The following is a 253,891-nucleotide window of genomic DNA, read 5'->3' on the forward strand; positions in this document are numbered from 1 at the left end:
GAGCAGCTACATGCAAGCCTTACATCACCAAGTCCAATGCCAAGCATCAGATGGAGTGTTGTAAAGCACATCAACATTGAACTGTGAAGTAGTGGAAACGTGTTCTGCAGTGACGAATCATGCTTTGACAGTCCCATGGAAAAGCCTGGGTTTTGGTGGATGCTGGTAGAAAGTTACCTGCCTGACAGCATTGTGCAAACTTTGAAGTTTGGTTTTGGAGGAATAACAGTATAGGGCTGTTTTTCAGGGTTTGAGCTATAGGCCCCTTATATTCAGTGAAGGACAATCTTAAGGCAACGGTGGTTCAGTAGGAAGGGGGGGTCAGATGACAGGAAAAGCAGGATACAAGCTTAAGTCCATTTACCATTTGATAGTTCAGCAGACCAAGACCTTTTTGGACGATGGTATGCTTCCAACTTTGCGGCAATAGTTTGGGGAAGGCCCTTTTCTATTCCAACATGACTGTGCCCCAGTACACAAAGCAAGGACTATGAAGATATGATTTGATAAGTTTGGTGTGGAAGAACTTGACTAGCCAGTAAACAAAGTAGAAAACACGAGACAACCGTAATGAAAAACAACTGAATAAAGGACGAAGAAGCGGATGTGGATTACAAGTGGCAAAAATGGGTTAGAAAATGGCAAAAGAAGTAGAAAAAATTGGTAAAAAAGCAACAATTATTGGTTTAAAGTGGAAAATTAGGGCAAAAAGCAGCAACAAGCAGATAATAATGGCAAAAAGAAGAGGAAAAAAGAGGTACAAAAGCAGCAAAAATGGGTTAAAAGGGGCAGAAAAATTCAAATAAGGGCTAAAAGCAGTAACAATTGATTACTAGTAACAGAAAGTGGCAAATAATGGCTAAAAGTGGCAAAAATAAGCAGCCAAAAGCAGCAAAAATTGGTTAAAAGTGGCAAAAAGAAGTGGCAAAGTGGATAAAAGTAGCAAAAATTGGTTAAAAGAGGCAAAAAATGGTAAAATAAGGGCAACAAAAGCAAAATCAGTTAACAGTAGCAAAAAGAAGTGGCAAAAATTGATTATAAATTGATGATGTGGGTTAGAATTGTCAAAAATAAGTATTTTCAACATCAGAAACTGATAATAGCATCACACACTTTTCAGCTCCAAAATGAAGTAGCTGTTGGCCAGGATGCTAGCACCAATGCTACTATTTCAACACACATGCAGTGATATCAATGAATCCCAGTTGGAGGGCCCATTCCCTCGATTTTTCAGCAGCCCAGACAACTTTGTGGGCAGGCCTGCTTTTAGTCCATGTCTTGATGTGGTCTCTTATCTTCCCGTCCTGAAAGTACAAAATTACAAGTGCTAAGCCATATTAATTCAGAAATACCTTGCCTCTTAAGCACAAAATGTTTGTAACACATGGCAAAACCATTATCTCCCATTAAACGTGCAGTCTCACAACTGCCAGCAACTAACAGACCCACACTCACACACACACACAAACGTGTGCTCACTCACTCCTCCTCTTCCAGGTGAATAATTCAAGATGATTCGAGAAGAAACCATTATCCTGGGCAGACAGGTAAGCTGATCCGGTGAGGCTAGACCCTGCCTCCGCGCCCAATGCCTTTCTGCCTTACACGAGTTGCTGCTGCTGCTCACTCACTGACACGCTCTCAGAGGTAGAAGATGAGTGTTTTCTGCTTTTTGCTGTCAGCTGGGACATGGAGGTGAAACTGAGGCCACTCTACTCTAGCAGGTAGGATTTTCACAAAACTGATAACTGAGCTCACTGAAATTTCAGCAAACTAAATCATTTGACTTTATCTGAGTTTGTCAATATGCTGAACTAGAATAAACGAATAGTAATTATACTTAAAGTGAGATATTGTTAACTTCATCTTACAGGTAAACTACAGAGGCAGTTTGGAGTTGCTTTATAAGCCTGCACTAACATGACAAATGAATGAAAAAGTTTTTAAGGCTCTTCTGAGGGTCAAAGCTATCATTTAGTCATTAGTCTTTCATAAGGGTGGGATTAATGTGCAGCTGAGTGCTTGACAGATGTGCGTTTTAACACTCTTGCATTAGCCAGACTGCCCTTTTACAGTGAGCTTTTTTAATGATAGCATAGAAAGAGGTTGACTTTCGCATAGGTTACTACAATAAATGAATGACATTATTTGAGACCAGGAAGTAATATGTTGGGTAGATGATTTAGTTTGATACAGAATTATAAATCTGAACAGCAACAATGGTAACAATATTTTATTAATTCTTAGATATTTGTTGTTTATTGTGAGAGACTGTTTTGTTTTCACTAGCATTCATCTTCTGGAATTTTCTATCTGACAAAGAACAGCTGTGACGTGAGAGCTGTGGTGTGTCACAACTAGATCAGGGGTGGTGTTGACTTACTTTCTCGTCAAGGAGAGCGTCATGGAGCCAATTAGGAAATGTAGTTCAAAGGGAGCAATTTGAAAGAAAACAACACAATGTCAGAGAAACAACAACTTTTCATTGATTCTGGCATGAGAGGCATGCAATTTGACAAAGCAAAAGCAAATCTGCAGAATGTCTGTCTGTCTTGATTGAAAGACAACTATGGAAAATCATTATATTCCTTACATACGTTCTGTAACCACTATTGATTTTTCAAAGTGTCAATAATATGGATTCTTACATAACGCTGTCACAGAACATTAAAACAATTTCACAGTGTGGGTTTGTTCATGCTATGATGGCAGATGCATTTGCCTCCCTTCCATACAGAAAAAAATCCATTTGACTTGACTTAGGTAGTACAGTAATGACTGTTGATCATACATGAAGAAGGATTTGGTGTTGTTGAGGCATTTCTGTTATGTTTAGCTTGCAACAGGCATCTTTTTTGATAGAAAAAGCTTCGAAATCAAACAAACATGCAGCAATTAGACAGCAGACGACTACTGTATAGGTAAATAAATCAGTGGAGAAAATATACACAAAACTAGCCATTAATAAGACAGATATAAGTGAAGAAGTTGGTGCTGACCCAAAACAAAACTGAAAGGGGGGTGGCTCAGTTTTGTGAGAGAAATACTGTCAACATCTTGTCAATTAAATTTCAGTCAACAGTGATTCAGTCACAGTTGATTTTGAACAACTCCTGAAAAAATTACATCTGTAATAAATATTTCCATTTGCAATGAAAGGGCTGTCAGTGAGTGATAAAGCTCAAAACCTTTGGAAAGACTGGCTACTCTTCTCAGGCTTTGATGCATGATTTAGCCCATTGATTAGTGTGCTTATCAAAACTGGTCTTGGGAGCAGCAATGATTATATATGTAAATGCTTAAACTGTTTAAATGGGACTTTGCATAGAAAAAAGATGCCAATCCTGATTATGAGAGCAATTTTTCGATAAAAATATAAGTGTATCTAAATCATCTGTTACACCTCAAACAGGATAATTCTTTTATTTCTCCACCTTCAACTGGAGAGGAAAAATAGAGAACTTCCCTTCCCCTTAAAGGAGTTTGGGCAAGACCTTATAGACTTCAGTAGAGCCCAGTCAGAGCTTTAATATTTCTTTATTTAGTTTGTGGAGTTGCTGAAACTCTTATTGCTGAAATTCTTATTTCAGCAACTACTCCCTCTTTAAATTAGTGAATTTTATTAATAGCCATGATTAATTTCGTCAACTCTTCAGTTTGGTTAATCTCAAATTCTGTATTAAAAATTAATTATAAATTGATTTGAAAAGAATCACATCTTTGGTGCATTCACACAGTAAACAGCATGTTTAAAACACAGAGACACAGATTTAACTCAATTGAAGACTTATTCCTTTCAAAAAAACAAAAAACAAAAACATTGTATTTTAAATAAATCATTTTAGTACGCCACTGGAAGAATCACATTTTTTTTCCTATTAATATTACTGTACCAGAGGAGCCACCCAAATTTATAGCTACAGTAGACCCCAAAAAAGTTAATATGCATGTATCAAAAACAAAACATATATTTAAAAAAATGCAACATATATTTTACATATGTTTTTTAAATAAAATGCAATTTAAAATCTGAAATTCATACAAAGTACACATACTTAGATTGAGCATAAACATCCCAAAGGTTAGCTACATAGCAAAAACAAAGGATCAATAAAAACAGATATTTCTAATAAATAAAAAGACTTTCAAGAAAAGGAAAGACAAAATATAAAAAGGGCAAAAAGAAAAACAACAGTAGGAGACACCAGTAATGTTAAGCTTCACCATGCTAAATGTGGGTGAATTTTTGTGACAAGTTTCTTTACCACACTAATACCACTTAACTAATAAACTTTTCAGCAAAATATGAACCACAGTCCTGCTGTTTTCCTCAAGAAATTAAGGAAAGTGAACGCTATCAGTGTGGATGTAAGCTAACCAGACTGCTTCAGTGGCATTGCTAGCAGCTAATGTCATGGATATTTTTTGAGACAAATATTGAATAAATATGGCTATCGTGTTAAAATAAATAGTTTTAGTGACTAAAGTAACAAAAAAGAGAGGACTATCCAAGTGACTCACATGAATATCACAAGTCAGTGTTAGCTAAAATAAGCTACAATTGTTACGCTGTGTGCCCTGGGCTAACGACAGCAACAGGCTAGCTTCTAGCTAGCAAACGTTGCTAGGTGTGGTTTCCATTGTTGGAAAGACATTACATTTGGTTTATTATTATAGGTTTATTATTATAGGTACAGTATTATTTTTGCTGTCAGTGTTAATGGAAATAATGGATATTTCTTGTGTCAACAGTGATATCGATGAGTACAGAAGGGATGGGAACCAGATAAATTAACTCATTTTCACAGGAAAAACATGTTGTTATCCCATGATAAAAATTATGTTGTTATCATGAAAAAACAGAGTTGTTACCTCGAGATAATGACAAAAATGAGTCGAGATCATGAGTAAACAGACAGAAATTATTTGTTATGGGAAAACAGAGTAAATAATATATGTGAATATATGGCCCTTTATTGCTCCTGTAGTTGGGTAAATGTTTCTGTAGCAATAGTATTTTGTTGTTTTTTTGTTTCTTAAATCATTATTTAACCCCCATAGCTCCCCACTTTCCCTTGGAGTAGCTCATATTTTAATAATAAAAAGTACTGGGAATGTTCATTTTCCCTTTTGAGATTCATAATTGAAACCAGCCTAAATAAGAAATACAGGCTCAGATTAATCCAAACCTAATAAGTAGGCTAGTAGTTTAAAAGTGACCTTCATATCAATGGTTGGTACATGTGATTTTTTTAAAGGTATCACCTATTATTACTGAAGAACTGAGCAGGTAACGTAAGGGGCATGCTGTAGCACCGAATAGATGTTATCAGGGTCTCGTGTATGAGCAGGGGGAGTTGGGACCGGGAGGAGGGGAGCTTGCTCTCAGATGTGCTCTCGTTATACTGTTCATACTGTTCACTGGCGCCGTGACGATAAGCAGGCAGCGGACTGAGGATGCTCTGTTGTCTGGTGCGCACTCTCCTGTCTCCAGCTCTCCACCATCACCATGGAAGAGCTTAATTAATGCACAGGCTTTATGTGTCCCTCCTGCTCCCGGAGCTGATGATCGGTAAACCGCCGTCGTTTGACACCGGACCCGCGTTATTCGCCCTCGGAAACACTGGAGCCGTGTTAGAGAGCGGGGAGGACCGCGGCTGAATCATAAAGTCTTCAGAAAAGGTAACTGCACAGTGCGGTTTGTGCTCCACAAACTGAAGTTAGCTTCTTTAGCATAGCTGCGTTCATGCAGGCAGGCAATGATGATGCCTTTTCATTACTGTCAGAGGACAGCAGTTATTAACGGCCACTTTTTCTCTCGACGCTGACATGTTTTGTGGATGTAGAGGAGAGGATTCATCGCTTTGGTACATTAAAATACATTTAGACAGAGCCTGGTCAGCCTGGCTGATGTAAACTGAGGTGGGCTCTGGTCATGTGGACTGTCCGCTGTATTAGCCCTGAGTTTAAGAGCATCACTGATTTGAGATTTGTTGTAATAACGATGCCAGCTGTTTCTGTGGACCATCTGACGTCCGTGCGTTGCTCAGTTTCCACTATGAGCGCCCGGAGTCAGGCTGTCATTTCAGATAATTTTTGGGGCACATTTCACCATACCCTACCTCGGTGGTGTCCAAGGAGAAATATGAGGACGCTTCATGATGGCTATTTTGTCACGAGCCGCTCATGGAAATGTCAGTGTACACTTCATGACGGCTGCTTGGTCGACGTTGTCGACGCAGCAGTGAAATTTATTCCCAAATAAGCGCATTAAATACGCATTTTCCCCAACACTGAGCTCGCACTAGCTCCACAGAGGCAGCGTCGTAGCACAAAGGAGATGTGAAGCTGGCAGTCTGAATTTAACAGCAGACCTACTGTCTTATTTTACACCGACACTCACATTACATACTCAGTATCCTATATGATGATGAATTCTTCGTGGAGAATCGCTGCAATGTGACCTTTTGTGTGTTTTTTCCTCTGCGGGGCCTGCTCGCAGTTCAAGGACTTACACAACTGATGTGACCAAGTGATGTCTGACAGAGGCAGCTCTGAATTTTACAGCTTATTTTGTGCGTGTTTGTATGAGTGAGTAATGTGTTTTGGCTTAGGCTTCATGTCGCTTGCTTTCCTGTTTTGCTCCCTGGATATGTGGAGGGTCAGTCATTTTTGGGACTGTTGGACACATTTATACTCCTAATGACAACATCAGAGCCAGGCCAAGCTGCCATATTTCTTATCCCTTTTTAACAGCTGCTTATTCCACATTTTGATGCAAATGCAGGATTTTGTCTCAAATTTAAAAACACTTATTTATCCAACAAGACATGTAGATGGTAGGCTAACCAAGATTTACTGACGCTATCCTGTTATTTGTGTGATTTTATGTCTTAATATTATAAACTTTAAAGTTGTCATATGGACTCAAACATCCACGTATTGTAAACATCCATATGCATGAACTGACACGTTTTCTGCTCAACTCCAGTAGCCTTAGTGTGTATTTCCAGGCACAAATGTTCTGTATACCTGCAGGACATTGCGAACATTCATCCCAGAAAAGGCATTCTATTTATGCAAGGCAAGCTCCAGTTATATGGCATATTTTATACCCAGCTTTGTATGAAGTAGACAGAATAAAGCAGGAGAAAAGATAAATGATATAAAAGAACAGTAATAAAAGCAGTTCATGATACTAAAAGAAGAGATGATAGTAAGCAAACAGGAAGTCTCACTATGTTGTTAATTTTTGAACATCTTTTAGATGCAACGGGAAAAAAAATCTGTTTTTAAAAAAACTGAAAGCATGCACATCTCAGATCCTGTTCAAGCACCAAGTGACATAAAAACAGCTCTACACAGTTCAGATGTAGTGCACTTTACAAGTCAGTGTCATTTAAAGCTGATGGCCAGTGTGCTTGGCTTAAAACAGTGGCTCTCAACTGGTCGACCCACCATCAACTCCTCAAGGTGAATTGTCTCCCAAATTTTTGATACTTTTTGGTCAGTCAGATTTAGTTAATAAAAAATAGAGCTTGACCTCAAACAGTACAAAAATGTGACAAAACTAAAAACAAGGGCAAAACAAGCATGTTTTTAATGAATCTCATTGACAATTTGGTGCAATTTTTTTCCCAGTCACACATCCAAGACCCACTCAAAAGAGCTTTATGCCCTACTTTTGGGTCCCGACCCACCAGTTATAGCATTTAAGTTTCATAGTTATTGTTTAACAATATTTTGTACTTTGATTTTATAAGTTATTCAACTGTCTTGAAATAACTCAAATATGCAGTATATGCACTGGTATATCGTTGTTGTTTAATGCATGTGAACATCAAACTTTAGGAGAATTATCCTACTTTGCAGTTTGCAATAACAGTAAGGGTCATATATTTAAAGTGATATATCCACTGACACTGTTTCTTCTCACTTTTTCTCATTCTCAGAGGCAAATTATGCCAGCAGCACCAGAGTCCCTCCCCCTGGTGACGTGCCAGCTCATTGGTCAGACTCCTCTGCCCTCCCCTAGCCTCCCTGTCTACTCTGGCAGATCCATGCTGCTGGATGCTCCTCACAGAGCCACACCCGCACCATGAGCGCCAACGGGCCCGCCCCAGACCCAGCCCCTGCTGCGGCCCCAGAGGCCCCTCCCGCCTCGACCCCTGCCCCCGCCGCGGCCCCTGCTGCGGCCTCTGCCCCGGCCCCGGCCCCGGCTCCGGCTCCTGCGCCACCTCCCGCTCCGCCTGCCCAAACGTCCGGAACCATCCCGGTAGGTGCGTTGGCACAGAAGAAGCGGGCGCAGTATGCCAAAAGCAAGAAACAGGGCAGCAATGCCAACAGCAGGCCAGCCAGGGCTCTGTTCTGCCTAAACCTCAACAACCCCATACGCAGGGCCTGCATCAGCCTGGTGGAGTGGAAGTATCCTTTATTGTGGCTTCATGTGGGGGCAGGCGCAGGTTTGAGTGTTCATGTTTGAATGAAGACCAGAAGTTGTTCCTAAAGTTGAATCCATTATATACTTTGTTTTTTAGACATTATAAAGAGAATAAATTATACATTATTTGAACAATAAGTCACTTAAAAGCTCTAATAAGCCAAAAAAATCAAAGTATTTTTAGTTTAATTGAATTTTTAGATTTTTTTAAAAATTATATATGTTTACATAAAATATATATATATATATATATATATTTATATGTATTTATATTTATATTTGAGTAAATATCTTTGGGTTTTGATTACTGACATTAAAAATAATCTTGTTTGCAATGATAGTACTTATGATTTTCTGACCTTTTAAAGCTCTATGGGGAAGTTTTTGGCCACAAACAAAAAAAAAATCATGAAAAACAGCACAGATGACTCTGTGCAAGCCTCAAAAGTAAACAAACCTTCAGGATAAAGACAGATTATTTCTGACTTTTAGAGGAAAACATGATGTGATTTTTTTAGTTAAAAAGAAAATCTACGTTACATTAAACAAGACAAACTCATCAAAGGAATAACAAGTTCCACTTTGTCCACAGGGGGCGCCAAAATCAATACGGAGTAAAACTTCCTCACAGGAGCTTAAATAGAGCACTTGATAATGATTAGGTGTTGCCAGGTTTGATTATAGGTTCTCCTTATCTTCAGCTCATGTGTGAACCTTATTTGTATTCAGGTAGTTTTATGTGCTGTGTAGTAAAGTAGAAACTGTAATTTGACATAAAATGGCACATTCTCCTGGGTCCTATTTAGAAATGATGTCATACTGAATTAAAAAAAAGGTTCTCACAAAAAGATTAAGAGAGAGTCACGGTATCCTAAAATACTCATGGAGTATTAGGCTGTGCGACTGTCGGGAGGGTTTTTTGCTAAAGCAGATGCTGTCATCACAAAAGCCATCAGATGTTATAAAGGAGATTGCCTCACGTGAGTCTCACAGATATATTTCATAATCCACCTTTGTGTGTTTGCCCAAAAATGTCAATGGGGATTTACTACCAGTACACTTTGTGAGATTCAGCTGTGGCCTTGTCAGGGGTCACATATCGCTCTGTTTGGACTTTACACAGAAACAGTGAAACACTGCTGCATGGTTGTTTCCCTACCCTGTCAGCATGAGTGAAACTGACTAATGTGTGGTTAGGTTGGTGGTCAAATCAAGCACAGTTTATTGTGAGGGAATATCTTTAAACTTGACATAATAATCCACTTGGACATCAGGATGAAGTGATTAGAATTAGATGGCCAAAAATCAAATTCAACCGTGATCTCTAAAAAAGTTGCTCATAATTCATATGCCAGAAATCATTACTCCGCTTCATACACACATCTAAAGGGATAAATGATGAAGTCATGTTTTTTTTAACCAAAAATGAAACTTCACTTTCACATCATTAGCATCCTGAGAAATACTTTGTGACCATTACACAGGGCAATGGTGACTGTTTGAAATGTACACCTCGAGGTAATACTTCAAATTAAATTAAGTTTAGTAGTGTAGCTCATTCTGGCTGGAAATATAGATTCATAATTAATTAAAGCTTCTGTGAGGACTTTACTGGTAGCGGCTGGTTATGAACAGACTGAAATTGAAACTGATGTTTTTTATCACCTACAAGAGCAAAAGTACAGAAGTATATTAGGCCCAGGTTTGAAGGAAAAGATAATGTGCACTTTGAGAACAACATTGAAAGGAGGAGAAAGGTTGAGAACAAAATTGAAATTTCAAAAATAAAGTCGAAAAACAATTTGGAGGAAAAAAAGTCAAAATTTTAGAGTTAAGTCAATCCTTATTAGACCATAACAAACAGTGGATCTTGAATGCCTTGTATTGATTAACATGTGAAACTGCACTTCAGAATTGGATTTAACAACAGAGAGATTATTTCTCTTTCAGGCTGGCAACACACTACACGATTTTAAGGATTTGTCTCCTCCGATGATTTTAGGGGCATATCCCGAGTGGAGACTTGTTGCAAACAGTGATTTGTCTGAATAATCAAAGTGTGTAGAGTAGGGGTGGGACGAGACACTTATCTCACAAGACGAGACGAGACAAGATTTGGGCACACGAGACACGAGACGAGACAAGATTTTACACTTTTTTTTTTTAATTTTGGAAAAAAAAGACATGGGTGGATAATATGTCCTTTATACAACTGAAAGCCATAATTACAACACATTCAGGTCTACTCAAAAATGTTTGAACGAAGTACTGAATAGGCTATGAATGCTTCCAAAGAGTATGTTATGTCTAACTTTGACTCAAACTTTACATTTTAATGCTCTTCAAATCAAACCTTTCATTTTAACAGTCTACAAAATCTTAAATTTACTACACTATGCACTCATCGCTACAATTACAATAACTATTTTTAATATTATACTTAAATGTATATAATAAAAGCATTAAGATTATTTTAACAGTATTTTAAGCAATGTTTACAACAGACTGAAATATAGAGAGCTGCATCAGTAAAATCAAACTATTTTTCATTCTCTTTAAGGACATCCATATTTAAAACACTCAAAATAAATCTTTAAGTCAATAACACATTGTGATTTAAAGAAATAGATTATTTTATCGTGTTGTGGTCTTTTTTCTCATATGAGCTTTAACAGTGTTGAATACGACGCACAGATGAGCGTGTGTGTTAATGTGTGTGCGTTGGTGAGTGAGTGTGTGTCTCTGCTGTCATACAACAAACAGGGCGCATTTCACTGAGGCTTTAACTTCCCTTTTTGGAGCTAACAGTGGACTCTGTGGCGCTCAAACAGAGTTATTTTAGCTAGGTTTACCGCTGCAGTATGCAGACCCTTTGCGCTACACATATTAAGCTTCTGACTGATCATAAGCACAGCCAACAGCTGATGGATGTGTGACTGACAGACGGTGAGACACAAATAGCAGCACTACGAGCAAGTCTGTGCGCATACATGAACTAAATAAATGCTGTTTTCTCCTCATGGAGACTGCACAGGCTTTCACCAGCAGCATTTCATCAATTCACACCGTTATGATGATGCACTGGGGGATGATATACGGCCCAAGTAGTGCACTTGGGGGGGGGGGGGTCATCTTAATGGATACCGGATCAGCTCCGTTTCCTCAGTTGCTCTCTCACCAACTGTTTTAAAGTATCCAGGGCATGTTTGTGATCTTTTATAACTTCCAGTTTGGTTCTGTTTCCTGTAAGGAGAGCTGCTGCTCCAAGTGTCTGCGCAATATTGATCTCGCGAGATTGATTTTTCCACGACAAGAAATTTCGTGGCATTTTGATCTCGTCACACCCCTAGTGTAGAGTCAACTGGATTATTTTACTGCTCCAAATCACATCATAGCCTCCCAGACCTTGAACATACTAAACATGTTTAGCAGGTTGTAATGCCTCTGACAGAGTGCCCACACAACTAGTGAGAGCAAGCAGACTAGGAAGCGGCACCAGCTGGATGTTATGTACTCTCACCGCTCACAGCTTTACTTTCATTCCAGCCCAGATTTTAACCTGATACTTTTCTTTGTTTTATGACTTTTTTTGCAGCGACTGTGACACGTGCTATGACAGCCTGGGGTGAAAGGACAGCAAGCAGAGGAATTCGATAGTCATCCATGTTTAATTTTATTCTTAAATCACATTGGATTATACAAGATTCTGTGAAATCTCGTGTAGGGGAATCTTCACTGTGGGGTTGGTGGCAGGGTGCCAGGTGTGTGGTTTCCATTGGTCGGGAGGTCAGGCTGAGAGGATCATAATATGAAAAAATGTTTGAAATTGTCTTTTTGTCTGTGGTCTCCGTGTTTTAAAATCGTTCAAGATTTGAAAATTGATGTGTGTGGCCAGCCTTATCTTAACAGAGTGTTGTTGTCAGTGTTAAGTGCTGTTATGTTTACATGGACCATTTGTAATTGGAATAAATGCCTGATCGGAATTAATATGCTTCATATACACACTCCGTTCAGAATAAAATCTTTTTTCTTTTTTTTTAAATAAAAAATCTAATATAAATATAAAATCAAAAATATAGATATAAAAATTATATATAAAAACATTGAAAAAAATATATAAAATGATTAATATGAAATATATATTTTTAAAAATTTCTTGTTCTACAGCAAACTGTTTATAGATTTAACCAGTGGGACAATACGGCGCATTTCAGATTGAGATGCATGAGCATGCGTATCTGAGTCGTATCTCTCAGTGTCCATGTGTACAGACGTTGTAATCTCTGATCTGAATGAATTTAATCTAATTGTGAATGCTCATGTAACCGCAGCCAATGTCACGTTGCTGTGGCTCTGGCAGCTCCCACTGCTGTCAGTCATGTCTGTGGCACCTTATTTATGAAATTGTATTTCGACTTTTTTGACGACATTTCGCTTCTCATCTTTTGACTTTATTGTCAACGTGCGCATTATTATTTCTCGTCCTTCACCCATGGCCCTAATCCTCTTCCATACTAAAGAAATGATCAGCAACAAGATCATACAGTTATTTTAATGCCTTACACCTGTCCACTAGGTGAAGTCATAAACTGATGAAAAATACAAATAGTCTTTGCATTTTTTCACGTCAAATATTTACAGTGAGTTAATACATTTAGATGGCACTATCTACTAGGAAGCACCACACAAGTACAAAACAAAATTAGCAAAGTGTCAGAGCTACCACTTTGTCTGCAGGGGGCAATTAACACAAACTTAAAAGTTCCTCAGAGTAACTTTAATACAATATTATACAAAGACAGACCAAACAATAGGTGATTTCAGACTGCTTTTCAAAATGCATTTTCAGTTTTCCTTCTCTTTTAATTACCATAGGACTTCTTTACTCCTAGGTTGGGATACTAGTTAAACATAATTTCAAACTAAGCGATAAGAAAATGTTAGCAGCTGAATCAACCTGACATCACTTCACAAGTAGAGTTAGCCTGAACTTTTTTAGTCCATGTTCACTTTCCAAAGGGGTGTGAATAATGGCTGTGGATCAAAATGCCTCTGAAATCCAGTGTCATTTCTAAATTAGTTCTGTAAATTAGTAATAAGGCATTAAATGTGTAAAGGTTTTAAGGACACACAAGTGGATTCAACAAGTTTCTCTTGATTATTTTATCTTCTTGCTTTTACACGATTTTCCTCCATGTCTTCCTTAACCTGGTTTTTCTCAGGCCATTTGATATCTTTATATTAATTGCTATTTTTGCCAACTGTATGGCCTTAGCTGTCTATATCCCCTTCCCTGAAGATGATTCCAACTCCACAAACCACGACCTGGTGAGTAACCTCTTTTTTAAATCAGCTTGCTTGTTGTGGCACCTGTGTGGAAACACTTGCATTGCTTTACATAATTTTCTTACAGATTCTTATTGCTCATGTTATCTAAACCTTTTCTGCCTAGCCTGAATTAAGAGCTGGTGTATATAAAATGGATGATTATGCTGTTTGTTAGAAATATAAAAATATTTGGGCTATGTTTGTAATGAGGATAAAAAGAAGGATAAAAAGATTATCCCCTCTGATGGCAGTTGTTGTCTTCTTGTTTGCTTAGTGTTTATCTGCCCTATTTGTTAAATTGTTTCGGAATATGTAAAAAATGTGTCATAACTTATTGATTCTCTTAAGGTTGATCGTATCATCATGTATAGGTTAAAATAGAAGCTGTAGTCAAAGATTTGCAGGGATAGAGTATATTGAATACAGTATATCTTGAGTATATTGCTTCATCATGCAGATCTGAAGTGTGTGCAGTGCCTACACACACAGAAACACTCTGACAACTATCCTCATCGGTGCTTTATCATGTCTTACTTTCCCCGTACAGAGGTTTTATTCGGCTTTCTATTTTTAGATTTTCTCGTCATTGCACCACTCTGTGCACCTTTTGCATTTATGTCTGTGTGATGAATTATGGGTGATGTAGTAACATAAGCATTGTTACACAGGATGAGTGTGCTCTTAGAAAAGGCAGACAAACACAGTGAACGTGGAGTGTAGCTGTAGTGGTTAATGATTCATGCTTATACAGTGTGTCTGCACACGTTTGAATGTTCTGGAAAGGATCATATTAGAGTGAGGTGTATCAACCTGCTGTGTCTGATCAGCAGGAGTGTTACTCTGCTGGACTCACTGTGCTAGATAATCTACAGCTTTGGTACAAAGTGTGTCTGGTATACTTTGAAGAAGTAGGGTGTACTGCTTCTCAGTGTGACCTCCTGGAGGGTGACCTCAGGGTGTTTGTTTGCACAGTGGTGCATCAGGGGAAAGTGGGCCATCTGGGACAGTACGGTGTCTGGTGCAGTTTATCTACAGTCTGTTGTCAGGAGTAGTCAGGTCTTTGAAAGAGGTGGAATGTCCTAAAATCATCAACTTTGGGTGAAGGGAACAAATTTATAATGTTAGACTGGTCATCAGTTAGTAGCTTTAGTCTCCATCTTATTCTGAATCTTTACATTATAGGGCTGTTCCCTTAAGGATGTTTACTACATATAACATGAATGACATGTTTATTCCAGTGATAGGGAATGTGATCCAGTGTAACAACATCATAATAGAGTTTAAGATGACCATCCAGTTAATCAGATTGATGCCACTGACATGTCACAGACGGATATCTGGACTGTGATCGGTTTGACAGGTGATTTTTCTTTTGTGGTAACTTTTTGTGAAGCCCCTAAACTGAGGTTAAGAATTGCACGGTACAACATATGATACGATACAATTTGATTTGATACCATACAATACGATGCGATACATGGCCAGTGATGATGACAATATTATGATGCAGCGATACCAGGATGAACCAAATATTACTAGATAACTATAAATGTATCCATCCGGATTGATATATGATTGACTGAAGGACACAAAATGCAGTAGAAGTGGGCCATACCAAAATTTTGATACCGTTCAGCCTTCTACATATTTTTCAGCAATATATGGTGGTTATTTGGTTAAAGACTTATGAGCAGCTTAATGTATGTGTGATGATTGCGGCTCTGTCCTGCTGTGAATTGAGCTGTAAGCATTAATTTCAATTCTTATTACTGATTTACTCCCAGTGATAATTATTCTGGACTCCCTTTACTGCACATGGCTGTTGACTACATTTCACCAGGTTAAAATGTTACAGATTGACTTTGGGGAACACTAGTACCATAGCGCGTCACCATCATGTGATGCCCGAGAAACAAACGATTCACGTCACAATCGCATATTATATTAATATCTACAATCCTGAATCTATTTTTAATTTTTAAACGTTCTTTATTACACACTTAGTGCAGTTTCAACACCGGACACGCTGCGTGTAATTTGCTCCTTGAGCCGTTTGCATCACAGATGTTGCTGTAGGTGTGTGGCTCGTTAGCTGCGCTGATAGCATTTGCAGCGCTGGCTATGTGTCAGTGATGTTTACATTGCTGTGTCTGACATACTTACGTACTGTCTGCACTGCCTTTGGAGCCTCGAGTTGCCCAGTCCGTCCCTTTTTTTCCAAAAAGAAAAGTTTTAAGACTCGCTGTGGATTCTCCAATCCTAGGTAAGATGAACCGTGACCTGACGTGTATGCTAAGTGTGCTAAACTAATATAGCCCGGTGCATATTCCCTAATTCACTTCATAAATACCGTTCACATGGAGTAAAGAAATAAGTTGATTGTCAGCCAACAACTGTTTGCTGGCACGGATAATTGTGCTACGGTTTAATGAGTGACCATTTTAACTGGTTCCTATGTGTCAAATGTTTCTGACACTTTCAGCTTAAAAGTCACCAGTCAACAAGGGCACCTGTTAAAATATAACACCTGCTCTACAGTTTTAAAGTGAAGGCTTTGGATTTATGATTGTTTTTTTTTTCACTGACTAGTTTCTGATAAACACCTTTCATGCTTGAGCCCACACATTTTACTCATAATATCTTGCAGTTGAAGCACCAATTACTTTTTTCTTTCTCATTATTGTAAATAGCTCATAAAAATGCTACACATATGTTAAAAATCATTATCTTGAGCACATTTTGTTAAAGAGGGGGTATTATACTTTTCTGATTTTTAAAACATAAAAATAAAGTCACAATGTTGGGTGTCTGTACTTCACGTATGCAAATTTTCAAACAGCAAGATAAACGTATGTGGCAGTAATCTTGGAATTAGAGTGTAAACTGATGAAAACGGTTCGTTGGGAATCTCTCCGAGATCTTCCCGAGACAAGAACTGATGAAGTCGTCACAATAGGATCTCCTGACTGGTTCGTCCGTGCTGCCAGCAAAGTGGAACAGACCGCCCCCACAGGGCCTTTTAGCCATTTAGCCATTTAGTAACACAGTAATTAAACACATACCAAACAGATACGTCCTTCTCTATCCTTCGCTGCTGCTGGTTTTCTTCCCCCTCTCTCTCCAAACTATCAGGGTCAAACTCCGGGTCTAACACGTACGTACGTACGTATATCAAAATTTGCCTTATTTTACTCAGTCGGACCGGTTCATTCAAAGTTTACAAGTACTAGCATAGCAATATAGCCACACTGGAGGGGGTGGGCACAAAACATTGAGTCCTGCCACCGGCCAGCCTCTGGAAAATCGGCCAGGAGTTTTTGGAGCTGTAAACCATGTGAAGCTACTACGTGGGTATCAGAGAGATGGTGTAAAGCTTTGAAAAAAGGCATAATGTCAAATATTAATATCCTGCCCCTTAATACACAGATGCTGGAATTATCACCTCATTTTAAGAAGTAAGGAATGTGTTTTGAATCAGTAATCTGTTGAATTGTGACCCATAGATTTGGAATCAAATTGAATTGTGTGCTACTTGAAAATGCACATCCTCGGAAGGCAATAGTGTTTGTCGACTGCAGCTACAAGAGTGGAACATATATATGAGGAAACAGCAGGATGTCATAAAAGACAGACTCACAGACAGATCTCTCCTTGGACTCATATGTTACTTTCACTATTTTATTTCACCGCCTATGGAGGAGTTAATGATGATGGCTGAACAAAGTTTGGACTGTCTTGTCATACTACAGAGCTCTGTGTTGATGTTTTCTTTGTTTTTATTCTATAATTAGAATTACCCTCTGTTACTGACCATGTCTTATTATTTTTTTCCAGAGCTGGGTTTTTAACACAGCGCAGTAAACGTTGTGGGCCACCTGCAGCCCAATGTGAGATGTAATTTTTTTTAAATTTCATTTCAATTAGGACCACTTTATTAAAAAAACACATGATTTGTAAATATAATTATTTGTCCTCATTAGCAGTTATTAATTTGCACTCACTACCATTATTTATATTTGGCAGTGTGGCTGTTCTTACATCTCACTGCCCTTCCACAATAAGAGGAAAGCATCATGCAGGAACAGCACTCATACCTGCCTTTCCTGTGACAACAATGAAAGCCTTAGGCAGGGAGAGAAGCAGGCCAAAAAAAACAAAAAAAAAAAACAGAGTAGAGCAGGACAACAGTGACAACAGAATGACATTGATAAAGTCAGAAGTGGAATAAAGGAGGAGCTGGGGTGGAGGAGGCTTAAAGTGAATCAGCTGGCTGTCAGCTGATGAGGACTTGCATGAGATCAGCTGATATCAATGATATGGCAGTGCTTGTCTTTGTGAACGGCCAGAACTAAAGCTGTTCACTAACATTTTTTTTTTTACAGAAATAATATTTAGGGAGGTACTGAAAGTACTGCAGATTCCCTTCCCAACTATTTGACAAACTACAGGAGTTCTGTATTTGCTTTTACAGCAGCTTTAAACACAGGCAGAGCTGCTGCTGATGGAAATGGAGACAAGTTCTGAAGAAGTTTGTTATAAATTTGCACACATAACAAGGCAGATTTTTCCATGACGGTGATTAAAGGGATTCCATGACTATTTTTAAATATGTCTGGATACCAAATTATCATGTTAGTGCCCAAGCTTAAAATACCCTGTTGTTTTTTTTCTTAAACTTTGTTTGACTGCTGTCTGAGAACATCCTTTTGTCTCCTTTCTTGACTAGTTTGCTTTCATCACACTGCCATCATTTCTGTCATAAGCTCCATAGTGAGGAGCTCTGAATGGATGTGGTGAATCATGCCAGGAAACTCTATCTTGAACATTGTTTTTTTATATTACAGTATTGGAATTTAGCACCATGATGGTGATCAATACATTTTTCACATTATGATGATATATCGTATTGCTGTATTGATACTCTGCCCAGATTAAATTTAAGCATTTCTCTGAGAGAGAGGAGTCTGGAGATGTTTAATTGTTGACTCTATTAATGATCAAACAGCGAGCTATTCTGCATCACAAGTCAGCTCTTATTATAGAAATCAAAGCTGTAGGTGTAAACATTAGTTTGGTGGATAGTTTGACACTTCTTAATACTGCTTTCTGTTACAGTACCTACAGGGAAACCAAAGTGTACTATTTGTTACTTGATAGACATGAGACATGCTCGCTCTAAATATGAGTTTCAGGTTGGATTTATGGATGTGCCTGTTAAGAAAGACTGACAATGTCACATTTAAGTGCCCTGCTTACCCGGTGATCCTGGACTGAGCATCATTAGTGCAGATTTAAAGCTCATTAGACAGGATTATTATAAGGATGTGAGGACAAGACATGATGAAGATATAAGATTGTTTATCTTAAAGTGGCTTCTTTCTAGTAAAGGAGGAAGCTTAACTTTTCTGAGCATGCTTCTTTTCTGCACTTTATATGTTTTTGCTGATACTCTCCTGATCCTCGTCCAGGTCTACAGACAACCCTTCACTGCTTGCACAGGACTTTGGTTTAATTCTGCCGGCTCAACATTAAAACAGATACCATGGGAGGAGGAGAGGGGGTGAATAATGCGTTCCTTCCCCGTTTTCAGCAGAGGCAGAACAATAGATAGTTTGTAGGGCAGGTGTGCCAGCTTGGCCTTGTTGTTCTACAGCGCTCACGCTGTAGTCACAGGAGGAGCGTTAGCGGGAAAATAACAAAAATGCTGAGCTTTTTTTTTTCTTGCTGTAGTGGCTGTATAGTGAAGATTGCTATTTCACACCACAGTGCTCTGCAGCCTCACAGGTGGACCAAAGGCTGATATGAAACCTGAGGAGGAAGGCTAAAAGGCTTGTTGTGTAAAGCAAGGATGAAATTATATCAGCAGCCTGCGAGCGGCTTTTTAGTCAGGCACATGTTGGTGTAGCTTTCAACAAGGAAACACTGACACCCTGCAGCACAGACAAGCCGACTTCGAGGTTTTCTGGGTGTGCAAACAACTTCCTAAGCACATTAACAGTAAATACAGTGTATATAGTGTGTCTTGGTGCAGCAAAGGACAATGCTGCAAAGTCATAGAGGCCTATAAAGCACGAGTCTCCCTCCTTGTTAGTAAGGCTTAGATGCAGCAGCTCATTATAAATAGAAGTAAATTCCTCCCGTGGCCAAACACAGGGAGCAAAAATTAGGGTCCCATATCCACCAGGAGGCACAAGTGAGTAACTAGATGTTGCAAGCGCATGCATACGTAAACCTTGTCAGGAAGTCATGGTCATTTTTTCTCCCTCTGCCTGTCATTGCTCTTCTTTGTTTAGTCATGTCCCTGCAATAGAACCAAGTGCACACACGTGACCGTGCCGTCCTGCACCCACCTTGTCTCAGGGACAGACAAATAGCCCACATCCTCCTGCCTTTGCTTTAAGGTCATTTCTGACTTATCTACCTGCGACTCGATACCCCGGGCAGCTCCTGCTGAAGGTAGCTGAGCAAAACAATGACCTTTTCATTGTGAATATGATTCATACGTCTCATCCCTTGTAGGGTAACATGCGGCGAACGGCGTATGGTATCATGTAGTGTTTGCCCGTACTGCTGTTATTGCATAACTATGAAGCTGCAGAGCTATTTATTTTTACTGGGGACAAAAGGACACAAACATGTAAAGAGTGAAATGTCTGCACACAAACCCAGGAAGGTCGCATGGATGGCAGTAGAGAACTCAGAATCGCTGTTAACATTAAGCTGATCAGGATTTCATAAAAGTATATAATGTAGCTTATTTTATTTCATTTATTTAACAGAAAAAAATTTCACTTCCATGCTTGCACAAAAATAAACATTTCAAACATGGTTTCTTGCTATTGGCAGCACAGTTTTTCTCTGAAATTTTTGTTTGATTTGGTCACAAAAGATGAGGAGAAAGAAGTTGCAAGGTTGTGAGGGAGGATAGAAATGTTCTTTGTGAATATCTCCCCTCTCATGTTAAGTCTAACAAGTGAAACATTACAGTAATCATCATTACATGCTTGTCATCTCCAAGTTAAGTGATGAATTGTGGTGGTTACTATGGCAACCAAACATGGCTGCTTTGTTGATGAGGGGCTTAGTTCCATTTGGCCATAAGGAAAACATTAAGAAGAGGCACATGCCATGTGCTTGCCTGGTTGGACAGTGACATGAAAGAGAACAGGGAAAGTTATTCTGACATTTTTTTTTAAAGATATTGCTTTCTTTTGAGACACATTCCTGTGTTTCAGTGCAACGTTGATGTATTTCCTAGTATCCAGTATCATACATCCTTAATATTTACTGTGTCATGGTTGGAAAATAAACACTGTGCACAACGAAACAAGCAGCTACCAGCAAAGTCATGATGTCAATGGCTGATGTAAATCTATACCAGTGTATACCATAAACCTTCATTGTGTCAAATGTATCACAACACATGTCTGATCACACTTTATGTTTTATTTTAATTATTTTTCATTCAATAATGTCGTTATGCCTCATCTTGAGAAAATAAATGAAAGAGTGTGTAATGTAAGAGTTTCTTCTTACCAGGAGAAAAAAAACAAGAAAATAAAGGAATTCTTAAGAAAGTGAGATCAGAGAAAAATGACTGAGAACTCAAGATGAGTGCGTGTTTCATACGATCATCTTCAGACAAGAGGACTCATAGCTGAACAAAGACAGTCGCTCATCCTTATCAACAATATATAGCCCATGATCTGGAGTATGCATAGTTAAATGTAACATTTAATGTGCAATATTATTTTTGGTGAGTGCATCTTTTGTCACACACAGTTTAAGTAAGGTGCAAAGGAGCGACATCATTGAAGGCTGCTGAGTGCTATTGATTTTTCATATAACATTTTCTTTTATCTGACTAGTTTGGATGAGTGTGTTTGTGTGAGTAAGATAAATGTTAGATGTTTTATAGCAGCATTGCGGATTTTGTTGTACGATGTACATTGAAGGCATTTTGTCTATTTTTAAAGCAGCTTCCACTGTTGTGCAAGCGCCGTCTATATATACACGGCACAGCATGTCAAATCTCTGATGAGCATTGAAGGCAATAACAAGGAATGATTTTTTTTTTTTTTTTGAGGGGGATGATGAGATAATAGAAGAAGATTAGAACAATATTTTCTTTAGTTTGACAACACTGCATGTGTGTATGAACTGTGTATAAGTACAGTACAAAATGCATGATTTTATTTACAGGGGTTTCCAAGACTAACACTGTAAAGTTTTTTGCAGTAGCTTTAACTTTTTATCTAAGTAGTAAATTTAGATTAGTGTGATGGATTATCATGTGAGACCTGGGTATTCGGACCCCCAGGGGGGGTCGCAAGACAGTGAAGGAGGGTCATGGAATGCTTTCCATTAAACAAAGAGAAATTTCATATGATGTAAAATCATAAATTGGATCTATTATTTTTAAAAATGTTGTTAAAATGAGTTCAAATTAAAATTGAAATATCATTATTGAGTGATACTTGTGCTTAAATGCAAGTAAAAGTTACAAATACAACCAAAATGCAAGTTTTGTACATGATGCTTTCTGCAGTATTGTGTGCTATATCCCCCTCAAGGGATGATGGGGGTCTCCGATCTCTGACACCGTTTCTTTGGGGGCCATGGGCTGAAAAATTTGGGAACCCCTGCCTTGTTTTTTTTGTTTTTGTTTTTTTTGTTTATTCATCAACTCTGTTCAGTTGCTGTTTAATGTCTTTTATAGCTACAGCAGAGGTGAAGACCTCAGGACAAATTCCCCACTTTGTGGGATAATAATGTTGATTTTGATCTAGTAGTCCAGCACAATCTAACCATCCATTCAACCCCGTCCTCACCTGAACAGCAAAAGAGGTGTGCTACTTGCAGGATACTAGTGCTAAAATCAATACTCCTGTTGACAAATGCCCTATGGTAATCTGTGTAATGCATTTTTTGTGATGGAAAATTTAGAAAGGCAAAAATGTCAGTGTTAGTTGTCTGCCGGTCATTTTAAGGAGCATAAAATGGCATTTTACATAAAAAACGGCTATTGCGCAACAAAAGCGCTGAATGGGTCAGTGCTAGCAAACCTTCCATAGATGGTGGGAGTTGTCAAGCTCTGATAAAACTGATGCTACGGCAGCATCCACGCTAATCTCTTCCGCCATAATTGCACCAGCCTCTTGTCGCTGCTTGCTTTTGTCACGACTCCGCTGCGCCAAGAAATACTGCCTCTTACTCCTCAAACGGCGCTGATTGGTCCCGTCACTCTCTTACCCAATCTGTTTAGATGAGAGCTTTGCAAGATGGATATGCCAGTGAGAAACACGGACATGGGAGAATCCATCTGCTTTTCAATGTTAGAAAATGTGAGGAGAGAAAAGAGATTATGGTGTTTCATGTTTGATCTTTCTTTTTCTTCTTCTTCTTCTTTTTTTTTTTTTTTTTAACAGAAATCCACCTGTTGGCTATATGAGAAAATATGGTGCATGATAAACATACACTTATTGGTCCAGTCCTGATGAAATTTTCAGTTATCTGTGTCAACTTTTCACTACAGGCTTTTGGAGAGTGTGATTTTTCTTCCTTAGAAACAAAAACATCTCTTGATATTAGCATATTAGTATCAAACGTAGTGATGGACAACTTTGCAGGCCTTGAAATTTGTAGATGAAATATTTCGATTGCTCATAGGTGATAAGGATAGATCTCACTAATACAATATTATGTTATTTTGGACCTAAATATGTATTTCATTTTAATAACTGTGAAAGTCGGGCCTTTAAAACACCTGTCAAGACAAAAATGTACAAATGTAGTTGATGACCCCGGTTTTATAGATTTTCAAATTAGCACAAATCATGAAATGTTTCTTGTGGGTCTGTTGTGATCTGCTTGTGGATGAGCCTTGTTTAAGATGTGTATCCAAGCTGGTCAGTGCAGGATGCAGAGCGTGTCAGTTGCTACTGCTACATGTGTTTGAGGAGTGCAGAGATTATGATCTTATTTTGATAAATAAAGTAATGTTTAAATGGTCAGCCAATATATGCGATTAGGCTGGTGTCTCGCTGTCTGTCTTAAAAGGCATCTAACTAGCCGCTAACTCGCTACGCTGCTCTGTTCACCTTCATCTCCTTTGCTTCTCTCGCCACTGATACAAAACCCGCATGTGCAGGAGTTGTCTGGATGGGCGGAGGAGACAGCTCTCTGCTGTGAGAGATGCATTCAGGGACAATGGGAGAAACGCAACTCCAACGACAAATGCACACTGGCGGCTCAAAACTTCCGCATAATTTATACTCGGATATTCGCGATATAGTCGTTTTAACGACATGCTACATACACAGAGTGAGGGCAAACAGGTAGCGCAAAAAAATATTTGTGGCTGGCCTAATTTATTTGTGGTGGTCCGTCACAAATAAATGAATGTATGGGAAACACTGATTTGTGCAAGATCCCCACAATCCCTTATTCAGGCCCTGCCGTGAAATAATTTATTCAAGTTTGCAAGAAAACATCATTAGAAAGAATTGCTGCAAACATTGCCATCCTCAGCTTCTGCACAAATGTGTCAATGAAGAAACTCCTCTTCAATATTTTTTCACAAGTGTTTATGTGCACATTTACTCATATTTACACTCAGAAGTCCTACAGTGTTATTGTACTACCTGTGTCAATGATTAGAATAACAAAAGCAATGAATTATAGGTTTACTTCTGTATGTATGGTTGCTCAGACTCAGTTTAAAGGCAAACAAAAAAATAGACGCCTAGCTTGGTAGGTTTGGATAATTACTAATACTCCTCCAGGTATTAACCCTTAAAACAGCATGTCCTGCCTGTTAGTATAGTTTAAATATCAATGATATATATTTGAACACTGCTGTGATCCTGGTCCTGCTGTTTGTTTTGATGTCAAAATGCTGTGATATGCCTGTAGTTTAGTGTGGGAGTGAATGACGTGTGTTTCCATATGAGGAGCGCTGCTGAGGTTCATGTGCCTGTGTTTTGGCTGAGCGTGTAAAGGAGGGTGTAAATGTGTACGTCTGTGACGGATGTAGCAGTTGGCTGTATTGGTGTGTGTGTTTAACGGCTGGCACGGGCAGCAGTATCTGAACTGTGGACTCCCATAGAGATGATGGTAGAAGTATGTGTTTAGTCACTTAACGTAACTGCTCATTTGTGGCTCACACTAGCTCTGTCCCTGCTTGTTATCTCTGGATGTGTGTTTCTGCACGTGTGTAAGTGTGAGAGTGTGTGTATCCGTGTAAGAGAGAGGGATTCAGAGAGTGAAGAGGGAGTCAGAGCCGTGTTAGCTTTGTGTGCACACCGTGTGAAAGTGCAGCCATGAGGCGCATGTATGCACAATGTGTGTGTCGAAAAGTTCTCTGTAAAGCAGAGCTAGGAATCACCCCGAGGCTTTCTAAACAACACAAGGTTTACGTGTCTATGACAACATATGACAAGGAATATATATTTTCTTGTTCTAGTTCCTTTATGCTTTATTGTTTGTCCTACTATCCATGCAGTTAGTTTTCCAGAAATGCATATGTTATGTAATAGCACTTGCAGTAAACATAATCTCACATTCTCACATTTAGAGCAATATTAAACCCACACAAATTAAAATGAGATTCATGAGGTTTATGCTGTATAATCTCTCTATGACAGCAAAATAACTGTTGCTACTCCAATCTGCTTTTTATTATCAGTGAAAAGAAAATTAAAATTCCGATAGGTGAGAAAATAAGCTCCACCAAAAGCCACCAATAAAGGCTCTAAAAAAAGAGTACATAGTAAATATGACTTATAAGAATTGGGGATGCAACCATAAGAATTTGTGCATGCAATCACTGATCACCTGATGCTGATGCAGAAATAGATCATGTTTTGTTAAATCAGCTGGTTTAGTGGTCGGTCAGTCAGCTTTGATTACCTGGACCTCCTACAAGTGGGAGTGTAACCTGATTAAAGGACGTCCTTACTCAGTCACCAACATGCTTTTACTGACTTAGTTAAACAGAGCAGTGCAAAAACATCCCATGGAGCAATGCTGCAAGTATCCTACAATAAGAACATGTTCATTTATTTGGATTAATTAACACAATTATAAATGAACTGAAAAAAGTCATTCAATATGCTACAAAATCACAAATAGGGTAATGAATAGAAGACTGTAGCCTCAAAACATTGACTGTGCTGCATCATGCAACTGATGCAGTTATTTTATTTCACAAGGAAACCACATTTCTTCTCCAATGTACCTCTTTTTTAGCCAAGTTTTTTGGACATGGGTCAACAAATTGAATTGTAATGTACAGCATCTCTGTGACCCTATAGTTTTTTTCTCGCTAATTTTTGAGTTTTACAGCTAAATATTAAAATAACAATAACACATGGGTTGCATCACAGGCTCTCTTTATCTCTCTCTTTATTATGCTCTATTATGCAGCATCATGTGATTATGGAACAGCCTGCCAATGGCTGACAGACCCTCACAAAATGTAAACAATATGGTGGTTGGCATTTGAGCTAGCAGTAATAAATTATTCTAATTCAATGAAAATGAATAAAAAATACATTCAATATTGGGTTTACTAGTGTGGATTTAATCATTAAAGTCCCCAGAAGTCACACGAGTTCCAGACTCGCCAGAAATGCTGCCCAAGGGATTCAAAGGCATCAATAGTGTCAATGGAAAATAACGGCTAGCCTCAAGAGGAAAAACAAGTAAGAGACAATGTTTTGTGGTTCAAAAGTTTTTTTACTTTTGACAAATGGTCTCCCTTCTTGTCATGTATGACAGAGCCAGTCTGGAAGGCATTTTAATGATAACACTCATAACACTGATTCATTAACTTATTGTGCCGTCATAGTAACATGCATGTATTGTTCTGTCCTTTTTATGTGTTTTGTATTGTTTTGTTTGTTTTTTGTTCTTTTTTTATTCTCTGGACCTAGAGTCTGTAATAAAGTTTTGAATTGACTCAGAGAAAAACTGTCACACAGCCACCATTCTTTGTTGCTGCAGTGGGTCCTTTGGTTCTTCTTTGGTGCTCTAAAAATGGTACGGTAGCACTTACATGCATTACCCCAACCGAAGGTGTAAACTCCACAGAGAGCTGCATAACGTGAACCATGGCAACTGTGGACATGTCAGTACACGACTTTTGTTGTTTTTGAAAAGAAAACAACTCACTGCTGTTCTTTTTTCTTCTTTTAATGAAGAAATGTCATTAAGTTCTGATAAAACTTACGCTTTAGCAGCGTCCACGCTAATGTCATCTGCCATAATTGTACTGGTCTTTTGTTGCTGCTTGTTTACGTCACGACTCTGTTGTGCCTGAAAGTACTGGCCCTTGTCGCTGATTGGTCCCATCACTTTCTAACCAGGCCCAAACGGTTCAGACCGGAGCGTTGCAAGATGGATTTGCCAGTGAGAAACACGGAAACGGGTGGATTCATCTTCTTTGCAAGGTTATAAACTGGGATTATTCCATAGAAAACCTGACTAGCTTCCTTGTGTGACTTTAAAAGTGTGTGCATGTGTGTGTGAATACCTTGGCCCATGTACTGTACCTGAGGGAAACTGAACATGACAGAGTGAGAGGGATGAATTAAACAACACGCGGGGCATGGTAACTGAGGATGACACCAAATTAAATCAGAGGAGTTGTTGTCGACTGAACAACACAGACAGGTCACAAACTCAGACAGAGCGGTGCAGACACCTGTACTCTTTAGATGTGCTATCTAATGTTTATTTACTCCATGGAATCAGTGATCCAATACTTAATTCAAAATGTTTGACCTTAGCTTGGGCTTGTCTGATACCTACTGAATTCAAAACTAGAGAGGAGGGGTTTAAACAAAAGAGAAGAGCTAAGCTAATTCTAAGCTGTGCATGGAGCTAAAGAGTCCTCGGATTCTCAGTTCTGCCTCTTGTTTTGGTTTCCATGACAGCTACATGTCACGTGTGCTTCCTTACAAGGACACACATCTGCAAACACTACAGCTCTGCAGTAATGAAGCGCTCACATTCACAGGTGCTCTTTGAAAATCCTTCCACAAGAAGAAAAGAGAGAAAAAAAAAAAACAGAAGAAAAAGAGGAGAGAAGTATTTTTATACTCTTTGCATTTTTTTGTTCAGATTTTTGAAAGATAGGGAGTGTGTGGGCTCTACTGGAATAAGATTAATTTCTTCTTCAATGTCAGGTGATGAAGCACTCAGGTTGCAAACTTGCCTTTCCCTCTATTGCAGTCAATTTTAAAAATTATGCTTAATAACAGAATCTTGAGTTAAAAGTGGTTAAATGATTAAAATTCATTAATTTTGCATTTCAAAATAATATTTTTTAAATGTTGACTATGTGCAGCAATTCTCACTTGTGTCTTGATTTGGGAATCAAATGTGGGACCCCCTTGAAATGAGATGATTTATCTTAAGGGCCTACCCCTATAACAAAAACATGATATAGCTATGTTATGATCTTGACTTTAAGATTTATTATTTTAAAGGGCAAATATTCCTGTTAAGACAAGTTTATATTGGTCTCAACGGTCCCAAAAACATGCCTGTGAGCTGCAAAACACTCCAGCATTGTATTTTTGGATGTTTAAAAACCTCTGTTTCAGCCCTGCTCTGAGTGAGCTGTTTCTGTGACTGTGGCTTTAAATGTTACTGAGCTGTCTGACTCCGCCCTGAATCTCTTTTGACATTTTAGGGAACAGAGTTTCATTGGAAGTGTTTGGGAGAAATTTGCTTTGAAATTTTTTTGGCATTTTCATGAAAATTTGGAAAATGTATTCATAATGTTTGGAGATTTGAGTTGAGTTTTTGGGAGGAAATGCTTTTAAAATCTTTGGGTATTTTCATGGAAAATAACTGGAAAATTACTCGGTAATTTGGGAAATTTGGGGATCAGGGGGTGAGGGGTGATGTCTTTGACATTTTTAAGATTTTTCATTGAAATTTCAGGAAATTCATTTGGATGTTTGCTGATATTTTCCATCATTTTCATTAAAGTTTGGGGTTTGCCTTAAATTATGTGGAATTTGCTTGAACATTTTTAGGAATTTACATGGAATTTGGAGAAAAGATGTATAGGAATGTTTAGGCTTCAAGATGAAGTTTCACTGAAACATTTTAGGAATGGATACTTTGATATTTTGGGGTACTTTTTATAGGAAACTTTTACAATATGTTTAAGAATTTTTATAGAAATTTTATGCAAATTCCTTTGATTTTAGAAAGCTTGTGTGGATTTTTGAGAGGAAAATTTCTAAGAAATTTGTATAAATTTTGTTCATGCTTGTCTTATGTGGTCCATCATCAAAATAAGAAAAATGACCCTTCCATCCCTCTCTCGGTGACTGACACTGTTTTTTACTGACTAAAGACGCGCAATATCAGACCAACAGGCCGACACACAGCTAAGACATTCGCTCTAAACCGATCCAGAGGTGCATTTTCTGCCGAAACAGGAGCTTAAGGAGATTTTTGGAAATCATTTTTGGTCAAAACTAATTCCTAGTCAAGGACAAGGCTGAGCTTTTTATACTTATCTGAATCTTAGCTGAAGACCCCTGACCCAATTTACATACTACAAACCATTGAAAACCTCATTGTAGCGTTAACATATTGAATTATCATGCACAAGCTGTAATGTAAACCTCTGAGTTTTTATGATGCTGCACCGATGAATTACTCTGTTCAGCTAAGCTCCCCATTCTTTTAAAGCTGCAGAACTCTCCAAACATTTAAAAAAACGTCTTTAACAACTATATCTGTGTCTCCTCCTGCATTGATGGTGAAACTTTAGGGCTAAAGTAAGTTCTCCACGAGCGACCTTATGCAACACACATTCAATGTCGTGTTCTCGGTCTTTGTGAAGGCATTCACTTGGCAGTGTGGGTATACCTGAGATGACCTACACTTGAAGTGTTTTCCTTGGCAGGGTGACATCCACATCCTCACAAAACTCCCAACCGCCCCCACAGTACCTCACACTTACACACAAATAAACTCACACACTACACAAAGACACATTTGTATGCTATATATATAAAAACACATGGGCTCAGCTGAATGGAGTGATAAAGAACAAGAAATAAGAGTAGATATGTGAATTATTGCATGCTTCATATAATGTTAGAGTAGATGAATGCATTCATATAGGAAAAAACATGTTGTAATGGCTGTTACTGTTTTTTCTTGCTGGATTTTATCTGTAGATTCAACAATAAAATGAATGTGATGTGGGTGAAATTCCTAATGAAATCATAAATAAGATGTGATAAAATCTGTGATTATTGCACATAAGATCAGCTGATGATGCAGCTTATTACAGGATTTACAAGATAAACACAGCCTTCCCCTGTGCATAACACACACTTTAACCAGGCATCCAGATATAGAGTGCACAATGAAGCACACATATTTATTGTGCAAACCTGCAGGAGTGGGCGGTGAAGAAGCACTAAATGCTGGCTGCCCTAACCCCCCTGGCTTGGCTGCGTGGCTCTGACTGATCTATACAGACAGGGGAAGGAAAGGGAGTCAGAGAGGGATGGAGCGAGGATGGGGGAGGAGGTGTAACAGGACAGAGCTGTGTAAAGTTCTACGGAGTATATGTGTGGCTATCATGAGCAGCATTGGATGGAAAACTCCATATATATCCACATTCAGATACATGCAAATATTGGGAGTTTATGGGCGATCACATCACATCATCACATGCTTGAAGATGGCTCTTCCAACATTATATATACAACATACAGAATATGTCATGGTTACTCCTGGAATCTTGTAGTTGATTTACCTCCACAGTGTTTCATATTTACTGGTGTGTGTTTGCCCGAAGTTTCAACTAAAGTTCCCTCTCCCTGAAGTGATGAGCCCTTCCTGTCATTTACAAAGACAGGGGCTAGTTTTGATTCATATGAAGGCTAATAGGTTAAATACACTTTAACAGCAAAGGAGCACGGACACTTTGTTTGCTTTCAAGCTAAGAGAATCTTGCACACACTTTACATTTCATTAATCAAGTAAATATCTCTTATACTAAATCACAAGACATCATTCACATAAAGCATTAAACAGTGGATAGAGCTGGAAACAGGAATGAGAGAGTGGAGAAGAGGCATATGGGAAAGCAGCTGCAGGCCAGACTTGAACCTGGGCCACCTGCGTATATCGACCTAACAGCTAGGCTAACCGTTTCTAAACTTCAATATGCTGCGGCCCAATTCGAGACCTGAAAATCTTCTGGGGCCCACCAATACCCTTGTGCATTGGTGTTGCTGTTTCCCATACATTAATGATTAAAAAACAGCACTCCCCTGAGTGATAGGCATTTATAAAACCACTGAGCTACCTGACAAGCTGATGATGTAGGCGTAGTTTAAGTACAAAGCGAAGACGACACCTGAAGTGGCTGGAAAAATCGATAAAACACGTCTGTGTACGAAACAATACAACATCTACTACTGCACTGACAAATAAATCTGTTTAAACAATAGTTAGATTTAATAAAGCATCAATGATTCAGTCAAACTGATGCAGAAACGATAGTCTGATGGTTTCCTTAAATTTCCGAGACGTGAGCTGAACAGCAACTTCCGGAGAATCTGGAGTGGCTGAGCCATCACTCAAAAACTTGTTGGCCAATAGGGATACGCCCCAGAAAGGCCCGCCCACACGTGAGATTTGTGTCAGAACTGAGAGCAAAAAATCAAGAAACTCTCTCAGTGATCAGGCAGCGCAAACACAAAACTGAGAGGCGAGAGCAAAAGTCTGATCACTGAGAGAGAAAAACAGGAACTGTAAACAAAAAGATAGATGTTCAAAGTTCAAAGACTAATAATTTGGTTGCTATTTTAAATTTGTTCTCTTGATGTGAACTTTTTTTTTTGCTTGGATCACATTTTTTTGGTCTCAAATGCTAATTTTTGTTTGATACTGAAAATGGGGTGGGGGGACACATGGGTACGGATCTAGGAATTTTTGAAAGGATTCTTCACTATTGGGAGCTAGGGCTAATGGTGGAGGTCTGTGTTCTCCGAGTGCTTTTCTAGGTTATCATATTTTTGGTTCATAAACAGGAAATATCAAAGCAAATGCTTGCTTTCAGGTACATTAACATTCATCAGGAAATGCTTGTGGAGTCACAAAGCACATTTAATGAGCCATTACTATATTTTTACATTTTTTTTTTTATCAAGCATCTGTAGAGCCATTTGTATTTTCTTTTCTGATATTTATTTCTGTACATGTTCTTTGAGGTCCAGCACACTCTTCCAAGAAACATTAATGTCTCCAAAGACAATTATAAATCCTAAAAAACAGGAGGCAAGTAGCATAGTAGAATGTTTAATGGAGTGTCGCCAGTTAATCCAACACCAGGTAAACCGTGACACTGAATACATCAGACAAAATGAATAATAAAGTGTTACATGAGTTAAAACCTCTGTTTTGTTACTAAAAAAATAACATGACATCAAATTTTTCATCTTTAAAATTTCTAATCATATCAGATTCAATAAGCTGTTTTTGTTTTGTTTGATAAAAAAATTAAATAAAACCTGATTTCATATCTCTTAGACTTTCTGGCTTTTAGAATGCAAATTTTAGAATTTTACTTTGGGATTCAGTGACTGAAATGTTTTCATAAATGTTTAATACTCTGATATTACTTTGAAATCCAATGTTTAAGCTGCACTTTTGATACCAGTTTTTTTTAATGCTGTTGTCAAAGTTGGCTGCGACTTAAATACTATAAAATACTGAGACATACGTCATTACTGTAAATGTGTGCAGCTGCCCCTACTGCATGTGACCTCACCGAACTGAAAACTCCCTATTTTATTGTGTTTTGTGAGCAGCTGCTAAGAACGTACTGGAATGGTTACAGCCAAGACAAGACCAGCAGAATGTCAAACATGACTTAAAATCTTCATACATGCCCCTATGCGGGGTCCCATGCGATTCATTTTTGCCAGGCCGCGCACACGTCAAAAATTTTTACAGACGCGGACTCACCAGACGTCAACGTGGTCTTCAAAGACACTGCCCCTAGCTTTTTGGAGAAGATTGGTTGCAGTGAGGAGGAAGCCGATGCTAGGTATAAACACGCCAGGCGTTTCAATGTCACGATTCCATGTCAGTTTGTGTCCGTCGTCATGGAAAGCATAACTGTTACAATTCTTGTTGAGTGCTGGTTTCACAGAAAACACTCCTCAGGAAGGACAACAAGTGAATGTAAGTCTGTTTCACAACACCGGAGGCCAAGATGCACAAACTGCATGACATGAGCTACTAAAAGAGCGACACAGTTGCATAGAAATCTCACATTGGAGACTTTGCCGAAAATCATGCAGGAGCACACTTTAAGCCTTTTCCTCCAAAAACATGACTGCAACTTTTTTTTGTATATTATTATTGCAATACTAAAAAAACAAAACAAAAAAAAACCATTGTAGATGTTTCTTAGAGTACACTGCATTTTTTTAAACAGATGTATCAATTAAAGAGGAATAGCAGAGAATGATACAAGCATGCACACAAGTAAAGAAAGAAAAGATATATGGGAAAAGAGAGAAGGGAATAATTGCACATCTTTGAAGTCATTCATCTTACTGTATAGTCTACCTAGTCTATTTTCAGGATGAATCTTATTCATTTTTGTTAGTATTTCTAATTTTTAATGTTCATTTTTCAGCATTTAATGTTTTTCTTCTGTCGTAAACCAAATACTGCGGCTTTTATCCCGGGGCGACGTCCTGATCATTGATACCTTTAACATCAAATCTTTATCAGGTGAGTTTGCACTCACCTGCTGTGTTGAACAAGTTTTTGTATTATTTTATTTTACATTATGACTCAAATTAATTTTTCTAAAAGTTACATTTGAATTAAATGGCAGCCTTTATCCAGTCAGTGATCTCAAGAAATAAACGTGATTCATCTGTTGTAAATCATTCCTCCTTTTTTATCAGTCTCTCTTTTCCATTCTCACAAATAGAGTATGGACATATTTTATGGTCGCAGGCCTCCCCCTGATGTCTTCATGTCTTCATCACTTCACATAAAGCACTGAGATTTACTTCAGATGTCAGTTACATTGACTTTGCGACGCATGTTTGTCTTGGGTTGATTTTATTTATTGCTAAGAATGATTTTTTCATTACAAGTGAGGGCCAGGCAGAATAATGCCAATGGAAGTTTTTTGGTCTTCATTTAAACAGTCTTATTCACCTGACTTTTCTTAGCTTTCCCTAACAGTATAGATTTTCCCGTTAAACTGATTTAATTATAATTGTAATTATATTGAAATGCAAACATTTAGAAGCTGTGATTATTAGTTCTGATTTTCCTTCTTGCTGCAGGAGTCTGCACTTTCAAACTGGCTTTATTTAAATCCTCAAAGCTAATGTATAAACAATGACTTAAATTAGTTCACAATCTGTTTTATTGTCTTTTTATGACTCCTTTACCACGTTATAGAGCTATGCACACATTTTAATTGGGTTTATTTTGTGCATAGTCTGGAGGAAGATTCACAGAGACTTATGAGCATGTGCACACATGGCTTAGTCATATGGAGAGTTCATGCCGAAGAACGCACGGCTCAGTGGGCTAGCTTCTTTTGTCATATGGTGATCTGAGCTGTGCAAGTGTGAGAGATGAACTGTAGACATGAACACTGGGCCTTTGGCAGAGGGGAGTCTGTGGAGGAACACGTATGATTCCGTGTGGTACTCTCTCTCTGCATGAGTTTCTGATGAGAGCTTAGCATGCATGTTATAACACAAACATTGGCTGTGCGTGTGTGAGCCCATGATGTTATAGAAAAACAGAAAGTGAACCCATTGGCTGCTCATAATGAGCACATTCTGTATGAGTGAGGGAAACATACTACAGTGAGTTTCTTTACAGCACAAATAAACTACGATGACTCAGAGATATATTTATGGTCATCCCTAAAGGCCTCTCCCTCCTCTCTTGCCGTCTCCCTCTCTCTCTCATCTCTTGCTGCTCACAGTTTAATGTGCAAATGATTGAATAAATTGCTGATTAATTGGGAGGGAATGGTTATCATTTTCTATTACATTCAACATGCTTTCTGAACCAGGATGTGGCAATTTGCATAAATTTCTGTGACTAGGAAGGCTAAAACTGTTCTGACAACGCATAACATGCTGGTTTCAGTATCAGTAGCAATTATAACTCAATTACTGCAGCAGAGCCCACTGATGAAGATATGATAGTACATCATATTCATTCTAACTCTTACATTCATGGAAACTGGAAGAAGACATCCAGCCATACTTCTTTCTTACTCTGTTTTCCTGCTGTAGAGTTTTCAGTAGTTTTTTCTAGAGATCTCAAGTTATGTTTTTGTATCATTTGCAAAATCAAATGGATAAAAATGTTAACTTATGCTGCTAGAAAAATTGAAGCCTGATTTTGGATCCAGTGTGCTCCCAAACCATCATTGGGGTTGGTAACTGTGTGAAGCTTGATGCAACCAGTTACTTCAAATTATTGTTAGATGTGTGGTGACAATCATTTTACTGCTCCCAGTTATGATGGAGCTTCCTGATCTTCAATTGAAAAAATTGATATTTGCAATTTCGTGTCAGGGCACCTCCAACAGAGTACCAAAAATAGGTTCTTCGCAGATAACGTCATACAGAAGCAGAAAAGACCCGTTGAGGGGCAAGTATTGATTCTCGACATAGAGAATTTTTTTACGACCATGCCAATTACTTAAATTGTGAAAATAAAAACATCTTTAATTCTGAAGCTACTATCGTGTCTTGAAAGTAGTGAAATATTAAGGCAAAAACTAAAAAGTTAAAAAAGTTCACGGAGAAACTGCTGCAGACAGGAATTTCAAAAGCCTCTGTTGAACACTGAATGAGAAGTGTCACACAACAGTCCACAAAGCGACCTGGTTTGGTTTAGGACGGTTCGTTGTAGTTTGGCACATTAAACCCTAATCTTACCCATGCTTCCTCAGCTGATATCTGTATCACAAACCTCTAGCCTCATTGTGATTGGAAATCTTTCTCTTCTAAGAAATCCAGATCATCTGGTTTAGCTTAGTAGCGCTGGTGGTTAGGCTCCTAAACAGCTCTTCATTTGATACCAGTTTGGCTTTTTTAAATGTGGATTAAATAGCCACAAAGAATGGGGGAAAAGAAACTGGGACTCAAACGAGAGTTGGCTACTGCGGCTCACATTAAAGAGCTGTTTCATAGAACAGGCTCATTTGTGAACGACACATCGTTACTTGGTCACTTACCTCACAAGGTTGATTTGGTTTATCACCGTTTCAATTAAAAGCATGTTTGTGACAAAATGAGGATTTTTTATATGTTAAAGGGGCTCAGCTAGCCTCGTAACTTAGTACAAGACTCTTCAAGACTCTTGTCTCCATTAATCTTGTTAAACAATGCCAGACAATAGGAGGTGTGCAGGACTTAGTGTTTTGTGATGATACACTGTAAATTATAGGAATTGTACTCTGTATATGAATTTTTTTCTGATGATAGGTGCAGCGTAGAGATCCATTTAGAACTATTAACTTTACTCCATTACTTTGCTTGCTCTCATTAGCTAAAGGTTGTTTACAATCACAAGATTCCAGATGTCCATTTCTCGTTTCCTGACACCCAGTGGACATTTGGAATCATGTGATTGCAAACATCCTTTGGCTAATGAGAGCAAGCAAAGTTGGTAGCATCACCAACGAGATGTTACATACTTGTACTGACTTTTACTAACTAAGCTGATGGATTGGCCTGACTCTATGTCTGCCATCTGTCATGTCTGTCAAGTATCTATTTGTTCATTTATTCCTCATGTTTCTTGTCTTGTATTTCCTGTTTTATTTTGAAGATCACTCACCCCTGTCTCTATTTCAGGTTTGTGTCCTGAGCTTACTTAGAAAATGTGGAAACTCATAGCCTCAGAAAAAACACTGAACTAAACTAGATTGTTGTGAGTTCAAATAATCTGTTTGTTTTTAAAGGCACTGAAATTACACTAACTTAATATTTTTGATTAATAAATACTGATGCTAACTTTCTACTAGCTAGTGCTAGTTTAAAATTAATCCTTTTAAGTGTTCAAAACTGAGATTCAAATTTTAATTTGAGTTTTCAGTACTTCACCTAAATCATGTAATCTGAGTGTGAAATACCGCCATCAATCATTTCCAGTGAACTGTAAACCCTGATAACTTCACTGAACTCAAAGTATTTCCTAAAAAATTAAGTAGTACTCAGTGAAAAAATAGTATTTTTTAAGGGGTGTCAAACTTTTTTAACCATTAACTGTCAACCTCATTTCACCAGAAACAAAATATATTTAAAAAAAAACTTAGCATTGATGATAAATGATTTTGATATTTAAAAACTTAAAAAGATAAGTTTAAAGGCTCACAATCTGAGATCTGAGTTTGGAGTTGAAAATATGAGATAAAAGGCAAAATAATTAGTTAAAAATTAAAGTTAAATTATGAATCTTAAAGCTCAAGATATTATAGGAGAGGTCAAAATTATGAGTTGAAATAATCAAAATAAAAGTCAAAATCCTACGTTTGAGTCCCACCCCCCATTAGTCAGGAACTCTTTAACTTAGGTGGTAACTTCATTCGTGGTGCATAAGGGTTTAATGCCCAAGGGCATTCTGGGAAAACTATCCAAATTGAGGAATTATAGTTGAATAATTTGAGTTTGAATAATAATTATACCATATATGATAATTGTAATATTTGAATAATATGAAAAAAAAACACTTTAACTGTTTGAGTACTATTTACTTAAAACTAACTAGAATGGCCGTCTGAGGCAGCAGACCCATGCCTAAGCAGCGCCACCAAGGAACTCACGCTTCCATTGATCACTATGGTGTTCAAAATTTCGAAGTTCAAGAAAAACCGAATGGGTACGCAGATCATCACCAAAATGTAATCGATTCTTCCCTGTTACTATCCCAATATTCCCTGAAAGTTTGGTGAAGATCTGACTTTCCGTTCTCGAGTTATCTTGTACACATACAAACAAACAAAGATATGGAATCCTTTCCATAACCTCCTGCAGATTTCATTGGCGTGGGTAAAAACGAGTTATATCAAATCTAACAATAGATGTGAAATTAGGGATGCACCGATCCACTTTTTTTCAGTTCTGATCCGATTCTGATAAATATGTGCCGATACCGATACTGATTCCGATATATATACATATATTTTTTAACAGTTATTATTGTTGTTGGTATAATGTATGAGGTTACATGAAGCTGTAGTAAACCATCCAGCTCCTCTTATTAAAAAGCAAAAAAATAAAAAATAAAAAATACAAAAAATGAATAGAATTTCAGTGTATTCCAAACAAATTCATTTGAACTCCTACTAAAAAATAAATATCAACATTATCCAAAAAACAACAACAACTGAGTATAAGTTATAAATCCCTGTCTATAATGCTCTATAATGAACCTCTCGCTACTAGAGACTGCTGTAGCTTCAGTTAATGGCCGCAGCCTTCCTCTCTGACCCTTCACAGGATGTAAACAATGAGATGGGCGGTGGTTAACCTGTTAGCATACAGTAGGAGGACTGCCGTACGGCAGTTTTCCAAAGTAGTAAATGGAAATAAAGTGGTATGTGGGGTGTTGAGGGTTAAACTCACGTATGACTACTCACCCGAAGTGAAAAGAGGCCAAATATCAAAGCATGATATTAATCTGCAAAGAGGAACGAAGGAGCTAGCACCGCCCGTTATCATGCTAACGTCACACCCACTCTTCTTTGTGTTCTCTCATCTTTAGACTAGTTTTGACTATTCTAAATATAGATTTACGTTTAATCGACTAGGTAATTATACCGCTAAGAACATCCCTAACTAATACTAGCTCAGTTACACACAGACTATCTCGTGTTAGACTGTGGTGCGTTCATGGTCTACCACAAACTGTAGGATGGATTTGGATCAGTGCTGTCAGTCAGATATCCGATCTATTAATTACGTCCGTATCGGACCCGATACCGATATTGGATCGGATCGGTCCCATCCCTATTTGAAATAGCTGTTTTCAAATTGTAGGTAGACACAACCCACTGTTTACTGTTTGGTCTTACAGTGTACGAGTAAACCTGGCTAATTTATTTAACCAGTTAGCTGGCAATCCACATGCATCTCTAGTATTGACTATGATTAAATTGTAAATATCAGTATAGTATAACAGCAAAAATCCAATTTCTTGCATCCCTATTTTTGCTCCAGTGATATATGATAAAAGAACATTAGATAACAGAGTCCATGAAAATCAAAAGCAGTGTTAATTAGCGAAATGTTTTTGATTTTTGGTAGGAATAGGGTCCTTGAGGAGTTGGGCTTCAGTCTCCATCCCTAGTGTTCAGAGAATAAAATGGATTAAGATTTGATACTAATCTGGAGAGTATCCAGTCTTTGTCCATGTGTGTGAGGGTGGCATGGTTTGGACAATCACAGTGACAGGCCCATTCTTTTATTTTCTAGATCCCAGAAAATGCCATTACAAGATGTTAAAAGCAACCCAATATGAGGAACAAAAACAGCTTTATCCAGTATAAAGAAAATAAATCAAGAAAAAACAAGCCTAATTAAGTGAGCATTAAAGAAAAAAAAACAGTATTGATATCCAAAGATAAATCAGTCAAGATCTTCACACAAGCAGAATTTAAATAAGTCAAAAAAAAAAAAAAAAAAAAAAGGATGAATGTCCCTTTAGGGCTTCCATGAAAGAAAGGCAAGTTTATTTATAAAGCTTTGCTTTATACAATAGAAAAAGTGGGCATTAACAAAGCAAGCATTAGCAAAACATGACATTAAAATCAATCAGGGCTGTAAAGATGTCACAATTTTTTTGATACATTTATCATGATTAGAGAGCATTGTGTGGTATTTTCTACCTGCAGCTGCTCTTCGCTTAAGACAGCTGTGGTTTTATAAATGGATGACACCACAGTTATCAAAATGCATCTGAGGGTTTACTCACACTAGGCCATCTTAAAGTCCGGTACGTTTGGCCAGTGTTAGTGCAATCGTTCCGTGCTTTGGCACGGCATGCTTCGCGGCTCCGGCACGGATGGACGAGGTGGGCCTAGGCACGGCACGGATGCAAATGAAGGAGCACAAGCGCGGGAATGTGACATAGCGTGAAGTAATAACAAGAGGAGAGCCAACCAGACAGCAGCTGCATGCTAGAGACAGCGGGATTAGGGCTGCAACTAATGATTATTTCTTTTTTCGACTAATTTATCAATAAATTTCCCGATTAGTCGATTTACCACGGTTATTTGGCATATTGGCATACTATTTTGGATCCCCATTTTACGTTAATAGTAGCGATTTAAAGAGTAGCAGTTCACCTGCCTTGCAGGTTGCAAATAACTAAAGGATGGCTCTCTTTAAAGTGACTGGTATGTCCATAAAAATAAATAAAGCAAATACCCCATCCAAAGTCCAACACTACTAATAAATTTTAATGTAAACAAATCAAACTTCCAGCCCAAGTGTACGGAAGAGTATTAGGGCCACTGAAAAAAAAAAATTTGAGACAAATTTTTTTTTTTCACTTGTAAGAAAAAAGTCAGAATTCTGAGATTAAAGTCAGAATTCTGACTTTAATCTCAGAATTCTGAAAAAAAATTGAGACTTTTTTTTCATTTGAAGAATAAAGTCAGAATTCTGACTTTTTTTCTCAGAATTCTGACTTTAATCTCAGAATTCTGACTTTAAACTCAGAATTCTGACTTTAATCTAAGAATTCTGACTTTTTTCTCAGAATTCTGACTTTGATCTCAGAATTCTGACTTTCTTCTCACAAGTGAAAAAAAAATTTTCGTCTCAAATTTTTTTTTTTCAGTGGCCCCAATACTATTCCGTACAAGTGACTGAACAACAGAATATAATTTTTTTAAATTGCAGTGCAGGAACGTGAGCATGTCAACATGTTCTGGTGTGAGGCTGACTCTCTTTGAGTATTGAACTGCAAGTACAGATGAGTTTTTACCGGCCGGTATTTGATTTTACCAACATCAAAAACAATAATACGATGCGTCAACACTTGAATTTCTGTGTCGACTAATTTTTATAGTCGACACAAATGATTATGGCGACTAATCATTGCAGCTCTGAGCAGGATCCCAGTCCAGTCCACATTTCTGACCAGTTTCTGGCAAAGTCAGGCTTTAATGACTGTAAGAGGATTTTTGGTTTGTAAAATAAAGCTTCTTTCCTTGTTTTAGTCACAAACAGCAGCTCACAGGATAACAAACACCTTTCATCCTCCGTGCATAAAGGAGAGTGCCAAATATGCGGACAAGTGTGTGCCGGGGTTAATCACATGGCTGATTTAACCTCTCTTATTAAAAAGTTACAATGCCAAACTATCATCCACTGGAATAACTTACCTCTAATTCTATTTCATGTCACCAAAAGTGAAAGTGGGATCTTGAACGGTGACGTTTGAATGGAGCATCGTTTATTAATCCTGAGGCGTTTTCACCTCCAGCTCTCATCAGATGGTTAAAATTGCTCTCGTTACGGTAAAAAGAACTTTTAACTGCACATTCAATCCTGCTCTGGACAAATTAGAGCTTGTTTGGTGCATCAGGCATCCAGGATTACGCTGAGAAAAGGCACAGTTCGTGGCGCATAAAGGAATGCCAAGGGGATTCAGATAGTATAAGGACACGCAGAGGAATGACTGTAGGGGCTCATATGAGTTAAAAAGTTCGGGTTTCATTCAGCAGAAGTGCTTGGAACTCTGAGCAGGCTCCAAATTATATGCTGTGAGCGATAACTCTCCGCTATGAACTGCTCCCCTCACTGGGGTCTGTATAGTTAATGTAGCTAAATTCCAGGTTAGGGGAAATAATACTGGTGTCAAATCAGGTATCGTATAAATCTGTAATTGTTTTACAGCCTAAAAAACAACACTTACGCATACTAAGTCATCAGCGGTGGATGCTTCATGTAATGACGTCGGCGCATGACGTATCCTTGCATGGTACGGATGGCCTAGTGTGAGTACACCCTATGTTATTATCAGCTGAGTTTCTATATTGCATGCAGTTGATAACATCCTTCTTTACAAAAGACTTTTGTACTGTTAGATTTTTTAAGCAGCTGACAGCAGCTTTTGATTTACAACCATTAAAGTGTTAAATGCGAACAGCACCCCTACTTGGGCCTAAATCTCCTCCTAAGGTCACTTTCAAAGACATGAATATTAGAAAGGCCTTTTTAGGTCAACAAGCATTCTGTGTTTGTGCTGGGCTACAAACCCCTGAGGTTTTCCTGAATAACCTCAGTTAGCCTTGAGCTCAGTATATTGTTGCATAAACACAATTCTTAAATGTGCGCCTTTAAATTGTTGAGGGCAGTGAAACACCACTGTTTAGGGAGAATCTTTTTCTAGAGTCCCTTCTAGCACAAAATCAAAAAAAATATTTGACTGCATCCAAACACATCTTCACTGACACCATTGTAAACTGGATTGGCAGTTTTCCATTTGTCCTTTTTGGTCTGTAAACGCCTCTAAAATTGTTTACTTCCCCTTTCTTCCACCCAATGAATCGTTGTGTTCACTTTCCGCTCCCTGTGACCTGAGCTAGCTCCATCATAGAAGCAGCAGCCGTGAGCTTAAGTCAACCTTTTACTTCACTAACAAAGAGTCCCATGTCTCTTATTGTGGGCTAAGTGCTTCTCACAATCTGCTGTAAACTGCTGGAAAAATGCGCCCCACAGCCATCAGCACTGCTGTATTCATGGGGTTTAAAGAGACCACAGAGCAGTGGATAAAGGAGTCCTTCAGGCTCAGGTTATTATGTATGGAAGGATGTATTATGGATGTGTGTAGCTCTGAGCTCTGTCAGTTTTAAAGGACCTAAAGGGCATCCCATGTGAAAAGTGAAATGACACCTTTATTTACATTCACTAATGATGAACAGCAGCCTGAGTGCAGAGTTTATATGATGTCTGTGTGAACAGGGCATCACTCTGGTCTCATATCTCCGGGTAGCTCTCAGGACCGTCCTAAACAGCTGAGTCACCCTGTGATGTGTCAACCTTCGGCACCTCATGCACTAACATGCACACAGCACCTTTATCCAGCTGTGCTCTTCTGTTCTCTACTGTGATCTCAATCGACCTCGAACTGGTGGTTTGATATTCCCCTGTTCATTCTGACTTTGAAACAACTGGACAATCCGGCATTACATCACTGCTTCTAATCCCTAAGTAACCTCTAAAAAACATATTATTCAGAGTGTATTTGTCCAGTTTTTAAACTCTCTTAAATACATTCTGCATCAGTGAGTCAAAGGTCTCTGACTGGTTGTTCAGCCATTGCAAAACATAACATTTTTAATGAATATTCCACGATGCTGACTAAATGTTTTGATCTTTATGATGTGGTCTGGGCCTGGTCTATATTGAAAAAAAACCCCTGAAACCTTCAAAGCTTATCTTTCAGTATTTATTATTGCAGTGCATTGCAATAGAAAAAGTCCACACATTTTTTCCACATTTAGTACATTCAGATAGTATTCAGACCCCTGTCACCCTATTAAAAAAGCAAAAAGTAAAACAGAATTTTAGAAAGTTTAGCAAATTAATGAAAAATTAAAAAACTGAAATATCATATTGACTTAAGTATTCAGACATAAGTATTCAGCTCAGGTACCTCCCATTTCTCTGGATCTTTGCTAAGATGTTTCTACACCTTGATTGGAGTCCACCTGTGGTAAATTAAACTGATTGGACATGATTTGGATAAGCACACCCCTCTCTATTGAAGGCCTCACAGCTGACAATGATATCAGAGCAAAAACCAAGCTATGAGGTCAAAGGAACTGCCAGCAGAGCTCAGAGACAGGATTGTTGACAGGATCAGATGTGGGGAAGGCTACAAAAAAATCAGATGCACTGAAGGTTCCCAAGAGCACAGTGGCCTCCATAATTCCTTAATGGTAGAAGTTTCACACAACCAGGACTCTTCCAAAACGAAGGGCCAATCCCACCGCTACCCCTAAGCCCTTCTCGTTCAAAACAGAATGGTAAGGGGTAGTTATGTAATTACAGTATACAGTATACAGTATATTGTACAGTATATACCTATTTAGATTATAACCCCCATTATAGTGAAATAGTAAAATTACAACAATAAAAGCCTCAAAAAGTACTAAAAAGAGCATTTATGCAATGAAAGCATTGTTAGAATATGAGCTTCCCATGACTTTTGAGGTATTACACCTGGGTAATTTAACACAAGAAAACATACAAGCTGAAGAAGATACTTGGTTGAAATACTTCTTGTGCCATCAAAGAAGGCAATTACAAGGAAATGGTGTAAGGAGGACCAGAGGAGGAACCAGAGACAACATCAGAAGCGTCTTACCTGGGCTGTGGAGAAAAAGAACTGGACTGTTGCTCAGTGGTCCAAAGTCCTCTTTTCAGATGAAAGTACATTTTGCATGTCATTTGGAAATCAAGGTCCTAGAGATTCAAAAGAGAGTTGGGATACCCCTTTACCTGTTGTGAATATGCAAAACCAAGGGGAAGGTCTAAGATAAGAGCTTACAGGGTAGAAATGGGATTGGCCCAAATTTCCAGAAGGACAACCATCACTGCAGACCCTCCCCGATCTGTGTTTCGCTCTGTGGAGGGTTGAACGCCAATCAAGGTGTAGAAACATCTCAGCACAGATCCAGAGAAATGGGAGGAACTTGTGCTAAATTTTTAGTGTAGTTGCAAAAGGTATGAAAACTTGTGTCAATGTGATATTTCAGTCTGAAGGGTTCATTTCTCTGACAGCGGCCTTGACACAGAAAAGAGACAATTTGAGAAGCGGTGCCAAAGTGATCGGATATCAGCCATATCAAACTAGAAAATGGTGAGATTAGAGTGGCACTAGGTAGATGCTCACGTTTAACATTGCTCATCTTGTGATGTGATTACTGCATGTGCATATCACAATAGCAAAGGTTAAACGCTTTATCATTCATCCTGTTCATTTGCATAACTCTCTGACAGCAAAATATTTGTCCTTAACAAATCATAAAGCTGAACAGGCTTCAGGCTTTAACTAGTTCTGTTCTTTCCTGTGTAATGGTCCTGGGAAAATGTGCCCAGCCACCTGTAGAAAATCTGAGCACCAAATTAGACTGGATCTTATAGCTTCTTTATGTACAAGGCTTGAACAGCATTCATAAGGTGATGCATCAGAGACAAACACTGAAATAAATGTCAGTCAGTCTGACTGTGGTAGAAAGACATGAACAGAGCAGAGACATTTCACCAGACAGTAAATGTTTCATGCCTAGCATTTGGAGTGGCAGGAGGTTGTGTTGGGTTCGCTGGGGCACCGTAATGATGTACCGATATCTAAGATGTAATTCGGTACAGTAGGTATCGGATGAGTTGGTACCATGTGATTTTGATAACCATCCCTAATTCCCAGTGAGAAATATGTTCGACTGTTACAAAGAGAAGAATGAGATTTTGTGAGAGAATGTTACTTACATATGTACAGGAAAAATCTGCAAAGAGATGCCTGTAAGGAGCAATAGACCAAAAGTTGCACACAGCAATTAGAATCATATTTACATTATTACAGCTGATGGTATTTAATTGCTAAGTTTAAATATGGTTGGGATTGATGTTATGACAAAGAGGCTGGGGAGAAAACTATTGTCTGCATTCATGTTGGACTCTTGTGCTTTTTTTCTGTGCTGATATACGGCATAAGTAGTATCTCTATGCTTCTCTCTAATGCTTATTTATCTGAGTTTCCTCCTTAAAATCTTATCTTCTGTTTTTCCCATGTGTCTGCAGGAAACAGTCGAGTATGCCTTCCTCATCATTTTCACAATCGAGACCTTTCTGAAGATCATCGCATACGGTTTGGTGATGCATCAGAACGCGTATGTGCGCAACGGTTGGAACATGCTGGATTTCGTCATTGTTGTCATAGGGTGAGTGCTCAGCTTCAGTTTTTTCAATTGATTTATTTTTATAGAACAAAATGTGTTTGATTTGGAGCCAGCTGATCCAAACACGTCGTACGGTTTTGTTGCTGCTGTTGCACAGGTTTTGGGTTTGCTCTTTGACGTCACTTTAACAATTGCAGTCTACAGTGTTTCTGTTAAAGTTGCTTAAGCCTCTGCTCCGAGCAGACCGAGTGCTAATAGAGACCCTCATACACCCACAGTATGTGACCCAGAAAAGACAGAGAGAATAAATCAGAGCTTTACCACCGCTGGAGTGAGTCACCATCTCTCCATACTTCATCTCTTCTCCAACACTCCCTCCCATATTTTTCCTTCTCTCCTTTCACTGACAGTCTCCTTCTCTCTAACTTCTTTCTGTCTCTGCTTTGTCCTTTTTTAAAATTAATTCTGTCCCCTTTCATTTTGATTTCTTAAATCATGCACTTCCTGCTTCACCTCCTCCTCCCCACCTCACTCTGCCCTCGTTCCTGTCTCCTGAACGCTCCTCTCTTGTTATCTTCATCCTTATCGCAGCTTCTCTTTTTTTTCTCATCGTCCTTCCTCTCTCTGTGTCTCTCCTCCGTCTTTCTCTCCTCTCACACACAGTCCAGTGGGTAGCTGGGTCAGACTTGTGTGTATCCAGTATGCAGGCTTGTTCTGCCATGCAGTCAAATGCAAAGACGGCTGTTGCTGCTCTGAACAGTGACTGTTGCTGCCCGAATGACTAAAAGAACTCATGTCCACTACACAACAGGCTAGATTTGTTTTTTTATATTTTTAGAGGATAACAGGGGGTTTTATGTTTAAATTAGGGTTTAATGAAAGATTATAGATGCATTAAGAGCCAGGTGTGATGGATAAAACCATTTTTGAACTTTATAATGAAAAACGTTCCAATAGTAAAAAAAAAAAAGTCTCTGAGGATTGGTACGGAAGCCTTGAGAGGACAACATCCATAAATTTTTTTGGGCCCGAGTCTACATCTGCCAGTTTTTTTTTTTGCCCTGGCAGTGCCTACAACTGCACATTCAGAGCACTTTTCTTAAGCCTTTATTGTTGTAGGTTAGAGAGGTTGACTTTTGTTTTCTCAGTCGTATCTGTATTGCTGTTTTCAAATAGCTCTTTGAATCTAAGTTATTCAAGGAATTCATCGAAAAAAACAAAAAGAAACATAAAAATTATGTAAGGAATCATGCTCTGACATTAGCAGCAGTCGCAAACCTTGAAACTTTACCCCTGAAAAGGTGAGTCAGATCAATTTTGCCCCCATTGTTGTTTACAAAGTTGGCATAATTATTCCAACCCCTTCTTTTTTTTGATTGGCCCATAAAGGTAAGAGATGTTAAAGTGCACAGTGCCTTTAAAAAGTATTTATCCCCTTAGATGTTTTACCCTTTTATTGATTTTATAAATTAATCACGGTCATTATAATTTGGCTTTTTGACAAAATAATTGTACAAAAAACTCTCTAATGTCACAGTGAAAACAGATTTCTACAAAGTAATGTCAATTCAACAAAAATGCAAAATGTAAAATAAGTGATTGCATAAATTTTCAACCCCTTTAAAGTGACTAACCTTATTCAACAGAAGTCCAGTCAATTGATGCTAGTAGTCTCACAGTTATTGAGATGGGGGTTACCTGAGTGCAATTAATGTGTCTCATGTGACTGTAGTATAAAGACACCTTTATATGGAAGGTCCAATCTCTGGTTAATCAGTATTCCTGGCTACCATTACAACATGAAGACAAAAAACACTCCAAGCAACTTAGAGAAAAGTTTATTGAAAAGCATAAGTTAAAAAGCATAAGATAGATTTGTTTCACACATCCATCTACACAACTTTTCAAAAGAAAACAACTCAGTGCTATTCTTTGTTCTTCTTTCATTAGCTTGTTCCAAGCTAATGTCTTTTGCCATATCTGCACAGGCCTCTTGTTGCTGCTTGCTTACGTCATGACTCCGCTGCACCTGAAAGTACTGCCCCTCAACACTGATTGGTCCAGTCACTTTCTAACTGGGCCGAAACTGTTCAGACAGGAGCTTTGCAAGATGGATTTGCCAGTGAGAAACACAGAAACAGGTGTATCCATCTGCTTTGCAAGGTCAATAAGTTAGGGGATGGATATAAAAACAATTGCAAGGCACTGAACACTGTAACACTGGAGTTCAGTTAAATCCATCATCAAGAAATGGAAGGAATATGGCACATGGGAAATCTGCCTAGATCAGGCCGTCCTCACAAACTGAGTGATCATGCAGAAGACTAGTGAGAGAGACCACCAAGACACCTATGACTACTCTGAAGGAGTTATAAGCTTCAGCAGCTTGGATGGGAAAGACTCTACAACTGTTGCTCAGCTTGCCTCACCAGCCATCAGACCGCTAACACTGCACATCGCTACAAACACGCTATCCACACCCACTGTGAAGCATGGTGGTGGCAGCATCATGCTGTGGGGATGCTTCTTGGAAGCCAGCCCTGGAAGACTTGTACAGGTAGAGTTTAAAATGAATGCAGCAAAATATAACCTGAAACCTGACAGAGTTGAGCAGTTTTGCAAAGAAGAATGGAGTAAAATTGCTGTTTCCAGATGTGCAAGCCTGATTGAAACTATCCACACAGACTCAGTGCTGTGATTGCAGCCAAAGGTGCATCTACTAAATACTGACTTGAAGGGGGTGAATGTGTATACAGTCCCATTATATATTTTTATTTAATCTACATTACTTTTAGAAATCTGTTTCCCGTCTTTACCTTCCATCTTGACTACTAAGTAGGACCCAGGAAAGTCCTGGACAACCTCACACACATGAGGCCCTGGCAGCACATCACCTCTACACTTGTCCACCTTCACTGGCTTCTTTTTGTTCTGTATTAATAATAAAATCCTTCTTGTCACCTACAAATCCCACAATACCCATGCCCCACGAAGACAGTCCCAGTCCCAATACAGCCCTCGCCCCTACCACTTTGCCCTTCTATGTTCTGTACACTGATGTCCTGATTCTTGTATGTTTGCTACTTTAGAAGATATTTTTAAGCCACTTGAGTTGTCAGAAATGTAAAGGTATGATAAGACTGTATGACCTGGTCTGATTACCGTATAAAAGTTCTTAAACAGTAGAAACATTTACCTTCCTAAATACAGAAAAGTGTTTTACAGAACAGCTGTAGAGAATGTAAGAATTGTAGACAAGTGAAATCACTTTAAACCACTCAACAATAGTTGAACTATTAAGGTACATGTTGACTTTATCCAGCTAAAGAGGTAAAGAAATAATGTGTCACTTGTTAAAGCTCTCTCCACAGGTGTACTCAGTAAGGAAGGGTCAATAATGTGTGACGGTAGTTTTCTTCTGAGCATGGCTGGGTGAGTAATGACACCCCAGCGGCTGGCGGTCAGTCTTCCAGCTGTGACTCAGTCTAACATAAGTGCGAGCAGACAGAGCTTATAGGCCCTCAGAGCTCCCTGCAGACACCATTGGCAGCCTCATTGTGTGAGCTCTGAGTCCACATCTCTGATGTGATGTGTGGGGATGATTTCTCCTCTTGGCTGGGTAAAGAACATCTAACTGAACATAATGACGGCTCCTCTGTCCTCATGGTGAGAGAATTGGTCACTGCTGATTTCCTCTACAGTAGGCAACAGTCCCATTCTGCTGTTCTAGACACTCAGTATACCACTGGCTTTTTATTTTAAAAACTCAGATCACTGCTTCATCAGATTCTTTTAGTTGATTTACTGTCTACTAATATCAACAAGTCATTGTATTAAATACGCGTATGGCATCTTTATTAAGCTGAGTGCTGATGTCAGCATTGTTTCTGGGTGGTTGTAGTGCAAACAGATAAAACACAAAACATTCTAGTTTAGTAAATATACTCCCATCCACAAAAGATTTTTGGATTAACATACATATAAAACAGTTGTTTACCCTTAACAGCAATATTACATCTTAAAAGTAACTTACAGGATGAAAACCTCCACCAGGGCAAATAATGCAGACTTTTTTCGATGCACAAATATCCAAGTGCAACCAGTTTATGTGTAGATCTGTTCCCAACACCACAAGAACAATATGGGTTATTGAAGCACATTAAATCATCAAAAAGACATCAAAACTTTGGACTGAAAGAACAACGTACAGACCATAAAATTGGATGCTTCACCTTTTCTTTGATTTTTTTTTAAAATCAATCATGATCAGTTTGGCTCTTTTGACAAAAATATAACAAAACTAGAAAAGCACTCAGAGAACGCAGACCTCAGCCATCATCCCTATCTCCCAATAGTAAGGAATCCTTTAAAAACATACCTGGATCCAGACGGTGATCCAGATGACTCCCAAAATCTAATTCGCTGATTACTCCCTCCCCGGTGGGGTGAAGACACGGTGAGGCAAAGCATTGGTTTCGCTGCAGGTGGACTGTCATGGCGGAAGCACCCATGGTCTCACTGGACGACTGAAAGTCATGGCAGAGGGTGAATATTCCTCTATTCCTCCCAGCATTGTGAGTATTCTCGCTACAATTCGCTGTCTTTCTCTCTGTTATGCTCTGACTCGTCTCCTCGACCGGGTGTGCATCTTTCAAACTCTATAACTCCAAAACTTTGAATAAGTTACTCATGTCCACCATCTACTAGTGTAAAGTGGTAACAGTGCGGACCTCTGCCATTAGCCCTATCTACAAAATCCTTTAAAAATTACTGGATCCAGATGGTGATCTGGATCACTCCCAAAATCTAATCAGTTTATCCTTATGCCATTTCTGACATTTCCTGAAAATTTCATGAAAATCCGTCCACAACTTGTTGAGTTATGTTGCTAACAAACAAACAAACCCACCCGATCACATAACCTCCTTGGCAGAGGTAACAAAAAAAACTTCTTTAATGATAAAGAGACAAAGAGATGTTAGTTAAATACCCTCCCCACCCTCCTCAGTATTTAGTAGATGCAGATTTGGCTGCAATCACAGCACTGAGTCCCCACACCATGATGCTGCCTCCACCGTGCTTCACAGTGGGGATTGTGTGTTTGTGGTGTTGTGCAGTCTTTGGTGTCTGGCAAACATAAGATACTTTCACATTGCCTCTCTTTTCCGTGTCTGTTATGCCTTTGTTCCGCAATGCCGTTCTGTATGAAAGCGACCGTTCCGCAATGGGGGGTCAATCTCGCCCCACCTCTGATCCGGATCGAGAGGTAGTATCAGAGCCATAACAGACTTTCCGCAACGAGTGTGAAAGGACGTCACGGCATTCCGTAACGGCGAGTGTGCACTGCTGTCTCCATAAATGGGAGGTTTAAAAACCAGCGCGGTTTAATCAAGTGGCTTTTAATCAGGTGGATAAAACAAAGAATAATGTGGATTAACTGGAGATACTGGGAGGTTAGAGAGCTGATCACACTGTACAGGAGAGGAGAGAGCGGACACGTCTCTGCTCACAGCAGCGTCTGAAAAGTTCCATGATGTGTCCAAGTGAGCTCTGTACTCTGAAGTTGCCGACCTCTGGCGTAAATACATGCGCTGTGACACTGCTTAAAGTCGGACCTCCAACTCAGAAACATGGAGGAAAAAAAGTCTAATGGATCTAATCGATCAAAATGAATGTTCATGTTATTTATTTAATTAAGAAAATACAAAGTTTTGAACCGAGAAAGTTTAGTTTCATCAATGTCCATGTTATTTATTTAATTAAGAAAATACAAAGTTTTGAACCGAGAAAGTTTAGTTTCATTGAAAGCAGCAGCTCGGACAGTGGCTGCCATCTGATTATGGGACGCCAGGGTGTGTGTGTGTAAGCTCGGAAGTGCACGGCTCTGTTACACTTTTGTGTGAATCCTTGTTGCGGAACAGAGACGGGCGTTCCTTTTCGCCTTTATTGCGGAATCTCTGTGTAAAAACTGCTTTAGTGTTTTGTCTGATGGCCAAAAGCACAGTTTTGGTCTCATCAGACCGGAGGACTTTCTTCCATTTGACCGTGGAGTCTCCCACATACTTTCTGGCAAACTCTAGTCAAATTTAATGAGTTTGCTTCATCAGAGGAAGAGTAACCATAGGTGTCTCAGTGGCCTCTCTCACTAGTGTACTTTTTGTACAGTTAAGGACGGCCTGATCTGGGCAGATTTACTCATGTGCCTTCCATGTCTTTATGGATTTAACAGAACTCGGGGGGGATGTTAAGTGCCTTGGGATTTTTTTTATATCCATCCCCTGACTTATGCTTTTCAATAAACTTTTCTCTAAGTTGCTTGGAGTGTTCTTTTGTCTTCATGGTGTAATGGTAGCCAGGAATACTTATTAATCAGCTGGCTGGACCTCTGTTGAATTAGGTCAGTCACTTTAAAGGGGGTGAATGTTTATGCAGTCACTTGTTTTACATTATATATTTTTGATTACCTAATGCTACTGTGTAGAAATCTGTTTTCACTGTGACATTAAAGATGTTTTTTGTATTTCTTTCTTAAAAAAGCTACATTATTTTGACCATTATTGATGTACAAAATCAATAATAGGGTAAAACATTCAAGAGGGTGAATACTTTTTCTAAGCACGGTAAATATTATGACTAACTGTAAGAAGAGATGTAAAAAAAAATTAAACATGACTTTAAGAAAATTTTAAGATGTTTATGGGCCGATTTTTTTTTCTTTTTTTCAGAATGATGGTACAATTTAACTTTGTTTTTGAACAGTTAATGACACCCTTAGAATGTTTTTAGTCTTGCTGGTTTTTGACTCTTCCCATGCTCTACTGTTGATGTTTTTCAGGCTGGGATAAGGTATAAGAATTGATCTGATTGTGTCATTGCAGCCTATCATCAAACATTGGATCAGTCATGTGGCAAAATCAACCAATCGTCAAGGATGGCCCATGACACCGATTCGCCAAGACTGACATCTGAATTTTTTGTGCATCTTCTGTCTAGTTTGAAACCCTGATCTGAATGACACGTCCCAGCACTGACCACTAGGATAGCCTTTCTTTCCCATGGCCTCTGCTACAAAATTACATCAAGTTTCAGGAATCAGACCAGCATTTTTTCTGTTATGCCTCTTCCAAACAGACAGCCGAGTTTATTAAATGAGGAACCTAAATTGAATTAAATCTGTCAATACTGACTGAAATAAGCCACAAATTAAACAAACAGCATAAAGATATAAGCTCCTTGTGAAGTCAGAAATGATAATGCAGCAGCTACTGTTAAATGTATGTTTTTTTAGCAGATGGCCATCAAGATGTTCCTGGAGTGGCATTATTGATGTGTAAGACAACATGCAGATGTTAAACTTAATGATAATTAGTGTGAAGATGCTGACTATTTGAGTTAACAGGTGTAGGAGGAGGAAGATAATTATTGTAGATTTATACCAGTAATAGTTATTTATCATTGAAATTTACTGAAATTTGTAGTTTATTTTGATCTACAAACTACATTAACCACAGAATAACATCAGGCTATGTGCTTTGAATGTGATTCCTAAAATGTATAATGTTGCTGAATAAGAGCACTGAAAAAATTAAGTTGCCTACTCTGAAGTACAAGACTGAAAATAAATTTATCAAATAAAAGAGTTTTCATGTGCTATAATGCATCCAATTTTACAATATATTCCTTCAGTTACAAGCACATTGCACAGGGTTACACATTGTTTTCCTTGACAGACTTACAGTGACTTACTGTTTTTTTTTTCCTGATAGACTCTTCAGTGTTGTCTTGGAGCTTTTGACCAAAGATGAGAAGCCAGAGGGTGACGGACCAAGTAGCCATCCGTCAATGCACGGCCACGGGGGAAAACCAGGTGGATTTGATGTTAAAGCCCTTCGAGCCTTCCGTGTGCTGCGACCCCTGCGGCTGGTCTCAGGAGTACCCAGTGAGTACTTACAACTGCTAACCAAATACATACAGCTCACTCTATTGTTTCTGTAAATATTGCATAATTGTTTTGCCTCTATTAGTCCCTCTAAATGTAGCCTGAAGGATTCCTCATAAGATGGCCAGATTGTCTCTGTTCTATCCCTGAGGACTGTTCTTGAAAAACATCTGTCAACATGGACATCAGCACCCTGGAGACATGAGCTCTGGGTGTAATGAAAACATGCAACTAAAACAAGCTCAGAGCAAATATCCTGACACATTGAAGAGCTATATTTTTTCTACATTCTGAAACATTGTTTCTCCTTCTTCCCTCTAGTTAAAAAAAGTCCTGAGTACAGAAGAACTGTGATCGTTAGTGCACACATAATGCAAACAGCTGACATTTGAGGCAGTATTTCCTGAAATTGTGTTCTGCTTTTACAAATCACAGCCAAACATGATGTTTTTTTTCCTCCTTTCCTAGGTTTACAGGTGGTGTTGAACTCCATCATTAAAGCCATGGTCCCTCTTCTCCACATTGCCCTCCTGGTCTTGTTTGTCATTATCATCTATGCTATTATTGGCCTGGAGCTATTTATTGGGAAAATGCATGCAACCTGCTATCTTCCTGGCTCAGGTACACCCCTGTTTTAGGTTTTAAATCAAGCTAATATTTTGGTTTCAGTATATTCTGTTTCAATGTATATCAGCCTGCATTTAGATACTGTTCTGGTGTCCCTATGTTTTTTTCTTCTAAAGTCATGTTTGTTTCTTTGGAATCTTGTGTTTGAAATCGTCACTGTGAAATTGTAACTAGACGACAAGTTCGTGGTTTTACAGTCTGGCCGAGTTGTCTTCAGAGGATTATAAGATGAAAAATTGTTTAAAACTGTCCTTACATCTGCGGTCTCCCACACTTTTAGAGTCAGTTAGGATTTGAAAATCATCTAACGTGCGGCCAGTCCTGTTGTTAAGTAAATATAAAAAACTGTTTGGAGAGTTTGGAGAACAAAATTAATCAGTGAATAAACTTGATTCAGAAACCAGCTTTACTGTGCTTAACATGAACTTAACACCAAATAGAAGGCATTGAAACAAAACACACAAAAAATCACCAAAGGTGGGCTGATGGACAAATAAGCTGCTTGAAGCTTCACACCTCCTGGTCAGACAACATTTCCACCAGCAAAGGCACAGTTCAATAAGCAAGTCTTTAAGTCTTTAAGCAAATGATTGACTCACTTAATCTGTAAGTTATTTGAAGAATGGTGGTTCTAAACAAAATCAAGAAAATAAATAATAAATAAATAAATAAATTTAAAAAAAAAAGAACAAACTCCCCCATCCAAAAATCCTTGGTACAGTCCACATTGGCAAAACCTGGCAGAGCATGAGGCATTCATGTGTGCATGTTTATTAGAGCACCACACTCAACCAGAAAGGGAAGAGGAAAAACAGAAGACAGGGATAAAGGCATTTATACCAGAGCATTTCTTTAAATTAACTAAAGCAAATTTAGATTTCATATCTCTAGACAAAAATCAGACAAATTATTGATAAAAGACTTTTTAGCCAACTGGATAGTGACGAACAGTCAGAACATGGCTTCTTAATGCACATTGTGCAGATAAAACACAATTTTTAGTTACTGATTGTGAAAAGGAAATGATTCAAATGTAAAATATCCAAAAGAAACAAAACTGAGAAACTGATTTTTAGGTCTTACACGATAATACATTGTAATCATGGGCTGTTGAACACTGCAAAAAAAGGGGGGCTTAATATAAGATAAAAGCACTAAATGTGAGAAGATAGGTACCCAAAACTAGTGAAATTATTTGTCCATGCAGCAAGATAAATTGACTTAATAAGATATCTTGAAAAAAGATTGTAAAATCTAAAAATAAGTGAGTCGGCAGAACTCTTCAAAAGAGTTAAAATAAGCAGAAAATGCTGGTTTTAAGCTGGATTGCTTAAAACTGAATTTCCTACTGCCTAAAAATAAGTGAAATATACTAAATTTAAGCAAAACAATATATTTAATTTCTTGCTTTTAGCAAATTAAGCTGAAAAATTATAATATATTAAAATACAATCAAATTTGATGAAACAATACTTAATATTAGTAAAGTATGATTAAGCTGTGTCTTAAAACAAATGGGTTCATCTTGAAATTAGTCAAAATCATGTTAAAAATAAACAATAAAATTTTAAACCAGTCCATATTTTTAGACCTTACATCTTAATGTTGCTTAAATTGCTTTTTTTTTATTGATGCTTTTTGTGTGATTCTTAAATCAAGCAACTTGATTTTGTTACTGAAACTTGAAACAAGATCTGTTTTGATGAGACTGTGGTCAAGATTAATGTAGTTTATTTTAACAATTATTTACTTAATTTAAGGGCTTTGTGACTAACTGAGACAAAAAGGATACGATCATGCTTGATTTAAGATTATACTGTAATCTTACACACTAAAAATAAGAAATTAACTTTTACAACAAGATAAATTATCTAACACTTCTTAATCTAAGTTTTCAAATCTTGGTAAGCACCAAATAATTTGCCGTGAAGCTGTCTGAGTGGCCTTATTTACATTTGAGCAGTAAGTTAACATATTGGGATGTTTGCCCTCTCTCTGTAGATGGGTTAGCAGAGGAGGAACCCGCTCCATGTGCGATCTCAGGGCACGGGCGCCAATGCCCCATCAATGGCAGTGAGTGCAGGGAAGGCTGGCAAGGTCCCAACAACGGCATCACCAACTTTGACAACTTCCTGTTTGCCATGCTGACGGTGTTTCAGTGCATCACCATGGAGGGCTGGACGGACGTGCTATACTGGGTGAGAGTCTCGCTCAATCCTCCTACTTAATTCTCCTGCGACTGTCACTCACCCTCAGCTAAAGTGTCTCTTGAGATCAGATATGAAGCTAATCTAAGCTATTTCTGATGGGATTGATTTACTAAATAATAGATTTCTCTTTAATAAAAAGCTGCTGAGCTTTTTTTTCTTTTGCTGTTGTTTCTCTTTTTTCCATCATTTAAGGAAAAAGCAACTTTTGCCTAACTATTGTTCTGCTCTTTTTCTGACAGTTTCTACCTTTAACGGCCTGTTTCACTCTTTTCTTTCTCCCGTCCTTCTGCTGTTCTTCCTCTGTGGTTGCGCTCGTTCCTCCAGATGAACGACGCTATGGGCTTTGAGCTTCCATGGGTGTACTTTGTCAGTCTTGTGATCTTCGGCTCCTTTTTCGTGCTTAACCTGGTTTTGGGTGTGTTGAGCGGGTAAGCACCTTCTTCTTCTTTGCTCCCAAAGAGCCTTGGCTTAGTTTCAGGGGCTTGAGGTTCTCTGTTCTTATGTTTTTTCTCTGTTAACCCACATTTATTGACTCCTGTAGGTCAATGACGCCATCGGATGGGAAACTCCTTGGATTTATTTCGTTAGCCTGATCATACTGGGCTCTTTTTTTGTGTTGAACCTCGTGTTAGGTGTGCTAAGTGGGTAAGAGGCAGCTTATGGAGTGGTTTTGGCCTGCAGTGTGAAAAGCATGTTTGCAGTGGTATTCTGACACTACTCGCTGTATTTTGTATTAGCCTTAAAATAAGTTTAAAAGCCTTAAATTAGACCTTTAAAATCAAAAATCATTAAATGTCTTTAAAATTCAGAATTTTTCTTTTGTAAGAGGTCTCATACCTTAGGTTGCATTCAGGAAAATACAAGACTAAATGCATTATCAAATTTACAGAGTCTTGTAACTTTACATGACCTTTTATTATTCTTTGTGGATTTGCTTGTTCAAGTGTAGATGTACAATGAGGAAGTGTTAGTTTAAAAAGATGTAACTTTGAGATTTAAGATAGAGAAAACGAGTGACATTTGGAATCAAAGTCGTTGACTTTCACATAAAATCTGAAAAGCATCAGCCCATGATGCCCAAAGATTATATAAATTTTTCATGCTTTGGGTCTTTATAAGTCTGAAAGAGTTACTAAATCACAGTATTTCAGCAGAGGGACATCTACCCTGGGTTAACAATAAAACGCCTTTTGGACTTCAAGCACAGGGCTGGGAGGGGAGAGGGATAAACTACATCAACTCATTCCTTTGTGCTGTCCCCATCAGCCAAAACGTCATAATCAGTGCTGCTTTTGCACAATTTTATAACTGTCCATTTCACATATCTGCATGTGAAATGTTGATGTATGCTCCTGTAGAAGATAAAATGTTGTATGTCATCAACATAAAAAACTTGTATTAATCTCTGAGAATTGAATAACACTGCCAACAATAGTGTCACAGTTACGTCTTAGAGTAGGGAGCCCATCAGGCATCAAAACTGAATTTTTAAAGTCCTCATTTTGATGGTTTTAGGTCCTGAAGAAGATGCCAGCTTGTATGTTATGTGCTTTGTATGAAGAAAATTATGGTGTAATTGAGTGCTAATTTCGGCAAAGTTTTTAATTTGGTCATAGTTGTAGCTTTTAGATTTAAATGCCTTTGAGTTTTAGTCAATTTTAGGCGTTTTTAGTCTTGAGAGTTTGAGTCTGGACGCTGACACATTTTAGTGCAGTTTTAGTCAATAAAAAGTCCTTACGATGTAGTTTCTTCTTGAAGTCAAAACAGTTATTCTCTTTGACCTAATGTAAGATTAATACACATGTAAAACACTTAATATTAATGCATGATGTATACTTCACCTGTTCTAAAATATACTGAAGAAAATATGAACATGTCTTGAATGCTCTCTACCCTAATCTCTCCTTGCAATTTTACATATTATATTCATAGTGGAAAAAAATCTTAGATTTTGAATGCCCAACAGTCCAGCTCGAAATTTCAGTCTTGTTTTTTTCCCTGTGATAAAAACAATAAAAAACAATTTTGTCAGAAATTTTATCACTCAAAGATCTATTTTTAGCTAGTTGTATGCCCTGTTTGCACAGGATTAGTATTACTATGAGATGTCTCCCTTTCTCATACATTAAAGGTTGGGATGATAAACTTTCCCTCTCTCCCTCTGTCTGATCGGCTACAGATATGCACAGGTGACTTACACAGCCCTAATGCAAAATGGGAAAATTAGAGGTGATATTTCACTATTAAATTAGTTGTAGACAGCTTACTACAGATCTAGAAATATTAAGATCTATATAGATAGAGGAAAATCACTCTGGTTAACAGGATGTGTAGGACACATGAAGGAATCGTCGTGTGCAGAAAGAGATGTGCACAACATTGCATTTTTTGGAATTTAATTCCATTACTGCAGCCATGCAACACCCTTTCTCTCAGAAATGTCTGTAAATTTGAGTGCATTATTGACTTCACTTATACCATGCGAATACACTACACCAATGATCAGAGGTCCACAGGTAGTCCCTTACAAATGTACTTTAGTCTCATTTTCCTCATGGAAAAAGGCAGATGACTAAAATTTTTAGTTGTAGTTTTAGTTGACAAACTTAACACTGGTTTTGTCACAATCTCAGGCAAAAGAACAACACGACTCACAGTCCCAAAGCATCACAACAACATCTCTTGTAGGTGAAGCCTGCTATAATCTGTAAAATCTCCCACTTTCAGCTGCAACATTCAGATTTAAATTGGGGAAACAAGAGTATATGACCCTGTAGAAGACAATATGTTGTATATTATCAACCTTCTTTCAAGAAAAACATATTTTATTTGCAGTCTCAGAAAAACCTACACTACCCACAACTCTAGAGCATCACTGCGATGTCTCTGATTGGTGACTTTGGCCTGCGATTATCAGCCATTGGCTTCTACTACAGAAGTTAACAGTCATGGGAAAAAGTTGTGATCACTGTTTGGCTTTGTAGTCATGAAAGCTGGCACCAAATATGTCACAGGCCTATAGATCAGCCCACAGAAAAACTCAACTGCTGGGTTTCAGCCTGTAGAGGGCAGTTGCTGTGCATATTTCTAACACAAAATATTAGTGATGTTACGTGCTGTGCCGATGCTTCGAAGCGTGTGTCGAGTAATACAGGAGGTGTTTCCATGAAGCATGTACCGAGGCTTGTATCGTTTCAGACGAGTGACGTCATTGGTGACTAGGGCTGGGTATTGTTAAGAACCTCACGATTCGATACCAAATCAATTCTTTAGGTTGCAATTCGATTCGATATCGATTCAATTCAATATTGACTTAAATGCTTCAATGTTGTTTCAGTAAGAAGTAGAAATACACAAATAACCTGTTGACACTTTGTTAATAACTATTTTCATGCCCATGTGAACATATTTGGTAAGTCACCTCACATTTTTGAGCAATAAAACATCTGAAAATAAAAAATTTGCACATTAATAACTTATTTGTGCATATGGAGTACAAAAGTAAAAAACATGACAGTTCTGTATAAACACTGAAAAAGAAAAGTGCATGTAAACTTAGATAATATTTCTTTCCTCTTGGAAATTGTGATAAACCCCACATAACATGGTTATGGTATGTTGTTGCTTGGTCGAGTGCGGCCTCTGTCCATACAACACGAATCACACGCACAGTGACCCCCACTGGCCAGGAGGTGAATCGATTCAGAGGATTTGCTGAATCAATATTGAATTGGGGGGGGGGGGGGGGGGAATGCGATGCATCGATTAATCGATATTTTTACCCACCCCTATTGGTGATGTCCACAGCCTCGCTGCCCGGCTGTACCACGTGTCTGGTTCAGCAAGTGGTTCAGATCTTTGCCTTTGCGCGAGGTTTAACAGCAATATGAACCCCATGGGTTGCATTCAGGTGTACGGTTATGACAGAGGAGACTTTTGGTTAGTTTTGAGTTTGTATATTTTGGGTAGTTATGAGAGTAAGACAGTTAAACCAATGCCATTTTCCAAAAATGACACAGAACACGAATATTGCCTTCAATATATAGCCTATTATGTGACGCTACCCATGTTTATTATGATACATGCATATGGTATAGCATAGTCAATATAAACTCACTAGAAAATACACTTTATTGATATAAAGAATTTATAGTAATACATTTTTTTCATTATTCAAAGTCATTCCCAAACTGCTGATACTGACACATAAAACAGTGTATCACAGAACACGTGGTAAAGATCACTGCTGCCTGTTTTAAACACTTTGGCCTGCAGGTGGTTTCATGTGCACATGAAGCCTCGAGAAATGAACCCTTTTCTGAACCGATTCACTGGAAAGCTTCAATGCTTCATGAAGCTTCATCTTACCATCACTACAAAATATAGAATTTAAATTCTTTGTGCTCAGAGTTGATCCTGATAAACAGCACTACCAAACCTATACTTAAGTTTGCTATCTATAAAGAAGTGGTCCGTGGGTTTGATTACTCTTTAAATTAGAATTTGAAAAGTTTCACAGCAACCGTCTGGACGCTCCCCTCAGACTTCTGATGGCATCAAAACATCGCATCCTATCTACGGCAACTGCAAAGGGAGCGTTTCCTCCCTTCCCACCCTCATCCCCCTCCTCAATGGATCCACCCAACCTCCTGAGATAGAAATTAATCTTATTCCTCGCCCTTCACTCCCTCTGCGCTCCTAAGCTCTCTCAAACCCTGGGTTTGCATTCCCAGCCCTGTGGAGGAGGGGGTGGGGTATTACAGTAGAAATAACCATGGATGCTTGACCAGCCAGCCAAGCTTGATTTAAAAATTAAAAGCCAACAGGGTTAAATAATCATCAGGCCTGTTGCAGATCATTACCATTTATTATTATCAATAATTTTATTGAATCACTGTCACTTCTTTTTTTCTTTGACTTTCTCATGCTCGCAGCATTTATACATATTTTTCTGGAGTCACAATGTCCTGCCATGAACTGAATATATTTACCTTTTTTCCTCTGAATCTGCAAATGTTGCAGCTCTTACTGTTGTTGTTTTATTATTGAACTCATGAATTTAGATGCTGTGTAAATGTTGCATGTCTCTTGAAACCATCTGTCTACATAAATAGCCTTTTCTGTAAGATAAAGATGCTGAAGGATGAGATACTGAGATACTGTGCTGGGCTCTAAATATAGAGCTGTCGTCTTTCAAAGGTGTACATCTCCCTCCAGTGGTTAGGGCTCACTAGAACACACAAGGTACTGAAAGGGTGTGAGTGAAGTGTGTGAATATGTTATTTATACTCAGGATATTTAGTTGTTTTGCGTTAGTGTAGGTTACATTTAGGGAAAGATTTTGGTAAAAAAAAATAAAAAAAAATGTTGTGAGAGAAGTTAATGTATGAGTGTAGGATAATCATGTTACTGGAATATTAAACTTTGATACATAAGTAGTGAAAATCATATTGATACTTGTTTTGATGTCACATCCTTGGCACCTGTTTCTGGCTAATAACCTTGTTTAAGTTATCCAAAATTGCAGGCGAACTCCTGCAGACTTTCTTAATTTCACAAATACATTGGCAACATTTCAGTACCAAAGCATTGCCAACAAATTATGCAGTTTGGACAGCACTGTCTTTCTTTCTCTTGCAGCAGCTTTAGGTTAAGAATATGACTGAAGATATGCAGTTTCTTTAATACTATGGATTGTTGACATAACAGAGATTGTATCACTCAAAAAAGCATCATAAAGTATTGTCATTTAATGGGATTTTCATTTCTCTTTGGTAATTCTTGCACTCCTGTGTCTATGCATCTGTTTGCGTGTTTTCCCGTGCCTTTTTGCAAACCCAGAGAGTTCTCCAAGGAGAGAGAGAAGGCCAAAGCTCGCGGAGACTTCCAGAAGTTGCGTGAGAAGCAGCAGCTAGAGGAGGATCTGAAGGGTTACCTGGACTGGATCACTCAGGCCGAGGACATCGACCCCGACAATGAGGACGAGGCCGACGAGGAGAGCAAACGCAACCGTAAGCAGCGTTTTTCCCACTCCTCTTTTCTCTATCACGCTGAGTAACACTGTGCTCGCATCACAAGCCACACTTTAATACAGCAAAGGGATACAATCTGTTTCCACCACATGGAGAAAAATATCCAGCAGTGTGTGTTATTGTTGGCTTGAGAGGGCTGTGATTTTTGCTGCTATAATTAGGCTTGTGTTTATATAATCAGAGAATGCAAGGGTTTGTACTCCAGAAATCTATAATGTGTCACAGTGGGAGTTTTGAAGGAAAACACAGTGGATTACCTAAAGATAATTTCTCTCTGCAGGAGAAATGTTTGTCCACCATTAACCTGTTTTAAAACACATCAGATGCATTTGCTTACATTCCTTTGTGTTTATAGTGGTTTTGAATATTGTCTAAAACCACTATATAATCATGCTCAAGTTTATCAAGCACAGCTAAGAGTGCTGCCAAGCAGAAAGAAAACCACTGAGGAAGAGTTATAACTCTTTCTGCCAACATGGATAGTCAATAACACACAAGCACTGCCTGTTTTGCCTTTTTGCAAATATTTCCAGTAACTGTAGTAAGTCAAATGAGACACAAGAAAACTAAGTCTGACATCCTAGAGTACTGCAACTCACCTTTTGATTCAACTGTACAATATTAGGGTATGTTAAGCAGTTTGAGCCTTAAAGAGAAACACATTCCAGTGTATTTTTTGATCACAATTTAGGGAAATAATGTTAGCCAAAATAACAACATTGTGATGCAGATTTTTAAAAAGTAAGAAGTTAAGCCCTATCAGGTCTGTCACCCAGAGTAAAAGAAAACAACTTTTAAAAAGCTTGTTTTTGATTGGTGGTTAGTTTGATCACTTCTGATGTGTTTAAGGTAGTCATGGAATTTCAGTACTGATCGGCTTTAACAACACAGCGCCAATCACATTTTCTCAAGTTTAAATGTTTGATTTATAATGGCTTATTGGCTGCCTTTTAATGGGGAAATCTCTTTATAGAGACAAATAAATCATTGTTAGCTGCTATGCCATTAGCGCAGATAAGGTTTAACTTTTTTTGTCAGTACCCCTGTGCACAGAGCCTACATGTACATAGAATCTCTAAATAGAGATTAGTTATACAATAACAATTACTGATTTGTCCACAGGAGATGCCAAAATCAGCACAAAATAATATTTTCTCACAGGAGCTTTAAATCTTCTACAAAGGCTGGATTTTTATTTGCTTAGTAATACAATATTAGTCAATAAAACTTAAAATAAAACATAAATATCGTCCTGCAGAAAAGTTTGTGTTGACTAAAAGACTATGTTTAGCGTATAAACAAAGACCATTTTATATCCTCATGCCTAATGTATGTCTCCAATGGAAGCTAAAGAAACTGTGAGAACTACAACAAGCAGAATTTCCAGATCTCATAAACCCATATTTTATTTATAGTAGAACATAAACAACATGTCAGATGTTGTAGCTGACACATTTTACAATTTTATGAAAAATATTAGCTCATTTTGAATTTAATGGCAGTGCACATCTGAAAACAGGGACAGAGCCATGTTTATCATTGTGTAGCATTCTCTTTTCTTTTATCAACAGTCTGTAAACGCCTGGGAAGTGAAGAGACCAGTTGATGGAGTTTTGGGTCCCATTCTTGTCTGATACGGGATTCTAGTTGCTCAATAGTCCTGGGTCTTCTTTGCTGGATTTGTTTTATTGGTGAAATGTCTGGACTGCAGGCAGGCCAGTTCAGCACATGGATTCTTCTACTGTGAAGCCATGCTGTTATGATGGATGCGGTAGTGTTTTAATATTGTCTTGCTTAAAAATATGCAAGGGCTTCCCTGAGAAAGACATTGTCTATATACTTTCCAGCATTGATAGTGCCTTTTCAAAAGTGTAAGCTGCCTAAACTGTAGGCACTAATGCAACCCCATTCCATCAGAGATGCAGGCTTAAACTGTGCTCGAACTAAATGGTCCCTCTCCGCTTTAGTCTACAGGACCTGGCATTGAGACAACTGACCACAGAACAGTTTTCCATTTTGCCTCAGTCCGTGTGAAATGGGCTTTGGCCCAGAGAAGACGGAGGTGTTTCTCGATCGTGTTCGCATATGGATACTTCTTTGCACAACGCAGTTCTAAGTTGCATTTGTGTATGGCACGGCAAACTGTGTTAACTGACGATGAGTTGTAGAAGTGTTCCTGAGACCATGCAGGGATTTCCGGTACAGAATCATTCCTGTACTTAATGCAGTGGCTCCTGAAGGCCTGAAATCATTAGCATCAAATTTTGAACTTTGGCCTTGTCCCGTTTGAACAGAGCTTTCTCCAGATTCACTGAATCTTTTGATATTATTTACTGTAGATGGTGGAATATTCAAAGATTTTGACTTAGTTTTTTGAAGATTGTTGAGCCTCGGTCCATCTTTGTTTGAAAAATTCTGCCTCTCTAAATGCTCCTTTTATACCCAGTCATGTTACTGACCTGTTGCCAATTAACCCAATTAATTTCAAAATGTTTCTCCAGCTGTTTTTCATTAGAACCACTTACTTTTCCAGCCTTTTGTTGTCTTGTTAAAACTTCTTTGAGATGTGTTGCTGCCATCACATTTAAAACAAGCGGATGTTTCATGAAATGGTTAAAGGTCTCAGTTTCAACATCTGACATTTTTATGTCCTGTTTTGAAGAAAATATGAGTTTATGAGATCTGCAAATCAGACAGCCCCCCTACTTTTTTGTAACTGGGGTTGTTAATAAATAATGTAAGTTATATTAAAAGAAAAGATTCATAATTAGAGCTCTTGTAAGGAATTTTTCACCAGTTATGATATCAATAGAGATAATGTTGATGCCGCCATAACAGCTAAAATGAACAAAACAAATGTAACAAAATAATTTTATTCTTATTTAGTTATTTTGAATGATTGTAACTGCTGTCATGGGGTAGGTGTCAAAGTAAAGTTAAAATGAACAAAACAAATGTAACAAAATAATTTTATTCTTATTTAGTTATTTTGAATGATTGTAACTGCTGTCATGGGGTAGGTGTCAAAGTAATTAGGTGCATGATGCTAAAACAGCCTTTTTAGAAATTATTTCCCACAGCCAAGACTTTTCATGAATGATAATTTTGACCATCAAGGAAGGAGGGTGAAAATGCACATCAGGAAAGAACACATCAACAAATGCCACTTAGTCACAGGATGCACTAGAATCAACGCAACCCAAAGTTCTTCACAGTAACATCTACCTGCATAGAGGTGTGTTTGACTGAAAGACTGAGGTTTAGCATAAAAGCAAATGAGGTGTTTAAACCTGACCATTTTTATCTCAATGCCTAATGTATGTCTCTGATAGTGTTGCATGCCTCAACAACCTCTGCCGTTTATCTGGAAAGGGGGAAAAGGGAAAAAAATTATATTACTTGAGCAGTAGAAAAACTCTTAATCCAAATCCTCTTTATATAAGCAGCACACACGACGCAGAAGAGAGAAACCGCCACTGATTCACTTTAGTTTGAGCGTAAGGTTGCAAATTTGTACCCTCTGTCTGCTCCCCTCATTTTAATGTATTGCTCATTTACTGTTGCTTCTCCCACTTGTCTTTTCCTGTGTTTTTGTATATAAATAAACCTGATACCCCTAAACCCTACCCTTGCAGCAAACATTTAGCAATCCTTTAAGCCCTAGAGGTTCTCATGCAGGGTCCATGCCGCTTTTTCTCCAACATCCATCCTGGCTTTTTGGTGTGTGTTGACGGTACATGAGCCCCTACTAACATGTTAACGTGCTTTAATTCACAGTGTAACATGTTAGTACAGGGCCCGGTCACCTGCAGGTGCTTCCAGTGACTAACAGCTCTCCATGTTGTTCTTCTGCCCTCCTCAGTGTCTGCAGCCTGTGGCTCCAGCTGCTCTGTTCATTGTTGGATATTGATATTTTTTGAATACTGTTGTTGTCCTGTGGTGCTTGTGTGCTCTGACCCATTTTGATAGCTGCCCATTCTCGCCCTCCCCCTTTCCCTTCCATGTGGCCCTCTGCTGTGCCGTTGTGTCTGAATGCATGGACTTGCATGCATTACACATGAAGGGGTGACTCTGGCTGACCTTACTGAGAAGAAGAAAGGAAGGTTTGGGTGGTTCAGCCAGTCGTCCGACACTCATGGTAAATCCTGTGCTCTCCCTCCACTGTTCAATAGCTCTTTCTTGTGTGTGTGCGTGTCTGCGTCTGCACGTTGAGTGTGTGTGTGTGTTCAATAATAAAACTAATCTGGCCAAATTATTTGTCAGCTTTCCATCAACAATCAGTTATCTCCCTACTTTGTGGAGTTAAAAGATTAAAATGCAAAGAGTGGAGCTGTTTATGTTTATTTCAGGTTAGAAACAGACTGTTCAATTGTATAACCTAAAACAAAGCCCAACCTAACATAATTAACAATTACTGTAAATATTAGACACATAGTACTCCTTAAAGGGCTGCCGTTAAACCCAAATCATCCATAAAGAATCAGAATCTTTGCCTCACTGCAAATGTGTTTAGAATTACAAAATGAACCAAAAGTGTGAAATTTATTGGCCCAAAAATTCCAGTTAGCACATCCTAAATGACTGCTGAGCAATTGTGTGTATGTGTGATGTGTGCAGCCTTATGTAATACCTCATCATTCTGCGCTTTACTAGTGTGTTTAACCTGTTGTGTCAAAGCATCACAGCCTTTTCCGGTTTTCTCCTTTTTTCCCTCCTGTTTTAAAGAGTCTGCTGGTTCTAAATAAAAAAGATCCAATCAAAATACAGCTTTGTTCTATAGCAGGCACACCTTGTTCCCCTCCTCGTGTCCCATTTCAAAAGCAGGGGCTCATGTGAATGTAGGAAACAGGGCTAAACCCAGATCACTACGCCAGCAGTCAGCACTATTTTCAGAGCTAAGAGCTGTCCGACCAATCAGGAATCAAAGCCAACACGTCTACATAAGCTAAGCAGCAGCAGCACATAGCGCGCTCCCTCATACAGCAGCGAGACTTTTCACACAGTTAATCATCCTGTGTCTGCACACAAACACACACTATCAGCAGAACTCTGAGTGTAGCATTTCAGAGACAGCTTTAAGAGCCCAGCTCCCCTCTTCTCCTCCTCTGCTCCTCATTGTGTGCATCAGTCAGCCCTCGTGGAGCAGCTGTCCACTCTGCTGTCCCATGTCAGCTCCCTTTCAGCGCTCGGTAAATGATACTAATGATGACAGTGATGCACAGCCACAGCGCTCAGCTCTTTCCTTTTTTACGAGGTTGCACGTTTTGTGGCTGCAGCGTGGCTTTGAAGATGAAAAATACAAACATTTCTATTTTTAAAATCGCCGTCCAGTGATTGTGATGCACTTTGAAGCTGTTTTTTTCAAATCCTTTTTATCTTTGCTGTTTAAGTATCTTAGTGTTTCCAGTGGGATTTACAGCACTGTGCTCAATCTGAAGAGTTTTGTGACATGTTAATATTTTCTTGTAAAATTTTCTGCCTCATTTGTGCCGCTGCAGCGAGCGTTCCAGCCAGTGAGACAGAATCTGTGAACACCGAAAATCAAAACGAGGGGGATGAAAAAACACAATGCTGCGGACCTCTGTGGTGAGAACACACAAAAACTTGCACAACGTTGTGAAAGCTGAAATCGTTAACATATTTATCCTATTTGTGTTAAAAAAATACCTAATATCACTTAATAGAAGCCTTTTTAAGGATTTAACAAGTGAAAATGAGACCTGCATTACTTGTAATAAGGAGGAAAAAAGCAAAAAGAATAAATCAACCCTTTTTCTTTTTTTTTTAAATACAGTACTTGACAAATTTATTAGACCACCTGTCTCAGAGACTATCCAGCATCATGAAGTGCTTTAATGCGGACCCTTTATTTTCAGTGAGCTCTTGACGTTTAACCATTTTGAACAGGAATTTCAAACTGAATTCACCTTTTTATACCCAAATTTGAGCCAGCTCACTGGGCCTCTCTGAGTAGTCAGAAATTAATCAAGCATAACATTCAGCCACTAAAACTATTTTTTTCTGCTCAGGAATGCAAGTAAATAACTATAATTTGACATATTAATCAAGAAATAAAAATGTGCTTTACTATTTTTTCAGGTTTTTTTGTAAATCAGTAAATTTGAAAATTCATGGATAACAATATTTATTATATCTAGCATTAAAAATATAATTTGGGTTAAAGAGCTTCTACATATTGATGAATTAACCATTGCAGAAACATAAAAAATGATTTTGGTTTTACCAATTTATACCAGTGCTGTTAATTTAGGGCAGTTGTGGCATAAACCTTACTTGGGTGGTCTAATAAATTTGTTAAGCACTGTATATATTTTTTTTTGCTTTTTATGCCTTTTATTTTTAGAGAAGGACAGTAGAAAGAATCAGAAACAGGGATTAGAGAGTGGGGGAGAGATATGCGGGCAAGGAGCCACAAACCCGACTTGAACTCAGGCCACCCAGGGCATGGGGTACAGCATAACCACTAGGCCATCTGAGCATGCCCAGACTTTACCTCTTTAGGCAAAAAAAAAGAGGATTAAAATAAGACAAAGGTCTGCATGTTCAAATGAAATGCATGGGTGAGACAAAAGAAACCTCCAAGGGCTTATAAGAGGATCCCACCTAACATTAAAATATTTGAGAGGTCCTGTCAAAAAATACCAGCAAAGTCATCGATTCTTTGCTTGTATTATTGTAAAATAAAATGTTTATCTGCTCTTGTGAATGTGGCTGTCATTTAGTGTAAATAGATAGTCTAATAATAGATCATACAAAAGAAACTAGGTAAGATTGGAACAACTTACATTAATTAAACAACAACATAGCTGATCATAGACGAATGGTGACTTGTTGGCTGGATTTTGTGTTAGCTGACTGTCAATGCCAGCAAACCACCTCTGTAAGCTGTTATCTAAAACTTTTACTTTCATGTCTTTTCCAGTCAGAAAATTTCAAAGTCAAAGTTCAGGTGAGTATATGTATTTGTGTGTCTGTGTCTCTGCATGATGCATAAAGCTTAATACAGCAGGCTCTGTGTCTGCATTAGATTATACAGGTTTTTTGTAAGTGCTTGGCTTTCATTTTACTGTATTTTAATGAGACTTTAGCCTGGATGATAAATCAGCAGCTTTTATAAAGTCAGCATGCACTGCAAAACACAAGGTGTTTTTTTTTTTTCTTAAAAGCCGAGCGCAGGATTTTTTACCTCATTTACTGCACAGTATGACTTGCAAAAAAAATATTGATGCAGGTCCCCGGTGGCCTTTGCTGCCTCTCTGCATTGTTATTATCCACAACTATAAACACTTGCTTCAGAAAATAGAGAGGTGATTTATTCATTTAGATACTACATTTTTTATGAACAGATTTTGTGTTCTTCAGGTCAGGGATGGTAAACTTTTGGCCCCCTCTTAACTTAATGCAAGTCCATTTCAGATGTCCAAAAAGTTGTGAACTTGAGAGAAAAATTACAGATATAATTGGCTGTAAAAGGTTCTGCAAAACCTTGCAGTGATGTGTTACTAAGTGCATTTGAAAAAAAAATTAACTCCTTATGAATATTCTTTTCACTGCATTGTGAAAGTATCTTAAATTAGCCAGTGTTCAGCTGATTCAATTAAGCAGAAGTATTTGCATTTGAGTTTTAGAATATGAATGTTGGAATAATAGATTCTGTGTTTTTCTTGTGTTAATTCATAGATTATTATAAGTGTCTAAATAAGGATGTTCAATTTTGAAATTTTGCAGTGAGATTAAATGAAAGTGTCCTTTTTGGTAACCTATGTTGCCCAAACCTGCTTTACACACTTGTAAAGTGATGTATTAATTGCCACTCTTTATTCTTATGTTTTTCTCTTGCAGCCGGCGCTGGCGCCGCTGGAACAGGTTCTGCCGCAGGAAGTGCCGGTTGGCTGTCAAATCGGTGCCTTTCTATTGGCTGGTCATCATCCTGGTGTTCCTGAACACTCTCACCATTTCATCAGAGCATTACAACCAGCCACTGTGGCTGACACAAGTACAGGGTATGAACAATGCATTGTACAAGAATGAAATAACATGACAATATGATGAACTGTTTTACCACTCATCTGTGTCATTAGTTTAAAGGAGATTTCAAAGTTGTACAAGCCATAAACATAAACGGCATGGATGTAATGTCAGTGATGTCAGTGGGGATGTAAAAGTAAAATGTAAAATGATGTAAAAGTATCAAAATCTCATGGTATGGTAATACCTTGATAACATGTCCATGGTACGGTATTTAATGTGGAATCAAAAAACCCCAACTACAAATAAAGATTTAGTAGTGATGTCTGCTTTTGTTATAAATCAATTACACTTTGAATATTGCAATATGTACAAAAAAGTGCCATAGATGTGCTTTAGACATAAAAACTAAAAAGCTATACTTATACTTTGGCTCATGCGTGTTCACTAACCTTCTAAAACCTTCGCTGTGCAGGAGGACTGCCATCAGGTGGCCAGAGCAGTACAGGACCGAGGCTGGCGTGGCAAAGCGTCAAACTAGTATATACTCCCATATCTGATCTGACCCTCCACTGACCTAAAACCTTTGTTGTCCAGCACTGAAAATAGCTTCCTTAAGAGTCTTTTGGTCTGACTTGATTGTACTACTCAGATCTCTGCGAATCTTTTCAGGGTAATGATTTGCCAGGTAGCTCCTCTTTTGACTTGTATTTCCCATGAAGTGTGTCACTGCTGTCTGGCAGTGTCTGCAAATTGTTTGTAGTTTGTCTGTCACTTTTTCTCCTTTCTCATTTCTTGACACAGCAAACCAAAATGCTTCGACATGTCAGAATTAAAAGTCACTGAAGCCTCTTAAGTCTTAGATCTTTAGACTATAGTGACTATAGGTGACTATAGTTCCCACTTCCCTTGCTCTTCCCCACTACAAAAACACACGTTTTGCCCTGAAGACCTATCATTTAAAACAGTCACATTTCCTCCATGATATAAAGATGCTCCTGTTGCCTCGGTACCAATATTGCAATATTAACAATACTGTTACATCTCCAGACATCACCCATTCGTTTCTTCAGAGGCTCTGTGAAGTCCAACAACAACTGTCAATTGGAAAAGCTATCTTTCTCAAACTTTCGGTCAAACAAGTAAGAGGCATAGAGGTGAATATGGGGGTCTCAAGCCTCTTGGCAAACAGCTTAAATGAGCCCACCTGCCACTCTTATACCAATTTTTAATAAATCTTGGGTCTAATATGATCCAACATGAGTTGTACAAAACAACCCCAAATAAGTTTTTGTAACCAGTCTGTTAACAAATTTATACATGGGGGTTTTGATATTAGACATGAAAGTGTTATTATACAGTCATGTGCATACGTTTTAGGAATGTAATGTGCTAAGAGTTCATCACAGGGCCCGACCTGTAAGAAACCTGGTCTGGAGATGGACAAGAGAGTGGCCAGAGTCAAGTTCACAAGTCAACACGCATTTGTTGCTCAGAATCTCTTTTGTCTGGTCCATTTCACATCTGGTAATATACCAGGAGACTGCTGGTGGTTTTTTTGGGCCCTTCAGACATCCACAGCACAACCAGAGGTTCATGGCAACCCTACCACCCATCCATACAGTACCCTAGGCCATGCTTACGTGCCACATCCATCTTTTACCCCACCCTAAAGGTGTGGATTACCCATGCCTCTGGTTATATGCAAGGACATCCAAAACATGACTGGGGTTGTGTCAATCCTCCTCCCTGCCCAGTGGTGCCCTCAGGGATCTTTCTCAGCACATCTTAGCTTTACTTCAGCCTCAGTTTTTGGCCCAAATATGCCAAAAAGTTCTGCACATGACAGTATTTCCACTATGTAGGAATCTTTGCTTAAGTTTATTTTTTCCTGATGAATACTGATGATACTGTATCTCATGATTGTATTCTTAATGTATATGTTTTGATTAAGATCCACAATCAGTTGCCTTTTAAATTGAAAACCAATTAGATTTAGTGCAAAAGTTTAAATATTTATGTATAAGTTACTTAGCACTTACTTAACTCTCTACATATTCTTTCATGTGTCAGTCTTTATCTTTCTGCATCATTTTTATTTTTTCTCTCTGGTTTCAGATGTGGCCAACAAAGTGCTGCTGGCCCTGTTCACATGTGAGATGTTGGTGAAGATGTACAGTCTTGGGCTTCAGGCTTATTTTGTTTCACTCTTTAATCGCTTCGACTGCTTTGTTGTGTGTGGAGGAATCACAGAGACCATCCTGGTGGAGCTCGAAATCATGTCCCCCCTCGGTATCTCTGTGTTTCGCTGTGTCCGCCTGCTGAGGATCTTCAAGGTCACACGGTACGACTGTTTTCACGCTGCGCTTGCGAGATCGCGTGCATGCATGTGTTCATGTCTGGTGTAAGGGTGGTGTTAAATGAGCCACCTGTCTCTCTTGTTTTCTTTTTTTTCTAGTCACTGGCAGTCACTTAGTAACCTGGTGGCTTCTCTGCTCAACTCCATGAAGTCCATCGCATCCCTGCTGCTGCTGCTCTTCCTCTTCATTATCATCTTCTCCCTACTGGGCATGCAGGTGTTCGGTGGAAAGTTCAACTTTGACGAGACTCAGACCAAGAGGAGTACATTTGACAACTTCCCTCAAGCTCTTTTGACCGTATTTCAGGTAAAGACACAAATCTGTTGTTTAGGTTTTGATACAAGTGCTCATCACAGTCACCTAGACACCTTCAGCTGAGAATAGGACATGCAAATGTTTAGCTATCCCCATGCATTGGGTTGTGTGTAGCTCATTTAAAACCTGACCAAGACAGGTAGCAGCACAGGTGACACAGTTTACAACAAACAAAACAACAAAATCTTTAGGTATAAACACGAATCATAATTACAGACACATGATTAAAGAACCTTAAAGAACTTGAACTAACTTTTGAAAAACTGCAGTTTCTAACCTCATTAATAAATATATCAAGCAAAACATCTAAAGCCAGATGTGCCTGACACTGAGTAATTTTAAATTAAAGTTAATTTTGCAGTTCTGTTTCAGTGTGTCGATCTAAATCTGTCTGCCTACAGAGGTTATATTTACATTCACAGATCAGAGAGGGCTGTGATAAAAGCTTGTACAGTCAGGTGAGCATTAAAGAGAAAAGGCTGACCCACTGAATGATTTTGTCTCTTTTCATCACTTCTTTCATTCATCATCATCATTCATTACCAGAGCAAAGTACAAGCTAGGGTTTAGGTCATCAGTGCTGATGACTCTATTACACAGTTTGTCCAACAGAGGGCATTGACAAGCTGCTTTTTTATGCTCTGACAACCTCTGCTGGAAACACATTATTAGTTTTCCATGCATCTGTCTGCCACATTTTTGTAAACCAAGTATCACAGAGTTACAGAAGTTTTTTTTAAACATGGCACCAATAGCAAAATGGTCTCACAACATGAACTCAACTTAAAACATTTAAGTTAGCGGCACCAGTAGCGACACCCAACAGGGTTACAAAAAAAAGGTAAGCACTGTGTTGTTTTTAAAAACACATTCCAACAGGCCACTCTTCACTTTGCATTTTTTAATTCAAATTTTATATTTGAATCCAGCTTAAGATCTGAAATTACCATTGTGAATCAAATCAGGCCATTTTACAGTCCCCAGGCTTGGGCATTCATGGTAGTTAGTCAGCTTATGTTAAAGACTAAAACTAAGCATATGTTGTGTCTAATTTAATGTTAGTTTAGTTTTGTCAGCACAGAATTACGTTTAAGTTTGGGTTTTTTTGTAAGTCTTCATTTTTATTTAGTTTCAGTTAGCTAAAAGGATTTTTGCATTTTGGTTTTAGTTATTTAGTTAGTTTTAGTAAATTATACTAATCTTGCAGCCTGCTTTTGGTTTGAAGAAAAAAAACTCCGTCAGCTGTTGAGCAGTTTAGACTGATATTTGCTGTTGTTGCTGTCTAGTAATCCACCTCAGTCTTGATCAGAGCAGCTGTGATTAAAAAACTCCCAAACCTTGTAGTAAGTCCCATAAGTAAAAAATATCAATCTAAAGTTGACATGAGCATTAAAAAAAAGAAAAACTCTGATTAGCTACCTAAATGAGGTGACATACAGCTAAATTATAACGTGTTTAATGACAGCTGGGAATATTCCCTATTAGGGTTAAGTTAAAACCTTATCATGACGTGTTCAAACTCCATACTGAGAAAACAAAGATTCATTTTTTGGTGAGAAATCTGAAGAAATGCTTTTGTTTAAGGGAGAATATGTTTTTTATTAGCTATATAAAATAGATAAACATTTGAGTTCAGTTGAAAACATCTTGTTATCTCTGATGAACAGGTATTCCTTTTAATATTTATTCTATTATCGTTAAAGCGTGTGACCATTAAGGAGTATCAGAGTGCCAATGTCAATAACAATCAATGATTATTACAAGTACTGATAGTACATTATGAGTGTTCTTTTAAACTTTAAAATTTAGAGTGAGAATAATGTTGTGACCAAAAGTAGAGACTAAAATGTAAGGATTTTTTTTTTTTTTTTTTGCTAAAATAAGACTAAAAATAAGAAATCACTGGATAAACTTCAGTGCCAATAATGCACGTGCAGTTTCAGTTTTTTTATTTAATATATGCTAAGCTGTTCTTAGATCTTTTGTTAAATGTGTCTGAAAATTTGTTCATATTTCAGCAGTTAGCTGTATGTTTTTATTTAGTTTTTTTTACACTTTGTTGGAGTTTGAGTCTTTGTCAGTGAATTTTCTTTTATTAATTATTAATCTGGAAACTGCTCTGTAAATGACACATGCTGATGTTTCTAGATCCTGACTGGTGAAGACTGGAATGCTGTCATGTATGACGGGATCATGGCATACGGTGGTCCGTCCTCTTCTGGGATGATTGTATGCTTTTATTTCATCATCCTCTTCATCTGTGGAAACTGTATCCTCTAAACACTCATTAGACAGAAAACATAACAGAAGTTATCCTCTGATGATTTGTTTTTTTTTAATAAATATAAAGCAATTTTGCAGACTTGTCCTTCACTGAACACTCAGACATCCTCCTGAATGTCTTCTTGGCTATCGCTGTGGACAACTTGGCAGACGCAGAGTCCCTGAACACAGACGAAGGAGACAAGAAAGGGTAACTGTGAAAATTACTGCTTTGAGTGTGCTCTTAAAATGACAAGATGTGTGTTTAAACTCCTCTTGTCATCATGGCGATATCTGTTTTTTTACAGGGACAAAAAGGATGATGAGAAAGAAAAAGAGGTAAATTGATAATCAAGTTGTACGTTAACATGTTCAGTGCGAACAAACACTGACAGTTTCTCCGTGTCTTTTAGGAAGAGGAGGAGGACAACGATGACACTGCGGCAGAGGAGGAGGATCCAGAAGTTCCATCAGGGCCTCGGCCAGTCATCTCCGATTTGGTCAAGAAGGAGAAGATCACTCCTATCCCTGAGGGAAGTGCCTTCTTCATCTTCAGCAGCACAAACCCGTATGAAATACTCACACTTAATAATATCAAACTACATCTGTGTTAATATTTAAAAGGCAGCCTCTTATCTGACTGATATGTCTGTTTTTTTCTGTTGTCCTCCAGGGTCCGTGTTTTCTGCCACAAACTCATTAATCATCACATTTTCACAAACCTCATCCTTGTGTTCATCATGCTCAGCTCTGTCTCACTCGCTGCTGAGGATCCAATCAGAAACTTCTCAGCTCGCAATATTGTAAGTCCAACAATCCTTTCATATAAATATTGTCCTGGCTTTAAATCAAATTTACAAGGAAGAAAAAATTGCTTTTTCTTTCACTTTCATTATTACTATAGTTTTTATTTCTGAGTGAAACATTAGAGCAGCTTTATGCGTTTTATCGATATCATAATTCTTGGATCGTGAAGTTGCCATGCTGGTGGTTTTGCATGTTTCAGCTCTGTGAGTACAGCTGAACATCACAGCTTTACAGGTTAAAAAAATGTACACAACCTCAGTTTATGTTTCAGCAACACTTGAATAATTAGGAATGGCAAGAAAAATAAAAATTAAATGAACTTTATGAGATCTAATCTTTACAGTACTATTGTCTTAGAGAATTTAGTGCATTTTTCACTTAATAAATCTATAAATAAAGAATGCAGTTGGCTCACTGTCAGAAAAACAACATAAGGCATAAAAGTAAGTCAAAGAGTGAAACATCTCTGCTGCAGGCTGTGCTTTCATTTTTATTTATGGTTGTTCTCCTCTACATTTCAGAAAGGGCAAAAAGACAACAGAAAAAAGCGGATTATAGAGACAAAGAAATCACAGTTTATTGGTTTATTCTTCAAAATCTTTGATATTCAAAGTCCTTGACAACCCATTAAAATGACTTGCCTTCATTTAACCCTTTACCTACTGCGCTGGCGCTGTGTTTTATATATCCCGAGTATTATTACCGTAACTCTGTCAAAGTTTGTCCAATCAGAAAAATTCCAACAGTGTTGGAAAGCTGAGAATTGTGGGCATGCACACATATATGGTTCATTATGGTACTCGCAACCATATGACATGGGCATTCATAGCAAAACACCATAGCAAAACACCAGAAGTATAGTGAGACCGCTACATGGATTCTCAACACTGTAACTCCTCGAAAGTTTGCTCAATCTAAAAAATTCCAATGCTGACAGAGAGCTGAGAATCTGTGCTTCCCGGCAATACAGTATATGATGTGTGGCATATATATTACGGTAATGTCGAACAGCACCGCGAAAATGGCAGCTTTGGCAGAAGACCAGTGAGAAAGGAGAGTGAAGGAAGAGAGTAAAAGGAGAGCGAGCAAGAGTGGTGTTTTGTTTTCAAAAAATAGCTTTAGATAGTGGCATTTGTGCGTGTCTGTCATGTGCAATAATAATATGTTACTTGAGAATGTTGAGAATGCATTTTTCCACCTTTATTTGCACTAATTTTCGCCTATGTATATAGTTATCTTTTGCACTGTGTTTTGCACACCCAGAGTCCTAGACTAAAAAAATGACTGGTGATTGTTCTAAACATGTATAGGTTCACATTTCAAATGTCAAATCAAAACTTCATGAGCAATAACAAAATGTCTTCTCATAAAAGCCATGAAAAACAAATCTGTTTTTGTGTTTAAACTGCTGAAAATTCCATATAATGTGCAATAATCATTAACCAGATGTTGATAAGTCAAGTTCAAGTACTCCTGGGAAAAGGGACCAAAGCTCTCAGACTTAGGGCATTTCTTGACTATTTTACAGCCATAATAACAAAATATGTCCAAATCACCATTTTTGGACTCAGTAGGTAAAGGGTTAATAAAAGATGAATCTCTCATCTAAGCGAAAGGCTATTTCTGACAGGAAACTGGTATAAATACTTAAAAATAACTCTTATTCTGATCATCATCTAGTGACTCTGCCTAGAGTTTTTCAATTAAAGGCCATAAAAAGTCTTATTTTTACTAGTAATTTTAGAAGGCACTTTGACTTGGGCATGTCTTTATGCAATCTTGGTTTTCTACCTGCCTTTAACAAATTTCAGGTGTTCTTTTTGAGTATATGCTTGTTGCATATGTTATGATAAATGTAACTGTGTAATGATAGAAAAGAGGCATTAAATGTGCCTGAAATAATCAAACTTGTATCTGTGACCAAAAACATCTCTTAGTCTAATATATATTAAATCTGATAAACAGTGCAATAAAACAAATATTCAGCTCTGTCTAGTGTGCCAAGAAATCTAACATGCATCTCATTTTTGACCATTTGCCACACAAAAAAAGGCATTCATTTTTTTTTCACCTCAGGTTTTAAAACGTTTTAAATTTGATTGGTAAAAGTGTGTAGGAACCCAGAATGTTATTCATTACAACCCTGATGATTTAGGGTCTGGATGCTAAACAACCTTTTAAATCCAAGAAGACTACCACAATCTTATTACCTTTATAACAGTACTCTTAGTTTTCTTGCAGTGATTGTTTTTTTTTTTTTTTTTCTGGCAGTGCTTTCAAAAAAGTAACAGATATTCAGGAGTCCTTAAAAGCGCCATTTCTTGCTGTCTGTCTCTGAACGTCGCTAGCTCGCCTCGCTGCTCTGTTTACTTCCCTCACTTCCCCATGCTTCTCTCTCCTCCGCTGATCCAAAAACGTGCATGTGCAGAGGAGAGTTTTCTGGATGGATGTGGAAGTGAGCTCTTTGCTGTGAGGGACGCGTTCAGAGACAATGAGAGAAGCAAAACTGATGATGGCTCGAAATGCCCACATAATTTATACTCGATGTTCATGATATAGTCGTTTTATACATTGTACATGGCAAAAGCTGGGATATATTGCGTTAACTCGATCTATCGCCCAGCGTATGGGTACGCAAGGGCCAATGGTAACTGTAGTTCTCACTTCCCTTCCCTCTGCCTTACTATAAAAATAACACTTTTGGCCCTGAAGACCTATCCTTTGAAACTGTCACGAAATTAACTATACCATTACATCTCTACTACTTACTGAAATAAAGGACACATTCAGCAAAGATAAAGAGATAACTTGGTCCACAGGGGGCGCCAAAGTAGATGCAAACTAAAAGTTCCTAACAGGAGCTTTAATTTGATAACATTTTCTAACATTAAATCACCCTTCTTGCTGTTTGAAAGATCTGAACTTGTGAAAAGGATTAATTTAATGATTATTTTGCTGAGCAAAGTGGCATCATCTGGTGCCAATTTGTGAATGCTTACAGCCTGGTTCATTAACAGTTTTGGTTTGGTCTTTTGGTCTTTATAATTCAGACCAAATCTTTTTAAAGCCTACCCATTTTTTAAGGCTGAGAGATATGCTTAAATATGAACATGGCTGATCTGACTGACAGGCATGCTGTAGCTGTTTGCTCTAGGCCAAAGGCCCAACTTAAGTACAGCTTTTTATTTCGATCTGGACTGATCAAAAGTTAGGTTGAGATAGCATTTTCAATATGGTGACTGCCGTCTTTTGGCTTCAAAACTCTGCATCAGAAACCAATGAATGACATCACTGGGCCTACATCCACGTCAGTCTGTGGCTAAAACATGCAAAACCACTAAAGCTTTCCTGTTAAGTAAACCATCTGTGATCTCTGTTTTATTCTAAGTGCATTTGAATGATGTAACTTGCACCATGATCCTTTATAATAGCTGTAGTTTATCTAATTTATGTTATTAATGTACAACGCCTGCACACTTTCTGAACTATTTTGCTGAGTCTTTTTGCAACTAACAAAATTTACTGTTAATAACAACAAACTCTTTCCAGAAAACTCTTCAAATATTATTTTTTTCCATTCATATACTATAATATGCTCTGATATTTGAAGCTGCATGATGATCTGTCTTTGTTAAACATGTACGTTGCTTTTTGCAGATACTTGGTTACTTTGACTATGCTTTCACGGCTATCTTTACTGTTGAGATCGTGTTGAAGGTAAATGCCCTGTGTCCCCTGTCTGTGCTGTGACTAACCAAACCCAATAACACTCCAAACGTCTCGTTGCCTTCCAGGTCCTAGGCTATGCAGATTATGTCTTCACTAGTATGTTTACATTTGAGATCATATTGAAGGTAACCCCTTAAATGACAACGAGAGCCTTGCTGCATTCTCTCCTTGTGTGTCACCTGCCACTCAGTACAACCTGGCTTGTTTGTTTCCTTTCTCTTATTTACTTTTTCTTCATGGCACCTCTTTTAAAAAAAAAACAAAATACAAACAAAAAATATTGGAGTTGTCACTTTGCACACACAGACACAAACACATGATTTGTTCTAATTCCACTAATCAAACTGCAAACTCATGTTGGGGGAAGGAAACATGACATCAGCATTACATTATACTCACATGGGTGTCACGTCATCTGGGGGGGCGGTCATGGCTGAAATGAGTTTGATGATGCAAGATATGAAAACATGATGCAACCCTTTGTGCAATGCAACACATTATTTAACGGGCTGTTCAGACATCGTTCAGGTTTGGCTGAAGTTGAGTTTGACGTGTTTCAAGGATGTAAAAGTCAGCTTCAGTCAAAGCTAACTCCATGCCTCTCGTACTGATTGCTCTTCAGATTAACCATAAAAGAGGGGGCAAAACCAACCATGTTCATGCCGAGCATGGTTCAGTCTGCTTTCCCTGACCGAGTGCTCTGAAATGTGGAGTCCACTCTCCAAAAATGTTTTCATCTTTATTTACTTTGAAATCTTTAATGCTCTTGGTTAGCACTCTCCTCCCTCCGTCTCCACATTTACGTGCACTCGGGAAAATGAATCCTTTACTTTTATTATTTGAAGAAGAGTTATTTTGGCTGGTTTTTCTTCTCTGCCTGCTGAACTCTGAAGTTTTTAATAGGGAGCTGCTCCCCCTTATTCTGGACAATTAAAGAACATAATGGAATGTGCTTTAAGATGACGGTCCACATGAATGTGACAGTAAGGCCATTTCATCCTTCCAATCACTATAACTAGAGCTCTTGCAGGTGGTAAATATCCTCAGGGCAACAAAATGCATGTTTTATTGCCTCATCCCATAGTGGATTGTGAAATGAATGACTTACTACTACATTCATGTAGTTAAGGGCCGTGGGGGTGGCGATGGTAGATTTAGCCTCCTGTTTCACCGCTCTGAGCTCGCCACCCCGAATCAGAGTGAACTAAAAGAGTGTGACAACGTGTGTAAGCTGTGTGAGAGCGCTCCTTTAACATGTTTATAGTGTTTTTGTGTCCTCTGAGTGTGTGGAGAGAGTGTGTAACTATTGACGTGGTTTTAATAAGTTATAAAATGAAATGTTTTTCTTCTCTGCTAACTCCCTCTGTCCTCTCCTCAGATGACAACATACGGCGCTTTTCTTCATAAAGGAGCGTTCTGTAGAAATTACTTCAACCTCCTGGACCTGTTGGTAGTGGGAGTTTCCCTCGTCTCCTTCGGCATCCAGTGAGTTCAGCAAAGACGGCACTTTCCCCTCCAAGGCACTGCCCAAACAACCCAATTTTAGCCTTTTTAGGGAAAGAACTAAAAGTCCCCCTTCCTTTTCTGTTGGAACTCCCTTCACATTTGGAAAAACATAAGATGGATCAGAAACTAAAAAACTGTTCTTTTTTTTGTTTGTTTGTTTGTTTTTTAATAAAAAGGGCTAAATCAAAGTGGAAGAGACATAGACCAATGTTTTGAAAAAACAAAGACCATATTTTTTATATCACTGACATTATGCTGATTGATTTGTGATTATTTTTAGTTCACTACTGAAAATTAGTATCTTTGTTCTACACATCATTGCTCCATCTCTTCTCCCCTTTTCTCACATTGTCTCATGTTATCTGTGTTTTTTTTTTTTTGTTTTATCTTAGCCGGGAAGCTGACAAAATATCAATAGCCTAGTACATAGCACTGCTTACAGCTGTGACATTTACACACCTGTTGCATTTCACCTTCACTGTGAATGCCGAGAGCAGTGAAGAGTGATCCTTACTGTGTGTCTGTGTGGAGCTTCTGCTGTGCCCTTTCATGCTGCTGCAGGGACTAAACACAGAGTGGTGGCACTCAGATGGCCTAGTGGTTAGGTCGCAACCCGTGTATGTGCACGGTCTAGCTTGTGGCTCCTTTCCAGCATCTATCCCACTCTCACTAGTCTCCTCCTTGCACGGTCACTCATTTTGTGAGGATGGGCAGATTTACACATGTGCTTTATTCCTTTTGTTTCTTAATGATGGCTTTAATTGAACTCCAGGGGGATGTTCAGTGCCTTGGAATTTTTTTTGTGTCCATCGCCTGATTTATACTTTCAGTAACCTTTACTCTGAGTTGCTTGGAGTGTTCTTTTGTCTTCTTGGTGTAATGGTTGCCAAGAGTACTGATTCACCTGTGACTGGACATTCCAGACACAGATGTCTTTATACTAAATTCACTGCAATCAGGTGATCCCCTTTTTTGTTACAAAAAGCCAAATTATACTGACCATGATTGATTTATAAAGTCAATATAAAAAATAGGCACTGTATATATTTATGATTTTTTTACATACTACAGCTAATTTTACAGGCTTACTTTAACACAAGAGAATTTTAGTAGCTTTGTTCTGCTATTGATTTTAGTGACACCTAGTTTTTTCCGAGTTAATTTTTGTGAATGAGGCTGTACCAGACCATGGCAAGAAGTAAACACCATGAGCAAGAGCCAAAAACTATTCTAGTAAAAACTGAGTTCACTCTGGCACTCCTGAAGTGCTGAGTTTCTGTAAGAGTTCCAGCTGTAGAAAAATTAACTTCACTTTTTTGGAAATTTCTTGTCATTAACACCACAACCATCTCCCTTAAATCCTCAGGTCTTCTGCCATCTCAGTGGTGAAGATTCTTCGTGTGCTTCGTGTCCTTCGACCTCTGAGGGCCATCAACCGAGCCAAAGGCCTCAAAGTGAGACCTCGTCACGTAGTAGTGCATTTGGACCACAGTTTTAGGCATGGGTTCAGCAGTGTGTAACATGTTTCCTTTTCTGTCTTACAGCACGTGGTGCAGTGTGTGTTTGTGGCCATCAGAACGATTGGTAACATAATGATCGTCACCACTCTGCTCCAGTTCATGTTCGCCTGTATAGGAGTGCAGCTGTTTAAGGTCAGCAGCACTGGGCTGAGCAAAATATCAATACTACGCATGAAGCAGGAGTTATTAAGTTAGTCGTTTAAAAATATTTATTATTAGAGTGAGTATGTTGTGTTTTCTGCCACAGGGAAAATTCTATCGCTGCACTGATGAGGCCAAATCCAGCCCAGAAGAGTGCAAGTTAGTTTGAATCATTTGTGTCCAAGCTGTCAGAATACACACTGTCATTATCCTGGTTTTATTCTTCATTTAATGTTTTTTTTTTTTTTCATAGGGGAACATACATCCTTTATAAGGATGGAGATGTTAACCAGCCCACCATCCACAAAAGAGTATGGCACAACAGTGAGTTCAACTTTGACAACGTCCTCATGGCGATGATGGCTCTGTTCACCGTGTCCACTTTTGAAGGCTGGCCAGCGTAAGATTCAGATTTTAATTCATACGACTTAAAAAGGAAAGATATCTCAGATTATGTATGTATTTAGACAAGCTGGATCATTGCTTATTGTCTTCTTCTCTTCTTTTTTCAGTTTGCTCTACAAGGCCATCGACTCCAACAGGGAGAACCTCGGCCCTATTTACAACTACCGTGTGGAGATCTCCATCTTCTTCATCATCTACATCATCATCATTGCTTTCTTCATGATGAACATCTTCGTAGGTTTCGTGATCGTCACCTTTCAGGAACAAGGAGAGAAAGAGTACAAGAACTGTGAGCTGGACAAGAACCAGGTCAGTCAGCAGGTTCACATGTGGATACATTTGTGTGTTAGGAAAAATCTGTCATGAACTTCAAGAAAACTTCAGATGTATTCATATAACATGCATTCCAGCCCTAACAAAGCCTTATTATGATTTACTATGATTTCCAATTTTTATGTCTTTTTCATTTTTTACATTCAGACATTTACAGTTTGAAACATTGTGTATTTGTGAGGCTGTCCTCACTGCTTAAAGATGTATATTATTAAGAAATTACAATAGCATAATGGAGAAATAAAGGTACAAATGCACACAATCACTGTATGACATTTTAGAGGCAAAATTAAAAAAATAAAAAATAAAGGTGGGGCACCAGTTTAGCTCAGTGGGAAGAACAGGTGCCCATATACAGAGGCTGTAGTCCTCAACGCACTGGTCACAGGGTCTGTTCCTTGTCTCTGCCCTGTTTGATGCATGTCTTCCCCCACTTTCTCTTCCCATGTTTCCTGTCTCTCTTCAGCTGTCCTATCAACAAAAAAAAAAAGAAATTATAATAATTATAAGTAGCTCTTTATTTTAGTGGGTCCTGACTTCTTAATAATTTTATAGTACTACATATAATTACTGAGTAAATTCTCAAGAATAAGGTGATAATTCAGTTACCTATTAATAAGTTGGCATTTTACAAATAATAATTCAAGAATATAGTAATATCAAGGAAATATTTACCTAGTAATACTGAATTAATTGTGAAGTAATTCTTTGTAATACTGTGGTAATTCTCTGGTAATTAAGTGGTATTTTACCAAGTAATTTCTTAGAAATAAGATGATAAATATCTATACAGGATGTTTGATAATTCCCAGGTAATTTCTTTTATTTTGGCCCACTAACCTAAAGTTAGAGTCCTTCCTGTTTTCAAGTAAGTATTATATATATATATATTATATAAGTATATATTATATAAGTAGTGTATATTTTAAAAGTTGTTTGTCTCGCGTATGGACAGATGTCTCTTTAGATTTTCACAGCATGTTGTCTTTAAGTTGCCCATCACTTGGTTGCAATTAATGCAATTTTTTTCTTTTGTGACATTGTGAACATTCAAGCAGAGATATCATTAGTGCATTGCAATGTATTTGGGTGTGTAGCATCACATGAAATAGTAAGTTTCAGATGAGAGTAAAATATGTAAACTCTACTGATCATTCAAACCAGTTTTGTTTGTTTTTGTGCAGCGTCAGTGCGTGGAGTATGCACTGAAGGCTCGCCCACTGAGGAGGTACATCCCTAAGAACCCATACCAGTACAAGTTCTGGTATGTGGTGAACTCCACCGGGTTTGAGTACATCATGTTTGTGCTCATCATGCTCAACACGCTCTGCCTGGCTGTACAGGTAAGTTGGCACTCTGTATGAGGAAACCAAACAGCTCTGTGGGAAATTAAATAAAGTTAGTGCCTGTTAAAGTGATGAGATCACACTTGGCTTTGAGCATTTTGATCAGTTAAAGTGAGCATCAAATAAAGGTGATAAATGTTTAGCACATATGTATATTGAGCTGTTAGTTGTAAAGTACATGTTTGTGGCCCATTTAAATCACATTCAAAGCAACAAACCATGATGTGCATAAATTACTTTCATCCATAAAGATTAATTATTCCCTTTAATGTTAGTCATGTTTCAGTTAACACCAGACAGCTGATGTAAGTAATTCATCAGTGCGGTTTTATTGAAAATAAGCAATATCAATGTGTTACATATGGCCCCCTCTAGTGGTATCATCTGAGATGACACTGTTATTGAAAACAGTACAAGCAGACCCAGGGACTTTGATAACTTAGTGGCTATAAGAGCTGTATTCTTAATTACTATCTGTTATTTTGAAAGGATCTACCTGTTTCATGCTTACAGTTGTTTATCTTTAAGCATCAGTTGTAAAAAGTGAGTTATCTGTGCATATGAAAATAACCGACCCTTAACCATTTCTTTTGTTCCTCTGACTTCAGCACTATGGCCAGTCTGCGCTCTTTAACTATGTGATGGACATTCTTAATATGGTCTTCACCGCTGTCTTCACTGTGGAAATGGTTCTCAAACTCATCGCTTTCAAACCCAGGGTGAGTGTCACACCCAAACCATCTCCAACAGGTCATAAACACATACTAATCTCAACCTAAAGAGAGATAGTGAAATTAAATGAATCATTTGAGAAGAGTTAAATATTAAGATCAATAGCAAACTATGTCAATATGGCTGTGTTTGAAACCACATACTTATGCACTACTCAAACATATTTCACAGTAGCTTCTTTAGCTTAAGCTAAAGCTTACTTAGCTATGCTAGCTATGTATATAATGTTACAACGTAAGTCTATGTAGCTAAGTTGGCTTTAGCAATGTGAGCCTTAGCAAACGTAGCTGTAGCTACGTAGTTTAAATAGCTGTTTTGTGAGCTTAGCTTTAGCTATATAAGCTACGTTGCCACGTAAGCAATGTAGCTCAGTTGTCTACAAGCTTGCACAGCTAACGGGACAACTCAAGCTACGCTTGCTTTGTTAGAATGTTTTCATGGAGGACAAGCTTTTTCCCTGTAAGCAGACTCTTTACTTAGCTTTATTTAACAGTTTGTGATCAGGTTTGCATTGTCAAGTTTTTAACTTTTAACTTTTGGTATCCTAACCCTTACCTTAACCCTTACCCATACCCTAAACAGAATTTATATCCTATATTACGGCATCTCAGATGAATGGTCTGTGAGAGTTGCCATCAGAGATGAACAGTCAGATTGTCTTGCAAAAATCACCAGCAGGTTTTGGGCGTATAACCAGGGGTGAAAAAAACGATGCCATCGAGCTTGACATTAGTCACTGGTGACACGTGTTTGTTGACATGTGTAGAGCTTTACATTAGCCCACCAAACCCCCACTGGATTCATCACAGGCCCTGTGATGAATCCAGTGGGCATCATTAGCACCCTACATGCCCAAAACTAATGCACATGACTATACCTTAATGACTTAAATTAACAGCGACTTCAATATTTGTATATTATTTTTCCACATGTAAAACAATTAGCTGCAGGGTAGGTGTTACTTGTACACCACTAGTTTGCTGCTGGCAAGCTTTACCATTGGATAGTTGGAAGAGGAGCAATGCAATGTGATGAGTGATCTCCCATATCATACTAAAAATTCTTGTCAATCTAGTATGCATTTAGGGATTTCTAGCATACACAAAATGTCTTACTGTGAATCCTAAACTCAACTTGACTGCATGCTGCATACTCAGTTTGACTATCTGTGAAAGGTTTGAAATTATGAGGTTTCTGACATCACCTTTGAGATGTATGTATCTGCAGCCAACTTAGTCTAGCAAAAAGACAAGGTTAGCCAGCTTGTTACTTTTAAAGGAAAAAATGAAAATTCATGGAAAGTAGGCTTTTGTTGCACCGGTAAGTGGATTTAAGTGCTCCAGGCAGAGTAAAAACCTTTATATAACCTCTGTAAAGTCCCACAGACAAGCTTCCAGTCTTTAAGCTAGGCTAAGCTAACTGACTCTTGGCTGGATCTACATATTTTCCAAACTGATCTGATTTCTCTTGTCTAATTTTTGGAAAGAAAAACAAGCATGGTGATATTTAAAAAAGAAAATACTGTTAAAAAGTGGAGCAGCACACATGAACTCTATACAACCTGTGAACAAGGTTTTTTTTTTTCCCATTTTCTCATCAACGGTGCTGCCTGCCAAACAGCTTTGTGTTGAGAAGAAGGACAGGATGCTAGTAAGAGACAGAGTGTGGGGTGCTGTGCTGACTTTTTGCCTTTTTTAAACCTAAAATAGCGCCTACTCACTGTTTGTCAGGTTCTTGGCAGCAGAGTTTCTGTGTGTAACGTTGGTATTTTAACATCAGTTTGGTGCTAGTGCCCTGCGGCTAAACTACTATTTGTGTGCTTATCACTTCCAACTTGCCCCCCGACTCTTTCAACCTCACTCAGGGATATTTTGGGGATGCCTGGAATGTGTTCGACGCCCTCGTTGTGATTGGCAGCATAGTAGACATAGTTCTCAGTGAAATCGATGTAAGTAAGCTCAGCTACAGCGCCCCCTGCTGCTCTCTGACCCCTCTCTGTTCGGGCCGCCTTCTCTCACACGGCTGGACTCGGATTTCCAACTTTTGATCTGATGACTTTTAATACTTTCTTCTCTTTTTTCTCTCTTGTGTCCTCACCTGACCCGACCATTTCATACCACCCTTTTTTTTGTTTCCTTTTTTACTTCTCTTCTGTTTTCACTTGTTTCACCCCTACTTGTTGTTCATTCTCATCTTTACCCTCACGTCACACCATGCATTAACAGCACTATTTCGCTGATGCTTGGAACACATTTGATGCCTTAATTGTTGTTGGTAGCGTCGTCGATATCGCTATCACTGAAGTTAATGTAAGTAAAACTTTTTCTCTGCCTCTTGTGTTGAACTGAAGCCTTACAGGACCGCCATAGAGTATAGTTTAAGAGTTGTTTTCTTGTATTTTACATGAGAAATTGCTCAAAATGCAGAAATGTCTGCTCTAGTATAGAGCAGATAGGATTTTTAAATTTTTATTTAAGAGGCTTGATTCTTAATTTCTGAAGCTTCTACCATCTTAATATTGCCTCAGAACAAACTTAGCACCCACATTTGTCATGGGATTAAATCTCCTGTGAGGAACTATTGGTTGGTGATTGTTGTAGCTCCTATCACTGTGCTGATTTTGGTCTTTAATTAGTTTAAACAAGAAACCCTTTATTACCTATTTATGACTGGAAAATTAAAAAAAAAAAAAAGTCAAAAAAAAAGTTTCTGTATGCAGGGCAAAAGTAGCAAAAATTTTAAAAAGAGTTGAGGTGATAAAAAAAACGTATGTTCATTGATGATGAAGTGATAAAAAGGAATTTTTATTCAAGTTAAGTGACGAATTATGATTGGATTGGATTAATTTTATGGTGATTTAATAAAATTTGTTGCAATGTGATGAAAATAGTGGCAAATTTGATCATTTTGATTGATTTTCATTCATCTTGCATCATTAACATTGAAACATTTTCGCTTTTCATTTATGGAAAGAGGCCTCAAGGATTTAAGTCACAAAAAGTGATGATTAAAATTCATGTGATGAAAATGTATGTCACTGGAATGATAAAGCATCGAAAACACATGTAAATTAAGATTAAAATATTAAGTAATGAAAATGTTTGTGAGGTGAAAATCAAACTGATAATAAAGTAAATAAAATAATTATTTCTTATCCTTTAAATCATGATATTTTTGTGATGTAGATGTTTGTCTTTTATACCATGTGTTTTTTTTTACTTCTGCCTTGAAAAAAGATTGTGCTTTCGCTCAACTCTTGGCTTAAATGTTTGAGACTTCACAGGAGAGACGGAGAATTTTTAAAGACTTTTTATTACTATTTCATCACCAAAGTAACTTACTGGGAATTTTGAGGTTAGAAATTGATGTTTGTAATTGTTGATAATTACAGTTTTATGAATTTTGATGTCGAGTTGAAAATATTGCTTCAGTTGAGAGAGCTCCAAGCTCAGCCAGGTGAAGTAAAGCCCGTTTCAGACTGGGAGCGTGACGCGAGTGTTTCGACCGCGGCACACATGGATTTTTGGTTTAATTGCATGTTAACAAGTCAGGGCTTTCAGACTGCCTGCATGTGCGCCATGTCTCACGCGGCTGATACGCCCAACTCAGGCGCGGTGGGTTGAGAGATTTGAAGTCTCGCCCATATTTACATTGTTGTGGCAAATATGCACATAGAAGATGTTTACAGTGTGTTTCTTGATAACCCTGAGGAAGGCCACAAGCTTAAATGTGCCTGTTTGAAAAAGTTGTTCTCTAAAGATCTATTATTAGTGAAGCTTTATGTCTCCACACTGGTAGAATATGTCACAGGAAAGATAAACACCGTATGAATGCTTTTCTGGTTTGTACTTTTCAAAGTAAAAGCCCGGTTTGGAATTTCTGTAGAGAAACTTTCACTTGTACAGAATGCTTTTGTTTTGAAAAGTTCGCGACATACTTCCTCAATACCCTGAATCAATAAGCTTTTGGGGGGAGTTATTCAGGTAAAACTCGTGAAGAAGGACAGGGCTTTGAGAGCAGAAAAATGCAGCTGACACCTTCAGCAAATTCGCGCCCTGTGCGAAAGCCGCACCGGCAGGAGCTGGAGCTCACACGCATGGCACACGCAAGCAGCAAAACACACTCCCAGTCTGAAACGGCCGTAAGAGACACTCCCAACCTGCAGTGAATCAGACCACAGCAGCTGGCAAAAAACATCCTGTATCTCTGATGAGGGCGTATTTTTCTGTTTTTTAACCATAAAAACATCACAATTAGAACTTCATTACATGTTTGTGCGAACTGCGGGACATTTCTGATCCATTAATCCAATTCACTTTATTTAGATAGCACATTTTAAAAACATTACATTTACCAAAATGCTGCACACTGAGTTAAAAACTGAAATTAAAAACATAAACCACATAGGACATAAAAAACATAACTTAAAAGCAATTAAAACATATAAACCACATATAACAAAGTAACAAAAACAAATTAAAGCGAATAAAAGAATATAAAAGAAACTCATGATATCATGTAACTGTCATGCTGAGTTAAAAGACAAGGAGTAAAAATAAGTTTTGACATGGAATTTAAAAGTCGGCACAATGGGGGACATTCTGATTTCCACAGGTAGCTCATTCCACAATTTAGCAGCCACTGCAGAAAATGCATCTTAAGTTTTTAATCTGGTCTTTCAAAACATCCATCAGTGGTCATTCCTACATTAAATTGAAGCTTAACATGTTCGCTTGAAATTTGTATCCCTCTCATTTTTAACTTATTGAAACAAAGAGGTAATAAGCTATCAAAGACACTTTGACACATTGTGACAACCAACCCCATCACAGGATGGTTGTCTCACACCAGGGGGTTGTTTGTCACAATGTTATTTTAATGGGAAAAAATCTTAAAAAGAAGGCAAATTTGAAAATTTAATTTCAGTGACAAGCTGACAGATAACTCAATGCATCTTAACACAAATGAGCAAAGAATATGAACAGGAACATCTTTAGATCAGCCTTTCGGCCTATAGCAACATAAAGAACCAAACAAATAGGCCTGACAACAAGGGCCTACTCAACAAGGCTGCACGCATTCGCTTTCTGACTCACAGTGATGGCAAATGTAGGAGCCGTGCACTCCAACTAAGCAGAGCTTGTGTGCCCACTGGTTGCACATCCAGCACTTCTCCCATTACCTCCCCTGAACGGCTGTGACAACCGACCCCGAAGAAAATGTGACAACCAACCCCAACCGGAATTTCTTGTAAGCATCAAGGCTAATAACATCAAACAACAAGTTATCTAGCTAACAACAATCAAAACTGTAGCTTTCCCTTCAAACTTTTTAAGGGTAACAATTCTTTTGTCATAAACCCATTGTGTAAAAGCCTAGAAGAAAAAATACTGAGGAGCTGAATATTTTTAATTTGACTTGACAAACACAAAAAGTCCTCTCACCTCAAGTCTAGCTGTCCTACACCAGAGAAGACTATGTAGGTGAGCTCTGATCAAAATTTTGTAATACCCAATTTTTGGAGACAGAGCCCTCTGGTGGTGAGATATAATGAGTGTGACAACCAACCTATGTGACAATTAAACCCATTCTTCCCTATATATCAACAGGTAAATGTCAGTTTCTTAAGTGTGAAAAAGTCAACAAAGGTTAGAGCTGCTGTGGTCCGAGTGTCTCGAGTGGAGTGTCTCTGACAGGCTTACCGGCTGAGTTTGGAGCTTCTCAAATCAAAGGTTAACTGAGGTTTTTTACAATTTGATGTCAAATTTCATGAAACTGTAAATACTAACAATCACCAACATAATTTCTTACCTCAAAAATTCCAAAAAGTTAATTTAGTGCTGAAATAGCAGTCAAAAGTCCTTAAAAAAGTCTGTGCAGAAGAGCGGATGTCCAGTCTTTTATCAAGGTGCAAGGGATTATCACTTTTATTTTCACTTCACATACATTTTTATCACCTTAAATTTTAATTCACATTTATTTTTTATGCTTAATCGCTCAAATCACATACATTTTCATCACTTAAGTTTTCACCATCACTTTTTGTGACTTCCACCCTTGAGGCCTCTTTCCTTAAATGATACAGTTGCAAGAAAAAGCATGTGAACCCTTTGGGATTTCTTGGATTTCTGCATAAATTGGTCATAAAATGTGTTCTGATCTTCATCTAAGTCACAACAATAGAAAAACACAGTCTTCTTAAACTAATTCCACACAAAAAATGATATGTTTTCATGTTTGTATTGAACAAACCATGTAAACATTCACAGTGCAGGGTGGAAAAAGTATGTGAGCCTTTGGATTTAACAACTGGTTGATCTCCTTTGGCAGCAATAACCTCAACCAAATGTTTCCTGTGGTTGCAGATCAGACCTGCACAACGGTCAAGAGGAATTTTGGACCATTCCTCTTTACAAAACTGTTTCAGTTCAGCAATATTCTTGGGATGTCTGGTGTGAATCGCTCTTTTGTGGTCAGTCGGGTTGAGGTCAGGACTCTGACTGGGCTACTCCAGAAGGCATATTTTCTTCTAATCAAGCCATTCTGTACAGGAAACATTTGGTTTAGGTCATTGCTGCAAAAGGAGGGTCAACCTAACCTGACATGCCAGATGGATTTGTTTCATACATCCATCTGGGAAACCTGCAACAGGAAGCGTTTGAGAAAAGGCGAAGGCTTTGAAAAATCCTCGGAATATGATTGGGTGAACGTTCTGTCCGTCACATCTCTACGGGCCAATCAGAGCAACAAAGCACGTGACGTAGCCGCTAGCAAGCAGCGCGTGCACAGCTACTGAGGGATAACGCGAAACAAGGCGACTATAGACATGTAAGTACTCGACATTTGTCGTTTTTGAAAAGAAAACAACTCAGTGCTGTTCTTTGTTCTTCTTTTAACGAAGAAATCTCATCAAGTTCTGATAAAACTGGCACATTAGCAGCATCCACGCTGATGTCTTCCTCTATAACTGCACCAGCTCTTGCTGCTGCTTGTTTACATCACGACTCTGCTGCGCCTGAAAGTACTGTCCCTCATAGCTGATTGGTCCTGTCACTTTCTAACCGGGCCCAAATGGTTCAGATGGGAGCTTTGCAAGATGGATTCGCCAGTGAGAAACAAGGAAACAGATGCAGCCATCTGCTTTGCAAGGTTAGGGTCAACCAGTTATTAAACCAAAGGTTCACATACTTTTTCCACCCTGCACTGTGAATGTTTACATGTTTTGTTCAATACAAACATGAAAACATAACATTTTTTTGTGCGGTATTAGTTTAAGCAGACTGTGTTTGTCTATTGTTGTGACTTAGATGAAGATCAGAACACATTATATGACCAATTTATGCCAAAATCCAAGAAATCCCAAAGGGTTCACATACTTTCTTGCAACTGTAAATGATGTTTGCACTGGTAACGATAAATGATAAATGAAAAACAATCATAATGATTAAATTTGCCACTATTTCTATCGAATTGTAGCAATTTTTTTTATCAAATCACCCTCAAATTATTCCAGTCAATTCATAATTTATCATCTTTTAATTTTTTTTTTAATTCAAATTCATTTTTGTCACTTCATTATTCAATTCACATGAGTTTTTTCACCTCAATTTTTGTCATTTAATTGTTGTTACTTTTACCTTTCATATTTTTGCTGGAAGTAAATATGAGAATTAACTATAAAGAAACAATCAAGCTTAACACTGATGGTAATGATTGTTTTTAGCTCATAAAGGAGCATAACTTTTGGTTTCAGTCTATTTCTTTAAGCTTGTTAAAAAAACAGTGTTTCACCTGTCATGATTCTGTAAGGCTTCAGTCTCACCCTCCTTTATGTCCTATTTTGATAAATACCATACCTTCAATACATGACTTACTCAAACATTCTGTCTTGTTGGAGTTTTGCTTCTGCTAAATGTTTCTTTGTTGATTTGTTGCAGTATATTTTGTTGCAGGATTCAAATGTTCTGATGTGAATGCTCATTGTTGAACATTGTAGTGAAAACGTGTCAAAAACAGGAGTCGTTCACAATCTGTGTGACCTGAGGCCTATATTTGGTGCACAGCAGGATGATTTATGATGTGGTTATCTAATGTATTTACTCTTGTTCGTTTTGTTTCCATAGAAACTTGTAGAGGCAAGTATTGGAATGAACCAAAAATGTTTTTTGTGTGTAACCTGTTTTGAACAACAACTTTATCTGTGGGACCCCTGCAATGCTTTAGGGACTCAGAAAAAATAGGAGATGGCAAATGTTATGTGTAACTGAATGCTCATATGATTGATTAAACTTTGGTAGAACTTAAATTGAAACATTATTTAGAAAATCAGGTCAAGGCTTGGTAAAATAATTTCTTTTAACCAAGTAAATTATCTGATTTGTTTGTGTGATGGCTGGATTTATATTCAGATATAAAAATTAAAACACCAGGAAGGCTACAAGACCAAATTAGACCTTTTTATGATAGTTATGGTGATGATGGTGCTTGGTAGAGAAAAACGACCCCCTGCTCAACCTTGCCCCCCTTCTCCCTCTCTCCTGGGTGCTCTGTGACTGAGCTGCAGTGCTGTTTCTCTGGAGTTATATTATTTCATATTTTCTGTGTTTTTCTCAGTTTCTGTTCTTAAGTGTGTCTGCATGAGTGTATAGCAAACTTTGTTTAAAACATTGGGTGGTGGTGTGTGCAGGTTGTTCTTGTTATGCATGTGTGTATTACATGTGTACTTTTATTACAGGTGTGTGGATGTGTGTGTGATGGGGGCAATTTGTTGATTTCACAAGGGCTTTTATGGTTTCTTGTGAGGTACCTTTCATCCATCATTGACATGTTTCTGCATGCGGTTGCTTTTTGTGTTACAGAGATCAGATGTAAACCATTTAACATTAAATCATTTCTAATAGCTGATCTCGAATGGAGTTTTATTTCATTTATGCTGTTTGCTTGCTATTCCAGTTATGAGCTGTATAATTGTTCAGCTTTCCAATTGCATGATGGGAAGCGTCAGCCATGATACTCATCATGTTCCCTAACATCCTGTCCTTGTCCCGCCTCTCACAGATGGCGCTTGGCCACCCGATTCATTCCCCTCCGGTCAGTTTTTTCCATAGAGCCTTGAGAAGTTTGACCTTTCTCTCTTGCCATACCCTTCGATCCTTTATCTCCAGACAGAATGGCCCTGGAGCTCAGTGCTCGGACAAATTTTATCTGGTTCTTTGTTAGACTCAATCTGTTTGAATCTAAAAAGTCAGAATGTAGTCCATTGCAGAATTACCACAGATTAGTTAGTGATTGATCTGTATTTAAATAGAAGCATTTTTAATAACTTAAACTTGAATTAAAGTCAAAATCAAAGCTTCCCTAAGAAGAAAGTTAAAATAAGGTAAGAATCTGAAGAATGAAAGTCATCAGCAGATAAAAAATGCTTAATCAGCCCTTGTTTTTTTCTATTGTACACCGGGTGCTTTAATGCAGCTGAGTCTGAGGTTCTTTAATGATCTTGTATTTGTGTGTTTGTGAGTGATTGTCTCTGTGTTTTGTTCTGTCTTCCTGTAGTGAGCTCTTAAAGCTCACAGTGGAGCTCATGTGTAGCGCAGGTGTGTAGACTCCAGTCAGGTGCATGAACACTCCAACAGTGACTCTCCTTCTCTTTACACTTCTCTACCTCTCATCTTTCTCGTGTCTGTCTTTGGTCTCCTCCTCCCTCTCTCCTCCTCCTGTTATTCACTCTCCTCTCTCTGCACCGGACTGTGAGAGCGCCCTGCTATGGCAGTTTCTTTTTCTTGCAGGGCACTACTGACATGCATGAGTTGCTGCATTGCTATGAGTTCACCAATCGCCTCCTTTTCATCCAAAATGTCTTGCGTGTGCGTGCAGTCCCCCCCCCCCCAGCAACGTGGCGATGCTGAACGCATGCTCCATCAGCGCTGTGGCCAGGATTACCTAAAGAACCTCCTCAAGCTAATTCTTCATTTTTGTTTTATCATTTCTGCTCATTCTGCACCTCATATTGAAGCTCTGTGCTAGAGGACTGATTGAAGCCATATCTGTCTGGAGTATCTCTTTGTTTTTGAGTCGATAAGACACCTTTACTCCCATTGGTTTCTAAAACTTGCATCATCTGATAACAAGGCTTATGATATTTTATGTTTCATTTTGCATCAGGATCTTTTTGTGCACCGTCTCACTAAAAACAGATTAAATCTAATAATTTGATTTGTGTTACAAAAATTACAGTGTATAGGTATGGATCTGTGTGAGCAATCATATTAATTTACTGTGCTAAAGTCTGCGTAAAGCAGTTAGAAAATACATATTTACCGTAAGATTGTTACACAACAGAAGACTGTGTTGTTAATCACCGGTAAAGAACAGGCTAGTAAAGAAAGAAATCTTAGAGTCGTTGAAATCAAGTCAAAAATCATGAAATATAAGAGGTTGTCTCTTCTTTGACCTCACAATGGAGGGTTATTTGTCTGTTTTGCTGGACCTGTCAAGCCCTAGATGTTTGAGCCACCAGAATCAGATTCAGAACCTGAACTCCTTATCCTTTGGGAAATTCAAATAAACAGACCAAACTGCTCTTAAAATTTTGCTGCCCAGGGATGATGCACCTACTAGCTAGCTAGACTGTAATGGTCAACCTTGAATTGACTTGTGGAGGGAATTGTCCGGAGGGATAGTTGAGGATACAAAAAAACTCTCAATAGACCTCTTGCAGACACGTGATTACAGTATTATTACTCACTACAGAGGTATCCCAAGGTCAGCACGGACTAAACAACTACAGCCAGATTTTGGCATGACTGCAATGACACAGGTTATCACACCTCAGGTTTGATTATACGTGTCTGGAACAAAAAAAACGCTTTTGTAGTAATATCACATAATTAATGATGCATCCAAGACGCCCCATGACCATGAATCAACAAGATTAGCATGTTTGAATTTTTCTTGCATTGTCATCTAGTTTGATGACCTGACCCGACTTCAACGGCATGTATCCTGACCAATAGGAGAGCATTTGCTCTTCATCATCACTTACCAGAGTGGCATTAAACAGGTCCCAACCTTTTCTCCCTCCAAAGATTTATATACAGTGCTTGACAAATTTATTAGACCACCTGTCTCAGAGACCATCCAGCATCATGAAGTGCTTTAATGCGGACTCTTTTATTTTCAGTGAGCTCTCCACATTTTACCATTTTGAACAGGAATGAGGAATTTCAAACTGAATTCACCTTTTTATACCCAAATTTGAGCCAGCTCACTGGGCTTCTCTGAGTAGTCAGAAATGAATCAAGCGTAACATCCAACCACTAAAACTCATTTTTCTGTTCAGGAATGCAAGTAAATAACTATGATTTGACATATTAATCAAGAAATAATAATGTGCTTTACTATTTTTTCAGTTTTTTTGTAAATCAGTAAATCTGAAAATTCATGGCTAACAATAATAATAATTATATTTTAGCATTAAAAATATCATTTGGGTTAAAGAACTTCTACATATTGGTGTATTAACCATTGCAGAAACATAAAAAATGTACCAATTTTTACCAATCCTATTAATTTAGGGCAGCTGTGGCATAAACCTTACTTCGGGTGGTGGTCTAATAAATTTGTCAAGCACTGTACATACACTAATTTTCTTGACATTTTATCATATTCATATCTCAGGTTCTATTTGACGAAGAGATGGTCCATATTGTCTTCCTCTTGATACACCAGGAGAAGTCTATAATTGTTTCTTGTTTGTTTTTTCTTCCTGTCAGCGCAAATGACCGCTAGAATCACACAGAGCACTTCTGCTGCAGCTCTGATTTACTTTCTTTGACCCTCTTCTCCAAACAGCCTGTGAAGTCGTACACAGTCGCGAGACAGTAGTGATGTCAGCATACGATAAGCAGTCAGGACCACACTTTAAGTGTCGGCCAAGATGGGACAAGATTATTAGTCTGACACAGTTCTGTCATGAGCAACCAAAAAAATCATTCAGTCTGAGCCAGCCTTTAGTTGACATCAGGCTACTAGGTATTTTAGGCAAAAGTTCATCAAAGTTGTATTGGAAGCACTTTAATAGAAAGTAACAAAATAGAATTATAGAATATTTAATACAACTGTCGAATGTGCTGAGTCACTTCAAGGATGATCACAAACAGAGAATCTAGACCGGACTGAACGTGGTATTTCTCCATACACAGGCAGTGATCTTAAAGTGTGCAAAGGCTTTGATGCCTACATAGATGACCATAAGAAACCCTTTACAGTTAATGTTTGCCAAAATCCCAGGGGGTGTAACAGTTAACAGAGGTCACAGTTCAGTTCATACCTCAGTTTTGGGGTTTGGTTCCATATTGTGTGTTTTAACACCAATTTCTGTTTTTGCTTTACGCAGATTTTAATCAGTTTTGGCCTCTAAAAAAGAAGTTGATTACTCATTGCAACATGTGTTCAGTTATTTAACATGTGCTGTTAATGATTCACACCGTGTTATTTCTGTGTATTTACTTAAAAGTAAAAAGGGAGAGTTTTTTCTGAGTCTAGGCTTTTGTCAGAGTAGCAGGTTTTTACATAAACATTTACTATGTTGGACAGTGAACCTCTCATTGACATTATCCATAGATCAGCACGTCAGCCATAAAATCCATTGAACCTCATCAGTAGTGACCATCACAGCGGGGGAGGGATAAAGTTGTGTTCCATGTTATTAACCAATTAAGTAGTTTCATGTTGTTTGTCAGGAATGTTAAGCTGTAAATCTGTTGTGTTCCAGTCCTTTAAAGTGTTAAGATAATGTTTTATGTCTGTCATTATGCTAAGCGTTCATAGGCACATGAATGTCTGTCCTTGTCACAGTAAAACAATAAGGCAGTTTTGTTTGTCCATAAGAAGAGTAGTGACTCTGTTCTGTCTGCGTCCTGACTTACGTGTGCTGCCGTGCTGTGTGATAAAGTTGATTCAAAACTGATGTTTAAGTATTTGGCCCCATGTGTGTGAATCCTGCGGCCTCTGTGCAAGTCATTAATAAAGGTCTTTGATTTTAAAGCCAACGGAGACTCCTCAGGTGGATGAGCAGGGGGTAAGATGCTCCTCCCCCCACCTCTTCTTCTCCTCCCCCCTCCCTCTTCTTCAGGGCCATGCCATGTTTAATCTGCATTTCTTTGTTTGTTTTTTTGTTGATCACATTAATTTTATAATCTGTTGCATATTTCAGCTTTATTTATTTTCTCATGATAAGGTTTTCATTCTTGTTATTTTTATATTTTTATTCTTTGTTTGGTCATTTGCATATTTCCTTAAAAAATAGCTTTCCATTTTCCAAATATTTGGAGTTATTTCTAAGGAGAGTGTGTCACTCAAACGTGACGCTGCGTGTGTGGTTAGGTGGGAGCGGTTCTAAAGCTGCTCCTCACGTTTGTGCTGCTGACACTTGCTACATGGTCTCTGCCCACTCTGTTGTTGTGGTGGGGGTAGTTGACCCATGGATGACACCCCGGGATCAGGGCGCCCAGCTCTGACCTGTGAACCTCCTGGCCGACCTGTTGGGGTTGGCCCCACTGTGACTCAGCATGTAGTGACTCTGGATTGAGGGTGCCATGCTTGTGCAGACATACCCTGTCAAGTATGGCAAGGTTTTTTTTCTCCAGCATGCTCGTCTCCTTTGCTTCCTTCCCAGTAGGTCTGTGCAGTGACAGAGCTCCTGACAGTGCTTTGGACGCAGATTAACAGAAACATATCAGCTGCAGCTACACTGCTTTAGAAACTGGGCTCCATTTTGGTTTGATCACATTTTCTCTGTAAGAGATGCACCGCATGTGAAAATCAGGACCAATACTACCATTGATACCAATACAGTAACAAATCTGTAATATTTTCTTTGTTTCCTGGGAATTCTTCATATCTATTTTAATTAAGCTATATCATATATGTATTTAGATTTGTTTTTAATCCCCCATATGGATATAGCTGGCATTTTCAAGAGACAGAGTAAGACTCTCACATTGCAAACCTCTTGCAAGATTGTCCAAAAATATCAACATTTGACTTATGCTGCTCATTTTAAAAACTCTCCTCTAGAGCAGTGGTTCTCAAACTTTTCATCCTACAACTCTGAACAACAGTGTCAGAGATCAGGGACCCGCATCTTCCTATGAAGAGTAAAAAGCACACAATATTGAATAAAGCACCATGTGCAAAACTTTAGGTAGTTTTTGTAACTTTACTTGCATTTAAGCACAAATATAGCTTAAACAATACATTTTGATTTTAATTTGAACTCATTTTAAAAATATTTGTAAAATAACAGATAAACTTATGATTTTTAAATCATATGGAATTTCTCTATATTTTATGGAAAGCATCTCGTGACCCCCCTTTACTGTCTCGCGACCCCTCTTTGGGAACCACTGCTCTAGAACAGCAGTTAGGTGTACTAGCTTCCCAGTAAAGACTGATGAGACACAACAGATATGTAAACTTCTGACAATTAACAGCCTCAAAATTTTAGCCATGTTGTGAAAACAGCATAGTTCCCCAGGTGCCCACTAGGGCTAGCACTAAAAGCCTAGAGTTCAATTATCAACCTCATTTAAATTCTTATTTTGACAGCAGAAAAAAAGTGTTTAAAACCTGGTAAAAAACAAAAAACAGGTTTCGTGCCACTATCTTTTTTTATTAATACACACTTGTAGGCTTTTACTTGGAGACTTAAGGCCCATCTCCAATTCTCCCTTGTTTGGTTGACCAAAGGGTAGTGTGAAACATTATTTCTAATACAGGAACTGCCATCATTGGGCCCCAGAACTGTTCTCCAAAAACAAATGGATGATGTCTCGAAGACTACGTCCATGTTTCATACTGTCTATGTGACTGACATTGGTAAATGCCACATTAAATGCCAATTTGTCAATTTCTGTCAACAGGGCTGATATTGTATTCAACCCTGACATCGGTGCATCCATACATTTGTCTAAAATGTTTGACTTTGTGTTTGCTTTGAGATTTAGTCTATTCAACACAAAAAGTCTTGGATCAAACTGAATCCTTCAAAACTTGTTTTCCTCAACCTAAAGATGCAGTGTTGCTTGTCAGTCCATATGTATCTGGCCCTGAGGTTTAAGAACCTCTTCATAAAAGCACAGCCAGGCACTCTGTGTGTACCACATCCTCTGTTTCCCTCTGATCCTCTGACTCTGGTCTACTTCGCCACAGAACACTGAGGACAGTGCTCGCATCTCCATCACCTTCTTTCGTCTGTTTCGAGTCATGCGGCTGGTCAAGCTCCTCAGCAGAGGGGAGGGCATTCGCACCCTGCTTTGGACCTTCATCAAGTCCTTCCAGGTAAGGAGAGAGGGCAAATACCTAATGAGTGAAACATCTAAGTTACCTATATTAATGTATTTTCTGTTTTCTCTCCTCTCTGCTGCGTGAAGGCTCTGCCATATGTTGCCCTTCTGATAGCCATGCTGTTTTTCATTTATGCCGTTATTGGCATGCAGGTTCGTTATAAAATGTGAAAAAAATTGGGCTGTTTTACCCAAGCTGATGAGGTTGCAGTTATACTCATGAGTGGAATATTTGTGTTTCAGGTGTTTGGAAAAATTGCCATGGTGGATGGCACTCACATCAACAGAAACAACAACTTCCAGACCTTTCCTCAGGCTGTGCTCCTTCTCTTCAGGTGTGTACGACACATCAGGAAACCTAAACATGTTTTCTCTTCTTGTCAGGTATTAATTTTGGTCTGTCCTACTCTTCTGTCATCTAGATGTGCGACTGGAGAGGCATGGCAGGAGATCATGTTGGCCTGTATGCCGGGGAAACTGTGTGATCCTGAGTCAGACTATAACCCTGGAGAGGAGATGACTTGCGGCAGTGGATTTGCAATTGTTTACTTTATCACCTTCTACATGCTCTGCGCCTTCTTGGTATGCAAAAACATCTTATCACTACTTGAATAACTAGTTAATGACTTGAAAATGTTCTGTATTTAGGACTGAGACCTTTTTCATAGCAAACATCACTGGAGCAGCATGGAAATTAAGAATTCTGTTTAAAAGGCATGATTTCTGCATCAAACCTCTACAACTTTGCCTTAAATGTGATGGTTTCACAACTTTCTTGTACCTCTCCAGATTATAAACTTGTTCGTGGCTGTCATCATGGACAACTTTGACTATCTAACCCGTGACTGGTCCATTCTTGGTCCGCACCACCTTGATGAATTCAAGAGAATTTGGTCAGAGTATGACCCAGAGGCAAAGTATGCACTTTTTACCATCAGTATGAGAGAATGCATTTTCATTATTATCATTTGGTAATATCAGTTAGAGCAGGTAATATCTTACCATATTTTTTTTTTTCCAAACAGAGGCAGAATTAAACATCTGGATGTTGTGACGCTTCTTCGTCGTATCCAGCCTCCTCTTGGCTTCGGCAAACTGTGTCCTCACAGAGTCGCATGCAAGGTCTTGTCTCTGTTCACTTATAGTTACTGTAATGACAAAATATTACAGCATTTTGTTTATGTTTTTATCACTGTTTCAAAGATTGTTTTATCTCTGGTAATTATTTTGTCTTGTTCAACTTGATTCTGTTTTATTCAATTTGACTTATTCTTTTTATTTTAGTGTTTATTTCTATTTTAATTTGATTAATTAATTTGATTTCTGCTGTCATCATTCCAGTGGTTTCATGTCCATCTGATCTTTTATACAGCACTGAGCAGGGCTGCTCATTGAAATACCACTAGCATGTTGAAGTGGTCTGTCTGCTCTTCTTTCAGAGGCTGGTAGCCATGAACATGCCTCTGAACAGTGATGGCACTGTCATGTTTAATGCCACTTTGTTTGCGCTGGTGCGCACCGCCCTGAAGATCAAAACTGAAGGTATGAGACAAGAATAAAACGGTTCTGAACTGCTCCTTAAAACTAATCTGCTCATTCATTCATCTTTTGGACATGTAATTCTTAGCTTTCTGGGGGATGTTTGTTTCTGTGTGCTTTTAGGTAATCTGGAGCAGGCCAACGAAGAGCTGCGAGCTGTCATCAAGAAAATTTGGAAAAGGACCAGCATGAAGCTGCTGGATCAAGTGGTGCCCCCTGCTGGTGGTTAGTGTAATTGAAATGAAGTTGCATACACCTCCTTCTGCAGTAGTTTGACACAAACCAAAACAGAGCAGCTTGCATAGCATCACCAACACACAAAAAAACACACCCTCATTCTTCCTGCTTAAAATTAGTCGAAGCTTTATAAAAATCTTTTATAGACATGCCCATAAATAAAACACACAAACAAACTTCAGATTTCACACACGTTAAGCTGTATTGTGCTGTTTCTGTTCTGCTCATGTTCTCTGGTTGTCCCCTCTGCAGTCTGTTTCTTATAAATGTGTGTCTCCTCCTGCACCGGATGCTGACAGAGGCCCCTGACCGTCCGCTGGGCTTTGGGCTTGCATGGCCTCGTAGACCACTGTGCAAGAGCATGCTCTGTCTTTCTCTCCTCTCTCTCTCTCTCTCTCTCTCTCTCTCTCTCTCTCAATATGTCTCTCCATCCAAGTCTCTCTATCGTGTTAACCGCTGTCTTTTCCCACTGCTTCAGCTTCAACAGCTTCTTCCTCTTCTCATTCTTTTTATCTCTGTACCCAAAACTCTGAGACACTTCAGAATATTCTGAAGCAGTTCTGTTTTAGGGTGGTGGCATGGAACTAGTGTTGCCTCTCTCTCCGATCTCTGTCCCCAGCGCTCTTGTTTCAAAGTGATTCAGACCCCTGCTTCAGAATAATTCTCACATAGTTCTCAAATACAAAGAAAATCAAAGACATGCAAATCAACATTTAAAACATGCCAGTATTCAGTTTTAAGTACAACTCTCACTGGCAAACATATAATGGGCATACATGAGTTAATACATACTGACTTAGGCCTGACATGTATAATGTAGATCTGCATGCTTGCATGTGCAAAAGTAGAGAGTTAACTTTATTAAAATAGGTTTTGGCTCTTACATGGATCTTCTTCCCCCTAAAATGTTAGCCAAGTGTTTGGAAGGTAAATAAGTGGTAACTGGTCAGTCAAGCTGTATCTGGAAATCCACTGTCAACTTTAAAGCTAATAGAAAGTCATTTTAAAGGCTTAATATGGAACTTTTGAATATCTATAAGAATTGAAAATACTCAGTGACCTCCTACAGAGGTTGTGATGTCAACCTCCTTCTTGGTTTGTTGTTTTTCATCTCTGTGTTCACAGTGATGGGACAATGCTTCTCTCCGCTTGTTTGTGTTTTACTCAGTGGTTCAAAAAAGTTTCCTACATTTTGGACTGTTTTTAACCTTTAAGCCGGTCACATATGAATAGTTTTGAAAATCCTAACCAATTTTGACAATGTGAGACCTCATACCTGACGACAAATAATGACAGATTTAACAGTTTTGTTTTTGTTGTTTGTGGTGTGCAACAACATTATGAACAGCACACCAGACTAACAGATTCATTACTATCAATCTCCACTCTCAAATTCAAAATCTTGCACATTTAAACATCGCTACAGAGTCACACTGAATGTGGCTAGCAGTTAGCTACTTGGTTCATCCATTGCAGTAGTCATTTTGGTCCATTACCACCTATGTTGTCTAAAATCAATTAGTTTGACAACCATTTTTTATGTCTGTCTGGCTTTATGTATCATGTGTACTATTGCCACCATGGCTGTGTTTGTTGTGCTTCCTTTTTCAGTCAGCTCATTTTCTGATTTGCCACCATGAGATTTTAACTAAAAATCCATCAAGTATCTGCTCGACTGTCCTCATGGTTCCCCCCACACAAAAGGATTTTTGTCAGGAGTCACTCTTAAAACATCCACATTTAAGGATAATCTGGCAGGGAACCGTCAAATAATCTCTTAGATGACTGAAAATTGTCTTGATTATCTTATAGCATGTAGCCCATCGTGTTTATGGATGAAGGAGGTTTGTCCACAGTGAACATTTGTTCTTTTTATGTTCTGAAAGTCACATAGTAAGCCTTTAAATCACTCTGCATCATCCTCCATTATTGTTAAAATGACTTTGATTTAATTAGTTTTTACCTTTTATTTAAGGAACAAGGGAAAGAGAAGTGCCGATACTGTTGTTGCCAGGTCATAAAATCATCTTATTAAATCCCTCTGATTTTAAAATCAGACATACAATATTGAAGGTCTTAATTTAATCATTTAAGATGAACAACTGTACAAGCATGATGCACAAATAATTTAGCAAATATTTGACTTTCTGTTCTTTTTTAAAACAGAGAGGGATGTGATGTGGTGCAGATTGAGGTACAGTATATACACCATCAAGATGGATGTATATTTTTTGGTTAATTGAGGTTTGCAGAGTGCCTCATTTGTCTGCTGTCCTAAAGCGATGGACCCACAGTTAGAAGAAAAATGGAGGAGGGGGAGAAAAGTCTCTCCTTGTCTTTCCCGGGGTGATGTGAGTAGTGATCTGCTGACACAGGAAGCATTTGTGTGGTCTGTTCACTCAGATGATGAGGTAACCGTGGGGAAGTTCTATGCCACCTTCCTGATACAGGACTACTTTAGGAAATTCAAGAAACGTAAAGAGGAAGGCCTGGTGGGTTCTCACCCCTCGCAGAACAACACAGCTATCGCCTTACAGGTGAGTTTCTCAGCAGTTGTGTGGTTTTAATGAGAGCGAGAAGAGAGGGATTGTATGAAAACGTGTGGAAAACATCGATTGATGAGCACTGTAATTTTGTTTGGTCAAGTCTGTAAAATGTGTCTTTGTGCATTTCATTCAAATCTCATTAATGTTATAATTTATGATCCAGCAGGACGTTCATGATCTTGGTGCACAGTATGACTCTGTTACTGTGATTTACATGTTTCCAATGTGTGATTTTTGTGTCTCTGCATCTTTGAATATCACAGACTTTGATGTTAAGTGTGTCATCGTCTCCAGCCATCAATTCATGTGTTTTTCGTGCATCACAGTTCACTCATTACCTCATAAAAAACACATGCAAACAGTGTTGCCATTTCTGTTACCTAATCATGTAAGATATATGGCCATTATTTACCTCCATATATCTCTATCAGACAGAAAATATAACCAGCTTTTGATTTAATTAGAACAACATTTTTGTGTATATTTTGCTGTTTTGGTAAAGAAAAGAGAAGAAAAGAAAAGAAAAGAAAAGAAAAGAAAAGAAAAGAAAAGAAAAGAAAAAGTTGTTTTGAATGCAGCCACCCGGCCTGTTTGAGCCAGAGCACAGCTGGATTCTTCAGAGGACCTTTGAGCTCAGTGATTCTCACAGCAGGAGAGCACATCTGTCTGTCTGCGTGTTCTCATCTCTCACAGTCTGTCGATACCGTAAATGTCAGGTGTTACATGTCACACAGGTGTGTGTGTGTACCCAGTGTGTGTGGTGCTTGTGGTATGATTTCAGATTTCATACTGTGAGATGTGAGATGAAGGTCCCCACTGTAGCGTTTAGCCCTCTTGTTGTCATGGTTACAGGCTGGCCTTCGTACGCTGCATGATATTGGGCCCGAAATTCGCCGAGCGATATCATGTGATCTGCAAGATGACGAGCTAGTAGACTTTATTCCAGAGGAAGACGAGGAAATTTATAGGGTAACTGATTTTATTGGTGCTTTTTATGTTCTATATAAGTAGATGAACTGTCTTTTTTAAGCTTTTTGCTCATTCAGTTTATTTTGGCTTCTTTTATTATTCTTCATTTCAATTCCAACAAACTACAAACAGTGCATTCATGTTGCTCACCCCATGAAACCAGCTTCTCAACTTCTTTTGCTCATACAGTTTCTTAAAATAAAATCTTAACATCAATAAGAGCGTACTGTAAATCTAGTAGCATCTTAGTTGAGTTGTTCAAGAATCGGTGGTTTTACTTTAAGCGTTCCTTCACAGCGGAACGGCGGACTCTTTGGTAACCATCTCATGAATGGTGGTCATCGGAGGTCCAATGGCCATCAGACCAACGCCACACAGAGACCTCTACAGGTACAGCCTCCACCTCACTACGCCCACATGGAGCAGCCGGTGGGACGCCTTTCTCGAGCCAACGCCATGTCCCACCACAACCACCATCATCACCACCACCACCATCACCACAGACACCACAACTCCTACGGCAAATCTCCCAAATCCACCAACATCAACCTCAACAACGCCAACGTCTCCAGCTTGCCCAATGGAGGACACCATCGTTACTACGAGCATGCTCCACCCAATGGTTACCCGGGTCATCGCAGCGCCTACTACGACTATGAGAAGCCCCGCACCCCGCAGGGTCAAAGGTATCCACACTGATCATCACTGTAGCAGATAAAAGATGAAGAAGGAGATTTTTAAAGCCAAAATATGTGTTAATGTCTTAGAAACACATGCTATTTTAAAGTTCCTGTAAGGAACTGATAATTAATACTGATACCCATTCATTCCTATTCACATTTTCAACTGCAAGGATTAAAAGTGAGTGATAAATTTGACTGTTAAAATAAAGCAAGGAGAGTTTTTAGTGCAAAAACACTGGTTACATGTAAAGGAGAGCATCAGCAAAGAGAAAAGAGGTACCACTCCACCAAAAGGGAGTGCCAAAATTCTGAAAACAAACCAAACATTCCTCTCAGGAGCTCTTAGAAATATAATTTAAGCAGGGACTTGCTAACTTTAAAAATAGGCTTCGCTTGTTTTCACAGATAGGTGAATATAACAACTGTGTAGTTGGAATAAACCTTATAAAACTAGGAACAGGAGCACACTAGCCTAGTTTAAGGATGTTTACAGCTGGCATCAAAATCTCCTCAGGGTGATCTGACACACAGCCCAATACATTCTTAGGACAGATTGAGATCAGACCCACATTAGTTTTGTGGCCTATATCAGTGGGTCTCAACTGGTGGGTCGGGACCCTAAAGTGTGTAGTGAGTATGTGTCCTGAAAAAAATGGTGGCAAAAGGTACTTTGTCCTTAGTGGACATACATCAGTACATTTTATTTTACTCTGTTTTATCATGATAATGACTTAAGTTAAATGTTTTCTTAATATTTCAACCTATCTCTCCTTTTGCAGAAAAAAAATGCATTTCAAAATTGAAAAAAATAAAACCTGTATTCATGGGGAAATGGGTGTAAAACATGTTAGTTTTCTCCTGTCTCTTTTGTCACTCATATATTTTGTTCCATCCCAAGAACCAAACTGCAAAAATTTTCCTCAGAGAAACATGCGTTTTATTTATTTATTTACTTTTATTTTATTTTGGGTCACGACTGGTTATTTAAGAAACTGGTGGGTCCTGAGGCTAGACCAGTTGAGAACCACTGGTTTAGATAGCTCATTCCCAAAGTCTGGTTTGGGACCCACAGTTGGGTCACGGGAGATTTTTTTTGGGTTGCCAAATGAGTTGTTAGAATTTCTGTGCTATATCCACATTGGGGGCTCCACCCTATAACCATAATAAAACACAAAACAAGGCTCCAACAGCCACTGGATGGGAAAAGTGCTGAAATCACAGTTATGGATGCTTGGCATATAAAGAAAAATAAATGCATTGCTCCATACCAGGGAGCTACCAAAGGCCCAAGGGGTCAAATGTGTGAAGAAAGCCTATGTGACAGAGGCAGCGTGGCTTCTACTCAGCTTGTAAAACAGAGAGCACCATGGCAGGTCAGGGCCTGAGTCAGAATTAACGTTATCAAAGCTAACACCAGCCATGAGAGGAAAACAAAGTCGTTGTGTTGCGATGGCTTGTACCTTGTAAAAAGTGGGTCACAAGAAAAAACAATTTGGAAAAACTGATCTAAATGCATCCTTGACAGTAATAAGAACTGTTCTCTGCAACTAGGATAACAGTGCCGCCTCCCTCTGGGTGTAAATGAGGATGGATTCAGTCTCTTCAAGCAGGTTGGCAAATGACATGCAAGTGAGGCAGGGCAGTGAATTCAGACTTCAAGCTCTCAATAACAACATGTAGTTAATGCAGATAGTAAACACCATATAGTGTGTTAGTGGTTTTTAGCGAAACAAGCTTGGTGAAAATGGAACATAGTAGTCCTAAGTATGTTTAAATTAGCTTTTAATCTCCTATCAACATTTAATCTCCCATTCAACATTTTCAAAAATTAAGTCAGAGTACATTTTTATATTTATACATAATAATTATCAAATCTGACTGTTAGATGTAGCCACTATTCCAAGTTGCACACTCCTCCTTTAAGTGCAATCTCTTTGTTATCTTATCAGCCAGAATGCAAAGTGTAATAGTCTGACAGGAAGCAGCTCTAACGCTGTAGTCTCACATCACACCTTTTCTCTTTTTCCCTCTGTTTTCAACCTTTAAGTTCACTGGCATCTGGTTGGATCTTTAATTTACTGTACATAGATGACACAAAACTGTAAATAATCTCAGCTAACTGCTTCCTTTATTCACAAAATTTTGAACATTTTCCTACATAATGGGACAGATTTTGATCAAGTTTACCTCACCTATTTAAAAATAGGATTTTTTTTTCAATACGTGCTCTATATAGAGACATGACAGAAGTAACGCTGAAAATTGCCCAGTCTAAAAATAACATTTTTTTCATTTAGCAGAAACATGACTTTATTTATGTATTTTGATGTATTTATTCATTGTAATCACATTACAAAGAAATGAATAGATAATGGGTGCAGATAACTTAAAACTCAAAATAGCTTTAAGACCACATATTATTCACTAGTTAAGTTAGATGACCAGTGTAAGAGTTTTAAAGTGTCTAAATTACATAGACATTACTTTGAGTTTTCCTTTAGGTCTTAGACTGAGACTTCAATAAAGAACTAAAACAAACGAAAAAGTATTCTTCCTCCAAGTCTCCTGTTCAGCTTAAAGATTTTATATAGCATTCAAGTAGCTTTCTACAGTAGAATGGCAGCTCATTACTGATGAAATGCTGGTATTTCTGTGATCTGTTGCATAATTATTTTTTTTCCACAGGCAAGGCCCTGTTTCTTATCAAACCCTCCCATTTCGTAAACCTGAAACCCTTCAGTCCATAATTCATCACAAACCTACTCTCATCCTGACAGTTAATTTCATAAGTGACCAACTGTACTCTTATCTCTTGATTTCTCATGCTCTGTTTAGTCAGACGCTCCAGTTTTCTGCCTGTTTTTTCTTCAGGACCCAATAAGTTTGGGTGACAATTTCATTGCTGCCACTTTACAGAAGAGAAATGATTTTTAGTTTTTTTTCTTATCTTCAGAGCTGAAAATGGAATTGTCATCCAACACAGGAGTCAACATCACGCTCTTTTCTCCTCATACATATATATGAGCATGCTGTATATGTCTCATATACTGTATGATATATATGTCACACTCTCTGTGCTCTCTCCTCCCTTTCTCCTTCCTAACCAAAATGCTTTCTCTCAACCATCCCTCTGCTTTCTTGGACAGAAGGCGCTACTATGAGACCTATGTTAGGTATGTTGTTCCTTTAGGTTTGGCTCCAGCAAGTAAAGTATGTCTCAACAGCGGAAGAAGAATTATTTTATGTTATGTTTGTTTCCTTTTGACTTGTTTTGGATCAGTGAATGGTTGCATCTTTGCTAAGTTGGTGTAATGTGCGATATGCTGGCCGGTGATTTGTCTGGTTATCTGCCCCTGTTTTTAATCAGCTTTGCCAAATTTTAAACGTCAAGAGTTGAGAAGCACGGTAAATTTTTTTAGGCCAGCATATTGCTGAGCTCAGCCCTGCTTTATGCATGTGTCAAAGTGACATACCTACTTTGAGGAAGGACCCAGATTCTTTAAAACAAGGAAGCAATAACTAATCGCACCACGTGATTCTCACTTCTTTTTCTATTTAATGCTCAGCACCACAAGATTACATTTTTAATTAAGTGATTATTTAACATTTAAGCCTGTGTTAATCTGATAAAGGACCTCAAAGTGGATGGGATGTTTAGAAGACAACGTGATGCTCTTCAACGTAAAACTTCTGCCTGTTGTCCTGGTTTGCTATGATAAATATTTATAAATGTGTTTAATTGCATCGCTGCCCCCTGGAGGCTTGCGTCTGCATGGCAGTGCATGGCCCTATTCCAGTAATCCCTCTCATCAGCAGCTGTGAGCACACTCTGACCCCTCTGACCTCTCGCCAGGTCCCGTGGAGTGGATGGACGCCACCCCACCATCCGCAGGGAGGAAGAGTTTGATGAAGACCGCTTCTCTGGGGAGTATTACAGTGGAGAGGAGTTCTATGAAGATGACAGTATGCTGTCAGGGGACAGGTAATACTGCTTCTAATTTATTAGTAATCTATTATCGCAGCTTTGTCATGCTCAGAATAGGAAGCATGTACAGTGCCTATGGGTAAACCTATTTTTGGATGTTTTACCCATTTTATTGATGTCCCAAATCAGTCATGTTCAATATAATTTGGCTTTTTGGACAAAAAATGTAAAAGTGAAAACAGATTTCTACAAAGAAAGTGGGGACACTGTAAAGCACAGTGGTGGCAGCATTTGCTGTGGGGATGCTTCTTGGCAGCCAGTCCTAGAAGGCTTGTAAAGGCAGAGAGTTAAATGAATGTGGCAAAATATAGAAAAATCCTGGAGGACAATCTTCAGTCTGCAAGAGACCTATGACTTGGGAGAAGATTTAATTTGAAAGGGGTAAAATACCAAGGGGGTGCATACTTTTAATAGGCACTGAATGACGATGTATAAAGAAACAGACATTTAATCTGAACAAAGGTTGTGTGGATGCCCTCTAACATGCTCTGAATTCCACACCATGACAGATATCAGAACAGTGACACGGAGTATGAGACCCCCAAAGGTTACCATCACCCTGACAGTTACTATGATGATGACGAGCAGCCACTTTACCGTGACTCAAGAAGGTCACCAAAGAGACGGCTGCTTCCTGCCACACCTCAAGGTATTTATGCCTCTTTTGTACCGCATGAGATCCAAGTTTACTTTCAAGATCCTTAACAAGTGTTCAGATGATTTTGAATTACTGGACTAGACTGGAATTAAACAGTTTTTACTTAAACAGTTTTAGGCTGATGTGAAAAATGTTGTCGAATGGAGTACTTTCAAAAATAGAAACTTGATAGTTTTCATCAACCAACAAAATGCATGAACTGAAGACGTCAAAGAATACAAGAAAAATATGTATCAAATCAATATTTGGTGTGATCACCCTGTGTCTTCTGGGCAGCATCAATTCTTCAAGGTTCACTTGCACATAGTCAAGGCATATGGTCAGATGTGAATGATTAACCAGTTATACCAAACAAGAGCTAATAATCATCAATATAATATGCAGGTTAAAGGGATTTTTTTTTTTAAGTTGGGTTGTAAATGGTACTAGTTGATAGTAGTGACATTTAACTTTAGTCATTCTGATGAACATTGCCCCTTTAAACAGGATGCACTTGGGGGAGCTAAACTATACAGTGTAAAGACGGATATGGCAGCTCTGCGTAATTTAGCAAGTTTTAGGTAAAAATGGGCCAAATAAAGCAATGCTGGCTCAATTGTGCGCTATATTAAAAATTTTTGTAGCACTACATTTTACACCCAGAAAGTCTCTGTGTTTGGTACTATTTTGTAATGCAAGCTTCATCCACCAACTACAGGCCTATTTGCCTCAGTGTATCTGAACAGCTATTTGGATCTGCAGGCTTGATCAGAGAAAACAACAAGTAGCTCAGCTACAACAACACTAAAATGAGCAACTTTTACTCGAGTAACGATAATGTGCCATCAACTGTGGATACAAGAGGATACTTGTATGAACTTTTACAGATGGAGACTCAGAAGAAAAAAAGACAGGGAGAAAAACATAAGAGACTTGTTAGCTTTCCTGGTGTAGTTGTGGAAACTGTGAACCCATGCTCACAAGAACTACTGTTGTCATGAGTGGGACTTATCAACACTCCTTCAGGACATTTCTGATCGAGATAGCGGCTCACAGACACCTGCAGTCTGCATCACTCCCCATCCAGAGTTCACTGCTTTAATTTTGCCAGTGTTTTATGGGCCTTCTTCAACTTTCTGAAGAGAAATTTGAAAAAACAAGCTGCAGAAAAATCTGAAGAGAAATTTGTTGTCCAAGTTAATGGCTGTCACTTTATTATGCTAATGGCTGATTACAAGACAGTCTACAGTCTGCACAACATGTTCACCTTCTGGAATCATTGTGTCAGCTGTTAAAGTGGAAAACTGAAATAATTAGTTTTAGATTTGTTACTTGTTTCCTCTGATAAAGCTGCAGACACAAACAGCTGAGCAGATACGTAGAGGCATAAGAGCACCAGAGCTCATATTGCAAAGTAGTGCCATACACAGATGCTTTTCGGGTGAAAACAAAATGCATGAGAAATGTCCAATACAGCATACAATTGAGCCGACATTGTTTTTTGGCCCATTTTTACCTAAAACTCACTAAAATGCATGAAGCTGCTGTACCCTTAAAATCTCTAGGGGCAAGTGCCACTTCTATCTCTAAGTATCTTACATAACCCAACTAAAAATATACAGGAATCTCCCTTTAACTGAAACAAAACCAGCTGTTTAAGAGGGTTAAAACTGGCTGTTTAACAGCTGAACTCCGCTCATGTGGTGCTGTGCAGTGCAATCAGCTTAGACCTGTATCTGAACTTGATCTATGAGGACACAGGTAAACCCATCTACTGTATGGAGATGGCTTGTCAGAAGTGGTGTTGATGGAAGAAGTGCCATTCTTTCGACATGGAAACATAGCCAAGCGACTCAGTTGTGCACATAAACAGAAACTGGGGTGAAGAAAACTGGCAGCAGATTCTCTGGACTAATGAGTTAAAATTAGAAATATTTGGCTGTTGCAGAGGGAAGTTTGTTTACCAAAGGGCTGGTGAGTAATACAAGAATCAGTGTCTGCTGGCAACAATGATGCATAGTGGATGTTCCCAGCAAGTTTGGTGTTGCATTTCTAGAAATTAAGTTGGGGATTTAGTCAGAACTAAAGGTTTCCTCAATGCTGAGTAGTAGTAAAGGCAGATACCCATCATGCAATACTATCATGGCATCAAGGCAAGTGAGTAGGCCCAAATGTATTCTGCAGAATTGATACTGTTTTAAAGGCATGATGTGGTAACACTCATTATCGATTTGATTTTAATTTTTCTTGTGTTCATTCAATTCTTCTTGCATTTTGTTGATTGATAAAAAATAAGCTAAACATTTCTATTTTTGAATCATTATTTTTTTACAGCATTTTTCCAGATCTGCTTTAAACTTTTGCAATGTGTAAACAGTGTTAAGTGGCCTGATCTGTTTTTTTCTGTCATTCTTGACATAACTATCCAGTGTATTGTTTGGATGGCTCATAATGCATTCAAAATGTAAAACAAATTTAAAAGACACAAGTATCCAGCTCCAAATTATTAATCAGCTTTCTTCATGAAATAACCCCTGCGTGGTTTACCCTTGCACTTGTGGTAGCATTCAGCAGTGTTTGCAGTGTTGCATGCTGTCACAGTTTCCTGAATGAGGTCACTCACTGCTCCACTCATGACTCGTTCAGGTCACAGGAGGCCGTCCTTCAACTTTGAGTGTCTGCGCAGACAGAGTAGCCAGGACGAGCTTCCACATCAGCGTACCGCTCTACCACTGCACCTCATGCAGCACCAGGTAACACTAGCTCACATCTCACCATTACTGTCTGATCACCTACATCGTTTGAGCACTCTTGCACAATTTGGACATGATATGATTTTTTATGCATGTTGATTCTTTGAATTGAAACAAGAACATTACATCTTCTAAAATTCAAGAGTATCTCATTTGAATATGTTAGGAATATTTAAGTACACGGCATTCATGTGAGTGTATGTGTACTTTTTCTACACTGTGTTTCCTCTAATCCACCAGGTAATGGCTGTAGCAGGCCTAGACTCCAGCAGAGCCCATCGCCTCTCCCCGACCCGCTCCACCCGCTCCTGGGCCACCCCCCCTGCCACCCCAGCCAGTAAAGACCAGTCTCCGTACTACACCCCTCTCATTCGAGTGGACCACCAACACAGGGGGAGCGCTGCCAGCAGCCAGGTATCGGTACGCAAGAGCTCTTGGTACACAGACGACCCTGAGTTCTCCCAGAGGACGTACTCGCCAGTTCACTTGCAGGTGCCACCTGAGTACCACAACCAGTATCACCAGAAGAGAGGCAGCGCCACTAGCCTTGTGGAAGCGGTGAGTTTGAGGCTCGGTTGAGCTTATGTTTTTATATTTTCAAGTCAAAATACAAAACTAAAGGAACACTTTTCCTCTATTCCCATGGCAGGTTTTGATATCAGAAGGGCTTGGGAGATATGCCAAGGACCCAAAGTTTGTTGCTGCCACAAAGCATGAGATCGCAGATGCCTGTGAGATGACGATAGACGAGATGGAGAGTGCAGCTAGTCACCTGCTGAACGGAGGGATGGCCCCGTGCGTCAACGGGGTCAACGTGTTCCCCATTTTGACGCCACGGGACTATGAGCTGCAGGACACGGCAGCCAGCTACAGTGATGAGGAGCCAGAGACAGAACCCAGAGCTCCTTACGAGGAGGACCTGGCAGATGAGATGATCTGCATCACAACTTTATAGCAGTGGCTGGAGAAATCTGCATCTTAGAACGACTATATCAGTGAAAAATTCAAAAACAAAAAAAGAAATGCATCTGTTGGCTCTGACCAAAAGAAGTGCCTTTAACAGTGAAGAGAAAACAAGGCATAAAGAAGAGAGACACATTAGTCCCGCTCCTTGAATTGTTCTCCACCTGCCAGCAAAGGAGGTCACAGCAGAGCCAGACAGCATCCCGCTGAGCAGAGAGGGACTGACTGCACCTTCCAAAGGCTGCCTCACACAGCTTCAGCCTGCAGCCAATCACAGATAAGGGCATTCATGCCAGGGAAAGATGGACCAATGGGCAGAGGTGTGAGACACTCTCCAGGGCGGGTCTCTAAGGGTGATGACAATCAGATGTACGATGTCATTACCTCGGTCACTTTATTAAGGTTTGGCATATCATGCAAGTTTTCAATGCAAGCATAGAAAGGCATATCTCCCCCCTTGTAGATTTAGAAAAACTTGAACCCTTTGTCGTTAGAACAGAGTGTATAATGATCGCTAAGGCGGAGTCTAAAAGTGAAGAGCTGTACCAGTTTATGCAGGAACTAACCGTCCTACTTATAGCATCATTCAACTTGAGATGTGTACTTTTGAAGCATTTGTGATAAATGCACTAGCAGGCAGGTTATTTTAAAATTTTAGAATAGCCTGGTTAATATTTCATAGTTGATAATGCTGTAAATTGTATTATATAACAAAAGAACCTTTGTAAAGAGATAATCTATATTTTGTAATTATGTATCATTTAAAAGATCAGCAATATGGACCCTTGTGACTCCTGTTATGCTACAAAAGCAGCCTTGCATTCTTTTATTAAGTATTTATTTGCCTTTTTTGTGTTTTGCATACACGGATCCTTCATTTTTACAATTTCAATTTTAAGAGGCTCTGCTTGTGTAACAACACTACTGCACAAGATATGCAAAAGGCTTTAATTTCTTAGCATAGGGGTTTATGTGTTAATACATCAAACCAACACCAGTTTCATAAGGTTAAGCCCCCTTTAAAGGAGTATTTTTAGAGGCAAGCTTTAAGGATCCAGGGCTGAAATTTTATACAGATGTGATGACCACATTTGTTTGCATATTTTGTGCAGGGCATGCACATGAATTTTAAATGCATAGTGCATTTACAATGCTGCTTTTTTAGCTGTTTCCAGAGTCAAACCTTGTTTTTGTCAGCCCCCTCTCTAATGCCTTTTTGCTGCTGAAAGAAAGAAACATGACAGAAGGTGATAACAGGGATAAATTAATATTTCTCATAGCTCGTGCTGGGATTTTCCATGACATACGGTTTTATTGATCATGGTGGAATTCCATTAAAAACCTTTGTAATGAATCTTGGCAATCACATCTCAGCCTTCATGTAGTGTGTGGTGGCAGGAGACATATGCACACATCCAAAGGTCAGAAACAGTTGGGTGTATGTTGTAAGGTGGAGGACAGACAGTGTCCTGCTGTCAGGATGCTGGAGAGAGGCTAAGCAATATGAACCCCCTCCCCGCCCCCCTTTTCTCTCTCAGCCTGCCTGGTTCCTGCTACAGAATACCTCGTTAGGCAACGTGACAACATATCATTGTGTCAACTTTTCCTGTCTGTCCCAGCGTCCCACGGTGGAGTCTATGAAAGAGATCAAAACTTTGTGTTTTCCCCTTGAAACAAATTTTAAATGAGACTGGGAAGGAAAACTAACCCTGGATGAAGAAAAAGGAACCCACAAATATCATTAAGTCAAGTATCTTTTATTGATCCATAACGATAGATTAAATAAACTGCAGTGGGCTTTTTCAGGTTTTACCATGGGAGAGTTTTATTAAGGATCTTTAGGGTAAATGTGATTTGTTGTTCATGAGTGTTTGATTTGTAGGCGAGTGCGTCCTGTACTCCAATTCAACCGAATACTGTCATGAAAATGTAGGTTTTCCATTTTGTGTGCACATTGAAAGGGCTCTTTGAATTGTTTGTGAGTAAAAAAAAATATGTGTGCTAGTCCTTTTTACTGATGACTGTCATCTTAAAGGGCCGCTGCACACAACAGGCACATTGTACTATTCGTAGCAATTACAGTACTGATGAACTGAAGATATGCATTATTTTGTAAAACACTTTTAAAAGTTGTGTTAAACTAAAGATGAAAAGAACTTACTTTTACCTCATGTCAGGGATTCCTGAGAAAAAGAAAATAACGATTTGGTTAAGTCAATACCAATGGTATTTAAATATTAGCACATAGCTGTTTGTCTTTGCACAAGTAACTGTATAGTGCTTTTGTTTCTCCTTTTTCTAAACAGATTTGTGTATTAAGGTGAGACAATTTTGTACTTTTTGTGACTGTGTGTATGGTTTAGTGGAATCTATATTTGTCATTTACAGCTCACCTTACAATGCTGGGAATGAAAGAGTATGAAAAAATATTTTCAAGGTGCACTGTTTCTCTGTTGGCGGGTAGGGTAAAAAAAACTAAACGGTAAAAGTTTACAGAGAAACACATATTGATTTGAACGTTTCTATTAGTTTTCTTCATATTGTTCTAATTATAATTACTATTACTACTATTAATGTTCTGAAAGCTGTATTAAAATAGAAGATAATGTAAAATATGTACAGAAGTATGGAAAGACCCATGGTAATGTTCTCTACTTGAAAGTCTTGATATTTGCTCCTTAATGTTTTTATTCAGTAAACATCATTTCTCTTAGTAGCAAATGCTTTACTATTACCTTCTAGGTTTTGTATCAATACATTTTTTTGTATTTTTCATTTGATTTTGGCCTTGACTTTATTTGAATCGATTCTAATCGATACTATTTTATTTTCTATTGATCATCATTGAATAAATTTATGCTGAATTACTGTTCTCATTCATTTGTAGTCTTTGCCTCACACTTAAAGGGGAAATATCATACAAAAAAAAAAAAAACCACACTTTTCAGAACTTTTGCATACATTTGAGAATCTTAAGTATCTACAAAGTGTGAAGTAAGACAACCTTAAAGAAAGGACTGGGTCTGACCAGACCACACAGTTTTTTTTTGTTTTTTTGTATCTTTTATGGTGGCATCAGACAATACTACAAAAATCTTGTCCTGTTTTGGCTAACAGACTAACCGACAATCATATACTACAAACATACATAGCTATTAAAGAGGCTTTTTTTTTTTAAAGATGTGAATATGGTGTGCTTTGACATTTTGACTTGGATCAGGTGTGACTTGGGCAAAAAGTTTGAAAACTACTGATCTAGATCAGCCTTTCTGGAATTGCCAGGGGTGCCTTTAAAATACTTTAAATTAAGCCGAGAGTTAAAATGAATATGCGGATTATTAGCTATCCTAGCATAAATTGCCAAAACTTTCTCACATGCTCTTTTCCTCATATCACATCAGTGTCTGGGTCAGCAAATTAATAGGCTTAGGACAGACAGTACATACTGCAAGAATCATTCAGTTTATTTTTCCCAAGTTTGGCAGGAGTGTGTTTCTAAAGGCCTGCATGGCCATTTCATGAAAATAAAAGCATTTGAATTGTTTTAAAATACTGATTTTGAGATTTATCTTGTTAATTCTATTACTGAACAAATTCCTCAGCAGTCACAGGGAATGTTGGTTTTATTATTAGCATACTTTGACTCAGGTGACTCGAGATTTTTACATTTCAAAAGGGTGCCCTGACAGAAAAAAGGCTGAGAAATGCTGATCAGGCCAACCACCGTACAGTGTCATCCTGACTAACTTAATGACAGTGCAAGTTCATAGGTCATTGGGGTAGGTGGAGGAGTGCCAATCATAGCTACAACAGAAACACTCTGTGTGATGCTAGCAGTCTTGTGCTCTGGAGAGAATAAAACACCAGAGAAGAAGACTCATACCTATGTATCAAGAATAGGGAAATATGGACTGGTTATCCTTGAAATAGAACTTGAGATATGAATGAGGTAATGTCATGAAAATTAGCCTAGTTAGCTAGCAATGCTAGCACTGCTTGTAAACAAAAGATCCATAAAGGGGAAAAAGACTGGGGGTGAAGAATTGTATAAATCAATCAGGTAATTGATGACACAAGGATAAGGAGAAAATGCTATCCCATTAATAGTTGTGGGGTAAACATCATTAACGTCAGCTCATGGAGTAAAACTTGATGGAAGATGCCAAGAAAAAAGTTTTTACATAACAGCCTTGATGCATCTTTGATTACATCACACTGCAAGAGCGTTTGTTTTCCTGATGTTCATATTTAGACCCAGTGTTTTGGGCCAAATTCTGGCTACATTTTTGTACTTTGATCCGACCTTGTATTTGAAAACATGAAATGTAAGGGTCTGTTCAAAATCTGTGCTTCTTGTGGCATCACATTGCGTCATTATGTTAACACCTGGCCCTCACCTGGAATCCCCACCAATGGCCATGGAAATACACGGCTGCACTAGTTCAGGCACATCCACAGAAAAGAGGGGCAGGGTGAGGAGGAGCTTATTTGCATTTAAATTGACTTGCACAAAAAAGGAGTGTATGAGATAGTCTGTTCAGAGCTGATTAACTCCTCTGGTGCTTGATCCATACCGTGTAAATAATTTTTTAAAATAAAAAGCGCTTTCAAAATGCTGTATATAAAGTTAAAATAACTAAAATAAACACTTGATAATAAGAGTGTTTAAAATTTAAAAATATCTAAAACTAAAGAAATGCTGTGATTAATCTTAGGGATGTGATTAACTTGATTAGTTTTTGTAATCAATTAACAGCACTAGTTTGGACCCAAGCAAGGTAAAGACATTTCATTTAAACCATCCAGGTCTGTGTTCAAACATGTCATCTGTAAGATTTTCCCCATGACCTAAATAATATCTGCTCATACAAACACTTCAGTCACAGTTTGAAAGCGAAGAAATCTTGTTTTATTCTTTGGTTTCAGACATATGTGTACACACCATGGTGGATCAGTGTTTGGTCTTTAAAAATGATATAAAAGAGAGAACGTCTTGGCCTTACTTCTTTTTAGTGTGTCTAGAGATAACTTTGGTTATGAATTGGTGCTAAACAAATAGAGATTGGTTGATTGACTGATTGATTTCAGGCAGGAGAGACCTGTTTGTTTGTCGCCTCCACAGTCGTTACGTTCTCTGATTCCTCATCCTCCACAGCGCTCCCTCTCCCACATAGCAGGAAAGGCACGGCGTATTTCCGAAACTGGAAAACAAAGTGAGTCAGCGCACAAAGAGTTAAGTCAAGAAAAGTTACACTGACATCATGCAGCAGCTTGTACAATGTGCATCGTTGTTAGAGGAAACTTGAATTTAATTATATACATTGCAAGTTTAAGTTTAAGGGATGGATATGAAAATGTTACTTTACATTACATTTCACATTAAGATGTTTCTTGATACATGATGTGAAACGAGAGATTTACCTGTTGTTTTTTCTCAAATAAATTATGACTCCCTACCTATCTTGGTTTAAATATCAAGTTATTGATACCTGTTAATGCAATTCTGAAAATAATTTGTACTATTTGTGAATCTCCTAAATGTGAGTGTGTGAGAAGTAAAAGTAAAATTAACACTGGATTTCTGGTGATAATGATGCAACTTTGGTTATTTCCTCATTAATAAAGAAGTAAGGTCTTATTCACATGAAAACCAGCAGTGTTATTTCAAATTAGCAACATGAATGAGTCAAGATCTCAAAGAAACAAAAGGAAATTACTTGTATACACAATAAAAATGTAGTTAAATGAATGTGAATTTACTTAGCGCTTGAGAAACTACAAGACAATTATGAGTAGGTAGAATTGTTAATAACTGCACTTATAACTGTATGTAATGCTGCTCACTGACAACATTTCAAGGCACTTTATGTGAAGGAAAGAAAATTAATAAATTGGTTTTGTTTAGTTTTCCTTTACAGAGCAACATTTTAGTTTATTTGAACTGTACCTGCCTGTGATCACCACCAGATGGTGCTAATGTACCAAAGCAGTGACATATTATAGAGCTGATTCCACATCCCAAACTCATGCACTTGTATGTGGTGTTAGTTTACCTGTTTATTCAGGTAGATGTAGATGAGAGGGTTGTACACTGTGCTGCTCTTGGCCAGGTAAACAGGCACTGTACCCAGCAGTGGGTGGATGTTTATATCAGGGCTACAGACCACCAGTAGGGCCAGGCTGGCATACGGTAACCAGCTGATGAGAAATGTGATGACCATCAGAACCACCATGAACGCCACTTTCATCTCTGCTTTAGCCACAGCGCCGCCCTCCACACACCTCATCTTTGACACCTGGGGTTACATAACACAGAGCCTGAAGATCATTACACAGTACTGTAGACCAGTATGACCAGTGGTGCAGTATAGACTAGAGTACATGCAGGTATACAGAGTACCCCCACTTATTTTTCAGCCTCCATAGGCTTACTTTCAGAATAAGGTAATACATATGTTAAAGAGTGGCCCAGAAAAACAACTGGATAAGTCAATCATTTTTTGTTCAGTGCCAATTCATAATTCATATTGGTAAATCGTTTAGAACTTGTGTAACACTTTTCTACTTGTATGACGACTCAAAGCACTTTTCACACCACAAGTCACACTAATCCATCCACATCCATTTACTCCACATTCACACACTGATGGTAGTTTGGTAGTCTTCATTATAGTTAAACACAAAAAGGGGCATCCAGGGTGCCCTCTAAGTGACAAAATCTGAAAAAGTCCAATTGTAGAGAAAATGCCATAAGGTGCCGTAAGTTCCAGGTAGCATGTTGATTTTCACTGACATCCCCTCACGTGTTTCTATGGGGAACTGATGTATAAGTAGTTAATAATTTCTTCTTTTTTTTCCTTAATCAGGGTTTCTTGGAAATTCACTATAAATGTATTATAACTTTTATGTGCTAGTGCCCTACCACATACAGCAGGTGCCCTTTTACTATTTTCACTAATTGTAACAACTGTAAATGTAATAAACCACAACTTCATACAAATTGGTAGCATTTAATCCAATAATCCCACAAACGTGAGTGCAGTGGCATAAACATAATAACAACTACATTTGCAGAGATATTTTTAGAGGGTAAAAATCACTGTCTCTCAAAATTATATTACCTCCCACAAATGTAATGTGAACATGACAAATCAAAGTTTTGGTCCTTGTTTGTTGAGCCTTTCTACAACTGCCAGTGAGTCAAAGTCAGGTTAAGCTCAAGTCACATCAAAAACTGAAGTCATGACAATTTTTTGATTGCAGGAAGTCTTTTTCAAGAGTTTTGAACACTGGTAGTCATGAATCTGAGCACAACATTTTTGCATGAGAAAAGGAGAGGATTGATATCAACTTGAAAAAAACTCAGCAAAATCCAAGGGGTTCTCTTGAATTAAGCCCGCAAAGGGGGTTCAACTGATCCAAATATAAATAGTTGTACAGATAATTAAGAGCTAGCAAAAACATCACATTTTTGTCTGTCAGCAAAACTCACAGGACAAGGCTTTGGTGGATCTCCCTTTAAAGCAAGTGTCTCAAAAATTCAGGGTACAAACTTGGTGAGACAAAAAACATTTTTTAGTGGACCGGGATTTGAAATTATTCTAAAACTAAAAAATAGCTGGGGGAGCTGTGTTTCTGTATGCTATGTATGATTTCCTCAGAGGGCTATTATGACACATTTTAATCCACTCTGCAAAGATTCTTGGCTCTACCAGTGCTTTAAGATGCTAATAAAACTACTTCTTGTTTCATGGTGAACAAAAATGTGCCTGTGTTGCCAAATTGCCTATGTTTTTGATAAGCTTCAGCTTAAGCTGACTTGAGCCCACTGGCAGTTATAAAAAGGCTACAATAAATTTATGACCACAAATATTTAGTTTTCATGTTCATATTACATTTGTGGGACATAATTACAATCTTTTTAAAGCCAGAGATTTTTTTACCTTCACACAAACAAAATAAATCCCTGCAAATGTCATAATTATAACATTTAAGGTGCAACACCCCCTCCCCTCAAACATCCTGAGTCCACCACTGGTCACCACCACCACTTAGTAAAGTAAGTGTAGCTGAGAAAAACTTCCTATTAACAGGTGGGAACCTCAAGCAGAACCCCACTCTGTTGAGAGTGATATATTTTGTTTTTATGCAGCTGTTTTTATTCCAAATTGTAATTTTATGACTGGAGATAAATAATTTTAAGTAAGCTATTTGATAAAATATGAGATTGAACACTTTGAGATTTAACAATCAAGTGAAGTACATTTGGTCAAAGTTGAGCTTAACTACAGATGTTGAACAGTTCTTAAGTCACTCAGCTGATGGATTTTTCTACAGCAGGCTACGTCTAAGTGAATCAGCTCTTACCTGGTGCAGTGTCCACAAAAGCTTGGTGTATGATGCCAATATGATGGCAAAAGGAACAGCAAAGCACACTGCGAAGTAACACACAATGTAAGAAATGTTGTGAGGGTCTCTGCTGTGCCAGTCAGGCGCACAGGACGTCCTCACCCCCTCCAGCTCGTACCTGCCCCATCCAAACAACGGGGGCAAGTTCCATGTGAGTGACCACAGCCAGGACAGGGCAATGCCTCCAGCTGCGTGTTTTTTCTGAAAGGTTATCTGCCCCAGTGGCTTACACACAACAAACATCCTCTCCAGAGCGATCAGAGCCACAGTACACAGGGAGGTGATGCCTGCAGAGAAGCAAGAAGGTTAGAAGAACATGATTAACCTCATTTTCCAGACTTCTGCACTGTAAAAATTTGAGTGGTTAGATTTTCTTTCACTCACCACACAAAGAGACTGCAAAGCCCTCCATCACACAGCCTGTCCGTCCCAGGGAGAAGTACCCCTGGGCATTATTGACCACTGACAGCACCCCCCCGGTCATGGCGGTTCCCAGGTCAGCCACCGCCATGTTCACCAGAGCGTAGTTGAGTGGCTGCCTCAGCTGCTTGTGCATGAGGGAAACGATGATCACTGTAGCGTTGAGGATGATGGCCGGACCTGTGAAGAGAGCCATGATGATGGCGAGGATGATGAAGCCGGCGCGTGATAGAGGGAGCTCCCCTTGTGGGCCCAGGTAGAGAGAGGCATTATAGGAATAAGTGTCTGGCTGCATGGCTGAGAGCTGTGAGAAGTGGTGTGATAGTTTTCTGTGGTCCTGAAGCTTCTGAAAGAGATGTTCAATATCCCACTCCTGCGGTGAGATTAGACAGCCTCCTTCTAAGAATAAAGGATTTAGCAAAGAGTATTTCCTTCTAGTGATGATTCGTGATCCCTCACCTTTTGCTTGATTATAAAAGCACTTTAGCAGGATGATTCCACAAATTCCTCAGAAGGATAAGTCCACTAAGGTAGTATGGAGAACATGAAAGCTATGCAACCCTAAGCAGAGGGATTACGACACTGCTGGATTAGCCTCCTGAGAAACTTTTGACTTTATACTATAAACAAAGTAAATATGTAGGACTACTGGTGAACTCTTAATAGGTATATACTATTTCTCTTCACATTAGTTCTCTATTCACTTTTGTTTCTCTAGAAAAATGTAAAAAAAATTTTGAAGTAAAATTTGAAGTGCTCCCTTTTTTTTAGTGTAATTGTAAAAGTGTTTGAATGACTTAATCATAAAAAATGAACTCAAAGAAAAAGTCACTGAGCTAGGTTCTGTGATTCAGTCTCTATCTTATAAATATTTTGCTTTTTTGATTGATGATTCTTCATCTTTTAAGCTTCATGTTGAGCAACTCGAAAAGAAGTTAAAGATGTCGCTGGGTTTTTATTCCAAAAATAACTGTTGTTTGTCTTTTGCTGGGAAAAAAAAAACTTGTTGCTACCACTTTTGTGCCTCTGATGACGGTGATGTTTGATATACTGTACACTCAGAAAATATTCAGACACCCTTCACTTCTTTTAATTTTATGTTGCAGCCCAATGATACAATTGTTTAAAATCATTTTGTGTCATTGAGCTACACTCAGTACCCCTTTATGACAAGGGAAACATAATTTTATTTTTTTTTGCAAGTTTATCTAAAATGAAAAAAAAAAATGAGATATCACATTGACATAAGAATCAAGACCCTTTACTGAGTCCTTAGCTGAGACTCCCTTCACAACAAGCTTTGCATACATGGATTGGAGACCTGATCTTTGCAGAGCAGATTTTAGTTGAAGATATCTCCCTCAACCCTGACTGATCTCCAAGACCCTGATGCTGAAAAACACCCCCACAGCATGATGCTGCCACCACCATGCTTCACTGCTGGGATGGTATTGGGCAGGTGATGAGCAATGCCTGGCTTCCTCCAGACAAAACATTCGGGATTAGGGTCAAACAGTCTGATCTTAGTTTCATTAGACCAGAGAATCTTTTTTTCTTGCAGTCTGACTATTTTTCAGGTATTCTGCAAGCTTTCATGTGTTTTGACTAACCTGAGGCTTCCATCTAACCACTCTGCCATATAGCCCAGATAGGTGGAGGGCTGCAGTGATGGTTGTCCTGCTGGAACTTTGTCCCATCGCCACACAGGATCTCTAGAGCTCAGCCAGAACAAGCATCAGGTTCTTGGTCATCTCTCTTACTAAGGCCCTTCTCCTCTAATCGCTCAGTTTGGCCGGGCATCCAGCTCCTGGAAGAGTCCTGGTTGAGCCAAACTTCTTTCATTTGAGAATTATGGAGGTCACTGCGCTCTTGGGAACCTTCAGTACAGCAGATTTTTTTTGTAGACTTCTCATGATCTGTGCCTTGCAAAAATCCTGTCTCTGAGCTCTGCAGGCAGTTCCTTTGACCTCATGGCTTGATTTTGCTCTGAAATGGATTCTCAGTCATTCTCTGACATTGTGCTCCTTTATGCCATAGTGCATAATGGCAGGTATAGCATTTCTGTAAGACAGTATGATAATCATGAACAGAAAACAGAAAAGCGGCAAGTTTCTATGTCAACTTTCAGCTTCAGTCTCTCTGAGAGTGTACTTTCTCTGCCTAAGAGTCAAAAAACTGTTTTGTGCATATGTTCTTCACCAGTGGTGGACAGTAACGGAGTACATTTACTTGAGTACTGTACTTAAGTACATTTTTTCAGTATTTGTAATTTACTTGGGTATTTGTTTTTTTTTTTAATTATAACTTTCACTCCACTACATTTCAAAGACAAATATTGTACTTTTGATTCCACTACATTTCTAGGAAGCTTGTCGTTACTCATTCCTTTTAGGTTCAGCATAGCTTTGTAGTCAGATGTTTTTCTTTTCTAAAATGCAATCGGCCACACGCTGTGCTCCCCACAGAAGGGAACCAATCACAGTCACCGCTCACACCTGGGATGGATTTGGAACTAGGCTGTGTCATCCTCGCTCTGTGTAGCAAGCTCTCCTGCCTTCATTCAAATAAAACTAGGCAACAGAGATGGCAGGAGAAACTCAAGCTGAAAAACCAGCACACCCCTGGCCATATCTTAGCCCAATATTTGAAAAAAAAGAAAAAAAGGCCCTCCTGTTTTTTTGAGGGTGAGGATGTTTAAATGAAAAAAAAATTAAATGACAATAGTTGTCCTTATTGTTTTTGATTGCATTTTTGTGTTAAAATTTTTACAGGTGTTTTTATAGACTTTTTGTAGCAGATTGGTTCTACATGTAAGTCAGAACATCATTAGGTGGTTTCAGAGAGTTACAAAGTTCTGTAAAAGCACTGAGAAAACAATACAGCAATGTACTGATATTAGAAATGTACTTTGTACATTTGAATACTTAAATATTTTTAAAAGTAAATACTTTAGTACTTTAACTTGAGTAAAAATTCACCAAGCAACTTTTACTTGTACTTGAGTGAGATTTGACCATGAGTATCAATACTTTGACTCAAGTACTGGAGTTGAATACTTTGTCCACCACTGTTCTTCACACTTAGCATATTAGCATCCAACTTAACAATGGACAACAGGGCCGTCCTAGATGTGTGTAGCTAAAATATCTCAATCGCCCCCTAGTGGCTGGCTATAAATTATATATTATATTTTAATCAGACCATTATTTGGATTGGTCTGAAAATGTGGCCCACACAATGTAATTGTAAAAATGTATCTGATTACCCCTACTGTACACCATAGGGCACTGAGGCTTATTACTAATCTTAAACTCATACACCAAAATTAGAGAGAAAATGTTGGCATACTAGGAGTGTCACACAAAAAGAAGTAATGAAAAAACATCAGTGTCAATATCACTCCTAATTTTCACAATCACTGCGTGTCAAAAATCAACTCTTTATCATGGTAAAACCAGCGTTATCTTGAGATAAAAACATAATGGGTTTAGATCTCAAGAAAAGCAAATGGGAATTACTTTTTATTTATGATAATTTTAATAAAATATCTGCCCACTCAGAGATCTGTAAATTAGCCCTCAACAAATAAACTACTCATGTGATACAGTCTAGTCTTTGATAATAATACTAATATTCAAAATCTTAAATGTCACAGTGACTATAACTGCACTTTATTTGAATTACAAATAATAAAAACAGATGTTTTACTTTATTTTGTCAATGCTTTTTCTGCCTTATAATCATAAAACGATATGTAGCTCTGCCTTCAGTGAAAACAGTTCATACAAAGTCTTTCATTGTATGGTTAGCTTTCTTGTTAAATGTATGTGTTACAAATGACTGTTTTAAGAGAGTACATGTGAGATTGAGTTGAGATGATTGAAGATTGAGAGTCTTGTTGTTAGGTGCACTGTAACACTGCTGGTGAAAGAACCAGTAAGGCTTTTATTTTTGAGCACTGGATTACTACAGTGATCTGTAAGTGTCTCTAATAAACATCTTAAATAACACTTAGAAAACACACTGATCCCAAGAGACCTGCATGATGATTCTCAAAGATGAAAAGTTAGCCTAACAAGAGCAGAGAATAATGTTTGAAGCTCCAGGTCGAGTCTTAAAACCAAAGATAGTTTGCTATAAAATATGTCTGCAGACTAATTCTCCATAAAAGGCACCTGAGGCTGTTTTAATCTCTCTGTGGTCTTGTTGCTTATCTGTAACCCCCTATGTTGTAGGTCAGGAGGTGAGGTTAAGCCTTGCACTTTACATGACCACAAGTGTCCCATGTTTCACCCTCTAAGAGGTTTATGTCCAATCAAGTCAAGACATGGATTACAACTGTTTGGGTTTAGAGCTTGATTCAGTCTGGCACTGATTACGAAGCTTCATGTGCACAAAAACATCACCTGTACTGATGATCTATTTCAATTAACACATGACATGTTGAAAACAGAGTTTTAATTATAAATTAAAAGTATCAGTCTTGGGCCAAAGAACTACATTTTACTAGAGCTTTAAGCACTTTATTTTCAGAAACGTTCTGAGCTTTCTTCAAGTTAAAAGCTCTTCAGGAAGCTAGAACGTGGATTTTGAGTTTAATTTTCAACAGGGATGCGCCGCTGCATCAGCTTAACATTGGTACTGTCTAACATTGGCCTTGTTGACAAACATGATCAATCAACAAATAATGTGGCATGAACAAATATCAATTTATGTGTTATCTCCAGTCAATCTAATCCTGCATTGAGTACACCTAACTGAGAGAGAAGGATTCCCTATTTGGCAGAAGAAGTCAAAATCTGATTTGTTTTCATGGTCAAACAGGAGAGAAAATGCTGGCCTAATGAGTGTCTTACACCATAGGTAAGGAAAAAACATCTGTATCAATATTAGTCCTGGATATATTGTGTTTTAAATGTCTGCATCGGTATCACTTAGCAGATTGATCGTTGTGATCAGCAATGAGGCTTAACCCTAATAAAGGTTGTGTTATATGATTGATAATCCCATCCAATCTGAAAATAAATAAATAAATAAATAAATAACTATGAGTTGTATGGGTTGACTCTTCATTGGAAAGTGTGTACTTTAAGATGTGTTTTTGAAACAACACAGTTAACCTACTATAGAGCAAATTCAGCACCATGGAGAGCTCACACAGGGTTAATGTAGGGAGTTACTACACACCCCTGTAATCTTGATATAGAATTGAAGACAGTGGCAGTATAAACAAACATCACTTAAGCCCAGTGAGTGTTTATTTTTAAGTCTGAATGAGAGGCTTAACACTTGTGTTATTTTAGGTAACTCTAGATGAACCCTCCCCTCGTGTGGGGGTAGTGGGTAGAGCCATGGGTTTAGGAATGACAGGCCTGGAACTGAAACCTGGGACTAAAAACATGTTTTAAAGCTTAACATGTGTGAGGAGCAACCAAAAGTGTGCTATCCACTTTGGTCTTTACTAATGTAAAACCAGCAATATGCAGACAGACATAAAGGAAGCATGTGACCCTGTAAAACTGTGCTCATCCTCTTACACCTGAGTTTAATATCCTACTTGTGCATCACTTTTGAGGTAGGGTGCAGCATGTGACACAACTGTTTTGTATTTTTCTAATGCTAAAAACACTCAGAATAGACTTTAAGGTTAAGAGATTAGGACTGTGTGTAGGGAATTATAAGGACATAAGTTACTGTGGAAAAAAGCAGAATACAATCAATGTGTCTGACCACATGTCTGTGTCGTTTCTCATTTTTCAGGTCACGGTTATCCAAATCTTCGTCAAGGGGGCACCCTTTGGGGCAATCAATGCTCAGTACTTTAAGTCAACTTTTAATTAAATACTTTTTACTTTTACTTTAGTAAAAGTAAAAGCACTGGTCTATAAATCTACTCAAATAGGAAAAACTATTTAATTTAAAGTGTACTATACATACTGAGTACTAAGTAGCTACTAAGGACTTGCACAGTAAAATAACATCTTTCCTTATTGGCAAGCACAACAAAACAATAGACATCCAACCAACCTCTATAATAAAGTTAACTACACAGCAAAACTGAGAGTTTTAAACTCATACAGAGTTAAATTTAACATTTTAAAAGTGTCCATATTGGTCCACCCTAAATAAAGTTAAACCACACTTTTGAAAGTGTTCAGTATTTACAACACAGAGCTGAGGTAACTGTTGAAAATCTGTGGCAAGGTTGGTCTCCTCTGGCAAGAACAATGCAGTGAGCCAACCTCAGAGCAAGGCAGTTAATACTGATGCTGAATATGCATTAAGAGCACCTGTAAGAGCACCTATGAGAACTACAACTCAGCTGTTAATTTCACTCACGGTGCAAACGTGTCACACATGAGAAACAACAACAACAATCCAACAAAAACATTATTATGAGAACTCCACCCACACAGATTTGAAGTCGCATTAGGCCGAGCTTAGAACAATTGACTGATTCAAACTAATACAGGTGGATCTACACTGTCAAATAACTACAATGATAAAAAAACATTTCACTAGGAACGTAGTTAAAATTACACTTTGGGAATTAAAATCAACTTCTCAATGTTTTACACTGAGTTATCAAGATGAGTTTTTGCTGTGTACAACAGCCTGATATGGAAGTGTGGATTCATTCTCTCATTATGTGCTACTTTAGTAAACGGAGATGGAAAAAGTAATGGAGTATTGTACTTAAAGAAAAAGTACAGTTACTCTGGTTCAAACTTATGGAGGAGTGAAAGGACTGCTTTCAAAATGAACTCAGAAACTACCCAAAAACAACTACTCAATTACAGTAATTTTGGTAAATTAGTCACTTTCCACCCCTGTAGAGAAGTCCTCCCCAAACCCTGAGCCCTCATTGACTCAACTGACTGCACCTGGAAAGTGTTTGAGTGAGTGAGTGAGGCTGCAAGGGCTCGAAATGGTAGAAACAGGAACTGGTTTTTTGTTGACAGGCGGCATCTTGCAGAGCTTAAAACGGAGATTAAAAACAAGCGTGCCTCACCTATATACCTGTTTCAGTGGATGAAGGCTGTTTTATATCAGTTTATTTACAGGAAAAATACTTCTTTTTGCAACATCCACCCCTTTTTTGCATCAGCCATGTTTTTAATTTATAATTTCACTCTTTTCACTTCACTTTTGTAGCGTTTACCGGGCATCCCCGAGAATCCCTGTCATATGTCACAATGCAATGAACTATGGGTAATTCCCTCACGCTAAGTCCGCAGAGATGCCCACTCACGGAAAGGGTGTATGAAGGGCTCAAAAAGTCAGCAAGAGATTCCTCACGCACTTCATGGTTTGACAGTGGGACAGCCCTGAGCCCTCGTGCACTTACCGGGAGCGCGCCTCAGAGTCAGTGAGTGCGTGAGTGTGGACATTGGGATTAGGCCTATGAATTCAAACATCCATTCACGTCGAGAACTTGTTTTGGATCCTCCACGGTGAGATTGGCTGATTAACCCGGAAGTGACGTATCCCTTGCTCGAGGACACTTCAGCAGAGGTGCACGAGGACTGTTTTTATTCGCCGTCGATAGTTAATTAAAGCAGTCAGAGAGGCTGGTGTAGAAGACACTGGATGATACTGTCCGTCATCCAACTCGCGGCCAGGCACCTTATCGGCACACGCCAGACAGTACAGGCTCCTCACAACTTTGATGTACGACGCAATTACACAACTAATAAAAGCCTCAAGTCCAAACACGGTTTGGAGGGGTGGCGGGAGTAGTTGGAGGCGGGTGGAGCACAGTGTCGCCCGCCTTGACAACATTATCGCTTCTTTATCAGCAGTTTAGAGATGGAAACAGGATGACTCGGTATTGATTCATTGTAAGTACTGATGCGTAAAAACAGTAGCTAAAACTTAATGCTAATACAGCTCCTTCAGAAAGTTGATGCTGAGGGGCATGACGTCATTGGTCAAATGATATTATGGCCAATCAGGGTCGATTTTACCGCAATAATTCGGTCTCTCGTGTCAGGTAACTTCATTTTTTGATGTTTAGTGTAATTTCCTTCTCTGTATGCGGTGTGAAACCGAGTTTAAACATGTTCTCAAACATCAAATTTCCCTCCTAGTCTTTTTTTCTGTCGTGCTGCTGGCAGTGCGGAAGCTTTCATCAAACATCTGCAGCCTCATTACCGCACACTGAGCCATTTTCCGTAAGAAATCCCCCCTTTTTCTGCTTCTTTTTTTTTTTAAGAAAACATATGACTCAACCATATCATGTGCTTATATCTCCAGTGTTTCGAAAGCACAATATCTTCTGTAATAAAGCTTAAGTATGACCACATTCTTGTTTTGGTGATAACTCTGTCTTTGTTGTGTAAGTGCAGCAGAGGTTAGAGCTCATTAAGCTTGTACAGTAGCAGAGTGATACTGCAGCGTCAGCGTAAAATGAATTCACTTCTGAGCCGTGGAACTGAAAGAAAACAGACAATAAATAAAGTTTTTTGTTTAAAATTTTGGCAATTTTGAGCAATGTATTTTTTTCCTGATGCTGAGACCGATGCTCCTGTCCACCTTCTCTTTCAGGCAAGAAACCCTCTTTCTTATCTCCACGAATTATAATCTACTTCCAAGGTTTTCCAGCTTCTCCGCAGAAAAGCAGGGGAAACGTCTCCAGGAATGAAGCTCCGAGAATGCAGCAGCAGAGAGCATGCTGAGGGGGTTTTCCCTTTTCGGAGAAAGGAGCAGAGGCTGGATGAGGATGATGCTCTCTCTCTCTCTCTCTCTCTCTCCCTCCCTCTCTCTCTCTCTCTCTCTCTCTCTCTCTGTACAGTAGGGGACGTGCCGGCACTACCTCGGCTGGAGACGGTGTACCGGGGTCCACATACCCAGCACGGTGCTGCTGAGCCTGGATTTTTTTTTTGTTCAGGTATTTTTCTCTCCAGTCAGAGCAGAAGATGCCGGGGGACTGGGGGATCCTGTTCTCGCGCACGTGCAGCAGCAGCCTCCTCCTGGTCTGGATCCTCGTCGGCGTGAACATGCTGGAGGTGTCGGGGTCCCAGCAAGGGATCCCTCTGTCAGTGTGAGTGAGAGGCAACTCTGCAACTTTGTTTCAATATGTTGATCTCATACAGGCAGATAGATGGAAAAATCACAGGATATCTGTTTAAAATTTATATGAATTTTAGGAGGATTCACAGATTTCTGCTCCTTAAATCTCCCTGAATGTCTAAGCAGTTCCAACATGTGGAGTTTAAATGAACCTCTGTGTGTCAACCCATATTAAAACTTAATTTAAGCATGTTCTTTAAAGTGATGCTAACGGTGAAAGGAATCAGACAAATACATGTTTTTTTTAAATTAAAAATAAAAAAGTAGGGGGAATTTAAAACTGAGCAAACATGTTAGAACTCGGTAGACTTCCTATTTCTCTGTCATTCCTAAAATAGATTATGATAATTATAGGCCAAAAAAATCTAATAATTTACCTGTATTGGTGTAGAAATTATGTTGAACCTTTTTCCCACAACTTTATTGAGATTTGATAATGTACAAAATTGCATGATGGGCCGTTAAGTAATTTAAGGTAAAAACAAGTCAATAATGAAAATCCTTCATACTTTATAACACAGTGCAACACAGGTGCTGGCAATTTAACAGATTTTAAAAAGAAATAACAAAGTATGTGTATTTTTTGTGTGTAGTATGTGTAACATAGCACAAAATACATATTCTCTGAAAATATGTTGCTCATAGTGACAAATATTGTTAGTATTAAAAAACAAAACATCCCCGTGCTATTAACATCCTGATCTTTTTTATCCTAAAAATTAATTCCAACATTTGAAGACTTTCAAAAAGTTGTTGTGTTTGTCTTAATATGATATGGTTAGTGGTGTGATCTAACTATATCAAAAGCTCTATATTTAAGGATAATGACTGCAACATTTTGAAATCCTGTTTTGTGTAATTCAGTATATCAAAGAGCAAATTTTAAGACGTTTTAAAAGGCAAAACTTTTATTAGAAACCATTTGTTGCAGGGTTTTATAAAGTATTTCTTCGGTAACAAACAAACCAGATAAAAGTCTACAACATTACTGCTGATTCTAGATAAAACAGCCTGGGTAACACACTGTTCAGAGTAAAATAATGAAAGCACTGAAATATGGCAGATTTGAAAGCTTAGGTGATGACAGTACACTTTTTTACCTTTTTAAATGGTAAATTTCCTGCAATTTTCCTTATTTTGAGTTAGTTTAAAATTACCAATCGAAAAAGAAGTGTTAAAAATAGTGTGTGGATTCCAAATTTCTGAAAAAGCCTTTAAAATACTTTTTACTGTTTTACACTCAGCCTTCTTTATTTTCAGTCACACTTGATTAAATGAGGTTTTTCTTTATCCTTAAAACAGGCCCAGAACAGCATCTGTTCACTCCCTGCACCATTCTGCATCATAGGTGTGTTTTATTCACTAAAGAGTCATTAAGAGTTAAATAAAAGAAGTTTCAAAGTACCTTATAGATCATCGAAATTACAGGCAGTCATCTGTCAGGACAGTGAAGGTCAGGGTCGACAGGCCTTCAGCATAATCTTTCTACTGATGTCAGAGGTAAAGCCTTAAAAAATGACGCCTGAGCAGAGATAAAAGCAGGAGGGGTGAGGAGAGGACACAGCAGGAATCAGAGAGGAGATAACAGATGTAAATCGACATCCGTGACTGCTGCTCAAACTTTAATCTCACATTATTTGGTCGTGATGTCTTCAAAGCAAAATGTATTTAAACTTTGGCAATAACTTTTACTTTACACAATTGAAACGCACCTTTTGTTATTTTTATGTGCTTCATTATGTGAAAAACTTTGAGCACAAATGCCTTTATTCTTGTTTTTATATTTTAGTGTGAAGCTCTGGGCCTCAGCTTTTGGTGGAGAAATCAAATCAATCTCTGCAAAATATTCTGGATCTCAGCTGCTACAAAAGGTATTCCCTGTGTTTCACATAAATGTGTCGTCTCTTTGTCTGATTGTCATGTAGCTACATGGACCGACTGTACGCTGTGACGCCACGTTTGCCGTAATGGCTGCAGAAACATTTCAGTGTCTCAGCTGAATGCTGATGCGTCATTTTAGAGCGGACTCAGGTGTGTTTGGAAGAGACAGAGCTCTATGTGTGCGTGAGAGTGTGTGGTTGTGTGTTTTTGTACTTGACACGGCCCATTACCCACAGCTCTGATTCCCCTCTCATCTCATCTCTTCAGTTAACTCTCTGGAGTCAAGAGTTTCAACCTCTGGACATGAACGCGACAAGGAGACAGATTGAATTAGAGAGCGCGCTCTGTGTGTGCTTGAGTGTGTGTGTATGTGAGTGAGAGGGAGGTTATGAAATGAGGGACGAGTGAAAGCAGCAGAGAGAGCGATGACCCCGTGTAGTTGATTTAACTCTCTGACCACTCTCTGTTAGAGGTGGACTTTGTGTTCTCAGGCCTTCGCTGGTCAGAGATCAGTCAGGTGGAGATGGAGAAGTGTCTGACAGGATGCTCTTATGAGACACACTGTGCATTTATGTTTTTAGGCATTTTAAAATCCACAAATCTTAATGAAGAAATTCAGTAGACCCCACCCCCCAATAAAAATATTTTTATATATGCACAGGATGCACGGTATTGGGTTTTTGCAAATATCCAATATGCAGATATATCCAAATTCATTGTAACTAAAAGCAAAAATATTAATGCCAATGTACAAGTGTCACTGAGACCTTTACACTTGAGGATGTACAAAGAAACAGACTTCAGCCAATGTAGGTCTACTGGTTCTGCCTAAAACCCCACTAACCTGATATTTACAGCATCAGTTGGAAATACTGGCAGAAATTTTCCTATCTTCAGTACTGATAACATGCCGATAGTAGCATACATCGCTAATCTTCTTTCATTACACCTAAAGTAAATGTTCCAAAACCTTTTTCTAAAAGAAATCCTGAGCTAATCTGTTTATTTTCACACTCTTCGATCTTCAGCTGAATTAGAATTTAAATTAAAGTGCTGTGATTCTGAGAAGAGTGTGACCAGATACACTAACGTCAAACTGTCAAGGTGGTTTGCAAGCTGAAGAGGTTCAGTACTGAAGAAGTGTGATGAACGTAGAGGTGTTTCTTCTTTGCTCAGTATGCTTATATGATGACAGTGTATAACTAAACAAGAGCCTTTTGTTTAAAATGCTAAGACGTCTGTCATCTTTATTTGACAACTCAGCAATCTATTCATTATCTACTCTACTTATACTGCTCAGGTCACAAGGAGCTGGAGCCTGTCAAAGCTGTCATGGATAGAGGCGGGTTATACTCCAGAGTCACCAGTCAATCACAGAGTCAACATACAGAGACAGACAAACACTCACACCTCTAATCAAATTAGGGTCACCAATTAACCTAACAAGTATGTTTTTGTACCACATACATGGGAAGAACATATCGACTCCACACAAACCTGGTCTGAGCAGGATTCAAACCAGGAGCTCTTCTAGATGTGTGGTGCCAGCACTAACTGCTGTTTCACCACGCACCCCTTTGCCAACTCAGCACTTCTTAAAACCTTCAGTTTGCTTGTCAGGTACAAGTAATGCTTGCCCATGTCTGGCTGATTTGGGTTTATACAAGCACAAAATGTGGTAACAAAAACTTTGAAAGGTGAAATATTTATAGAAAGTGTTCTGCTGTATTTTATAGTGCTGTCATCAACAATGCATTGATCACAATTGATCAAGGCCATATTTTATATAGTATATTTTAAGAGTGATTTTTTTTCATCTTTTATTTCCCTTTCAGTACACTTTGGTTAACCACTGTCACACGTCCCTGCAGCCAGTGATGTAAAATAGGTCCACCACTGCTCCTCGATGTCTCCTTTCACTCTGAAAACCTTACAGACAGGATAGTGGAGAAGAAAAATATCATCTCCATCTTCATTACAGTTTGCTTATTTTCCTTTTCAACCCCTAACAGGTTGGCTTTTTGTTGTTAAGTCTATGTCATAATCTTCCTTCTACCCAAAGTTGTAGTTCTCTTTCAAAATAAAATTAGGTCTGTATACAAACAGGGAATCATGTACCCTTTGTTTAAGATTCAAAACAATCAGTTTTAAATGCAAAATAGAGGAATTCCAAAATATGACAAAAAAAAGAGATTAATGGCAATAAAAATGTAATCATTTGAAAAGCCTAATATTTTGCATTTTAGTTGTTTGGCAAATTAATTAAGGTCATCTGTATGTTCACAGACTATTGTTTGTGGGATTAGATTAGGTTTATTCAGTTAAAAAGAGGAGAAAATAAAAGCAAATATGTGCTTTCAAATTCAACAGAATCATGACAACAGCTTTTAAAACAGAAATGAAGCAGTGTTAGTCTCCGACAATGAGTTTAATTCAGGATTGTCTTGATGCAGAATTTGAAGCTTGGATTTAATACTGGTGCAAGTCAAAGATATTGATACCCCTTTGAATGTAAATGTGACAAAAACAGAAGCCCTTGGCACCAAGGGATGCAGCAGTACCACATTTTTTTCAGTCCAAGTATGAGTACAAGAACTACATTTGAGTACTCTCTGATACCGAGTACAAACACAGTTACTTAATACCACCATAGCTGTTCTTGAAATGATTTTGAAAGTTCATTCTATTTTCATCAGATATTCTTCATCCCTCCACTTTACCATTTCTTAGTGCATGATTTTCGTTCTCTTTTACTTTTTTCATCCTCATTTTTGTTCAAATATGACCAAATTGAAGACATGGCTCCAACTTTGACTGCATACTCACATAATGAGAGGCTAACATCAGGCTTTGAATGATACTGAGTCCAGTGTCTGCAATATTTTATGAATATGAGCACTTAGGCTTGGTGTCGGTATCTGTGCATCCCTAATTAATTAAAATGGTAAATCTTCAGTATTGAAATGGTGATAGTCATTTAGACAGCTCTGTTTCTGTCTCTTATGGCTACTCTTGGTTGAAAGAATGACTGAAGATGAGAAGATTTTCTTCAAAGATGTCATGCTTTTGGTTTCGGTTGATCGTGATAACAGGGTTTGTATATTTGAGAACATGTGGGATCAAAAACTGTCTTTATTATGAGAAGAGATGCACTGATTGTAACAATTAGGGCCAGTGTTTTTAGCCTATACCAATGTTTTTTAATACTTCTTTTGTTGTGAGACTTTTAGTCTGCCAGCATTTTCTCTCACACTTGACCATGAAAACAGCAGAGGTGGCATAAGAACCAGACTGTTGTACTGAAGTTATAGTAAAGATCGTCTAAATTAGAAGTAAAATTAATGGTCTATAAATCTACTCAAGTTAAGGTAAAAAGTTATTGATTTAAAGTTCACTTAAAGTAAAAGAGAGGTACTCCCTTCATGTGCAATAACTGCGAGAGAGTATAGATCTCCAATCGGGTTATTTATTATAAGGTGTGACTTAACCTAAAGTAAAATCCAACATGTTTTTTTTAGATGAAATGTGGGACTATTCTCTAGCTTTATGCTACTGACCATCATGTTTTGTAAAAGTCAAACTACAAGCTAGTTTCTTGTTCTTGCCAGAAAGCTTTGACCTCCTTATTAAGTAAAGGTTAAGATTTTCAAAGTACTCAAAAAGTGCAAGTACACAAAAAAGCCACTCAGTTACTAACCTGACTTGCTACATAGACTGTTTGATGTATCCAATGCATGGATATATATCACATTCATCTTGGAAAGCTCCAGTTCAAAGTGTTTGGGAAAGGCAGAATTTTCCAAAAAATTCCCAGAAGATGATTGGACAATTAATCTGTCTGTCACATTGAATACAGGCCAATCAGAGCGACAAGACAAAACAGGTAGTGGACATGCCCAACTCCTGTAGTAACGTGAGCTCGACAAACTGACGCTGCCTTATTTTATGAATGGTTGAGCATGGTGGACAAAACTGGTGCAGAGGCCAGTCAGGAGAAGGGCAAAAACATCCTCTTCTCCAAGAGAAGATTTCAGTGAGATGCTTTTCTCTTGTTTTAATGAAGAAATGTAGCCCTATTCTGAAAAAACAACTCCTGTACTTCAGCTATTCAAGCTAATTGTTACACCAGCACAGTCATTGTATATAATTATGGTACAGCTAAACCACACCATAACTATCCAGACTCATGCCAGAGCAGGACAGGAAAAGAGTGAAAAATGTCTTTTACATAATGAAAAGCTCTGCTCTTTATTTAATAAATAAGTGTGGCCCAGTTACAACTGCTGCCATACTGTAGCTACACCCAAGCTAGACACTACTGTGCAACTAACCCCCATGATTTTTTGACACTGATTGGTCAGGCCCATTTTCAAGCCTGGTATAGTTCTTTCAGAATGGAGCTTTTCAAGATGGATCTGCCAGATGACAGACATGGAATCTGGCTAATCCATCTGCATTGCAAAGTTACTCAATTACAGCAATTAGAGAAAATGTAATCAGTTACTTTCCACCCCTGGAAATCAGGTCAGAGTTTGTCCAACCGGTCCCTTTTTCTACCCCCCAAAAAGTCTTTTACTTGAGTCGGCAGCTTGATAAACTAGATGCCATCATAAAATTGATTGGACAGATGAACAATTGATATCTGTTCATGCCATCTGTTAATTTGGCAGGTGGCTGATATTTGTAAACAGGGCCAATAGCGGTCAATGCTGATGTTAAACATTGTAATGTTGCTGTCTTTTTCACTTCTGTAAGTTGAATAAGTTCCGGTAATACTTTTTAATCCATTCCTTTGGACCATCCTTCCTCTTTCAGGAGCTGTGGGCCATCTCAGCGCCGCGTCCAGGGACAAACTCCAGCTCTGAGTCCAGCACTCCCATCAAAGTCAGCAGCAGGATTAGTCCTAAAACCACTGCTGCCTGTCTGTGGGAGGAAAGTCAAGGACCCAGAGGTCCACGCAAATATGGGGAGAGTGTTCAGACTGCGATTAAAAGGCGCCTCCAGGCTCCAAACCTCGGATCTTCCTGCATGGAGGTGACAGATTCTTCATACAACATTTACACTGAAACTATGTCCTTCCATTTATGCTTTTCATCTTTCTACAAACACATTTTTTGCAATATGCCCCGCAGATTTGTTCCTTTTTTTCTGTGTATGTAAGCACTTTGCTCATGTTCCTGTTCATGGAGGCATGTCTGCAGAGCCAGTCAGCACAAAGCAGCGGACTGTGAGGGAGCTGACGGGTCGTTAGGGGCCGCTCATTAAGGCTGATCATTAGATGCTTTTATGGAGGATTAGCCCATTTTACAGAGATTTCAGGAGGAAAAAGAGGGGAACTCCAGGGCTCTTCAGGGTCTGCAGTGGTCATTATTCTGATCAATAATCATGATCAGGGCTTTTGATGGATGGGTCTTAACCTCCTATTGATAGTTGGAGGAGTGTGAGGAAGAGGAGGAGGAGGAGGAGGGGGTTTTGGGGACTGGGAGTGCTGAGGCGAGGAGGACAGGCGTGAAATGAACTGTTCTGCTCCACTGCGAGTCCACACTCTTCCTTTCAGTAGGTAATTTGTCGCCTCATGTACTGGAGTGTTGGTGTGTGTTTGTGTATGTGTGGTTTGAATATGTGGTTTATGAACGCAGCTTTTGTTTATTTTTAGATAAGGTTATTGTAAGAGAGAGTGAGTGTGATGTGGCGTGAGAGGATCAGGTTTTTGTTTTTCTTTGACGTGTGTTTGAGTGTGAGAGAGTAAGGTGCAGGATTATGTAATGTTGTATTCCTGCGGGCTGTGGCGGGCTTTGTTCTGTATCACTGGAGGTCCTGAGCATCCAGCAGCATCAGCATTATGTGGGGTGTACTTCATTACCCAGAATCACCCAGGCCTGACACGTTATTATCTTTTTTCTGTGCTTTGACTCCATTTCAATTACCCTCTTACCATGCATAGCCTTTAGATCCAAGCCCCGCCCTCCGGCCACCCAACAAGGCCACCTCTAGCCAATCAGAGAGATAGCAGCAGCATGTGCAGCCAATGACTGAGAGCAGATAAAGACGATCAATCATTGTGTGTGATGCAGCGAGAGTTTATCAGGCGTTCATCTGAGACCGGCTGCGTGCCGCTTGTCAGCCAACATGTGAAGCCGCATAAGCCTTGTTTAACAATTCCCCACCTCTCAGAAGGAGCTGCAGAGACACAGGGGTGCTCTAAAATGTTACAGAACACACAGAGACAGTCTCACAGATGTACACACCACAGAGGAGTGGGTTTTTTAAATACTCTTAGTGAGGTCAAGCAATTTGTAGTATTTTCCCCACAATTGTCCAGTCTGTGAATTCTGCATGCTTGTTTTTGGTAATTTTCAGAAATATAAAGAATTTGAAAAATCAGTCAGAGTGGAAGAAATCGATGGTGTGAAGCTGGTCAAAAACCTGGCTGTGAAGATGGAGGAAGTGTTCAGGAAAAAGGCAGAAGCTACAAGGGTAGGTAAAGCCCTGCATATGCTGAAATTTGTATATTTTTCTTTTTATTTAATATTTCTATTCCACAGTATTTATTGGAAAGGAAACACTATTTTTAATTAGAGGGTCATTTTAATTTTGCAAACACTGAAATTAAGTGTCAGCTAAAAGCACTGTGTTTTTTACATTTGGCATGTCAGATGTTCAGAAGCAGCTTTTGAGTCTCAGACATATCTGTCTGATATTCAACTTTGCCTGAACTCATTCATTCTGATTTTATCGTGTAATCTGGGCTGGGGTGACAAAGATTGCAGCTCTTCAGCAACCAAAAAGTCAGTTGTTTGCCACAATTGATTACTATAGCTTTTATGTATGGTTTTAAAACATTTGAAAACTATTATTTTATCTTAAAACATTAGTTTTTATGAAATAGGCCTGTTACTGTTTCGAAATAAATTTAGTGAGTGTCCAAAAGGAGTAACTTAATGTTCTTAGTCCCAACACACTCCAGTAGGCCTAGTTTTCCTACAGTCTATGAAATATTCCAATGAAAAGTCCCATGGGAAAACAGGAATATTGTTATGGTTTTACGGGTTAAATTTTACTTTATAATTGTAATCTGTACAGGTAGGTCAGAATTACTTGTCCTGCATTTATTTCATTCTGTTGGAGTTATCCTCACAGCAGCCGCAGCCTGTCTGTGACCTCAGAGCAAAGGAGCTTGTAATCATTTTTAATGCTGCACCTCGCAGGGACTGTTGGGAAATGATAACGTTTATCTCTCCCCGCCTGATCCCATGTGTGAGACAATTCAGGACATTTAGCCCATAAATTACACACAGGAATGCTGTCATTTCGTGTTTCGACTCCCTAAGATACGTAAGAGTAACATTCATAATCACAAATGAAAAAACACTAAACGACACAAGGCGGAAAAGCGTCCGTTTTAGTCTAAATATAGGCCAAAAGCCAGACTCATATTAAATCTCATACTGGCTCACTCGCGACATCTAATTTGCTGACGTCATCAGTCTGCTCCAAATTAAAACGTCAAAATGAGGAAGTGAGCTCAACAAACCAGTGAAGTTGAGGTGCCTGACCGTAGACAAAATATGATAAAGGAAATAATATTAAGACGTAGGCTTATTTCTGCGCCAAAATGAGAAAACACGATATTTATTTCATAATAGTTCTCTGCATTTGCCAACTGCTGACAAAGTCAGAACCGCGCACGAGGTCAATTGAATTTGTTCACCTCCTGCTCTGCCGTATAAAGCCTCGGTTGTGTTTATGTAGCATTTACTTTGACACATGTGACAGATGTTAATTACCTGCTGCTCCTGGGAGGGGAGAGTGACTGTAACGTTTAGGTTCAATTTCACGGGAAACACAAAGCCAAGCACTTTTTACAGAAATTATTTTTCCGAAGCTTTCGGTTCTTCACGTACATGACGTTTAATCCTGCTCCAATAACGTGACTCCATCAATCATTTTACAGCAGCTAACCACTGGAGTGCCCCACGTTTTTATGTGAAAGCCGACTTTGACCAAAAACATGAATATAAACAAGGATTGTAAGGAAAAATACAGATGATGGTGTTTTGGTGGAATTGGCGGTCCAGTTATCAGGTGTCTTTTAGCCGGATGCGTAAGTGGTTGACGTAGTTACATTCGTTAAAACGCAGAGGCGTAGCTACCCTCGCAATCCTCTTTTCTGGGTTTTTAGTTATCATGTCAGAAAGTATTTCTTATTTCTTAAGAAAAAAAAATACTAAACTAAACAAAGAGGCCTTCTCTTTAGCACAGACATTCGGCTGAAAGTCACCACTTCACACGGTCACTAGTTGAAGCGGTACTCCCTACACTGGTCATTTTATCCAAAGGCGAAAACTGGATATTCTGCCTGATTTTTTTTTCTTTAATGTAAGGAAATTTGTTGAATTAAAAAAACAGTCATATAGTTGGGGCTTTGTGCAAAAATGAACCATTAGAAGCTATAGGGCCCTCAGAAGGAGATTAAACAAGTCTATGAATGAAGGAACCACTAATGACGCCGCTGTGGAAGTCTTGTATTTGTAAATGGAAACTATAAGAATTTTAAAATGAATTAGATTGTTAGCACATGTTGTTTGATAAACTTTTTGTTTTGCTTTGGTCTGAACATTTCCCTCCTCTCAGCGGCTCGTGGAGGCAGCAGAAGAAGCCCACCACGAGCACGAGGAAAACCCCGACCTGCAGGTAAGCTCTGTCCGGACAAAAGGAAAGAAGGAGAAAAGAGGGACGTAAAAAAATAAATAGTGGTCTGTCATTGCGTTAAATCGGCGTGAATCATTTTTAAGCTGGACAGTGCAAGGTGAGCGGAGGCTAATGGGCCCTAAAGTCTTTAATTGTGTTGGCGTCGTCCTTCACACTACTGTCTTGGCTGCGCTTTGATACATCATGTTTCTATGATAAGAAATGTCGCACATACTGAAGTCTGCAGCGCCATGCTGCCATAACTCACACTGGCTGTTTTTTAAGAGCCATCATTGCTCAGAGCTGCTCTGTGCTGCGGCTGCGTCCTAAGGTGCTGTACAGTAACTACTGTAGAAACCATGATCAAGATCTATTGCTGCATCCCAGGTTTGCTGCAGGTTTTAATGCATGCTTAAATATTATGATTATTGTGCCAAACTGTTAATGGGCACAATACTTCTCGGATGATACCGAGTTAAACTGTAAACAGGCAAAACGTAGGCCATTGCATAGAGGAAAATGACGACCAAGGTTGGTCCATATTTCTTCTGCTTTAAAATATTTCACAGGATGTGCACGCGCGCTCTGACACTGTTGAGGACGTTTTTAAGCCACTCTCATTGCCTATTTCCTAAAAGTCTGCAGAGAGTACAGCCTCTCCCTCTCTCTCTTTCTCTCCCTCTCTCTCTCTCCCCAGTGGACAAAGATAAATGAAAGTCTTTTGCGCCGCATTGTTTCACTTTCATGGCCCTAGATTGGAAACGCACTGGAGCAACAAAACAGTGAAATAACGGGCAGCACTTTACAGTTAATAGAAGCATTTACATCATAAGAATACGTTTCAGCCAGCTTGTTTCCTGCCCGTTTCTCTGCTGTTCACACAGCCCTAACAAGACAGGGAGACTGTACCCTTAAACCAAAAACACATCTGCTATTTTTGACCCCAAATCATCAGAAATATTTTTCCTTTATTGTTTTTATAGATTTTGCTGCATCTAGTCATTTTTCATAATTTCATCAGTTTCAGGAGGATTACAAACATGAAAATAGACTTTCTAAAGAATTTTGCATGTGCTGGATCCTTAATCAGTTTTAAAATAATGTTTTCTAACTTTTGTTAAATCCTGTGCTATAGGGACACTTGAAATAGCTGTACCTATCTTTTTAAGAAGCATATTTATCATTTTACTCACAAGATATATTTTAAGTTATTGTACCCTTAAGTCGGCCTTCTACATTTCAAAAACATCACCAGACCAATTTTGGAGGTTTTACAAATTATTCAAAAAGTGAAGTCCTACAATAAAAAGATTTTGTATATTTCTGGAGCCATTTGAACATCGTTTGCTAGCAGTTTTCATACAGCTCTGGCCCATCATGCAGTTGTTTCATCTTCAAGGCTATAAAAAATAATAAGGTAAATTCAATATCCACCTGTGATAATGATGTGATGTCACCATATTACTCCTTGTGGCATCATTTAGCCAGGCTCGCTTCCCCTGACACCGCACATTTTTCACGCACCATTTCACTGACCACAATGAGATAAGCCGACTGCTCTTATCTCCCCAGCAGTGGCTCACAGACACTGGGCTGTTTTGCATTGACCCAGGTGGGTGTGCAGTTCAAGGGTGTTCAGATCAGAACTGAAGAAGCCACAAGACGTTTCTCTAACCTCAAATACGTGATGAACTGTGATATTTAAAGGTGCTTTGGTTTAGTGTTTTCTAACAGAGCCTCTTTTGACAATAATGGACCTCACTCACCAACTGTTCATAAGATGAAATTTGTTCTTAAAACCCTCTTAAACAGTTTTTAAAAAGACTGGGACATCACCAAAATTTGTGTGATTTGTTTTAGCCAAGAACAAAATCTAAGAACATTTTAAGGCACGCTTATGCAGATATGAGTACTGAAACGACAGCATAGATTTTTAGATTTTGTACTCATTAGCACTCAGATTAAAAGTGACACAGTAACATAATTTTAATGATATTTTATTGCATTTTTGTCAATGTAACATTTTTAATTAAAATATATGAACAAATACATGACTGCAGTGTTTGATCTTAACTGCAAAATGTTGAATAAAGAATAAAAATTCAGCATGTGCAGACATTTTATTAAGTCTATTTACAACAAGGAAAACCTATCTTCTCATATGGGTATTAAAAAAGTATTTAAATGATGGAATATCATTTTAGCAGCATCAGGTTTTAGAAAAGATGACCTCCTCCCATCAATTAACTGTGTTTGTAGTATTAAATATCCACAATAGGTGCTGGAAATACAATTAAATCATATGATTAAATCATCCTTTTTTGGGTTATATCTGGAACAGCACTACATGCAATTCAGAACTACCTAAGCATTTCTTATTCTTAGAATCCACTGCACAATTACTGTATTCCCGATTAATCTCACGAATCCTGTGGTTAACTGTGATTAATCACCCACTTTTATCACATTTCATCATCAAATTCCATTATTGTTTTAACTGTTTTTGATTCATTTTGGATTTTTCTCAGGGTAACTGACTTCCTGTGTGGTTATAGACCTGCTTATGTAGGTGGATCCAAGATTATAACATGAACTTATCTGCATTGGCTTCAGAGGGACACTGATGTGGCTTAACCAAAGAGTGCTGAAAAGGACAATAAAGCATGAGATTAACTGCGATTAAAAAAATTGGTGCACTCACTCTGGACCTTTAGCTATAGTAATTAACTTGTTTAATTTGATTGCCCTACTTTTATTGCTTATTTTGATTTCAGTGTCACTGATATCTTGCTACCGTTTGTCTCACTGTGTTCCTTCTGTGTTTGCACAAAGCCCTTCAGTCTCATGCCCTTATATGGGCATAAAAGGGGCATTTTTCTATGCTAATTAGGAGAAATGTACACATGCTTCCAACTCATAAGCACCTAACATTCATCAATTTAACAACACAGGTCATCAGTTTAAGAACATGTCATGAACGTGATGTAGGTTTCTCTTGAAACTTTCTTAAAACCAAATTTAAGAAGGTATGTTTTGGTGAATGAGGCCCAGTGTGAGCGAAATCTGAAAGTTCATTTTGAATAGATGACTTGGCACACTGGTGCAATTACAACGGTTTGAATTTGTCCCATTAATCTTTGTGCAATCTCTGCCAAAACCTCATGAACCTTGAAGAAATGGGACAGAATATCTGCCTTTTTTGCCATTAAGTGAAAGAATAATCAAAAAGGCAAAGATATGATGAAATTTAGGAATCCTTGTTAAATTTTTATGCCATACCTTTATGACAAAAATAAACTTTAATGGGAGAGTATGATGTTCAGAAATGCAATAAATCCTCATTGTCCTTTTTGTTATTGCATTCTGCTGTCATTATGGTTTCTAAAACTGTAACCATTTTAAAAAGTAAGCTTCAAGACCATTTGATTTGCTTGTAGTGAAGTATATTTGCTCGTATACTGAATGTTTTTGGCAATCACATTTTACAGCAGCCTCACATTTTAAAGATGTGTCAACTAGGAATGAATTATATCTCCATATAGACAGCTGTAGAAGAAATGCATTGTGGCTTAATGAAGCTGTTACCTACAGTATTTGTACTGTAGTAAGAGAGGGCCTGTTAGACAGTTAGAACTCAGATTAAAGCTTATTCAGACCCACCCTCTGCAGATACTGTGTTGTGGTTTTACATTAAGGCCGTCTCTGCAGCAGGCCTCCAGCTAACTGCAGTGGTGTAAGAGTCAGCGGGGCGTCTCTGAGCTGCAGTGTCCCCTGGCCCGCTCTACAGTAATAACCCTGCTGCTTAACGTGCCTCTCTACAGCACCATCACTTTTTGCTGAGGGTGCACGTTTCTTCTCTCCTCTACAGCCGCCCCCCTCTCCCCCACCCTCCTCCTCGCCGCAGCTCGTCAGAGAGCCGCTCAGGCGTGGTATGAGCTGTCAGCGACTGCTTGATGGTGATGCCCATGCGGCCTCCCCCGAGTGTGATGCTATAGAGTCCATCACCAATCTCTCCCTCCCTCCCTTTCTCTCTCCCCTTCTCTCAGTGCAGACAATCAGGAGCAGAGGCCACAGAGAGGCCGCTCACACAGGATGAGACGGTCTCTCTTCTGCCGCAGAGGCAGTGAAGGACAGGACACGCTAACTGTTGGCTTTCACTTCAGGGAGGACAGAGCTTTGCACAGGCAGCTGTGAAGTCCCCTTTGTCCGTCCAGGTCTTTTTTGGACTTCAGCGATCAGTGACCAAAAGTTAAAGATTTTTTTGGATACTCTGGGAAATTTTTCAAACTACTCTTACTCAACAGAAATCCTCAGAAATTCCAGATTTAACCATATCACATAAGTCAGTTAATGATTGGCTGTAGCTAAGATGTAGGAGCAGATTAACTGGACTGGTCTCCATGTGTAAGAGTGTTTTTTAATAAGAAACTGAGTCCACCTAGCTGAAACACCCAATGTTTGCATTTGGGAAAAATTTGAGTTTGACATTGAAAGATAATATTGAAACCATCATAAATAAAAAAATACAATGCATGATTTCTTTCTTTTTTTAATATATTTTTTTGGGGGGGGCTTTTGATGCATTAATTAGGGTAGAGCATAGTGGATAGAGTCAGAAACCGTGATAAGAGAGTGGGGGAGAGACATGCGGGAAAGGAGCCACAGGCTGGACTTGAACCTGAGTCTCCTGTGTACATGGGCGTGACTTTACTGCTAGGATATTTTTGCCCCTAATTCATGATTTCTACATTGTGAATGGACATGCTTCCATGGATTTATTTCAACTTTATAAACACCATTTTATCCATTTCTTTGTCAGCCAATATAGACTTAACACTTCAACCCCTTATATTGTCCTGGATACTTGAATTTTTATCTGATAATTTATGTATTATAGGTGGGATTTTGTGGTGCCTCAGCATAAGTAAAAAAAAAAAAACCTGGGGAAAATTTGACTTTTTTTTTTTTTTTTTTTTTTTAATATCCCGTGAACACACTGCACAGTTCTTTTTCGTCTCTACAACCTAAATAGACAACCAGACCGTCAGCTGGAAGGTTGAAATAACTAGTTTATAATGCCTATCACCATGTTGGATTGAGACAGAGCAATTTAAACATTCAGACTCAGTAATTCTTTGTTAAATTGCCCTAGCAAAGTTATACAGTAAAGCAAACAAAATAGAACTCTTTGTTCTTGCTTTAAATGAAACCCGTTGTGGCAGATTGAGTGAATAAAAGGACAAAAAATGAGGGATTTGAGTTGATTGCAGCCTGGGCAATATTTATTGAAAACCTTGTGTGGCATACGTGACTCTCTTTGATAAACACAGTCTTTACCCCGACAGGCGCTGGAGGCCATAAAAGGACAGCTATGTGAGGCCTAACACATTATAGTAAAATAAACCTACAAACCACACTTATGTTCCTTCCTTTACGCTCAATAAAATGATTTTTTTTGTTGTAGTTGTTTGAACTGATTTATCTGGCTGTGAAAGTAGTCTTGCATTTCCCTTTACCTCTCTGCAGCAATTCATCGGAAACAAAAAGTGATCCTTTTGAAGATTCTTACTTTTTCTAACAGCTCAAACTTCTTTCAGATGAACTTAAAAGAGTATTGTTTGTGCAGACTGAAAACTGAAGGCACATAAAGACTGACTGGCTACTAGACAGGAAAGGTTTCCGCTTGAAAAATGTTTTTCAAATTACAAATTAAACATTTCAGTTTTGTTTTAGGATAAATAATTGATGAGAAACCATCTTTAAATACTAATATTTTTGATTTTGAGCTGAAAGAAGAGCACAAAAGCATGCTGCATGCTTATATTTCATAGGCTTTGGTTAATATTTTTCCTGCTTGTTCTTATTTCCACAGTACGAGTACTTTAACGCCGTGCTGATCAATGAAGTGGACGAGGAGGGAAATCACGTGGAGCTGGGAGGAGAGTTCCTCCTGGAGCCCAATGATCATTTTAATAACCTGTCAGTCAACCTGAGCCTCAGTGTGGTGCAGGTGCCCACCAACATGTACAACAAAGGTGAGGAGGGCTCCTGCAGAAATGTGTGTCTGTTATTTAACTACTGAGGGATGATGTGGGGGGAGGAGAAGAGGAGGGAGGAAAGTAAAGTGGTGATGGTGAGAAATGGTAGCTGGAGCAGTATCAGTGTCACAGAAGAGGCATTCAGGGATCGATAACGAGTCCAGACAGAAAGAGAAAGTAGCTGCAGACCCTTCAAAGTCAGTGAAGAGGATGTTTGTCATACGCCCGCTGTTGAGAAGCTTCTTGTCTTGTAAGGGAGTGTGTCAGCTCTCCCTGCATGTCACCGCGGCTGCTTTTGTTTGCATGTAATGGACTCCACATAAGTCTGTGTTCAGTTCACAAAGGAAAGCTCGTCGAGCAGAGGGAGGAGGCAAGGGGGGTTAGTCACAGGCTTTGTATCTCCTTCGAGGGGTTAAAAAGGTCAGCCGAGCTCCATGATGATTAACATTAACACCTTTTAATTTACTTGTCTCTTTTTCTCTCCTGTCTCCTGTGTACATCCTCCTCCTCTTCTCAGATCCTGACATAGTGAATGGAGTGTACTGGTCCGAAGCGCTCAATAAAGTTTTTGTAGATAATTTTGAAAGAGATCCAACCCTCATCTGGCAGTATTTTGGGAGTGCCAAAGGTTTCTTCAGGCAGTATCCTGGTGAGTGCTGCCGCTTTGAAGCTGTGTCTGTGTTTCTATTGTGTCTGTGTGTGCGTGGGAAAAGAAAGGCTGATCCCAAGGGAGCCATCAGCCGTCAGCGCAGGGAAAAAAAACAGATCAGAACAAATGATTTAGAATTACTAAAAGGGTGATTTGGCTAATGTTGTAATTTTACAGACCATCAGAGAGGATGCGCACATACAGATGGTGATTAATCAGAGTTTGTGGGTCCACAGTCGCACTGAGTGAACGGCTGCAGACTCACACAGAGCTTTAGAGGGATGGGAAACAGGCGGTGGGCTCACTGCAGTGCAGAGGCAGAGCTGCAGAGACCACATACAACAGACCTTTTTTTTTTTTATCGAACAAACACGGACTCTGTGTGTTTAATTTACCATGAGTCATACACAAAAAAGAAATCTCTGTCAGTGTTTCATCTTTGTTTTTCTGTATTTCTCAGTTCTATGCTTCTTTAAATCACACATCCTTACACTTAATTGGCTTTTTGTTTTGTTTGTATATTTGAAATAGTGAAAACATAAACAAATACAGGTGGATCCCGTAGTGCAGTAGTCATCAACTGGCAACCTGGAGACTGTATTATGACCCCCAAAGCTTACCATCCAGCCCCCAAAAGATTATTGAGTTCAGAAAACATATGTTTATGTTTTAAGGAAAAATATACCCTAAAAAATGCACATGTTTTCTGAACTTAATTATCTCTTGGAAGCCGGATGGTAAGCTTTGGGGGGCATGATACGGTCTCTCTATAAAATGAATAATATTGAAGCTTTTTTACTAGTAATAGCTTAAGTTTGACCAATTTTTACATAAATCCACCTGTCAGTCATAATTTAAACATTTGATGCATGATAAACACATACTCATCATTCAAGTCCTGATCACATCTGCTGTTTTTGTGTCAACTTTACACTTCAGGCTCTTAGAGAGTGCAATTTTCTACGCCTGAAATTTAAAGAAAACACTTATTTCCTGTTTCCCACCGATCAGGACTCAGCATAGTAGCGTCAAAGCCAGTGATGACTACTTTACATTTTTAAATTTGATTTTTTCACTTTTGTGTCCACTATGTTTATTTCATTCCCACTGTTCAGAATGAAATTCTGAAAACAAAAAAATCAAAGTATGAGTCACCAACTCTGAAGCCAAAGCCCATGTAACAAGACACCATATAGTCTTAAATTTTATAGCTGTTTTCAATTTTTGTATTTCTTAAAAGAGGTTGCGGGCTAGTTTTCAGCCTTTTTTACTTACAGTTTTCAGCACAGGCGAGATCATGATGGGCTACACTGGATCTGACTTCAGTCTACATGCTTGTTTATGTTCTGGCCTGTTGAGTGTTCAGTGCAACCTCAAAGCTCTGCTGTGTCCCTAACTACTAAGTTACCTATGTGACTGTGTGTGCATGTAAATGTTTGATAAATAAAAGTTTTCTGAGAAGTGGTTGGAGGAGAAGGTGTTCAAGCTAAGGCTGGGACAAATACCAGTTAACATTTTACAGGATTTTGCAAATAGAAAGCAGCTTTACAATAAAGCTTTTGCCTTGTTTAATTCTAGCAGTCTGTAAATGTTATCACTGCTAGTGTGTCAGAGAAAACTTTACTTTCATACTGTAATAACAAATAAGACCTGCAGTTTTTGGTTATGTTGTCACGTTGTTATCTTACAGTCTGCACAAAACATGCACATAACTGAACAAAACATAGACAAAATGGAGTCTTAAAATGTACTGAGAGGGCCTTGAAAAACATCTTACAAAGTATTAAATTTGATGTCAGATTTTCTGCATATACCCTGTGTAGGTGTACTTCTGTGTATGTTATTACATTAACTCAACTACCACACTGTCTACTTCTTTACTCCTCTCTTGGCTCCACTCGACTCAGCCTCTCTTTGCACAAGAGACACTTTGTGTCATGAAAAACCGTTAAAACAGATAAAATGAGTTTGGAAATATCAGCATATCAGATATCTGCAAAATGTCAGTATTGTGTATCCCTATGAGAAATGCGACTTGCTCTTTTTCAAGTTTTCTTTTCATTGACCTCCTGACCTGTTTCTCAGGTGTTAAGTGGCATCCTGATGAAAACGGTGTCATTGGCTTTGACTGTAGAAACCGGAAGTGGTAAGCAGATAAATCAGACATGAAGCTCTGATCTTGTTTCTTCCTGTTTGTAAGTTAGGTCTTTCTTGTCTTGTTCTGTCTTCTACACTCTAACAACCAAGTTATCATATGAGTGATTTACTTCTGTATCTCAGGTACATTCAGGCAGCTACGTCTCCTAAGGATGTGGTTATCTTAGTGGATGTGAGTGGAAGCATGAAGGGGCTGAGGCTGACCATTGCCCGGCAGACTGTCTCCTCTATATTAGACACACTGGGAGATGATGACTTCTTCAATATCATTGCAGTAAGCTTGGGTTATTCCTTTGCTCAGTTTGTGTATGTACACATTTTTCTGTTCAGTGTACATTAGGATAGGATCAGAGTACCCGCAGAGTCCTAAACTTTGAAACAATTTCAACTTTTATTCTTAAAGTCTTACATTTATTTTGAGAGTATTGCCATGTTGGTTTTCCATTACATATGATGTGGTCTTTAAAATTGCTTACAGTCTTTAAAGTAGTAAATTATGGTACATTAACATTTGGAATATTTACACTAAACTGTCTACATAAGCTACAAAGACTGCACAGATGCTATAAATGATGTGAGTACTTAAGTGTTTCAATATTTCTAACAGTTTTTAAAGCCAGAGAAGTTTTTTTTTTTATACTTGTAATGGTGCATTTGTCACAGAAACTGCCATGGCTGTGCTGCTTTCATGTGATGTAACCCCACTAGACATTTCCAAGCTTACATCTGGAGGCATTTCCAGACTCTCCACTTATCTCTGCCCTGTTACTTCTTGTTTTAATTGAGGACTTTGTAATGTTTACCTTGTAAATACATATGTTATGGGGAAAAAAGTGGTTAAAGGGGACATATTCTACCCTTTCAAGACACGTTTATGTTGTTCCCAGAGGTCCCCAAAGCATGCCTGTGAAGTCTGTTGATGAAAAAACACTCCAGTATAGGATTTTTGTATACCTAAAAAAAGCCCCTCTGTTTCAGCCCTGCGCAGAACGAGCTGTTTCCGTGTCTGTAGCTTTAAATGTTAATGAGCTGTCTGACTCCACTCCTTTCTGGAAATGGGTGTGGCTTAATGGATGTGGTTCTCCTGATCCTCCTGAGAGGAAGATCAGGAGAGGAGAGAGGAACTTTCTTCCATGTGAGGTGGGCCAACTGAACCTGGGGGCGGTGCTAACTCCCCACATGACATCATGAGGGGGGAAAATCTGAGAACGGCTTGTTTCAGCACACATTTTCTGAAAGGTGGAGACATAACAGAAGTAGAAAAGACTTAAAATAAAAAACGATTTTTGCATAATGCGTCCCCTTTAATAATAAGTTATTTGCCATCATCAGGGATCATTTTCAGTGTGAACACTGCCACTTTAAACAGCTAATCTCCCTCATGTAAAATTCATCCATTAAATGAAAACAGAGGTTAACTTTTTAGTAAATACACCTCATGGAGTGGTATTCCTTTTTGTTGCATAGAGTCCTCAATTTTGAACAAGAAGCAGGGGTAGGCTGGGCTGAGCATGACTACATGTTATCTTTTGTATTTGCCTTGATTGAGAGCCCCATGGCAGAGGAATTTACATACTGGGCATTTAAGTATGAGAATCCTAGCGTTAACCTGACAATACTATACCATACAGTTCAATATGATACCAGACGTTACAAGACAAGACAGTATGATACGATTTGGTACGATACAATACTGTTCAATATGATATGAGACTTTAGAAGACACTGCAAGATGGTACAATACAGAATGATAAGGTTTAATACAAATAAGAGATTTTGCGAGACAAGACAAGAAGGTATGATACGATACAATACAATATGAAACAGTTCAATACGACGAGACAAGACAATACAATACAGTTCAATATGTATGAGACAAGACAACAAGTGTTTCACATTACAGATATTGCACAATATCTGCACAAAAAAACAACAGAAAAAGACAGTTACACATTTATCAATGAATGATAAGTCATGTTCTAGTGGTTAGTATTTTAAAAGCAAGAGATCAGTCTTGGAATTGAACAAATGATTGATCTAAGTGTCGTTTCTATTTTTATATCCACAGTATAATCAGGAGATCCACTATGTTGAGCCTTGTTTGAACGGCACGCTGGTCCGAGCGGACAGAACTAACAAAGACGTAAGTTGCCATCAAGCAGATGTATCATGACTGTATGGTGATCATATCAGGTTGAATTTGTTTGGTTAAAATCGAAATCTCTTGTCTCAAATCTGTTGTTTACGACAGCATTTCCGAGAACATCTGGACAAGCTGTTTGCTAAAGGGATCGGGTTGCTGGGTGAAGCTCTGGCTGAAGCGTTCACAATCCTGAATAATGTGAGTTTCTATATTTTTCTTCACTTGCATTCAGCTGTTTCTGCAGGCTGTCACTGTCAGTTTAATAGGGATTCTGTGCAAACACAAACTGAGAGAATGTGCTATAAAGCTGATCCTCTACAGTCTTTTTTACTGTTTACTGAATATGTGACAGTGCTGTTGAGTATTCACGAGGCTCACAATAGGATTCATAATTTTATTGATTTATTTGACATAAAAATAATGAATTTGTGCATTCATTTGCTCTGTTTAATTGATGGACTCCACTTGACCAGAACATTAGGAAAACTTTCATTTTACAGGCCACATTTGTTTTCAGTGACAGGAAGTGTTCATGTACGACACTCAGCTAATCATAATAAAAGTTACACACTGCAGTCAGATATATGTGAGCGTTTGGGAGGTGGTCGCCTGTCGAAACGCTCCAGTGCCATCCCCGTTCCACCCTCCAAACACAGACACATCTATTCTGAAGCGTGATTAATGGCTCTAATTAATGTCAATGATTAATAATGGTGCTGATTGGAACACAGAGCAGATAAGGGCAGGAGCCACGCCGCGCTGCTTTTATCTCCCTATTTTCAGGCGAGCTGTGGCTGCAGCACTGAGGCTGAGGGAGTGCAGCTTTTACCTCTGCATTTGTCAGATTAATTAAAGCACTGCAATGAATATGGTAATCAGGTAGCCGACCACTGAAATGTGTTGTTACACCACTGCCCAGTGAGTGAAGTGAGAATACAGACTATCAAAGAGCAAATCAGAGAATCGCATTAAGAGCACTGCAGCGTTTTACATCCAGTGCTGCTGAGCAGAGAGAGAGAGAGACGTAGGTGTGAGCACTGAGTGTACAATGAAAAACTTCACTGAGATCTTTGCCACCTCCTTGTTGGAGGATTTTAAAATGAACTAATTTATCTCCCAAACAGCAACTCTTGCAATCGATAGGATTTTTATCAGCATCAATTAGATAATGATCCATTTTATTGATTATGTCTCTTATCATTAACATTTATATTAAGTAGTTCCTACTTGAAATACTAAAACAACTGGCAAAATATAGACATCAACACAAAGATTAAGCAGGATTGATAAATTAGTGACTTTATTGTAAGAGGAAGTTGCAAAACTTGTATCATAAAACGGGATTTTTTATTAACAAGAAATGCAAATTTGTTCAAACTGAGTGCAATCAGCACCATGAGCAATGACAGAATGAAATCTTGTGTAGATTGTATGAGCTAAGATTGTCGCTGTAACTAAACTTTGATTTGACTTGTGGAGACCAATATTTAGACCAATACTGGATTATTACCTCAGCCAAGTAGGTTATGTGATCGGGTGGGTTTATTCGTTTGTTAGTTTGTTAGCAACATAACTCAAAAAGTTATGGACGGATTTTAATGAAATTTTCAGGAAATATCAGAAATGGCATAAGGAAGAACTGATTCGATTTTGGGACTGATCCCGATCCCCGTCTGGTTCCAGGAATTTTTTAAAGAATTCTTCCCTATTGGGAGATAGGACTAATGGTGGAGGTCTGCGCTGTTACCACTTTACACCAGGAGATGGCAGACATGAGTAACTTCAATCCCTGCAGCATTTTTTAATGTGTTTGTATTCAAAGTTTTGGAGTTTATAGAGTTTGAAAGACGCATGCCTGGTCGAGGAGATGAGTCGGAGTGTAACAGAGACTCACAATGCTGGGAGGAATAGAGGAATATTCACCCTCTGCCATGACTTTCAGTCGTCCAGTGAGACCATGGGTGAGATTGCCAGTTCATCTGTTGGCACCGGCAGGCAATGCTTCTGCCATGACAGTCCACACATAGCGAAGCCAATGCTTTGCCTCGCTGTGTCTCCACCCCACAGGGGAGGGAGTAATCGGCGAATTAGATTTTTGGAGTGATCCGGATTACCGTCTGGATCCAGGAATTTTTTTAAAGGATTCTTCACTATTGGGAGATAGGGCTCATGGCGAAGGTCTGCGCTCTCTGAGTGCTTTTCTAGTTTCTTGTTTGTAATCACCAAAAAGGAAACAAACTCATTTACTTAAATTGCACAAATATATCAGCAACTTTTCGCAGCCAAAATGTTGCCCATGTATTCGTACAATGTAGAGTGTCATTACTAAAAGTCTACCTGAACTGACCAGTGAATTTGGAAAGACCCTTGCTGTTCTCACTGTCTTTCTCTCTGCAGCTTTGGATTAAAAATTCTGACCTGAGATTAGCCTCGAGCTAATAGAAGTGATCATCTAAAAACAATGAGAGGGGTGTGCCAGTAGCTTGTGGCTCCTTTCCCACATATCATTCTTCTCTCTCTCTCTCTCTCTCTCCCTCTCTCTGGTTTTTATCTCTATCCTGTCTCTCTTATAAAGGCCTCAACCCTCTCAGCCTGGCTTAGTCGTATATGACAAGAAGTGACTCACTTTATAAAAGCTTGAATAACCTTTTAACCATAAGTCGTAGCCTTCTTCTGATTTTCCCTCTTGCTGCTAGCTGTTGTGCTGTTCCAATGGCGCTTTTCGTGCTTTCCTTACTGGAGCTTTTCTAGTGAACCTGGAACTTGGGGGATTCTCTGGGGTCTTTAAAGATTAACGCTATGTTCTTTTAGTAGTTGTAACTTGTATTCCTGACTTGTTTTTCAACTTCAGGCCCCTGAAGTGGCAAATGAAACATCGAGGTCGTATTTACAATTCATGAACTTTCACAGAGCACCCCGACCTCAATGACACAACATGGCTTCACAGAGCATTAAGGGTAGTAGAAGCTGTGATTTTGACCTGTTTTCAGAACCTTTTTCTGTTTCTCAGTGCATTTTTAGAAATTCTAGACACAGCACTACCCTATGGTTGCCTGTAGTGTGTAGCAATAGTCTTGTTATGCATGAAGTACTGTTTTTGTGTTGTTTTAGTGGCTTATCAGCTAGCAACTGGCCAGTGCTGCTAAAAACAATGACTGGCTAAACACAAGAATGGCTTTACTGGGGGCATCCATCTTTTTGTGACATTATCACAGTTATGACCTACAACTTTACTACAAAAAAAGGAACACAGGGTAAATCCAAACCAGTAAATCTGACATTGAATGTCTTTTTCCCACTTTTACTCCATTTTTGGTCATTTCTGCTGCTATCAGCTAAAGCTAAATGCCTATTGTCTTCCCAGAATGTTTTGTGAGGGGATGTTGACCAATGGCAGGCTGTTCAGCCATCCTGTCATGCTGTGTCAAACTGTGCATGCCTTAGCACTTACGTAGACAACCTGAATAGCTTATAATGAAGAGAAATAGAGACGGAGAGCCTGTGATGGGGCCCTCTGTGTCACTACAGACAGGAACTCCTCTAAAGAATGGTGTAAAAAGAGCCAATGCAAAGAAGTGCACTGACTTTTCTTGTAAAAATATAAAAATCCAAAGATTTTTTTTGTCACAGAATGATTGATTGAATAAGTGATTGAACAAGTTTGTGCATGTTCAATCATTCTTGTGGCACAGTTAATATTAGTGCAAAGACTGAAGAAAATCTCTCAGCATTCTTAAGATAAAATAGTAAACTAGTACACGTACACTTACATAAAAATATAATGCCTCGGCCTTGGCTAGAGTAGCATGGGGGCATAAGAAGTATTGTTTTAAAGAATATAAACCTATGGGATAAGTTCAGAAAGAGATAGATGTTAGTCTCCTCACAGGAACTCTAAAACCCTGTTTTTGTGTTTTTGTCAATTTTCCTTTCTTTATTTCTTTTAATGACTACTTTCTCCTGTTCTTTCTTGTCTCTGCAGTGTCACAGCCTCATAGTCACTAAAGACAATGGCACTCAAATACAAAAGCTAATGTGTTGACTGAATGAAATTTCACCAGTTATACTCCTCAATAAGTCATTTCAATGAACTAATCCAATCAGTCCTTATTTGTCAAGAAAGAGGATGTCTTTGGCTCAAGTGAAGGAGTTCAAGTATCTCATGGTCTTCTTACGAGTGAGGGTAGAATGGACCGCGAAGTTGACAGGCAGATTGGTGCAGCATGAGCAGTATTGCAAGCGTACTGTACCAGCTTGGTGAAGACAGAGCTGAGCCGCAAGGCAAAACTCTTGATTTACCAATTGATCTTCGTTCCAGCCCTCACCTATGGTCATGAGCTTTGGGCAATGACCAAAAGAATAAGATTTTTGATTCAAGTGGTTGAAATGAGATTCCTCTGGAGGGTGTCTGGGCATAGCCTTAGAGATGAGGTGAGGAGTGCAGACATCCAGAGGGTTCTCAAAGTAGAGCTGCTTCTCCTTCACATCAAAAGGAGCCGGTTGAGGTGGTTTGGGCATCTGATCAGGATGCCTACTGGTCGCTTCCCTGTGGAGGTCTTCCGCGTGTATCCAACTGGAAGGATAACCTGGGGTAGACCCAGGCCTCTCTGGAGGGATTATATATCTTATCTGGCCTGGCCTCAGAATCCCTCAAGAAGAGCTGGAAAATGTTACTGGGGAGAGAGGAGGGATGTCTGGGTGGACTTGCTTAGCCTGCTGCCACTGCGACCTGGCCCCAGATAAGTGGGAGATAATGGATGCATGGACAATTCATGAAAATGTTATCTCAAGATACTTTAAAAAGAGGGCAGGTCTAGACTTTACCCTAATATGTTTTATTAGACCCAACATTAATCCACTATGAGCTCAGCACTAAGCAACATGAAACAACGATACAGTCACAAGAAAATATCTGCCTTTAACCAGGCAGAAACCTCGAGCAGAACCAGACTCATTTTGTGCATCTTCCCATCATACACATCTTCTCATCCTACATGATCCTCAGAGACAGCAGAAAAAAGATTAACATCTAACATTTTATTGTGAAAAAAATCATCCATGCTCTGACTGTGGGATGTGAGAACAGCTCAGCAGATTTACTCCTGTGAATGTGTCTCTGAGTGCTGCTCTTTCTTCACATTCATTCTGTTACAGGTCAATAAAGCACTTAATTACCGCCATGCATCTTCTGAACACACACACCTCTAAGTATTTACAAAGTTATGATCAGTATTTTATTGATAAATGGCTTCACATCAGCCATATCAGACAACATCATCCTGTACAGTGGAAACAGAGATCGTAAGCACAGTTTGTTGTTCCAAATAAAAGGATGTTTTTTTCTCTTCCTGCAGTTTAATCAGACTGGACATGGCAGCGTGTGCAGCCAGGCCATCATGCTGGTGACAGACGGGGCGACTGAAATGTATGAAGATGTTTTTGAGCGGTACAACTGGCCAGAAAGAAAGGTGAGCCTCTCTATCCCCTTTTCTGATTTCATTTTTTAAAGTATTACAGATTTTTTTTCTGATTTTTTTGCTCAATTGGCACTTTTCTTACAGCGGTGGCAGATGTAGATTTTAATCCTTTCTGCCAGCCAGCGCTTAATGTTTTGGGAAATTAATTTTTTACTCTATAACCTCTCATAACTCTGTAATGCAATCAATGTTTATGTGATGTTGTGCTGACACATAGCAGGGGAATATTTTCCCCTAAGAGAAATAAAACATGGAAATAATCTGCTTTCAAGGACAAAGTATGAAGTATGTACATGCAGCTGAGTCTCAAAGTCCCTTATCTTTCCCCCCTCATGCTGGCTGCTCTCATTTCTTCCTCGACTGTTTAAATTCTTTTGTTGGCCTCTCTTTGTGAGACCCAAATGAAATGAAATGGACTTCTGTGCCACTCACAGAGCCATAAAAATAACAGCTCAGGGCCCTTTTGTTCAGTCCTGCTGAGCATATGTGTGTTGGCAGTGTTTGGCAGGGTACAGGCCAGTATTTGGAGAGCTGCCCCCACCCCCTCCAAACACGCCCTCAGGGCTGCTATATGGCAGTCATTCAGTGTTTTTTTCTATATGCTTTATGCTTAGCAAAGCATCTGGAGCCAATGAGCCGTGCACGTTTGGCAAAGTGTCACACAGCGTTCTTTAAAAGGACAGAGGAACATGCCCTCATGCACAACCTCCAGCAAAGAAAATTAATTTAACTGCAGAACTGGAAAAATTCCTACTGTTTTATGCTGACAGAATGGACAGAAATAAAGGTAGAGAATAGAAGAGAGAGCTGCTCTGCGTTTCCTCATGAGGATGTTAAAACATGCAGCGACTTCCTCCAGATAGAATCAGGACAGGAAGATAAGTACTGAAGAGATGCATCACTTTGCATGTTTTTTTTTTAACATCTCTGAAACTGTTGTCATCTGTGTGTCCTCTGCACAGGTGCGGATATTCCCCTACCTGATTGGACGAGAGTCTGCATTTGCTGATAACCTAAAATGGATGGCTTGTGCCAACAAAGGTTTGAGACTTTTTGATGAACACTGGTGAGGACAGCTTTGTGTCAGAGTGTCAGATATGATCTGACGCTGTTTCTGTGGAGTAATGTGATAGGTGGAGGAAGTGTGGGTATCCATGTGGTTTTGGTTGTGTATTTGCAAGCTGTGTGTTTTCATGTGTGTGAGTGCTGGCTCAGATTTCTTCTGCCAGGAGGCAATGAAGTGGCACTTGAGGGGTGTCAGAGGTCAATCTGCTCTAATCCTTCTTCCTGTCAGAGCATCTCCCCCTCGGTCGCTCGCTGCTGATGGCTCCCACGTGTCAGCGTTCCACATCAGTGCCCTCTGGAAGGGAAAGTCACAGCCAGGAAAACAGATCATAGGGGGACTGCAGGGGGACGAGCCCCAAACAACAGCATTGTCACACACAGCAAGAGCTGACAGTGATGCGTGTCACTCAGTAATGTCAGGGACATCAGCACGCAGGGGGAGGACATTTAAATAAGTACTGTACTGTCAGAGTATTTGTTTCATTTGAAGCGTCTGCTTCATTGAATTCCCCAATATTTGTATATTTAATTCCATATATTATGAAATTCCCTGTTTACACTTGCACTGCTGATACCTTCCTGAGTTGCCAATTCATATATGCACAGCACAACAGGGTCTCAGGTGCAGGATGTGATGAAACCAGCCTGTGAGACCCTCACATTTTAAAAGATACAACAACTGGGATGGAGGAATCATCTGTCTGCTATGCCGCTATGTTACAACTCTCTTTTTTAAGCTAACAGAGAAACAGTCCCAGCTATGTCATGACAGAGAGACAGATTAGAGCTCAAAAGTTTCAGTTTCTCATCCTGTAGTTCACACTTCAGGTATTCCTTATATCTCATTTTCCGAGTTGTGTGAAGTGATGTTTCTCTCTCGTTTATGAGACATCTTTGTTGTTAAATTGCTGCTGAAAACACTTAATTTCCTGATGTTGCTCCTCTTTGAAATAAAAGTCTTCAATGATGGTTTGCATTGGAGACTTTTATTGTGACAGACTGGGCAGGAACAGAACGAGTCTATTATCAGATACTTTAATTAACTTTAACACTACTGTGCTAAAAGACAGGAGGGGTTGAACTGTTGCTGCTTTGAGAAAGACAAAGCCACAACCTGCTTCTTTTAATCATCCAAAACTAAAGACAAGTGAAATATTGATTAAAACACATATTCAGCAGGTAAGATGTCTGTTACTGCTGTGCCTTGTTCAAGCGAAAAGTAGACAAGCACTCCAGCAATTAGCCTGCCCCCTGACCTTACAGTGCACTATAGCCAGAGCACAGCTGCCTTCCTTTCTGTCAGAGCAGAGAAAGACGTCTTTTTTCTGTCACAAATCTCCTTGTTATGACACTTTTAATGATCCATAGGTCACTTTGGCTGATAGATTTGGCAAATTTACCTCACAATGAACAAAACCACAGCATTTAGCTGGCTGTTTTCAATGAAGGCTGTGACATCGACTAACAACAGACTGTATTAAGAGACGTTGCTCAGTGGTTTTATATCCTTGTTGTATTAGGGGATGGGATAATTCCCCTTAGCATTATGGGATGCTACATTTGCCCTGCCCAAATTAATCCTAGCCAAGAAAGAGGTAGACAACTTTCTAACGATCTAAATCCAAAATTCAGTCACACATAGATCTCAATGTTTTCATGTTTACAGCAACCTGATCTAGTGTTTTTAGACACAAATGTACAGGGACTATAAAACTAAACATCCATTGAAATTCTGTCTGTGCATACACCAATGTAAGTTTGTCAAAATTTTTGATACTTCTAAATTTTTTCGGTACAACAACGGTAAAAAAAAAAACCAATATAAATTTTTTTTAACGATTGATAGTACTGAAAGTGCGAAAGTTTTGAAGTAAAAACAGATACAAGATGCGACTAATGGACAGAGAGAGAGAGAGCAGAGCTATTGGCAATGAAAGGAGGGCGAGTGCTGGAGTCCTGCTGCTAAAACTGAGTCGTTTTATGGAGAGAGATGTTGATTCCTGATTGTTTTACAGCAGTTACACTCTAAAAAAGTTACATCAACATCTCTGCAAAGACATGAAGGACAATTCAGGATTTTGTCTGATCTAGGCAGAAGGCTTACCTCTCTCATGCCTCTCCACTCCATCCTCAGCCACAGCCTCTGTTCTCACCAACGGTTTGATTTACTGGTTAGCAAATACATTTTATTTAGCCCCTTTAGCGTTAATGTTGGTGTCTGTTACAAACAGAGAGCAGTGGAGAGAGACAGCTATGTCTCTTGATCCCTGAAAGTTTTTCTCTACATCCTGACCTGTGGACTGATGCCAGCTTCACAACTCTTCTCAAACACTGAAAATCATAAGATGACCTAAATATGAAAAAAACAGAGATAACAGACCTGTTTATTAATATGATTTAAAGGAAATATTTGATTTTTCTAGGCCCTTTACATTGTTTTTAGGAAAATTACATTTTTTTCCCTTCCATTAGTATAAACAGTATTTTTTTGTATGTTTTTAGTGTCGTAATAACCATTACTGTTTAATTTTTACTCGTATTGTATCCAAATTAAAAATTCTGATATCGTGACAACTCTACCACAAAGCAATCCTATGCAAAGTTTTGTATTATTGTCCATCACAATAATCTCTTCATCACTACCAGTGAGAAAGAACAATGTTTGACGCCAGAAATGTTCAAGTTGTGCTCTGTGCCTCATTGTAGCACACTGTAAACTTTGTGTTTGTATGCATTAAATTTCAGGGTATTTCAGTCAGATCTCCACACTAGCAGACGTTCAGGAGAACGTGATGAGGTATCTTCACGTGATGAGCCGACCAAAGGTCATCGACCATGAACACGACACAGTGTGGACTGAGGCTTACGTGGACAGTGCTGTGAGTATTTCTGAACTTCTGTGGCTGTCCAGATAATTATTCCTTTTTCTCAGTGAATGTTTGAGTAAAACTGCATGCCTGTATGTTTAATGACACAACAAAACCATTAAAAAATATCATCAATCTGTGTTTGCTTGTTCATATTGTGTAATATTTGATGATATTCGTGTTATTTTTTTCCATAGCTGTTGAATACTGTAAATGTGTGCACATATGTGCCTCTTGCCTTGTCATCATTCTTTACGCTGCTGGAAAATTCCCTCATTATGAGCTTCATTAAACCCCATGGATCCTCTTCCTCATGTACATCTGTGTCCACAATGTCTCTGTTCAGCATTAAGGTTTAAAATTAATGAATTAATCTTTGATTAAATGCTTTTTCTTCCTTTAAAGCTTTCCATGGCTCACAAGGTAAACACCTACATGTAATCTAATTTTTAACAGCTCTCAGAATATATTTAGGAATATATATTAATAAAATACATAATGTGTTTGTTATATTTGTATTAATGAATTCTAGTGCTGGAAAGGTGATTTTGGACAGATAGTTGAAAGTGTCCTGAGGCGCTCAGCACATTTGAGTTATAATGTTTAAAGTAGAAGTGACTTGAGAGGTTAAACAGCAGCTTATTGCTTCTCCTCACATCAGGCTTTACTGGTTTCTTGGAAGTCTAAAGTGAGGAGAAGCTATTCCCTGTGAGGGGCAGAGCAGAAGAGGAGCATTTATTATACTTCTCAATATGGAGACAATGAGCATGCACACTCACACTCACACAGGAGGGATGTGAGATTGTCCTCTGGAGTGTGTGCTCTTGTATCTAAGGCTCAGACACACCATTCATCATTCTGTGGATCATTGCATTTTATCTCCTAAAGCCCGTAATAAAACTGACATTGGAGGGGCGACCAAGAAAGAGAGAAAGGGAGAGAAAGGAGGTGGTGGTGGTTAGGTGTCCGTGGGTAAACCTGTGTGTGTGTGCGTGTGTAGTTAAGCAGTCCAGTTTCCTCTTCCATTGTGTGTTGTGATGAATTTAAGGAGCCAACATTCTTCATGTTGTCAACTCAGCTGGTGCACACACTGCAGCTCACAGCTCGTTTGCACATACACAAACGGACATCACGTGCACACGCAGGCACTCAGCTGTGTTGACTGACGAGGTGAGGGAATAGCAGACCTACTTTAGGAGCGCTCATGTGCTTAATTATGTCAGCCTTCATGGTGCAGAGCTGACCTCGTCTCCTCCGCTGAGCCTGGCGTGACAATCAGCTCAGATTTAACAACATATGGCTGAATTCTGTGAGAATTCATGTTTCTTTAATCAGTTCTTACAAATGAGTATTTATTATATTCAATATAAAAGAATGAAACTACTCCAGTAGAGACTCTGGAAAAATACAAAATGCTCAAAGCAGGGATAAAGATTAATGTTCATTTTGAGCCGTTTTTGTGTTTTTCTTTTAAAGCCATCAGCAGTTTAGAGTTTTCTTGATTCCACCCTGAATGATAAAACCTCATCATTTAGCTATACCAACATTTCAGCTTAATGTCATGTCAGTTACACTGTCCATAGGAAAACTGACCACTAGGAAAGAGAGAGAGAGAAAACATAATTTATCCCTGTTGTGTGAATAGCATTAGTAACATAATTAAGAATGCACCCATTAGTGAGACCTTGAGCTTATTGAAAGTAGAATACCACTGGTGTCAGGCCAAAACCTAGTATCTCCAAAATCACCACTTTTCAGGGAATGGATATAAAACAGTATTTTTTCAATTAGTTTAACACTGAATGGTCATATTCAGTATATTTGGACAGTTTTTGTTTTTTAGAAATTTGCGGGAAAAAAAACCCCTCACAGATGTTAAGGGTGACTGCAGCACTGATTTATGGGAAAAAATCAAAACCATGAAAAATGAAAATAAAAGATTTTGGCCTTACACCAGCAATATATATAAAGAAGTAAGGATCCAGCTCAGAAAGTTAGGACAACTGCTAATAAATAGGTTTTCCTCTTGTTTGTTTTTCTACGTTGTGCTCAAGTATTAGTAAAATCAAAAATTACAACAGTGTTTACAATAGTTTTTCCAGTTATGAATTACAAAACTTCATCATAAAGGCCTTTCAGTTGCAGAAAATAACAACTAGTAAAGAAAACATAAAGATGCAGTGTTTGTAGATATCAAAAACTAAATTAAAGGTTAATGTTCACTTTTAAACAGCAGAAAAATGTTAAGATTTAGAAAGAGTTTTGAAATCAATATTAGGTGGAGTGATTTTCAGTCAATACTACAATGTGTCCAGACATGTTCTCATTCACTTTTCATTCACATTGCTGATGATTATGCCACCTTTGGTGCAAACCACTAAATGTGGTTTGAGGTGTTAGCTAATTAAGATCTCCAATCACATTTAAACCCTCTAAAACACAAGTATTCATTAAAACAACCTTAAAAAACTTGGTATTATTCTGGAAAAACTGTACAGAATTTCCCAGTCTCAGTTGCAGAAAGAGACATGAAATATTTTCAAAAACATTTGGATGCTTATAACCTTGGTTTTAATTTCCAAAAATTGCCTTTGCCATATTTGTTAACATTTTTCGATCAATCATCAATCAAATCCTCTCCATTCCAGAGTCTCTTTACATCATAAACAGGTTTATAAGCATTGTTGTTCTTGTAGTCTAAAATACTGCTGCTGCAGCCAGCCTCTCTATCACTGCTCAACTTTAAAAACATTTTCATCCTTCATCCTTTCTGTGTCTGCATTTGAGAGAATCCGACTTCAGGTTGTCTGCCACATGTCTTTAAACAAAAATAATCCATAACACTCTGACATTGCATCAGGTGTTGAAGGTAAACCCTCACAAACCTTATATCTGGTCTGTATGGGTTAATTTGAGACTTTACTTAATGTTTTCCTTAGCTGTGTATGTAGCTGTGTGGCGTTTTTAATGGTTTATGGTTCTGATTAACAGGATATTTCTATATTTTTGAAGTTGGGTTGTATAAATTACTTAGCAATCATAATTGCAGTTGCCTTAAGGGATTTTTATGCATGAAGAACATAGACTATACAGCGCTACAGATGGGTAGAGATGCTCTGCGTACTTTAGCAAGTTTTAGGTTAAGATGGGCAAAACAATGTTTGCTTGATTGTGTGTTATATTAATTTTTTTAAGGGTCTTTTTCCCCCATAGAGCCTGATGCAAGCTTCAGCTATTGTCAAAGTGTGTTTTTGTGTCCGAGTCTACAGGCTGACCTTGAACTCACTTAGTTATGTGCAGCAACTGTACCTATTTTAAATTTCCCTCGGATTAATAAAGTAGCTATCTTTCTATCCATGCACCTGTCTATAGCGCTGTGTAGTCTAGCTTTCCTGCTGGTACAACCAGCCAGTCTTCTTAAAGGGGCAGCACTCGATGAAATCTCTAAAAGCTAATGCCACTACTATTGCCCAGCACCTCACACAACCAAACTTAAAAAAAAAAAACAAAAAAAAAAACTTTACCTTTAAGAAATGATTTGTAGTCTAGTTTTGTTTGAATAGTAATGGTATCCTGATGTAGATTTATTTTTCTTTGTTTTCGTTTTTTTTTTCTTTTTTCTGATGCTTACAAGCCCAAGATGATGCAGTCATGGTTTAACCTGAAACCCGTTTAAGTTCAATTTATTAGATAAACCAGCAGCATTTATATGTCAGAAATGTCTCTTTCTTTTTACAGTTGAACGACAAATCAGGCCCTAGTCTGATGACGACAGTGGCCATGCCTGTTTTCAGCACAAAGAATGAAACGGTATGTCAGTATGTTAACATGCAGTTAGGAAAAGTCAAAATACTGTGTAAGCCTGGCTAAAATTGGCCATTAAAATGAAGATAATAAATATTTTGGAAAGGAGATTGGGGTAGACATTCACCAAACAGCGCTGAGACCAGGAATCAACTGCAACCAGTGCATTGAGGACTATGACCTCTGTATATGGGCGCCTGCTCTATTCACTGAGCTAAACCACTGCCCATCATTGGGACCTTTAAGTTCTGAACACTGTACTAGTAATCTAACATAAAGTCAGGCAACCCTCAGTGATGGTACTGGTTTAGTTGGTTGAAAAATAAATAGATTTTTCACTTTAACTTTTGGTTCTGTTTGCTGCTTGTAAAGCTGTTGTACAAAAGCAATATAAGGCTCCAGTTTGTGATGTTATACTGAGTAGCAGGCAGCACAGCTGTGATTATCTCTGGCACTCAGCCTGCAGCCTCGTGCCTACAACCAAATCACAGCAGTGCTGATTGTCAGTTCAACATCATGACCACAAGTGTGATGCTGCTTAATTTTACACAAGTTGGGCACCAGAGTACTTCTTCCAACAACTGCTAAGGGATTGAATATTCATGCAGTTTTCATCCAAAGTTGTTTATTTGTGTTTTGAATCCTCTCATGCAGAAGAACCAGGGTATTCTGTTGGGGGTGGTAGGAACAGACATCCCTCTGCAGGAGCTGATGAAGCTCATTCCCAAACATATGGTACAATCAGCTGTTCTCCTACTTTTACTTTGAATAAATGAAGTTACAAATTTACACTTTTTTGAAAAATATCTTCCTTGTGCTTTTTATTTTGTGCCTCCAGTTAGGGATCCATGGGTATGCATTTGCTATCACAAACAACGGCTACATCCTGACTCACCCGGACCTCAGACCTTTGGTAACTTTGCCTCTTGGCGTAACTTTTACAGCTCAGTAGTGTCATAGCATTCCCAGACTTGACCCTGATTTTTCCTTTTTGTTTTTGTCCATGTAAATGAATGCATAATGAAGTGAAAGCCTCTGTTAACAAAGGCACACAGAGACAAATGTGAAATCTGGTTAGGAGGCTGAATGGGCTTGTATAGTCTGTAATCCCCACCTTCTCCTTTGATGTATGCATGCAGGGATAAAGGCCACTCATAGGGCTGGCCGGCCTGAGGTTTCCCAGAGGTAACTTAACACTCACTGGCAGAGAGCACAGCCGCTCACACGGGGAACTCTGGTTCCTCAGGAGCTCTGGCTGTGCTAGTGGATCTGTGTGTGCCAGTGTTAGTGCTATTCCTCTCTGTGCCACCGTTTCTGTTTGTGTAATGTTGGTGTATGTGTAGGTATTTTGTGAATGTCTCTCTGTGGCTCCGACTGTGCTGTGGTTGTAGTCGGTGATTGTTGTCTCTTGTGGAGCAGATGACGTACATAAGCAGAGTTTGACATGTACAGTTTAATGCTCTGATGTCGACATGTTTGAGCGTGGATTTCCTATCAATCATTTAAATTATTTTTAATTTACCTGACAGTGTTAATTTCACGGACGATTTGGTGAATAATTACACAGCAAAAACCTCCAAAAAAGCTTGATAAATCAAAGCATACAGCAAGTCTTCATTTTAATATTGAAGCACAAACAATGGAGCAAAGGGAAGCTTTTCTAAGCACATTTATACATATTTATTTGTATTGAAAATTATGTCATGCAGCTTTAGCATTTAAGTCAGGCTTGACTAGCTAATATCATGAAGGTTTTTGTTTTAAATGAAGACTTTATTACACAAAAAGGATTATTAAACGGTGTGTATTGTGTTATTATGTGCAGTATCAGGAGGGTCAGAAGAGGAGGAAGCCAAACTATAGCAGCGTGGATTTGTCTGAAGTGGAGTGGGAAGACAAAGATGATATTGTAAGTTTAAAGCCCCTTATAGCATTTTACTCACAAAAATGATCTAAATCTAGTTCTTAATTGCAAATTAAATGTGTTCAAAATGAAAAAATACACTTTGTTAAGCATTGTGACTGCAGCTGACAGATTCACATTGCTATTAAACTGCACAGCCATTAACTTGTATAGACACTAATACTAAACATGATCATTCTGTAACCCTGTTGACACATACAGGCTGTACAGACTAGATAGAGGATCATCCCTTGACTTGTTAATTGTCTGAGAGTCTGTGTGTTTTATCTCCCAGCTCCGCAATGCCATGGTGAACAGGAGGACGGGGACTTTCTCCATGGAGGTGAAGAAGACAGTGGATCGAGGGGTGAGACTGCAGATAAACATGTTTAATGGCTCTCTATCAAATAAAGCCATCCTCTTTGGCCCAATCCTGATATCCACCCTGAGGCCTAAGCTCTCATGGACTTTAAAGGCATCAGGTCTATAGTGCATGAGTGTGTGAGGGGTTCTGATGGTATAAAAAAGGAGTGATGGGACACACTATCATGATAGCACACAGCCTTTAAACAGGATATAGCATTAAATAAGGAAAAAACTACCTCCTGTATGTATGATATCTATTTAATTCAGTTGTTTTAGCAAACAATTAGAAGTAAGATATAACATGAATGTAAAATGTTTGTTGATGTTACTCTTCAAACGTGCTATAGAGAGCCACAAAAGTAATGAACTAGGCTACTGTCTAGTCTATGCTTGCGTTGATTACATTTATAGATTTTTTTCAAGCTTTATAAAGTGCTGCTTTAATATACAGTAAGAATACAGCAGTGTGCATAAATTTAAGGCATGTTTGGGCCAAAAATGTGGCTGCAGTATAGCCTAGATGTGGCAAGTAGCTGCCTTGGGCACCATCAGGCAGGGAGAAGGATTGACACAATGCTCTAGTGCTCTGGATGTCCTTGCATGTTAATAGGGACATAGGAAATTAGTCTTTTGAAAAATAAATAACAAAGTCCAAACTTGTAGGGTGGAGTAACAGGTGGATGTGGTGAGTAAGCTCAGTCTAGGCTGAGTACAGTCTGGGCAGGTAGTTAGGGTTGCCACAAGTCCCTGGTTGTGCTGTGAATGGCCAGAAAATCCTCAAAAGGGCATGTTTGCAGTTGTAAAAAAGCCCGGACAAAAGCATGCCGTCGAGCTTGACCTTAGCTGGTGAGCAACACAGTTGTGCGTTGACATGTGTCGAGCTTGACCCTGCAAAGATCAGACATACTGTGAGATGTTTCACCATGAGCATTATAGACCCTACATGTTGTTATCCTTTTTGATAATTAGAATCAGATCAGCACACCTACGAAAATATGTTGATTAGTATCAGTTTACTGTTTATTGATAGAATAGAGGATTTAAATGTGTCAGAAACCATTAAAGTTGGACATTTATGACCAAAAACGTATTTGGCCCACACCATTAGGCATTTATTAAACAATGCATTAAATCAGAAAATTCAGTCTTGGTCAGATGTACCCAGAAACCCCACACGCCCCTCATTTTGGCCTCACAAAATTAAAATTTTTCTCAGTTCAGGTTTTAAAAAGTCTTAAATTCCATGTTTTAAAGTGTGTATCAACCCTGTGTGAAACCACCATGAAAACAGCAGGAGTGCCTTTTGAATGTCTTGTCCAACTATTATAAAGAATAGAAACAATCAGGAAAAGACCCAACTGCAGACCACCAGCTGACCTGAAATGCTTTTTATTTAGCTGCTAGTTGTGTTTGCTGGGCGGAGAGAGATGGCAAGACAGGTTTTGTTGCTTTTTGTAGCCGCTTTAAGCATTAGAATCAGGTTAAACAGACTTTAATGCTCCATCAGTGAGACTTTTCAAAGGAAACTTACTGATATTTGTCATAGTCTGTCCCAGTTTCTCTACAGTTTGAGCACTCAAGTCATAAATCGTGCACAATGTGTGTGCTCAACAATTCAGTCACACAGTAGGAGCTTACTTTCCACCTAGACTGTACAGAAGGAAATCACTCAGTGTACACCCGGCTTTACTGGGAATGTGCCTCAAAGTCCATGAGTGTGGGGTGTGGGATTCAGGCTGTGTCTCACTGAAACTAAAGGGGCAAATTAACCCACGCTTCTTCTTCTGCTTTCTTTAGAGGCGTGTCCTGAAGATGCATAATGACTATTACTACACTGACATAAAAGGAACTCCATTCAGGTGGAGGAAAAGTTTGATTTCTCTCAAAAAATGAGTTTCTGTCTCTATCAGAGTCCAGTGTAAACTAATAGGGTGATTCTCTCCTCCAGTGTTGGGGTTGCTCTCTCCAGAGGTCATGGGAAATACTTCTTTAGAGGAAATGTGTCCGTTGAAGCTGGTAAGTCACTCCAACTCCGTCATCTGCTCTGTTAACAAAAGCCAGTGAGACAAATGTCACTCTGACCTGCTCATTTAGGAGGTCTTATTGTATCCGTCCTCCCAGGCTTGCACTGCTGAAGCGTTACTGACTTGTGTTTTTCAGGGCTCCGTGATCTGGAACAGCCAGATGTCGCCCTGGCAGATGAATGGTAATGCTGGGGTTATGGGAGTGGGCATTCATGCGATATGTAGGTTATCCCTCTGTGTTCAGGGGGATGTTGGGGGCCTGTGATGTAACAGTGTGGCCTTTGTTTGGACCACAGGACCTACTGCAACACAGAAGAGCAGCACGAGCACCGACACCTGACCCAGATTCAAGCCATCAAGCTCTTCATGACAGGAAAGAGACCACACCTCAAGTGTAAGACACATCTGAGACAAATAAACATACACTGTAAACATGTGGGCAGATTAAACAATGAGTTATAAACATAGTTAATATTGACATATAGAAAAAGATGTTTCTGATCACTGCAGGTGACAGAGAGCTGATCCAGGAGGTTTTGTTTGATGCTGTGGTTACCGCTCCGCTGGAGGCTTACTGGACTGGACTGTCCCTCAACAAGTCAGAGTAAGTTTCAATAGTTTCAATACTCTTTACAGTACTATGTCATCAGTGTAGGGGCTCTGAAAGGGTTTTCTAACAGTTTTAGATGATTCTAAGGTTGTTTTCAAACATGTTTTGTTCTCCCTTTGTGAGCAACAAAGCGATGGCCAAAGTGAAGAAGTTGAAACTCTGAATTAAAGAATGAGAACAGTCATGGAGAACAGAGCTGGCCTTATGCTGCAGCTGTTAAGAATAAAGATCTGATAGGTTGAGTTGTTGCTCACCTACAAGCTTGCTGGCCCACTTCACTACTTGGTTATTTACTTGTAGCACCAATATATATAGGTAAAAACATCCTAGTGATGGACTCTGTAGCCAAAAGACTAGCCTTCCCATCTCGCAGAGTCTCCCGCTGTGCACAATGTAAGTGTGAACAGGAGAGAAAGGAAGATTTAAGTGGCAGCCTGTTCTGAATTTCTCTTTTCAAGTTGCACATGAGAAAAAGGCTTAAAACACATTTCATTATAACTGTGAAAGATCATTAACAATTTTTAAATCCAAACCGTATGTTGTTCTTTCTAATGTGTCTAAGCTGTTTTCCCAGTCTGCCTCTGAAATCCTGTCCCTCAGAGCTGGGGGGCGAGAGAGTAAGAGATGAGGCATTATGTAAAATAGATGCTGTGGAAACACAAGACAATGAAGCCATAGAGTCTGAAACTAGAATGAACATTTTTGCCTTTAAACAAAAGCTTACGACATTGTATGTATTCACAGTATGAACACACGAGTGTAAAAATCTACCAGCGAGCAGAAAGAATATGGGACGGCCTCATTTCTTGCATTGAAATTGAACTGGCTGCATGATGTCAGCATCATCATCCCCTGCCCACCTGATCACTCTTTTGAAATTCTCTGAACCTTTTTCCACTTTTCTTGCATAAACTTCTTGCAGAAAATTCACCAGAAAGCTGTCATGAAAAGTCCTTGTTAAAGTTTGGGGTTTTATATCTGTTTGTATTTGCACGAATGCTGCTGACCTCTATATCTTGGAGAAATTTGAGTTTTGTGCATTTGTGAAACAGCAAAAGTGGACCCCTTTCTAGGGATGCCTTTAGAAATGACAAAAATCCTGTTTTCAAATCTGTAATTCTTACTACGATTTGTTTTAGAATTTTGATCTAATATGATACCCATGTTCATCAAAAGGACTGTTGTTATAAAATTTCCTCCTTCTAAAGGCCTCAGATAGATCCTTTTTAAAGCCTTGGTTTTGTAGCTGGGAATGGACAACATCCACAGTCTTCCTTCTGCCTAAAAAATGCATTTCACACTTCAGTTGTAGCTCGAATGTGTCTTCATCAGTCTAAGTTAACAAAATGAAGAGTGTGTCTTTAACATTTAGTTGTTTTGGTGTAAAATCCTCTCGTCATGCTCACACAGACACAGTTTCCTCTCTATGCAGCGGTGCAGGGAGGTAACATGAGGAGGGTGTTTTAAACTTAGAAAGACTTTATTTGTCAAACTGCTGAAGCTTCACATTAGCTTCAGCTGAACTTTAGAGTTTACTGAGGCAAAAAATGAGGACTGTGGAGTTCATCCCTGATCATTTACAATAGAGTCATGTTAAGGTTGTTTCACATCCATGTGGAAGGAGTCACAAACACTTTATGAATGTACGTACAGAGATGTGTAAGGCAAAATTAGATTATGAGAACTCAGTCTTAAAATAAGTCCTGATGTAAACATTTGTCTATGATATGTTTTTGAGAAATCTTAAAAATTCTTGTGAGGAGGTTTAACCAGTTATGAAACAGATTCATTACTCATGATCCTCTTTATAACTGATAAAAACAAACAAGGCCACTGGGAACATGATATATTATTTCTATAAAGTTGTTTTTAATGCCTGAGACTGCTGCAGCTGGATAGGTGTGAGACAAAAGTATTTTTCAGCAGGCTGAAGAATTTGTTTTGTTTGTGTTTTTGCATTTTCCAGGACAATGAGTGCAGCATTTGAATGCATGACATTTTAAGAAAACATTGTTTATACGAAAACAATATCAACAAAGAGAAAAGACTAAGAGCTATGTCCACGGGGGGCACTAATACTAAGTTCTTCACATGAGTTTTTACCATAGAATACATGTGAATGCTTAACATCAATAATATTTCATTATTTATCAATCTAGAGCTTTATAATAAAACTATTAATATTTAGATACAAGAAAATAAACAAAGTCAAATTATACATTTTTTATCATGATTTCTATAATAACTTGCAATTAATCTCCTTTTTAGTTGCATTTTTTATGCTTCTGTTTTGCAAATTGTGGGTTTTTTGTGCTTAAACTTAAGGGATTTATTTATATAATAATTATTGCTGATAAATGATAAAAAAAACCCAATCACATTCATTTCATTTGATAAATCATAATTAAGCATACATTTAAAATATTACCATTAGTTTTCATTTTAGTTTAGATAAAAGAAGTACAGGTATGGTAAATTATAGTTTTTAAACTTTATTTAGCATCTCATTTTAGTTGTAATGGTTTATAAATTACAATATGGTCATTCACTGAGCAATAATATCTCTAAACTGAAAACTTAGTTGGCAGAAAAACACATTAAATACAAAATGACATCTGCTGCTAAGTAAATGTAAACTGCTTGCCTTGAAGCCCCTCGTCTTCAGTGATGCTAATAGTCTGCAGTCTTTGGCAACCAATTTAACAATTGCGTTAGTTAGCTTAGTTGCTATCATTTTGTTGACATCCAGGTCAGCTGCACTCTGCCAGATTAGCTTGATGACCACAACTTGATCCTGTGTTGATGTTAGCGTACACACAACTCTGAACTTCCATTCGGCAGCTTTTTAAATCAAAATCTGATGTTAAGCAGACCTGGTCTTTGCCATCACTCACCCCTTTCACCTTTTTGCCCTTAGGCACGGAAACGTGCGCTGGAAGACTACTGGAAGAAGTTGTGGTCAAACTTGGTCATATGATTTATCTGCATCATAATTATTTTAACGCTTTTAGGTTTCCAGATTAATCGCACACATTAACAGGTTAACGTTAACAGCCCTAGTGATATTATACGGAACTTCAGGTAGACATTAATTAAATGTAGAGAAGGAACTTGTTATATTATTGAAAAAGAAACTAGCAGGACGGTGAAAAAGTGAAATGTTTGATAATGCAAGGTGCAGATAATGTTTGACTTGTCTACTAAGCTTAAAGGGACAACAAAAACATGAAATTGATACAAAAAAAATGAATGCACTAATAATGGACCTTCATGGTGTCATGATTAATACTGACATCCCTTAAGATAAGATAAGATAAGATAAGATAATCCTTTATTGATCCAAGAGGGGATATTTAAGTGTTGCCACAGCACAAAGGCGAGGTAACAGTGAATTAAAACAAGTAGATCAGATAAATAAAGAATAAAATTATGAGCTAATACAGTTGTAACAAGTAAGTCGAGTAAGCAGCTGTGTAACAGTAAATATTTTAACAAGGTAGAGTGTAGAGTAGTACTGTATGATGTGATGTATGAAGTAAAATAAAGTATAACGTGCAATATATGTGAAAGTGAAAGATCAAAAGATAAGACAGGACGATAATACACAGGGCTGTGTGGCATTACTGTATAAATGTGTTTAAAGCCAAAGATTTAGCCTTACATTTTTTTAAAAAATCAGAAATGAAAGCTGTTAAGACCAACTAATAAAATAAAATTGTTAAATAAGAGCAAGGGATTTTGAGTCAATCTAATACTAAACTGTGTCATTGTTTTAATATATGGTTTTACAACATGCCTCTAAAATAAGAGCAGCATTATTTTCCCCCAGAGCATCCTTTTATCTGTAGATCTCCATTTTCAACCTTTTCTCTGCATTTCAAAGGAGAACCTTCATTTAAAATGGCATGGTATTTTTGTATTTGGAAATTGGCAGAAAATGTTACAGGAAAAACATCAAAACAGACATTTTTTCGCTCCAACAGGAACTCAGACAAAGGAGTTGAAATCACCTTCCTTGGAACCCGCACCGGCTTGTCAAGAACCAAACTGTTTGTGCCCGTGGATCAGCTCTCCAATCAGTGAGTGATTCTCCTCAGCGTTTGTCTAATCATTACTTACAGCGTGAGGCTGTGAGCGTGCTCAATGAATCCAGTCCTCCTGTCTCAGCTTCCCTCTGTGTGCTTCCTCAGAGATTTCCTGACAGCCGAGGACAAGGAGGGTGTGTTTAACGCTGATCACTTCCCTCTATGGTACAAGAGAGCGGCGGAGCAGGTCCCTGGCACGTTCGTCTACTCCATCCCCTTCAGCACAGGTACACAGGACAAAAGTGGAAAGAAATAAAGACCCTGAGTCTGCACAAAACTACACTAGTCTATGGAGGCTGAAATAAATGCACCTCACATTACACAGGACACTTAAACTACTTTCAATTATCAGGTGCAGCATTACTTCAAGCACTTTAGAGAAATTCATCTGTCTGCTGTAGTCTTTGAGCATTTTAACATCTGAATCAGTTCATTTCTACAGGCCTCTCTCAGTTATGGATTGTGGTTTTTACTGGTTTGTGCTGATAGGATGTGCAGCCCTTTTATAGGTTTTATCCTGTAAATGTGGCTCATGTTCTGTCTGCACGCCACAGGACAGTGAATACAGCTTCACTCTGCAGGACATTTACCACCTTTATCTATTAATGAAGACTGCACCCACTCAGGCTTTTCCATCTTAACCTAAAATGTCCCATCACAGCACCCATATCAGTGTTATTAGAGTCATCGGGCTGTAGAAAAGCTCTGACCAGACTCCATTACTGTAAAGAGATGGATCTGTGTTGCAGTGTCTCTTGACACTGCTGAGTAAAGAGCGCCATCTAGTGAGGATAAAGTGTAATCAGGATAAATGACTGTTTTATCTCTGTTATTTCCCTTCAGCTTTAGAGAATAAAAGTGTGGTTTTGGCCAGCACAGCAATTCAGCTGCTTGATGACAGAAAGTCTCCAATTTTTGCAGGTAAAAAAACCCCTTTCATTTCAATATCTTCATGTTAACACTTACTCCACTTATTAATATATGGTGTATTTATACAATGCTTAAAAACAATTATTGTATTAACAACTACTTAGCAACAAATAATACATTATTTTATAGTTTAAATACAAATTTTAGGCATATGTTTGTCAGAACCTCCATAAACCATAAATGTAATTATAATTTATTTACTGTTCATACATATATTCCTGTGCTATTTGTTCTTTGCATAATCCTTGCCTAGTCCAGTTTTTTATTCACCATTTAAAACAGGCAAAGAATGTTTTAATTTGCTTGGATATATGAAACCAAATAACCAAAATCTTTTAGAAAAAAAAAGTTGCATCATCTTGCCCACATCTAGACAAATACTTTGTTGAAGTATCTTTTGATTTCATTACAGCACTCAGTCTTTTGGGGTAGAAGTCTACCTGCGTAGTCTAGCTCACCTTGGCAATACTTTTTCGACCGATCCTTAAAAAAGTGTCTTTTTTCTTTGTCTTTTGAAGAAACATTGAAAGAAATTTAGAACTGGTATAAAATCCTTGGCATGCGTACTGAATAAAGGCCGATTAAGTTGAAGCTAATACTAGCTCTTGTGTTTGGTCTCAGCTGTGGGAATCCAGATGAAGCTTGAGTACTTTCAGAGAAAGTTCTGGACAGCCTGCAGACAGGTAACTACATACTCCATGCTGCACTATAAGCCTCCTGATATATAAGAGCCTGAATTATACGTTTTGTGCTCAGTGTACAGCTCTGGATGGAAAATGCAGCGTCAGCTGTGATAATGAGGTAAGAAGAGTCAAAAACCCTTGGTTCTTATTTTTGTCTTACTAAACATATTTAGTCAACACAATGTTTTTATCCTCTCCTCTGACAGGATATTAACTGTTACCTCATCGACAACAACGGTTTCATTCTTGTCACAGAGGAGCAGTCTCAGGTAATGTCTGCCTGAAAAGTTGGACTGTTATTTTTTAAACTTAGACCAGCTCACAGAGATTCAATAATGTTTAAAAACCATAAGAAGTCACACACTTCATCATGTCATAAAAGATACTATCCTATAAAATGTTTATTGATCAGGCAGACAAACTTAAATTTAGCACCATAGATATTCTCCAGACCTAATACAGCTTCAGCAGAAAGCCAACATGCGCAGTTTTCTGCCTGGTAAATAGAGGTTTTCCTTTGCCACTGCAACTTTGCTAAATATGGCACAGTGCTTTGTCCATTGTGGAAAACATTTTTTATAAATTGGCACTGTACAAATGGAAATCAGTTCCTTCTCTCATGTTCCCATCATTATTACTGTTTGTGTTTACCATGTGTCTGTGTACTCTGACCTGACTTCTCTCTCAGACAGGGCTTTTCTTTGGAGAGGTGGAGGGTGCTGTGATGAACAAGCTTCTCCAGATGGGGTCCTTCAAAAGGTCTGAGATTCAACACAGCATTTTCCCAAGTCCTGCACATTAAACCCAACTTTAAAAGTCATGTTGTTATATATTTATCAACTAAAACCTCTGGTGGTGTTGCAGGATCACACTCTATGATTATCAGGCACTTTGCAGAGAGTATGCAGGGAGCAGTGACAGCGCTCGCACTTTATCAGACGTAAGTGTGCAAACATAACATCAGATTTAAAGGTAGAGGTGTTGGGAGCAGATGTTTACCAGACTTTTTGGTACTGTATGAGGAAATGTCAGTGCAGAATCGATGCTGACATTTTGGAGCATGATGGAACAGGTGAGGGAAGCAGGAGCAGGCAGCTGCAGGAATCATTATAAGGACAGACCAGTTTCATTTACAATGACTTCCCTACCAAGTGAGCTACTTTTCCCACTAGCTGACCACTCCATATGTCTGTAGGTAAGCCCTGAGCAGGGATGGCTGATGTAAGAAAGGCAGCCAGAGCTGACAGAGCTCTGGAGCAAATTGGACAAGTTCATTTTTAGTTTTCGAAATCAGACAAGGATTTTAATGGCATATTGCCACATGGTGTTTTTTTTTTTGTTTTGTTTTTTTTGTTTTTTTAATAAAAAGAAGCAGGATGGAACGAAAGTTGCTCTACCAGAACTGGGATGAGTCAGGAAAGGATTTTTTCATGTCTGGCCTGGATTAATGTGATTATTTCTGTAAGAGTGGGATTTGCCTCTAGTCCTGAGTGTAGCACTCTCATTATGAACTTTAGACAGTGTTAATTATGGCTTCATGCAGCACACAGACTCTGACATGTTATACTATTCTTTCTTTTTCAGCCTTTCTCTGTGGTCAAGTGGCTTCTGACTGAACTTGTCATGTAAGAGAAACACAAATCTAAAAAAAACTCCATGATATAGGCGTTATGTAAACATCTTACAATGTAAAGAATAGGGCATTGCTGAATGAAAGGGAATCATAAATGACTAATAATGTTTAATAAGACCTAAATGGTTATAGAGATAGAGGGTAAGCTTCTAGGCATTGTTTTGATTCAATCAGCCAAGTGATTCAGCTAAGAAATTACAGGACTCCTTACATAGCAATTTAATTTGGCTCTGGTTTTTAGACAGTCATTTAATGTATTTATAAGCTATTTATATCCTTTTATACAAACAAACCACTAGGTACTAATACCTGTCCTTTAGCATATTTATTATTTTATCTGACAAAAGTCACTGTAAACCTAGGCTTTAATAACATTTTTGTGTTTTTCTCTCAAGTTTCCTGTTAGAATTCAACCTGTACAGCTGGTGGAACGTAGATTTCACAGTCAAAGGTAACTGCATGTCACCTGAGCGGTGTTTTGCTGTTTTTTTGTGAGGAAGAGACGTGAATGTGAGCCTGAAACTTCCTCTGTCAATCTGTGGCTTTATCAGTGTCTGTGGTTCATTCAGTTCCACTTGCATTCTCAAACCTTCAGCTCAGAGACCTCGGGGTAAAACCATGATGGTGCCATGTGACACAGAATATCCAGCCTTTGTCTCTGAACGCACAATCAAAGAAACAACAGGCAACATAGACTGTGACGGCTGTATGAGGTACGACTTTTTCACTTGTTGACCTCCGTTAACTAATAACAGACATAACTCTTAATATGGACCTAATATTCCTCATGGAATATGGACTTTACTCAAAAGTTGTGTGCCCCAGTTTTCAGTCTAATTGAATAACATTTCATCTTCAATCTGTTTGTGTCTCTGCAGATCTTTTGTCATACAGCAGATCCCCAGCAGTAACCTCTTCATGGTTGTGGTGGATAACAAGTGTGACTGCAGCAGTGCTCCTCCAGTGACCATGGATCCCATTGAGATCATGTATATCCTTTTTTAAGGAGTCACAGGTGTTTGATAATGCGCACCGTTTCTTAGTAAGATCGTGAGAATAATTTTGAGTTCCTGACAGTGAGATTTATTTCTTTTCCTCTTTAAGTCCCTGTAAAGTGAAACCAACATTTTGTATCTTAACACACTAGATATGTTGGAATAAGGTTGCTGTAAACATGTGATGACAGATGATTAAAAGAAGTAGACTGGCTTTGTCTCCCTCAAAGCAGCCACAGTTCAAACCCTCCTGTCTGTTCACAGCTATGCACAAGTTTGGTAAAGTATTCGATGATAGACACGTTTAATTCCTGTCTAGTTGGTCACAATTAAAGCCTCCAATACTAATGAGCATTGAAGGCTTTTGTTAGAAGAGCAACATCAGTGTTTTCAGCAGCAACTTAACAACAAAGATGTCTCATAAATGGGAAAAAGACATACTTTCTCATTACTCAGAAAATTAAATATTAGGAACACCTGAAGAGTTTAATACAAGGTGAGAAAATGAAACTGAGACTTTTAGCACTGAACTGTCTGCCTTTAATGACATAAATGTGATTGTGTCTCTGGTAGCTTAAAAAAGGGGAGTTGTAACACTGCAGCAGAACAGACAGAGGATTCCTCCTGTCAGGCTGTAGCGTTTTGTTTTGTTTTTTATTTTAGAGGATTGTATTTCTCATGAGTGTGTCCTCAGCTCATTTAGCTGACATGCCCACACCATCCTAGACCTGATATTATTGCCTTCTTTTTCATTGTTCTGAAGCTCGATTTTATACACTAAGACTTCATTTTCATTACTCAGATTTGGTCTGGTGGTTCATAACACGGTGGCCTGTCATACAAAAAAAAAAAAAAAAAACTAAAATACAGATTTTTTAAATCACTTTACAGGGACTTTAAGGCCCATTTTATTTCTTCTCTCTAGTTGTGTGCCATAACAGTTAAGTTTCAAAACAGACTTAATCACTTGTGTTTGAGATGCTTTGAATTGTCCCTGATGTATTCTAATCCTTGACACCTTTGAACACAACGAGTCGCTGAAATGTGACAGACTGAAGTTTCAGAAGGACAGAAAAAAGCCTGAATCATGTCATGCTTTCCACCCTGAGGTATGAGAGTGTTTGTTTGCATGTAATTTGAGTCAAAGTCCATATAGGCTTTAAAGTAAAATTAATACTGGAACAAAGGGACAAAAAGTTAGCTTAAAATAACTTTAACTGTAGAAAGTCTTTCCGGCCAGAGGCAATGACTCTTCGGAGTCTTTGTTTGTTTGGTAAGCTCATCCTGACAGCAAATCTGGTGATGCTGTTTGCTGCTTCAGGTAGAAGAATAGTCTGGCAGATAAAGCCCATCAAAATGAAAACTTGTTTTAACAGTTTAGGAAAGCACATCTATTTGGCGGTTTTTCAGAGCCTCTAGTTAGTAGATGTTTTCCCTTTTTATTTTGCTAAGCTAATTATCCTTTTATTGCACATACATGAGAGTGGTATCAATCTTGCTGTGGCATAACCTTTGGTTTGTCGAGGTGTACCCGTACTATTTTGTTGTAAATTTAAGCCATTGTTGTCTAATTTTAATTGTTTTTTCTAGATGTAGTTTATATCAGTTTGATCAAAAAACACCATTTGCATGTATAACAGGACTCTGTGTTTGTCCAGGAGAATGCGATGGAGTGTGGTTCAGCAACACGCCTCTCCAGTTGTCTTGCAGCGGCTCTGCTGCCTCTGATAGCAGTGACGATCAGCAGGTGACCATCAGCAGCCGGACTAGACTTCAGTAAGGACTAAATCAACAAGAAGATGCTTTTACATGGCCAACCAGAAATGAACTTAGTCACACCTCTGCAACAGGCAGCGCTCTGCTGAGTACAAACCTTTATCAGTAGCACTGAGACTCGCATCCATTAATGCAGAACACTTCAGTAATGTGGTGCAGGTAAAGAAAATGGGGGGTTGTTTAGATTCTGCTGAGAGCATAGCAGACAGCTCACCATCTTTTATACTGTAGGTGAAAGAACAGTCAACAGCTTGCAGTAGGAGTACAGGCATTTCTTGTCAAAATATAAAATAATTCCTCTGTGTAAGGGATAAAAGCCAGATGTCTAATATGTTTATTTCTTTGGAAAAAAGAGGACAGCTTGTGTAAGAGTCTGCAGAATGTAAAATGCACTTTTGTTATGTGTGAAAGAATGCAGAGAAGTCTGTTTTTGGCAGTGAAATGTTAAAATAAAAATGAACAGTGCTTTCATAGGTTTCTGTATTTATATAATTTAATTTTTATTTTGTAAGTCCGTTATTTTTCATGTCAGTGATATTATGGATCCTATAAAGTATCTGAGACAACACAAAAGTTGACCTCGCTTTATTCTGCCATTTCCCGTCTTGTTTGAAAGCCGAAGACAAACTAAAGATGCATGAAGACGAAGATCACCGAATGTTACATTGATGTCTCCAGCCATTATTTGTCAATGTGACCACATCCTCTTAACCTCGTGTTTGAGAAAGCTTCTAAAGAAATAAAAGAAATATTTTCCTTCATTTACCCTCTCTGTTATTTTCAGGTGTGTGTGGATGTGGTGGTGACCCATCATCAAATCTTTATACATGGAAAATGAATGACACTGAAACTAAAGAGACTTTATAGATGTATAAAAGAATTTACATTTAGCTTTTCTACATAATTCTGTTAAAATAACACAAAGCATAAAACTAAAGGCCAGGTCATTCAGTACATCATTGTGTAAAGCAGCAATTCTATAGATAAATACAAATTTGAAGTCTGAGGCTAAATATACAAAGTTAAAAAAAAACATCCAGGATTCATCAGCATCCAGCAAAACAGTTCACCAACTTTCTCATCATGGAAAATGAGGAAAAAAGATGTCCTTGAAAATCTTGTTTAAACATTTTCTTTTGAAAGGGGTGATTGATGTCCAGGATCATAGCATAAAAGTGACAGTAGTATTAACCCCTTATTGGGTACTCATTAAAATACTTGGAAATTCAAAATTTTAATCCCAGAGTATTTGTGGTAGACATTTCAATACTTTTTAATTTGTCCCTCGTATTCATTTTTTTAGTACAATAAAATATTCATTTAAGAAGATCTGGTGAAGTTGCTTTGAGATTTTGATTTCTTTTAGAGGCTAGACATGACTAGCTTTAGATTCACATATGTCAATTTTAGCAGTGATGAGACTCGCAGTGAAAACAAAACCTGATTTGTCATTTAAGTTTAATAAACCTGTTGTACTGATGCTAAACTGTCTAAAATCACATATATTTTACTATTTATGCCATTTATTTTTTCCTTATAATTCTACCAGAAAATGTAAAAAATCCCACAAATATTAAATTTGTGTATTAATTTAAGCAGAAATAAGGCTGACAGTAAAAATAGAAACCTGATATAAACCACTTAAGTATAATATAAACTGTTGTAAAGCTGAAGAAAAATCCTACTTATTTTTTAAATTCTACCTTGAAAATATATGGGACTAATGGTGAAATTTAAGGGTAAAGTGTGAAGAAATTCTGTTTGTGTTCATGCACACAACTTACACCAATAAATTCAAGATATTTAAGTGTTAATGGGGCTTAGGAAAGAGGGGGAACCCGCCACACTGGAAAATATGTAGCTATAAGTTTGAGTAGAACCAGAGACATTCTCAGTCTTTGTATTTCAAATTTAAAGTTTTACTTGAGATTTAATTTCATGTTGGAGAAATAAAAATCTTTAAGTAGAAATAAATCCTCAAAGTAGCCTAAGAATAAACCTCTGATGACATTATACTGGTGAAATGGTTAAATTCAGAGCATCTCCTCGGGCCGTAAGCTTTGCCGTCAGTGTGCCCCCACAGAGCTGTACAGCATGTCATTCAGGGCTGTTTCAGCAGGCTGATCTGTGATTGTGGAGTAATAACACGAGTCGTACTGCGAAAGAAGAGTAAAGATACTTAATTTTAGCATCTAGTATTAATATTCATGGAACATGCATTCTGAAGCCCAGTTCAGACCAAAGATTCACTTTTGACAATTGCAGCAGGTTAAGTGAGCTGTTTCAGCTCAAATCAGAACATCAGATAGTGTTGCCTGCGATCTCGGTCAGATCGCTAACAGCTGGTTTTGGATGTGCAAGCAAATAAATGGGAAATGGAAGTCTTGTTTGTTGGGTCATTAACACCATCAAATATTTGTTCAGTGCTGAGTTAATTGGATAAAATCATGCTGTAAATTTTGGATCTCATTTGAAAAAACTTTTTACATGGAAACTTCAGCCTGATAAACACTCCCTCCATCAGATGTGCACATAAGAAAGACATTCAGAGCTATCAGCTTATGTGCTTATCTGAGAGAAAAGCTGTAGTAATGAAATTTGTCTGTGGAAAAACTATTGTTTTGGAAAATATCTAGACAAAGACTGAGCAAGTAATGGTGTTTATGCTTACATTTGCTGTGAAATTTCACAGCTACACTCAGGGCTGCCTACAGAATTGGCTGGGCCCCTGACAAACCCAGTGAATGGACCCTCCTAAATTGTTATTTATGAATTCTATCAATACATGTATGTAGGATCAGTAGCATCCTGGCTAACCGTAACTTCATTGACTGACTTGAAATGACTGGTATGTAGCAGCACAGCCTGTTGGAGACAGCTGTGAGTTTTAACTAAGAATCTTTGGTCAGAACTGAGCCTCACACTACCTCTAATGTCAGACTTACATGTGGATTCTGCAACTCCTGCTTTTGTGGTTCTTCTGGACCTGTTAGTAAAAAACAAAACAAAACAAAACAGACAGTGTTGGTAAAGTTTGTCATTGAGTTGCAAAGTCTGTAGCACACAAGGGTCCCTGAGTTTCCTTCACATACAAATGTGAAAATAAGTTAGCAGTCCAACTCGTGAGATTTTCAAAATGTACTGGTTAGGTACGGTGTAATTTAAAGACCAGTGCACGGTGTTTCAGTAGTGAGTAGTCATGAGAAAGAGTGCAAGGCATGAAGACAAGAGGCTGTTTTTGGCTCAGTGCATCAGTGGTCTACCACATGTCATTTATTTTCACTTCAGGTTTCAGGTTTGGCTTGTTTGCTCAAGAGAAGCTGATAATTTCCCCAAATATCTCTGCATGTGATAAACTCATGCTGACTTATTCAATCATGGCCCTAACTAAATCAGTTGGTTATGGTTCTATTTCTAAATTAATTTTCAACCCTAAACTTTAAAGCTGCTGTGAGAAGCTTTTGGGTGATAAAGGAACAGACTGGAGCCAACACTGAGGCGACAGACAGTCAAGATAACTTCAGACATTATTCACATATACTAATATATACTGATACACACGTAACTGACTGACTGTATTTCACCCTTACAATAAAAAACGTTTTTTGTCAAACAAAAGAAGCTCACATAAAAGACAGTATCAGTGAAAAGAGGTACCACAGGGAGTGCCAAAATCAACACAAACTACAAGATCCTCACAGGAGCATTAAGATGAAATGATTGTTCTTGCAGCTTCCACAGCTTACAAGGATTCAACCACTGAATGCACTTCAGTGAGGAGTACTTTGACCTTTTTGCTAAATATAGATGGTTCATAGGTGCTCCCTGGATTAACAAAGTAGCTGTTTTAGCTTTTCACAAAATCCAGATAGATTAAAGTCACTGTATATCAGACACAGTGAGATTTAGTCTGGCAGGGATCCTCTCCCTAGTGGTGTAAAAGTAAATATGAAAGCTTTAGGCTATGAAGGAAGAGGCTGGGGTGGTGGAGGTGCAGCTTGGCCAGCAGCAGCGCAGTGTGAGAGTTGATGAATCTGTGCAAAGGATGTCTTATTTAAATGGATCACTTTTTTGAGAGAGATAATTGACTGGTAGAGAGTGGTAGAGACGGAGTGGTCAGCTGATTGGTCTATGACCTTTATGTCCTGTCAGAACTGATATTAGGATTAATATATCTTTATTTTATCAGGTAATAAAAGACATTCTCACCAGCCTTTCGTCTGTTACAGAGAACTGCAGACACAATCAACATGACGCCCACAGCTACTCCACAACCAGCAGCTACTGCTGCAGACTTCCATATCCACTTTCCTGCTTTGAAACAACAGAGGTCAGTTTCACTTCTTACACCATTTGGAAAGAACATTTTCTCTGCATAAATACACGACAATTCAGCCACCGAAACCATTTTAGTAAGAAGATGAAAATGTTAAAGAAAGACACATTCTCACCTGAAGGTAAATCCTGACGAGGTTCAGGCGAGGCCTTGTCTCTCATGTTAGCTGAAGTTAAACCTGGTAAGAACAAGGACAAAAATCTCTTTTCATGTAGGGAAATCTGCTTTATCATCAACTTCTGCATTCAAAAGTGAAATATCTGTTTCCTGAAAAATAAAAAATTATTGACTAGCCTCCTGAGACCTGAGTTTTTATTTATTTTATCTCTCCTACCTATTTAGGATTATAGGACCCCGATATGTGTCCTAACTATATCACAACAAGTAGTTTAAAAAAAATGGATGTCCCCATATGAGGATCAAAACCAAACATTGTACTTCTTTGTACTCGAGTTCATATAGATATCAGTGCACATGAAGGCTTAAGTTACACATGTATGAGCAAATCCATCAGTGACATCTACAGGAGATCCAATAAGCAGCCATTGCTTTAGTCTGGCTGATGTTCAGGATGCTCACGCTTTCATTTGGAATTTCCCCTTGTGGGACCAATAAAGGAATATCTTATCTTATCTTAAACACCGTTATGGTTTCCATATGATTATTGAACAGACTGTAGATCAACACAACAGTAACTGCCAAATGTTGAAAAACTAAATAATTACGTCACCTGGGGATGGTTTAGCTGACATTGAGATAGTGGAGCCAACAGTGCTTGGTGTGTCAACAGTCAGAGCTGGTGGATGAAGATAAAGACCTTTCAGAATTTCAGTATTTCTCAAAATCATTAAAACACACATGGAATCTGAGGAATTGAAGGTATGAATAGATATATACATGCATGTATTACCTGTGGTTTGTTTTACAGAGGTAACAGCAGTTGTGGTACAAGGCTCTTCAGTTTTCTGCCCTGATGAAGAAAACATTTAAAGCCTTTAAATCAGAAAATGTAGTCAGGTATTTGTAATATCTTTTTATGCTATTGTTTATTTTTGTGGGGTACGACTGTAGAGAGAGACAGGGAGTGTTGAGAGAAGAGAGTGAGGCAGCAATAGTTAAGAGTAAAAGTGTGTACATTTGGCAGACGCTCTAAAAAATTGCTTCCTGTATTTCTATTTAGAAACGTAACATTGTTCTACCTGTGGTCAAAGTAGAAGTAGGCATAGCTGTGGTTGTGTGTGACTCTATTTCCACAATATCTAGAATGAAAGAAGGCAGAATTAGACCAGACATGATCACATATGAGACCACTGTATTAATGCAATCAATTCCGTAGTTAATTCAACAAAAGTGATCAATTAAAGAGTTTTGGGGCACAGATAGAAAAGGTCCTGTCTCCACAACCTTTTGTCCTGGTTCTCTGGATGGACAAAAGGTGTTGGTCAGATTACCTTAGTTCTCTGAAGGTGTGGTATAGGGACAGGAGTTCTGGGGCAAACCTATGTGGTGCCTTATAAACAAACAGTAGGATCTTGAAATTGATTCTTTATGTAACAGGTATCCAGTGTAGGGAGGAAAGAATGGATGTATGTGCTCTGTCTTTTCACATTGTAAGAGCTCCTGCTGCTGCGTTGTAGACAAGTTAAAGCCAAGATGAACAGGAGTGTGAGATACCAAAAATATAGTAGATTACAGTAATCGAGACTGGATGAAATGAATGCATGGATTCATTTTTCTAAGTCAAAGGTGCCAAGAAGCGGTTTGTGTTTGGAGATGATGCAGAATTGCATGAAACTAACTTTAACTACATGATTTATTTGTTTGTAAAACTTTAAACATGAATCAGATATGACACCAAGATTTTTTGGATGTGGTTTTTACAGAGATAGATAGTGGACCAAGATGAGGTGAGATGCTGTGGACCAAATAAGATTTTCTTTTTTTTCTATAGTAGATAAAGGAAACTTGTGTCTTGAAGACAGTTATTGAGGTCATGTAGGTTGGTATGATTGTTAGATTGGGTATCATCTGCATAAAGCTGAAAAGAGATAGTGTTATGGTTAATTCAACCCAGCGGGAACAAATAGATGGAGAAAAGAATTGGACCAAGTGGAACCTGGGAGTACACCAAGATTTCCAATGATTGCTCCAATTTCTCTTTTGTGTGTCTCCAGGTTTTTACTGTCAAAATGACTTTAAAATACTTAATCGACTTCAGAGGATGTGGTGCAGCAGTGAATCATGAACTGTTTTCAGACTCACCTGTCAAGCTGTATCCATCACTACGAGGAGACAAAGAGCTGGGTCCACTTCTTATTGTGTAATCACAGCTGGCATCTTTCAGCTGAACTGAACTCAGCTGTCTCAGCAAACTAGAAATTTTGACACTGAACTGGCAGAGTGACTGTTGTTTTGGGCTTGTTTTACTCTTTATGTTAGTTGTTTTAAATGGGTGACTCGATTCTCCAAGGTACAGGTTACATCTTGTGTCACGATGAGCAGATCCAGGCAGAGAGCAGGTGAAGATGACAAGTTCACCAGGAAAATGATCAAGACTCAGCTCTGGTTTCTGACCTACAAAAAGAAGAATGGAGACTCTTTGAAGAACAAATGCACTTGTTCTACCTCTCATACTGCCAGTCTGTCACCTAAACACTACTGAAACTCCCAGAAATCCAACAGTGACACAGCACTTCACTATAATAATGATGATCTTACAAAATAACTCCATCATCATTACCAAAATTTTGATAGCTACAAAACTAATAATCGATCAAATACATCTAGATGCATGGATGTTCTATGAGGAAATGCTCCCACAGTTTCTTAGCTTCATTTTCCTAAGTAATTTGTGGATGATTCCTTTAACAACTGGTCTTTACTGTCATGTCCCCCCAGTGCTGCAACAGTACAAAATAATCACAGAGCAGTTATAACTAACTCATCAGAGATGATGATAACTGCATGCAATATCGTGGCCTGTGGTCTGGTTAATAGATGGCCTCAAAATAAATGCATTTTCTCTAGAAAAACAGCTTTTCATCAACAGATAACATGACAAATGAGCCAGGCTCTCAAGGAAAATGGTATATTATTCATTACAGGAAAACTGAGTAAGAAAAATGACAATGCATGACCCCTTAAATCTTCTGTAACTATCCTCTCTACTCTCTGGTGGTATTTGAATGTGAGCTAAGGTGTCATTGTCTTTGGTTTGTAACTCCTGAAAGTACTGAAAAAACATTTTCTTGTGTTTTCATGCTTCATCAACACATAAATCTCTTGTAAAGAAGAGAAACAGTCACTCACGGTGTATAGTGATGGAGGATGCTGCACTGTGTGGAGATGGAGAGTCTTCCTCTCTGAGCCTCACAGTGTAAAAACATGTTAGTTTAACCTCAACAGGTGAACTCTGATGTGCCATCTTCAGCAGATCACTTCCTGTCAGAGTCTGCACACAAGAGAGTCCTCCAACAGGTCCTCCACCCACAGTGATGAAAAAACAGTGAGACACAGACACAGATGATGGAGGCTGACAGTTCAGTGTGACTGAGTCCATCTCATTGATCACAGCCTGATTCAGCGTCAGTGTTGGTGGAAGAGAAGCTGAAAACGTAAGACGAAGATGATTGAATAACAGAGTAACATTTATTAGGATAAAATGATTGGTTAAATATATAAGACGATAGCAGTGGTCAGATCTGTTAATTTCTCTGTGTGATGTTCACTCACTTCTGATGATGATGGAGGACATGTGACTCTCAGGAGATGAAGACCCTTTCAGGTAAAAACACGACACACTCACAGCAGCAGGTGAACTCTGTTGTGATATCTTCAGCAGCTCTGTTCCTGTCAGAGTCTGCACACAAGGGAAACGTTTGGCCGGCCGTCCTCTTATAAAGTGAAAATAACACTCAGACAATGAAAGTGATGGTGGAGGCTGACAGTTCAGCGTGACTGAGTCTGTGTCTGTGATCACTGCTGGATTCACTGTCAGTGTTGGTGGAAGATCTGAGAAATTAAGAGAACATAATGAGAGTGTTAAACAGATTATTAGAATAAAGAAAATGTACTTCACAGCTGGAGAATGTAAACAAAATTAGATGTAAACCTCAAAGACTGACCGTTAGCTTTCAGCTGAGGAAATGAACCTGTCAAAGAAAAGTGTGTTAAAAATAAAACACATGAATTAATAAAATAAACTCTTACTAATATCATATTTCTCCACACTTTGTGTTAAACTTGCTATTAGTCAAAGGGTTCCACAGGGATCTGTCCCGGGCCCCCAGCTATTTTCTCTCTACTTGGCAGCACTGGAGCACTGAGGTCTTTATTCATACTTTTGTGTCATCTTGGTTTGATTATTTTGCCAATATTGTTCTTGACTAACCTGACCAATTCATACACTGAATAGTCCCAGACATTAGGCCCATATGTTTAGTTGAAGCACTTAAAACAAAAGAAAGACCCAGGTGTTAAGACTGAATATGAGTCCAGAGTTGGTTTTACATATCCCTGGTGTCCTGTCATAGAGCTGTGATACGTTTTATAATTCTCTTTTTTTTGCAAGGGTATTTTTTTTTTTTTGCTTCTTTTAATTATCCACTTTTATCATTTTTTAAGCACTGTATGTATTATTACTATTTTCAGAGTATCATGAAGCATGATGAGTCCAGCACTGATGGTCTTAAATATCGATCAATCTGGTTATCTATCTTTGATAGGTGACAAATGTTAAAAAATTATTAAAAAGAACAGAATTAAGGTTAAACTTACACACAAAGATGATCATCAGGAGAAACCCAGCCATGATGAAGCTCAACGATGTGACTGTTTAATAATCATTGGCAGACTGCGTCTATGTGTCTGACTGCATGGACTTTAAGTGTCATTTTGCAGAACATCATCTCACCCAAACCACAGCAGGGTTGATTCACACAGACTGACAGGCCACAAACACAAAAACCATCATGAAAAAAAAGATGTCCACTGTGTTAGCTAACTGGGTCAGAAAATGTTTTTATTTTTGTGCCTTCTCATAGTTTGACTGACTTCTTCCTTCCCTTAAATAGGAGCAATAATCATCAAATTAAATAGCACACACTTTAACTCACATCTAAGTTTCACTTTCCTGTTTTGAAGTAGATTTCTGACTAAAAGAGAGCTGACTGAAGCTTCAATTAGACTACTCATAAACACACATTCAATAACAGGAAGTATAAAGTTTAAGTATTTACTGGACAGTTTTAACATCAATGTAATCAGTGCAAATAAAATTCAGATATTTTAAATATTAAAAAACACAGGTACTGCATGCCAAAAATATGCAAAAAACATCAGAATTTTTGCAGCCAAACTGAACATCCTGTTCGGTCCCCATGCATAATCAAGGATAAGCAGTGTATGTAACAGACAGATGAGTGTATGGCAGATAGATCCTCATGTCTTGGCTCTAGCCCTCCACCAGAGAGCATGGGTGTACAACAAATCTCAACATTCAGCAGACTTGTCTCCAGAGATTACCCTTCACAGAATAACTCAGCATTAGTTAAGGTAGGACACTACAGTCAGTTTAAAAGAGGTCCAACAGTCAGTTCAATCAGAGGATGAGTTGTAGTGAAAGAAGGAAATTCATTCTCTCTGCAGTTTCTTTGGTTCAGAGATGTTTAGTAATTCAGCCTGTCAACATGCAGCTCTATCTGCAAAATTCACACATGTAAATATTTGACATACTCTGAACTGTATGCCCCTCAGCAGAAGAATGGACCAATGAAATGGTCAAGATTTCACTGTGTGAGCACATGAAAGGAAGAATGAATGCATGAGGGAGGAAAACTGAGACATGAGGTCAAGTTACAATAGATGATGAAGTAAATTGTACTTGTCTAAGGCAGTTTTTTTTCTATTAGGGAGAGGATGTCACATTTTAATGTCTTGTGCAGGACCTGTGACAGAATGGTGCACTTTTTAAAATTGTTTGAAAATGAATAAAATGTTGAATAAAACACACACACACATATTAGGAACATAAACTCAGGTGTGTCTCCTTCATTTGTCACCTCGTCACAACTTCTCAAACCTTAGCAGTCAAGAATCACACCTGCTTGACATTACAGTGGGCTATCTTTGTTACATGAAAGCATGAAAACAAAGCCATGTTTGCATTGTAATCTCTGTGTGGAGAGAGTGAATTTTAAGCTCTCTTTCAGTTTTTTGTGATGTCAACAGGACATTTAGAGTGGGAAATATGATGATTTCAATTTGATATCTGTTTTTTACACGTCCCATACTGTACAGGACTGGTGTTGGTGTTTTTTCACAACTTAAGCATTGTATGACATTTTTTTAAAAGGATCTTTTATTCTTTAAAAATGCAGTCCATGTAAATATCTTGGTATCACATTTCCTCCATTGTTATCAGACGTGATATGTGTCAATTCTGAACCCCTTTTAGATAAACTTAAGACAGATATAGACAGATATAGACCTGTTCCTTTCCCTGTGGGGCAAAGCCAATGTAATTAAAATGAACTGTGTGGCCAAATTTAACTATCTTCTCCAGGCACTCCCTATTAAGATACCACTGCAATATTTCAAACAACTTGATAGACTATGTAATAAATTTTTATGGAATGACAAATGTCCCAGGCTAAATTTAAAAATATTACAGAGACCTGTCGATCAGGGGGGATTGGGTGTCCCTAACTTGTTGTTGTATCACAACGCATTCTCTATCAGCCACATGATCGTCTGGGCTTTGCCACCAGAGAGAGCCCCTCCATGGTTTTACCTTGAAAAATTTCTCAGCAGTCCACTCCCCCTATGCACCTCCTCACCACTAAACTCCCACCAGAGGCTCAAGCTCACCCTATATTTTCACATATTCAGTGGTTGTGGAAAAGGATGGCCTTCATACACAATTTTAATCCCGATCTTCACTCTCAAGCCTCCATTTGGCTCAACCCTGAACTCTGCTTGGGGAGGTCACCATTCCTCTGTACTAAGTACTAAATAATTGATAAAATAATTGTACTTGATATAACAAAATTTCAATAAAAAGTTCATCATAAAAATTGCAGTCCATGTAATTTAATTCTTCCTGTAATAATGTTCATGAAATATTGTACAGTGGGACAGTTAAAAATAGAAAAAATGCAGATGTATTTAATTGTATTTTTCTGTATTTAGCTTGGTTTAAGCTCACTTAAATATCTTTGTATGTTAAATTTGCACTGCTTGGGAATCCCTCACAGTCTTGGAATGCAAAAAATGCCACACAGTTCTCTTTATACTTATCCACAAATATTATTTTCAACTTGGGCCTTGATTAGTGGACAAAAATGCTGTCAGTATAGATAAGTGCATACCTACTGTGTAAAAATATTCACTTTTAGCCTTATATATGTAATTTTACCACTTTTATGTGCAAGTTTACATAATTGTCTGAATTCCTAACTCTTGAAATGATTTTTTTAAAGTCATATATATATATATATATATATATATATATATACACAACAGTGTACTGCTATACTGGTGTACTGAAAAAATGATACCAAACTTGAGCATGGAAAACATTTTTATAGCCGTTTTCTCAAAGTGTTATCAATGGAACGACCAATGCTGATCTTTGGCAACTATATGGCAACATTTTTTCATGTTGGTCCTGGGGGGCACAGCTTCACCTTGATTTAAGGAGGGAGGTCTCCAAGGAAAAATGTTTCAGAACCACTGTCCAAAGATTAAGCGCTACATCATGTTAAAGGGTTTGTGAGGAGCAACAGCTCATAATAACACATATTTGTGTCTATAACTACCATAATATCAGAAGATTATTTATATTTTTAAAGTTATTCAGGCTGTGTATATCCTCCTTTACTGCCAGTGAAAATGTAAGCTGCTATTTTGAATTTAGTTTTATTCTTAAGATAAAAATTAATTTTAGTTTTACTGATTTTAAACCTTAATAGTTTTAGTCTAGTATTGGTCAACAAAAACTCAAACCTTTGAGTCTTTGAGTTTTAGTCCTAAAAAGTCCTCACATTTCAGTCTTGACTTCTAGTCAAGGCATTTATTTTCCCTGAAGTCATTTAACTAGCCATATCCTAAAATCAAGATAACTGTAAATGAAGTGTTCTCGTCCAGTGTGTAGAAACTCATGACTAAACACCAAGTTTAACCGATGTCAGTGAAGATGGAGTCATGGTCAGGTTTCTCTCATTTACTGAACATAAAGGTGAAAACTGAAAATACAGATCTAAAAACATTCAGTGTGTTTGCTGTGTTACAAAAGAGCTGCATCTCACGTACAGATGAAAATAAGCACAAAATACATAAACATATTGTAACAATACCTTATTAAACATACTGTCTCTGATCTCTATATTATCAGAAATACTCACAGAATTGCCTGTCTTATGTCTCTCTGGGGATGGTGATGGATTGTCCTCAGCTGTCTGGCTAAACTGGCTGCAGCTGTTATCTAACTTCCCATCAAAATAAAGCCCTCCTACCAACATTTAGTCAGCCAGGTCATGAAAGCTAGGAGAGTAAACGCCTAAGCAACACAGTAAAACACTCATATTAATGCACTATCAAAACTCAAAATGATATAAAATACATCGTTGTATATAGCGACATATCTCATACGCACAGTGGAGAAATACTGTAGATTTTGAATATCCAACACTCAAACACTTACATTTTAGTTTCATTTTAGTCTCTGACTTTTCCTCAGTTTTTAATCACAAAAGATCTGTTTTAGTCTGATCCTCCTCATGGAAAAAAGAGAGCTGACAAACACTTTTAGTCATAGTTTTAGTCAACAAAATCAACACTTTCTGTGTTTCTGCAGGATCTTGTAATTTAAAACCATGTCCTTCAGGGCTGACTGAGGTTGGTCTTGAGAGATGGTGATGTGTGTGGTATCCATAACTCTGGAAAAAAAAAAAAAAAAAAAACACTTGTGGTTTATATCAACTATAAACACTGAGCTTGAGATTTTTTGTCAGTCCAGTTTGACATAAGAAGAGACATTCTAGTAAAGCGTGCAGGTTTCTATCAAAATAGAACAAGTTTGTAATAAAGTTAATCAGTGTCAATAATCTGGAATATGTTCTACAATTTCTTATTCATCTTCAGATAAACTTTCTGTATGCATTACACACCATGGTAAAGTTATGGATATATATATATATATATATATATATGTGTGTGTGTAAATATATATATTTGGCTCATAACAAAATGAAATTAGTATTTATAATTACCATTGGTCCATAGTCAGGATTGCCCATGTACATCGAAACATCTGTCAAAAAAGGTGAACACAACTCAATACCAATGCAAATCCCATATTGTATATGGTAACATCAATTTACAAATGACCACAGTAATGCCTGATAACTAGAGGTGCACATTACCAGTGGCTTTGGCTTGTTTCCCACAGAAATAAAGGGAAAGCAGAGTAAATGAGTGAACCCACAGTTTATGCATGCAACCTCCATGAGTAATAATAGTTATGTGTGACAACACACGTTTCTGACCTACAAAAAGAAGAATGGAGACTCATTGAAGAACAAATGCACTTGCTCTACCTCTTACTCCAGGCCTATCCAATTAGCAGCCTGGGGGCTGATGATTGATTGACTGATTCTGTACTCCATCGTCGCCATTTACCTGCCCCTACAGATGGAAATTAGCTAGAAAGCTAAATCTGGTACAAAGCATCTTTTCTCTTTTTGAGACTAATGTCATTTTGTACATTGTCTCTGACACTAATATACTTAATAAACTAAACTTAACACGCGGCCCAGAACCAACCCCTAAGTGGCCCAGCCTGTGGTAATGCCAGAGATGCAGAGGGCAACCTGTTTTGCAAGTTTTTATAAATTCCCACAGTATTTCAGACCATGATGCTATATGGAGTGTAGCCTTGCAACATTCTACCTACAATGCACTGCGTTGTTTTGAAACGTGGCTAGCGATGCTGACAGAAGTATCCCCAAAATACAGAGTGTGAAACATGCCCTTCTCAACTGTAGCTACAACTGTGCAAATATAGTTTTTGTGCACTTTAAGATATGTCTGGGTAAGAAAAAAAAAATATTTACAGAATTTCATTTTATTTTTTCATTCTTTTTATTTTGTTTTTATTCCATTGAAAAAAAAAATCTACTACCTCAAGTTCTGTTCAAATACAGCTCTGTTGATGTGTTTTTATGCATTTTTGTGCTTTTGTCATGTTGCCAAATTTAAAAGGGAGGCTATGAATAAAAAGTGCATATTTTCATTCAGTTGATATGTATTGGTTCAAAATTTGACATTACCAGCTGCTTACTGGACACCAAAAATGTCTGCTACATTTCTTGATTTTGAAATTTGGCCTAGTTAGGGCCCGAGCACTGACCAGTGTGAGAGCCCTATAGTATCTGTAAGAATTATTATTATTTTTTTGGCAATTAATTTGCATTTTGGGGGGCCTTAAACCCCGTGAAAACTCTGGGGGTTTTTGGCTCATCTCATCAGTCCCAGTGAAAAATTTCATATTCTGCTGGTTCCAGACTTCTGCCTCCAAAAATGGCCCTACATGGGCCCCAAAACAAACAAACAAATCAGGAGCCCCTCCCACAAGTTTGTCCGACATGCATGAAAATCGGTACGCATATGTATCATGACTAGACGAACAAAAAAAATCCTCTTGGGGCCATCCTCTAAACCGCACAGGAAATGATGCCATAGCCATTTTGTGCCCAATTTTGGCAATTTTTGACAAATTTAAAGTACTCGCATTTGAACGAACTCCTCCCAGGGGATTTATCTGTTTGACTCCAGAGTGGTATCTCCTGAAACAAGACAAGATGGACAACAAAAGTTATCACAGGCTTTTCACCAGGGGGTGGGGCCGCTATAAGGCGCCAAACTTTGACGAGCACTTTTTTCACCATTTTTCTCGAAAAAAAAAAAAAAAAAAAGCTAACCTAACCTAACCCCAGGAAGCTAATTAATTAAAATACACACCTACCCCGATGAGCTACCCCTAAATCTAACCAGTGGAAATTAAAATGCTAAACCTAACCTAAAGCTAAGCTAAAAGCACAAGTGGGCGTGTTTTGTAGGGAGCGTGTTTTGTAGGGGGCGTGGTTTGTACGGCTGCCGCGGCTGCAGTTGGGTACTATTGCAATTATTGTCCATAACTTTTTAGTGCTTACACCAGTCTCCACCAAACTTCTCACAGGTGATCATACATGGAGCCTCTATCAAATCATGCACCAACATCAGAAATCAATAACTCCGCCCCCTGCTGACAAAACAAAATGGATTTTGCCACTTTTTCCACTTTTCTGATTTAAAAATTCTGCCCCCGAAAACGGTAGAACTGAGGCGGATGATCTTCGGGCATGACATGCACCATGACCACACGTACAAAAAGCCTATTAGACCCATGCCAAAATCCCAACAGGAAGTCAACCAGATCTGCCACAATTTCAAAATAATGCCTCTTTTTGGATATTTATTCACTGAAAACAGATATAATTTTTGGGAACATCATTCTAAGGCATTCAGTGTGTTATGGCAACACATCAGTATCACACTGAACACGCCCACGTGAAAACAGTTAATCATAGCGCCCCCTACTGCCGACAGGAAGTGATGCAAATGGGTCATTTCTGCATTTTTCTTGGTGTGTTGAACCTATCATGCTCTGATTTTGACCTGAAGTACTCAATATCTGTCCCAGCATTGACATGTTTCAGTAACAGACACCCCATTGGCCATGTCGGCCATTCTGATCCTTCGCCATTGGACAGGAAGTAGGTGTAACTCTCAAATGAAACACCCGATTGCCTTCAAATTTCACATGTATGATCAGGGTCTGCCCCTCTACAAATTTCAGTGTTCATTTCATGGATTTGCTGTAGCACCCCCTACTGTAAAATGCCGTTACACCTCAAAAACAACAATTCCAATCTTCTTTCAATTTTACATGATTAATTGTCCGTCCCTCATCACTTCTACATATCATCATCAGACGTCCCAGTGGACATGTCAGCCATTTTGATCCCATGCCATCTGACAGGAAGTGGCTGTAACTCTCATATGAAACATCAGATTGCCTTCAAATTTCATATGTATGATCAGGGTCTGCCTCTCTACAAATTCAAATGCTAATTTTGTGGTTTAGCTGTAGGGCCCCCTACTGTAAGATGCCATTACACCTAAAAAAATTAATTCCACTGTTTTTTCAATTTTACATGATTAATTGTCCGTCCCTCATCACTTTTACATATCAACATCAGACATCCCAATGGCCATGTTGGCCATTTTGATCCTTCACCATCTGACAGGAAGTGGGTGTAACTCTCATATGAAACATCAGGTTGCCTTCAAATTTCATATATATGATCAGGGTCTGCCTCTCTACAAATTTAAATGTTAATTTCATTGTTTTGCTCTAACGCCCCCTACTGTAAGATGCCATTAGCACCTCCAAAATAACAAATGCAATCTTTTATCAATTTTACATGATAAATACTCCTTTCCTCATTACCACTACATATCAACATCCACCTCTGACATACTGCCACCTACTGTTTAGGGGCAGTCCCACCTCATGCACAATGGGCACCATGCTGATTTTTTTGACATAAGGGTACTCATCGGACAATCTCTGCGGTCTCTCTGCAGTGCTGCAGACTGCACACTGCACGGGATTGCCTACACCCCACTGCTGCCACATATTGGCGGTTGGACCACGCCCCGACCTGCCCTGGGGTGTGAGGGCCCTTCAGTGCTGCTTGCAGTCCTAGTTGAATCTGTAATTGAATAGCCCTGTCTTACACCGTAAGGCTAGTCTGTCACCTACACACTGCTGAAACTTCCAGAAGTCAAACAGGGAAACAACACTTCGCACATCATAAGAATGCATCAATTGTTTTTCAACTTTATTTTTCAAAGTATTTTGTGCATGATTTCTCAAGATCTGATCTTTATTGTCATGTCTCCTCAGTTGTGCAAAAACACAAAATAACCAAGAGAAACAGCTTTCGTATTGTTGGATAGCATGATAAATGAGCCAATCTCTAAAGGAAAAAATATATTATTCACTGTGGAAAACTGAGTAAGAAAAAAAAAATGCATCACCCCTTAAAACTTCTGTAACTGTCCTCTCTACTCTCAAATGGTTTTTAAATGTGAGCTAAGGTTCCGTTGTCTTTGGTTTGTAACTCCTGAAAGTACTGAAAAAACATTTTCTCTTGTTTTCATGCTTCATCAACACATAAATCTCCTGTAAAGAAGAGAAACAGTCACTCACGGTGTATGGTGATGGAGGATGCTGCACTGTGTGGAGATGGAGAGTCTTCCTCTCTGAGCCTCACGGTGTAAAAACATGTTAGTTTAACCTCAACAGGTGAACTCTGATGTGCCATCTTCAGCAGATCACTTCCTGTCAGAGTCTGCACACAAGAGTGTCCTCCAACAGGTCCTCCACCCACGGTGATGAAATAACAGTGAGACACATACACAGATGATGGAGGCTGACAGTTCAGAGTGACTGAGTCCATCTCATTGATCACGGCTTGATTCAGTGTCAGTGTTGGTGGAAGAGAAGCTGAAAACATAACACAAAGATGACTGAATAACAGAGTGACATTTATTAGGATAAAATGGTTGGTTAAATGTATAAGACAACAGGAGCGGTCAGATCTGTTAATTTCTCTGTGTGATGTTCACTCACTTCTAATGATGATGGAGGACATGTGACTCTCAGGAGATGAAGACCCATTCAGGTAAAAACACGACACACTCACAGCGGCAGGTGAACTCTGCTGTGATATCTTCAGCAGCTCTGTTCCTGTCAGAGTCTGCATACAAGGGAAACGTTTGGCCGGCCGTCCTCTTATAAAGTGAAAATAACACTCAGACACAGAAAGTGATGGTGGAGGCCGACAGTTCAGCGTGACTGAGTCTGTGTCTGTGATCACTGCTGGATTCACTGTCAGTGTTGGTGGAAGACCTGAGAAATTAAGTGGACTCAGGTTATTAGAATAAGGAAAAGGTACTTCACAGCTGGAGTATGTGAACAAAATTAGATGTAAACCTTAAAGACTGACCTTTAGCTTTCAGCTGAGGAAATGAATCTGATAGAAAAGTGAAGAAAAGTGTGTTAAAAAGAAAACAATATGAATGAGTAAAATAAACTCTTAATAATATTCTATTACTCTTAACTTTGTGCTAAACACTCTGTTAGGCATGGGGTCCCACAGGGGTTTATTCTGGGTCCTCTTCTATTTTTTCTCTAGCTGGCACCCTGGGTCTGATTTTTGCATTTGTTTGGCATTGGCGTCTCTTGTCATGCAGATAATGTGCAGATGTACATGCCAGTAGTAGAAGGGAGTGGTACAATGCAACTAAACCTGAGTGCACCTTTGTTCTCGATTGACCTGATGAACCCGTATGTGCCATGTTCAGCGTTTGCAGGGTACAGGCCTGCAAAGTGTTACTAAGGTCTAGAAGAAGGCATTAGATGGCAGGCTTCTTCAGTCCATGTGCCAACATACCAATGTTCAGCTGAAGAATTCAAAGCAGAGCTAATGACTCAGCTGTTTAAGTAAATACATTTCTCTGGTGTCTTGTCATAGAGTGTTATGTTTCATTGTTTTGTCGGTGCCTTTTTTGTTTGCTTAATTATTCTCGAAGCACAGAAATTGTAAAGCACTTTATAAATAAATGTATGATCAGAGTATTTACAAAGTACAAATAAGTATGATAAAACCAAGAAATTTTGGTCTTAAATAGGCTATCAATTAATCTGGTACTCTATCTTGGATTAGTGACAAACGTAGAAAAGAACAGAATTAAGGTTAAACTTACACACAAGGACAATCATCAGAAGAAATACAGCCATGTTGAAGCTGTGACTGTTCAATAACCCTTGAAATGCTGCACTTACGTGTCTGACTGCATGGACTTTACGTTACAGAAGTGTCATTTTGCAGAACCTCATCTCACCCAAACCACAGCAGGGTTGATTCACACAGACTGACAGGCCACAAATATTAAAAACTGGCCCCCAAAAATAAGACTCAGTATTCTAGCGCTCTATGTTCAGAATAAGCATCTCCTGTGTGGGCTAACTGGTTCTTGAAATGTTTTTTTCATTGCCTTCTCACTGTGTGAGTGACTTGCTGCTTCCCCTGAATTAAAGGGATAAATATCAAACAGGAAAAAAAAAGTCTTTCACGCAATTTAAGTTTCAGTTTTCAGTTTTGGATGTAACATTCTGATTAGACAAAAGCTTTAGTTAGATTGCTCATAAAACACTCAAAAACAGGAGGTATAAAGTTTAGGTTTTACTGAAAGAGCTCTTCTTACATTTTAATATGCACAAATAAATTCAAACCAAAGTATCAAACTTTTGAAATACACACAGGTAATTCACACAAAAAATGCAACAAACATCAGAATTTTTGCAGAAAAACTGGGCATCCCACTGGGCCTGCTTGCATCACCAGGGATAAGCAGAATATGTAATGGACAGATGGACCCTCATGTCTTGGCTTCAGTCCACCAGTGGTGGTGTAAATGAGGTATACATCAGTCTAGAAAAGACAAAAAACATGATTTACGTCTTCTATAAACTTGAGTACAAAAAAATGTTCATTACTGAGCCTCACTTAGTGTACGTCAGTCTTTTACTTTCTTTCAGTCTTTTACTTTACTTTCTTTTTCTTTCTTTCTTTCATTAAGTTTGTGAGACTCTGCAAGTAAAGAGAATCACACATGAGGAAGTTTTCTGTCAATCCAGTTTTGCATTTCATACTATCATACACATTAGATAAGAAGAGATATGTGTTTTCATTAGTATTATACATATTTCTGCAAGTATTTAAAGTTTGATTGATATAAAAGCCACTTTGGGGGACCAGACTAGCTTTGTGTTTGCTGTTTTGTTTCCTTTCATGGAGGGAAATCAGCAGAAGAGCTGAACGTTTTCCTCATTATTATTGTCCTTCTGTGGTCTTTCAATTAAAAACAAGCCAACCACTTGGACTATATTCTAATAAAGTGGAAGAGCTTTTAAAGAAGAAAATACAAAGCATCAAAGGTGTGAAGTGAAATCATCTCACCATCAGGAGAGTCAGCAGCAGGTACGTTCATGATCACGCTGTAGGTTTCGTCTTTACCTGTTGGTGGCTGTAAGAAAACAGCAAAGAACACGAGGGTAAGTGAGAAAATTTATGACAAACCCGACACATTATTTCATTTCTGAGATTTCATGTTTATTTGCTGGATTTTCGTGGCTCATAAGATAATAAAATAAGTATTAATTACCATTGGTCCACTGTCAAGATTGCTCATGTACATCAAGACGTCTGTCACAGAAGGTAAACACAACTCAATATAAAGGCAAATGATACAGTAAATTCACAAGCATTCACAAATAATATCACAATAATGCCTGATGACTGTAGGTACACATTACCAGTGGCTTTGGCTTGTGTCCTACACAGAAATAAAGGTAAAACAGATTAAATAAATAAATGTGTCCTTAGAGTGATGTATTTTCTTCTTTAAAGCACAGGAAAATGTATTAAGAATATGTCTTAAGTGTTGCTTTGTTTCTTCCCTTAAGCATCTAATCCATAATTTTGAGAATAACTTTAATAAAAAAAAAACTTACCTTGTGTAAAAACTCTCTAAAAAGGTAATTAGAGAGAGAGAGAGAACATTAAAAATATCATTTCATTATATCACAGAGTTTCCATTGGTTGGTTAACATCTGTTTCTGAAATAATCCAAATATTTAGCTAATTACTATTTTATCTCTGTAACACCACATCACTCTGTGCAGGTGTGCAGAGCAGACGTTTTAATCGGACAAGAAATTTCCACTAACCATCTACTCTATGTAGAACTTCTTAGTGCCAGTTAAACCAAGAGTTATGCTTTAATACAAATTCACTTTAGGCTACTAATTTTCTGTGTTCTCTCAATAACAAAACTTCAGTTTCTTTTAACTGTCCATTAAACAGCAGGGAGGAAAAGTACATCGAACTGTTCCACATAAATGTTCTCACCTTTTCCTCTTTTGGTGCAGAGAAGTGTCAGTCCCAGTAAAATCACAACCACAGGGACTCCAAAACTGGTAACGACCCACTTCCATGTTTCTATACAGGACAAACAGGAGTTAGTTTTATTTTTAATGTAAAAAAGAGACTGTTACATGCCGGGCATGAGGCAGACTGCTGTGTGTGTTTCTGCCTGCACACTCTCCCCTCCCTCCCTTGTTCACCAGGTAGCTAGCTGATTGAGCCACACCTGGGAGACTCTGCTCTGCTGCTGAGAGGAAGGCCAAGCTGGAGGAGCTGACTGCTGATAGGCTGAGACATCTATTAAAGGAGCAGTTCTCCACAGCCTCTTTCTCTTTTGCTCCTGACGCTGAGCCTGGTTGGGTCGTGTGCTCTCCGTTAAAGGTATGTGGTGGGAGGTCAAGGCATAGGTGAGTCTGGGGTACCCTGTACATGTTGCATGTAGCATTTATTCTGTTAAAACACACTAGGTTATTTGGTTGGTGCCATCCCCTGTATTTATATTGATTTATGCCTGTTTTTTAGTTTAATACCTAGGCTTTTTGTTTGTTGCTTTGACTTTAGAATTTAATTAAAATAGGCTGAGTTTTATTGTACTTTTGAGTTTATTTGGCACAACCACCCCAGCCCTTTCCTCCCCCCACATTGTGAAACCTTTGTTGTCTATTTGAGTTGAAGATAAAAAGGATATTTGTTTTTTCACTTTCAGTCTGACTCCTGTCAGTTTTATTGGTTGTCGTGTTATCCTTCTTTGTTTAACAAAAGGGATGTAACAGAGACCCAGTGTATTTACAGAGTCTCTTTAATTACACCGAAACAAATCACTGAAGGACATAGTCTAACTAATTCAAATGAAGCATGCAGGACAAGATGAATGATTGAATTCAGCTGGAGATTCTAAGCATTGTGATTTAACATGTTGGTCAAACACACCAGAGAGCCATCATGCTGTCCATCATAGTCATACTGTCATCATTGAAATATACACTCACCAGTCACTTTATTGGGTACACCTGTTCAAATGCTCATTAATGCATCTAATCAATCATGTGGCAGACACAAATGCATTTAGGTATGAAAACATTTGATCCACTGAAGCTCAAATCAAACATAAGTAAGGGGTAAAAGGTAATCTAAGTGACTTTGAATATTACGTAAAAGTAATGATGATTTGAATTACTATTTTATCTTCAAACACAACTTTATCAAAAGTCTTTCAAAACATCTTGAACTGTTTTTTTTCCTTTTAGAAAGGAAAAAATTGCTTCAGTTAAAGAAGTTGAGTAAGAGTTACTTTGTGGCATTGACAAACTTGTTAGTTTATTCATCTGCTACTGGTTTCACTGGTGTGAGGAAGGCAGAGGTAGTGTGTCTACCTATGGACAAACCTGGTGGATGAGGAACACACGTGTTTCAGAGAAGTCCAGAATTTTAATATTAACCATGAGTTAAATGATATTTATCAAATATACACTAAATATAGCTGCAATGTCTTAACCTGATGTGTTTTGTAGCAGTTACAGGCAGACAGGATAAATATATGCACACAGTCAGAACTAACTAATGAAACACTGATTAAACTTGAGTTTTCCAATAAAAATACACAAACTGGGGTGCTGGTTTAGCTCAGATAGTAGAGCAGGCACCCACACCCAGAGGCTATAGTCCTCGATGCAGCATGGGATCAATTCCCAGTCTCAGTGCCTGTCTCCCCCCACTCTCTCTGCCCATATTTCCTGTCCTATCCAATAAAGGCTAACAGTTTAAAACAAAACAAAAATGTTAGCTGTGGTCAAAGTCACAGAATTTATGTCCCCTTTTGTCATTTTTTTTTTACTTAGAAAGGATGGATTTGAACCTGTTGATTTAGAGCCTGTTTTTATGCAGAGTATATCCTAAAAGTCAGTGTAATCCTTGTCTCTATTTTTACTAAACTTATAATAAATGGAAGATTAAATTAGAGCATGATATCAATGATCTGACAGTTATCAAATATTCACTAAATATATATCCGGTTTACATTTTAAAAAAGAAAACAGGTGTTGAATGTTTGGTTGCTTAGAGTGAGTTTCAAAACATGAGGTTGCCTGGGCAGGAGTTCTCAAACTTTTTAGCCTGTGACCCTCCATAAAAGTACCAGAGACTGGAGACCCCCACTGACATGAAGGTAGTTGAAACATAGTTGAACACAGCCGTGCATAATAAACAATAGTTGTGTGCTGACTAACATTTCAAAGATTTTCTAACATTGTTTTCAGCATAAATCTTGCCAAATTCATATGCTTTCATTTTAGCAGCAGTGACTCTTGTTTTAGATTTTTGGAACTTGTTACTTGATTCCATTAAGAATTCATATAAAAATCAAAAATTAATTTGCTGTATTTTCCATCAAGTCTCTTAAAGTCCATAAGACACATATTTTGAATAAATATATTTGAATAATACAAATATTTGTCACCTGGTGTTGTCTGAGCAGGTGTTAGAGATGTAGAAACAGGAGCAACAGCTACTGATGGACTATCTGTAGGCAAAAATAGTCAAAAGGATTTGTTTTTTAAACATTCAGTAACTGTTGAGCTTTGATGCATTACATTGTTTGTTTAGCACCACAACAACCACAAGAAATTGTTTAAAACACAGTCATTATGTCACCTGAGGTTGGTGTCACTGATGTCCCAAGGGTGGAGATAATGTTACTTGTGGTTCCAACAGTTGGAGCTGGTGAATGAAAATATTCCTCAAAATCATAGAGCTTGTCATAAACTCTTATACACATTATCTCTGTTTCATTAGAGTCACAGATTAATACACCCATAATTTTATTAACTGATGTGTGTATTGTTGTGGTAACAGGGGTTGAAGTAACAGGCCCATCAACATTCAGCTCTGGGCAAAAGAACATTTTAAAAAGTCACAAATGTGTGAATTGTGATAATGATCATAGTCATTAAAATGTAAAACATGTCCTACCTGTGGTCACAGTGTTTCCATGATGTTAAAATAAAAGAAGACAAATTAATGAAATCATGTGGTTATATTAATCTGTCATAAAAACAGATTTTTAATATTGACATAAACTTTACACAGTTAAAACAGAACAGTGGCTAGATGCATGCCACTACAGGAGAACAGCATTATGTGTCAGTGGCATGCCTCTAGGGGAGCAGCACCATGCAGCAGCAAACACTGACATATGCCAGAAACTCTGGAGTATGTTGCTGCTGATGGCATACCACTAGGGGGCTAGTATCTGATGCTAGCCATCCATCACGCTAGTAATGCCCACCCTCCATCTACTTATTGGATAATGTGTTTATTAATGCATGTTGTACAAAGCTGGGTTTTTTTCTATATACATAACATATTATTCAAATATTTTTATTTAGTTACATTGCTTATCTTTCCAAATTAAAAACTGTAACTGAAAGGGAAGTTATGTGCAGAGTTAATTTGGTCGACTAGAACTATAACTGATACTATTTGTCGACAGCCTTTTTTTCCATGACAAAACCAGACTAAAACTAGACTAAAATGTAACGTTTTTGTCAGACATTCAAAATCTGTGATATTTCTCTACTGTGGGTTAATCTGTCAAAAAAAAATGCAGCTGTATCTCTCTCAGCGGTAGAAAGCAGGGAGCCCAGGTTTGGCAGGGTACATATAACACACTACTATGATTTGGTACCAGATTTAGGCAAGAAAACTAAAAGTAAGGACTAAAATGTGAGGACATTTTATGGACTCAAACTAGAATAAAATGTTTAAGTTTTCGTCGACTAAAACTAAAAAGGATAAAATCACTAAAATGTGACTAAAACCAAAATGCATTTCATTTAAAGACTCAAACTAAGACTGAAATTAAAAATTGCCGCCAAAATTAACACTGATTGTGTGTGCCTGTCAGACTGGCATCTTATTGCATTAAAAAAGATTGCTGAAGAGATTCAAGGTGGTATCACACCTTCTACTGCTGTTTATTGTGGCTAAGCTATCCAGGCTAGCTGGGATCAGCATTGCCACAAATGTGCTGTTATCATTGACAGACATGAAATTACTGTCATCTCAGAGTTAAAACAGAAAATTTGAATACACGTGTACAGCATGCACTAATTCATCTTATGCAACATGGCATATGTCAATACTACTGTATGGCACTGCCTAGTGCCACATTACAATGCTGCTTTAGTGGCATTGCCATTTTATATCTCAGCACTGCTGGCAGTCTGACTAACCCATAAAGCTGTATCCATCACAACGTGGAGACAAAGAGTTGAGTCCACAAGCTACAATTTATTTGAATCTGATTCAATGCCTAATTTAACATAAATCAAACCCTACCTGTGGTCACAGTGCATGCAGACAAAGTTGAGGTCATCCTTGTCTCTTCTTCCAGAAAATCTAGCATAAATGGAAGATTTAATCAGAACACATGAAAATCTTAACCTTATTTGATATAATCAGCTGCCTGCACAAGTGGGTATGCTCTAAATTCATGCCACAGTTGTTTTAGTGACACATCAATCAAAGAATAAATGGCCTCTGTTAGAGACGTCTTTTGTGTATTTGTTCGCCACACTTAAATATAGGCCTTCTGTAGTTGCACATTGACACTCAAAAACTAGTGCTTGACTCCAGGTGGAAAGGATTACTCTTAAGTTATGATAAAGAAAGCAAGCTGAAATAAAGTAGCACCACAGCTTTGTTTGTGTGCCATGGCAGAGAATGGCAAAGTATGACCCAAGCTATAGCCTACAAAAAATCAGCACACTACTGAATAATCTGCATCAGAGGGGATTTAGAAGTGGGCATATTCTATGAAGACTACCTTCATATACCCAGGACAATACCACTGCAAGTTAAACTATCATATATTTAGTACTGATGTACTAGTACTGTTGTATTCTGATTTACTCGATTAATCCTATGATGGTACAGGATAGGCAAAAATAAGCCACTGGGCTTCAGCCTATTCCTATTTCATTTGCTGTTTGATAAATTCTTACATAAATATTTTATTTTGTTTGTTCTTAAACCAAAATAAGGAATTAATTCATTCATTCATTCAATCAAGGGCACAAGTCCAGCTGTCCAATGGTTTGTCTTTAATTTCACACAGCCTAAATTAACCTGACTGATTTATTTCAGTAGACGTGGTGCAGCAGTGAATCATGAACTCACAGTTTTAGACTCACCCTTCAAGCTGTATCCATCACTACGAGGAGACAAATAGTTGGGTCCACTTCCTAATGTGTAATCACAGCTGGCATCCTTTTGTTGAACTGAACACAGCCGTCTCAGCAAATAATCCACTGTGGGAAAAAACTGGCAGAATGACTGTTTCTTTGAGTCTGTTTTATTCTTCACTTTCGTTGTTGCAACTGGACGTCTTGCTTCTCCAAGGTACAGGTTACATGTGGTGTCATGATGAGCAGATCCAGGCGGAGAGCAGGTGAAGATGACAGAATCACCATGAGAATGATAGAGACTCAACTCTGGTTTTCCAGGAACTGTAAAAGATGAATGAAGAGTCTTGAAATGTGACATTCTGCAATCACACAAGTAGAATAACATTTTTAAAATGCTCACATTCACAAAGATCCTAATTTTTAATGTAGTCATTTTGTCAAAGCATAGAGAAACAGTCACTCACTGTTTAATGCAATGGAGGATGGGTCACTGTGTGGAGATGGGGAGTTTATATCACCAAGCTTTTCAGTGTAAAAACAGGTTACTTTGATCACAGCAGGTGAACTCTGATGAGACATCAACAGTAGTTGACTTCCTGTCAGAGTGTGCAGACAAGACAGGGTCCTGACTGTCTCTCCAAATTTGTAATAACACTGAGATACAGATGATGGAGTCATACAGTTCAGTGTGACAGAGTCTGTTTCGTAGATCGCTGCTTTATTTATTATCAGTTTAGGTTGAGGAGGAGAAGCTGAAATATATACAGTCAAACAGTTACCATATGAAATACTGTAGCATTTCATTAAATTAGCAGGACTCTAGTATATCATACAAGGGAACATCTCATGATCAAGCCAAATTAATTAACCTCCAATATGGAGGTAAAGACACAGAACACAATAGACAACATACAATTCAAACTCACCTTGTACTTGAAGCTCGTGAAAGCAACCTGTTGAAAATAAAGTAAAAAGAATTTTACAAAACTAAACACGTCAATGATTTTTTAAAACACTCTATCAAGGTTATTATAATTAACTAAAACTTGTACTAAAATGAAAAAATCATTCAAACTAAAACACAAAAAAGAAAACTAAAATAAAACAAATCTAGAGAAAAAAAATCTCCTTAGTTATAGTTTTTGACAGCAGCAGGCTGACATGAATATCCAAGACTGAGGAGTGTAAAATGGCCTGATTTGATTGAAGAGGACTTCACATCAAGGTAACTATAGGTCATCAGTTGAATTCAAATATCATATTTAAGTGAATGGTTGAATATCTTTCAAAATGAGTATATTTATTTTCGTCTTGCCCGTAGACCTCAGCCCTAAAAACCATGACTGACAGAAGATGAGCACTAAAACTAATAGCAACTACAAGGAAGCATTAAAAAAACTAAGCTAAGAAAAAATATATTAAAAAAATAATAATTCAAAAGAAACTTAAAATTGAAAACAAAAAGAGAGAGGGAAAAAAAAAGTATAAAAACTAATAAAAAATTCCAAAACTATTACTAAAACTTAAATAGTTTTTGTCAATTAAAGATGAAATTAATACTCAAAAAGAGACAAACTTACATATGAAGACAAACAGCACGCATCGATTCATGATGACACAGACCAGATTCCTCCAAATACACTTCTGTGTATGACTTTGTAGCCGTTAAGCTTTTAACATCTTTTTGCAGAACCTACCATCAGGAAAACCACAGCTCGCCTTGTAACACAAAATGGAGCCACAGAAGAACACCCCTAATCACTTTAGAAAAAAAGCTTTCCACGTTATTAGATGACAGCTTTGCCTCTGTTAAAGGGTAGCACTCAAATTTTATTTACTAGATATTCACCATCAGCTTACTGCATTTGAACGCTGTAATTTATAAATAGACACATTTTTCTATTAGCAAATGTGCAGCGATGCCAATAGTTTACCATAACTATTTATGTGACAATAACTCATGACTTTGACCTGTTTAAAAATGATCATAACTATGATGATGAAACAAAATGTACTTCTTTCATTATAAACAATTGTTGTACAAAAGAAATGTTACTTTTATTAGCAACACAAGCAATTTTTAAAAAACAGATATGAGGTTAAACTTTTGAGAGTAACCTGCAACATGAGTCTAGCCGTGATGAAGCCTACTAAAGACTGACCTGTTTAAAACTAGAATAGAGTTTGATCGCAAGAAAAACGCAACATCTATCAAAGGTTATTTACACAAAAATACAAGCCACAGATGACTCATTTATAAAAGGCACATCCTGTTTTGTACTTTGTGTCTGAAATAAATCTGCATGTACATGTAACTGATATTTTGTCAAATTTGTTGCTTCCTACATAAGGACAGGAGTAGAGATAGATCACACAACTTATCAGAAAACACCCTTTAATTCTTCAGAGATATTTTTTGTGTGTTAGTGTGAGCAACTCTTGTCCAAAATTGAAGAAAGTAAGCTAAAACTTAAGTTGGACAGCACAACAAATACTTTCAAAGCATCTTGTGGACGTTTAGACTGGAAGGCAAGATGTTGGAATAGTTCAAACAAATATACAAAATAAATGGAATCCACATTGGCATTGACAATAGACTCTAAAGAAGTAGGCTTGACTTGACAGAAGTGTCAAAAAGACCTTTAAAGTGATGTATAATTGCCTTTTTCTGCCTTTTACATGGTCCCCTGTGGTCTAAATACACCATCTGTGCTGTGCTTTGTTCAAAATATTTTAAGGAGCAATCATCAGTTTGAATCCAGCTCTAAACAGCCTTTGTCAGCTGGATCTGTCTTGGTGCACATCTCTGTGGAGTGCGCAAACAGAGGACAGCTGTGCTTCTATTGCTGTGAGTGGAGATCCAGGTGAGGGTCAGGTATCATCATAAAGAATCATTTTGATGTCTTAATAAACACAGATTCTGAACAAACTGTCAGATTTGAGGGTTTTAGACACAGAAGCACCGCAAAGAGACATCTGTTTGTCTTATCTCTCATTTTGTGGGTTGGTTTGCTCTGGATACACCAATATGTTTCAAAATAAATGGGAAATATATTCATGCAATGGATATACTAAACAGTCTATCTGGCTTGTCAGGTTAGCTGTTTACTACTGACAGGGCTTTATGTTTTAAACTTTTGGGATCCTTCAATTCTCAACTTAAGGGACAGCACAATTACACCCCCCTAAAACCAAGCACTGTTGCCAGAACACACACTCCAGGCAGGCATTTAAACAGGCATCCCAGATAGTTGCGGACAGCTGCACACTAGGTTTTAACCTAGTCTTATTACCTGCAATCCAACAACAATCAGCCTCTTAGCCTGAATTTGACAGAACTATATACAGCCTGCAGTCAGTTGACCTAGCTTGCTCACAATCCACTTTGTCTTGCCAGTTTACTAAGCTAATGGGTAAGCGTTTAATCAAATCGGTTTTTAGATGTCTAGCTTGCTAACAAGTTTACCTGTCAAAAGCTGAAAGAGTCCATGCCTAGACGTTTTTGAGTTTTACATTTCCCTTTGACTTCCACACTAAGAAATACATTTGCAAAAAAATTATTTGTTGATAAAATTGTGTTCCTGCCTCTTCACTGAACAATACTTCAGGTTTCATTTTTCAGATTACCCAATCAGGAACCAGATATGCAAGTCAAACAGCTGTCTGACTTGCCTGTTAAGGGATATTCTGAGCATGAATGGATTTCTTTCATTTCTGCAACAAAATTTTTTAGTTTTTTTCAAATAAAAACATGACAGAGGGTAGAATTTGTTAAAATATTAACAAATATATTTCTTGACTAATATTTATAAATGCTTTAAAAATCAACAATGCAAATTCACTGAAATCAAATACAACCCACAATGCTAAGTTATTCACTGCAAATAGAAACTCAATGAATATTTATGAACAGAGATGTAAACAGGCTTTATATTTCAACATCACATTTGTGTAACTTGCTCACTGGACCACAGTGTGACTCTATGACCCCATCAAACACCTGCATTCACTTCTTGTGGCAAGCGCTGCTTTTTGTGCCTGTGATTGAGATAAAGGGAGAGAGGCCTGTGTGTTTTAAGTTGTAGAATTGTAATGATAATATTAATATCAAATCTGTATGATATACTGTAATTTTTTAGCTGTGACCACCGGTTCAAAAACACTGCTCACCATTCAAATGAATGGCACTAATCTGCCAGGGCCAGGCTGTTAAGAACTGGCAGCTCAACCAGTCAGTTGACCCAGTTTTCTGAGGCATCACAGACATGTTTTATTGTCAAATTTATTTCCTTCAACTAAAATATGATTGTTGGAGGGTCTAGAAATGATATTTGAAAATATTTTTTATTACCTGGATGTTTGCTCTTACCCTGTGAGATTTCCAAGGAGCTGTGCAGCACTGAGTCACATCACTTTTTTCTCAGTTTTGAGATGACATTTATGTACAGTAGCGCCACCCATTGGATATAATCAATGTTACATGCACTAGACAGTGGGGTGAATGAGGATAAAAAGCCAAAATTTTCAAAGTTTTAAATACAGCAATATGGTGGTGATACAAGGTCAACTGCATGGTTACAATGCAAGTTAAAGGGTTAATGTGGAGCCAATTTGTACAATTTGCATGCAGGTGTTAGGGAATGTCATCATAAGCTTTCTTAGACTTTCTGGTGTCTGAAGATCCTAAAGGTATTAAACAAATGGAGATAACAAATAGTTGAAACCCAGCCTAACATGAAGGATCACTTAACCAACTTTGCAGTGTACATACAGTAAGTTACACACATCTTCTGCTGTCTCCTGATATCTATGGTGGTTTCACACAGGCACACTTCAGCCATAGCTGATCTGTGCCATGCTGGCTAATCCTTTATTTTTTGAATTTCATTTTGAATTTATTTATTTGATCAGGGACAATGCACAAAAAACATTAATCACATACAATGATAATATGTTATGTGCCAGGTTTTAGCAAAAATGCTAGTTTCTACCTGCAGTCCCTGGACAGGTTGATGTCACCAAAGCTGCACCAAAGCAGCAAACTGGAGTTGGTTTAAATCCTGTCAGAAAAAAGGGGTGTGCAAATGACAAAGGTTAACAGATAAGCCCCGAATGACACATTTGGCAGACATGCACAGACGCTTACTTTACAAGAGGTAATGCAGACTTTTTCCACCAGGGGGCGACAGTACTTCATCAATGTTGGTTGAGAGGACATTTAGTTCACTAATCATATTCTGTTTTTTCAGATTCATCACATTGTGCCTGTCCATTAGCAACTACACATAATACAAGGAAACTAAATAAAAATAAAAGGTTAAAAAAATACATTCTGCTAGCAAGTCAAGTCAAACTTTATTTCTATAGCACATTCCATACACAAGGCAACTCAATGTGCTTCACAATCATAGGCAAGTTATAAACAAAAGTACAGAAGAAAAAAGAAGGCAGGAAGTCAAATAAGTACAACAGACATATCACACATTCACCACACAGATTAAAGCGTACAAGCGTATACCTACAATACACAACCCCCCCCACACACACACACAAACACACACGTACAGCCACACTGTAGAACAAGCAATAAGATCTATCCATAAATTGATGCAAAGAGTAAGGTTTCCAGCTTGCTTTTGAAAGTGTTTACTGTTGGAGCCGCTCTCAGGGTGGCTGGCAGGGCTAGCAGTGTACCTGACAAACCTTTTCACATTTAGGGTATAATGTACAGCGGGTATGCTTAACTACACAAATAATAAACACGCTGTCATTCTAGATAGAAGGATGTAAACAGACATACATAATGCATTCCATTCATCAGTGTCCTTCTCTATTTTGTAATAATATACACATTAAAATAAAATTTTCAAATGTCACTAAGGTTTGAAAACAATTCATCAGGCTGTTTCTCTGTGCAGTGAAAACATGTGGGTGTTAATATGCCTGCAGGGTGCTGTACACCATGTCCTTCAGGGTTGATGGAGGTCGGTCTTCAGGGATGGTGGAGTAAACATGGTACACAGCAGACTGGAAAAGAAGAGAACCCAAAAATGATTTATATCAAATGGCAAATTTGTAAAATATTGTATTTGAGGTCTCACTTACATCTCTATTTTGGGGCTCTTCCTTGTTCAGTTTTTCAGGTCCTGCAAATAAAAGAGAACCACACACAAAAATGATCCTTTTCACAAGTTTGGCAGACTATCATCTTCATACTGCTGTCTACAGAGAGTGAGAAGAAATATAGTTTTGAGCTGTGTTTTTGTTTTTATAAACACAAAAAGTACTGAGATGATGAAACAACATCCACTCCGTTCTCTGTTTTGGTACTGAATTTATGCAGGTGTAAAATGAAAGCAGCTCACCTGCAGTCAGACAGACAGCATTAGGCACTGATGTAATCATGCAGTAGGCTTGATCACTGACAGCAGAGGACTTCAAAAAAAGAGAAATGAGAAAATGTAAGTGAAAATCATGATTCTCCTGACACACTATTTCCCTTTGATAGACGTTGCTGTTAAAGGTTTGACTTTTTAACAGGAATGTTAATGTTCAACCTAATAAGATAAGAAAATAAATATAATTACCAATCCCCTGTGGTCACTATTGCCCATGTACATGGAGTCCTCTGTAACAGTGGGTTAAATACAAGTCAGTGCAATGTAGAACCAAAACATAAATGGCAAACAAAGTATATTCTGTGTACTAAAAAATACTACAAGCCTGTTTACTAAGTGTGTACATTACCAGTGACATTTTCTTGTCCTCTGAAAAGAAAAAAAAAAAAAAAACTGTTTTATTAATGAGCGTGTCCTTATTCTGTTTATTTTGAGACCTGCTGGACAAAATCAAGCACTCCACAAATTTATGTTAAAAAATCCTAAATAATTACCTCTTATTCAGACATCTCTCTATTAGGGAAAGAGACAGAGAGAATCACAGAGTTAAGCTATGAAGCATTCAAGTTCCTTCAGTGGTCATTTAGCATTGGTTTTATTGGTTTATTCTTAGATGTGTAACTTTTAATGTCAAAAAGCAGGTGTGAAAGAGCACATACTATAATACATTTATTAAATTCATCCTCATGCTACGACAGAAAAACAAGAGTGCATGTCACCAAAAAGAGCATCATACCCACAGTGAAGCATGGTCAGTGAAGCATCCTGCTTTGGGGCTGTTTTTCTTAAGCTGGAACTGGAGTTTTAGTTAAGTTTAAGGGAATTATGAACAATCCCAAATACCAGTCACTTTCACTACAATATCTTCATGTATCTGCTAGAAAGCTGATGATAAAGAGGAATTTCACCTTTCAGCATGGCAATGAATGAAGCATGCACTAAAATGTACAAAAGACCAGCTTCACCAGAAGAAGATAAAAAGTTTTGGATGGTTCAATGAGAGCCTGGACATGAATCCTACTGAAAATCTGTGGGCTGACCTGAAAAGTGCTGTGCACAAAGAAATGCCTTCATAATCTGACTGATCCTGAGCATAGCTGCAAGGGAATGGGAATATTTTGCCAAGTGGAGTTGGATATGGTGGTAGACTAAAGTATAAATCTAGGAGAGTGCCTATTTCTGTGACCAAGTTTTTTCTAAATTTAATTATGTCCTTCTAATTTTTTCCCAATAAAACTGCATATATTATAGATTGCATTAAAGGTGGAAAAGTAAAGAGCAACAACAAAAAAACGACTTCAAAATAAAAAAAAAAGATGTTACATTCTTTACAGAATGTGTAGACTTTTCTGTAATTCTGTAAATGTGCAGCTACCTTCGCCTATCAATCTTTTTCTTTTTTGACAGTTCAACCCATGAATTTAATAAAGACATGTTCACAAACACAAGTTCACTACTGTAAAACAATAATCTTAAAACATGTTCTCACCAGTTCTTCTTTTGGTACAAAGAAGTGCCACTCCCAGCACAATAACACCCACAGCAACTCCTAAACTGGTCACTACCCACTTCCATGTTTCTGTTTGGAGGCCAAAAGAGCAGTCAGTTTCACTTTTAATTGTAACAACAAGATGACAGATCGTGTGAATTCTTGCACTGCAGATAAATATACCAATTAAGGGTGATGTTAAACTTAGTTGCGGATGCAGATTCCCCAAGAAAACTTAAATTGTATTTCATTTTCAAATTCAGGAAAAGAAGATGCTAAACATTTTCATTATAAACCCAAAAGGAAAACAAAATGTCACAGATCAAGGGAATTGTAAACATCAAATATCAGATCTTGCATTGGTTTACATTTTAAAAAAGAAAACAACAGGTGTTGAATGTTTGGTTGCTTAGAGTGAGTTTCAGAACATGAGGTTGCCTGGGCAGGAGTTCTCAAACTTTTTAGCCCGTGACCCTCCATAAAAGTACCAGAGACTGGAGACCCCCACTGACATGAAGGTGGTTGAAACATAGTTGAACACAGCCGTGCACATTAAACAATAGTTGTGTGCTGATTTACATTTCAAAGATTTTCTAACATTGTTTTCAGCATAAATCTTACCAAATTAACATGTTTTTATTTTAGCAGCAGTGACTCTTATTTTAGATTTTTAGAACTTGTTACTTGATTCCATTAAGAATTCATATAAAAATCCAAAATTAATTTGCTGTATTTTCCATCAAATCTCTTAAAGTCCATAAGACACATCTTTTGAAAAAATTGTCTTCATTATTTTTTTTTAAATTAAACTATCTAATAACTGAATAGTTTTTTCACCTGGTGTTGGCTGAGCAGGTGTAGTAGAGACAGGAGGTGGTCTGTCTGTTGGCAAACATGGTGAGAAAAGATTTTTTTCAATGTTCAGTTTCTGTTGAGTTTTGGTGTATTAAATAGTTCATTTATCACAGCAAAAACAGGAGTGACTTGTTAAAAATACTGTCACCTGGTGTTGTCTGAGCAGGTGTTAGAGAAGTAGAGACAGAAGCAACAGCTACTGGTGGACTATCTGTCGGCAAACCTGGTCAAAAAAGATTTTTTTTAAATATTCAGTTACTGTTGAGTTTTGTTGTATTAAACAGTTCATTTATCACAGCAAAAACAGGAATGATTTGTTAAAAAAAAATATTTGTCACCTGGTGTTTTTTGAGCAGGTGTTAGAGAAGTAGAGACAGGAACATCAGCTACTATTTGACTATCTGCTGGCAAACCTGGTCAGAAAAGGATTTGTTTTTTAAACATTCAGTAACTGTTGAGCTTTGATGCATTACATTGTTTGTTTAGCACCACAACAACCGCGAGGAATTGTTTAAAACACAGTCATTATGTCACCTGAGGTTGGTGTCACTGATGTCCCAAGGGTGGAGATAATGTTACTTGTGGTTCCAATAGTTGGAGCTGGTGAATGAAAATACTCCTCAAAATCATAGAGCTTGTCATAAACTCTTATACACATTATTTCTGTTTCATTACAGTCACAGATTAATACACCCATAATTTTATTACCTGATGTGTGTTTTGTTGTGGTAACAGGGGTTGAAGTAACAGACCCGTCAACATTCAGCTCTGGGCAAAAGAACATTTTAAAAAGTCACATTTGTGTAAATTGTGATGATGATCAGTTATTAAAATGTTAAAAAATGTTTCCATCATATTAAAATAAAAGAAGACAAAGTCATGAGATCATATGGTCATATTAAACTGTCATGATAGCAGAGTTTAAATCATATTTACATAAACTTTACACAGTCAAAATCCACTTTTATTCTCATGTCAGCAGATATGGTACAGCAGTGAATCATGAGCTCAGTGAGACTCAACAGTGTTTTTTTTTTTTGTTTGTTTTTTTTGCATGCCACTATAGGAAAGCAGTGTTATGTGGCAGTGACTGTGGCATGACTCCAGGGGAACACTGCCATGCAGCAGGAAGCATTGACATTACGCTAGAAATTTGTGGATTATGTTGTGGCTGATAGCATACCATTAGGGGGCTAACATCACATGCCTGCCATCTGTTACATCAGTACCACCCACCTTCCATCTCCATGTTGGATATTTTTATTAATGCATGTTGTATTGATGTACTGAAAGGTGTTTTCTGTATCTCCATGATGACAGTAATTTCACATACGGTCTATCCTTCAAATATTATCAGTTAGATAACACATTGTTGTTAATTAATGACTGTAACTGAAAAGGAAGTGACGAATGCTGTGCAGACTGGTGTAATATTGCATAAATAGGACCACTGAAGAGATCTAATCTATGTTAGCTGGGATGAGAAATACTACAGATTTGTTGTTATAATTGACAACGATACAAAATTGCTGTCATCAACCAAAAAAAATGAAACCTCTGAATGCATGTGTACAACATGTGTTTATCTACATATCATCAAAACCGGGCCACACCCTCTCATTACAATTAGTAATGATGTCAGTTTTTCATCATAGATCAGTGCCTCTGAAATTTTACAAATTTCAAAGCAATTAAAAATGTCCATGCTGACTACAACAGTTACATTTTAGATAATGTGACAAATACATATTTTTTTCCTTTCTTGAAAGTAGGAATTTTGGAGACAAGAGGTTATGGCCCGGCACTGACAATATGCAGTATAAATGTCAGATGGCTGGCATCAGGTGCTGGCCGCATAATGGAATGACAATTACCATGATATAATTTACAAAGTCTCTGGCATATGGGAATGCTTACTGCTGTATGGCACTGCCTAGTGCCACATAACAATGCTGCCCTAGTGGCATGGCCATGTTTATCTTGCCATCACTACAAGCAGACAAAGAGTTAAGTTCACAAGCTACAATAAAAGAGATGGATTTGAACCTGATTCAATGTATATTTTAATGTAGAGCAAACCCTACCTGTGGTCACAGTGCATGCAGGCAAAGTTGAGGTCATCCTTGTCTCTTCTTCCAGAAAATCTAGCATAAATGGAAGATTTAATCAGAACACATGAATACTTTAACTTTGTTTGATATAATCAGCTGCCTGCACAAGTGGGTATTCTCTAAATTTATGCCACAACTTTTTAGTGATACATCAAACAAAGAATAAATGGCTGGTGTTAGAGACGTCTATTGTGTATTTGGTCAACACACTTAAATATAGGCCTTCCGTAGTTGCATATTGACACTCAACTACTGGTACTTGACTTCAGGTGGTAATTTGATTATTCTTAAATTATGATAAAGAAAGCAAGCTGAAATAAAGTAGCACCACAGCTTTGTTTATGTTCCATGTCAGAGAACAACAAAGTATGGCCCATGCTATACAAAAAAATCAGCACACTACTGAACAATCTGCATCAGAGGGGATTTAGAGGTGGGCATACTCGATGAAGACTACCTTCATATATCCCGTAAAACACCACTGGAAGTCAGGGCACAAACCCAGCTGTTGAACGGTGTGTCTTTAATTTCACACAGCCTAAATCTGTTTGATCTATGTCAGTAGACGTGGTGCAGCAGTGAATCATGAACTCATAGTTTTAGACTCACCCTTCAAGCTGTATCCATCACTACGAGGAGACAAATAGTTGGGTCCACTTCCTAATGTGTGATCACAGCTGGCATCCTTTTGTTGAACTGAACACAGCCACCTCAGCAAATCATCCACTGTGAGAAAAAACTGGCAGAATGACTGTTTCTTTGAGTTTGTTTTACTCTTCACTTTTGTTGTTTCAACTGGATGTCTTGCTTCTCCAAGGTACAGGTTACATGTGGTGTCATGATGAGCAGATCCAGGCAGAGAGCAGGTGAAGATGACAGAATCACCAGGAGAATGATGGAGACTCAACTCTGGTTTTCCAGGAACTGTAAAGGATGAATGAAGAGTCATGAAATGTGACATTCTGCAATCACACAAGTAGAATAACATTTTTAAAATGCTTTCCAATCGAGTCATTTTGTCAAAGTATAGAAAAGCAGTCACTCACTGTTTATGGCAATGGAGGATGGGTCACTGTATGGAGATGGGGACTTTATATCACCAAGCTTTTCAGTGTAAAAACAGGTTACTTTGATCACTGCAGGTGAACTCTGATGAGACATCAACAGTAGGTCACTTCCTGTCAGAGTGTGCAGACAAGACAGGATCCTGACTGTCTCTCCAAATTTGTAATAACACTGAGATACAGATGATGGAGCCATACAGTTCAGTGTGACAGAGTCTGTTTCGTAGATTGCTGCTTTATTTATTATCAGTTTAGGTTGAGGAGGAGATGCTGAAATAAATAGGTAAATAAAAGGTTACATAAGATTTAAAAAGTTTGTTCTATCCAAAATAAATTAAATAAAAAATACAAGGTTTAAACTTGTCAGCTGAGTAGCAGACTTTTTTCCAAAATGGTGGTAACAGCACAGCTTAATATGACAACAGCTCAGACTCACCTTGTACTTGAATCTCATAAAAGAAACCTGCTGGAAACAAAAAGTCTTAACAAAAAATACAACTTAACAAAATAACACTATAAGTTAATATTCTACTCCATGGGTGTCAAACTCAAGGTGCGGGGGCCAAATCCGGCCCATGGTACAGTAACACCTGGCCCAAAGGATCATATCATATTTTTATTATGTCCCATACCGGTATGACTTCTGGAGATTTCCTGCACTTTAAAAATGTAATTTTAACATTGATGGTTTAAAATATGTTTAAGTTGAAAAAATTGACAAAGTAAAGAGCAAAAAAAATAAGATAGAAATTCACGAATATAGGAAAACGTTTATTTTATATCATACTTTCAATTTTGTACCTTACGATAAACTTTCCTACACTTTCCTACACACTGACAGTTTAGATGCAAAATTCTAAATTTTAAATCACATTTTTACCCTTTTCAGGCATTATTTCCAATTTGATTTTAGGTTTTGACCATTTCAACTCCTAACTTTGACTTAATTTCCTTATTTTGACCTTTTCACCTTCTAATTGAAAATTCTATCTTACATTTTGACCTTTATAACTCTCAGTTTTGACATTCTATCCCATGTATTTGCCTATTTAAAACATTATTTTGACTCTAAATTTTGTGTTTTCAGCTTTTGAACTTTTTTCAATATCACAATTATGACAAAGGGCTCTATTTTCGTAGACCAGGCGCGGGTGCGGGGCACCTGCCCTGCGCCGCTCCTGCTCCGTGCCAACGGGGTGTGTCCAGGTCATTTTGCAATTTTCGTACATGGCGCAGTCCGGCGCAGCCCGGCGCCCCCACGCCTCCATCCCTCCCACCGGCGCAAGTGGCAAAGAGGGAGGAGAGAAGGCGTGAGTGGGTTTAACACAGCCGAGTGTAATCTTCACCAATCAAATGAACGCCTCTCCTCGCCTTTAAATGCGCTGCGGGCAAGGCGCAGTGCCAATTTCACCTTGCCACCACCATGGACGAAGACAGCAGCAGCAGCTCCAGGCGTCAAAACTTCTCCCAGGAGGAAACTGATGTGCTGGTCCAGGAGGTCCAAGCTCACAGTACCAGAATATATGGTAATGCTAACAGACCTCCAGGGCTGGTGATGCAAAAACTGCCTGGGAGGAAGTTACTAATATTGTCAATCAAGTTTGCCCAGATATTCTGAGAACCGCTGCCCAATGTAAAAAAACGGTTCAATGATGTAAGGAGAAGGGCCAAAAAAAAAGCTGTCAGAGCAAAGAAGGCACACAGTGGCCACCGGGCTGCGCATCAGAGGCCACGATGCACGTCACCGTGTGGACCACCTCACGACCACCTCGCGAGACAGATGTAACCTGTTCCTGTGTCATGAATAGGAGTACAAAATTAAGTGACAATTACATTAAACACAGCAGCAGGCTAATCCAGGCATCATGCTTGTGATCCATCTGCATTCCTGATCTGTCATCGCCAAATAGGAGAGCCTTTGGTGATATATTCTCTCCTGGTATCTCCTCCTCATCCTCCTCGCAATAATGTACTCCATCTTTTTAGATCACGTTAAGAATAAAGATTAAAACAGAGAAATATGGGCAATCACAGGTAAATCCTTAAGACACTGACTGACTTACATTTATTCAGCGTCTATCTCTTTTTTCTTTTCTTTTGAATTTCATGAGATGAGAGAAGCCGAATATATACTCGGTATCTGATGCTGTGGCTGTTTGTGGTTGGCTGAGAGATGTGAACTCGTTAGTTTTTATCACTCCAAGCTGCCATCAGGTTGAGTTTCAATTACGCGTGACAAACATCTTTGATCTGACATCAGATGTGACGGGACAATTTATATAGATACAAATGTATATGCTGGTTCAGACGGTTACATTAAATAGTGTTACATTAAATGTCTGATACATTAAATAGTGGTTATAAATGTGCGCACCTCCACGGCAGCTCTGACCCTGCCATACACACAAAACCAGCAGAAACTGACCTCAACAGTAGAAGGATGAAATTAAAGACTAATGTGATATTGATACATTTGTGTGAAATAATCAAACTACACATTTCACAACATATAACATATATGAAGGATATATTTGAAAAAACAAAAAAAGAGAGGAAAAATTTACATTGATGCCCGAGGGAGTGCATGAAAGCACGCACGCACGCATGCGCGAGCGTGCCCACACACATAGCTTTTATTATTGAATCGATCATATTCTGTCATTGTGAAACAAACCCTACATGTTATTATGATATCTATTCACATAAACAATAAGGCGGACAGTAACTGTGCTCCCAAAATGTGCCATACAAATAAAGTTTTACATTTATAATAATTGTAATTAAAATGACATGATCAATGACATGATCGCTTTTGGCGCATTCGGTGCATCCGTGTCCCCCTCTGCCTCCGTCACCACACCGCTCAGGAGGGATTCCCTCATGATCCCCGCCAGCTAGTCGTCTGTGGGGATGAGCTCCGATGTGCCCTTTCCTCCACCTGAGACACAGACACTCCTCTATGGAGAGCAATGCTCCTTTTCGCCTCCACTTTTATGTCGGACCATTTCTTTTTTACCTCAGCCACAGTCCGACCCTCTGAGGCAACATTATTTACAGTATCAGCCACATGCTTCCACTGTTTTGACCTTTTGAATTAATAATTTTAACTTTTATCTCAGATTTGGAGCCTTTAAATGCATCATTTTAATTTTTTTAACTCTCAGAATCATTTATCATCGGTGCTAAGTTGGTTGACAGTTTACGGTTAAATGTTGACGTTGTTAGGTTCTCAAGACAGATCTGAATTCTGAATCCATTTCCTGCTGTGACTGAGTTTGACACCCCTATTCTACTTGATTGACAAGTGTTTCACTTCTTCTAGAAAGTTGTTTAAAACATTGTAGTTTTCAGTTTGAAAAAAATCATAAAAATGCACAGAAATAAGAACACCATTCAGGAAACGGCAAAACATACATATGCAGTGAGTAACATGCTAATACACAAAGGTAATACACATATACAATACACATATTACACATTCCTGTCATGTACTTTATTCAGAACTAAAGTATGAGTTCAATTTTATCAGTCTAGATGTATAAACAAGAAGAGGTTTTACTTACATATGAGTACAAATAAGTTGCCGGTCATGATGAAGCTGAGTATGTTGAACAGAACACTAAAGACAACACTTGCGTGTCTTTGTAGACTTCAACATATTAAAGTGTCTTTTGCGGAACTTGCCATCAGGAAAACCACAACTCACCGCAGAGCTGAATTAGATGAACAACAAGGTCACAGAAACTCATCACACACAATCTAGAGAAATGTACTTCACACTTGAGTTATTTTTACATTGAAGGTTTACCTTTCAGCTATATTTGAACACGTTGGTTTAAGAATTGTCATGCGATGCTCTATGCAGCAAGCTGCAGCAATAATTTCACCTTAAATAGTCATATGATTATGTATACCTTTTCCAGTCATGCGTCTACACATGTGCGAGCTTGGTTTGTCTGAATCATTTTACTGCTGTACCTACCTACAGTACATGCTCTTTAGTATTTTTCACAAACAACTGAGATACTGTTATATTTTTGTTAATTTTTATTTAACTACTACTTAAATCGCTCCTGTCTAAAGCAGTAAGGTTAAAACGGGTAAAACAGCAAATAAAAGATATAACTTGAAGTTTCCTGGAGTCTCTTTCAGCTCTGTTGTTTCAAATTTATACAAGTTATATGATTTATGTTCTCTCACACTGCAAACATTTCATAAAATGTGCAAGGGAGTTTACTAAGTCGATGATTTTTTTGGGGGAAATGATTACATTTATTAAAAATAAGTATATTTTAAAAACTTTTTCAAAATAAAAGTTAAAAAGAGTAAGGCAGACAGAGCACAGGTATTAAGCTGACTTTTTTCACAGAAAAAAATACTATATAAATATTTTTTGTCCAATTAACAATAGTTACTTTTGACCAAGTATGGATACTGGACAAGATCATTCCTTTCTTAATAAACTTAGGCTGATATCAAATGTTTTGGGCTACATCAATAACCTTTTCAATTTAATCCACTGATAAGCAGTTTAGGGGTAAAAGTAATTTGTTTGAGTACTCAGATTACTTGTTCTGATGTAACAAGTAACATAAGGCATTGTTTTTACAATTCAAGTAATCCATTATTAGTTAGGCTACCTTTTGCATAAAAGTTATGTTACTAAAAGAATAATCTCCAACAGCCCTCCTAGAAGAATCTGCTGTTTGCCCTTCTTTCTTTATGCACGTTGGTACATAGCAGCGGCTGTCAGTACGAGCACATTTCAAGCTTACTGAGCTAGTGAGAAGGCAGGGCTAACAGCTTTATACTGTAAAATGATCCCTTTCAAGTTGGATTTTTGGATGAAAGGGACGAGAACAGTATCACAGAGAAACATGTTTAAAAGCTCCTGTTGTTTTAAATCAATGCCGTTCTATACATTCATTTCAGTGGTACAGAATTTTCAAACTGAGCCTTTTGGGTTTAGCTCAAGCCTTTCCACGATATTTTTAACGTCTTTCAAAATTAATTAGATTATTTCCTCATTTTCAGGTACAATACCAATTACCAGCTTTGCCACAATACATTTTAGCATCTTTAGTGAAATAGGCTCATTGCTAACCTTTTCAGCATTAGCTTCTTAGTTTCTGTAAAGCTTTGTTTTTCTTAGGCTATCAGTAAGTGAAGAATGAAAACACGACTTGGGGTAAAACATTAAATTCAAACACGACCCGACTGCGGACAGCTTTTTTTCCTACGGTCCCTGAAGGCTTTAATTAACCTCTGATGATTTGCACCTGGCGTGATTAGCTTCACCTGGTCTCGTTTTACCGGAAGCGACCTCATAAAGACAGACACTGGGGACTTTTAGCATCCCTCTTTTAAACTTTAATTATCCTGTTCTCAGAAGAGTCCTTAGTCATTTCACATTTTTACTTTTAGTAATGCCTCCTAAAAGGCAAGCAGCAGACTCTACCGAGGCTCCTTCGTCCTCCAGCGATGCTCCAAAGGAAGAGAAAGTTGAGAAAAAATCAGGTCTGGTCCTACATTTTTAAGTCAAATATCGAAGTAATTTTCGCCCATTTAAAATGTTCTACCTTTAACAAATGTTAAACTTTACTATTTCCCCATAGATGCTGCGGCGCTGAGCAAACCTGAGGCTCACCCCTCTACAGCCATCATGGTGAGAGAAGCACTCAAGGAGCTGGACTCACGTAAAGGCGTGTCGTCACAGGCCATACAGAGCTACATCAAACAGAAATACCCCTCCATCGATTCGGTTCGGTTGAAGCACTTGGTCCGTAGAGCTCTGAGGAAGGGGATCGAGACTGGCACGTTGGTGCGTCCTGCCAACTCCAACTTCACCACAGGCGCAATGGGAAGATTCAGGGTAAGACGCCAAACAGTTTGCTCAAAGCGAGTGACTTTAATTCATTAAACTGTCTATTTGTGTTCTTCGTTGCTTAAGCTTCCACCAAAGGTCAAAGAGGCAAAGAAGGCAAAAACTGAGAACACAGATCCAAATGTTCAGAAGGAGCCCAAAACAACCAAGGATGGAGCTGCAAAGCCCAAAAAAGCAGGTATGAATGTAAGGATTTGCAGTCAAGCGTTATGGACATTTGAAATATTTTAATGGCATGTTATCTCTAAAAGGTACCAAAAAAGGAGGTAAACAAGGAAAGAAAGAAACAGAGGGCGAGCAAGCTAAGACTAAAGAGGTGAGGCTTTTCTTTTTGATATTAGTGTTTCCTTTTGAAGGCTGACATTGTATGCTTAGCAGATGACAGTTTAAAATTGAATCAAAATGTTTTAATAAAGTCATGGGGAACAGTTGTGGCTTTTGCTGAATTAGATATTGTTTATGGGTTGCATAAGCAGTCTGTTATTGAATTGTCACTTAAAATTCAAATTTAAATGGAAATCTAAACTCAAGTCTTCAGCGTAACAGTTGTTCTGATCAACTTTTTTCCATTTTTAGGACTCAAAACCTGCTAAAAAGTCCAAGAAAGATAAGGCACCTGCATCAAAACCTGCTGCAGCAAAGAAACCGAAAGCTAAAAAAACTTCTGAGAAAGGAGGTGGAGAGGAAGCCTCTGATTCTACCAAAACCAAAGCAGCAAAGACCAAAGAGACGGCGAAGACTGCAAAGGAGCCAAAGACAGGAAAAGCTTCCCAGAGTAAGGCTGCTAAAGCAGGGAGTGATGCCCCTGCTCCTAAAGCCCCTGCAGGGAAACGAGGGAAGAAGGCAGCAGAGTAAAGTTATGGTTCTTAAATGTTTTATACTGTTTTGTATTTGCAATAAAATCTTAATTTGGAGCTTCTGTCTGATTTTAACTTTAATGCCCATTAACTTGGTAAAACTTGTGCCTGATTTTGATCAAAAGGCAAGAAATCTGGGAGTCACAAAGACGCTTTAAATCTGACCATTTAAAATGTACTTCATTACATTCATTTTAATTTTGGGGTTGCACTTTTTCAGGTGTTAAATGTGCAGTTTTATCCTATCATAGCACTAAGACTGTTTACTTCCCATCGCATTATAGCTGTCTACAATTGTTTACTGTTGTGATGCCAAAGTTGCATTAGGTTCCCAAATACAATGACATGTCTTAAAGGGTGAAACGTGTGCTGACATGTGGATAAAGGTTTAAATACTAACAGTTCCACTAGATTCCTGAAAGATACCAGTTAAATCAGATGAGACAATTACTCCTTATGGCATACAAAGGGCAGAAATATCTAGGACAACCCAACAGTCTGCAGAGGCAAGAGACCATAAAGCAGTGCGAGAGGGATGTCCCAGCATGCCTTCATCAGGGGAATACCAAAGTTGACCATAATAGATGCACATATTAGGACTGCGGTAAGTGCTAGCAGCACGCTAATTAACTGTCCAACACGACGTTCAGCAGTGTCATGCTCCAAACCTTCATGCCGTTCAGTGTTCTGCTGTTGTTCCAACCTGAAGAGACTTATCTCACATGCCTCCAGCGCCTCCTGCAGGTCAGAGATAAAACTGAAACTGTACTCCTACACAACTTTCACTGACATTTGCTTAAAATATCCTTTTTTATTGATCTTATGTAATATTCTAATTTTCTGAGACACTGAATTTTGGGTTTTCATTATCTGTAAGCCATAATCAACATTTCAAGAAATAAAGGCTTGAAATATTTCACTCTATGTGTAATGAGTCAATATAATATATGGGTTTCACTTTCTGAAATGAGTGACAAAAATACTGAACTTTTTCACAATATTCAGATTTTTTGAGATGTACCTGTATGTTACAATTTTTACATCAATGAAACATAAATTGTGCAGTTATAAAGGAAGTCTAGAAGTCGTGATGTGGATTCTGTTCAAAACATGGTCACTTGGCTTGGAAATAAAAAACCAGTAGGATAATGTCAGTGAATATTGTGATTCAGTGGAAGTTTCTCCACAACCAATATTCAGTTACCAAAAAAATGACCTGTAACCAAATAATCCTTCAGATTTTAGGACTCTTTGAGACAGTAGACCCTGCTTGCTTTATCCAATTGTTACAGTAAATCAGCATTAATAATGCAGCAATACTCAGATGTGACTTATATAATCGTGTTCAAAACAATAGCAGTATGTTTACTGTCTTCACAGTGTACCGTTGCTTCAATTCAGGGTTTGGGGGTTGTCTGATAAACTGTCTCTTCTTCTAAGTTTTCCCCTCTCAAATCAACCTTATAATCAAAGTCTCTGATCTTCTGAACAATGTCTGTAATGACCCATTTATTCATATTTTCAGAGACAAATGCCCTATAACAAGCATGTACAACATTTTTACAGAGCGAATGACCTCACTAATTGAACTCCACACTGCTATAATTTTGAAAATTCATTATCCTGGGAAGCAATCTTAATTCAATTAATGATTCTGTTACACAGACTCAGCGGCATATATGCCATGACATATATGCCATGACTGTTGGGTCTGTTGTTATGACTCTACTACACCTACTATAAATGATTTGCAGTGTAGAAATATAATTTCTACCAAAAACAGTGATTGATCTAGTAGGTGAATTTGGACTGGTATATTTTGAATACAGTTGTAAATCACTGTTGATTCCATTGAGCCTACATATACTGGCTCACTTTGGCTACAATTAATGTCACGAAAATCACCTGTGCATTTCTTGCTATATATCTAAAGATCTGCTAAAAAACTTACATGAACATCCATTGAAATTTCCTTATCCAGGAAAGCAGTCTTCTCCTTCATGACAGCCAGCTCCTGTTTCAAGATCATACTTTCAGTCCAGTGCAGTTCAAACAAGTCGTTAAGCTGTGCCTCCAAAAGCTGACACCTACAGTATAATCACACCACCACAAAACAGATTAAACATGTGCTGGTGACTCTCAACATACCTAAGGAGCCCCTTGTAGAAAGGATATGGTACCTGTGCCGTTCCTGCTGTAGAGCATGCACAAGCTTGAAGTATTTATGTTGATACATGGCTTGAAAGTTTTGAAAGGATTCCTCGAGGTGAACTTGGTAATCCCTAAACTCTTGAATCTCGTGTTTCAGAGCATTAAAGCCTGAGTCCTGGTCAGGGTCAGGGTCTTGGCCGTACTTCTGGCTTAACCGCAGATGTTTGCTCTTTGAGGTCTTTTTCCGCCCCATGATGACCACCTTTATTGCCCTGAGTTGTACTTAATATTTTCAGGGGATTAAAGGGCTGGACAAATACGTGTCACCTACACAGACAAGGATGGTTAAAAATGTGAGTGTTTTAGTGAATAAAACACACTCCAGATCCATACAATAGAAAACAAGACTGCGTGATGGTCCCTACACAGCTAGAACCCAAACACCTGAAGTCACTAATGATGCTCCCAATGTATAGCTCATTCAACTGATACAAGATATTGGTAAAAGGTTGGATAAAGTTAAAAATATGCTTTATGTAACATGACTCAATTAATTAATACTTGTGGAAATAGGGAATTCTTACCTGATTCACACGAAGTTAGTACGTAATTTTTATCCTTCAGTCTTTCACATAAGGAACAGTTCTAATCAGAACACTTCGCTAATTTTAGCCACTATACTGTATGTTTAAATTATCGTGCGTTAATATTTCAACTCAGTCCAGCTAGTATGGTATTACTTTTCCAAAAACACCGACATTCAGCTATTACTGAGTGAAAAATATACAGACAGTCATAAACCCTGCAAAAAAAAGAGAAAACGGTACGTTTAACGTTACTGTTAGCAGTTAGCTACAAAAAAAAAAAAAAAAAAACTGTCCCAACCGTTGGAGTTTCATTTTGACACGCAACGGTAGGACTGACGGATGAAGAGCAAAGTGAAACTAGATTTACAATCGACGTTATCAAGATACTTTTAATAATCATGATTAAAAACTATTTTTAGTTGTTGGATATTATTAATGGATATTTTGTTTAGCATGAAGGCTTCACATCTATGAATTTACATATACCTGCAGCAGGAACACTGTACAGCTGTACTGTACATTACAGGTACAAAAAAAAAAAAAAAAATATCGTGAAAAGCCCATTTTATTATCTAATTCAAGAAGTGAAACCTCTATATATTCTTGATTCAGCCTTACAAATGGAAATATTTCATGACTTTTCACCCATCTCAAAATATTTGAATAAACCAGTTCAAAAAAGGATTAATAAAACATAATTGTTGACCTATCGGAAAATTATGCTCATCTGTGCACTCATTACCTGTTTGGAACTCCTGCACAAATTACTGCTTCTATGTGACGTGGCATAGTCAGTCAGTCTATGGCACTGCTGGGGTGTGATGAAGCCCAGGTTGCTTTGATAGCAGCTTTCAGCTTGCCTGTATTGTTGAGTCTGGTGTCTTCTGCCTCTTTGCAATACCACAGAGATTCTCTGTGGATTTCAGGTCAGGCCAGTTGGCTTGACAATCTTGCACAGCAATACTATGGTCAGAAAACCAGTAGCGGTAGTTTTGGCTTCACTGTGGGTAGGTGCCAAGTCCTACAGGAAAAGGAGATCAGAATCTCCACAAATTTCTCAGGAGCTCTAAAATTTCCTGTTAGATGGCTGACAGCTGACAGATGGCTGACTCTGGACTTTATAAAGTAAAGTGGACTAACAGAAGCAGACATGTTACCCCAAACCATCACTGACTGTAGAAACTGGGGGAAAAAATGAACTTCAAGCACATTGGATTCTGTGCTTCTTACATCTTTCTCCAGACACTGGGATCTTAATTTCCAAATGAAAAGCAAAATTTACTTTAATCTGAAAACAGGACTTTGGACCACTGAGCAACAGTCCAGTTCTTTTCTCCTTAGTCCAGGTAAGAAGCTTATAATGTTGTCTGTGGTTCAGGGTTGGCTTGACACGGAGAACAAGACATTTCAATGTGTGCAGGGGCTCTTGATAGAGTCCAGCCTTAATCCACTCCTTGTGATGCTCCCCTACATTTCTCGAATCTGCTTTGTTTAAAAACCTAGTGAATGCTGTCCTCACCCCTGTTGTACACTTTTCTTACCACACTTTTCCCTTCCAGTCAACTTTCTATAAAAGCTGTACAGCATTACCATAGGATCTATGGAAATTTAAGTTTCTGAAGTAAATCACAGGAAAAAAAATTATTTTGCATGGTATTCTAATTTTTTAAGATACACCTGTATATTCCACACATAGTCTATGAACAAGTGACCCCAACAGGAGTAAAACATACTTCATGGCACTGGAGACAAATACAACAGACTTTCATTTTCACCTTTTAAAACAGCAAATTTATTTGTCTTTAAAAAATAAAAAAATCAACTAAAAAGTATTACTATTTCATTGTCACTAATAGAAACAGTACGGAAGCACTGAGTCTTTGAGCACTTTTGCTGCTCTTCAAGTATGTTAAGTCAGTTCATAGATTATTCTTCTGCAGTGGACGAACCACCAGGATAGCAGAACCCAGCAGGCCCTGGGGGCAAGGTTGCAAATCCAAATATAAGTACTCAATAGTTTTATCCTGGTTGTGGCAGAACCAGTGTTATAGACTTCACACATCCAAAAGAAACAAGTCAAGAACCCACAATTATATGATCCAGTGACAAGTCTGATTCAAGAGCATTGTAGCTGATGTGCAAGCACCCCATTCTTCAGGTGTAGCGAAGAAAAAGAGGAAGAGTTGGTCACACAAGCTGAAATTTTAAAAGACTGAATAAAAGAGAAAAAGAGCAGACTGAAAATCAAAATGGCAAGACCAGAAGAGATAAAAACTTACAAATAAGAAAATGTGGACAACTAAATCAGCAGAACACTGTCGGCTCATTACACTTAAAAGAAAATTAAAAAAACATCATCCAGCTGTGTTCAAAATAGCAGTGACTTCAAAACAATACCACTTGATTCAGCTCAAAAGTAATAAAACTCTGAATTACAATTTCTTCTGTGGTAAAACAAAGCAAAAGTTTCCCACATGTAAACAAATTCACTCAGAAGAGAGAAATCAAGTGTGCAGTTCTCTCCACCCCTCCTTCAACTATAACCCATTTACCCTTACAGTATGTGCTTGTGCCACAAATGCACCAAAAAAGCAAGTCGATATCAAGCATCCATCTTTTTCTCCTCCTCTTTTCCCTATTATTCCACTCAAAACACAAATCAGGAGGTGATAAAGTGACAAAGCTCAGATGCAACCCTCCTGAGTGTTTGAAGAAGCAGAGGAATACGAAAAGGAAGGACCTTTGAAATTCAACTTCCTGTGTGGGTCAATGATGCCGTTTTAAACAATAGCCCCGCCCCTCTGTTCTTTGAATGTTTAAATAAGCCTTTCAAAGTCGGTCATCTGGGGTGCAGAAGAAAGCGATGCAGATACTCTGAAATAGCCTCCCAGTGCCTCCAGAGGAAGGCGAGGAAAAGGACAAGAAGCAGTGTAGTAAGCGTGCGGCTGCGTGTTTTCATTAAGGGGACGACACAGTTAGCCACTGTGGACACAAACACCAAAAGGACCGCCATGACAGCTAGCAGCACATTGATTAGTTTCCCAAGAAGAGTCCTTGCTGTGGCATTCTCCAAACCCTCGAGCTGCACCACCTGCTGTTGCTGCTGCTGCAGCTCCATCTTGGAGATACGTGTCTGGCATGCCTCCAGTGCCTCCTACAGGTCAGAAATAACAATGTCAGTGATATAGTCTGTAAGTAAAGTCTTAAAAAACCCCAAAACAAAACAAAATAAAACTAAACAACTGAAGAAGCTTACTTGAATGTCTCTCGCTCTTTCATAAGACTGATAAGCAATCTTCTCCTCCATACTGGCTAGTTCCTGTTTTAAGTTAAGAATCTCATTCTGGTGCAGTTCTGTCAGGTCATTGAGTTGTTCTTCTAAACGTTCGCACCTGAAAAAAAGTGAAAACAGAGTATAGTACATAGGATATTTCCCCTCCTTCTACCCATACAGACCCCCTATATTCCAGTGAATAGCGGTTTTACAATACCTGAATCGCTCCTCTTGAAGGGCCTCCATGATCATCGTATAGTCACGCTGATAGTGGGTTTTTAAGTTTTCAAAGGACTCCTCTAGTCGACCCTGGTTTTCCCGAAGCTCCTGGATTTCATGGAGAATGGCATCAAAGCCTGAAGCCTGGCCATGCTCAAGGGTGTTGCCCTTGGAGCTTGGAGGGCCTCCAGGGGCTCCAGTCGTGCTGTTAGCTCCTGCAGAGCCAGAAGTAGCACTAGAACAGTCATCGTCACTCCCATACTTTGGACTGGACTGCAACTGTCCCGTCCCAAGGGTCCTTGCTCCACTAGGACCCACTCCTTCGTCTCCCTGGGATTCATCCAGGGAGTCTTTCAGGGCTGCGATGTTATCTGCACTGCCAAACTTGTTACGGATGAGAGATGCAATTTCTCTTGGCTTTGACACGACAGCTCCAGCTGCAGAGTGAGTGGCTTGAGAGAAACTGGAGAGGCCACCTGTCACCTGAAATCAGCAAGACTGGTCAACACTCGGACTGCAAAATGAGAACTACGCATGATTTCTAATAAAATCCCAAACTAGTGAAAATAAGGTGATGAAAAACCGTCAGGCATTGTGCTCCATTGCCTCAATGGAAGTGTACCATTTAGGTCAAAATGCATCTGTGAAATTAGTTTTCTCTTGAGAACACTTAAATCGAAAAGTGGCAGTAATTGCCAGAAGGATACAACATTGCTGTTTATACTGACCACCTGTGGACATATTTCTACTATAAAGCCACTCACTACAGTGGACGACCAGAGTAGCAGTGAGTCATATCAATGACTCTGTCAAATAAGGTGAGTCACCTTGAAGGCGCTCACAGAGAGACTTGTGAAGTAACTGTAGTGACTGTAAGAGGGGCTTTTCCTTTCTTCTGTTTTCAACATCTCATTCTGTTGAAAGTCACCAGTGAACACAGGCACATTTTAAATCACAACACCGGCATTTGCTAGCATTAGCAGTAGCCCAATCACTGTTTTGTTGCAAATGTGGTGCTTCCATAAAAATACTATGCTTTATGCTTCAAAAATTATTTTGAGGTATCTTATACTAACATTTCTAGTGTTTAAGCTTTACTTGTACAAAATGTGAACTACACAGATCAACATGTTGACTTTTTGGACAAGAGTATGTATTAAGCATTGGCACTCAGATTGTAGCATTTCTTTCTTGCTTTCCAGGCTTGGCCAGGACAGAATTTGTGACATAAGATGCAAAAGGTCTATACACTAGAGCTGTGTCCCAATTCAGTGACTTCATCCTTTGGGAGGTGCATATGGACAAAATACCTATTTCTTCACAACAGCACAACACAGGCTATTTCATTCAAAGTCTCCTTTAAATGTGGCAAACATAAAAGTAAATTCCCCAGGTGACAAAGAATTAATTTGATGCATCATTTACAGCCTGACATATCTCCAGATTCATTCTGTTTAAAAGGCTGACAAACTTTTAAGAAGTGGTATGATACATTTAAATATCAACTCAACTCAAATGAATAGCTACAATACTAATGTGAAACAAAAAAGGAGAGAGAGGTTGGGGCTTGAAACTTCAAATTTTCTTACAAAAGATCTAGATCTAGTTTGTGATGCAACTTATGACAGCTGTCAAGGCTCCTGGGAGGGATTACAAACAATACTTAAAGGGCAAGAGCTGAAGACGCAAACAGGAAATCCTCACTAGACCACACGATCCCATTTCAGTTCAGCTGGAGTCGCCTACGCAGGCTCTGAAGGCTGATATCAGAAGTATGCTAACCATGAATTGAGACACGGTTAAGAACTGAAATGTTATTGAATTGCATCATTGTCAAGTCAGTGTAAATAACTGTACTAGGAATGTTTGCATAAAGTTCCAGCTATTAGACTGCTGTTCACAGGAAATACTATATATTAGGCAAAAGTTTTTTTCACTAATGTGTCACAAATTCTTTTAAATACTGCTTAGCAAATGAAAGAGAGAACGCTGAAGGAATCAGGAAAGTACACACCTTAGCGCCGACATCTTTCAGCCCCTGGTGCATGTCTCGAAAAACGTCTTTGGGCTGGCGAGGGATACCGTTGTGCTCCACTTCCCGAAGCTTTCGATGGTAATGCTCCAGCTTCCTCTGCAGTTGTTGGATGGTTTGGGCCGATTTTTGGTTCTTCTTCTCAAACACCTGTTTGATGCGTGCACTCTGCTGTTTGTCTGCATTGTTAGCGAGTTTCAGGTACTCAGCCACGTTATCATCACGTGCAGTTTGTTCAATTTTGATTTGTTCCGTGAGCTTTAGGATCTTCTGTTGTAGTTGGGCAATGGCCTGCTTAGTTCGTTGTGGGTCTGGAGTACTGTCGACTACATCATACCCATCTGCCCCGTATGGCAGGGCATTGGGCGACACAGCAGGGCCCGTGCCATCATAGCGATCCAACTGTTCAAAAAACATAAAAAGAAAAGTTAAAGAAAAAAAGTAGAATTGTGTTTGCTCATTTTACGTGTATCAAGTCAGAGCATTAAAATCACTTGTTTGGTCAAGTATAACTCATCAATTATGAGCAAGAAGTGAGTGCTAATAACAGCAATTGGTATTAAGATTGAAAACATTTTTGACACTTTCTAATGGAAAGTGTCAAGAATGTTGTCAACCTTAAAATGTGGTATAACAACCTTAGAAAGTTTCTAAGGTTGTGCTACCAGATTTAAGATGGACCATTATCTGCTGTAGTAATGATCAGTAGTATCAAAATGTACCAGAGCTTTCCAAAAAACTTTAGATCTATAGTTCAGTTAAAACCAAATGTTACTTTGAGTGGTACTGTATGGGCCATTTTAAAATGTTAAATACATACTAAAACAAATGAGACCCCAAATATATTAATTCCTGACTTTCTAACTGAAAAAAATATGGATTCCTAAGGTCCTAAATTCTTACAAAAGTGGTGTCGAAAGAAAAATGTTGCTTCAGAGTAGTCCACGTCTATTTTACAACTACAACAAAAATGTGTTGCTGTCATCAAATATCAAACAGACATATAATTTTCCAAAGTGATGACATTTCTCAGTTTCAAAGTCTGATATTATATTTGTGCTTTTTTTCTAATTATAGAGGTTCACATTTGAAAAATCACCACCCTTTCTTTATATCTACAATATAAAAAATGTCCCATCTTTTTTGGAAATGGGGTTGTAGACATAAGTTTGTCTGCTGTTTTCATTTTTGCTTATTAGAACAAATTGTAGGTGCCTTGGACTTGAAAAATTTTGGTATCAAAATACGTATCAATATGAATTGATGTACTAGAACTAATCCAAAGTTTGAAAATTTGGTAATTTAAGCACCACATTTAGTATGTAATGTGTATCCAGTGTGAAATTCTCTGTCTTATTAGCACCCCTGCTGTGTCTAAAGAAAACAGCCATGTCTTCTTTTAACTGAAGATGTATTTGGCACTACACTTTTCATACCAGCAGATGGCGCCTGTTAAACAAAAGTTCCTTTTGACTGTCATTTTATGGCTTTAGTTCAAGTAGTCCCCAGAGAAAGATACAGTGAGTGTTGTGAGGAACAAAAGCTCAGTAATTGTCCAGCTTAGTTGAGGATTTAACAGGAGGTATGGCACTGATTTTAAGTTTACCTCTCAGGAGGCAGAAAAGTTGGAAGCAGAGCCCAATTTGAGGCTATAAACAGTCATTAGAGTCTCAAACTGGGGCAACACAAGAAGTACAGTAAATAATAATTCAAGGTTATGAACACAGACTGAAAGGCCTCATTATAACAGCCACTACTGAAAATGTGCATGTTTTATGGTAAGCACGGTAAGCAGTTACGTTCAGATAAACCCAGTTTCTACATCAGTTTTTACAATTTTTATAATTAAACTGAAACATAATTTGCTTTTCAGCTAACATAAGGTCTTCAAGACCAGTCAAATCAAATATCATAAAAGCTACTGGATGATAAGTGAGAAAAGAGATAGCTGCTGATAAAAACAAAAGCTTTTCTTTGACAGAAACATAATGTTACCCACATAAACAAAGGATGTATTTGATCCCATGTGTTCATCTTTAATGCAGCCATCTATCACTAACACAAACAATAATGCAGCACAAAAGGTTGATTTTTAAGCCCTTGGTTGTTAAAAGGGCTGCCAAGCATTGTGGCAAAATATCAAAGAGACGACTGTTGTTCCATGAAGTTACTTTTTACTGAAACTGAGTATGCGGATGAAACATAACTGGCCTTAACATAATGTGAAATGAACAAACCAAGGGTAGAGGGTCAATTGATTAAAAACTTAAAATGACATCTCTCAAAAATCTCAGCAAATTTTTGTGGATTTGAAAGAAACAATTTTTTTTTGTGGCATGACAGGTATTTTCTCTCACACTTCAGTGTCTCAAAAAGGCAAATATCGGTATCAGCAGATATATTGAAATTTCTCCTGATATTTCCATTCAATATTTTGGCCATGAATATCAGCATATATCGACTGTAAAATTTGGTTATATACTAATATTTTAGTGGAGTTTAAGGTTGGACCAATCAACCTATGTAAGCTGAGATCTTTTTCTTTATTGTTCTGTAAAAAAACTGTTTAATATTCTTGCATTGAAAAAACATCCATTTCAAATATACACTTACTGATCACTATAAGGCTTACCTGTTGAACTGCTCATTAATGCAAATCAACCAATCACATGGCAGCAACCAATGCATTTAGACATGTAGACAAAGTCAAGGCAATCTGCTGAAGTTTAAACTGAGCATAAGAACAGGAAAAAAGGTCATTTAAGTGACTTAAAGGTGCCATATTTGTTGGTGGTTTGACAGGCGTTTGACTACTTTATGCCAAATTTTGAAACCACCACTAAATGTCACAGCAGAATACAAAATTCATCAGACAACACAATGTTTTTAAAATCTTCTTTGCATGCAATTTTGGCAAGCTTGAGGGAACTGTGCCTCAGTTCATGTTCTCATCTGATAGGAGTGGCAGTTATTGAGTTATTGTTGCTTTGCTATCAGCTCGAAACTGGTCGGGTCATTTTCCACTGACCTTTGCCATCAACAGGGAAAAACTCCCTGAATATTTCTTCTGTTGTGCTCAAAACTCCCAGTAGATCAGTAGTTTCTTGAACTCTCCAGCAAGCTTGTAAAGTACCAATAACTATGGCACTTTCAAAAGCCTCTAAATCACCTTCCTTCTCCATTCTGATGCTTAGTTTTAACTTCAGTAGGTCTTCTTGATCATATCTGCATACAAAAAAAGCACTGGTTGCTGCCATGTGATTGGCTGATTAAATATTTGGGTTAATAAGTAGTCGAAGAGGTGTATCTAATAAAGTGATCTGTGCTCATACATCATCTTTTCTAAAATTTTTTAAGTTATACGCTTTCACTGTTTTCTTGCTCATTTGTTCATTATTCAAAAACCAATCATTTAGTTTTAGCGTATTTAGCGCTGCAAGCCTTCTCTGACCTGAAGTACTCTCAGAGACAGCGAGGGCTATATTTAGAAAGGCTTAAAGCACATAGTGACCAACCAGTCAAAGGCAATCTCTGACCTTCCTTCACTGACAGCTCATCTCCACATTCACCGGTTCATCCAGGCATATCCAAACCATTAACAGCCTTTTAGCATGGCTGCCCAATTCTCTCAGCTTTGACAGTTTTGCACAAATATCAGTGCATGATTCAGTAAAACTTTTCTTTTTAAAACAAATACAATCTGTTAGATTCTTTGTCAGTGCACTCTGTCTCTTTGTGCAAGTATTTAAACCTGAAGTTTTATGACCTGGAGAATATCTTCTTGGAAATCATACTTTTTAAGGTTAAATTAGGTGATTTTTTTACTTCTTGTGGCAGAGATTTTAAGAAGAAAAATAAAGTCAAAACCACCATTGACATATCTGTGTATGAGTAGAAGATATTAGAATTTGGATAGAATGTTATGAATTGAGGATAAAGATTTAAAAAAGCGAATTCACATGGATTTTGTTGCTGACATTTTTTTTCTATTTTGTACGTTCATTTAAAATTGGGCTTTAGTTTAAATATATGCAAACTGGATTTAAGCAGCACATGAAACCATGTGCATCATGTTAAGCCCCCTCTATCCTGTTTGTTACAGCCTGCAAATGTGCATCCGGTAATATAATGTTAGAGTAGCTAAAAGTTTCCAAACCTGTTTGTGTGTAGACAAAAATTACTGAATTACCTTTGTGACTGGAGAAAAATCAACATTTTTTCCCTTAAGTTTCTATGGTCATAAGAGGAGCCTTTTTTAATTCTTAGGTTTGACTTAGACAAGGAGTGTGACCAGAAAGCAAAAGCAGCTCTCCTCCTTTGTGCGTCCCCCACACACTGGCATACTCACTACTGCCTGTGTGACCTATATATCCAAACCCTCCCAAATCTCCCAGTGCATGTCTTAGCTCAGCACTGGGATTTGTTCCCACTCTGTTGCCTGAAGTTACATTAGTTACTTGTTGACAGGACTGGGACGCTCACCTTGTCCTGCTCCTCAGTTGAGTGGTAACCTGAGGTCAGCAGCATGTCAGCGAGGGCAGGGCTGCTGGGTGTGTCTGTGGTGGAGGAGGAGCGTGGGCGTCCAGCCTGAAGCAGGGCCTCATGGGTGCTTCGCCTGTGGATCTGGGGGCTTCCCTTCTGGGGAGGGTCCCCAGAGCCCCCCACCTTGCTGCGGCGGCTCTGCAGGCTGGTGCCTCGCTTCATCATGGGTGGAGCACCTCGGATCTGCTGCAGAACTCTGCTCAGAGCTGCGGGAGGGGCGGAAGTGGCAGAGTTGTCAGAATCCACGGGCAGGGCGGAGGAGGCGGGGGCGTCCCCCACCTCTGACCCTACATCAGTGGGTTCGGAGGAAGGGGCGCCCGTGCAGGACGAGAGGGAGTCATGTGGGGAAACGGAGGAGCGTCGGCGCTGTGGCTGGAAGAAGTGCTTCAGGCCATGGCCCAACGCTCCCATGTTCTCCAGGGCATTATGGGTGATTTTGGACAAGCCGTGCTCTGACTCCGATGCCCTCCTGCCGGCCTCCGGCTCTGCTCGACCTCCTACGTCCGGCTCTTCTGGACTCTGCTCACTACTACCCTGATCCATCTGAGACCTCCAGTTTCACAGTGAGGCTCTACTGGGGGTGCAGGGGACTAGCTATGCCCCGTTGACACCCCCCCCACCCCCCTGAGAGACTGGTTGAGAGCCGGGAAGCAGAGGGGACGGCGCTCAGTTGGACCTTTTGAGTGGGCATGCATCTGTGGCTTGGCTCAATGTCATGCTTGTCTACCACAAAAGGAAAATAAAATGAATTATGACATGCAGCAGTGGGTGATGAACATAATAAGCAGTGGCAGAATATAAAACAAGAAACACAAACTGGGTTGACACAGACATGACAGCTCTTTTGCATTTTAATATAGGATGGATTGTCTCTTGTTTTGCCATAAAATCAATTCATGATGGAAAAAAGTTTTCTGTTCTCTCTTTTCTGAGAGAAAACAGGTGGAGTCCATTCTTGCTGAACAGCATGAGGTATATCTGACAGTGCCAACCCAGTAATGCAGAAACACAAAGTCTACAAAATAAACAAGGTTAGAGAACACTTTCTGAAATGCTGATATTTATCATCACACATGGTGAAGGTCAATGCTCTCGACAATTTCTGAAATCTCTTTGTATTGGTTTATTTATGAGGATGTAAGCCAAACTTCACATGTGACCTCTTCCTAATTGAATAATTATATTCCAGAAAGTATTCATCACAGAAATAAATTATCAACAAAACTTTTGGTGCTTGGATGGTGCTAACAAAGGAGGCTACAGAGAGTAAAAAAAGTAAATTAAATTCTAAATGAACTGTAATTGTTATCCAATTTTCAGAGGATTAAGGTGTTCAGTGACCCACAGCCGTTCCACCCTGCATCTCATTTTATAACGAGACTAAAATCCTATACTGTGATGAGTCCACGTCCTCGGCTCTCAGGTGTCAACTTACATAAAAGCTTTTTAACTTTCACAGATTGTTAAGAGAATGAGAAAAAAAGCAAAAGAGAAAGAGTGTGACTTACCATCAGCCCAGCTTCTCCTCTACTGGCTCACAACTCAGGATGGGCTAAATGAAGCAGAAATAGAAACAAAAGAAAGCATAAACACAGTGTTCTGTGCAGAAGAAATGATCTAAAAAGTCTTGGTTGCAATCCTTCAACCCAGCAGTTACTGGTTATAATGGGTATGTGAAGAAGTACCTCAGAAGATGAGAGACTTAAGAGCTCCAAATATGCTGAGTCAACACTCAACCAACTAATGGACCTTCGTTTAAAACATACAGAGACGTGTAAGTCGATACAGGACGAGCCTGTAGAAACTATTGTACATTACAGCACTCATTACATGACAAAATTAACACATCAGCTCTTCACACACTTATTCCCTTCTGCTACCATAAAACAGAAACTTTATATATTGTATACTTACATATCAGATGCTACTAACTACCAATGTTTTTATTTGTTTGTATTCATTTTGTTTAAGGCTGTTTTTACTCTTCTAATGTTGCATTGCATTATTGCTATTTTGATCAAATATGCCATTAAGCAGACGACTCATCTGTAGTAAACACAGGAGGGGCAGAGATTTAAGAAGACCCCTGCTGTCATAATTTTCTCCAATGAGCTGACAGATATCTACTGTTTCTATAACGCATTTTCATTTTAATTTTACAAGAAAAAAATGTATGCTACCTTTTGTTAGAATGCATTTTATTGTAAATTATTAAGCCATGTCTAAATCCGCAACAGTGCTAGCATTATCAATTGTTACCAACCCTCTAACTTTTGGATACACAATATTGGATTTTTGCCAATTACCAACACTGAACAATTTCCAATGTTTATTAATTCATTTTAGCTGACAGGGAAATCAGTACTCATCTATGAATATAGAAAACACTTTAACCTCCTGAGAACCTGCATGTACATATGAGGACATTGTTACATTTTGGCTTCCTTACATTATCAGAGTAAAGTCTACCACTGGATTGTTTTTTTATATTTGAGAGTTTAAGTAGTTTGCTTAGAAGGTATGGAGAATTCAAATTTAAATTTAAACATTTTAGGAATTTTCTTGAAAGGATTGGGGATCAGTTTGTACATTTTGGAAAGTATAATTAGATTTTTAGGGGTTATTTTTTGGGATATATTTGTGTTTTGGGGGGGATTTTGATTACTGTACAATATTTTGGGAGGAATTTGCTTTGAAATTTTGTTGAATTTGTCTGAAAATTTTCAGGAATTTTGAAAATTTGATTTCAAATGGACTCTGGGCTTTTTCAGAAAAGCTTACTGAAACATTTGGGGAGTGTTTTAGGACATTTTTTAAAGGGACTGTTGAATTTTCACAGAATTCTTTGGTAATACCTTTTTCATGTTTTGGGAATCTCTAATAATTTTAAAGGCAACTTTCCAAGACCTCCAGAACTTGTAGTGGAATTCTAGTTCATAACAGTTAATAACAAGTTCTTGTGATCCATCATCAGCAAAATGACTACATGGCTACATACATATCTTATTCACTAACACCAACTGGCTGAAACACACTCAAAAGGCATAAAACAAATAAAAGAATCTATATTTTGTGTTGTACAGTAGGATAAGCCTGTTGTCCTCATATGCAGATGTAATTTTTGGTGAAATCTACTTCCTGTTAGCTTTTATACTTAGCAACCAAGGTTTTATACTTGGTAACCAAGCTTTAGTATGCTGGCTCGAAACATCACTTGGTTGAAAATAAATACTTGAAATGGGAGCTCCTTGGTTTGTGGACCTTTACGCCTTGTTTACTTAGTTCTTTTTGGATCCAGCACCCTATTTACTGATGTGCATGTTCTATTTTTGATTTTTTTTTGTTAGGTTTTAAACTTATCAGGTTTTACTTTTCCCAAATAAGTGGAAGAAACTGAAAATGCATTCTAAAGTTTAAGTAACGAGGATGAACAAAGAAAAATACTTTAGCTTATGGTGTTGCCTTACAATCCAAAAACTTTTTCATGCATATGGTCAGTATTTACAGTTAGCAGAAATTTTCATATCTGCCAACACAATATTATCAGAGCTATTATCTGCCTACTGATACTGTGTTGAAATATTGTGAATGCAAATTTTTTCTTTTTCTTTCTTTCCTTTTGATTTTGGGCTTTTTAAGTAAAAAACAGACCTATTTTGATTAAATTCACACATTGGTCATTGAAACATTGTTTTAAAATAACATGAAATTGATCACCTCAAATCTATCCCTACAAACTCAAACATAAGGAAGGAATTCAAGTGGATAATGATTACTAGACTCCAGAAATAACATCTAAAAGAGGCCAAATATATCCCAGCTCCTGTTTACAGAACTGTGGGGAAACATGTTATTAATCATACTCACAATGTTCTAGTCATGTCTAGGGATGTACAGTGTTATCAGTGATATGCAAATCATTCAAAAGCCTCAATATCTCTACATCTGATGTCTGGTGCATCCTTGACCTGTGATTTTCTTGAGAGCAAACTGATGTGGCTGCCAGAATTCATCAGACTGAGCTGCCATGGTATCAGTATAAGATGTTGAAGAATTAAGATATGAATTAGCAATCAGGCGCTTCTTCTAGTTTTAGATGGTCCGTTAAAATCTGTCCCATCTGGAGGAATAAGGTTCACATGAGCTATTTTTAGTCTTGCGAACTTGTTTGGATCTTTCCGAACAAGGTCAAGGGTAGTAAGTGTAGGACCTCGATAGGTTCTCTCTTATAATGTAGGATTGGACAGCTAGTGGGACTGGAGTAAAGGAGGTTTGTACTAGGAGAGTGTTGTTGCAGACCTTGGAGCTTTCCTAAACAGCTGATGGTCAGACGCTGACATATGCAGGAGATTCTGGCACCCAGGGTGGCCATGGGTGACTGGCTGATTCAACAAGGGCTGCATCTGATCATATTGACCGAGAGGCTTGGGTTGGTCAGGCCTGGTGAGGCTGCAAGGGTTTGCACCTTTGAAAGCCATAAGTGAATGCCTTTGCAATTTTCAACATCATATCAGTGTTGGCATATGAAAATTTCTGCTGATATTTGCAGCCAAGTTATACATTTCAGCAGTATAAATCATTATTGGCCTAAAATATCAGCAAAATGTACAAATGGCCATCAGGTATAACTGGTTCCTTAGAGCAACACAAACTTAAGAAACGCACACCATGAGCCCAGAACTTTTTGTATGAAGCCTCAAATGTACCAGACTGTTTTCTTTACCGCAGCTCTCTCTCAGCTCTGCTCGACTCAGCCTCTCTTTGCACTTGGTGTTTTTTACAGAATCAGCTAGAATTAGATTGGAAATATCAGCAAAAATCCAATGTTGTGCATTCCTAGTAGTCATGTTCCAATCTGGTGAGACATATCTAATGTGCTATAAGAATTGTGCTATAGGAAATTACACAAGACCCCAGAGTGGCACTACTGGGAGTAACATCAAGTGGCCTGATTCAAACAGCCAAGAAACACCTGTAAAATATATGAATTGCAGCAACCCTGAATTGCAAAACCCTAAGACTGTTGAAACCAATACCTCTCACTTATAACACATGGATACAAAAGCCTAGAACATCTACAAAATGGTACACATACCTATTAAGATTCCATAAAAGGCCTGTTTACTACACAGTGGTGATCTGTAATGGCTTTACTGTCCCAGTGAGGGTTCTTTTTTCTTTTGTTTACATGCCCACTATATTTGTGCCATCTCTCTTTTGCACCTGGATTCCAACAAGATGTTTTTAAGTAGCATAAAAAAAGAAGTCTTCAATCCCAGAAACAGACATAGATCATCTGATTCTGCCAAATCTCACTACTGCTTGAACCACAGGAAATCAAAATCAAATCACCATCTCTCCAAGCACACAGTGCTCGACATCAATTAATGTTTTGTTTGTGCCGGATGTTTTCTTACTTACATTATGTAAAGAAGCCTGAGTTACATACAGTTTATTGCTACGTGTGAAAACCATCATTGAGCATCCAGACAGACTGTTTTAGAAGCGTGTTTATCCAAGGACATATCCCAGCCTTAAGTGATGGGTCTGACTGTGCAGTGCATGGATTATTTTGCAGACAAACAGAAAAATGATTCCACGAGTCAGCAGAGCTATGAAGTATCACTTAACAAGCCAGCAGCACAATGTAGCAGAAAAAATGCTCCATTAGTGCTACACAGTGACTCATTACTGCTGCTCCTGCTGTTAGATCTGCACTGTTGGATAAGAAAGGAAGCATGTTGTTAAGGGTAGGTGGTAGTGAGAATCATACAAAAAAAGAACGGAATCTTACCAATGCTGGAAGAGAGGCTGTACATGTTTCAGTAATAACTTACAGGAGCCAATCATTTTAATTACTTGGTAAGAATCAAACTGTTCATGGATTAACATGCAGCCTCTACCCTTCTATATGGGATGTTTGCAAGAAAAGTCTGACTACCAGTTACCTAAGAGTGCAATCGCTGACGAATACATTCATGTTTGAGACACTGAAGTGAACCACGAGAAAGATAGTCTGTGTTATAGTCTGTGTTCAACAGCGCTACCTACACTGGGATCATGTCTGCCTGGTTGCTGTGATAATACTCACAGATGTAAGAAGTAAAGGTGTACATAAAAGTGTCTCCGATCATAATCTCAGGACTGTCAGTTGTCATATGTGGTCTACGTAAGTGACGCAGCACCAAGAATCATCTATAAATGCCTTTGAAAAGCTATTTTCAACCCCTGATGAAAAATTCTTCACAGACATGAAACTATATCCAACATCTAAACTGAAAATACAATAGCATGCAACTCCTTACGGCTAAAGGCAAAGTGTTCTCTCAGAAATGGGTCAGTCGACATTCGCCTATTGCCTCTGCGTACATGCAGCGATCCAAGGTCACATCATCTACAGAGTGACGTGTGTCTAGCAGCATTTGAGGCTTTTATTGTGTTAAAGAAGCATCTCTGGAAACAAACACTGTCATGACACATTTAAACTGTCTGGTTCAGTGACTGTTTAATTCCAGTATTACATCTGCAAATATACCTCAGTTCAGCCCTAATTAGTTCCAGATTTTATTTAATATTTGTTATAATTAACTGATAATGTTTTTAATTAAGTTAACTTGATGCTAGTGTTGAGCAAAAAAAAAAACAAGTATTAAATTCAATAACAATTTTAGTTCAATCAGTCATGAAAATAATCGTGATTAAGTGATTACTGTGACACATACAGTGTCATTATTGTTTGATCCATAGGTTTTGCCATGTGGTAGATGTTTATTGTTATATTTCAGTTATAACAGTAACCCTTTTGTCAATTCTTTTCTAAAATCATTATTTCTTTACAAATTTAGATTTTTTTTTAGGTATCTTATGCTTGTTTTTCAAAATTTAAAGAGTGATCAAGTCTGAAAATTAACGTGAGGCATAGGTTGCAATATCAACGGCAAATAAATTGTGACATCAATATGAATCAAAAGAATTAGATTAGAAAATCATAGATTAGAATTTTATGATTTTTGTCATAATCGCACACAGTGGTCACAATCTTTCAGATATGCTTATCTTGTCTCCATATTTAGGGCCCTATGATTTCCACGTTAATGAAATCATGTACAGAATCGCAGAATCGGACAATAAAAATGGAATCTACTATCTAACACGGAAATCGCGGAAATTGAATGGATTTGACTGAAATGTGTTGTTTTTCGGAAAGAAGAACGTATAGCTGGGGAATATGTTCCAGGGGATCACAAGAGCGGGGCACAACGTGTGCCTCACTTCACAAACACTCACCCCGCCCCTTCCTAAACAATAAAAAGCATGTCAAAGCAGCTGCACAAAACACCGGCAAACATCACGTAGCTCAACACGGGGCAGTCCTGTGCGACATAATGTTGCACCTACAAGAAAACTCATCCGTGCTTCGAGTTATTTTACCTCACCACACCAGAGAGTCACGGAGAGAGAGAGGTGTGTCTGTGTGCCAGGCACACGGTTGAAGTCACAACTTGAAGACCTGCTCACCCCTCAGAGGCTTCAAACTCGTGTCAGACGGACTCGAGATTTTATGAAGTCCCGTGGTCTAAATGATGTTACATTCGAGTATCAATTAGATTAATAATTCCTCCCGTAGATACTGTGGTTCCCTTTGGTTGCTTTATGAGCCAACACGTGTCCACATTTACTTAGCAGTCTGATATGAGGCAGACGGACAGACAGCGATGTATGGAGGGAGATGAGGAGACAACCGTTACAGTCTGGAGTAAAACACAATGCAGCATCAAACTGCATAGACTGTCATAGACAGAGAGTAAAGAAAATTTAGGTAACAGGTTTATTTATAACCATTTAACTTTAATGTGACCTTCCTATTAAGTTACTATCACTCTGTGTTTGAGAGAACAGAAGGATTTCTTCATTCACATTATTAACATTAGTTAGGATGTGATTATTGATGTGGATGTGTCTTAAAATGTTGGAAATATCTGACTGTTACACCGGTTATAATTATTTTATATCAGGGTTATCCAAACAATGGCTACTGGGCCAACTGTGGCCCTTTTACAATAAATTTAAGGTTATTTCTATCTAATTAGCAAACATTTTATTCATTTACATAAACAGGGCACTCTTTTTTATGGTAAAATTAGTATAAAAGTTAAAAAAACTGAATTTCACAGGGCCCTACATATTAAGATTAAACTATGGGGGTATACTGTACTGTATATAATAATGGAAATAAAAGTGTGCACCCAAAATCTGCAAAAACTAGAGACAAACAGCTTTAGCAAGAAAAGGAACACACAACATTGCAAGAATCCAAGTGCTTATATAAACTTACCTTCAGATGTGGTCATCAGCAGATGATCAGTGGATCTATTTACAAAGAAAAAGGCAAAATCCAAGCAAATTCTGAACTCTGCTTCCTCGGGGTAATTCTTACAAATGGAATGGGGGATAGCTGTCGAACGTCAGTCAGCTGTTTCCATGGACATTTAGAAAAATCACGTGCTGCAAAGAAAACAAAGAAAAGGCAGTCTGAGTAACAGGGTGATGTAAAGACTACTCTGACATCACATATAATGCTGATGCAACATCAAATGATTTTTTGTAGTATGCACAACACATTTTCTTTGGGGAACAAACAGTAGATCTGCATCAACATAGTCTAGACCAGTGGTTCCCAACTTTTTTCCACCAAGCCCCCTTCTTCACGAATCTATGAAGAGCTGAGGCCCCCTGGGACCCACGGAAAAAGGTGCTGTATTGTTGTCAAAAATACACATCACCAAATGCTTCCCATCATGCCCTAGATATTTTGCAGGCAGTACAAAGAGACCAAATCTGTGAAGAGCAACTACAGGGCCTGGCTCCAAAACCTGCAGGTAGTCTTGATCTTGTGATGTTATTGTTGGCTCAGTTTGCACAACTTTTCAGAACAAGTGCTGATAAAGCTGGACAGAAATCTAACCAGCATGTCCTGTCAGACTACACCTGTAAGGTTGCTATATAAAAGAAACAGAGCTTGCACAAGAGCTGTTCAGGCTGTGGCTTCATAAGTGAAATGAGATAATGAAAACACGTGTTTTAATTTTGTACAACACAGGCCTCCAAGGGCTTTTAAATTAATTACTTGGGTAATATTAATTAATGGCGCCGAAAAGCCCCCTTGGGAATATCTGTAGGACATGAACCGTTCGCAGGCCCTGTAGAGCCACAACTGATATAAAATGAATCATTGTGACCATTAAAATCTAAACAATGTATGACTAAGACATGTGAAATCGTTCTTCTCATGAAGATGAAGTCATCTTTGCATCCAGATGAGATCACTACCACCCCTACATTGATATCACCTAATGGTGTTAATGAAGTTTCCTTTGAATTCAAGTATTACACCGAAAAGAGCTTTTCGTGAAATAAGCTAACGTCATGGAGCTTACTATAAACATACACTGTAGGTTTATTATTTGATTTACACATTAGGTAACAGGTGCATTCGGTGTCATTACACGTTGGCTACCTGTAGTAAAGCATTTGTTTGAGTAAGAAGAGGCAGATAGCGTAATAAAAGAAAATAATTTACTCGTGTAAGTATAGACTTCCTATGACTGATGTTTAAGTAACTGCAAATAGTCTGAGCTCAACGGTTTAACGTTAGCTAACGCTAAGAAGGGGCTGATATTAGCAGCTTGCTAGCAGCCTTCGTAGGCCTGGCATATAAAAACTCAGCTGTGATAAATATTTGCCAAAGCCATAAATACAACACATAGTTTTATCCAAGGGTTGTGCTAATCGTTAATGTGAATAAAGTCATAGTGCACCGTTGCCTTAGTTTTGATGGGTTGCCTGCTCTCCTTTTAGCTAGCAGGATAAGCTACCGTAGTGCACCGTGTTCGCTTTACTGCACGGTGTACACCGGTGTGGCTGTGCGGGGCGAGGTCGTTGTGTTATGTTAGTTTATCTGTAATTGCACATTAACGCCAGAGTTTGTGTCCAAAATTTAGCGTCAAAAACATACTCAGAGTGCAGCCACGTTTAACAGCTGCATATATTGGCCAAGACTAAAAGCTATCCACCCGCCCGGTTTACCAGAGCAATTGTTTTGACATTCCCCTTCATCTTTCAACTGACATAACAGTTCGTAAATAAAAGGTTGTCATTTTTGTGTTCTTATCTACATGCTTAAAAGCTATAGCTCATTCTCCTTATAAGATGCAGCAAGGTATCATTTCTGCCATAAATACAGGTGCTCAAGTGTTTATTCTTAACGTTGTCATCCATAACAGTTTCCAAAATGTAACATTATGATTCGTGTTGCACTGAGTTTTATACAGGATTTTTGGTTGTCTTTCACTCATCACATCAACATGAATACAATTACTGGCCAAGCTGAAATGAAATCCACAACCTGTATGATGATCACACTCATGTATTTTAAACCACTGAAGTAGTTTAACATTTAACATGCCTAAATCTAACATTTTGATTATTCTATGTAGCAGTTGATACTGTAGCATCCGTTTGTGTAACAAAGATCTATACTGCACTTATGGCCATTTACCCTTAAAACTGGAGCTTTATTTTTTAGTCATGCGCCAGCACCTTGCCTGTCAACACCATAATAAAACGGCCCTCACAGGTGTGAAAAGCTCAGACACACCGGGTGAATTTAGATTGGAGGTATCTGGTAGCCATCTGTCACATACTCCCACTAGGCTTTCTTAATCACACCTAGAAGTCTTGTATTTCATGGTGGCGTATTTAGTCCAACAGCTCTCACAGTATAGGTTTGCATTAGCGTTTGGAGTCTCCTCTTCGCGATTGTAATATTAACCAGCGCTGAACCTATCTGAGGACAACGCCAGAGCTGTTAGATGGATCAGTTTGTTTAGCATATCCTGGTATAACCGCTCTGAAAATGTCACTGAATCCGGCCTGGGTGTTGTCCCCAAAGAGTAACCTCTACATATTTTCTCAACGGCATAAGAGATCCTTTGCAGCTGTATAAACTTGCATGTAAACACGGTTATCATCGCCCACCCAGACTAACCTGGGTGGTAAAACAGGCGCTTACTCGCCGCCTGGCCACTACTCCGCCTGTCAGTTAGCAGGCTGGCTAGACTCTAGCTAAAAAAACAACATTCAGCTTCAGCCATGGTTAGCTACAGGCAAACAGGGCACCCCGCCAGGCGGCAGCCACAACAGCATAAACAACGATGATCAACCTAAAACACTGTACAGATCAGATAACAGCGTACGGAAACACGTTTCATTCATACAACACGTCGCAAAATGTGTGTTTTTGCTGTCTTCAACTTACATGGGCGCTGAGAGGATTGTGTTGATGACCATTCATTTCTCCCGATGGTGGAACACTCCCACGATGACGTCAAATAGCGTGCTCGACGTCAGAACAGCTGAGTACCAGAGGTACCGGCGACTGAGCTGTGCCGGTGATCCGGTTAAAAAGATTGAAAACCACTCCCTGTCATTATATTAGCATGTATCTTTGATGTACAGCTCATAGCACACCAGTTCTATGAAATATAATTGCATTTACAATGTTCACGTTTAATTTTACCATACAATTTATGTCTTAGGTTTTATGTTTGAGTTTTTCGATTACATGCCCTTATTTACTCTTATTTGCCAGACATAACCCCCGGGGGGGGGGGGGGGGGGTGTTACTAATGTGTATCTAATTTTGGCGTACTTAATGCATTTTAAATGTGCTATACTAAGTGCATATTAAGTTTTGAAGAACTTTTATTTATTTATACATTTATATTAAATGTACTTTAAAGTATACTCAAGTTAATTTTTAAGCTACCTCGCTAAAATACATACACAACTGCGTCAAAATAGAACAAATAAAATTTCAAATCTTTAAAAGACACTTTAAGGAGTTTATGGTACTTTTGAATGTACAGTATATTTGGTTTTATCTTTAGTGTCATTAAAGTGTGCTTCCCAAATACTGCTCTATAAATACATGTGGACAATTGTTCTACCATACCATATAGCTTACATTACTTTTATACAGAGTGCTAAAAGTACACTTGTCAAGAATGTATCAACACAAAGTCTGTTAAAATGTGTTTAATTTTTCAACCCTCACTGAAACTAAAATTGTGTACTGGCCATAATCAAATTATTTTTTATAAATGGATCTGGACTTTTCTCTTTTGATTTGCCAGGTAATATCAGGGGGAACCTGTGATTTCAAGATCTACTGCCAACAACAGCCTCAGAGACACTGACCAGGCTTTGGAGAACATCTCTAATGCCCTTGTGATCACTTTATTTATTTAATTTTTAGAAAATATATGTCTAAATGCAGGTGATATAGAAATAAGAATAAGTCTGAGGTCTGTGGTTTCTATGGCCATGGCCAGAAACTGTTAAATACTTATAAAATGATGAGCATTTTATTATAGAGCAATTCAAATACGCCTGCAGATGTACATCACTAAACTCCATTAATGTACACATATCTGG

At 38.4% G+C, this 253,891-nt stretch overlaps 8 protein-coding genes across 14 annotated transcripts; 3 read left to right on the top strand and 5 right to left on the bottom strand.

Annotated features, from left to right (window-relative positions):
• The first annotated feature begins 5,439 nt into the window (after positions 1-5,439).
• cacna1da (calcium channel, voltage-dependent, L type, alpha 1D subunit, a) lies at positions 5,440-118,419 on the top strand. 2 transcript variants are annotated; one of them, XM_041782591.1, is made up of 47 exons: positions 5,440-5,682; positions 7,953-8,424; positions 13,663-13,768; positions 45,634-45,773; positions 53,498-53,670; positions 54,139-54,291; positions 56,299-56,495; positions 56,832-56,935; positions 62,349-62,518; positions 66,603-66,677; positions 68,038-68,125; positions 69,483-69,509; positions 70,403-70,563; positions 72,647-72,872; positions 72,987-73,194; positions 75,352-75,472; positions 75,589-75,676; positions 75,774-75,804; positions 75,879-76,033; positions 76,139-76,268; positions 79,930-79,989; positions 81,380-81,486; positions 82,874-82,961; positions 83,052-83,159; positions 83,275-83,327; positions 83,422-83,568; positions 83,681-83,882; positions 85,091-85,249; positions 85,861-85,971; positions 88,210-88,293; positions 101,195-101,323; positions 101,416-101,481; positions 101,572-101,663; positions 101,751-101,910; positions 102,118-102,245; positions 102,354-102,450; positions 102,768-102,870; positions 102,991-103,092; positions 105,508-105,641; positions 106,503-106,619; positions 106,917-107,305; positions 110,449-110,475; positions 111,156-111,284; positions 111,797-111,936; positions 114,571-114,677; positions 114,918-115,235; positions 115,327-118,419. In XM_041782591.1, the coding sequence occupies exons 2-47, from the start codon at positions 8,099-8,101 to the stop codon at positions 115,630-115,632; spliced, it is 6,342 nt and encodes a 2,113-aa protein (XP_041638525.1). In that variant the 5' UTR covers positions 5,440-5,682; positions 7,953-8,098; the 3' UTR covers positions 115,633-118,419. The 2 variants fall into 2 exon arrangements, with proteins under 2 accessions (XP_041638525.1, XP_041638524.1); XM_041782590.1 differs by lacking the exons at positions 5,440-5,682; positions 7,953-8,424; positions 13,663-13,768; ... (3 more) ...; positions 56,299-56,495; positions 79,930-79,989 and adding an exon at positions 80,067-80,126 and having other exon boundaries at positions 56,838-56,935.
• A 2,162-nt stretch (positions 118,420-120,581) lies between these two features.
• On the bottom strand, positions 120,582-131,947 carry parapinopsinb (parapinopsin b). 2 transcript variants are annotated; one of them, XM_041783211.1, is made up of 5 exons: positions 131,818-131,947; positions 124,434-124,649; positions 124,008-124,336; positions 121,694-121,936; positions 120,582-120,841 (listed from the first exon to the last, which is right to left on the bottom strand). In XM_041783211.1, the coding sequence occupies exons 1-5, from the start codon at positions 131,885-131,887 to the stop codon at positions 120,725-120,727; spliced, it is 975 nt and encodes a 324-aa protein (XP_041639145.1). In that variant the 5' UTR covers positions 131,888-131,947; the 3' UTR covers positions 120,582-120,724. The 2 variants fall into 2 exon arrangements, with proteins under 2 accessions (XP_041639145.1, XP_041639144.1); XM_041783210.1 differs by lacking the exon at positions 131,818-131,947 and having other exon boundaries at positions 124,434-124,764.
• A 1,440-nt stretch (positions 131,948-133,387) lies between these two features.
• On the top strand, positions 133,388-183,625 carry cacna2d3 (calcium channel, voltage dependent, alpha2/delta subunit 3). The gene is made up of 39 exons (XM_041783282.1): positions 133,388-133,512; positions 135,331-135,412; positions 140,238-140,456; positions 141,783-141,899; positions 144,057-144,116; positions 149,986-150,148; positions 150,669-150,800; positions 152,886-152,946; positions 153,081-153,231; positions 155,026-155,100; positions 155,209-155,298; positions 160,455-160,568; positions 161,540-161,618; positions 164,388-164,521; positions 164,915-164,932; positions 168,248-168,319; positions 168,968-169,048; positions 169,152-169,226; positions 170,139-170,222; positions 170,512-170,583; positions 172,380-172,441; positions 172,531-172,598; positions 172,743-172,788; positions 172,903-173,000; positions 173,117-173,210; positions 177,200-177,295; positions 177,407-177,528; positions 178,145-178,222; positions 178,853-178,914; positions 178,988-179,032; positions 179,121-179,183; positions 179,603-179,673; positions 179,779-179,854; positions 180,499-180,539; positions 180,943-180,998; positions 181,143-181,260; positions 181,426-181,538; positions 182,569-182,651; positions 183,201-183,625. The coding sequence occupies exons 1-39, from the start codon at positions 133,388-133,390 to the stop codon at positions 183,291-183,293; spliced, it is 3,489 nt and encodes a 1,162-aa protein (XP_041639216.1). The 3' UTR covers positions 183,294-183,625.
• A 1,628-nt stretch (positions 183,626-185,253) lies between these two features.
• On the bottom strand, positions 185,254-192,487 carry si:ch211-11c3.9. The gene is made up of 12 exons (XM_041783739.1): positions 192,431-192,487; positions 191,779-191,805; positions 191,387-191,665; positions 190,964-191,260; positions 189,917-190,228; positions 188,854-188,913; positions 188,565-188,624; positions 188,385-188,450; positions 187,770-187,832; positions 187,528-187,629; positions 186,264-186,304; positions 185,254-185,474 (listed from the first exon to the last, which is right to left on the bottom strand). The coding sequence occupies exons 1-12, from the start codon at positions 192,462-192,464 to the stop codon at positions 185,385-185,387; spliced, it is 1,431 nt and encodes a 476-aa protein (XP_041639673.1). The 5' UTR covers positions 192,465-192,487; the 3' UTR covers positions 185,254-185,384.
• Positions 192,488-215,311: 22,824 nt separating this feature from the next.
• LOC121507153 lies at positions 215,312-225,527 on the bottom strand. 3 transcript variants are annotated; one of them, XM_041783338.1, is made up of 17 exons: positions 225,414-225,527; positions 222,287-222,313; positions 221,833-222,120; positions 221,396-221,710; positions 220,760-220,819; positions 219,384-219,443; positions 219,210-219,275; positions 219,014-219,088; positions 218,824-218,898; positions 218,658-218,702; positions 217,821-217,910; positions 216,826-216,844; positions 216,681-216,700; positions 216,521-216,561; positions 216,299-216,368; positions 216,039-216,079; positions 215,312-215,960 (listed from the first exon to the last, which is right to left on the bottom strand). In XM_041783338.1, the coding sequence occupies exons 1-17, from the start codon at positions 225,439-225,441 to the stop codon at positions 215,868-215,870; spliced, it is 1,413 nt and encodes a 470-aa protein (XP_041639272.1). In that variant the 5' UTR covers positions 225,442-225,527; the 3' UTR covers positions 215,312-215,867. The 3 variants fall into 3 exon arrangements, with proteins under 3 accessions (XP_041639272.1, XP_041639274.1, XP_041639273.1); XM_041783340.1 differs by lacking the exon at positions 222,287-222,313 and having other exon boundaries at positions 221,833-221,964; positions 225,414-225,515; XM_041783339.1 differs by lacking the exon at positions 222,287-222,313 and having other exon boundaries at positions 225,414-225,487.
• A 1,636-nt stretch (positions 225,528-227,163) lies between these two features.
• Positions 227,164-228,648, top strand: LOC121503944 (protein B4). Its single transcript, XM_041778569.1, has 5 exons — positions 227,164-227,367; positions 227,466-227,722; positions 227,801-227,912; positions 227,986-228,050; positions 228,311-228,648. Exons 1-5 carry the CDS (start codon positions 227,277-227,279, stop codon positions 228,587-228,589), a joined length of 804 nt encoding a protein of 267 aa, XP_041634503.1. The 5' UTR covers positions 227,164-227,276; the 3' UTR covers positions 228,590-228,648.
• A 101-nt stretch (positions 228,649-228,749) lies between these two features.
• On the bottom strand, positions 228,750-230,995 carry LOC121507303 (transmembrane and coiled-coil domains protein 1-like). The gene is made up of 3 exons (XM_041783584.1): positions 230,772-230,995; positions 230,543-230,678; positions 228,750-229,329 (listed from the first exon to the last, which is right to left on the bottom strand). Exons 1-3 carry the CDS (start codon positions 230,993-230,995, stop codon positions 229,072-229,074), a joined length of 618 nt encoding a protein of 205 aa, XP_041639518.1. The 3' UTR covers positions 228,750-229,071.
• A 2,102-nt stretch (positions 230,996-233,097) lies between these two features.
• On the bottom strand, positions 233,098-252,830 carry tmcc1b (transmembrane and coiled-coil domain family 1b). Of its 3 annotated transcripts, none has more exons than XM_041783483.1 (8): positions 252,714-252,830; positions 249,732-249,901; positions 242,905-242,948; positions 241,337-242,119; positions 236,837-237,256; positions 234,821-235,305; positions 234,586-234,721; positions 233,098-234,483 (listed from the first exon to the last, which is right to left on the bottom strand). In XM_041783483.1, the coding sequence occupies exons 4-8, from the start codon at positions 241,937-241,939 to the stop codon at positions 234,169-234,171; spliced, it is 1,959 nt and encodes a 652-aa protein (XP_041639417.1). In that variant the 5' UTR covers positions 241,940-242,119; positions 242,905-242,948; positions 249,732-249,901; positions 252,714-252,830; the 3' UTR covers positions 233,098-234,168. The 3 variants fall into 3 exon arrangements, with proteins under 3 accessions (XP_041639417.1, XP_041639416.1, XP_041639419.1); XM_041783482.1 differs by lacking the exon at positions 252,714-252,830 and adding an exon at positions 251,215-251,268; XM_041783485.1 differs by lacking the exon at positions 252,714-252,830 and adding an exon at positions 251,215-251,267 and having other exon boundaries at positions 241,337-241,602.
• Between the last annotated feature and the right edge of the window lie 1,061 nt (positions 252,831-253,891).

The sequence above is a fragment of the Cheilinus undulatus genome, linkage group 3 (assembly GCF_018320785.1).
Source record: "Cheilinus undulatus linkage group 3, ASM1832078v1, whole genome shotgun sequence".
Classification (NCBI taxonomy): Eukaryota; Metazoa; Chordata; class Actinopteri; order Labriformes; family Labridae; genus Cheilinus; species Cheilinus undulatus.

What these genes read in the sequence shown, in the direction of transcription:
- LOC121503944 (XM_041778569.1), top strand. Translation starts at nt 227,277, where the DNA reads ATGCCTCCTAAAAGGCAAGCAGCAGACTCTACCGAGGCTCCTTCGTCC. An exon ending in GCGCAATGGGAAGATTCAGG is followed by an intron (nt 227,723 to 227,800) that starts GTAAGACGCCAA and finishes TCGTTGCTTAAG; the next exon opens with CTTCCACCAAAGGTCAAAGA. An exon ending in TGCAAAGCCCAAAAAAGCAG is followed by an intron (nt 227,913 to 227,985) that starts GTATGAATGTAA and finishes TATCTCTAAAAG; the next exon opens with GTACCAAAAAAGGAGGTAAA.
- LOC121507303 (XM_041783584.1), bottom strand. Translation starts at nt 230,995, where the DNA reads ATGGGGCGGAAAAAGACCTCAAAGAGCAAACATCTGCGGTTAAGCCAG. An exon ending in CTACAGCAGGAACGGCACAG is followed by an intron (nt 230,679 to 230,771) that starts GTACCATATCCT and finishes ATTATACTGTAG; the next exon opens with GTGTCAGCTTTTGGAGGCAC. An exon ending in AAATTTCAATGGATGTTCAT is followed by an intron (nt 229,330 to 230,542) that starts GTAAGTTTTTTA and finishes TCTGACCTGCAG; the next exon opens with GAGGCGCTGGAGGCATGTGA.
- LOC121507153 (XM_041783338.1), bottom strand. Translation starts at nt 225,441, where the DNA reads ATGACCGGCAACTTATTTGTACTCATAT. An exon ending in TGCATGCACTGTGACCACAG is followed by an intron (nt 219,444 to 220,759) that starts GTAGGGTTTGCT and finishes TCTTTTGCCCAG; the next exon opens with AGCTGAATGTTGACGGGTCT. An exon ending in CACAACAAAACACACATCAG is followed by an intron (nt 219,276 to 219,383) that starts GTAATAAAATTA and finishes TTCATTCACCAG; the next exon opens with CTCCAACTATTGGAACCACA.
- si:ch211-11c3.9 (XM_041783739.1), bottom strand. Translation starts at nt 192,464, where the DNA reads ATGGCTGGGTTTCTCCTGATGATCATCTTTGTGT. An exon ending in GTCCTCCATCATCATCAGAA is followed by an intron (nt 191,261 to 191,386) that starts GTGAGTGAACAT and finishes TTACGTTTTCAG; the next exon opens with CTTCTCTTCCACCAACACTG. An exon ending in TCGTCAGGATTTACCTTCAG is followed by an intron (nt 187,630 to 187,769) that starts GTGAGAATGTGT and finishes GTTTCAAAGCAG; the next exon opens with GAAAGTGGATATGGAAGTCT.
- cacna1da (XM_041782591.1), top strand. Translation starts at nt 8,099, where the DNA reads ATGAGCGCCAACGGGCCCGCCCCAGACCCAGCCCCTGCTGCGGCCCCA. An exon ending in GTGGCTGACACAAGTACAGG is followed by an intron (nt 70,564 to 72,646) that starts GTATGAACAATG and finishes CTCTGGTTTCAG; the next exon opens with ATGTGGCCAACAAAGTGCTG. An exon ending in CTCACAGAGTCGCATGCAAG is followed by an intron (nt 102,451 to 102,767) that starts GTCTTGTCTCTG and finishes CTCTTCTTTCAG; the next exon opens with AGGCTGGTAGCCATGAACAT.
- tmcc1b (XM_041783483.1), bottom strand. Translation starts at nt 241,939, where the DNA reads ATGGATCAGGGTAGTAGTGAGCAGAGTCCAGAAGAGCCGGACGTAGGA. An exon ending in CAACTGAGGAGCAGGACAAG is followed by an intron (nt 237,257 to 241,336) that starts GTGAGCGTCCCA and finishes TTTTTTGAACAG; the next exon opens with TTGGATCGCTATGATGGCAC. An exon ending in TGAAAGATGTCGGCGCTAAG is followed by an intron (nt 235,306 to 236,836) that starts GTGTGTACTTTC and finishes TGCTGATTTCAG; the next exon opens with GTGACAGGTGGCCTCTCCAG.
- parapinopsinb (XM_041783210.1), bottom strand. Translation starts at nt 124,764, where the DNA reads ATGCAGCCAGACACTTATTCCTATAATGCCTCTCTCTACCTGGGCCCA. An exon ending in CTTTGCAGTCTCTTTGTGTG is followed by an intron (nt 124,337 to 124,433) that starts GTGAGTGAAAGA and finishes GCTTCTCTGCAG; the next exon opens with GCATCACCTCCCTGTGTACT. An exon ending in TTTTGTGGACACTGCACCAG is followed by an intron (nt 121,937 to 124,007) that starts GTAAGAGCTGAT and finishes ATGTAACCCCAG; the next exon opens with GTGTCAAAGATGAGGTGTGT.
- cacna2d3 (XM_041783282.1), top strand. Translation starts at nt 133,388, where the DNA reads ATGCCGGGGGACTGGGGGATCCTGTTCTCGCGCACGTGCAGCAGCAGC. An exon ending in AGGAAAACCCCGACCTGCAG is followed by an intron (nt 144,117 to 149,985) that starts GTAAGCTCTGTC and finishes TTATTTCCACAG; the next exon opens with TACGAGTACTTTAACGCCGT. An exon ending in CGGACAGAACTAACAAAGAC is followed by an intron (nt 155,101 to 155,208) that starts GTAAGTTGCCAT and finishes TGTTTACGACAG; the next exon opens with CATTTCCGAGAACATCTGGA.